Source organism: Falco biarmicus, chromosome 14, assembly GCF_023638135.1.
Source record: "Falco biarmicus isolate bFalBia1 chromosome 14, bFalBia1.pri, whole genome shotgun sequence".
Lineage (NCBI taxonomy): Eukaryota > Metazoa > Chordata > Aves > Falconiformes > Falconidae > Falco > Falco biarmicus.
This window is the reverse complement of record NC_079301.1, coordinates 23,671,053-23,913,456: the sequence shown is the minus strand read 5'-3', so window position 1 is coordinate 23,913,456 and position 242,404 is coordinate 23,671,053. Positions and strand designations below refer to the sequence as shown.

Sequence of the window (242,404 nt, the reverse complement as noted above, 5' to 3'; positions counted from 1 at the left end):
CCTATGAGCATGCTGCCTTCTCTGACAAGCCCCTTCAAACACCACCACGCTTGCAAGCAAGCACCTTGGGGTCAGGAGTAGCCTGCTTGGTTCTTCTGATACCCAAAGAAGGGGTGCAGGGGGACACGAGCCCCCACCAGTGTTACAGGACCATCAAAGATTCGTATTGGCCAGGCAGGCAGAGCTAAGTTTCACATGCCCCAGATTCATGCAGTCTTTCCCAGCCTGTCAGGACATGAGAAAGGTTGGATTTTAACTGTCAGGGATGGAAGCGTAAAGACCCCACTGTACGCTGCCCTGTTCACTGGGCAGAAGAATGATCCTGCCTCAGATGAGCCAAGGTACCTCCTGGTACGGCGGGTCTCTGCCCTCCTCTCCCAGCATCCCACCCTGCCAGTGACCCAGACCCACTGCAGGGCTGCTTCTTATCAAGTTTCAGCTCCCTCCCCTTGGCAGATAAGCTCCAGCCTGGACCCAACACCGCCTCTCCGCAAGGAAGTCTTAGCGTAGCTGCTCAGGAATGCCCAAGCCACAAGGTCCTAGCAGCCCCAAGTCTAAACAGCCTGGGAGCATCCAAGTAATTGCCCCAGCTTCACGACCAAGATGTTTCAAGCTGTTCAGTGCTAAATCCCATTCCTCCCTGCTCCCAGCAGCCAGGCACAGCTCTGTTGTCTCCCCAGGGGAGGCCAGACACCAGAAGGAAGATCTGCCAGAGGTCTCCAGGCTGGCAGGGAGAGGTGCCTGGCGACTGAGGACAGAGATGAACCCCTTGCAAACCCCTCTTGGGCCCTTCCAGCAGCACTGGCAAGGCGATTTGCAGCTCCCAAGAATCCCTTTGATGATGCAGAAGTGCAATTAGCTCCTGTCCCACTCTGAGTCTTGCCGAAGAGTTGCAAGGGTGGGAGAGGCAGGCAGGGAGCAGGCCAGCATCCTGCGGCCCCCTCTGAGTTCAGCCACAGCTCCTGCATCCCGTGAGATGGGAGCCAAGGGCAATGTGCTGGATATCGACCGGCACAGCACCCTTCATTCCTCAGGACCCGCTGGATCAGCATCCCTCCTGCTCCCCCGTGCAACCCAAAGCTCTTTTGCCCTGTTTCAGTCCCTTGCAACAATCGCTACAACAGTGCCTGCAAAATTAGACAGAGACAGGCTGTACTTCCACCCCCTCTGCCCGCTAATTATTAAGCTGTGACAGTCCCCATTTTCTTGCAGCTTCTAAGCATAATCTTCCTGAGGTCTCTCCCAGGCCTGGCAGCTCCCTGCCGCTGCCTGCACTGCCATGTCCCAGCTCTCCAGTCAGTGGGCAGGCAAAGGGCAGTGGGTATGAGAGCTGGTGCCAGCAGAGCCCAGCACGCTGCGCTCCGGGGTGCACAGGGAAACAGACCTTGGCTGGAGCCCTGAGCCAGGAGCTGCGGCAGACCCCAGCCCCTCAGGTCTTCGGGCTCTTGGAGGAGCTGGGTTGGGCTGGGGAGGAGATCCCGAGTCCCGGGTGTCTGAAAAGGGTTGCTGAACTGCCTGGGCCGGCCAGGTGGGGACAAAGGAGTGACCCGACAGGTCCTGCTTGTTCGACCCAGGTTTCTCAGAGGGCACCTGCACTCGGCTGTCTGCTCCTGGCTCGGAGCGAGCCCTCTGCTTGCCCTGCTCCCCCCAGACGCCCTCTGCAGATCTGCAGGGTTTTCTGCCTTCCTTAGAAAATTTGTGGTATGAGGTCCTTCAGGAACACCCACTACCTTTGTAATCAGTGGGAGAAGAGAGTTGTGGGTGCAGGATGCTATGTGGGCATGGGCTCCTTGCCTGGGCAGGACCCAGCTCTAGGGCCAGCAAGTGCAAGGGCTCCCCGCTGCCGGGCTGGCTCCTGCTGCCGGGCTGGCTCCCCATGGCTGCAGCTGGCACCCCACTGCCCAGGGCTGGCTCCCCACGGATGGAACCGGCTCCCCACTGCCCGGGGCCGGCTCCCCATGGCTGGAACTGGCTCCCCATGGCTGGGGCTGCCTCCCCGCTGCTCGGTGCTGGCTCCCCACTGCCCCGGGTGTGGGTCAGCACCTGCTCCGCATGCTGGAGGGCCACGGTGGGCCCCACCACCAGCCCCATTCCTCGCTGCCCGTGCCAGGGAGGCCAAACCTCAGCTGGAGGTGACCTCTCCCCGTGTCCTCTAAGCGACCCAAGGCGGCCGGGCAGGCTGAGGAGCGGGGGTGCCGCGGCAGAGGCCGAGCCCACCGCCCCCCCACACCCACCCCGGCTGCTGCCGCCGGCTCCACGCCCGCCCGCGGGGCCGGGGGCTGGGGGGCAGCGCGGGGAGCGGGGCCGGTCCCGCCCCGTCCCGTCCCCCGGTACCTGTTGCTGAGCGCATCCTGCCCCGCCGCTGGCTGCGCGGCGCCTTCCGCTGCGCGTTGCCCATCCTCCGCCGCGGCTCACCCGGCCCCGGTGGTCAGTGCGCTGCCGCCCCCGGGCCGCTCCTCGCCGGCTCCATCGCCTCCCCCGCCGCCGGGCCCGCCGCGCCGCTTGGGGAGGAGCCGCCGGGCCGGGCCGGGCCGGGCCGAGCCCAGCCGGGCCGCATCGCATCGCACCGGCCGCCCCCCGCCCCGCCGCATCGGCCGCCGGCCCGCCCGCCCCCTCGGAGCCCGCCCGCCGCGCCGGGGCCGCCGCGCTGCTGAGCGAGCGCCCAATGGCGGCGGCTGCGGGGGGCGGCCGGGGGCAGCGGGGCCGGGCGGGCGGCGGGGGGCGGTGCGGACCTGGGCCCCCCGGGTGGTGAGGGGCATGGGGCTGGGGCGGGATGGGGAGGGATCCTGGGCTGGGTCCCTCCGGAGTGGTGATGGTGGGTCCGAGGGCTGGGTCCCCCCGGGGTGATAGGGGGTGTAACCCCACGGGGTGATGAGGGGGGCATGGGGCTGGGTCCTCCCAGGGTGGTGGTGGAGGTCCTGGGGCTGGGTCCCCCCAGGGTGATAGAAGGCACTGGCATTGGGGGTGGGTGGGGAGGGGGCCAGGACTGGACAGCCCCCGCAGGGTGATGGGGATGGGCGAGGGGTCCTGGGTCTGTGCACCCCCCATGGGCTGATGGGGCCGGGGGAAGCTGGGGGGCACCAGGGTCAGGCAGCCCCCACGGAGCAATGGGGCTGGGGGGTGGTGGGGGACACGAGGCTACCCAGCAGGGCACGGGAGGCTGAGCAGGGATGGATGGTGGCAGGAGGGCAGGGAATGTGGCGGCTCCGAGAGCAGTTTGAGCTGTGCACTGGGGCAGCAGGAGCCAGGAGGGGTTGGGGTGAGCTCCCAGGGCTGTCGGCCCATGGGGAAAGCCTGTGCAAGAGCCACGGTACATGGCAAGAGCCAGGCCCGCGGGTGGTGGGGTCACTGCAGGAAACAGGGGGGGGCCTTTAGCTGCCAGCACTTCCAGGGGCCCCATCCCTGGGCACTGAGCATCTTGGGCAGTGCCACATCTGCACAAGGCCTGCACTCAGGGACCCCCCATGAGAGGGCTGCACACCTAGATCAACTATTGCCTTCGGGCTCCTTCTTCCCCCAGCCCAAACCTCCCCATATCCCTCTGATGGGAAAAAACACTCCCAGGTCAGGGGAAGCTTGCTTGGTATGCCCTGGCCTCCAGCACGCCAGCAGCCCTTTGCACCCAGAAGCCAGAGGTACTCGGTGATAGCTCAGCCCAGCTACTCTGTCCCAGGCCGGAGCATCCCTTACATGCTGAAGCTCAGCATCCACATAGCGACAGAAAGGACCAGAAAGCACTGGGAGGTTGTTATGGAAACAGCCACAAATTGGATCAGTACTTAGCGCAAGGAGTGGTGTGTGGCTGATGTGGGAGCAGGTGGGTGTGACAGCTGCAGCAGTGTGGGGGCTCCACGGTGGCACCCACAGCCCCGTGCTGTGCCTCTGTGCTGGGGCAGGGCTGTGGCAGCTCCTCGGCTCACGGGGACAGCCCGCCACAGGGCTGTAGCAGGCAGCGCAGGCTTACTCCCATCTTGCTCTGGCCTCTGCCCACTCTCTGGGAAGATGAAGGACTGAGGCGAGCCCTGGGTGGTTTGCAGAAATGCCATCAAGAAAATACTTGCTTCCATTCCCCCAAGCCCCTGGCCAAGCCAAGGTGCACGGTGTAAAGCCAGGCTGCAGCAGCACTTCTGCAAACAACCCCACTGTGGACAACATGGCTGTCTTTCTGCACCCTGTCCTGGGGAGCTGAGCAAGCTACTCATCACTCTGAGCTACTCAGCATTGCTTGTGGTGAAGCCCTAGACCCTGTGTCCTCCTCTGAGCCCTGTGGGTGCATGCAGGTCACCTGCACTTCCCCAGCTGTGCGCTTGTTGCAGCCCAAGCAAGCTCCCTGTGTGCTGCAAAGCGGCTCCAGATAGTCCCTCCTGCCCACAGCACAGGGGCCCACCGTGACCAGGCCTGAGAAGGCAGGAGGGCACAGGCGGCCTGGCATGTCCCGGCTGCCCACTGCAGACACTGAGCAGGGGAAAAGCCCGCACCAGCATCCTCATCTGGCCCCGAGTGTGGGGAGCAGCTCAGCTCTCCACTTGCAAAGTCACCCCTCTCCTGGCAGAGAGAGCAGCTTCTCTGAAGAAGCCATAAACACTTGCTAAGTAGACAAGCTGATTATTTTCTGATCAAGAGACCATGTTAAAAAATAATAACCAGCAAAGCAGATGAGCTCATTGGAGAACAACGACTCAGGGCTGGGCCAAGGCTGGGGGAGCAGGGCCAGGGCTGTGCAGCCCCACACAGTCACTGTGGAGAGTGGGCAGCCCCTCCTCACTCCCAGGGCTGTGTGGGAACCTGAGGGGGTCCCACATCCATCTGGGGCATGGCCACGGCGGGGTCCTGGCCGAGCGGGAAGGCAGAGCTCAGACTGCCGAGCCCCATGCCTGGCAGCCCCTCCGCTCGTCCCACTGAAGGTGACCGTGACCCCCTGCCTTCCTGCACCGCCGAGCTGCCCCTGCGAGGCCGGCCTGGCTCTGGCAGGAGTCTCTGCCTGCAGTGACTGAAAAGTTGGGCTGAAACTGCCGTGCCACCTCGTGTCCCCTCCGGGTTCTGCATTCCTGGGATTCCTCCCATGCAGAAACATATTTCCTTGCTCCCTGTCCCAGGAGCTGCACCAGGGACTAACCCATCCTCCTTGGGGTGGGGTATTGCCGGTGGTGCCCTCCACACCCCTGCTTTGCCCATGGCTGGAGGAGCTGGCAGCCTGGCTCCTGCCAAGCAGCCACATCCCCAGAAGCTTGCTGGAGCCCATCATAAAGCCGTGCATGGGGTCAGCACACTGGGGGAGCAAGCACTGCGAGGGGCTGCACCAGTGCACCGACCCTGCGCATCCGAGCCCCAGAGCTCAGCACCATTGTGTCTAGCTGGCCTATGGCCATGCCACAGTCAGGCTCTTCTCTAGCCTTAGGACCACTGCTCCGGGACCCCTGCAGCTGCTCAGGGGAGGGAAAACACATGGTGCACTCAACAACGGGGTACTCTGATGGCCACCGTGCCACCAGCACAGGAAAAGCTGCAAGGCCTCCACTTCCCACACAGAGGTCAGGCTCAGGGGACATGGGGACCCCGACCCTGATCACCCCAACAACCTGCACTCGCACCCCCAGCCACCCAGAGCTTCCTCTGGCTCTAGAAAACCGAGCACACCCCACAACAGCTGTGCCAGAGAACAGCGCAGACCCGGACTGCCACCATGTGCTGTGATGCCATTACTAGTTTCTCTGTCGTGGGAGACATGAGGAGCGAAGCACGGCACTGGCATCTCCCCCTGCATGGCCACCAGATGCCCCAGCACCCCTGCCTGCCATGGCAGGAGGCAGGCAGCAGCGCAGGGGTGCGCTAGGCACTTTCCTCATGATGGGGTCCCAGGGGATGCTCCATGCCCCAGCCTGAGCAGGTGGGGAGGAAGAGGAGGGACGCATCCAGCCCTAGGGCTTGGCAGAGGTGCTGCATCCCCCCTCCCTGGGACTCTGCCCGCTGTCACCATTGGTGCATCCCAGTGCCGTGAGCCCTTGCATGACAGGCATGAGATGCCCAGCTGGTCCCGTCCTGCCATCACTCAGCGTGTGTGGGTAAGGGCCAGAAGGAGCTGAGCAGGCAGCTCTGCCAGCCCCAGCCATGTGGGCAAGCCACAGGGCTGCCTGCTACCAGCACCCACCTTTGGAGACGGCTCTCTGTCCTGTGCCACGCACCCACTGTGCCCCCCACCCTTGTCCTGTGGCACTGCCAGCCCCCTCCCCAGAGTGGGGCAGGGGGTCCAGTGGGCAGGGAGGAGGATAAAACTTATACATACCCAGCTCTGCCTCCTCCTCTTTCTCTCCTTGCAGGGACTGAGGCCATGAGGGACAATAGCTGCCGCACACCCCCCCGGCTGCTCCGGACCCCCATGACTGCTCAGGGGGTGAGCTGGCGGCTACCCCAGCTGGGAGCAGGGGAACGGCCCCAGCGCCAACTCTGCCGCTCGCTTGCTTGCTAATGCTAACTCGATCCAGGTTCGCTGGGAGAAAGGCTGGATGGAAATGCTTCTCCCACCCCAGCCCAGGCCCTTCTTAAAGATATAGCTACACGTCCCGGCTGCGGATGCTGGAGCCATGGAGACAGAGTGGGGCCAGAGTGTCCCGCCAGCCTGCCCTGCACAGCACGGCTGCCAGCTGGCATCCCACCAGCTGGTCCTGGGAGCCACAGCGAGGAGTCCAGACAGTGGGACCCCTGGAGAGGAGATGCTACCCCACAACTGACGCTGGCAGGCAGTGACTGCCCACATGGCTGTCATGGGCAGCACCAGCCTCCCCTCCCCTGTAATTAAAAGGGATCAGGCAGCCAGGTGAAGGGCTTTGCTCCAGACTCCAGCCTGGAGCAGCTGGAGCAGCCCCCACCTTGCCTGCCTGTGGGGACAGCCCCACAGCGCTCCCCACACCTGGCACACTCCTGGGAGGACTGGGGGCAGGCTTTAGGGACCATCACCAAAGCATGGATGGGCAGCTTGTCTCGGCACAGGCTGATGGGTGCCACACACCGCCTGGTGTGACCCACCAACCTGTCCATCGCTGCCGGCCCAGTGCTCTGGGGTCTGCCCGGGGCTTCCCTTAGCCACGGTGCCTCCCAGGGGCAGAACTGCTGGGGGAGCAGGGCAATGTGTGGGGCAGGCAAAGCATCCTGCCACCCTGCCCTTACTTCTTGCTACACTTGTCCTGTGGGTGAGCAGAAACCTGGGGGTAGCAGGCAGCTTTCGCTAGCACAAATCCCCCCTTGCCTTTTGCCTGACTTCTTCCAGTGGAGCCCCCTGCACCAGGAGTGCTCAGACTTCCCACGTAAGCATGAAACGAGCCGTTCCCATGCACACAGTGTAGGCATCCACAGCCTGTCCCGGCCAAACCAGGAGAAGAGGGTTTGCAAAGCCACAGGGCTGCACGGGCATGTGGAGTTGGCATGGACGGTGGCAGGGAAGGCACTGGTGCTGGCAGCAACCCTCCAACAGCTCTTGTCCCAAGGCTCCCACTGCCAATCCAGGTGTGCATTAGCCTCTCTTCATGCTCCTGCTGCCCCTTCTGCTTGCTGCAGCAGAAAGTTCCCTTTAGCCTTTTTCTGCCACTTCAGGAAATTATCTGGCAGCTTCTGCCTGTCTGCCAGTTTTGGTGAACAACGCCTGGGTGTATGGCCCCGTCACTCAGGCAGTGATCTGGCCACATTTGGAAAGGCTGCGCATGCCCATGATGTGGTGCACAAGCAGGCCTGCTGTGTCCAAGTTGCTGCCTGGCTACTTGTGAGACAAAGGAGGGCGAGGATGCCAGGCAGCAAGCCCGGCGCGGCTGAAACGCATCGCATGCATGGATAAACTGCTCAGGTGCAGGTGAACCTGGTGTGCCAGCAACACGCCACAGACCATGAGCACCCATGAACTGCCTACATGGGTGTCATGTATGCGGTACAGGACAGATCTGCCACCTCTGAACCAGACGGTGCAGGCAGGGCTAGAGGATTTTAAGGAGCAAACGCAGCTCCTTCCCACCACCACCACGCTCTCCTATGGCCAGGCATCATCTCTAACTGTGGGCCTGGGGGGCACAGCCTACTAAGAGCACAGCTCCCCAGAGGAACACACACTATCACCCCCCTTCCCATTAGCAAGATCCCAGCTGCTTTGGAGGAGCTCAGAGACCCGTCCTCTGCTCGGGCTCACTCAGGTACCCACTGGTCAGCAGGGCCTTCTGCCTCATCCAGCACTGCCCAAACCTGCCCTGCCCACAGCCAGCAGGTTTCTCTCCTAGAGTGGGTTGCTGGAGCATCTCAGACTCCCCGCAGCTCTTTGCCAAAGCCATCAGCCCCAGGGCTCCCTGGGGAGCAGCCTGAAGAAGCCCAAATCTGGCCCCACAGCCCCTCCCAGGGCTGGCTGCACCCCATGGCTTTCAGTGTGGCAGCCGCCCAGCGCCCCCCTCCCCCCCCCCGCCCTCCGCCCTTGGCTTGGCTCCCGGTGCGGCCAGGAAGGGAGCTGGTCCCACACAGGCAGCCCCTTGCAGGTGGCCCCGGCAGCCCACGCATTGCCTGACAGCCGGGACCACCCGGGAGGCTGCCGGCTGCCGGCCACAGCCGTGGGGAGGGAGAACACCCCAGGGGGGCAGCTGGAACGGGGGAGCCTCTCTGTGCCCCAGACAAGGGTGCACCCACAAGCTGGATGTGCAAAGAAAGATCTGCTCCCTCTGCTCGGCAGTATGTGGCTTTGTCAGAGCCCCCGGGACGGCGATGGGCGAGCCCTGCCCGGCACAGCTGCCAGCATGGCTGGGAGGGCTGGGAAAGAGCCCCGGCCCCCAGCGCCGCAGGCAGGGAAGGAGCCTGGGCAGCCCCTTGCTCCACTGACAGGCTGGGGCTGGCAGCCGTGGGTGCTGCAAGCAAGTTGTGAGGGATGGCTCCGGGCGCTGGAGCAGGGATCCTGCAAATGCATTGGGTTTGTCTCAGGGCTGACCACACAGCAGCAAAGATCCCCCTAGTTTCACTGTGCCCGGACCAAGCACGTCAACTGTGAGCATCTCCAGGCACTCTGCCTTCCCCTTTCAGGGCCTGGGCAGTCAGGGGGATGATACCTTTGCTGGCGCCTGCTGCAAGCTACAGGAATATTTCCTTCAGGATTTCAGAGACCATAAGAGCCATGGACTGGCTGAGGCTCCTCTGAGAGCAGCTGGCGTGGAGTGCTGGAGGCACAGACCCCAACACCTGCTGCCTGCCCAGGAGCCCCTTCACCTCTGCAACAGACACATTATGTGCACGCTCAGGCAACACGTAAGCGCACACATGAGGACAGTGTTTGCCCTGCATCAGGGTCACAGACTGCCCTCCTGTCCCCGTTCTCCTGCCAGGCCATGGGGGCATGGAGGCAGGATCCAAGCTCACAGTGATGCCATGCTGCTTGGTACTCGAGGTGACAGGAAGAGAGGAAAATTGCTGCTAACAGCTGTCGCCTGGTTAACTGGGGGAATTAGCTTGTTCCCCTCAGCTGCTTTGATCTGCCGTCATTAGATTAACTCGAGGGGCTAACGACCTGCTCCCGAGCTCCACACTGCCCATCACGCTCAGCCTCCCCCCCCTGCCTCCAGCAGCTCCACCAAGGTTCCCGGAGCTGTGACCAGCTGCCAGCCATCACACCGTGCCAGGCTGGCATCTGTGCCAGGGTTCAGGGCTCTGGCTGAAGGGGGCTGGTCACCCCAGCATGCCAGTGGGTACTCACCCAGAGCCACGCATGGGCCGCTGCTGGTGCCTGACGCTCCCCTGCCAGCAGCATCTCGGTGCCTGTGGTGGGCAGCTGTCCTCGCTGCCAGGCACAAGCGCAGGAGGAGGGTGGCAGAGCCCACTGGTACGGGTGAGAAGAAGAGCCGATTCTCCCTGCCAGCATAGTTGGCCCGTTCAGCGCCATGCCAGCTCTTGCTCAATCCAGGCTTTGTGCTGCCAGCAAACGGTCCCCATGCGTGCGCAGCAGCCAGCGTGCTGCCCAGCCCCGTGCCAGTGGCTGCAGGGTGCGAGGTATGGCTAGCAGGTGTGGTGCTGGCACCAGGTACCCAGGAAGCACAGACCACGTTGGGAGCTGGATATGAATCCCCAAGGGACTGATGGGCTCCTAAACAGCCAGGACAAGTTCCTGGTTGGTCCCTGTGTCCTCCTCATGCCCGTCAAGAGTGCAGCAGTGGATGCCCAACATGCACAAGGTTGGCATGCAAGAGCCCTCAATGGTGTTTGGGCCACACTGAGCAGTGCCAGACACAGCCACAGCCCCCCATGAGCAGCAGCGAGGTGGCAGAACATGCCTTGGGGAGATGCAGGGGGCACCCCGCTGCACAGGGGTGTCAGAGTGGGGGTGCCTGGAGGCACAAGCTGCAGACCTGTCACCCACAGCAGCACACGGGGAGGTTGGCAGTCAGGGTGTGGGACAGGGCAGCATTCTCTGCCCTTGGCACCAGTGCCGCACAAGGGAGAGAGAGCAGCATCAGCTGGAAGGTGGGAACAGCAAGGGCTGGGTGAGGGACACTGGGACATGAGAAGCTATGTGGGAGGATGCTGGCTTCTGGGGTGCTGTGGGGTCTAGGGACAGGTTTTGTTGCTGGCAGCTTGCATCAGTATCCCTTCCCCACCCTGTGGCTACCCCCCGAGGTGGCTGATGGCAGAGGCAGGTGGGCAGCACAGAGTCAGCTGGCACCCATAGGTGCCAGAGCATTGCCAGCTGGGTGCCCTGCTTGCTTCGCCAGCCCCACTGTGCCCCAGCCCCAATGCCACAGCAGCCCAGTGCTGCCAGCACTCCTGAAATCCCTGCTTATTGGGAGCCAGGACCTGTGCTTTGGATGTGGGGCAGGGCTACGGGGTACCCTGAATGCCCCAGCACATGGCCCTGTGCCCCACACTGGGTTGTGATGAGACACTCCACACATTGGCCCCATATATTTGCCCCTGGGAACAGGGGTAGGAGCCCTGGCCATGCTGCCAGATGTGTCCCAGCCCCAGCTGGCAATGAGGAGCCTCACCCTCGGGTGAGCGGCTCCTGCCTTTCAGTCATTACGGTCCAGAGATGACCTTTGCTGTGCTCAGGAGCTGCACCACATGCTGTATGGAGATGGTCTATTTGGTCTGCACAGCATCTGGCTCCTGCCAACTATGAAAGTCCTACAAATTCCAGGCACTGGGGGGATGAGCTGCTCATCAGCAGCAGTGCTGGGGGGTTATGGCATCACCAGTGTCTGGCACAACTGAGAAGCATCTTCTCGAGGTGAGACAGAGCCCTCCATCCCAGCCCAGGGGGTCACCTCCTTCCCAACACACAGCCCCACCAGCTAACTGACACTTCACAAAGCCACCGGTTGAAGGAGAGAGCATGAGGCCCTTCTGCAAGTCACGATGCTCCTTCAGGCACTATCAGAAATCCAGCCAGCAAAGTGACCTGCCTGCCACTCCTCGCTGCCTGGACAGCCCACGCAGGCACTGTGGCGAGTGGACCCACCTGCACACCTACACCTTTTCCTCTGAGCATCAAGGAGTTCTCTGCAGCTGGAGAACAGGTTGCCAAAGCAAGCTCCAGCTCTTGCTTCCACATGGAGGTGAATGCATCTTTCAATCTGTTTTAAGACGACGCAAGCTTCTTTGGAGGCGCGTAGCTAAAGCTAATCCATGTTCCTGTGCACCGCAACTGCTGCCATATTCACAGCTGATGTGATGTCGTAAGTGCTTCCTAAGAGGAACCACTACTACAGAAATACTGGTACTAAAGAAGTCTCTCCTCTAAGCTCACACCACAGGGACTGGCCCAGGCAGGAGGAAACATGAACACCAGGGATGCATGAGGCTGCGAGGGGGCAGTGGTGGCCACCTTCCCTCGTGCCTCCATGCACTACTTGCTGGGTGACAAGGGGTCCCAAAGACCTGCTTGCCACCAAGGGACCTGCTGTCCCTGATGGTCACAGCTCAGCTCCTGAGGAAAGACCGCCAGCCAGATCAGCTCTCACATAAATCCTTTCAAAATGCTGCCCAAGGGTGAAAATGCTTCCCGTTGGAAGCAAGATTTGGGTCCATCTAAGTAGGAGTCTCAGCCCCAGCAAAATCCCAGCAGGGAGGGAGAGAGGTCATGGCAATGAACTGGAGATGCCACCCTCGCCATCAGCTCCAAGACATCCCGAGGGTGTCCCCCCTGAGTGGGGCCGGGCACCTCAGGGACAGCACCCCCATGGGCAGGGTGTGCTGGGGCGGGGGGGAGGGGGGGCGGAATCACTGCCACAGAGAGTGGCAAAGCCCACCTGGGGCTGCTCTTTCCTTGCAGCGGCTTCAGCAGCGCAGGGTGCTGCTGCAAGGCAGGGATGGTGTCTCCTCCCAAGCACTGTGCTGCCTGTGGCACGCGGTTTTGGAGAGTGGCTGTCAGCCTGCTGTTGAGGGCAGCTATCAGCCAAAGCGGGCCCGGGTGGGAAATATGTGTAATTCATTTATCCACCTTTTTGCTGAGGCGCTCCCGCAGACAATTCCTGTTAAGAGGGAGGGTGCGGCATCCAGCTCCCCTCCTCTGGCAGCCAAAGCCATCCATCCCGGCCTTGGTCAGCTTCCCGCCTCCCGCCCACGCCGAGGCAGCCTTGGGGGAAGCTGTGCTCTCCCCTCCGATGCTGAAATCACGGCTGGTTTAGCAAAAATCAAGCAGAGGAAGTGTCCTGGAAGTCTGGGAGGTTTCTGGGAGCTGCTCTGCCTGGCAGAGGAGGCTGTGGTGGGTTGTGGCCAGGCTGAGCAGCTCCGGGCTCCCTGAGCAGGGACCTCTGCAAACTGCTGCAGAATTGCTGCGGGGGCAAGCAGCCTTCACCCCGTGCTTGCCACAGCCTGTCCTGATGGCCGAGGAGACTCCGAGCTGGCCCTTCCCTGGTGGTGGTGCTGGCCACGGTAGGTCAGGGCTGCTGGGCAGGAGAGCACTGCTGTCCCCATGTCTGCAGGCAGCAGCTGCTGGCACGTGGGGACCGAAGCCACAGCTCACTCTGAACCAGCCCTTCTTGCCCCCTGAGTTTGGGGTGTCTCATTCCCCATGGCTCTGCATGGTGAGAGCCCTGCACCGCTCCCAGCATCTCTGTGCTGACTTGAAGGGCACTGACCCCACAGAGAGGAGCTAGTGAGGGCAGCTGCAGGGCCAGAGGGAGCAGGGATCAGCTACCAGTCCCCAAAACGGAGCTGTGAGTCTCTGGCTGGTTCACACAGGTGCATCCCTGGGGCTGCGGTCATGGCTGTGAGAGGTGGCTGCAGCCCCTGTCTCTGGCAGTGGCTCTGCCGAGTGACAGCCTGGCCACTCTAGCCTGGCAGGACACTTAAGCAAGTCAGCGAGGGTGGGTTTTTTTTCTGTCTTTCTATTTTTTTTAAACTCATGACAGGATCTGGGAGAAAACATCTGTGCCAGCCCTTATTCACCCAGTGAGGAGAGAGCCAGGCAGAGGATGCAGTGGGCAGCAGCACCCGGGGCTGGCTGTTGGTTATGCCTATCTTGATGGCTTGTTTCAAGATGAAGGCTGGAAGGTCAGAGGATGGTGAACACTGCATATTTCGGCAAAAGCAGTAAACAGCTCCTCCTGCCAGCACAGCCCAGGGTTTCTTCCAGAGAATCGTCCCCACAGCTCTTCAGGGACGACGGTTTAAATAGCTCTTGGCGCCAGGCCCCCATCCTCTTCTTTGCTGAGGTTTATTTCTAGAGCTGCTGGGTCCCGAGGGGAGTGGGCTGAGCTGGGAGTGCTGGCTTGTGTCACCCAGCTTGGTGCCCATGGAACTGTGTCCCTGCCGATGGGCAGGATGGCAGCCGGTCAGGGATCAGCATGACAGCTGGCAAGCTGGAGCACCAGGGGCTTTCCTGGGCTGCAAAGTAGCCCCTGCCTTCAGTGCCAGGTGCTGGCAGGAGGGCCGGGTTCATTGCCACCTCTCTGAGATGTGGCCGTGCTGAGGGGAGAGGGATAGGGAGCCTGGTTCCCGCACTGCCCTCAGATGCACCGGGACCCCCACAACCAGCCCTGGCATCCTCATCTCCATGTGTCAAGGGAGGCAACACCAGAGCCACTGCTGGTGGGCAGGATGCGCCCAGCTCCCTGGGGACAGGCGTGCACCCTCCCCGCTCTCACGCAACTGCCGATGAATAAGAGCAGAGGAATCCGACAGCCCTTGGCTGCCGTCTCTGCCTCCTCGGATTAAGTGCTCCCCCGACCCTTTGTGGTGTGATTCCTTCATCTGGCAGCAACGCTGCTACACCAGCGTCTCCCCCTCTTGATGAGGAAAACAAGACAGTCCCCACCGGCTCACAGCCTCCAGACAGATGGATGGACATGTCCTGCTGCACAGCTGTGACTTGAGCACTCCAACTGTGGGGTTTCCCTTGCTGGTGAGGAGACCCATGGCTTTTGGATCCCTTTAAACCTGCCTGGGAGGAACCAAAGCCAGGCAAAGGCTCCTGACAGTTGAGGATGCCTAAACCTGGGAGCTGAAGCAGCATGAGGACCATCTTTGGGAAGGGCAAACCACCACGCACTGACCCCAGCTGGAGTGAGCCTGGGCATTCAGGGCTGGCCAGCTGACCCAATGTCCCGAGGCAGCACAGCTGTGGTTTCCTACCTAGGGTCTGGCAATGCCTGGAGCACTCCCATTCACTGCAAAAACCCCAAGAAGTCTCTGATCCCCACCATACCATGACAGCAAGGAGCCAGAGGGTGGGACTAACCTGGCCCAGCGAGGATTGCAGTGAGCAGGTGCTGCAGCCGGCACCATGCTGGGCTGGCGTGGGCTCCAGCCCTGCCTGGGAGGGATGCCATCCACTCACTCTCAGGGCCCGATCCATCACTGTCTTTACAAGCTGGTCAGGCCGGCTGCAACACACCACCTAGACCCTGCCAGCTGCATGATGGCTACACCAGGGCACTGGATGGTTCTCCCCTGCATCTCCCAGGGACAAGACACTGGGGTTTTATCCCAGTTTAAGAGGAGAAATGTGATTTTTGTCATTGGATCCTCTTCAAGAAATGGAAATGAGGAGAAAAAAACCCACCCCAAGCCCCAAATGGGGTGTCATTAAGCATTTGCTTCTCACACAAGGGACTCTGCATGGTGCTGGTGCCGCAGCTCGGTGCAAAGCTCTCTTGCACAGTCTTGGGCTGCTCTGCTCTCCCTGCAGTGCTGGGGGCTTGCAAGAAGCTCCTCTCCTCCAGAGACATGAACTGCTCCCCCACGACAGGCTGATGCCGGAGCTCTTAGAAAAACAAACAGCAACCCAAACAGCAACTGGATTTTTGTTCTTCCCCTAAGTAAAGAGTTCAGTAAAGCCAGAGGCTCCCGCACCCCGCTGGCTGCAGGAACAGTGGTGGCAGGTGGGTGAGGTGCAGGCACGAGGGTGGGTGGGTTGTGCTCCCCTTGGGGTGCGGGGAGAAATGCAAGCCCCCCCCGCTCCCCCCCCCCAACCCGCCAGCCTCTGCACTGCTGGAGCAGGGGCAATGGGGAGGGGTGGTGGGCACAGCTCTGCTTGCTTTGCACTGCCTCAGCTATTCCCACAAAAAAAAAATAATCAAAGCATTTTTATCACCACGCACCACCAAACCCCAGCTAGCCAGCCAGCTGAGAGAGCCATCCCGGCACATCTGCAAACATGCATATTCATGAGGAGCTGCAGCATGGGAGGCCTATTTGCCCACTGCATTATGCAGGCTGCTTGCAACCAGCTGTGATGTGGCTCCACAAGAAACTCCAGGCGCACGGCACTGACACGCAGCTGAAAACACAACCCGGGGGCTACCAACCCAACCTGTGAGCTTCTCCACCCTCTCTGCGCTGCAGCCATCCCGTCCGTCCCCCACACCGTCCTCATGCTATCCCAGGCTCCTGAGGCCACCAAGTGCATTGCCAACCTGTCAGCCACGGACAGCGGACAGCGAGGGACCATCTGGTCACCATCACAGCCAGCTCCTCCTCCAGGGGACACCGGTCCAGCACATACAGTGATGACACTGCAGGGTTTGGTGCTGCACGGGTGCTGTGCACGGGTCAGCTTGGGCAACTGTAGTACCTCCTTGTGCCCTCATTTATCTACTGGTCAATGCATGGGACAGTGGGAGCCTCTTCTTACCCCAGTAAGTGATTTACTCCGCCAGCATTTGCAGGAGCAGTGCATCTCCCAGGCCGAGGCTGAGTGCTCCGCTTGCTCCCTGCATCCGGAAAGCACACTGCGAGGGTCTGGCAGTCATTTCCCATGGCTCCACGCAGACGGAGCAGCAAAACAACACTTGCAAGGGGGTTTGCAGAAAGCACAAGAGACACGCGTTTTGCCAAGGGCCTGAGAAATGTGCTACGCTTCTGGGGAAAACGTGCTGGAACAACACTCCCCCTCCCCACCCTGCAAAGCCTTTTAAAATAAACTTTTATAAACAATTCCAAAACAAGCTTATTTTAAGCTCCTCTGAAACACGCTGCCCGCTTCTGACCCAGCACAGAAGCCCGTGCCAAACTGAGATGCTTGAAATGGGAAATGAAAGCAGTCCAGGCAAAAACAAACTGTGCTCGCTGCCAGGAGAGGGGACGAGCAGACGGGACACCCGGGCTACAACTTGTCATTTTCCCTGGCCATGCAAAACCCCGAGTGAAAGCTGCTTGGCGCCGATCTGCAGCTACAGGCTGGCTGAAAGCACGGTGAGGGGATGGCCAGCGTGGTCCCTTGGTCTGGCACAGGAGTGCAGCACCCAAGGCAAGGACAGTGGCACGGAGGCAAGGGCCAGCTCTCGCACCCGGCATCCCCGCGTTCCCAGAAACAGCCCCCAGTAATCGGGGACACAGCGTGAAATGTGTGCTTGGCCGGCAGCCTGGAAAATGCCCACTGTGTGCGGGCAAATAAAGGCCGGGCAGAGGGACAGGCTGCTGCCGAGCTGTCCCGGCCTCACCCCGAGGCGACAGGCCAGCACGCTGTCCCCGCTGCCGGGACGGGTCAGGCTCTGCGGCAGCATTGCTCCTCGGCCGCCCCCTGCCCGGCTCCGCCAGACCCCCCCACCGGCGGAAGGGCAGCGACCTGGGCAGCAGGTCACCCGCCCCGGAGAGGGGCACCCGTCGGGGACCACGTCGGGGGAACGGCAGCGGGGACCTCCCCACCCGCCCTGGGGAGAGGAGAGGGGCCACCCCCGGCCGCGCACCCCCCGGGGCTGGGGGCCCCGGGTAGCACCCCGGGATGGCCTTACCTGGGGCTACGGGCGCCCCGCGCAGCGGCCGGCCCCGCAGCAGCGCCTGCAGGCGGGCGGCTCGACGGTGCAGCCGCCCGGTGCGGCGACCCAGGGCCAGGACGTGCCCCTCGATGTCTCCCAGGAGGGCGAGCGAGTGGCCGCAGAGCTCGGCGAGCTGCCGGAGCAGGGTGAGTGCCGCCAGGCTGCAGACGTCCCGCAGCTCGGCCAGCGGCACCGCCGACCGCCCCCGCCGCGCCACCACGCTCCGCTTGTAGAACGGCATGGCACGGCACGGCCCGGCGCGGCTCCCCCGGCCAGCCCCGCGGCTGCGAGGGCTCTGGGCCGGCGGCAGCGCCGGGGCTCGGGGCCGGCCGGTGGGAGGAGGAGGAGGAGGAGGAAGAGAGGGGAGGGGCGGCCCCGCTCGGGGATGCTCGGGCCGGCGGCGGGGCCCGTGGGCGCATCCCGGCGGCCGGGAGGGACAGACCGGACCCGGCGCGGTACGCAGCCGGGAACGCGGGGCCGTCCTGGGCTGTGTCCCGGCGGGACCCCCCCGGGCTGAGTGCACGGGCATGCCCCGGTGCCAGCTTTCTCCACCTTCAGCGGCTCCCTGCCTGCCGGGACTGGCGGGTGCGCAGGCCTTTCCTCAGGTCCCTGGCTCGGCTGCCCTGGGATCTCGGTATGGGGCACGGGGTTGCCCTTCTCCAAGAGGAGGGCAGAAGCCCAGTAGACGCAGCTGGGAAAGCACATTCATCTTGCAATTTTTCTGGCATTCCTCTCCTGCGGATGTTCTTGGACCCCAGCAGCTGCTCTCCTCTGCCCATTCCCTTCTCCCCAGCACACACTAAAGCAAATATTTGTGCTGGCCCAGTAGCAAAAATTCCCCTGTTTGATACTATCTGCAAGCTGCCATCCCTCTGGGGTGGCACGGGGGTGTAGCACAGAGGCACTGCCTGCTGGCTCCCAGTCACTGCAGGCTGAATGCGGGCTGCTCCCCGGCTGGCCGGCCAGCCGCTCTGGGAAAGGCTGGGCAGGGTTTGAGCTCGGGTGAGGCAGAGCCTGCTTTGGGCAGGGGTGTGAGGCTGTTTCTCCCCTGGGGAGTGCAGGCACCTGGAAAGATATTTCACTGCAGTCTCCAGAGCCTCTTCCTGCAGGTTCCTGGACTGTTAAGCATCGTTTTACAGCCACGGTGGGTCTGTACATCACCCTGGGGCCACGCTGAGAAGTGAACCAGTGCTGCGTGGCCCTGGCTGCACCCCATCCAAGGGACAAGCCCAGCGAGGGTCAGGGCACCAGGCTCAGGGCCATGAGTTGGGTATTCCAGTCCTTTGGCCAGGCTGCTCGCAGCGAGGCCCCAGCTGAGCACAGGAGCTCTTGCACCCTGGGCAAGGGCAGCAGTGAGGGCAGGATTCCCGCCAGCACTCGAGGAGCCTTGTGCCCTTCCCTAACCAGGCTATATTTAACATGTTCTTATTTGATCTGTTCTTCATGCCAGTATTTTCCCTTCTTCCATAAGAAAAACATGCGTTGGCAGCACATTCTTGTGGCTGCACAGGTGTCCCCTCGAGCGGCCACAGGCCTGAAGGGCAGTGCCAGGGTGGGAGGGAGTGGGGAACCCTTTTGTGGCTCCTAAGAGTGGCTGGGCAGGCCAGGTTTAATCTGAGAATGGATTTACTAGTTCCTCACCTGCATCTGCCCCTGTGCTGGAATGTGTCCTGGACAGCATGCAGCAGCAAAAGTTGGGAGAAGAGCGGCCATGGTGGGTGCACCCCCAGATTCAGCCAGGCCAGCACTTCATCCCCAGTTGCCTGGGGCAGAGTAAGAATGGAATTTGTATCAGGAATTTCCCGAGCTGAATGCCATACCTCTCTGCATGGTGAAACTTGCTAGACTCCTGAGCTGTTCATGATCCGCTTGGGCTCATGGAAATGTTTGTGTGTCCAAACCCAGCTTGATGGGTCTGCTACCACCATGTGAAGAACACATCGCTTCCCTTCCCTTCCCTTCCCTTCCCTTCCCTTCCCTTCCCTTCCCTTCCCTTCCCTTCCCTTCCCTTCCCTTCCCTTCCCTTCCCTTCCCTTCCCTTCCCTTCCCTTCCCTGCCCTTCCCTGCCCTTCCCTTCCCTTCCCTTCCCTTCCCTTCCCTTCCCTTCCCTTCCCTTCCCTGCCCTGCCCTGCCCTGCCCTGCCCTGCCCTTCCCTGCCCTTCCCTTCCCTTCCCTTTCCCTTTCCCTTTCCCTTTCCCTTCCTTTCCCTTTCCCTTTCCCTTTCCCTTTCCCTTTCCCTTTCCCTTTCCCTTTCCCTTTCCCTCTCCCTCTCCCTCTCCCTCTCCCTCTCTCTCCCTCTCCCTCCCTCTCCCTTCCCCTTCCCCCCTTTCTAGCATCCTTAGGTGCCCCTTAGCCCTTCTCTGCGATGAGAGCTCACCAATGTCTTCTCCAGGGCACTATCAGAGCTCTCTGATGTCTCTTCCCTGGTCTGATGAGACCATGGTGGCAGCACTTTCCCAGGTGCGGGAGCTGAGGAGCACTGTGGGGCTCAGCTCTGTTCCCGGCACACGATGCTCCAGGGATTTATGTTGTAGCTGCACGTACTCTGCTGCCTGGATTTCCCTGCAGCCAAGCTCCTAGGTGAGCTCCCACAGCTTGCGAGCTGTCACCAGGGATGAACCCACCTTGAGCGTGGCCACCCCTGCACTGGCAGCATGGGAGATCCTTGCAGTACTGGGGATGGGGCCCAAATCCTGGGAAGCGTGAGCCTGGCCTGGCTTTTCTCTCTCACGCGCACGTGTGGCATGGCGGTGAGTCGGGGAGGTAGGTGTGTTGTAAGGATAGCAGAAAACCCACAGAACAGAACAGTTTCTTTTTAGCCTCTGGTTTCAAACCAGCTGGCGAGCAGCTGGGATGGCTACAGCTGCCCGGGTGGCCTGGCCCCATGGCAGGGGGCTGTGGGCAGGCAGCGCCAGGGGGTGAGGGCTGTCTCAGTGTGAGCAGGACAGAGGGTGGAGCGTGAGGGCCCTGATGCAATGGTTTGGGATGAGCGGAGCAGCTGCCACAGACGGCATGAAGGTGATGGATAGGAGAGGGCTGTCTTTCCCCAGCGCACAGAAATCTCCATGTATGACGTGGGCTGGAGCAGCCAGCTTTTGCGTGTCATCTGTGAAACCACCCAGCAGCTCCCCCCTACCAGCACTATGCAGGTCTCCGTGTCTTGCAGGTGGGGAAACTGAGGCATGGGGTTGTTTACCTCCTGCCAGGAGGTAAAGAGGGTGCAGTCAGCCTGATTCTTTTGGCCTGGTCAGCCCCCAATCATGAATTATCATCCGGGAAAGGAGAGCATCTGGAGCCTATCAGGATCACTGGTATAGGTCTAGCAGGGAAGAACAGGCTGTGCTGAGCACGGGAGCCCACTCTGCTCTGCTCCACTTGCTTCCCATCTCCAGCCCACCCACCCTTCCTGACACCGACCTCTCTGCCAAACCAGAAAGAACACACACGGACAATGTGCCTATTTTTGTGGCTTTTCCAATAGAGATCTGCTTATTTCAAGACCTCCTCATAGTGCAAAATTCAAGAGCCAGGTTTAAACTGTCCTTCCTAACAGCTGCAGCGCATACCCGGACCTGACCCTGCCGGTGGGCAGGACAAAGGCAGGGAACTCCACCTATACATGAATTTATCCACGTCTCTTCAGGTTTCCAGGCAGTTTCCTCTTGTGCTGCCGGTTTGTTACAGCAGCAGTGCTGAGGTATTTGGTGTTTGCTTCGGCTCGGTCCCAGGCCTCAAGGCTGGCTGGGCAAGTAGGCAGATTTTAAGCCTGGTAAGTGGCAAGGGCTTTTTCTTTTGCTTTCTGTGTGCCTTTAGCGTTATTTTCAAGCCTTTCTCTGCAACTGGAGAGGTCCGAACACCCCTTACCGTTGAGTGCAAGCGAAGATCCTCAGGTAATAACCCGACTCCAGGAGGTAAGGAATTCATAAAATAATCACTCAGCACAAGAACCTTAATAAATCACAAAATCTGGTTGCTTAGTGACTTAAATGGGCTTTTTTTCTAAATGGAGTGTGTTTTTTCTTAAGTCTTCTGTCAAATGTTTAGCTTAAGAAAACTAAAGTGACCCTTTAAATGTGAAGTAAGCTGCATAATGAAGTCACCATGTTATGAGGATGACCAATCATTAAGAGCAGGGCTGGCCAGGGCAGGAAGGCTGGAAATGAGCAGCCACAGCCCTGCAATAGCTCTGGAGCTGCTGGACAAGCCCCAGGGGAGAAATCCCCTGGGGAAGCAGCGTGGGAGCAGCATAGTCCCGTGCCTGCACTGGGTTATTTCCCCCCCGGGTTCAGGGTCTCGGTTCTCTGCTGGGTGGACCCCTCGGTGTAGGCAGAGCCAGGAGCCAGGTGCTGCTCCAGGGGTGTGATGCGCTGTAACGGACAGGTGAAACCCCAGCGCAGGGAGTGAATGGGCTCGGGATCCTGTGGGAAACAGCTCCACTGGCTACTGGCCAGGAGGGAGTTTAGCCAGTTCTGCAAACACTGATTGCAACCAGATGCTGCAGGGATGCTTTTCCTGCTCCGGCTCTGTTCCACCCTGCAGTGGAACGTTCCCTCTGAGGAAGGGGACATGGCATGCCCTAGAAGCGATGCCTTGGGTGGGCTTTTTTGGGTGGCAGGGCTTTGGATGAGTCTCACTTGCTGGTGAGGGGGTAGGGGATGGTGATTCCAGGATCCTAGAGGGAGTTAGCAGGGGGAAAGGGCCTTTTTTCTTCCCCCCTGCCTTGTTCTGGTGGTTCCCACTGCAGCAATCACCAGGCAGCAGCTTTTAAGCTACAAAATAGTTGCCAAAATGCACTGGCTCCAACAGCTGCTGGCTTGGCCTCCACTTTGTTTCCAGCTGAGAGGAGCAGTGGGGAGGGAGCTGGAGGCATGTTGAGGAGTGCAGAGCCCTGGACATGGTGGAGGAGCCGCCTTGCCGGCCACCCTTGCCCCACAGCTGATGTAATGCTGAGCTGGAGGAGGAGGATGCTTCTTGGCAGCAAGGGCTGCCAGATGCCTTGTTCAGTTGGGATTTCCTCTGCTCTCACTTGCTGGGGACTCCTGCAAGCTGCTGCGCAACCACCCAGCCTTGGGTTTTGCTGCGGTCTCTGAAAGGTGGTCAGCTGGGCGACTTGGAGTGCCTGGTCCTGCCCTTGTCATGCAAACCCCACTGGGAGCCCTCGAGGCTGACTGCCAGGCACACACACTGCGAGGGCAGGACAGTAAATGCCTTTGCGTTGTGTCTTCTCACTTAGCACCTGGTGATATGAGTAAGAATCATCATCTCTTCCTATCTTTTGCAGAACTGCTTACCACACCAAGACCTCCACCTCGAGGGCAATGCTTGGCTGGAGGCCATGGCTGTGGAGGTGAACCGAGGTTGCGCTCCCCATGGGCAGCAGCTGAGCGGAGCCAGACGCGATGGATGCAGGCTCCGGGCCGGAGCGGCTCTGCCCCAGCTGTTGCCAGGACCCTTCACCCCGGGGCTCTGCCAGGCTGCCCCGACGAGCGACTCCCTTCAGCGGCCAGTGAGCAGCAGGCGTGGGGCTCCCAGTGGCCCCAGTGCCCACTGGAGGGTGCTCTCTGACAAGGTTTGTGCTGTAGGTGCTTCCTTGGTGCAGCAGGCGCTGAGAAAAAATAAAAGGTTGAGGCTGGAGTGGTTTTGCTGAGATCTGCAAGCAAAGTCCCTTCCCCAGAGAGGAGGCATTGCTGGACCCCTCTGGGGGCAGCGGGGGGCCCCCCACAGGAGCCGCTGTCCTCTGAGCCAGCTCCTGCCTCACACCCGCTGCCCTGCATTGATTTGCCTTCCCAGGTCTTTGCTGTGGGGCCACGGTTTTGTGGAGCAGCAGCCAAGGGAGCACGGCTGCTCCATGTGCCTGAGCTGCTGGTAAACACACACCTTCAGCCCATGCTGCGTGGCTGTTTAACTCACTGTGGCCTTGGGGTGCACTGCCTTGGAGCCTGTGGGGCTGTGGGTCCCCAGCCATCCCTTATGGTCCCACTGGAAAGCCCCTTTCCAGGTCCCGCTCCAAAATCCAGCAGTTTCTACAGTCTTCCTGCTCCCCCTGTGCCCCCTCCAAGGCTCTCCAGCCAACCCATGTAGTTTTACTGAGCAGCTCCCAGCGCACAGTCTGCAGGGGTCTGGTTGGACACCATCCCATAGCCCAGGACACAGGGCAGGACAGGGAACAGCACCTGGGGTCAGAATTTTCTTCCCTTTGTTTACTGAGTTACGTGCAAGGTCTGCAGAACTTCATCTGAGTAGCTCAAAATATCCCCACCCAGGCAAATGTACCACAGCTACTGCCTCCTTCCTGTCCCTGTCCTCCCACTAAAAATTAATTGGCAGACCAGATACTCCAAGAGCACCTCCTACAACCAGGTCTCCTCACTGATGCCATTCACTACCAAAATTGGATACAGCATCCCCTGTTCCTAGCTACACATGGTCCTAATCATTATAGGAGGATACATGGTCCTAATCATTATAGTAGCTCTTTTTCTCTTTAAATTAGCTCACTTCCACCCTACTAGGTACTGCTGCACGTATTGAGCTGGGCTTTGCACTGGCTGAAACTTGTGTGCTGCAGTATTTGTCAGCTGAAGCGGATATTCAGCTACAATGTCATCACCCAGTTCCTTGGCTTAGGTTTCTCTGAGGTGCGTATGGGTTTTTCTGGATGCAATTAACTTCCCTCTTTGTCATCTGTGAGCCGAGCTCTGCTTTCCAGTTCTTTCTCCTTTCCAGATCACTGTGGAAAACATTAACATACACAGTGATGAGATCCATGGTGGTAAATTTCACAAAAAATTGAAGGTTAAGTCCCCTTAGTTTTTTGTCAGAGTTGGTTTTTTTTTTTTCATAATGGTATTCTTCTCCTGGCCTCTTGCCTGCCTTTAGTGCTGCATCTTGCTCAGACTTCTGGTTAGCCCAAATAAGCCATACCTCCTGTTGGACGTAGGAGCAGCACCAGGGATGTTTTGGAGAGACTGAAACATTTTCCTTCATGGAATCCACGTTATCCTATCTGCGCTCTGTTAGTCTATTTTTAATCACAATTTAAAAACATTTTCCAGGAACAAATACAAAGCTTACTGGCCTGTAACTCCTCCAACCCCTAGTGACATTTCATATCCAGGTACATGATTTGCTGCCAGGCAGAGCAGAGGCTGCATTGAAGGGCTGCATAATTTCGAAAGCAGGTGAACAATTGAAGTCTCCCACTTTTTTATCACATCATTACACCTTGTTGAGTCACCACTGTACCCCTAATTGGTTTTCTTGAGCTAGAGGCTGGTGATATTCCCTTACTAACTGCAGCTCCTGACAGCCTGCATGCTGAATCCTGCAGATGCCCCATGTGAGTGTGCACGCACACTCTTGGCATCATGTCCTTCCTGCTTGGAAGGGTACATTGGGATGATGGGCTGCACTTCAGAGAAGAAGTAATGGGATTTCATAGGTTGTTCTGAGCACAGCTTGTTGTACTCTCTCCAGATTCCCTTTGACACTGAGACCAGCATATGCTGGTGCTTGGTTTGTAGCCAGCTCCCCAAGCCTTGGCTGATGCAGGACGCCAACAAAGCAGGGGTGCAAGGGGCGGGGGGGGCGTGGTAGGGTCTCTTGGGGGTTTCCTCCCATGGAGGAGGCATCTTGCTGTACTCATGTGTAAAATGTCCCAGTTCTGGGGGACAAGCTTGTGCCATGCTACCCCTGGCTGGGAGTCCCCAGAGGCTCAGGGCAGAATGGGAGCTCAGCATCCGTGGTGCCATGAACCTCTGTGCAAAGCACAGCAGAGCACCAGGCTGTACCCTGGCGGACAAGGCAAGGGCAATGCTTTAAACTCTTTTCCATGCTGTGCCCAGTCTTTTGAGGCAGAGAAGGAAACCTCCTTCTTCCTCAATTCTTGTAACAGCTCAGGCTCCCTGTATTGGGCTGTCTTGTACCTGTTACACAGACAGCCCCCACGGCATTCATCCTGTCCTCTTTCCAACAGAAAGGGGATGCTCATGTGGCTCCGATGGCCACCAGGAGCTTCTCTCACTGCTCTTAACAAAGAGGCATAATACTGCTTTTAACAAGGAGGCATAACGTTGCCCTTAAGAATGAAAATCATCCTGTGCAAAGTTCACCTGTGCGTGGGAAATGCCCCACTCTTCAGGTGATTTCTCTCAGTATCAAAATGTTAATTAAAAACTTTACAAAGCTCAACTATATTTCCTCCCCTGTATTTTGCAGCATGTTGCTATTTAATCTTTGGGGACACAGAACTCATTACTTGATGTGCTGGCAATGATGAGTAAGTGCTTAAATAAACTAGTGCAAAATAATAATTATCCAGCAAAACCCACAGGCAAAATTCAATCTACAGGGCAAAGGGACATGGTTCTTCTAATAGATGCAGTGTAGGTATTTGAGTCTGCATAGAACTGACACCTTGACACCGTGTGAAAGCCTGTGATTTTTGAATGAGTCCTAATATATGGGTCACTTGGGCAGGGCCTTTGTGGATGTGTCTTGCTGCATACTCGGAATTACTTATCTTTGTCTTCTGCTGAAACAGAGGGCTCCGGGTATGCTGGCAGTGCATGGCATTCTCCACATCGACATTTTTGTTTGTTCTTTATTTAATCCTTAAGATAATTTGCTCTTGCAAATGAATTGAGATTTTTTTTTCCTGTGCCAATAGATTTTTTTAAAGATTTCTACCAGTTTAAAAGCCAAGGGCTAATGTAGCCCTGTGGCAGTCAGGGGCTGGGCAGCAGCGCTGGAGGATGTGCACCTGCATGCGCCAGGGGATCCAGAGCAGATCTGTAACCATGACAGGGAGAGCACACCCGTGTCCTGTCCATGTCACTTGGCACGTTAAAACGATGAGCCTGCTGAATCCAGGTGCGGCACTCACTGCCCAAGAACTGAAACAAGGGTCGGCACAGGTGTCATTAGAAAAGTAATTAGATTCTCAGGTTAAATGATAACCAGTGTCCTGAGGACGTTTTAGCCTTTAGACTGGGTACTGTTAAAGTGCATGAGCAGGACACAGGTTCCATTTTCTTAGCCCCCAAAGTAACCTGAACTTGAACCATGACCCAACAGCCGCTGGCCTGACGCTAGCCTTCATCCCATTCCCTGTGTTCGGCTTTTAACTGAGCAGCCAGGACCTGCCTGCAGCCTGTTCCTGGAGCTTAACCCCATGTCCCGGCTCAATTTCTAATCTGCCCTGCTCTTTGCCCTGGTAGTGTTGGTATTTTCCTGGCACAGCCTTTGGAGTCAGTGTGCATGAAAGCTCCTGCTCCAAAGACTATTTGCCAAACTGCAAAGTTATCCATAGCTGGAAAGCACCAGGGACAAGGGCCACCTTTTTTCATGGGGCTGTGTTCCCCATGGAGAACCCCCTCAAGTCTTTCACAGGCAGCAGCTGACCCATCCTCCTTGCAGGCAGCACAGTGTCACAAGGATGTGTCCTCACCTGCGGCATTACTGCAGTCCTTCCCCTCCCTGGCAGTGTTCAAGGCCAGGCTGGATGGGACGTTGAGCAACCTGGTCTAGTGGGAGGTGTCCCTGCCCATGGCAGGGGGGTTGGAGCTAGATAATCTTCAAGGTGTCTTCCAACCCAAACCATTCTGTGATGATTCTATGATGACACATGGGAGCCAAACATGCTGATGCCTTGAAGCAATGCCAGGCAGAATCAGGGGTACAGGTGTTAAAATCCCCCCCATCTTACCCAGGGTTTGGCAGGGCTCCTTGCACCCCAGCCTGCCTCAACATCTCATTCTCTTCCATTAGCATGCGGTGGCAAGAGGAGTGTCACTCAGGGTGATCAATAACTGTCACTTCCCATTACAATAGTAAATGTCTCTCACTTCCTAACTTGCGCTCCTAGTTCTGCCAGCCACGGCGGTGCTCCCCACACATATTAAATGCATGATGAGCATTGTCATTACTGTCCATGTCATTCACTAAGTGATTCTCAGCAGGTTAAATAAATGTTGGTTAGAACTCCCTGTAACGATGCACTGCTGCATGCTCTGGAAACACGTTCTTCTCCCTGCTTTGCTACCCAGGTCCTCTCTCGGCATCACCCTGCCACCTGCGATGAGGTCAGGAGCCAGAGCTGGGTGCCTGCATGCAGTTGGCATGCTTGTTGTCCCATTCCCCAGACCGGTGCTGTACTGGAAATGCAGCAGCACAGGGCTCTAAAGTCTTCTCTGGCAGCCAAGTCCTGTACTGAGCCTTGCCCAAAGCAACTCTCCTGGGCTTCAGACCCATCGTAGAGTTGAAAGCTCACCTTTCTGCTGTTTCCCAGGCCCCTGCAGTAACTATCTGGTTTCAAAATCTTCCCTCACCATCATCCCAAGCAGCACATCAGACAAGCTGTTCTGTCACTAACGAAAGTGTTGATAAGGTCACATATGGCTGCTTGTGCATCAGCTGTTTTACCCATGAGCTCTGGGCCCTGGGCCACAAGCGAGTGCCAAGCTGGTGAGAGCATGTTGTAAGCTGTCTTTAGCCTGCGTTTTCCAAAGCAGCAGCAGAATCAGACAGAAAACAAAGATAGTGAGAGCTTTTGCACTGGGGCAACCTGTGTCTGACTCGCTGCCAGTGAGGCTCCCTACGGGAAATGTTTGTGAAAGGTGAAGGAAGCCTGGCAGCATCCCTGCCCTGCCCACCGCACAGTGGGACCCTGGCACCAGGGGGTTTAAATCAATCACGCTGAGAGGGTTAGGATTTTGGCTTCGTCAAAGTTGCAGCAGCAGCTGTGGTTTCCCCAAGCTGTGAGGTGGGGAAGTTTGCAGAGGAAACGTGTGGCAGTGCTTGGGGTCCACCAATAATTTATATGTTGCAATGAATAAAAGTTGATGAGGGATTTGGAAAGAGTGAGATGCAAGTGAATGCTATCATCAGCTGAGCTGGAAGCCTGATGCATCCAGAATCAGCCTGAATGCATCAGGGCTTGACAGGGAACTGGGGCAGAGGGGTCTCTGAAACACTGGCTGAGACAGAGAGGTCAGAGAAGGCCTTTAAAAATGAAGCAAAAAGCAAACAGTGGCCAAAGCAAACGGCCGCCACTGGAGGGACCTGGGTGCAAGCTAGGGAGCACCAGACCTGGGGCCCTCTCTTGAGGGACCACTAGTGGTGGTCCTTGTGCACCCACCCGGGAGGGATGCACAAGTGGGAAACAGAGGGGGACAAGCCTCTTATTAATAAAGAGGCACGTGATGTCTCAGCAGAAAGCCAGCAATGCAGGTCAGGACTGGCCAGCCACTGCTCCATGGTGCAGCATGTGCCATGCAGGATTTACACGCTGCTAACAGCAGCCAGGGAGGAAGGGATGAGGTGCAGCGGCAGTTCAACTAATGCCTCATTTGGGAAGATGAGTGTTTCAAATATGATCTGTTGATCAAGATTGCTGGTTATTCCATACTACTGGATGGGTTTGAAAATGAGCTTGTTTATGGGTAGACCTCACTGGCTGGAACATTCAATTCAGTGTTTCATTAATACATACATTACATTTAATTTTTCCCCTCTGAATGGGCAGAAGGAGAAAGGGATTCAGAGTTTGATCCAAAACCTCTGAGCTGTGGCCAGCAGCCTGCAGGCAGCTTTTCTTCACAAATTGGGCCAGCTAGGGTCTTGTCTGGCAGAACTCAAGCCATTCAAACCTCAACAGAAAACAAGCAAACACAGCTTAAGACACCCAGGGCCATAACCCCAGCTGCTGTGAGCCTTCTGCATGCCCATACCACCCAAGAGGTCTTGTGTTCATCATGGCACAGTGTGATTTGCAGAGCAGAGCCTCACGGTCATGGCCAGGGTGGATCCTGTGCTCAGGTCCTTGCTCTCCCCAGTGCGGAGGTGCTGCCCAGCACCATGCTTTTACCTGTCCCGTCCCATCTCCTCATGGGCAAGCCAGTAGGTGAGAAGATGCTGTGCAGTGCTGCTGTCCCAGCCCTGCCCCCAGTCTCTAGAAGCGCACATGCAGTCCTGCAGACATCAGGGTGACAAAGGATGTCTCACATGTCCGTCTATCACAGGCATAGTTTTCCTGTAGTTCCCTCAAGTACTGATTTACTCAAGCTGGCTCCTAATGCAGTGTTTGCATGGGCGATCTTGCCTTCCAGACAGAGGGCACTGAGGCTGCTTTTGGATGTATCTTGCCATGATTTTCAGAGATTTAAGTGCAGCTAGCTCCTGCTTTGCAAAGCTGTGAGTTTTGCTGAACTTCCCATTCTAAAAGTACTCAAGACACCACCAGCTGCCTGGATTTCTCTCCTACAGTCCTGTGACTCAAATGGGGATGCTTTCTTTCCCCTGTGGTGTCTTTTTAATTTGTGAGCAGAGGAAAATGGTCCTGGGACGCAGGAGCCCCATGCTCCAGCCTGGCTGTACTGCCAGGCTCCACACACACCTCATGCCCAGGCCATCTGCACAGAAGCCCAAAAGCACCAGCCCAGGAATATCTGGGACATGGGACATGAAGCAGCCAGGGTCTCTTCTGGGAACTGGGGTAGGACCAGGAAGCAGGGCCTCTGGGGCAGGACCTCACTCCAGTGCAGCTTATTAAAGAGAAGTATGGGATGATGACCAACCTTCCCTGTGGTGGAGATGCTCCTCCTTGTGCCAGGTACCCTGGAGAGGTGTAGGCACCTCCAGGACCTGACCTGCCTTGTTTCCTTCAAACAGGAGAAGAAGCATCAAGCGTCACTGATCCTAAAGGTCATTTGGAGGACAGAGCTGAGGACACCTGCACATGAGGGTACAAGTCCTACACCTCGAGACCCTGCTTTTGGATAGTCAGCATGAAGCCACGTTTCTCCCCTGTCCACAGCACTGCTGCTCTGGGCTGGGCAGGCTCTGGCTGTGGCATTGATGTCTGAGCGCACCAGTACCCAATGGGCAGAGGTGGTTTGGGGACCATGATGAGCTGCCCCTTGATGGCAGCATCTCCTCCAAGAGGGGAAACACCCCACCAAGCACAGGCCACATGGAGCAGGAGGAGCCCAAGCAGGTGAGGTGGACCTGTGGCTCATCCCAAACCAGGCAGGACCTGTGTCCTTGGTCTTGGCCAACTCTGCCCCAGCTGGACTCAGACCAGTGCAGGGAAAAGGTCATCTTAGAGCTGGTGAGGAGTCCAGAGCAAAGTCCCTCTCTGCCAAAGCGTGACTTTACATTTATATTCAGTGGCTTCAGTCTTCTTCTAACGTAACCTTTTAATATATTGATGTGACTGCAAATAGCTGAGCAGCAGCCATATACAATGCAGCAATATATTTAATTAAATATGGTCTAGTTTGTATGCAACATATTTTAAAGACATACTAAATTACCAATGTGTTTTCTTGCCTGGCTTTATATAAATATTTATAGGGCCTGGAGGGTGACTTCCTCTCCTGGAAATAGTGTTACTTTTCGATATTGAAATACGTATTTCTAGAACAGAAATTAATTATTTATTCTCCTCATGTGAGATGTGTCCATCATCAAAGCAGACTCCAGAAGGAGAGCGGTTACCTCTGAACTTCTGGTTCCTTGGCTGCTCTGCAAAGCTCCTCTGGACAGCATCCCCAACACCTCTGTCCTGGCGTGGTGGCTGGGCGTGATGGTGACAGCTTTCGGGGCTTGTCCTCTGGGTGTCACTGTGCAATCACTCTAGAAATGCTGAGCATCACTGCTGGGGAAGGGATTTGGCCCAAAAGGGGAAAAGGAAAATATTGCTCATCCTCTGCGAAGACCCCAGCGCTGCTGATGGCCAAGTGCGCCGGCTTGCTTTGGGCTCTCATCCCTCTTGGCCCGCTTGCTCCTGCCTGTTCTCCTCCAGCTGCAGCACTCGCCTCCCTCCCGCCGAAATCCTGGACACCCTTCATGCTCTCCCCTCCTCCCTCTGGCTCAGGTTCCCTTTCCTCCTGGGAGGCCAGCTGGGATGCTCGCCCCACTGCAGACCTGGCCTCAGGTCCCCTGCAGTGGCGAGGGGGGACAGCCAGCACTCCATGGTCCTGGCTCTGGCGGTGGGGGGAGGGTGGTGGTCCCAGACCTGGGTAGCACAGGCTCTGCCTGTCTCTCCCCAGAGATGACCCTGGCCAACAGCCTGGCATACCAGTGGCTGGGAGGAGGCTGAGCTCAGTTTAATCCTGATTTTGAAGAGGGCAATACAGCAGGCTGGGGCTAGTGCAAGGTTAGGGGGACCCCCCACCCCAGAGATTCACATTTTACCCAGGGGAGGTAACCTGAGAGCCTCCTGACGACTGACGAGTTCCAATAATTCATGTCTCACGGGGTAGGAGTCCTGTGTGAGAAACTGTGCAGCACCAGTCAGTAAGGCTGAGTGGAAAGCTCTGTATCAACAACTGAGCAGGCAGTAGGCGAAGCTTTTTATTGGTGTCAGGGCAGGAGGCATTCAGCATGGGATGCTGCAAGAGCCGTCCTAGCATGGGAAGGAAATGGGGTTTGGTGCTTTGCTGGGTCAGGTGCAAAGCTCTGCTTGCTTTACTCCTTCCCCTGCGGCTGCTGGAGTGCGTGCTTGGGAAAAATATCTCTGGAAAAGGGAAGGAGAGCTGGGTGATGGCCCCAGCACCTGCCGGAGCACCCCCTGCCCTGGGTCCTGCAGCCTGGCCTGGACCTCTGCTCAGCAGCACCCGGCATGACCTGAAAGGCACCAGGAAACACATCCCTAATCATTTGTGAATATGCACCCCTGTTAGGCGTGGGGAAAGGCTGTTCCTTCTCAGTACCTCATCCTGCCATGAGCAGAGTCAACAGGTACCCTGTGAGCAGAGGTCACCTGGAGCCAGTGAGCAGTCCTGCACAGATGCTGCCGCCTTCCAGAAACATCCTCACAAGTCAAGGCTCAGCCTCCCAAACAGCACACAGTGAGGGAAATGTTCCTGGGAGCAGCTCCATCTCCACACTGGAGCAAACCGTCCTGCAGGAGCACTTCCCTGCTTCTCCTGCCCCAAGCTGAAGGGACATGTGGAGTCCCAGGATATCCCCTTAGGTTCCAGGGCACACTGCCCCAAAAAGCCTCCAGTACGTCCTCCTTCAGAGCACTTTTCTCTCTTCCAGATCAAAAGAGGAAGACTGAAAATCCTCTGTGGAACAGAACTGCCATTCCCTGTCTGTCCCGCAGTGTTGTAGCTATAGGGTAACCGTGGGGTCTCCGTCTGTCCACACCACCCAGCAACTCCGACCCCTGGGCTCCTCTGCGCCCCTTCAGCCAGGTCGATAGCACATGTCTTGCTGCTCTTTGTGTCAGTTTTTGAAGTATGTGTATATAGGAGAGTGTGACTGTTCCAGGATAAAATGCCCTTCGTTGGCGTGTGCCAATGCTCCTAGATAAATTATGAACCATAATTAAGGGAAGACAGCAGAGCAATGTCTGCCTCCCATGTCAGAGACCACCTCTCCCCAGCTGCTGGCAGTTGCCTTTTGGTCAATAGTCACTGGAAAATTAGTCACTGGAGGTGCTTGAATCCCACAAGTGAATTTGGCTGAACCAGCACTGTGGTGTGTTTGTGCCTTCCTGATCTGGGGACACAGGTCAGCCGTGCACAGAGCCCTTAGGAGCACGACCAAACCGCATGCTGCCCAGCAGCACACTTGTATTCCTTGAGGCTGTCTTGGAGCTGAAAGAGCACAACCCAAACCTGTCCCAATGAACCAATTTGAATGACTCCTGGGTGGGATTTAGGAGCATCTAATTTTCAGTGATCACGGGTGGGGTCAGGAGTTTGGAGCCACGGTGATGAAAGCCCTTCTCCAGTAGGCTCCTGGGGGAACACCAGCCCTGATAAAACTCCCTGGCACAGGTGGAGACCTCAGGAAAAAAAAAAAAAAAAAAAGAAGCCTTTTTTCATGCTTTCATTTGAAATGAGCAACAAAAGCACAGGGCCGTTGGTGTCTCATGGCCAGGCCATGTGCAGCTTTCAACTTTAGCAGAGGATGGTGCCAAGGACATGCTGCATCAGAGGAACTGAGAACTCTACACTCACTGTACAGCCTGGGATGGCTGGGGAGGGACGTCTGAAGGCACAGCACCTCCCTTTTGGGGTTTCAGTGGCTGTTCCTGCCCTGTCTCACAGATGCTTGCATGCTGGCAACCCTGGGCAAGTGCTGGAGCATCTCCTCCCTTACAAGCCCACGCACGCTTTGCAGATATAAAGTCTGTCTCGCCCCTCTTTTTTATTCAGTGCACTGAGATAATTACAGCACGCCTGTGCTGCCTGGGCAGCCCAGCAGCCTTAGAACCTGTGTGTGGGCAGCTGTGAAGAGCTGCTTTCTGCATAGAATGGAGCTTTCAATTGACACTCCATCAGTGGCTCTGCAGACCCAATTATGGTGTCAGCAAGAGTCCTGCCACAGCCATCCAGACTTTTCCTCCACCACACAGGTTCTTACCACTGCTTAATCAGTGACAGCATCTAATTAGGGTCTCCTGAGGAAGGGAGGAGGAGACTTATTGAATAGACAAGCCCCAGCAGCAGATGACAGTCTTGGCAGGTGGAGATGCCTGTTTGTGTTGTGCCTGTTACATTAACTGTGCGTGAGCAGCAACATCCACATGGAGAATCCTTGCCTCAGGAGAGGAAGGACTCCGGGGCTGCTGAGCCCTGTAGTGATGGGGTGAGAAGTGGGTGATGCCTGGGCTGTGTGCACAAAGAGCTCAGCCACAAAATGTTGGGGAGTGTGGGGAGGAGGAGAGCCCATTTCCAAGCCATGGGAGGGCTCAGGGACCCTCTGGAGCAAGCACTTTTGCTTGGCCTAATCCACAACAAGCTGTAGCTTCAGGGAGAACCTCTCTTGGCAGGGACCCCTTGTCTCTGTGCAGGGAATTGCCCACCTGGATCACTCTTCCTGGGGGCTGCATGTCTGGTCAGAGGTGAGGAGTGCTGGGCTTTCCATGTGGGACAGGGGGCTGCTGATCTTGTGGTGTGCAGAGCCAAACCTTTTGTCTCGTTGTCATGAAAACAGGTGCATTTTGCTGCTCCTTACTTTGACTGTATTGGGTTTTGTCCTGAAACGTTTGATCTTTTGTTGGTGATGCTATTAGGACACACCAGTAGCACTGCAGATGGAAGGGGAAATGGAATTAGCCCTCAATAATGCAGTGCACTGAGTATCTTGTTCCTCATGAGGCTTTTGCCACGTTTGAAGAGCAAACATGGCCAGCCCAGCTGAGCACAGTCTCTGTAGTCCACTGCAAACACCCTGCCTGAAGAGCCAGGAGATCAATGGCCGAACAGACTGGCTTTGGAGAGCACCACCAGGGCAAATGTATTTGCCTGAGTTTCTCCCCAGTCACACCATCCCTTTCCCGGGAACCCTGTGGTCATGTCAGCTTGGCAAGAGGACTTTTGCTTTCTTTGGACTCTTCCCTGACACTCTGCGGGGACTGCTGTCACGGAAGATGCCCATGGCCTGGTAGCTGACATCCCCAGCTGTCCAGGAGGAGGAGACTGATGGTCTGTCAGCACAGTGCAGCTGGGCACGGCGGCGAAGAGCAGGTGAGAGCACATGGGGACAGGCCTTGGAGGGGCTTTGAAGACCTGCTGTAACTCCTGAAAGTCGTGGAAAGCAAACCTAGAGGAAAGGACCTGCTGGGAGGATGCAGTGTAGGGGCAGGTTTGGTTCTGATCGCCTTTAATTTTTGTTCTGACACACTCGGCTGCTTCTGAGGTTCCCATACTTTCAAAAGTAACTTGTTCCAGTTTCTCTTCAGGTAAAGCTTCACTTTTGAGTTTAAAAGTTCTTTTTGAAGGAGCTCATCATATAGAAAATATCCAGGCAAATCCACCTTAAACCTTTTGCTGCTCAGGACCCTTCTGCCCATTACAGATACAAAACCCCTGACCCCAGCAGCCTGCTGACGCTTGCCCACCCTCCTGGCTGTGTGTGCCGTACAGCATCCTGGTACCTTTCCACTCCCCGCTCTCTACTTGTGCTCATTTTTTGCCTGCAATCAGTAGCTCATTGTGGAAGAAGTTGCTTTTTCAGGCTGTGTTTGTGCAGCAGTGTAGCAGTGATGAGGGCAGTGGGCACTGCAGGTTCCAGGTCCTGGTGGCACATTTTTTGCAGTGGAGTCAGCCCTTTCATAGTGTCTCATGCTCAAGGTTGTAAAAAGAGGCTTTAAACGTAACGTGAGTTAAGTTACCTGGAAAATGTTCACTAGAGTTGGAGAAATCAAGGAGAAGGAGCTGCCCTCTGGAACTGGATGCCCTGCTCTGTGCAAGTGACTTGAAGGCAGGGGCTGAGCCTGCAGACACCCTGGGACAGTCACTGTGAGCGGTGAAGGAGTGCTGAGCATCAGCCACAGGATGCTCCTTGCAGCTGTGGGAACTGGTGCCCATAGAACCCTTTTCCAAGAAAGATCCTGACATACCCACGTGGAACTGCCTAGGGAAGTGGCTATACTCGCACAGATTCATCAGGGACTTCTGGAAGGTGGCTGTGTCCTGGGTGAACAGCATTCATCTCTGGAGAGTGGAGACCAAGGGATGGGAGAGCTGTGCAGCCCCCGCGGTGCTTTACAGAGCAGAGGCAATGTCCTCAGTGGGGTGAGAGCAAGCCCAGGAGCAAAGTGCTTGCAGCCAGCTGTGTTTCCCTGCCTTCTCACCTGGCAGGGGATGGGGATGGGATGGGAAAGTTCCCATGCTTTCATTCCCACAATTGCCCTGGTGAGGGTTTTCTGGGTTTTTTCTCATGGCTCTGCTTGGATCCTGTTGGACACTGTGGAGAGGAAGGGCCAAGATGTGCTGTAGTGTTAGAAAACCATCAAGAAACCTTTCCAAACGGCTGAGCCACAGGGTCAGTGCAGTACTTCACAGTGAGCACAGATATTTAATTACCAGGGTTGCAGGGCAGTTTGGTATTACTGCTTCTGCCACACTGCAGTCAAATGGGTTCATCCAGGTTAATGATCTCACATGGTGAATTTATCATGATTGGCCACTGATGGCAGGATGAGGCTCCAAGAGGGATGTGCTCAACCCAGCATGGCCCTGTGACGTGTTCAGCAGGCAAAGGCAGCTTGTCACTTGTCTTCAGCTCTCCATGTACAGCTGGAATGACTTGCATCCTTCCTGATGGTGGGTCTCGTTTGTCTCAGCTTCCATAGGGAAGAATGAAGGCTTCTCCATTAGTGTTTGCCAGGCACTTGGGGCTCCATAAAATGCTAAATAAGATGGCTGCAGTCTTCACCATCTTCATTCTTGGTGGGGTGAAGAGGAGGAAACGCAGCTATCATCTTTCCCTTGTGGAAATCTGAGCTTGGCGGTACACATCATCTCAGCAAATTCCCAGTGTCCCCATCACTGTTTCATCTTTCCCAGTTTTCCCATCACAAGATCCTCTCACCTGGACTTCAGGCTGGCTCCAGACGCCATCACCAGCTGGAAACACAGTGGTCTGAGGTGTTGGTCTCTACCTGACACTATCAGTGATCACAGAAAGACAGTACAACTGCTGTGTGTGGAGGAGAGAGTGTGCTTTGCCCTTGGCACAACGAGGCCAGACCTGCGGCATGCAGTGCAGTGTGGGGCATATTAGTCCACATGTGGCTGCTACAGCCTTACCCCTTCCCAGGGGCATTGGCTGCTGGCCATGCAGGAGGCAGACATCAGATGTGTGTTTCTAAGCCAGGTCATCATTTCTGGGCTGTGGTTTCGGTAAGTATATGGTTAAGCCTATGGAAACAGACTACTTACCCTGAAATGGCCATTAAGACACCCAAAGGGACAGGCAGACACCCCATATATCTTCCTTGTGCTGGCTGGCTGCCCTGCTGTTGTGCTGCAGGAGCGTGGCTGCTGGATGGGAACAGGCTGGGAAAGTGCCTGTGTGCCCACCACGGCTGGGCAGGGCCATGGCAGAGGCAGGTTTGTGAGCCCTGGGGATGCTGACAGCATGTGCCTGTGCAGGGAGCCTGTGCTAGCCCCACATTTCCTCATGAGGAGCAGCAAAGCCTGGTGATATGCGGCGTGTGGAGGACAGCAGGAAGGGCAGGGTGGCTTGCTGCAACCACAGCTGATGCCATCCCAGCCCAGGCATCCCGATGTCTCGCCGGACTTTAGAAGCCAGTAGCTGAGGCTGCTCTTGGAGCGTGAAGGGAGGAAGGATCATGCCCTGGAGTGGTGAATGTCCTACGGAAGGATCAGCATGGTGTTAATCTGTAAGAAGCTGAGGAGCTATGAAGGGGCAATCAGAGACCTGGGACTGAGCTTTGCCCAGGAGTCTGGGCATATCACCCCTGTCTTTCACTCTCACTCTGTCTGGCCGGGCTCCTTGTGCTGCAGATCTGGGATGGGGAGCTATCCCACTTCTGCATAGGTGGGGCCCCTCTTGGTGGGAACAGGTGGGAACAGGACCTACAGTGCCATAAAGAATAATCAGAGCAGCTTTAGACTCCTCAGGGACGTGACAAAAGTCAGCATAGGATAGTGGGAGGGAAATGGGGGAGGACCTTGTAGATTATTTTTGCCTGTCCCTGCTGAACTGCTACACTGGCTTCCAGCCCTGACTTCCAGCTGGCCATCTGGACCAGATGAGGTCACTTATGGCCCATGGGCAACTTCCCAACCTTTGTGCTGTGCTGGTGCACTTTTCTGATTGAGAGCAGATAGGCAGCAAGAGCAATGCTTCCACCTTCAGCTACAGACCGACGCTCCCAGGAGAGCTCTGGGACCCTCTGATGGGGTCTAGTATGTGAGTGGGGCTGGAGAAACTGGGCATGGCCAGCACCTTGTTTTCCACAGTGGCAGATCCTGCGGGGAAGAAATGAGTTATGTTGCTCAGACACTTCTGTGCAGCGCTCAGGAGGGGTGGCAGACCCTGGAAAGCCCCCCCTCCACAGCAGGGTGAGAATAGGCAGAAGATGCTCACACTGAGCCCAGGGCTGCCAGTGGCGGCTCCTGTGGGAGTGGAGCAGCAGAGATTAGTAAGGAAAGAAAGCAATGGCAGGGAACAGATGGAGCTGCAATTCCTTTTGTCAGGAAATTGATAAATCAGCACATCTTGCACTCCTTTTGGCATCTCATCCCGCTTAGAAATCCAGCCGGGAGGTCGGCAGCGCAGGGAGCTGGTGGCTCTGCTGCGAGACACTGACACAGCTCAGCTTGCTGAAGTCAGAAGCCAGGAAACACTTAAAAATAGCAACTGGATGGCCTTGCCTGACCCCATTTATCATCCTTCACCCCAGAAGTGCAAATGAGACCAGCCTGGACTCCAGCAGAGGGTCTGCTCTAGCCCAGTGTGACCGTCAGTAAGGAGGGGAGAGAGGAGGCACTGCACACTTGGCCAGAGATATTGCCGCAGACAAGCAGGATCTCCCTGTGCCACCAGCCCCAGCCCCTGGAAGACCCACATTGAGCCCACCCTGGGAAATGTGAGCTTATGAGCCCCAGCCAGGGCCATGGCAATATATGATGTGCAGGATCTCATGGGCTGGAGACCCTAATGGCATCTCATGTTTTCTTCTCCCTATTGCTTCACCCTTCTTACCTGGGGACAGTGTAAGGCAGCAGCTCTTTCTCCCTGAAGTCAGTGTCCACACCAGCCCATCAGTGTAATTCAGTCCCTGGTGACAAAGGCAGGGTGGAAATGCCTTCTATTTCCTTCTACAAGCAGATCTGCCTGAGATGAAAGCTGATGTTTGTGATTTCTTCTTTTATCTCATAGCAGTTATATGTCTTTTATGGCCCAGTGGTTTTGGCCATTTCAAACTCAAAATTCCTGGTGAAAACAACCAGAAAATGTATTTGATGGTTTAATTCCTGACAGTTTAATTCTTGGTCCCCAGTTAGCATTAGCTGGTTTTGGTTTCAAAATCAGAAATTGTAATTGATACCTGAGCATGAGATAACTACTTCTGGATTGAGCTTCTGTCAGCCTTCATGACAGTTCATTCAGTCACAAGATGATTTATGCAAGCTCAGGGCTTCACAAGTATGATTTTCTGTTTTCCAGCCTGCAAACTGCTTTTATTTTATTCTCTTTGCCTCTTATTCTAACTCACAAATTGATGTTCATCTTCTGTCATTGTATTAGCTTAGGACTGAGTGAACACAACATTCGTTAAGGACATGAACACAAACACTAGGCATGTATGCACGTACATCTGGAGCTGTGGCAGAAGACATAGAGTCCACATCCCGTGGCTCACATGCACATGAGTAGACTTATAATTCTTTAATCGATTCTCCCTGCCACTTGATGGATCAGGCAGAAGCCCTGGCTGGCTGGGGATGCACAAAGGCGGTGTGGGGTTTGCTCTTCTACATGTGGTAGGGGTGCTGCCGAGGGGCTGGACCCCCCAGCCAGGCAGGCAAGGTGCAGCAGGGCTGATGTGTGGGCTTGCTGACAAGCTGTGTCCTGGCAGACCAAAGGAGAGGGGGGCAGCGAGAGCCACCAGGATGGTGCCTGCCAAGGGCAGCTGTGGGGTGTGCCAGCTGTGGGGCTGCGGCACTGGTGAACCTCAGAGGTGGTGGGCCAGCATCTTGGAGAGTGGCAGGGATCACCAGGCTCATCTCCAGGCAGGCATCCAGCCTGCAGGGCAGGGTAGGAGGGGGGTTATTGTCCTGCGCCAGATGTCCTTGCTTAGACGGTAAGTGGTCTAGTGTGTTGGGAGACTGGTGAAGCCCAGAGGCTCTGCCCCATCCATGCTGGATGACTAGAGCTGTGGTATGAGGCTTGGCCAGCGTGACTGCAGGACTTCATACCAGCCAGCCCAGAGATTCTGGTGATGTCTGCAGGGCAGTCCGTGGTGCTGGCAGAAAAGCTCTTTTACTGGCTTGTTTTGGGCTGTGATGAGGTGCTGTTTGCTGGGTAGGGTGGTGGTGGTGTAAACCATTTGCCTGGACATGCTCAGCACTGCCCAGAGGGATGGGGTGTGGGCCCATGCTACTCCCCACGAGGGAAGGCTTGTGCTCCAGACACGGTCCTGGTGCTTGAAGGCACCTCACCTGCCCAAGGCTGGGTGCCTGTGGGCTGCAGCTTGTCCCATCTCCAGCTCTGGCCAGGGCATGTGTAGACAGACCCTGCACGGCAAAGAGCCTGGTGTGGCTCAGCAAGCAGTGAAGAGGCATAGAGCACCCACTGTCACTGACACAGAGCCAAAAAGCAAATAAAAGGCCCTTTGTCCTTCTCCTCGTTAGTCTGTGTGTTGTCCCAGAGCAGGGGAAGTAATTATCCGTTTCTTCATGCTGGTGTACAGAGTCCCCTCTTTCCCTTGGTGCGTGCCCAAACACCTTGTCTGCAGAGTTAATTGACATGCACAATGGATTTTTTCTTGCTGTTCCCATTCTCTGAAAGGACTCTGTGTTATAGGGTTTTGTCGTTTTTTGGTGTGGTGGTGTTTTGATTTTTTTTTGGTGCCCACTCAATTAACCAAGTAGGGGCAATTTTGCCTTTGGGGAAAGGATTATTCCCCGGGGGATGAGCAGCTCTCAAACATGCACAGAGAGGCAGCCCCCCTCTGCCCCTGGCTGCGCTGGGCACTGAGCAGGCGGCTCCTGCTTCCCGTGCAGGGCTGGCACCAGCGCAGAGCAGGACAGGCTCTGGGGCTCGTGTCTCCGGCTGGGCACTGAGTCACCTCTGCCCATGGGCTCCTCTGCAAAGCAAACATTGCCTGTGGGTCACATCCTTGCCAGCAAAAGGAGATTCAGGCTTATGAAAATGAAATCTCTGTTCTATTCCACTAGCCATGGCTTTTAGCAGTTTACCCAGGGGAGGCTGAATTCCTGTGGTACAAAGAGCGGGAGGTGATTTCTTGGAGCAGTGTCTTGGTGGCTGGTGAAGGAGCAGCTCTGACTGCACCTGGTTTTAGTCCAGGTGGTAAATTGTGTGCCCAGCTCCTGAGCAGTGTGCACAGCCCTGGCATGTGAACAGCAGCGCAGCGCTCAGCAAAGGGGCTGAGCCCTGTGGGGTACGGGATACCTCCCTGCCCCGTCTCAGGAGAGGCGGGATGAAGGTGAAAGCCCAGTCCAGCACTGGTGGAGCCAGATGGAGTTTGCCAGAGGAAGGACTAAGTCCTAACACCTCCCAGGGGACCAGAAGTGCCACCTGGCTTCTCTCTGCTGCGCTGGAGCACAGAAAGGGTTCAGGCACAGCCAGGGGCTGTCCAGCCCATGCCAAACCCACCCCTGTGGCAGGGAAGCCTAGTCTTGTCGTCGCAGAGCAGCAAAGGCTCTGCAAACCAAGGCCACACAAATCCTTGCACCTCACTCTAAGACCTGTTTTGACAGCCCTAATGGTGTCTCAGTTTAGCCTTGAGCTCTTAAAAAATACCTTGCCCCTATTGGTAATAGTTAATTTGGAAGATGTTATTGAATTAATACTATTGATGTCCCCTCCTGAAGGTCAGGCTGGTAATAAAGTCACACACTAGTATTTATGCTAATATTACAATTAATTATCTGTCATCTTTATGTGTATTAATGATTTGTTTGCGATGCTCTTTATAGCTGTAATGGAAGGCCAGTGACTGATATACCTCTGTTCTTTATGAATGTAATTAAAAAGAAAGCACTTTAAGGCATTTATTCACAAATAACACCCACCAAGATCTACACCTCCGGTATGATCCACACTGTTTATTAAATGTCATATCTGCCATTAAGGGCTCCCACATGATTTACATCAGGTTGCTAGAGTGGGATGTGATCTCTAGGCACGTTGCTGGGTGAGCAACAAGTGGGAGTTGCAATGGGAGAGGGACAGCAACGCAGAGTCGAGTGCACCGTGGGCAAGAAGCACAGCAGCTTATCTCACCTTCCTCCAGGCATTTGGTCAGTAAAAGGCTCTGAAAGCTCCTGGACATGAGTGTCCTTTGACCGAGTGCTGCATAGGGCTGTGTCAGGTCCTGGTTGCACAGCAGCATTTTGAGCATCTGCCGTGGAGGCTCACTGCTCTTCCCAGTGGTGAGAAAAAACCAGTGTGGCTCTGAGATTTTTGGGGTGGCACAGGCTGCTGTGGGTGACAGTGACACTATTGGATCTGTGTGCTGACCCCCAGCTTCCTACATTTGCGAGCCTGTTTCGCATATCTCAGGGCAACCCTCTCTTGATGCTAGACTTGAAGCTTGGACTTGGACCTTTGGATGCTCTTACAGATGTTGGCACAATGAGAGCAGCTCTGCTGAAGGTGACAAGAACCTCACCCCCCAGCTGTTACCTGAGTGCACTGCTATACATATTCTTTTAAATCCTGTGGCTGCAAGATGTCTTGACCTCTTAGATTCAGAAACTGCAGCCTCAGAGCAAGGAAATGCCAAGCTGGATTTCTGCTGATACGCTCCATCCCCTGGCAGCTCCTTATCTCTCAGGCATCCACCAGCCCACACTGGTGTTTAAGATGTCTCACAGTCTCCATATCCAAGGGAGACATTTAAATCCAGCTGGTCTGGGAGAACTTCCCCCAGCTCTGAGCAGGAAGGCCATCTCCAGCTTATTGTGTGTCACTGGCCATTTGGGGCTGAGGTCTCAAGAGGTTTTGTGCAGGAGATGTGTCACTCCTGGGTTTTGTGCCTCCAGATGCCAGCTGAGCACTCTGACAGCACTGTGGCTGACAGGCAGTGCATCAGGCCAATTAAGCCTCTTCCTTCTGGCTTCTCCTCCAGCCATCTTACCTCCTCTGTAGAGATCTGAGACATCACTGTTGATGTTGATACTCTCTGTTTACATGTTGCTAGTCCTATGTTGGGGTTGGTTCCTGCTGCACAGGAAGCCCTGTGCTCCCAGGTATGAGGAAAGCATTGCTCAGCATCATCCAGCTGGTCCTGCACCTCTGGCAGCACGTCCCACGTTTTTCTTTTTTTGCCATCCCAGCTGGGCCACATTTTTGCCCTGTCGGCTTGGGATGCCCATGGAGGTGGGTGAACAATATGCCGTGATGGAGTCTGCAAAGGCAGTACCCCCAAGGGCTGTGAATCTCAGGGATCTGTCTCCACCCACTTCTTGCCCTTCTGCTCCCCTTGCATTCAGCCTGCAGTGTCTTCTGACAGATCTGGATATATTTGGTTTTCCTCAATCTCTTGGTTTCTTTCATCCAAAGGAACTGGTTTTAAGACTGATATTCACGGCCTCCTGCAGCCAAAGTGTGGAGGTGAGGTTTCTTGCAGAACAGAGATGATGGCAGCCTTGTAACAAGGCTGTTGTTGTTTGAGGTTGGTGGCTGAGACCTGGGAGTGTGCAGGGCTGCATGCCAGTTTTGCTTGTTTAGGATCTCTGGAAGCCCAGGGTCAGAGCTAGTCCACTCCAAGCCTGCTGGGGATGCAAGTCACTGAGCTGAGCTTTAACCCAGCCCCAGGTGAGGCCAGAAGTGCCAACGCTGACGTGGCGTGCCAGGATCTATTGCCCATGGGACAGGGTTGTCCCTCTCTGATCTGTCCAGTGCCACCCGAGGCCACCTAGCAGGAGGATGTGTAGCGTTGCTTTGAGCCTCTTCCTCTTATGGAAGCATCTCTAGACCCTCTTGTCATTCCTCTTAGGAAGCACAAGCTGTGTCATCCGCAGGAGTAAGAGCACAATTTTCTCTGTCGTGAAGGAAACAAACATCAGAACAGGCTTCAGAGAAACTGCTCCTCAGCAGATTGGGACTCTGAAAACAGAAATGGTTTCTCACAGAACTAAAGTTTTTGGCTCTGCCTTCATCACTTCTTAATGTTCTAAATATATTTTAAGGCATTTTTTTACTCTGGGGAAATGCTTTGGGAGGGGCTCTGACAATAGCCATTTGGTGAGGTCAGCAGGAATCTGCGATTTATTCTGGAGGCAAGCTTGTGTGTGTGATGATGTTAAAACCTGTTGGAAAGCCTCACCTGTCTCCCGTTCCCCTAGAAGATGTAACCTGTGCCCTTGCCACCCCTCTGTGCTATGAAGCTTTGGAAGCAGCAGCAACTGTCAGGCACGTATTTCTGTTGCTCGTGTCAGTTAACCTGAGTTTATCTGCTATTGGTGACTGCAGTTATTCCTGATTTATGATAAGTAGTGCCAAGGCATCCCAGGCAAGAGCAGGGTGGTGAGGCTGGTGAGTACCCCTGCCATGAACAATGTGCGATCTGAACAGATGGACGGGGAAGGAGGAGACAAGCCGTGGAGGACAGCTTATGACCTTTCATTTTGAGGCAATGGTGTGCAGTTGCTTATGCATAGAGGGAACAGTATTCTCTATGTCTGATTAGTATTAAATATTTCACAACTCACGAAGTCCCGATGTGCATTAGCATATGGCAGAGTTGCTTCGTTTTGGCTGCTGCGAGAGGATGATTAATTAGTAAGACATTTTTATGTATGAAAGGAAAAACATTACAATCCTTGTGGTTGGCAGCATGCTGATGCTTTACATTTCTGTAAGGAATAGGAGGATATGCTCATTGGCACACTTCCCTGAAATGTTTACTAGCAAACATTTATCCTTGTTTTCTTAAATAAAAAGATTGCATATTACATGTTAGAGTAATAGCATGTTGGAAATAGGCCCTTGGAAGGGAAATGGGATAGTGTGAACTCCTGCTGCAGAAACGCACTTGTCTAACTTTGAATGTTGTTAGGAGGAAAGTTAAGCTTGGAAGGGGAAAGGAGGTATGGAAGAGATTTCCAGTAGAGCCATTAAGAGCATTAGGAAGTGGAAATGGAAATGCAGGTGTGTGAAAGCACCAGAAGCAGCACTAGAAAAGGGATGAGGGGAGCGAGCTGTATTGGTAGCTAATGGCAAGACCGATGGCTGAACCAAGAGGCACCGCAAATCATGTGGCTTGTGTCAAGACCACATCACACAGCAAAGAGCCTTCACTCCAGTAACAGGATGGCACTAAGGGACAACTCATTGTATGTGCATTTCTCTCCCTGTGGCCTCAACAGAAGGTCAGATAGTGCGTGAAGATGCCCAAACCCAAAACCCAAAACACAACAGGCAGCAATGTCATCTGAGCACCTGAGATTTAGCAAGCATGGTCCCGAGATAGAAAATACCTCCCCAGTAGATGTTTGACTCCTGAATTATGTAAGAGGCCAGAGTCCTGGACTGAGGAGGCTGTGGGAACAGCAGAACACAAATTCACCCCGAATGGAGACCCTGGATTCACGTACCCTGAGATCTTGCTGCAGTTGCTATGCTTTTCCAGCTGCTGGCTCCTTTTGTGACCCCACTCCACAGAGCCTCACGCTGGCTGCTGAAAGAAGAAAACTGTGCAAACTGAACTCATGTTCAGGTTACCCAAGCCCTCCCTCCTCACAGCCTCCTCACTGGTTTTCAGTGCATCAAAGAAAACGTTGTTTTGATCTCTTCCCAAATTAAACAGGCTGCTTTAAAGCACTGATGTACTGTTAAAGGATGTTTGGGATGGCACAGGCAAGCTCAGATACCATATGGCTTGTAAAGTGAGGAGAGCAACAAAAACCAGCAAGACTTACAGGATGACAGATTCCAGAGCCTGGGAGAACAACTGCCACCCTGGTCAACAGGTCAGGACTTTCAAATCTCTCCCAGAACCTTGTTAAGACATGTGCTTGAGGAGATATTTTGTCTTTATGAGCTCCATGCAATTGGCTGCTCCGTTTTCTCTGCCTCTGATCTAAGGTCAGACAGCCCAATGCTTAAAATGGCACCTTTTCTCAAGGTAAAGCATGTCTAAATTTAGTTTCCTGAGGCAGAAGATGATCAGACCTCCAAAAGCAGGTCTGTAAACCTCTGAGCTGCCCGGACTGTTCTCCATACATCAGCACCCGCACACACCAAATGTAATGCCTCTTGCCCAGGCCTTGGTGTGTAGCTCCTGGGGCTCCCAGCACCTCCCCTCCTCCACCTGCTTTCCAAACCTGACTGTACCATCCCAGAAACATTTGGCTGATTAAACCCATTTCACTGGATTGTGACAGATCACTTGGATCACCCCAGAAGAGCAGCTGTGCATCCTGAACCCTGTCCCACTGAGCTTTAGCATTTGCAAACTGCCAGTGATGACTTTTACATCATTGCTGCTGTTCTGAAAGTGTGCTCGCCCAAGAACGATTACTGGGGGATCCTTTTTACTGGAGAGCTCCCAGCAAGCTTGTTTTAAATATATCTAATGGCTGTCTAACTAATTTTGCATGGTACAAATATCTGTACCAAAATATCGGTGTAGCATTGAGTCAGATTTTCTGAAAGACTACATGTATCTCTAATAGTACAATTATTTTTACCCTTCAAATATTTTGTCCCTTCAAAAGGATGAGCATATGTAGGTCACACAGGCAGGGAGGAAGGAGCCAGGGTGTGCAGGGACGGAGGTCTGAGTGAAATGGGAAAGAGCTGTGAGCACCTCAGAGGAGTGGTGTGCCTGAGGTGGGAGCAGGCATGTTGGGAGAGGAGGGACTGGGGCAGGCAGAAGCTCAGGCCACAGAATAGCACAGAAATATTAGATTCAAAGGTACTGTGCTTTTGGGTTAGAAAAGGTAGGCAATTCCTGTCAGACCAGGTCAGTGCAGGAACATGCACTAGGTGGGTAGAGCAGGTGACCCCTCCAAGCTCCCCACGGAAAGCAACCACAGAAGACCCAAGGGCAGATGCACATCAGGCATGGTCTTGCTCGAAGACTCAAAGCACTGGAGCCCAGCTTTGGAGAGGCTTGGACCAGGAATCCACAGCATCATCCCTGCCTGAGGGACTGCTGGTTTGTGTCTCCAGCTCATCACCGCTGAGCAACCTACCTTCCTGCACAAACTCCAGCACAGAAATATCCCTTCCCCTAGTACCCCCAGGAATGTAGCAGCTCTCGAGGTTCATGTGCAAGGATTTCTCTTTGCTTCCTTCTCCCTTGTTGAATAAGCTGTGGCAAATTAGGTCATGTGGAGCTAAACTGAGCATTAACTGTTCTCCCTTCAGAACTACTGCTGCAGCATCTCTGGGGAAATAAAAAACTGTTTCAAAATGTGACTTGGATCAGATTGCTTCCCCTCCAGTACTGGAAACCTCTGGGCTTTCCAGGGATGAGTGGCTGGGAGGAAGCTCCTGGCAAAGAGCAGGGCTTTGGGGAGATGTAAGGACAAACAAGGGCAGTCAAAGGTGTTGGAATCTCCAACCTGCATGTTGCTCTCCACCACACAGCTCTGCTGCTGCATCTCATGGCTTTGCTGCTGCACCTGCAGCCAGATCCCTGCACACCCGGTGATACCTCTTCATGCAGAACCAAGCATAAATTGCTATTTCAGGCCTTCAGAAGTAAGTACAACTCAGTGACCTGCCTGTTCCAGGGAGGAGGTGCAGAGTCCTAGGTGCCACTGTTGTGGCCCTGCATCACCTGCATCCCTGCTGCTTCCCCTGCTGCCCGTGCAAGATGATGAGGGGGAGCCTGGGGTATGAGCAGCACAGGCAGGGCTGGGATGTGGGGCAGGGTTTCACCTTCACAGCATTTGCTGTGCAGGCAGCATCCCTGTCTGAGCTGACTCCCTGGGCTGTCCTGCAGTCCCTGGAGAAGAAGTACTGTCCTAGGGCTTCAGTTGTGCTGCCCCAGCCTGCCCTCCTAAACACGTTGCTTATTTGTTCCTTGACAGCAACCTAGAGGATGCACACATAGGGAGCTCGGAGTCGTCAGATCAGCCTCCCTTGTGATGTCTTCCAGCCCAGCTCTCTCACAGCTGGGCCTGGAAAAAGCTCCATATGACTCTCCCACCTCTATGAAACTTGTCATGGATTTGACTTGTGCTCAAACCTTCATCCATGCTTACAGTGCTGCTGACAGCTCAGCTCTTTCTCACAGCAGCATCCTGCCTGCACTGCCCAGCAGTGAGAGTGTCATGGGGCTCTCTCAGTCCTGCATGAACCTCATGCCTGGGTACCCTGTCCCTCTGTCACACGGGACTGCCCCAGGGATGTGCTTCTGCCCCATGGGGGTCCAAAGCGCTTTACAAATAGGAGCAAAAACTGTGACCAAGAGCTGCTCTCCATCATGCTGCCTTCGGATCAGTTACTTCTTCCATATTAAGAAGAGTCTGCCTTTTGGCAGAAAACCAGCATAGGCAGACAGGAGAAGAAGCATCTGCAAAGCTTTCAATGTGTCAATGATTCAGTCCAAGGCTGAGTGTAAATGCACTGAGCTTCAAAGGCAGCTGGATGCTGCGTCATGGGGTGCACAGATGGAGCAGCAAGGAACATGTCCTTCTCACTTTGGAGGCACCTGGGCTGGGACTGGTGCAGCCTCCTGTCCTTCCTGGAGAAAACCAGCCTATCCAGCCAAGCCCAAGAACTTTGGGATCAGTATTTCCTAGGCACAGCTCAGGCAGTGATAGGCAAAAGGTGGCGGGGAACTTCTCTCTAGGGCCCCAGGGGCTACTGTGAGACAAGATGAGAAGTGAGAAGTTTGAAACTGGATGAAATCGTACCAGTGGGAATAATGGGGTAAAACTTGGCAAAGTCTGAATGCCAGGGAATGGCTGCCAACGAGGTGGTCAGGTTGGGTAGGACGGAGTCTTTGGATATGCACACCAGAGCCACTGTGGGCTTTTCTTTCCTTCCCATTCTTTTCCCAAGCTGCTGTCTCCAAAGGGCCTGTCCTCCCGTGCAGGTTCGATGTAAGTTCCAGGTTAGTTAATGAAACCTGAGAGCTGCTTATGGCTGCTTCAGCATCAATGAAATAACACTCTCCTGTGTGCAAGACAGTGATAAATTCTTCAGGATCAGCATGGCTTGATACAGGCTGTTCATTCTCTAAGCAAAGCACCCATCCCCAAACCCGCACCACTAAGGTACCTACCTTTAAGGTAAATTGAGGTAACTTTTGGGAGGTGAAAAGGGCAAAACTCATGGCATTTAGAGCTGGGTGACTTCTCCAAGGAGGCTTTGATGTTTGTCCAGGTAGCTGGAGACCCTATGCCCCAGGAACACCACTTCTCACTTTCAGATGTTGTCCCCCTCTTTTCTCACTGCACAATGGACCAGGCTAACCTGGCCCATCATGCTCTGATTTGTCCCCAGTTACATACTGGGCTTCACCCAGGGCAAAGGTGTCCCAGGGCTCCTCTGCAGGGCTCCAAGAAATCCTGCCCAGCGGCTTCCAACCCCGGCATCTGCTTGCACTGACAACCAGGCAAAGGGTGGTTAGCAGGGCATATTACATGGCTGAACATCCCCCTGCCCCAAAAACCACTGTCCCTGTAGCTCAGCACTGTCCTGCTGTGTGGGATGGGCTGCAAGCCACCAGATCACGCCTATGCCCCAGCTCCCATCCTCCCCGCAGGCAGCAGAGCCTTCCCCTGCACAGCATTGGTAGGCAAGGGCTAGTTAATGATGTGTAATTTACTGCCCTAGTGTTTATTGCTGGGGGAGTTATCCAGATTAATCACAACTTCTACTACAAAGTTCTGTAATAAAAACCTAAATGAAATAAAAGACAGTCAAGTGATTAATTGATGGAAATCCCTCCCCTGTTCCCAATGAAAGTGCTTGCTGTAATCTCTGTGGCATTGCTTCTTTTAGTTCCCTAACTTTAATCCATAAAACATTGTTACAGCTTGGAGATATCCTGCAGGTTGGGAGAGCTGGGAAAGGAGTAATTTCTGTGGGGAAAATGGCAATGAACGCCTCCGGGTCAGCGATGCTCAGGCAGAGCTGGGCAGGAGCCAGTCTCTGCAGCATGAAGCGTGAGAGACCTGTCCTTGGGCTCCTGAGCTGCTGGCCGGAGCTTGCCCAGCCGTGGCTCTCTCAGCAGCGCTGGCCCCAAGGCTGGCTGGAGGTGGTTGTGCCCCAGCCGCTCTCACCGCAGGCACAGCTCAGCCACACTCAGGGCTGCACAACCTCCGGAGAGGACACCTGAGCATCTCCACCAGCAATGCGCCCAGCACCACCTCACCCTGCTCCCAGTGCCTGCGGGGCCATCTCTGTCCCACACTGGGCTAATCTCAGAAGCTAAGCTTTGCAGTAAGATTAAATTGTGCATCAGTCTTTTTTTCCCTTGTAGTTCTTTCCAATCTCTTTTGTACTGTGACAAGGTGGGCGTTCTTCATCAAAAAGATGTGGTTTTTGATGGGGAACCTCAAACATTTCTTTCTGTGCTCCCTCTTCTCCACGCTGAGCAGAGCCTGTGCCCTCGGCCTCTGCCCATGCCGCTGGCATTCCAGCTCCCAACCAGATGGGGCCTCCGCTGGCCTCGCCCCACGGGGCCCGTGTCTGCCCGGACTCGCGCAGCCGCAGCCCGCACCCAGTGCCCGGGCACGCACTGCCCTGTGCCCATGGCACAGAGGAACCCCTTCCCCGCAGTGCCGCCTGTGCCCTCGCTAGCGCAGCCCGGGCTGCGGAACTGCCCTTGCTGCCCGGGCACGCCGCACGCCCCTGCCCACCTTGGCCTCTGGGGCCTTTCCCACAGGCACTGCTGCTCTCCAGCCACCCGGCCACAGCCACAGCCCCTGGGCAGGGGGCATCAGCCCATCCCCGAGCCGCTGCTCAGCACCTGCCTTTGCTGGACTTCCTGGGGCCCGCAGCAGCCCATGCTTCTGGCCTGGCCAACTCCCTCCCGAGAGCTGCCAAGCCTCCACCACTGCCACTGCCACCCGCAGTGCGGGGGCCTCCCCTACCCCTGCTGTCATTGTGATTCCTCACACGCTCCACTGTGGCGACGCAAGGCGAGACGGACATAAAAACACTGTATCTACGTGGCTGGGTTCAGACAAAATGGCCAGAATGGCCTTTATTATCTGTACAGATTGCTTATATATCTTAGATAGTACGTGTGTCAGACCCTGATAGGCTTGCTGTCGTCTTCCTCTTGCTTGCTCTTTGCTCTTGCTGTAGGTGCCCGTTTGCTGAGGTTCTAAGCTCCGGTTCTACACATCCTGTTCACATACTTGTCATTTTTGGGGCTGTCTTAAAGGAACACGACTAAGTCTTTAAAGTCAACTAACTCGTCTGCAGACACGCTGCAGACCCCAACACTCCACCTCCAGAGGAAAGGCACTGAAGAGCAGCCCGTGAGGGACCATCCATGCCAGTAAGCAGCTGTCAGCTGGGCTCAGGATGCTGAGCACCGCCCCCCGCCAAAGCCCAACTCACCGGCCAATGCACCACCCACCCCTGGCACTGGTCACGGAGCCTCCCCTCTCTGCTCAGTCCCGCGGCCAGGGGCAATCCCAGAGAGCCTCAAGCCTGTCTGGCACCACTGGCCCCAGGGAGAGCCCAGCTGGCTCTTCCAGAGCCCTGCTCCTCCAGCATGGCCCTGGGAACGGTGTCCAGGAGCGTTTCTGCCAGCACCTTCCCAGGAACGGACCAGCCTGGAGGGTCTCCTACCGCTCCCCCTTGCCCTTCTGGAAGTTGGTTCTGGTGATTGGTCGGGTCACCAGGAGTCTCCCCGCATCAGCAGGCCCTTCTAGAGAGTGGAGTGTGGCTTCACACTGGCACAGCACGGCTCCCTCCAGCCCTTGGATGCTCCTCAGCCACTCACACCGCCACTTGGCAAACGGTATAATTAATACACTGAAAGGACCACGGCTGACCCGAGCTGGAGGTCACCCACTGCTCTGCTTGGCTGCCAGTCTCTTGTCCCTTTCTTCAGCAATGGTCAGGCAGATACCCTTTTCATGGGGCAGGGAGATCCATGGCTTGTTGCCCTGCGGCAAGAGACAAGAAGCCACCTCACATCATGAAACACAGGCTCTACGTCTTTGTGGGGGGAAAGCAGCACAAGCCCCTTAGGAAGGTGCTGAAGGCGTACAGGCCTACATCTGCCCCTTCTGGTCGCGTCCATCAATTACGCACTTCAGCCAAGACAGAAACGCCACCCCCTTCCAACCTGGCAGGAGAGCCCATGGCAGACAGCGAGACAGCAGAGGCATCGCAGGGGAAGGGCGCTCTCAGCCAGAGCAGCTGCCCCGGGCACACCCAGAGCCCAGCGCTGCTCGGCTCCCAGTACTCAGAAGGTTTAGAAAACCACAGGGCTGCTCCTCGGAAACATCCCCATTCCTACACTCATGGACGCTTCCCCTTCCCAGAGCGCTCAGCCCGGAGCAGGCAGAACCACCAGGAGCAGAGCCACAGCTGATGCCAGCGCTGAAGCTTCACCGTGTGGGAAGGCAGCTGCCCACGGACAACACCCACGCCTCTCGGTGTCAGCCAGCAGCCCCCAGCTACGGGAGAGAACCCACCCGCATCGTGTCCGTGCAGGCTTACTTTGCCAAAAAACAAAGATGCTGGAGAGCCTGGTGGCAAAGCTATTGCCATTGGCGTCCCTCACCAAGTGAGACACTTCAAAAGGGGCGCAGGTGCTCACGGGTGGGGCGTGGGCGTCTCCACAGCCATTGCCCAGGGCTTTGTGATGCAGGCAGCGCATCATGCCCAGAGGCCAATGTGATGCGGGTCTCCACGGTGACCGTGGGGGTATTTAAGGGGCGAGAGCCCTGGGGTGTCCACTCCCAGAAGAGCGACTCCCTCAGGAGGCAGCATCTCCCCTGGGTGACCATGGCAGGTCAGCGGCAGACGCCGCCAAAGATGCCCACGCATGAGGAGGCGAACACCCGCCCCCAGCACCAGAGCAGGCTGCCCAGGCTGCAGACCCTGCACCAGGTGAGAGATGGGGCAGGAGGGGTGGTGGCGGTGGGACGGGGCCACATGGATCTTTCTTGGTGCTGCGGCTGGGCTTGCCAGCACTGGGGGGGCCGCTGTGCCAATGTAGCCACCTCCATCACCTGACTCATGCTCTTCGTGCCCACAGGTGGGCCATGGGCAGCCGCAGGCAGCAGCACCTTCCGAATCTTCTTCCCAGAGCAGGGAAGCTGCCAGCAGACCCCGACAGCTTGTCCCATCTCCTCGGGTCTGCCGTGGTGAGTGGGAAGCAGCTGCTCAGGAGACAAACTGGTGCCTCTTGAGTGGGAACCCAGACAAGGTCCATGCTGCAAGCACGACAGCCCATGTCCGTGGGAGCAACTGGTCGAGGGCGCCCAGGGCCATAGTTCTGCAAGTGCCACAGAACCACCCAGGGACCTTGGCCAAGCTTGACTGCGACGACATCAGTTACTACGACCTGTCCTAATAGTGGCCGTCAAGATCCACAGCACATGGGCCAGCCCTTTGTTCCCAAAGCTCCAGGAGGGGCCCTGCTGTCCCAGCAGCACATGCACACACAACACAGGAGTCTCAGCCGGGAACCTGCAGAGCGCATCTCCTGCCCCAACACATCCCACGGACACCGAGGCAGCAGCTACTGCCCTGGCTGCAGCTCCTGAGGAAGAGGAGCAGCGTGCGCCTCTCACTGCCACAGCGCAGGAGGCAGTGAAGGGACCAACTTCTTCTCTCTTCAGCAAGCAGGGCACAGCAGCACAGACAGGGAGTCAGGCACCTGCCCCACACAGCCCCACAACCCACACCGCGGCTCTGCAGGACGCAGCTCTGTGGGATGTGAATGATGTCCTGCACGAGCTTGCAGCTGTGATCCAGGACCCCAGCCAGCAGCCAGCAGAACAGCGGGACTCAGAAAGCAGCATGATGCTGGTGAAAAGAGCAAGAAGAGATCAGGTCCGGGCAGCCAGGAGCAGCAAGGCCCCTGCACTTAAGCCCGTGCATGATCCCCATGAACATGGGAGCACCAGTGCTGCTGGCAGGGTGTCTGTGCCAGCTTCCATGGGTACGAGGCATGTGGGGCCAGGGCACCAGGCACGAGCAGTACAGCAAGGCTCCAAAGCACCAGTAGGACACTACAAGTGCATCCTCAAGGGCTCTGGCAAATGCACTGAACACACGCAGTAGCCTCACGGAAGTCACAAACTGATCAGTTTTGAGAACTCCCCCAAGAGCTGTGGAATAAAAAGGTGATGCAAAGCCACGGGGCAGGCCAGGAACTTGTCTTGATCGATTCTGCCTCCCAGCCACTAATCCTCCCTAATCTCCTATTTGGTGGCATGTCACAACTCTCCCTTCTAATCATTTGGTCTGTACTAACCCTCCTGGGTCACCGCCGACAGGTCTTAGCTGCTTGGCTCGCAGTGGGTCAAGCTCTTCCTTTCTCTGCCAGTTAAGAGCACACGTCTGCTGAAGCCAACAGCACATGCAGAAAGCTCAGCCTCATCACCCACCAACAGCTTCCAAGAGCTTCCTCAGTGACAACTGAAGGCTGTTAAATCCTTTCAAGGTGGTTGCAGCAGGCTGGAAACTTACATGTGTCTGCAAGGGGCAGTAAACGGTGCCTTCTTCCAGCCAGCACACCTGCCAGGTTTACTGTTGTGGTCCAAACTACCATGTTTTACTCCAAAGGAGCCTTGCCCGATGTTGCACCGCTGATGGTCGCAGCGTGCTGTATTGCCTGCTGCATGCCTCTCCTCCCTCAGCCCCCCAGATCAACTGTACTGAGAGCAGGACCCTGTCCTGCACCTCTGCCCTGGCCAGCACCATGACCTGGACTCAGCACCTTTAACATGTAGGGTAAAAGCTGTGGCTTGGGTCCTACAAAAGGTGTCCAGGCAGAAGGCTGGATCCAGGCAAGCTGTCAGAAGCTGGAAAATAGCCTACAGCTAGCTGGGCTTCCCCTTGGGAAGCACCGGCCTGATGCAGCTTTTACTTGTTGCCTGAGAGGAGGAGCTCATTCAAGCTGTCTATTGGGAACCTGTACAAGCTCAGGGGACTGCAGGAGCCTGGCCTACTTGGCCAGCCCGCCAGGACCTCTGAGCCATTCCTTGAAACTCTTTGTATTTAACTTCTGCACTCACAAGCTGTTTGCCAGCAACAAAAAGCCCCTCTGCCAGTCAAAAGCAGAATATTTCTGCACGGAGTGCAGTGCTATACAGAGAAGAAAACCCTGAGGAAAGTGGTCTAGGTACCTCAAGAAACAGCTGACAGCCTCTATGAAAAGATTACATTTCTTCCTGATACTCTTCACCTGATCCTTTCCTCACTCCTTTGTAATTGCTCAGGCACTGAGGAGGTCATCAGAGCAACAGCACCCATGTGCTTCTGCAACTCATTTGGTGGGAATCTGGAAGTAGCTGCAAGCACTGGCATGGTGGCAAAGTTGGTCTCTTGGGCTGCTGTCTTGTTTGATTGGCTTCTGGTGAGATTGGAACCAGGTGACAGCTATCACAGAGGTTTGCCCTGCACAGCTAAAAGCATCTTGCACCCCTTCTCTACCATTTGCCATCTGCAGGCAGTAGGAACCTGCTGGGGCTTATCCCCTTCCCTGTTGTCCTCCCCTCCTTGGGGAGGTCAGGGTAAAAAGGAACCCAGTGTTGGTTGAACAGGAGGCTAATGAGGCTGCCCTGGAGCCAGCATGCCTGGAGCCTGGGCAGTAGTGCAGGACCCTTTCTTTCCCCTGGAGTGCCTCCAAGTTCAGGATGTTGGATTTCCCCAGGTTACAGCCCAGCAGGATGTGGTGTGGACAGAGAGTCCCTCTCCCTTCAGCCAGAAGGTAGGCAGTCCTGGGTGCAGGGGGCGTTGGCTGCTGAATGCACGTGGCCTTCTGGAAAAATAACCACATTCCCTGAAATGCAGCCTCCTGGCCAAGGCTGAGATGTACTTTAATGAGGCTGGAATTTGAATAAAGCTGGCTTAAACAGATCATTGGTTTTACTTAGTTATACAGTAAAAAAAGTTAAGAATAAATAAGATTCCAAGTTTCTGCCAGAAACACATGTATGTTTGCACAGATTGAAAAGGTTACCTGTTTTTGCTCCATCTGAGATGGGTTATTTACCATAAATATGTTTGCATTGGAGTTGTGAAAATTAAGGCATGTTGATTGAAAACCTTACAGCAGATGTTGTCTTAGCATCCCCCAGGAAACTGTCACAATCATCTTTTCTTAATGTGGAAGTGACACTTGCTTCAGAAACAGTTTGGGAAACGAATGTTTTCCTGAGGAGGGGTTTGTCTTGTGTTGCTGGTGGAATATCATATTTCTGTTTGATGTATTAAGCAACGTGTAAAAATTTAATCAAAACTGCATTTATTATACATGATAGTGGGGGAAAAAACAACAGGGGCTTCTGCTACTCATCAACTACTTTAAAAATGGCTAGAGACAAAAGGGAAGGTGCCTCTGCTTAGCTAAAACACTTGAAAATAAGAATGCTGTTGCTAACATTGTTGACCTAAAAAAGGCTTTTGGCATGGGTCCACGTGTCGGCACCCACTGACAAACCGTAGCACTTGGGCAAGTGGTCATGTGTATCTGAAGGGACTAATGCAGTTGGGGTCTTTATTTGCTGGGATGCCTTCTTCACCCAAGCAGCAAGCTGGCTGCAGGGAAGCCAGTGCCATGCCACTCTGTGGTGGCTTGCAGTGCCAGGCATGGGCTCAGTCTGTCTCTGTGTTCAGCTTTTTCCATGATGAATGCAGCAGTGCAGCACGGACATGGCAAGCAGATGTGACATTGCAGATAGCCTCTTCTCTGGAAAAGGCAGAGTGTGTTAGCAAGATGAATTAGGTGTGATCAGCTCCCCTCCCTGCCTTGTGGGGACAGTGGGATCCAAGGATGATATTCCTGTAGTGGTGGTGGCACAGAAAGCAGCCAGTGTGTCTGTCTGTGACATTAGCCCCTGTCACCAGGTCCTATGGGGCCTGCGATGGTTCTCCTTGCTGCTGCTGGGTTTCACTGTAATGCCTGTGCTGCGGTACAGTGATTCCATGTGATCTTACACTGCTGTGCTGGCCCTGCCTCGGGCAGCGGGGCTGGGGTGTTGCAGGGTGGGGATGCTAACCACAAGGGGGTCCCCAGGGACTCTAGGGAGCTGCCCCGGTGGCATCCTCTGTGTCACAATATCTTCTGTGTCTGCTGCACCCAACTTGGCCCATTACAGCTGGGCAAGCTTTCACAAGTCTGCATGAGGCTACTGTTTTTTAATTCCATTTTATTTTTTTCCATGGCCTGTATCAGCTGTGAGTCCTTGGTCTGGGAGTCCCTGGTCCCTGTGAGGCAGGGTATATTTGGCTGATGGGTGGTATCAAATGGATGAAGAGGGGCTGCTGCTTACAACCCCACTTGAGATTTTCCCAGCAGACAACAGCCCTCAGCCCCCGCTTCCCCCCCCGGGCCTGACTGGATGGGCTGGCTGCTCTTTCACCTCTTTCAAACAGAGGTTTGGTAAGCAGGTCTGAAACTGCAGTTAGTAACTATGAAAACAATATAAAACCAGGAAGGTAAATAAATAAATAATTCAGAGGTTGCAGTTGCCTGGAGACATGACAGCCCTCTTTGTCGACCAAAAGAAAAAAAAACCCAAACAAAAAACCCCAACAAACAAACCCACAAAAAACCCCAAATAAAATCCAGAATTCATTCAAAGCAAGAAATACTAAAGCAGAATGAAGAAGCTGGGTGCCTGGTGAGGGATGAAAAACTGTTACACTGCAGGGTGAATAGAAATCTGAGAGACTGCGAGTTCCAGGACAGCTACTCTGGTAAGCGGCAACTGTCCTGGCCACCGAGGTGGTGGCAGAAGCCACAGCATCAGGGGCATGTCCGTGAGAGCGGCAGACCCTGGGTAGTGATGCTTGGTGGAGCTGTGTGGGAATTCAAGGCTGGAGTAGTAAAGCTGAAGATGTGGGAGCAGAGATGCAACTGAAGGGATCTTGCTGTGATTTATTTGTCCATTCGAACCATGATCATGCTGTCTGAAAAGCCTCTTAAACGAGGAGGAGGCAGGCAGAAGAATAAGAAGTCTCAAGTGATGGTACTTACAGGAAGGTGCAGGGCAAAGCAGTGCTGAAGGCTTGAAATGTCAGGAATTTCAATCCTGCTGGTGAAGGAGAGGAATCCTGCTAGTTATCTGGCACGGGTGAAGTTATGCTGGTAGAAACCTGCCCAGCAATGTGGAGATGAAGCTGTGACAGCATGAGCACTTCCCTGTCAGTCCTGGAGATAAGCCAGCAGCCCTAGGACGGATTTAGTGTTGGAAATGCATCTGCGTTTATTCTGCTTAGAAGAATTGCAGCTGGTCCTGAATTCTCTCCATCCCACCCTGGGCTGGAGGAGGACGCCCTGAGCCTCATGGTGGTGTGCCCATCTAGGAGATACCATGCCAGCCCGTTCGTTCTCTGCCCCTGCAATGTGAGGCTGAGCCAGGATGCCCCACAAGTCTGGATGTTCAGATCAATCTAATGTTGGTGCCTGGAGTGGCTTGAACACTGAAGACAAGCCATCCCCTGCTGCTCAGGTGGGGCTGGGAGAGTTTCAAGCTGCCTCCACTGCAAAAGGTGTGGAGGGATGCTGTAGCCCTGAGGCACAGCTGGAAGGACTACTGGGCTTGTGAATGTGCTGCTTGCAGCGGGGATGCTCCTTGCTGTGTCAGTGTTGCTATTGCCACTTGGTGCTGAATGAGACCAGAGAGCTGGTGGGGACAGCAGCAGATCCCACCCCATGGTCTGCCTGGGGGTAGGGGAAATAGGAGAGACCAACCTGGCTCTGCGTTGCAGTGCAGGCACAAAAAGAAGCCTGGGCAGCAAAGTGCATGGAACCTCCTCAAGCAGCTGCTGGTAGGTGTCCGCTGCTGACGGGTCAGTCCCAGCAGGAGGGGAAGGGGCTGACTGTGCAAAGAGGCTGGATAGGGACAGGCACAAGCTTCCTACAAACCTGGGGAGACCCATTGTAGAGTGACCCTGAAAGCCCCCGGCAGAAGGCAAGCTTACAAGACTTGTCAGCAAGGATGCTGAAGGGTAGTGGTAGGAGTGGCTATAAATCTCCTTTTTTTTTTTTTTTTTTTCTAGTCTGCTTCCAGAATTGCTTTGTGTCCTCTTTTGAAATAGTTTCTGGTCTGAGGAGCTGCTAGAACAGCCCTGCTTCTGAGTTTGCAGTTCTGTCTGATCTTTTTTGGGGTCTTTTTGAAGGAGAGATGTCCCTCAAAGCCCTGCCCTTCCCAGTGTGCTGCCACAAGGCCCGTGTGCTACTTTGCACTTTCTGTCTGGGTGTTCCTTGCTCCTGAGAAACTTGTGCCAAAGGCATCCGGGAGCTTTTGTAGAAGGGCTTGAGGCTCAAGAGCTTGACCTTGAGGTAGGGCAAGGTGCTGCCTGCCTGGCTGCAGGTGGGAACGCCATGCACATGTAGTGGGATGGAGAGCACAGGGGTGTCCCTGGGCACTTCTGGGGCATTTTTAAGGCTCCTGCTATATTTTAAGGCTGTGTTTGATGCAGAACTCCTATTCGGGTTTAAAAGCTTGTTTCTGATGATGGTGCATAGGAATTGGGGAGCTGGGGGAAGCAGGCTGGAGCAGGGGAAGGGAGGTGTGCATAGCAGAGAGGGTGGGTCAGGGACATGGGTTAGTGGTAGGCTTGGCATTGCTGGGTTAACAGTTGGGCACGATGATCTCACAGGCCTTTTCCACCTTAAATGATTCTCTGTTTTCCTTGGTGGATGTCCTTGCTCTGGGGTTGCCCTGCGTGGGCAGTGAGCTCTGTGTGGGGGCCACTGTGAGGGCAGGAGACTGCAGGAGGGGGCTGGTGCACAGCCCTCCTAGCCTGGCATGGCACCTGCCTGGCTGGGGGCAGGGAGCAGAGCCCCTGGGAAAAGCCTCCCTGCTTGTCTGCCTCTTGCTGGGAGAGCAGGACTCTGTCTTCAGCCTGCCTGAGCAGTTTCCTGGGGAGATGCGAGTGTGCTTGCCCCACCGAGGGGACGGTGCGAAGGGTGGGGGCTTGCTGCTGGGAGTTCATTTCTCCTCTGATGCCCTGCCTGAGGGGCCCAGCAGGCTGCAAAAAAAAAAAAAGTGGGCAGGTTTTTATTGAAAGGGTAAAAAGTCTCAAGTGCAGATGGGAACTCTTTATAGGGTAAATAAATGGACCAGGCTCACTCTTTGTGGTGTGCATAAATATTGTCAAGGCTGAGAGTTAAAAGCCATGCCTGGATGATTGCAGCTTGCATGGCTCGGGTGAGCTGTGGCAGCTCTAGGAACTGGAGGAGATGGTCTGTGAGAGGATGGGACAGCTGTGATGCTTTTGTCGTGTGCCCTGACATAAGGGCTGCACAGTACCAAAGCCCCCTCTGTGGGATGGTGATCTGTCTCATCATCCTAAAATAAACTTGCTTTGCACTTGTTCATCTGCCTCCTCTCCATGGCACGTGGCTGGGGCTGCTGCAGCCTGGGGCAGCCAGGAAAGCAGCGAGTGGAGAGGAAAAGGCTCATGTCAACAATGCTTATAAATCAGATAATATTTGGAAAAAGGCAAGGCACTTAAAGAGAATTTTTTTTTCCCAGCAGTAAAAGTTATATAGTAAAAAAGAAAACACAAAGGATAGAAAGAAATGAAAGGAGAAAAGCTGGTGGGAGGAAAATGGATCTGGAAATTGGGTATCTCTGTGTCAGTCTGAAATCATTTTCAGAGAGAAAATTATTGCAAAATACTGCATGAATAGGATTTTACCCTGTCAGACAGAAAATAAAGCTAAGGGAAAGGCTGGACTGGTTGCAATTGTAATTGATTTTGACTGTAATTTTGTAAGAGCAGGAACTGTTGGAGCAGGGCCTAGCAAAGACTGAATTCTCTTCCTTGTAAAAAAAGCTGGGTGGCATGCTGCTAGAAAAATACTTATTCCTTGAAAAATGAAGTTTGAGTAAAGTTATTCAAATATCCAAAGCAAATTGAAGAGTGTAACTGTTCAGCAGAAAGCTAAAATGCTTAATTTTGAGATTTTAAAAGACAATAATCCTGTTTTTCTTTCCAGATTAATATTCTGAAATATGGTGTGGGGTTTTTTTCAGATTAAAATGGAACAAAGCCCCTCCAAATGAAATAAAAAGTAAGTTTTTATCTCAATAAGAAAATGGTAACATCATTTTTGAAAAATCCAGGAAATTTTTTTTTTTATTGTTTTAATGCAGCCTGAAAAATGAGCACCTTGCAGTGCTGTGGTGAGCGTATGCTGTCAAAGTATGGGGGCAAGTGGGTCAGTCGGGGCTGACTGGAGTGCATGAGACCTTGTACTGAAGGGAAGAAAATGCTGAAAACAGATGTGTTGAGAAATTGATGAGAGGTTATTTGTCACTGGCTGTTGTAGGCACTGGCTGTATTGTCAGGCTTTTCATTGGAAAATCAATAATAGTGTCCCCTATGCATTTTCTGCAGCCAGTCAGTCTCTTGCAGAGGGGTGGAGATGAGCTGGTTGTCTTAAGTCATCTTGATTTAAACACTTGGAAGGTTTGGGGAAAAGAAAAAACTAACTTAAAGACAACGCAAATCACTTCAAAATGTAGTTATTTCTGTGAAGTTTTCCCACCAGAGAACTGTGTTGTGTCCACTCAGGGCGTGTGAATTGGTCTCTCCTGACTCTTTTCTGTCTGATCATCTTGTGAAACGTGTGCGCGGTGAGGTTGCCCATCCTTCGGCCAGTAGCTCGTGCTGAGGTGGGCTAGATGGGAAGAGCCTGTAGGTGTTTGTCCTTGGCTATGCAGCCAAGTCCTAAAAAAATTTGGCTCGGCCAGATGGGCTTTGACTGCTTGGTAGGCTGGAAAATCACTGGGGGGGAAATGGTATCTGGGCAAGATATTTGCATGGATGGAGTGAGGTGGGAACACAGGAGATGGGGAAGCTTCCACCCATCAAAGCAAAACAGAAAACAACCTTGACAGGAGAGACAGGGACAGCAGAAAGGCAAAACCTCTACTCTTCTAGAGGTTGCACATAACTCCCTGGGTTAGGAGGTGTTTGTGGTGGCATGACTTGGGTTGGCCTTGCTCAGGGTGCTACTTATGTGCTTTGCTTTTCAGAGCTTTGTTTCTGTTCTTTTCCATATTTTGCCTCAAACCTGCATTGACATTGAAATAAGCAGTACTTCTTGACAGCTGCTGACAGTTATTGTTGTTGAGTTTGCTATTGTCTTCATTTGTATGGCAACAAGTACAATCTTCCTCGCCTTTTTATTTCAAATGATTGTACACCTTCAGTTATCCCCCTTTCTTGAAATTAAAAACAAAATCATACAGACAGTAAGCTGGCCTCCAGGGGAGGGGCTTTTGATTTCATTTTGATCTTTGTGCACCCACTTACAGCTTCACAGACATCTCAGATGTGACATTTTAAAAACTGTTACTGGTGTTCAGGGAGAGAGAGCCATTCTGTGCAGCAATGCGTTGGTTTTTGCATACCTGTGTGGATGGTATCTTTTCTAAAATATTAGTAAAAGATGCAGCTTAAATCATACAGGCGAGTCAGAATGCATAAACTTTCACAGAAGATGCCATGTGGGTGGCTGGCTGGCTTTCAGCCATTTTTTCAGCATATTGGAGTTTGCCTTGACCATGCAATGATGCCTGCATATGGATGTCTTGGAGAGATGAACTTCCCAGAACCATCGTCCTTGGCAGATGCCTGGGGTAAGAGCTGGGTACCAGAACAAACAGATTTGATGACATTTGACACTATCTGGAGTGTCCCAGTTGGCATCCACTGCCCTTCCAGGAGCCTTTGGGTCTCCCATAGAGCCCATGAAAGTGGGTAGGATATCCTAAGGCAATGGCACAGGGCACCTGCATTTTGGTACCCAGTGTTTTCTTGGAAATAAGGTGGCCTCTAGGGACCCACAGAATTTATTTCAGGGTGCTGGCTCATTTAAGACTTGCCAGACAACTTGATGTTGGTGTCAAGTGGACATGTTCTGAGAGTGGATCTAACACATGCTGCTGAATGGTATTTTGCTGTTACTTTATTTTTTTTATCCTGGAGGTGCCAGACATGTTCTGGTTCACCTTAGGCTTTGCTTGGTGAAGTTAGGCTTAATACCCATATTTGTTCCCTCTTTTCTAAGAGGATGCAGCTCAAGCATGCATATTCTGCCCAGTAAGCTGGTTGTGCTGTCAGGTCAGGTAGTGTCTGCTTTCCCAGTACAGAATGTCCTGCCAGCCTCCAGAGGAATGAGGTCCTGAAACATGACAGTGGATTGTCCTGTATCTCCAGGCTCTCAGGCAAGCCAGCCAATATGCAGGGGTATAAGTGAGCTGGAATTGGTCTAATCAAGGTCCTTATTCCTGTTCAGAAGGAAAATAAATGTCATTTGACCCCGAGCTGCTCCTTCTCAGCAAAACCCCAAGGGAATATATGCTACCATGGTGAGCATTGGAGCCCTGAGAAGCCCACATGGCTCCAGCATGTTGCCGGGCACCACTGCTGGTGGCACAAGGACTGCAGAGGACCAGCAGCTCGTGATGTTGGTGGAGCCAGGTAAGCCTAGCTGCTGCTTTGCCCATCCGAGGGCTTCAACAGCCATCTCTGAGCTGAGAAGAAATCCTGCTCCAGGTGACAGGAGCAACCTCTTTTCTGACCCACCTTTCTCGGTGCTCTCACTGCTCTCTCCCACGGCTGGAGCTACTCTGCACATGATACTTTTTCATTAGCCAAGCAGATGTGGACAATATGGTAATTGGCACGAAAATGCAAAGTCTTCTGCTTTTGCCGCTCGTATCTGGGGCTTGTGGTTAAATCCCAGCTCCTGGACTCTACAAAAAGCTCTTGTCTGTCTTGTACATACCCACATGCTCATGGTCTTGGCATGCTGCTGCTCTTCTGCTGTGCACCGCAGCCTCTGGGGATCAGTGATCCCAGCTAGAGACTGTGCCCATGCTGGGAAGCTTTGATGGAGGCAAGGAAAGAAATCTAAGCAGTACTAATAAAGAACAAGATGTCCCAGGACACACACAGCACTCAGTGGAGTTGGTCTGATAGCCTGATGACAGGATAAACATCACTTGTGAAATAGGTCATGAAGTTCTTCAGCAACGCTCTTGAGTCGTTTTTGGATCCTGGCTGCCCACAGGCCCTGAGGACAGTGCTTCCTTGGGGTGAAGTACCTGTCCAGTGGATTCCTTATGCTGACTTTTTTATACTACTGCATAAATGTAAAAGATGGCAATATATGCTGTTACCCAGCTGTGTTCAGACAGTCACACCATCTGTTCCTTCCCTGGTAATTCTTTAACCAATGCTAACTGGGTTCATCCAATTTCAGTTTTTTGTGAGTGCTGGGAGCTGAGCAGAGAGTCCATCTCTGCCCAGACACAAGGCAGCCCACCCTGTGAGCTAGTTCTCTCTAGTCTGGTGGCCAGCAGGTCAGCACGTGCAAAGCAGAGACCAGTGGGATGCAACCAGCTCATGTGAAGTGGCTCGGTTGGTGTGACATCAGCATGCTGTGTACTAATTGGCGTGAAGAGCAGGTCAGCACTTGCACAGTTAATTTATGGAGGCCAAATGTAGTTACCAGAGTTGAAAATACTGAGTTGAGACCTCAGGATGTGGCAAAGGTGCTGCGCAGCAGTTACAATCCATAAGAAGGACTTTGGAGAGGAGTTACGGGGATGGCACCAGCCTCTTGCTGCAGTGGCAGGGTCTGCCTTGGGGGTGCACCGTGTAGATGTGGTCCTGACCTCCTGCTGTCCCTTGTAGCAGGGTCACGGGACTGGAAGGGAAAGGTCTGAGAGAAGACTATTTTCTACTTTGCTTGGACGCTTTGAAATTCTGCATATTTGAATGCGAAACACCATGGTTCTCACAAACTTGCTGAATAAAATATTTTGACTTTCAGGCCTTCCCGAGTTTCACGCCCTGCGTGAGGCTGTTGTGTGACATAGCACTGGCTGACTCACTGGGCACCAGCTCTGCTGTTCTTTTCAGACTGCACCATTCCTCTTTCTCAATGGCTTTGGTGTCAGAACCGTTGAGTTTGCAGGTGAGAGGATGATCCCCATAGCTTCTGCTACACAACCTTTTTCCTGGGACCTGGGAAACACACCAGCTTCTCCTCTGGGTCTATGTTAAAGATGCTTGTGTGAATTTGGCTGTGCACACTTTGTTAGGGAAAGTGATGAGGTTGGGTCGATATCCTTGGCAAAGACTTTTAACTTCTGCATGGTTTACCTGATTCCAGCAGGAGCTGGAGCTTTTGCACTCTGAGCTGGACCTTCCATCCTGCTCAAGGCTTGAAAAGGTTCTATTCCTAGCCTTGCTGGTGGGCACCCATACGGCTGGCAGTGATAAAAAGGCACGGCCTCACTCAGTGAGGGTACTCTCCTTATTGTGCAGTTGCCATCCTTCACAAACCTGTCTTTCAGGGGATGGCATGAGTCCTGGCTTTCACTGCCAGTGGTTACGCACCAGAGAAGTAAACATCTGAACTTCTTAATAATGGACAGGAACAGGTAGACAAACTTCCCAGGGCTGGGATGGCTTTGGGTGTCTTCACTGGGTCTGAGCTTCTGCTGGGAATGAGGCTGTTCTTGTGTAACAGTGTTACAGAATGTGGGTATCTTAGCATTTCTAATTCTGCCCATCACCACTGGCTGTGAAGGATGTAGTAGGAAAGAATTAGCTACGCCAAATGACCAATAATTCCTGGATCTCACTGGAGGAGGGATGAGGGCCAGGAGGAGCAAGAACAGCACTGCTTTCTCCAGTATTTAACATTCCCTGATGTTGTTGAGCTGCAAAGAGTGTGCTGGGCATCGGCAATATCTCTCAGACTTCCTATGCAGTTTTTCCACTTGGCAATTCCAACACAAGCACTGGCTTAACAATGTCATTTTCATGTCTTGCCCTGCTAGGCTATACATCATGGCATAATCTGCTGAACATATTATTCTGGATGATTTTTGTAAGGTGCTGCCTCACTACGTAGCATGAAGTGTCATTGGTTGAAGTATAATTCTTCAAGAGCTGGTAGTTTGAAAATGATACTGTGTTTGTGTTAGAAAACGTGTGATAAGACATTTCTATTGACCTAGAAGATGATGGTAATGCTTTATCCCCTGGGTAAATACAGTACAGAACATGCTCTGAAACATGAGATGTTTCTGAGCTGATCAGGGAGCTGGCTACACACTCACAGAAAGATTTCACTGAAGTGATGATCTTGCCTACACACAATAATGAACAAGTACCATTGCAAGGGCATGGATATGGCCCTAGCTGAATTGTACAACTAAGGTGACTTATTGCAAAAAGTAATAAAAACCCCCAAACCTCTAAAACTGCAGTAATTCTGGCTTGTGGAAGGGCATAATCTGCTTGCAGGCTGGAGGTGCCTGTATGTCAGCACAGCATTCCCAGGAGCATGGCTGAAATGGAGTTATCAGGGAGCTGAAGCTTTCCCTGTCGGTAATTGCTGTGTTTGTGTCTGACAAACTGGCAACATGTGAGTAATTATCTAATTAACCTCAGCCCAGCAAAGGCAGCACCGGGGAAGTGACACATTCCTCCTGCTTTATTAAGATTCACTCTGTTTCCCGGTGGATTTTGGCAAATAAGAAGAGGAGAAACATGCTCCCCCTAAATGTGGTAGTGACAGCTGGTGCTCCCTGATGCTGGGGATGCTTACTGATGCAACCAAGCCTGAATCCAGGCTGAGAGCCAGCCACTTTGACTGCAATACTGTGCCCAGGTCCTATGGAAAAAGGCTGTACAAAGACTCATGAGACTGTGATCTGAGGGAATAATAAATGGCATCGTAAGGAGAGAGTGAGTGGCACTGTGGTGCTGGCCCGGCACTGAGAGGCCTTACTGGGGACTACACAGAAAGAGTGTTTGAAGCAGTGCTACGGTTCAGTTCTGCATGTGTTTGTGCAGGGTCTGCAGAATAGGAGAAGCTGTATCTCGTGCACGTGAGACAAGGAGAATCCACCAGATTCAGAGATACACTGGGTGTGAGGGCTAGTGTGTAGTGCAGATAAAAGATGATCCTGACATGAAAGATGGGTAACTGGGAGGAACTGCCACAGTTTTGGACTTAGCAGGACACGAGACCATGCCATCGGCATATTGAACATAGCAGCAACAGCTTCAACATGGTCCTGCTCTCTGACAGGCTTTTTGTTCTTGTAAGCAAAACCCAGCTTCTCCCCTTGCTGTACACCTCTGGGATCGCATGCAGATGGGGGCATCAGGGTACTCTCCATGAGCTCTGCCTAGCCTTGCTGTCAGCTCCCAGCTCCCTTGCTGGTAGCAGCTGCTTTTCTTTAGAAACCACCATTGGAATAGTTTCTCAGCTGAGGATACACAGGCTGAAGATCTTTGTACCTAAAGAACAATGGGTCCCGGTCTGGGCAGACTGGAAAAGCCCAATGCTTGGCTGGGAAGCCCCTGTTGGGTCCAGTCTGGATGGTTGTCTCTGTTTTCCCATGTCGGTTGGGCTCAGGCAGAAGCTATTCAGGAAAATGTGTATGGACCTGGGCTTGCTCCTAAGCCAGGGGCAGGGAGGATGCTGTACCAGCCGACAACTGAAGAGACCTAGTGCTGTCCTGCCAGCGCAAGACCCTCCACTGAGTTGTCCTAAATATGCTACTATATATACTTAGGCAGTGTTGATAACAGTTTTCCCATTTCCCAGTTCTGTTTTCTCTCCTGGCTACAGCTCAGAGGAGGTGATACAGCCTTTTTTTTTTCTTCCAATAGCCAGCTCCAGATCAGTTATGTGACAGTTTCCACTGGTCTCTTGCCTGTTTACCTCCAAATGAACAGGAGCATGTCTCTAAGGAGAGCAGCAATGAACAGCAAACTTCAAATGAGTGCCAAGGGGCTGAGGTGACCATGCCTTGTGAGATAGTCAGTGGGACAGGACAGCTGGGGACAAAGTGCATGCTGGAGGGAGCAGGGCTGGCCAGCTGTAAAGACAGTGACGGGATGGTGATGGAGCACCAGGTGTGTGGCATGGGCAATGCTCCTACCTGTCCCTGTGAAAGCTTTTTAGGGTGTTCTTGGTCTGCAGAGCTACTGTGGTTTTTTTCTGCAGGGCGGCTCCTAACTTGCTTTGACCCAGCCAGCCTGTGTGCAGCCAGGTTTTTCCTTCCCATCTGGAAAGACTTGCTTCCTTCTCCATACAGTTGCACCCTGCTTGTTCCTGAGCTTTCCTGTGTGGTGGTGGTTCTTTTCCTGCCCTCTAATGTGCTCGCTCCTCCTGGCAGCCTGCGTGGTCTGCCACATTAATATGTGCCCCTTCACCCATTGTCCAAATCTGTGGTGAAACCATTGACTCCTGCAGAAGAACAGATCTCAAAGGTGTGAGCCAAGGTCAGAGATGCCTCAGTGCTGCCCCATCATAACATGTTTATCTAGGAGCTTGACTTTCTGCGACGCAAGATCCTAACGCAGGATTTAATGTGAATTTGCTAAATGTGTCTCCAGACCTAGCTCTGAGAAGCATCCAGAGGACTCTGCTGTTGGCAGAAGGGTGGTGGCCTGGCTCTCCAGGGACATGGGCAGTGTTATTCATGGGTGTGGGTTTTTTTCCTCCCTACTGATCAAAAATCCCTTTCATTATTTCCTGATTTATTTAATTACAAACTGGTGCTGGCGGGGGGGCGGGGAAGGAATAGAGCCAAATGCAGCTTGCTTAGCCTGAGGGGCTGGACACAAACTGTGTGTTTCATTAAAGAATAATGCTGCTGTGTTGCTGCTAAAGAAACCAACCAACTTTGAAGACATGTCCTTTTGGATTAATAACACTACAGCCAAGTGACCTGTCCCAAGAGCAGGACACATCCAGGGAGGAGTCCTCGGGTTCAATCCGTATCCCCCAGACATGCAGTAGCATGGGGAAGGGATACAGGGAAGTCTCTGCTCCATCCCATTGCTCAGAGCAAGGCTAGTTTTGAAATCACATTCAGCTTTGAAGTGAGCTCCTGATGCCTGTTTAAAGCCTGGTCCCACAATCCTTCAATGCATCAAAACCCACCCACATCAGAGACCAGCCTGTGAGCTGGGGAAGATCACACAGCCCAAGCCTGAGCTCGTGACAGCTGGGACTGAACTGGTCTAGCTGGGAGCACTGCCTGTGGAGTAACTGGCCAGGGAAGGCTGAGCAGCATGGGGCTCAGGGAGCAGCTGGAAAACCCTCCCAGTGAGACTGCTCCCCTCTGCTCTCTGCTTTGCTCTCTGCTTCTCCTTAACCTACTTGCCTAAACCAGCAAGAAAACCACAGCCTGGACACGAACACATCGGCTGTTGCCCTCAGAAGTCCCACTGCACATGCTGTTGTGCCCAGTGGCACCCTCCTGGGTTTCCTGGGCAGAGTCACTGCAGCACTGGGTGGCCATCAGCGTAGTAGCAGGGACCTCTGCCTGGTTTGGGGCTCACATGACTCAGCCTGGCCTCCAACACTGTGTCCAAAACTGTGCTGAGCAGGTCTGTTTCTGCTCTGACTGCAGGGTGGGCAGTTGGACCCTGGGCACGAGCATCCCATCCCGCTCGGCACTGCCACCACATTTTTTTAGCTGGACAGCAGGGCACTGTTTCTTAGTACTCTGGGATTTCTTGCAGCAAGTATCTCCCCCCGACTCTTCTTGTGTCAGAGAACATAAAAACTAACTTTTTTTTTTTTTTTGCCATTGGTTCATAGGCTTTTCTCCAGATCTTTCTCATCTGTCTCCCCTCTGAAGGAAACAACCAGTCCTTTCAGACTCTCTTCATGGGAGAATGTTTCTGGACGTTTATCTTCATTGGTTTTTTGCTCAGAGCTATTTTTCACCCAGAGACACTAGCTCTGGGAAAGGCCACCCATGCTGAACACAGCATTTTCCCAAGGCTGCTTCCTTGGCTGGGGATGGCTTTTGCCACCTTAAGGATTCCTCTGTCTCCTGTGGAACACCACAGAAAGGCTCTCACCTGCTTATATCCTCTCGGACTTCACCTGTTAGGGCCCCTGGAGTATTTATATCAGACAATTTTTAGCTACTTTGCACCCTTCAGTGTCAGGGTAGCTGCTTGTTCTGTGGTGGATTATTATTCCATTATTTTCAATAACAGATCGGTAATGGAGCCATTACTCAACACAGCTGCCATACAATTGCTATGCTGCCAGGCTGCTCCCTCTGCAGCTGAGCTCTCCCTCTCCTCAGCAGGCTCTTGCAATGCTCCTCTGCTGCTCTGGCAAAGCACCCTTCGCTGTGGGCAGCCTGTTCCCAGGGCTTTGTGAGCCCAAGTGACGATGTGCTCAGCTGCAATGAGCAGGAATGTGAGCAAAGGAGGATCTGCCTGAGCTTTCACCTGTAACTGGCTGCAGTGGGGTGTGGAGGGGGTTTGAAGTGCCTCTCTTTAAAGAGAGGAAGGGTTCTGCCTCCTGGCCAAAGTAACGATGGGTGTGAGACCTTCATGTCAATGGAGCAGCTGTGGCTGGTTGAAATGCAGCTGTGCATGAGTGGTAGTGGGGATGCTGCTGCTTCTTGGGCAGCCTCGAGGTGCTGCTGCCTCTGCTGAGGGACCCCTAGCCCCCCATTCTGTTTCCTTCCACCCCATCCCTGTCCTCCCTTCAACTGGAGCTCCCAGCTGGTATCCATCAGGCAAATGGAGCTCAAGACAGATGTGCTTGAGTCTGAGCCCTGCCCAGAGTTGAACCAAAGTGTCAGAGCAGTGTCCCCCAGTCAGCCTCAGGGCGGGAGGAGGGAGCCTGAGTTCCGATCAGGTTTACAAATCCATGGATGTGTCTGTGTTGCAGCAAGTGCTGCACAGGGCAGTTGAGGCTGTCACAAGCCTGGGAATACAAGAAAGGAACTTTTTCTTAAATGCAAACCCTTGCCATAAATGATGAAAATATTAACTGAATGTTCCCAGAACCCTGTGAATATCTGCATACTTTAATGAGGAAAGTTACAGCTATGGCTCATATGGAAAAAATGTCTCCTAATGATTTCTGGGAAGGAACAGTACTTCTTGATCTGTGCTTTTTTGGTTTAAATATAATGTCCTAGTGCAATGTCATCAGAAGAAGCCAGAGTGGTTCAAATACATCCAAGCCACACTTGCCAGTGCAATGAGGTCACCCAGTCGTAGCTCCCTGATTTCCTTTGTCTGTGCCATTTTTATCTACTCTGTTGGTGGGGAGTTTACAGCAGAGGGGCCAGCTGTTCCCCAGCCAGGCCTGCCCACAGCATCACCTCCAGTACTGCCTCTCCTACAAGTGAATAAAACAATTTTTCCTTTTTATTCATTTTTTAGTATTTTTTTTTGGTCAGGATGAAACAAATATCCAAGCAACAGCCTTCTGTTACAGCTGGTGTTTGTTGGGGTGGGAGGCTGGGCTGGGCCAGCTCCAATGTCTTGCTGCTGCAGGTGGAGGTGCTGGAGAGGTTGCTGGTCTCAGGAGGAAGAGTTTCCAGCAAGTCCAGTAGGCAATCAGCAGGGAATAAGGAGGAATGAGGGTGTTCCATGGGGATCCCAAAGGGATCTGTACAAGGCTTATTGCTATTTCCATCAGTGATCTGTGAGGTGATGTAGAATCGCTCTTTCTAAAGCAAGCAGCTGACAGATCATCTTGGCAGCATACAAAGAATAGCTCAGGGTGGGCACAATGGGACAGTTTGGATTCCTGAATAAACTGTCTTATTAAAAAGGCAGCACAGACCCATCACACAGCTGGGGCTCACTGGGAAACTGAACCTGGAAAGGTTCTAGAGCCACCTTGAGCAAGGGAGTTACTGGGGGGTCATGGTGCAGTGCTGGAAGGAGCAGAATGGTGCAGAGGGTCTGGAAAGCTGGGGATGAAGCAGCAGTTTTTCCATTTCTTTCTATGCACAGGGCTTAAATGAAGAGGACAGGATCAGGTGTGTTAGGTGTGCTGAAGGCTCCAGGGTTGATTGACCAGGAGATTAGGGACCTGGGAAGGATGCAGAATAAGAGGGAGTCTATCACCCCAGCCTGGCCCTTCCTAAGGTGCAAGGCCAGATCCCAGCAGCACCTCTGGAAGCCCTGGATTCAGCTTTCCCTCTCTTTTTAATATAAAAATACAGATGCCTGAAGAGGCATGTGCAGCTTCAGTGAATCCTCCGTCTGAAAAGCTGCTGAGTGGATAAATGGTTTGCAATGGTTAATACAAAAACTGGGTCTTGGTATTTTCAGGAGGAGTAGTTCCAATGTCTTCATTTTATAAACTGCTTGAAAGTGAGTCAAAAGATCAGCTGAAACTGGAGCAAAATGTTTGAAGTTCTCTAAATGTGTGCGTGTGTGTATGGATGGATGGATGTTGAGAGAGAGGGAAAAAAGGGAGAAAGAGAATTCTGATTTTAATTTTTTTTCTTTTTGCCTTAGGTACATTAATTTTATTTCAGCTTTTCATCTGTCTTTGTTATAAGGATTATTTTTTTTAAATATTTTTGAAGATGTTTCTGGGATCAGGATAAGCTTTCTCCCACTTCTCAGCAGCCTGGGGAGTGGGAAAGGAGGCTGGCGCAGAATCTTGAAGTCCCCTGAAGTTGGCAATGATAGGAAGTACCTGTACTAATATTTACGTGTTAGGAAAGAAAAGAAAACCTTTGTGCAACTTAAGTGTATCCAAAATAAAGGATTACACAACAGTGGTGTGAATATGTCTCGTGCAACTACCGCTGTCAGGGAGGTGTTTCACAGCACAGGGCTGAGGAGTTTCAGCTGCAATGTTATTTCCTTCCTGGCTAATTCTTCAAGTCATTAATCTTAACAGACTTTTATGATCACCTGATCTGACCTCTTGTGTAAGGCAGGATGATAAATCATTCATGGGCAACCTCTGGTTTAGTTATGTTGTTATTTACTGAACAGTTTCAATTCCCGGGGCTTGGCTCAGGGTTTTTGTGCTGTTCACGGCGAGCATCTGCTGGTCCCGATTTGTGCTGTTTGACTGAGCCTTGCAGGGCAGAAAATCATTAACAGAGACTGAATTTTGGGGATCAGAGCGGGGAATTAATTTTTAGCCAGATAGCAGTTTCTGCTTAATTTTCAGGACTTTGGCTCTCCACAAGCATATTCTCAAGTACCAGGCAGCTTCCTTGTAGCAATTGCAGACCTAGAGCTAGAGGTGCCAAGCTGGGATTTTGTGTCAGGCAATAGGCAGCTACTCTTGCCCATCCTCTCCATGACTCCTCTGCGGCATCAACACAACAATTTCTCTTCCTGTGGTGTGCAACACCTGCCTTGTGCCTCCGCGTGCTTGGGGATGCCCCTCCTGCCCTGCGGCCCATCGCTCCTGATTCGCACCATCATTTACGTAGGTTGAACAACTTTGGTGGATGGGAGGGATTTAAGTTCTGCGTTTTACGTGAGCTAGAAGTGGGAATCTGCTTGCTTTTTTTTTTTTTAATGGACACCACTCTGATATTTTGTATCTATGTAAAGCACATGTCTTCCTAGGAAGCCAGCATGGCATCTGTTAAACCTCATATTGGATTTTTGAGTGGGGAAGGAGATAATAATGTAATCTGGACGTTCCCTGGCTGCCTTCATTTATACAGTCCTGCTCTGTTTACCATCCTAATGTTGTGCTACACTATCTTACCATCATCTGTTTTCTTCTGCATAATTTCATTTAAATTCCCAGCTACTGGCTGCTGTAGGTATATTAAACGTGCTTTGATCTCTGCCTTTGGGAGCTCTCTTCTCTTTCGCTCCTGCAAGTCCCTCTCACTGTCCCCACTCCTGGGTCCAGCCAGGGCCACGGCTCAGTGGTGCTGGGGGAAGTTACGGTGACAAGAGATGCAGTCACCAGAGGCCCACAAGAGCAAACCAACAGCAGGCAGCTGCCTGCCAAGGTCACTGCTTTGGCAGGAGCCATCTTTGCAGGTGCACAGACCCCGGAGGGTGCTCTCGGCTCAGCTGTGTGAGGTTCTGCAGGACCTGTCTATGCTAGCCCCAGGTGACTCAGCTGGACAAGGACTGGCATTCCTCCTCCCTCATGCATAGGTGATGATGGCTGATCACATATTCCAAATGCCTCGTTCCCCTTCGGTACTCATTTTCTGGCATGGGAACATTCACTCTTCTGCATCTATGCTGCATACCAAACATGCTGTTTCTGACTCCAACGTATTCAGTTCAAGGTCTTTTCTCTAATAGCCTCGGTTTTACCTTTTCAAAATAGTTCCAAGGAGATCTTGCTGATGACTTGGGAGGTATGAGGGATGGTGCATGGCTGTATCATCATGGATATGAATCTTAACGGCAACCTGCAGGCCTTCAGATGGATCTGAGAAAGGAGATAATGGTGTTCCAGAAAACAGCCCTCAGCGTGAGATTCCCATTTGCCATTAGTCCTGTGCACACTTGGAGATTAAAGAGAGACCAGTCTAATTAAAGCCAATATAAATTTGGATCTCCTAAAATATGACTGATTAATAATGTATTACGCTCTAGCAACAAAGAGTTGTAAATTACCCAGGCAGTGGCGCAGCCGCCAGCTTGCTGTGTGCCACGCTAAGAGCTGCCAGTGACGCCTGGCTTCTAAATCATGTCTGCTTGGGTTCATCTCCAATAGACTAGAAAGGCTTAATTCCCCGAGTTCAATAAATAATGTGTCTGTCTTAAGCACCGCAAGTAATTCATTGCCTCCTGTGTAACTAGTAGCTCAAAGATCTTCATTTAAAGCTCTTTATGGGGAAATGACTCTCATGTGTTAGGGGTGGTTATGGAGTCTCTCATTTTTGAATTACTAGGTAAAACATAGCCCCAGTTAAATCTGGCCATTAATTAGAGGAAGCAATTGCTGATCCTAGTCTCTTCAGTCCTCTAAGGTAAAAGGAAACAGTCATTCTGGTTTGGTTGCTGGTGGACAGGTGCCCACAGCTCTTGGCTCTAATTGGGTCCCAGCCCTGGAGAAGAAGGGACTGAACAGAAATGGTGGCTTTCCAGCTGCTTCGCATAGCATCCACTTGTGATGAGTTCTTCACCTAGCACCAGCGAGCCTCGGCATGCCTCAGGGGCTGTGGGATGATGCAACCCACATTAACAAAAGCTGGATTTTTGGCTGGTGTAAATTAGCACTGCTGCCGAGCAAGAGGAGCGGGCTGGCTGATGATGCCCTGCCTCTGCCACCCCAGGAATCAGCCCTGAGCCCCTATGGTGAACTGAGTCCCTACGGTGAACTGAGAAACTTGCACGCACGTGCCAGGGAAGTGTCTCACGTGCATCTGTGAAGGTCTCAAATGGTTTAAGGAATCCCTCTGTGCTACCAGGGCACGTGCCAGGGAAATGGCACATAGCCTGCCAGTGGAATTTTTCCTCATCTCAAAAGGAGACTGTGTCACCAGCCCTACGGGGTTTGGGCTCCATGCCTGCTGCTCTCCCACGTTGCGAGGTCCCTGGTACGAATTCCCTACCCACCCATGATATGAACTAGAGATTTCCACCCTGGAGAAGCAGCATGGCTGGAGCCACTGCCAGCAGGAACCCACGTGTCCCAGACAGAAGAAGAACCTCCTCTTCCTCCTGCATTTGTGCAGGTTTAGCAGCAGGGCTAAGCCCTAGATTTGCAGGGCTCCTGTCCTGCTTTCAGCGAAGCACAGAGGCGGCGGCCACTCTCCGAGCAGCCACAGCCTGTTTTGGGGCCAGGTCCCACTTTCTACAAGGTCTTGTGCAGTCTGCTTTCAATTCCTGCATCCTCAAAAGTCACCCACGTGCTGTTTCACCTTACTGCTGAAGAAAAGTGAAAACATCCCACCCACCATGAGGATTTACACCCTTTACTATGGGTGCCTGGAGAGACAAGGGATGAATGCTGCTCCCCACATGTGCACATCACTCAAGGCTGGCTGTGGATCTGATGCTCTGTGTAAGAAATATGTATGCTCCAGCTGCAGGCTAACAGCTCTTGGCTTGGTGATACCCAGAGACCAAGTATGGTAAATAAGAGATTAGCAACACACTGTTAACACTTCAGACTCCTCTGATGTGTTTGTTAATGTCTGCAAACGAGCTACACTCCAGTGTTTAGCAACATCGTTTCAAATGTCACCAACAAAGAAATCTAAATCTTTACCTGATTTTAAAAACCTTTAAAATATCAGCATTCCTGTTTACATGCAATTCAGAGCGTAAATAACACACAACATACTTTTATGCTTCACCCTTCATTTGGAGCATGACAAAGGTCTGCACGGCTCAGCACAGAAACTGCAAGGGGAAGGAATGTTTAAAGAGAGATTCATCAGAGGGAGGCGCATGGCAGCCCCTGGGAACAGGGCGCCTGAGCGGGAGCAGGGAGAGGTGGAGGGAGCAGGGAGCTGCGTGAGGATATGAGAGGTGGTGGAGAGGAGTTGATCCCATAGAGCAGGGGTCCTCAAACTACGGCCCGCCGGCCAGACATGGCCCCCCAGGGTCCTCAATCCAGCCCCCGGTATTTACAGAACCCCCCTGCCGGGGGTTGGGGGCGGGGGACACACCAAGCCGCAGATGACTGCCTGCCACTTCATCCGGGCACCGACCCACTGGTTAAAAAGTTTGAGGACCCCTGCCATAGAGCAACCAGATCAAGGTGGGTCTGAACGCCTAAAGTGCCATTTGCCTTTTCTCACCCTATATCCTGGTGGTTTGTCAGAGCAAGAGCTCCCCGTGTTCTCTGTTGAGCTCAGCAATAAAAGAGGAGCTAAAGGACAGTGTCCAAAGTTCAGCGTCCAAGTCCAGGTAAGCTTCTCCCAAAGAAGACATCCAAGATGATGTGAAAAACCTCACTCCATATGTTTCTGTTTCCTTCCCCCCCTTGTGTATTCTTCTGTGATTCTGGTGTCTCTTGTCCCTTGCTGGGAGGCTGTGGGGTGCCAAGGGAGACAGGCTCAGCCAGAAACATCTGGGAAGGCTCCTGGCTACCAGACAGGCTCTGGAGGAGTCTAAGAGGCTACTCGGTCTCTGGGGGAACACACGCCGCTTCCCAAAACTCTCCCACTGGAGAGTGCTTCCTGACAGGTGCTGTGTACTGTGCTCAGACGGCAGCATGGCATTGCCCTGCTCTTTGGAGCTGGGGACCTCCAGGAGTGGGGGTCTTCTCCTTGCCTGTCTTGTTCCAAACATCCAGAAACTAGGACTGGAAAAAGCAGGTGCAGGCAGTTTTTAGCATGTGCTCCTTCTACCTCTGGCTGTACCCATTCTGGGCTGTGCTATGAATAACTACTACTCTCACCCACATGTCTTCCCATGACCCAAACTGGGGTGTTTTCTTTCCCTCTGGGAGAACAGCACATATACTGGGTGTGGAATGCTCCTACGAAGAGCTCCCACTAAAATCTGATTTAGGGAACAGTATATTACTCTGCTGAATTCAATCAATCAGGCTGCCAGCATTTATTTGCTCTTGGCGGGGGAAAGGCAGCTCAAAAAGACAATCAGAAGAGGTAACTTTATGTGTTTTCCTTCAGCAGCCAAGGTTTCAAACTCCTCCAGTAGCAGAGCTGTGGATTTTGGCACCCACATTCTCCAGGCACAAGGGAACGGGCAAGAAGGCTGCTGAGTGTGCAAGGTTCTGCCACATCCATCACTTTGGGAAATCGGAAGAGTCAGACTCCTCTGGCAGGCTGGTATTTCATCAATGGGGAGCGTGTTCAGCACCCAGGCAGCAGGGAGATGAAGGAGGTCTTTGTTATGGGAAATAACTTTGTCAGTCAAGGTGGGGGAGATCCTTATTGAATCAAATTTTCACCCGTTGTTATAAAGATGTATTTCACTGTGATCAGGCTACTGTCTTGTCTTCCTCTGCTGCCACTAACACATGCTGCTGCTGCCAGTCACGCTGCTAATTACCCCACTGCTTATTAGCCTGGGAACGGCTCTCGCAGCCTTTCCATCTGTGGTCACGTGGCCCTGCCAGCCCTCTAAAGTGTCAGTGCCACGCAGGCGTGTGAGGAGCTGCCTCTGCTCAGAGGTACAGCCAGGACTGCATCACAGGTGTGTGAATGTTATAGGATCACAGGGAAATCGTGGTGGGGAGGATTTTTGGGAGTCTCTGCTGCTGCCTCCTGCTCAGGGCAGGGTCAGCTATGGGGTCGGACCATGTTGCTTGTGAAAGTATTGGAAAGAGACAGTGTGGGGCTGCCCTTGGAAAGATAGCTCTGGGTCAGCAGTATCCTAGAGAAGTGGTTTTTTGGGGGACCCAAACTTCCACAGGTACCTTCAGTAGAGACGAATGACAGGCTGATGCGCGACGGGCAAGTTGCTGGGATCTGGGGCTGCAGCTGCTAAAGGGAATGGTTTGTGCAGGTACCAGGAATCACCCTCAGCACTGTCACCACAGAAAGCAGCTTAGAGTGAAATGGGCTTTGGCCAAATGGTCCTTTGCCAGTGGAGGGAAGAGGGCACCGCCTGGGGATGTGCTGTGGACTTGCAGTGGGAAAAGCAGGCTTGGCATTCAGAACAATCTCCACATGCTGAAAAAAATAGTCCAAAATCGATGACAGAAAATTCAATAGTAACAACTGCTAAGCACTGCACTTAGGGGAAAAAACTGCAACAGGATGAGAAGAGGCATAACGGGCTCTGTGGTTAGAACTGCAGGGCTAGCCAGAGAAGGTCTGACCTGCCTTAGAGGATGTGGATGTCTGGGAGCAGCAAGCTTCACCCAAGGCTTTCTTATCCCAGGCTGAGTGGTTCTGTGTGGCCACAACTCCTGGCTAATGAGGCACTGGTGGCTGTGGTGCCCAGCTGGGGAAAGGCAGTCTGGGCAAGGCTACGCTCCCTTGTACTGCTGGTACCCAGGACCATGTGGAGTGAGCCCTGGGGAAACAGTGGGAGACAGGAGGTTTGCAGGAGGCCTGAGAGAGTAAAGCTGGTTGAGTCTGGGAAAGTAGAGGGGGAGATCCCCTGTAACAAAATTCTACCCTGTCAGTGACTGCTGTGACAATGATGAATTAGGTTTTTTTTGTCAGCGGGAGCCGGACAAGAGTAGCAGGCATCTTTCTCATCAGGGGATGCTTTGACTAGCAGTGGCAGTGGAAATCTCTCCTCTGGCATGGACTGGCTCTGGCTACCCTGGGGGAAGAGGGGTCTCAATATCAGCTACGGTCAGAGCTGTCTCCAGGGAGGGCTGTGGCACATCCCACCTGGGAACAGCTAGGGACCAAAAGTCTTGTCACCGTGTGCTGGTAGGATGTATGAAAACAAGCCCCACCACTTCACCAACACTTCTGTAGAAGCTGCACCTCTCCGATTCCCTAGTTATTTATTTACTGCCCACTTTCTATTAAACCAGCTCTCTAGGGCTGGGGCAGGAGTGCCAGAGGCAGGTTTGAACACGTGGGGCACCCACTGTAGGGCAGGGTGGACGCAGAGGGGCTGGGGCATCCATGTGTGTGCGCTCCTCATTGCTGTCAGTGTCTCCCAGCCCATCCAGACTCCTGCAGTGCATGTCAGGCATCAGGATCTGTTCTCCCTCTGCACCAGGTGAGGTGGCTCAGCAGGTCCTGTGGACCCTTCTTTGAGAGCAGGTGCTGGAGGGAGCTGGAGGCACCTTTTTTGGGAGCTGTCTTTAAAGCTGGAATACAGTATGCCCAGGAAATGAGGCTTGACACAGCGAAGGCTTTGCAGATCTCCCTAGGCCATCTGGTCTGGGCTCCCTGTCCCCTTGGTGGATAGTGATGGGACATCTTGAGCTGTCATTCCAGCAAACCACATTTTCATTCAGCCTGGCCCTGCTTGGATGTCTTTCTTGAGAGTTGGCTCAGCAGCATTGGAAGTGAAACCAGAAAACAAAAGGAGTTAGTTCTGTCCTTTGAGTGTGGGGAGAGTGGACGTTTTTCTCTCTTTTCCCAATAAGGAGAACTACCCGCATCCTGGATCTCATCCCTGTAGTTTAAGCCAACAGCTAATGGCACAGGAACACTTTCACAGGCAGACTATATCACCTTCATAGATGACTACAGACAGCCCCACGCCCTTCACACACAGCTAAAATTATATCCAGGCTGAGCCAGAGCCTGGTGGCAGCCCAAATAAACAACTGCCACAGCGGAGCCCAGACAGGAGCCACAGCTTCTCCTCATCTGTCATGCAGTGGAGTCACTGTGCAGCACTGACAAATCTCAGCTGCAGAAATGCAAGCTCTGATGCTAAGCGGAAGCTGGAGTTTATGAATGGAAAGCAGGATTCAATGTGCTTTACCGTCTGTTTGAAGAGTCAGGAAACATTGGGACTATTTAATTGAAAGTGACTGTACAAAACCCAGAATTAATTCTTACTAAACATCCACAGTGACATTTTTTTAAGTGGAAACTAAACAGGGATTAAGGTGAAGCTTCCTAAGACTTTCCCTGTTGTGACCAAGAATATTTTAAGGCACCAGACTATGTTAAATTTGAAGAAATGAGCTGATCTGGAGTTAGTCATGTTTTTTCCTCTTCCTCTGTCTTGCTGCTCAGGCAAGCAGAGGGAGCTCAACGTGTTGGGGTACTAAACAGAGATGCTCTTAAATTGTGTGCCTCCTCCAAGCCCTGATGTCCCATCCCTGTTTGCAAGCACTGCCTGGAATGGGAGTGAAACTGAAATGCTTTGTAAAGGAAAGCCTAGATAAAACGAGAAAGACCATTTCCCCCTGTGGTTCCCCAGTGCTCTTGCCCATGCTCAGGAGCCCACGTTCCCAACAAGAAGTGCTCATTACAGATCCAGAAAGGGTGGTGTTGGAGATGGAGCTGTTAAACCCCTCACACTTGCTATGCCAAGGCAGAAAGGCATGAAGGCATCCATGGAGTGAGACACAAGATGTCCAAAAGCAGAAGGTAAATTGGAAGTGAAACCTATGTTTCAGATGTGTAGTCCTGCCTTCTGCTCCGTGGGGCATGTCTGCGCAGCAAGAAGCTCTGTTGGTGCAGTTCTGTCGGCAGCTGGCTATAGATGCTCGTGTACCTCACCCAGTACCATGGGCACATCGCAGGTGGTTTAATAGAGACCAGCTCAAGGAGCCATGTGGTTACAGTGTGGGGTGGGATGCTGTCGATAAGTGGAACCCCACTGCCATGCCTGTGGATACGTGTAACAGTCTTAGCCTGCTGGTATTTTTTGTGCGGTAACAGCAGCTGAGCAATGCAGGAAAAAGCATCTCATGACAGGTTGGGGGCTCCGTTCATGCATGGAGCATCTGCAGCCAAATCCTTGTGACAGCACACAGAGACGCTTATCCTCCCCTGCCTCTTCCCCAGGGCAATTTCCTGCTGGCAGCAGTGACAAGGCACAACAAACTCCTGTCTGGATATTTTTATTGCACGCATTTCAGTCATGGGCGAAACAGTAGGCAGCTGAATCTTCTTCAGAAACCTTCTGCTCCTTGCTTGGAGGTGGTCTGCGGGAAGGACCCTGTCAACATAGACCTGGCCGCTTTAGAGGGATTCACTCCTCTGCCATAGTGTTCAAATGGGATGTTTCCTCCTGAGGCCATGGAAAAAACTTCCCAGGTTTGCAGGAGCATGCAGTGCCCAGCCGGTCCCGCAGAGCTGACTGCTCCAGGTGGACTTCTAGGGGTTTGTAGTCAGCCTTGTCTCTGTAGCACACTGTGAACCAAGGCCACTGGGTGGTCTTTTCCAAGCCCTTCTTATTGCAGCTTCTGGAATGAAAGATGTTAGCTGTAGACTTGATCTCAAAGGTCTTTTCCAACCTAAATAATTCCATGATTCTGTGTGGTTCATCCTTTACCTCTGCTTCCGCCTCCTTGGAAAGCAAATTCCTGGCAAACTCTTCTGGAAGTTATCTTTACTATCATAATCCTCCAGCTAGTTGTTTCTATATAGTACCAACACAGCTTGCCCAGATGAGCCGACACATCCCGTGTGCCAGCACCCTGGTCTCCATCAGCAAAACAGTGCTGCTCCGCTGGCAGCAGCGCGGTTCCTACCAGGCAGATGTGTGAGGGCTGCCTGCTCTCACTGCCTGCACATGCAAGTGCTGCTGCCTCCACCTGTGAGGCTCTGAGCTCTGGCAGCCCTTGCAAGGAGCCAGCAGCTTTGTAGCTTGTGTAAACCTGGTTAGCCAGTAGCCACAGCCTTTTCTTGCCCTGTGTCCTGGAGCATCTGTGCTCCTTTGCCTGATTGCATGAGCTGTAACCAGCCTCGCTGCCTCCTACATCAGACCCCCCAACTGTGTCCGAAGCTCAGTGCCAGACCCACAGTCTGGATTTGTCCACACTGTGATTTCCCTTGAATTTGGGTGGGTTTGAGACTGCAGTGCTGAGCCTTACCGGCTGCTGAGCACAGCACAGGAGGGCTTTGAAGGGTCCCCAGCCACTCTGCCCATCTCAGCAGAAGTCAGACCCTGCCTGGCCTGTCAGCACATTTGAGAAAGAAGAAGAAGAGAGGGTGGGAGAGTTGCCAAGGGTGATGCAGCAGCACAGGCAAGGAGCTGAGCAGGGCACCTTGACACCTCCATCCTTCTCCACATGCAAGCTGGGCGAGCTCTGTTCACTGTCAGTGCACTGGGGAGGAGCCAGGAGGGAGCAAGGGCTGTCTTGAGAACAGAAGCGAGATGGAGCACACCGTCCTGTTGACAAAGAGCATAACCTACTAGAAGATAAAAGTTTTGCTGGAAATTAGAAGTTAGCTCTTGCCCATCAGGGCAGGAGACCTCCTGTGGGAGTAATATGGACAGAAACCTGGTTTTTTTTTAATGGTATGCTTATGAAGTTTCTGAAAGACGTTGTACGATACCGTGCCCAGAGCTGGAGGATGGCTGCCACCCACTAACACCTTTTGGTGCAAGGCTCCTCCACTCCTCACTCAAGCTTCCAAGTTTCTCCATCTCCCCCTCTCATCCAGTGTGCTATTCAATTAATTAAATATTCTCTCCTACAGATCAATGGCTGAGGGTGACACACACTTAATGAACAGCTGCAGGTCCCTAATCACATTGGCAATTAGGAATGTAATTAGAGCACTTGCAAATGGTTTTCATGCTGATAAAACATGACAGAATAGAGCATTTTCACTCACTGTCAGCTGCCAGACAATCTGTTACCCATCTAATGGCAATTTAATTACAAATTCCTTCACTACCTTTGTTTCTGATCGCTCAAGTCCATGGCTTGACTGGGCAGGTCTTGGCATCAAGTGCAATGCTACCCAACATCAGTGGTCTACAGCTGTGGATGGAGAAGTCCAAGTGAGGAAGAGGGGTTTCGGGAAAGGAGGTGTAAGAAGCTGGTCCCTCCTGCCTGACTTGCTGCTGAGACAGGTAAGAGCCCGTCCAGAGGGGCAGAGACTTGTCCCACCGGTGTTTCTCAAAGGGCTGAGCATAAAAAAACATGGGAAGCATTTTTGGAGGAGGTCCTGGCTGGTGTGGCAGTGAGCAAAGCTAGGGCAGGGCTGGAGCATAGGGCAACCCCCCTGAACACCTGAAACGATGCCGATTTACCCCAGGTGAAAACATGATGCTGAGAAACATCACACTGGAAGCCTTCCATAGCGGCAGTGAAAGGCTTGCTCATAGGCACATCACAGACAGGCATGAGATCTGGCTCTAAAAGCTTTCTGTTTCAGTGAGGGCTCCCTTCATCTCTCTTTTGTTTCAAAAAGTTACTCAGACTCTTTTGTGCAGTACTGAGACCTGACCCTTGGACTTGTGAGCTCCTCACACTGTGCTCAGGTCCTGAGCGAGGGCTGGTCAAGCTCCCCCCAGGGATCAAAGCCCCACCTACCGATCGATCAAAGGTGGCATTGTTCCTGTGACCCCACTTTTAGCTCCTGAATGCCCTTTGCTCTCCTGGGACTTACTCTGAAGCGCAAACCGTGCTTGCTGTGAGCTGGCACAGCCACAGGACAGTCTTTTTCTTCCCAGACAAAGCCCCAGCTGAGCTGAGATGATATTTGGAAGTCACAAAGCTCCTGAGCCAGCACACGGTACTCCCAAACTGTCCGACTGTGGCTCTCAATGCCGTCCTGTGCTACACAGCGCGATGCGGCAGCCCTGAGCAAGGGGCCGCAGGGGAAGGCAAAGCCTCAGCTGCAAAGACCTGCAGCTGGGTCTCCTCTGAGTTGTGCTCAGCCCTGGAGTCACAGCTACTGAACTCAAAAAGCTGACCCTGCCCCAGTGATATCTTGGCATTGCTTTCAGAAAAAAAACCACAAGCGGCTTTTGTTCCTTAAAGCTTTTCTTGAAGCAGCAGCTCCCATTTAACTGGCAGCTGGTGGTCATGAAAAAGAAAGTGAGGGCAGCGTGGACAGAAGGGGATCCCATTTTAAAGGGATTAAGGTGAAACCCAGGTTAAAGCCAGTACTGCAGCCTGTGCTAAATGAGCTGGGGGCTCTTTGGGGCAGCAGTGGGTGTGCTGGGAGGGCTGTGCAGAGGGCATGTCGGGAAGCAGATCCCAGTTCCCATGGAAATGCATGCGTGGGAGGATCTGCTTATCTTGTCTTCACTGCACCACAGCCCAGGGGGAGCGTCCCACTTGGCTAAGGAGCCCTGGAGGATATAGGTATTCCCCATGATGATGTAAGAGGCACTCGATGGGCCCCTGCTATCAGGGTTACTTGGCAAAGAGGCTCCCATCCCATTAAGCAACCCTGAATTGCTCCGGCATTGACTCTCCCGGAGAGGCGCAGGGATGCAGGAAAACAGCAAGCAGCATCCCAGCCTTGCCCACTGTAAGAGTCGGTCTAAGGAGAACAATATTGTCTCAACATTGCCAACTGAGACCTGGGGATGAAACGTGGTCCTCATGGACACCAAGACACCAAGACCCTGGGAAAGAGAACTGCACGGTACGAGGAGTACTATGCCGCTCCCTGCAGCCTGGGATTGAATAAGGCCACATAACAGCTGTCCAGAAGATGGATCACAACCGTGGTCATAACAACGAACCAGAAAACAATACAAGAACACGCCTCCTGGTCTGAAGCTGCCCTCCTCTGGGGCAAGATAACCTGGCTCGAGAGGGCGGAGACTGGCGGCAGTCCATGGACCAGAGGAGGAGCAAGGTGTGTTGCTTGGCATAAAAAGATGCCTTCTTAGCAACTGAACTTTGGAGAGCTTCCCCACCAAGGATCACGACGATCGGAAGGACTGGCGGGACGCTGCCTGGACCCGGGACCATATGGACGCCTTGGACCCGTGGCGGTAGCTATAAACCTCTTTCCTTTTCTTTTTACTTTACCTTTTATTCACTTTCTGTCTTTCTACCTATCGCACGCCGCTTTACGGGCAAACAATAAAATTGTGCTGTTTAATTGAAGCATAACCCCTTGGCGTGGTTGCCTTGATTTTTGCGCTTTGAGATCATAGTTAACGAACCATCACGAGTCCACTGAGTGGACCCTGACACCCACCTCCCCAGGCCAGGCAGTGCTTGTGGCCATTTCCACACCTGCTTTCCTGGATCTTTGTGATGGTGACTTAATTGGGAAGCACACGTGGCTGTGAGCAGCGACACTGGGGCTCCACTGTGCCATGGGGCCAGCCTGGCTGAGGTGAAGAGTGGGAGCCAGGGCTGTGGAACACAGCCCGGGGGCAGAGCTGATCAGGGTTATAAAATATAGCAACATCTGGAGAGGAACAGACTTGCAGAGACAGACTTTCCCCCAGAGGTTTTTTACTGTGAGGGCAGTTGAGTTGTCAGTGTGTGCACAGTGTGGAGGGGCAGGGGCCTCAGGCTCCATCATGCCATGAGGGTGAAGGCACAAGGGTGTCTCCATCGTCTCAGAGGATGCTGCTGTGTATTTGTGCAGTTGCTGTGCTCTGTTGAGCTGAAATAACACTGTAATTTTGTCATCAACAGCATTTCCCCTCTGTTCTTAAGGTGCTGTGTAAATGTTAAGAGTGTTTAATTCATTATCAGGTGGTACAGGATTAAGAAGCCCACTTTACAAATGAAGACACTTCTCGAGAGAAGTTATTCACATCAAGGTCACATACTGAGACAGCTGGGAACAGAATGGAGGACTTTTAATGACAAGTGAAGGGCAAAGATCTGACAAATGACTGCTGCACTTTTGGTACATAAAATACCAGAGCCCAAGTGTCACCTAAAACATTCAATCAGCTGAAAGTGGTGATGTCTTCTTGTAACCGCTGGTAAACAGGGCGGCTGCACTCACAGCTCTCATGGGCCTTGTAGAGACTCTGCTGGTAATTTTTTCACTGTTATCGAAACTTGCAACTGATGTTTGATTTGGCTGCATACATGTTAAAAATGTACCAAAGCTGCACAGCATGCTGATGTCAGCAGCACAAGCACGGCCGGTGCTCCCAGCCTGCAGCGTGGCTGTGGGCAGCATGGGGTGACCTGGTGCTCTGCTCTGCCAGTCCCACCATCCAAGAGCTTTTTTTCTTTCAAATCGCCTCACCAATCACTTCTGCCCTGACAGCTCAGTACTGGCCCTGTAGTTGCAGGTAATTAATGAAGGATTGTCACTGCAAAGGTACCTGTATGTTGGAAGCAAGATAATGATGAAGCCTCTGTCACAAGGCTCCCAAGTACACAGGCAGGAGCTGCATCGCCTGGATCCAGGCTCAACACTGCTGCATCCAGCTGATCAAAGGCAGCAAGTTGAGGTGGAGCAGTCCCTGTCAACGAGCCATAATGAGGATTTTCACATGGATGGCCTCTGCAAAGAGAATCCCTGGCAATGCATTTTTTAATTAAATTTTAAAAAGGGCCAAATTCAAGCCAGGAGAGACAGGAAAGCAGGGGCCATGCGAAGAGAAAGCACTTGGCTCAATGTGGTTGGGAAAGAGAGGGAAGGATGCATTTCTAGGGCACAGTTGCTGAGAATTCAGGCAGAAGACCATGGCCATGGAGGTATGTCTGTGCTCGCAGGCTGTGCCGAGGGGACCGCACAGAGCCCCTGCTCAGTGTGGCTGTGGGTGTGCTGCTGCACACAGAAACATCCGCAGGAGCTGGCATGGATGTGACTTTCCCTCTATCCTGGGGCATGGCCATCCCCCAGAGCTTGGGCAGGCCTGGGGGAGCTCACTGTGCTGTGTGACACTCAGTGGGAGCAGTTATTCAGCTCTGGGGTCCTACGTACTCAGGGCTCAGGGTCCCCTCATTCCTCGCCCTGTCCCCATGGCTCTGCGTGCCTTTCTGGCTGGGTGTTTGCTTTTAAAACTCCTGGGAGTGCTTGCCTCCTCGCATCCCGCAGCTGACCCAGTTCTTGCTCGTTGCCATGGAGAACTGGACTCATTTCCATTGAACAGTTTTTGTGCTGCTCCTGTCTTGACCACGGGGACCAGCTTTGGAGCAGGGACAATGTTGTGACAAGCCTTGGCATAGTATTCCCAGGAGAAGGGGCTAGGTTAGTTTTGCAAATACCACCGAGTGGCTGGAAGACAGTTTCTGCCTGCCTTTCTCCAGGTGGGTCAGCACATGTTCCTGCAGCTATCTGTCACATCAGTAATTGCTTCCAGTGCTCTCTCCCGCAATACAGCTCCTGCCACCTGCGCGTCCTGCCACGGGGTTACTGCGGAACCTGTGCAGCTGATGTCTGCTGGTTTTTGGGCCGGTGCTTCTGGGTAATACCTAACATTTTGTTTGCACTCCCCTGGGACCCCAAGAGGAAAATAAACATCTAGTGGCTCCTGACGTTGGATCAGCCAATGCACTGCTTAGTGGCTCAGCTGCAGTTTGTGATCTTCCCAAGCAGAGGCTGGGTCCCGTCGCATTGTCTGCACAGAGCCATCGGCACCAGTCCTGTGCCAGCCTCACTCCTGTCTTGCTCCCAGATGCTGGTACCTCATGCTGGTGGCTGCGACACGCTGGGCTGCAGAAACAGGAATGCTGCTGGCATCCCCTCCCCTTAGCAGCTCCCTGCCTTTTTTATCTGAGGCACAAAGTGCTGCTGATGTCCTCAGCTCCATCAGAGGGATGGAATCTCTCTGCTGCTCTTGTGCTGGCGCAGTGCTGGCCAGAAAGAACCAGCTGCCCCAGCAGCACGGCTGCACGGGGCAGAGCTCCATGCGCCACTCCACACGGGGCACTCTCACACCCTGCCCAGCCCTCTTCCCTGTCCCCACTTGGGCCCAAATGCCAACCGACTTCAGGTGACAATCTTTGTAAGTCCTGATTTTGACACCCCCTTTAAAATTCAGAAAGACTTCAATAAAGGCTTTCTGGTGTCATTGCAGATATTGTCCATCATTCCATAGCCAGACCAACAGAGTATTTCTGCAACATGTTAAGTGATGCTTTGACATATCTGATGAACAAGAACAGTCAATTTTAGGGGCTGATACTTCAGATGAGTATTTAAAATAAAAAAAATCAATTAGAGTTCTATTAAGGAAGACTAATCTGGGGCCAGTTCAGACAATGTAGTACAGGCACTATAAATCATTCACCCAGTGCAGTCTATGAAAGGCTCAGGGGTGTAATTTTCTGTCCATTTATTAAACTGTTGGTTTTGGTTTTTTTCAACCTAGAGTGAATTCACCAGTAAAAGGAATTTAATTCATGGATGAAGGGACTGCAGCTTTGTATTCCTGGCTAGGATTATCACTAGTGCAAGCCATTGTTGTTAGCAGACAGGAACAGATGAGGCAGTCTCTTGATGTCACTTGCTATATAAAAATAGTAATTTGTCCTGTCTCTTTTCTTTGCAGCTTCCAGGAGAAGGGGTGAAGCTCCAGGACTCCCAGAAAGTCAGTGGGATTTTTGAGCTCTGGCAAGGGAGTTTGGTGGGTTTTTTTTTTATTTTTAATTACTTGTTTCATGAACTCCAAAGGAAACAAAAAAATAAAAAGCCAACATCCACTTTCTCCTCAGCCCACCCCAAAATGTGCTGCTAACCCTTTCAAGCTCATGCAACAGCTTAGAAATCATCCTTTTCTTGCATCCCCCAAGTCTCAGAGCTTGGGCTCTCAAGATGAGAGCCGCTGGCCACAGAGCCCTGAGCATCTCTACCATGAGAGCAACCTGCAGGGCTCTCGCCTCCTGCCCTGCCCATGCAGGAGGAGCAGCCTTCTGGGAGCTGCCCTTGCAGACCCCAGCTCTTGGCATCTCAGACCCCACTGCACTGTGTGCATACACCTCGGCTGGGCAACATCCCTCAAAGACACGCTCATAGCTACCTTCATTAAGCTAACAGCTTGCAGGCTGATTTTTCCCCTCCTGGTTGATTCGAGGAAGCAATTTCTAGTTTGATTTGCGGTGCTTGTGACACTGAAGCCTCGTGTTCAAAAGTGCATTCCTGGAAAGCAGTGGAAAAGCTCATTTCATCTTCTCAGTGAAGTCTTTTTCTTTCTATGAAGGCAACCTGCAATGCCAGTAATGGTTTTAAATTTACTTTCACAGGTGCTCATCAACAAGAGATACTGTTTCCTAGAAACCAGAGGTTAATGGAGAAATGCACCAAAATAAAGCAAGAAAAAAGGGGAAAAAGCTCCTTCCTGCTCTCTGGCTAGCATCAGCTGCTTCATAAAAATAAAGACGACTAGCAATTACATCCTTGCATACAGGGTAAAGCTTTCCCTTGCTTCAGGAAATGTGGCTGGAGAGCCCTGGACCATATTCAGCTTGCCAAGGGGGCTGAAAGGAGCATTCCTGTGCCAAGGCTGGTGGCACTCATCCTGTACTTGTCCTGGGACATTGACTGGAGGGTAAAGCAGGAGAAAGGAGGGTCCCACAATGATGATTTTGCTCCAGAGGCTCTGGGCACAGCCAGAGGACACGAGAGGAGTCACTGCCATGTTTCTGTGCAGGGCAGCCCATCTCAGTACAGGCTGACCCTGTACCATCTACTCTCCCTTTGCCCTGTATCCCCCGCCCAGCCTTTCCCATTCCCCCTGTCTGGCACCAGCTGGGCTGGGTGCTGAGCCGCACAGTACAGCCTCAGCAAGAGTGAGCCTCCTGCACTGCTGTCCTGGCGCTCCTCATCCCACCGGGACCACGCGTTGGCCTTGTGGTTTATTCTGGGTATGTGGGTTCAGGGTTGGGCTAAGGAAGCTCAGCTATGAAAAGCCTCAGAGGCTAATGTGTGCCTCCCTCCCACCTCTCAGGCACGTCCCATTTCCCTGATTAACACAGTCATTACATGGACAATAAAGCAATCTCTGGAGTGATGGTGTGGAGTTTCCCTTCGTTTGCTTGTAGTGGAAGGATGGGGAGGGTGTGATTCACAGCACCCCTGAGACTGCCGCTTTCCAAAGGCTTGTGTTTCCCAGCAGCTCCCAGCCCTGCCAGCTCTTTAGACATCTGGATTAACTGTCATCCTCTGCAGCACTGAGGCTCATCGAGGGAAAGGGCAAGTGCCCTGTTTATTCACAGCAGCAGCCAGTCCCGATCCTATCCGCCAAAGCTGTGATCCCTATCAGCAGTTAATCTACTCCACAGCAGGGAAGGAGCGACATGTTTTAGAGCCCAACCCTGCACAAGAGGATCCTCCGCTTCCCTCCATTGCAGGTTCCCTCTGGAAGCTCTTGGCCTCCGTGTTGTCTCATGCACTGAAGTCCACAAATTGGTCACAGCTTGAAGTAACCCCTCCTTTCCAACACTTTAATGCTGTTATTGTACTTGACAAAGGAGGCAAACCAGGAGGTCTTTGCCCAAATCCTGAAATTATCAGGAAGCAAATTTTGAAACAAGTGCAAAAAATTATTTTTTTCTGATGCTGCTTCACAGTTCATGGACCCCACTGCTGCAAGACAAGTGCTGGAAGAGGAGTTATTTGTGGGTGGAAATCGCTGTGCAGAGTCAGCCTAACTTCCAGCTCAAAACCGCCTCTGAGCTGCCAGCTGCCAGAGCCTGCCAGGACACACTCCCTATGTGTAAATGAATCTCTAAGTGCTGCAGCAGAACCCATCCTGGAGAAGGCTGTTAGGCTTGCTGGATCTGTGGGCAGATGGCTGCTCCTCTTCCCTGGCAGGCTGCAGGTGGGGATGGCAGACAGTCACTGCAGGCAGACACAGTGTGGCTCAGCCACTTGCTGAGCACAGGCTGTGTTTCACAGCTTTCTTCTCCCTCCTCTGGGTAGAGGACAGTGGGCTCAGGAGTACTTCCACCCACAGTGCCTCAGAAACTCCTAGGAGGACACATCAATCCTCCCCAGAATAGGAGGGATGAAGGTTGCCCATGACAACTGGGATGGGAGCCAAATGCAACTGTCACAGGTGAAGTGGATTTCACAGGCTCTTCCAAAGCTCTGTGAGGCTGCAGCATCTCTGCACTTTGGTGCTCAATTAATGTTAGATGAACTTCAGCAGTAAGCGGTTCATCAGCCACCGACTGTGGCTCATCTGTAACGAGGACCCATAGACAAGGGCTGGCTGGTGCTTCTGACTCACTCCTTGTATCAAAGGGGGTGTCTTGCTTGAGGCTGCTGGGTCTGATGAACATCTGAGCTCCCTGTGACTAGTCATGCTCTTTGTCCTATGAAGAAGAAGTTTAGTTTGAATATTAGGAAAAAATTCTTCACTGAAAGGGTAGTCAAGCGCTGGAACAGGCTGCCCAGGGAGATGGTGGAGTCACCATCCCTGGAAGTGTTCAAAACAATGCGTAGACATGACACTTAGGGACATGGTTTAGCGGTGGCCTTGACAGCGCTGGGTTATGATTGGACCTGATGATCTTAAAGGTCTTCTCCAACCTAAAAGATTCTACGAAGACCTGTGAGATGGTCAGAAGAAATGAGAACTGGCTGGCTGTTGCAAGCACCCCTAACCCCTTGGACACCTTTGAGCCAGCAGTGCATGTGTATGTGGTTGCAGTGAGGGAGCTTGGCCACCATCACAAGCCATCTCCCTTCAGACCCTCTGGAGCATGCAGAGCTGGCACACATGTGCTGGAAACAGCTGGCACAGGGAGGCATTGTGACTGCAGAGGGGACATAGTTACCCCACCAGGGCAGCTGTGGGTGTCCTTGTGTTCCAGATGCGTGTGGAAGACGGTGTGCATATGCACTGGTTGAACTGTTTGTCCAGGGAGCTGCTTTCTGCCAGGATCACTGCCAAATCAATGTGAGGAGGCCTCTAGAGCTTTCAAAAGGAGCAAACACTGACAGGTAGCCTGGAGCCAGCGGTGGCGTGTCCTCTCCCTGTCCCCACTGGTCCGTGCTGTTGAGTCGTGGTGAGAGCTTGGTATGAGCCCCAGCAGAGTAACCTTCTGGAGGGGCTAGGGGCTCAGCTGATGTGCAAGGGGGGGTGTACAGGGTGTATTTTCACTGCAGTTTTGGTGTTTTCACTGGGTGGGGTAACAGGCAGAGAGCGGTGCCTGGCATTTCCCATCGTAAGGCTTTGCTTTCTGCTGGTTGGTTGCTGATTTGTAACTATTTGGGTAACGCTTCCGCTTCACCAGGTTTAATTTTTCAATTTTCAAAAAAAGAAAAGGTCCCCAAGCTCAGTCAATCCCGGCAGTCACTGGGGTGAGTGTTAAGCACCATCCTCTAAAAGCTTTAATAGCTCTGAGAAGGGCAGTGCCCTATGCCACCAGCTCCTGCCCACAGCAGGACAGTTGCTCAGCCTCCCCACGCCGAGGTGCCAGCCTCCCGCAGAGCACAGCCAATGCTGCTGCATCTCATGGGGGCTCTGGAAATGGGTATTTGTGAACCACTCCGCTATCGTGGCCAATGCCACAGAAAAGCTCATGTGGAAAGGACAAATTCTGCTTTCTGTGCAGCATGGGAGTGCTGAGGGTAAAAGGGTTTAACAGCTGCTTCGTTTCGATGAGCAGCTTCTCTCCCGAGGAAGAACAACCTCTGTTAAAGAGCCAGGGATCATGTAGTCTGGGTACCATCCCCTTATGCACAGGCAGGGACATCCAGGCTTCTTGGACAGGTCTTAATTTTGACTTTGCAATGCTACCATCATTTTCAAAGCATTTCCTCCTCTCTCTCCCCTCTCTGTGCCAGCCGACAGAGACAGAGCCCTGGAAAATTGGAAAGGAACAAATGAAAGTGAATGTGACTCATACCCAAGGAACAGAGTCTCCAGCACTGATTTAGGAGGCAGTTGAGTATAGACTGGTATTTCTGGTGTGTGATTTGCCCTTGATTTGTGGGCAGGAGCTGTGTCCCCTTGTGCAGGTTTTAGGAGTAATTAGATCTTGCTCTTCTGTGTCGTCGCTGCTCCTCGGGTGTTAGCTGGGCTTGGTGCAGGGCTGGGCTCTGATGGTTGGGACCTCTCCAATGGCAGGGTCTGCTCACCTGTGCTTGCGTCACCTCCTGCCTTTTGCACGTGTGTTAGGATCTGTGTCAGAGCCAAGTGGGAAAATGGCCTCCTCTCTGATTTGGTAGTGTTGGAAGAAAATTTGGGAAAGTTTGAGATTAAAGGAGAATCCACTCACATTTTTTACTGATGTGTTGGGCTTGCCTTTTAAAAATGTTTTTGGAAGGAGGATTGCTGGAAGGGTTTGATGAATGTGGCTTGTGCTAAATTCTTGGTGTGCCCCTGAGGGCCCCAAAAATCCAACTTTTTCAGTGGGTGGAAGTTTCCAGGTTGGAGTTTTGTCGGGTTCCAGAAGCCGATTCCCAGTCTTCCTCCCTCTCTCGCTTTGAAGCGGGTCCTCCAGCCACCAAAAAAAGCTGAGCTGAGTCTCCCTGATCCTGGAGCACTGTCTGCTGGGGGTCTGGTCACTGCCTCCTCCTACCCCTGCCCCAGCCCCTAGCCCACGCTTTGCTAACCTGTGTCTGTAGTTCGCTTGAGTTACCCATGCGAGAGGGAAGATTGAAGATGCACTGAAACGTGCAATTTCACTGCTGATACCTCCCAGATCACCAAGAAGCATTTGCTTGAACTTGAAAGTTCAAAAAATAAGGAAAAATTGAATACGAAGAAAGAGAGATTTTTTCAAGAGCTGAGGCTTATTTCCTGACTTGCTGATGTCGGCAGCACTGGTCCCAGTGATGTTAGTGAAAGCAGCATCAGGCTTATTTCCTATTTAGGCTGTGTCAGAAAGACTACCTAGAGCAGCCACAGGGCTGGTGGCAGCGTGTGGTTAAAGGAGCACAGAAGGCAATTTGAGACCTTCCTATCTTGTGCCTTTTGATACTTGCTCTCCAGCGGTCCCACTTCACAGCATCCCTGGCAGCAGAACAGCATCTTCATCCTTTGCTGGGAGGCTGGAGGTCTGGGAGTCCCAGACTGCAAAGGGCGGGCTGAGGCAGCTACCACATGCCGAGTCACTCTCTTGCTTCTTCATATTCTCACCTTCAAGCCTGAGGGCATCTCCTCTCCGTTTTCTGTTGCAAGGGCAGAGTTTTAGCCAGGTGATCAAAGCTGCAGGTTCAGCTGGGACCATCTACTTCCTGGTCTCCAGACCTGCCTTGGAATAAAGAGCAGCTTCCATGCCCTTCCCTTCCCCAGATGCTGTGGGCCTCTGGCCTTTGTCCCCCCAGTGCTAGGGGACCTCCCAGGCTGGCTGGGCACACTCACAGTGCCAGCAAGGGGGCTTGAGCTGCTAATAGAACCCAGGGTGAGTCCCAGCACCTGGATCCCCCTGGAAGGGAGCCTGGAAAGCCAAGGAAGCTTTAGGCAAGCCTAAGCATCCCCTCCAGCCCATGGCCAGTGATGGAACTTGTCTCCCAGTGCAGGGCCCAAGCTGGCAGCAAAAGCTGAGCCTTTGCTGCAGAGTTTTACTCCAGTGACTGTGTTAGGACATCGCAGCTCCTTGCAGGGCTTGGCTCCTACCCGGGAAGTTACAGGCTCCAGGCCTGGAGGCCGAGTAGGTGGAGGTGACTGTTATCTGGGCTGCAGATCAAGTTCTCCAGGTGGTCCCCAGGGAGGAGCAGCACCACCCTCATGCTATGCTGTCTGTCCTTTATGTCAGCTGAACTCTTCTCTTGGTGTTTCAGACATGCCACTATGCAGAGAGGAACTCCAGCCCTCAGCTTCTGCCCTGAGCTGTCACCACCATCCAAAGAGAAGGCATGTGCAATTAGCAGGCTCATTGACTTAGCACCACATGGGCAGGCTTTGGCTATTGGCTCCAAAAGCGAGAGCTGGATTGCAGTCTGACTTCCCGCTTCTGAACTGCAATTCCTTTAATCTAATGGATGACTAAGAGGCAAAGCTAGTGATGAGAACTGGGATGTGTGTATTTGTACCTGCTCCGCTGGGAAGCTCTCAGACCCCCATGCAGGTCTCCAAGGCAGAACTAGATGGAGGTACGTGAATTCAAGTCCAGATGTCAAGGTGTCCATCAAGGGCCAAGTGTTATTTTCAGTGTGTCGTTGCTTTGACAAATGTCTGGAGCTGAGGAGTACCTGGGTATCTCTCTCTCTCTCTCTCACACACACACACACACGCACGCACCACCCCCACCACCCCCCCACCCCCCACCCCCTTCTGCCACAGGACAAGCAGCAAACAGGCTGGTGGGAGCAGAGTGACATGAGGATGGATGAAGGGGCTGGGGTTGGAAAAGCCTCCTGGCAAGCTGCAGATAGTCCGGGGCTGTCTCGCTCTGCCAAGGCTCTGGGTCAGGGAATGCTGGGTCTGGAAATGTAGCCTGTGAACCCTTGGGGCTGCAGCAAAGGCTTGTTGCGGGGCTCTGGATTAGTGGGGTCTTTAGGCTCACGGTGTTGTGGGGAAGAAGCAGGAGAGTTAAGGTCAGGTCCCAGTGAGTGGCTCATTACAGTTGTCTTTGTCAGTGACACCAAGCAGGAAGAGCAGAGGTCTGAGATAACACAAATGCCACAGATTTGTCCCATAATGAAAGCAACTACTCAATCTTGAGGCCAGGCTCCATGTGTTGGTGGTTAATGTTTAATGGAAAAGGCCTAGAGCAAAGGAACAAAGTAAGAACTATTTAATTCTGGAGTGTTGGTTTGCACCGTATGTTTTCCACTTAATAAATATTTTAGGCACTTATGCTCAACCAAGAAGATGGGCTCTGTCTTCCATGGGCTTGTGCATCTTCGCTTCCCCTTGGCAAGTCCTGGGCTCCCCCCCCTTTGCCAGTGCCTCTTCTCCAGGCAACTGGGGAAGATTTCTGCCCAGTGACCCCATCTCAGCCTGCAAAGCCCCTGCACAAGGTCCAGCTCTGTCTCAGCCGGGAGAGGATGGGGTGGCACATGGGCCCCTGCCTACGCAGGGACCAGTGCTGTTTGGTGGGGTGCAGGGGACACCCTGAGGGACATGTCCCTGGATGGCCAGCCCAGACCTTCTTCCTGCCTTCTGCCAGGACCCAAGCCACAGCAGGTCGAGGCTCAGTGCTGCTTGGGGCTGGCAACATCGGGAGCCTGGCACTGGGGGCTGAGTGAAAGGCCCCCTCATGTTTCTCCCTGTCAGGGCTGGCTGGACTCCTGCACCCTGAAGCAGGTCTCTGGGGCAGATGCAGCAGGACCAGGCCCCTGCCCCACAGCCACAGCTCATTTTACCTGAATCCAGCCCACCGTGCTGGCATATGTCAACCGATAGGCACTGAGAGAGATGAGCTGGCTGTCAGCCATGCTGTGCTGGGGCAGTGGCTCCTCTGTGGAAGGGAGAAATGTCACAGCCAGTGCCCAGCCCCACCACCACAGTGCAGGATGCGATCAGCCTCCATCCCTGCCCTCCCACAGCTCTCGAGGCACTGGGTGGGTATGAGTGGGATCTGGGTTCAAGGGCAGGAGAAACAAGGCTCCAGCAGTAACTGGCTAGCACTCAGATTTCCAGCAGTCCCTGTGGCCGTCAAAGGCTTGGGAAAGGGAAGGCTGGAGCACTTGGTGTCCTGATGACCTGGAGAGTGTGCCTTTGCATGACAGCCTCTGGGGGCTGACAGCAGCATGGAGAATATTTATGTGTACGGATGTTTTTAGATGGGGCTTCAGCATCCCAGGTGACCACAGACTTTTAAGTCAGGGTTGCAGTCCAGGACAAGCATGGATGGTACCACATATCCCCCTGCTCCTGTGGATGCACAGCCACATGTTTGGAAAGTCCCCCTGGACAAATGTGACATCCCCAGTGAGAGCAAACCCTCCTGCTGAGCCACCCCACAGAGCCTGCTGTGCTCACAGGGGCTTTGCCAGCCAGGATGCTGCCGGGCCGGCTTGTGTTGCTGATTTATTGCTGTGCCCATGGCTCAGTAACCCTGAGGCTAATGCTCTTCATTTTGTCACAGGTTTGGAGAAAGCCAACTGTGATTCCTAAAGAGACCATCCCAGGAGCAGTGATGTCACTCAGTGCACAATCTCTGCCACAGACAGACATATCCGATAACGTATATATATATTATATTATTTTTTTATATATATATATATATATATATATACACATTAACAAAGAAGTTGCAAAAAAAAAAAAAACAACCAACAAAAAAAGGGAAAAAATGTAACAGGACAAACAACCCTCCCCCAAAACAAAACTGAAACAAGTATGTTACATATGGAAGAGTTCACCACATCCCAGTCTATACAGCGGAGTCACCAGGAGCAGATAAGCCAGCATAGCCCCTCCACCCGTGTCCTGCCCCCACGCAGGGGCTGTGGGAAAGGCGCTCATTCATAACCCTGGGGGCAGGGCCTGAAGGGGCTCGCATTGGCTGGAACTACTGCTGTGTCATCACCCCCAAGGTGGCTTTAACCGATGGGATTGCTCGCTCATGGGCCGGGGGCAAAGGCTGCAAAGCCGCGGGGCAGCATCGTTCTAGGAGCAGGGACCAGGGATGGGGCTGGTCCTCCCACCCTCCTCCTAACGCCTGCGTGGGTTTTGCTTTTCCAAAACCAGGAGAGGAAAACATGGGTGACTCGGGAAGGGCTCCCAGTGCCAGCACTGTCTGCTCGGGGAGCAGGGCTCCCCTCACTTCGTCCTCCTGCCTGGCCCGGGTACGAGACATGGGTGGCGGGGAAGGGGGGGATCCCCCCTGTAATTAGTGCAATTTCATCAGGTGCAAATGTCACATTAATGGCTCGTGTGCTCTGAGTTAATGGATGCACTGAGTCCTCTAGCAATAAGCCAGTCAAAGCAGTGCTGGTGCCAGCGGAAAGCTTGGCACCTGGATTGCAAACACTAAAATCCATCTCCAGTGCTTGGGGATTTGTTTGAGGTTGGCATATTATCAGCAGCCCTGGATGGGACCAGCACACCGGGAAAGGACTTTCATGATAGCCCACTGTGCCTTTGAAAAAACATCCAACTGAAAATGGCAGCTTATCCTCTTAAAATTAATTGTGGCTGTGTGCTTAGTGGTTGGGAATGGCAGGCGTGATGTTGCTGCATCCCCACCTGGTGCTCTCTCATGCAGGGGGGCAGAAGAAGCAGATAAACCTGCTATCTCTGCTTGGGAGGGATGTACTGCGGGCCATCAGCCCCTACCAGGCACCATGGTCAGCAGCCTGGATCAGAGGCAAAATCACCCTTGGCTTGGCAGTGCAGGTGGCAGATCCCTTCCCTGCAGGTGACACCCGCTTCCTGTCCCACAGCGTCAGGCAACCAGCCACCAAAAGTGTCAACCAGGTAAAGCAGAGGGCTGCTGTGCTGAGAAACAGGCTCTTTTTATACAGTCTCCCTGAACAGAGCTACTGCCTGTCAGCTGCCACTACCAGACAATGACAAGTGTCCCCCTGGCCAGGCTGCTGGTGGGGAGCACCCACTTTTGGACAGGGCCAACTGGCTCCCACCGAGTTCCACCAGACTCTCCCACAGCCCTCATGGGACAAGCCTTGAAGTGCCGTCACCCTGTCTGCATCAGCCACCTACCCCTCTGAGGCTGGGCTTTGAGGTAGTTCCCTATAAGCAAAGTCTGAAAAAAGAAAGGAAAAGGCTGGTAGAGCTCGGAGGTCTCAACCTGACAGTCCCCGTGTGATGCCACCGAGGCACCTGACAGCACCACATCCAGAGGAGAAAAAGGGATTTTCCAACACCACAGAACAAAGGCGAGTACCAGCTCATCTTGGGCCGTCACACTGCCCAACCTGCTCGATGATGCTCGCTCCCCCTGGCATCCCCACCACGCCGTGCCACCTGCCACAGGCGAGATGTCAGCCCACCTGCCCCAAATCGTGCCATGGACCCTGGCTGCAGGTACCCACGCTGGACTTTTTCTCCCTGCAGTGCAGGGACTGGTGCACCTGGCCCAGTTCCTCCTGGCTTTTAAGCAAATGTGGAAACTGAGGCTTGGCCAGGGGACTTGGTGCTTGTGGCTACTGGGAGCACTGGTGGCAGCCAAAGATCTCCCAGTAACCAGGGGCTGGAGCCCTCATGATGGATTCAGTCCTTTGCCACACAGCAAACAGGATGGCTCCACACTCATGCCACTGTGGTGGAGAACAAACCAAGAGCCAAAATCTGGCGTCATAAATTGAGATTTTGGGTCATAAAGCACAGAGATGGTCTTTGGGCAGGATGTGACCATCTGCTCAGCATGGGGAGATGTGTTTTTTCTGCAGGGACACCAGATGCGAGCTAATAGAGAAGCTCCATGCAGAACTGCACATGGTGGGACACAGCTGGCCCAACCCCGCGTCAGGAAGGAACAACTGCCAAACCTCCGTGCTGGGGTGAGACACTCCTTGGCTGGCTCCTTAATGGTGGGGACCTCCCTGACTCCTGCTGAGCTCCCAAAGGAGGAGACACGGCAGGGTGGGTGTCCATGGCTGGCTGCCCTCCAACGTGGGACTGCAAACCCAGCTAAGTGCAGGGGACACAGCCAGCAGCAGCATGCACATGGCCGGGGGGGCAGCAGGACCATCCTCAGCACTACCCTCGCAGACCATCCACCACATCACCACCATCCACCACGTAACCAACACCAGTGCTCAGCAAACATGAGGGGTCCATGTGGTTATCTACCACACCAGAGCAGCTGCCGGACTTCAGCCAGACAGAAAGTCCTCCCCAGAAAATGATGCTCAGGACCCACCTGGCTCTCGAGACAAGCTAGCAACGGGCTCCAGAAAGCCAATCCCTCCTGTTCCAGCCTGCGCCTCGCGGGGACACAAGAGACATCCCCCTGCCCAGAGCAGCACCTGAAAACCCACCCCAGCCTTTCCAGCACCCAAGGGAAGACAAAACCATCCAGGTGACAATCTGCTTTGGGAGAGATGGGAGCACACCACCAAGGAGTTGCACAAGCTGCACTCACAAGCGGCGCTCACTGATGGGAGTTTATTTTTAGCCGTGGTCAGAGGTTCTTCCTTTTTCCCCTTAAAAAAAAATAATTGAGCTGCATGTAGGAAGGCGCTCGCTTGCTGGGAGTGTTACAGCTGCACGGCGGCTCTCCGGCATGACTGCCAAGCAGGCTCCTGGAGGCTGGCTCCGAACGCCGGCACCCACCAGCATCGCTGGTGCCACCGCGGGGCACAGGCAGGGCTAGGGACGCCTAGTGACAGGCTTTCATCCCTGATACGTATGGGGACTCCTGGGGCCTGCAGTTACACTCCTGTTGCTCTGGGTAATCTATGAAGTCCGGGGCGGGTAGACCCGAGAGGATCATCAAGGATTTGTTCCAGATGGTGAAGGTCGGACACACTGGTAGGATGAAGGAGACTTCGAACGTGTGGAGGTGGAGAGAGTTGGCTGGGTCGTAGAAGGAGAGCGCGTTGTTGTCGTAATCCAGGAGGACACCGAGGCGCTTCATCTGCGGGTGGACCTCCACCAGCATCTCCTTGTTGTTGTGCCTTACCATGAAGTTGTTGTTGCAGCGGGAGAAGACCCAAGATGAGGAGTTCTTCCCGATCCACTCGTTCTTGGGGGCCGACTTGTAAGCCACGCCGATGGCATACCTGCAAGAGAGGAGAAGCTTTGCTAGCAACTTCCAGCCTCGGCATGGGACAAAGTCCAGCCCTGATGGCTGCTGCCACCCCTGACGGTGGAAGCAGCACAGCAACAGCTTTTTGTGACTGAAAAGCCACTTGCAGATGCTTGGCTGGGGAAAAGCATCCCTCCCTCCCCACACAGCCTCCTGCTGCCAGGCAGAGTGAGAAGCAGAGGTGACAGAGCTGGGCGCTTTCAGCAGGAACCATCCATTTTAGCCCCATTGTGCTGCACAAGCAGCTTTAACAGCGTGGCAGCGTGATAATGCTGCTGTAATGCCTCCCGGCTCAGCTCGGCAGCAGAGGCTTTCTGGGGATCTGCCTGGTAGGCGCCTTCTCATAATAAACCCCAACTGTTTCACTTCTAAGCGCACTCTGTGTGAAGGCGTTTTTCAGCCCACGGGTGGACGGGAGGCTGAGTCCGATGGGAGTGCCTTCTGAGCCAGGAGTGCTGCTGTGCTTGCTCCTTCCCCAACGGAGAGGGGGGCCAGGCACACCCAGAAACCAGGGCCAGCTCTCTGGGTCAGGGAGAGGGTTTTTCTCTGTTAATGACCCCAGCAGCTGCAAGCACAGGGTTCAAGGGAAAGGCAAGAAGTGACACCCCTCCCCTCCAAACCCTCGGGACAAAAAGCTCCCGATCTGCTTCTCCTGCCACTGCAGGGCAGAGCTGCCAGCCCACGGTGAGACCTCCCCTCTTGGCTATGCCTGAAGCCCTGGGAGAAGAGGTTAATTTCCCTGAAGCTTGTGGTCATAAGTTAGGGGGCACGAAGACAGTGCATGCTGTGTCTCCCTGTTTTTTGACTGCTGCTGCTCTCTGTTCTCTGAATCCCTCTGGCCAGCTGGAAGAACCAGCGAGCTCTGGCCAAAAGCAACCAGCTGGGGAGAGCAGGATGGGGGAGAAGGGCAAAACCAGGCAATGATCCGTTCCCCAAGCCAGGCTGGTGTGCGGTGCCCCTTGCGGATCTGTTTGAGGGAGAGGAGATGTGTTTTGCAGCAGCATGCAAAATACCGGTTCTTCCTCAGCTGGAGCTCCTGGAGATGCACACAGGTTTTGAGGATCAGCTGAGCCCCCGTTACATGCTGCAAAGGAGGCAGCCCACGAACCGCTGGCGGCGGTAACCATGTGGAAGTACTGCCCTGCCTGCAGCACCATCGAAGGGACGGGGCGAGGTGGGGAAGGGTCAGTGTCGGTGTGGGGCTGAGGTGCAGGGAGATGGGAGGTGGCACTGAGGGTGGCTGAGAGCTGCAGGTCCCACCCTGCCTTTGACCAAAGCATCCTTGCGATGAGCCCCATCAGGAGACCGGGCTCCAGGCTTGCCCTGAGTCATGGCCACAGCCAACTCAGCTAGCTTCCAGCACGTGGCTGTGCTCATTCTGCATCTGAACACACCCCTCTGCAGAGCCCAAGGAGCTGCTATATATTTGAAAGCTATTTCCTGCTCTGAAGTTCTTGCAGTATTCGGTCATCAGCAAAACAACGCCTGGAACAGATCTATTTCTAAGAAACAGCTCCAGAAACAATTATTGCTCGAGAAACAATTCACAAATCAAATTGCTGAAGTCGGAAACTGCTTTCTAACGAAGGGTGCGCTAGCCTACATCCCTGACTCGTCCCTTCTGCTGCTGTCCAGATGCTTTTTGCAGGCAGGGGCTTGGACTTGAGGGCAAGCCTGGGCTGGGGATGCCTGCTGAGATGCAGGAGGGAGGTGCTGTGGGGTCAAGGATGCTGCGTGACACTACTGCCAGCAAGAAGCTGCACTCAGGGCCATGCTTCTGTGCAAGCCTCTCTGACAAGGGCTGCTGGAGAGGATGGGGTGAAAGCAATCCCCACCCCTTGCAGTTCCCAGCAATGCTGCCTTCATCTCCCATGGAGTACAGGGAGGGGATTGGCTCTCACCCTCCCACTCTCGCAGTGTCCACCCATGGAGCCTGGACCAGGGAACAGTCATCAAACCTCAGCTGAGAGCAATCGCTGCAGAGGAGGCACTGCAGCCAGGGCTGCCACTGCTCCTGGTGCTCCACTGAGCCTGGTCCCCTTCAGCAGATGCCAGGGTGACCCAAGGTGGGGACAAAGCTCTGTTCCTGTTGATGGGAGGGAGACATGGACTTGGCCTCCCTCAAGAGAAGCAGCTTGTGGCAATGAAGTCAGCCTCTCCTGAAACAAAGCCATGTGGCAGCAGCACAGGGCGAGTGAGAGCAAATGGCAAGCAAAGCATCACCCTCTGCTTTGCCCCACTGGTCCTCTGGCCACCACAGGGCAGAGAGGTACATCCCTATGAGGAGGGGGATGCGCTGCTTGGGATGATTTCTCCTGCCAGCCTGCAACGCTGGGTATGACTATAGGGTGACACAGCAGGCATGGAACAGGCTCCCCTGGAGCTGCCTGCCCTCACAGGGATAGCTCAGTGCCTTGCCAGGCCTTTGCAAACCTCCCTTGGAGACATCCCTGTCTCCTCTGCTTAGGGGGACCGTGGCTCTGTGCACCCTTCCAGCTCAGACTTCATAATCACGCCTGGCCCAGCTAAGCAGGACCTTGCCCGAGACAGCCCAGGGGAGGGCACGGTGCATGCAAAAACCAGCAGATCTAAAGCTCTGTAGCACCTCTGCCCTGCTGTCATGGTGAGCTTTGAGCCCTGGCAAGCATTAGCAGGGTCAGCAGGTGAAGAATATACAAGTGAAGATACAAGCTCCGCTTTGCAGCCTGACTGGATCAGGCCCAAAGGCTTCTGGCAGACAGGAGAAACTCATAAACCTCTTGAAAGGTTCTTGAAAGCCACAGCCACCCGGATTTAAGGTCTCAAGCACCTCCCCGCCCACGAGCAGCTCTGCCAAAACCGTGGCCTTTAGCCCTAGTGTGCCCCACAGCATCTCTGGGGAAATCTGGGGGACCCTGGCAGAGGGAGGGAAGACAACGGTGCTGCCTACCAGGTTGAGGATCCCACCACCACCTCCCAGTAGTGGCAGCCACTGTCAATGAAGACGTTGCCTGCCGCCCCGTAGCATCCTGTCCCACTGAACCTCTCCGGCGTGTGGCTCTTCTTCAAGGAGCTCTCATCCTTCTCCATCTGCAGCCCGTCATTGGAGATTTTCAACTTCTTGTGAGCCATCTTGGGGTCCAGCTTAAAAGGCTGACCTGTTAGAAGAAGACACATGGATTAGGATTTACATTTATTATTGGGACAAGATGAAATGACCTCAAGTTGCACCAGGGGAGGTTTAGATTGGATATTAGGAAAAATTTCTTCAGTGAAAGGGTGGTTAAGCATTGGAACAGGCTGCTCAGGGAGGTGGTGGAGTCACCATCCCTGGAAGTGTTTAAAAAACATGTAGATGTGGTGTTTAGGGACATGGTTTAGTGGTGCACCTGGCAGTGCTACATCAACAGTTGGATTTGATGATCTTAAGGGTCTTCTCCAACTGGAATTATTCTATGATTTGTTACCATCATTGTGCAGACAGAACACGGCAGGAAACATCTGCCCCAGGCTCTTTGGACATCCTCCATGAGCCAAAGGTGCCCCCACTAGCCAAGGGCACTGGATTATAGATGCCCAGCAAGATGCTGAGGCACATCCACATGCCTCATGCATCTATTTTCCTGGGCTGATCTGTAAACCGTTGGTCCCTGTGCTGCTCCCGTGGCCCTGGTGCCGGCTACAGCTCCTCAGCCTTCTGGAAGGAGAAAGCAAGTTGCTGCTGCCCACACCTGCAAGCAAGCCACCACCCTGGCACCGTGGCAGCGGGAAGCAGGGATGAGAGCAGCACCTCCACCTTGGGCTTAGTCCCCAGCCTGGGAACCACTCACCTTCGTGGACCAAACAGAGGGAAAGGAGGTGAAACAGAAAAATGCAGAGGAAGGAGCTGAAGAGCATGAGCTCTCTGCCCCCCAGGGAGGATCAGGACTGGACAGTAGCCAGGCTGGGCAGCCCAGCACATCGGGCAGGGATCCTTAAGTGAGGGGCTGGGGAATACCCAGGGTCTCATTGCATATGACCTCCTTCAAATGCCTCATTCCCCATCAGAGTGGCTTCTGTTTGCCCCTTCTCGATGATGCAAAACGTGGCAGAAACAGGAGGATGTTTCCGGGTAATGGAAGTGGCACCGAAGCTGCCATCAGGATGCACCGTGAACCAAACCTGGGCAGGGCGTGTAGCCCGAATTCCTGAACGGATCCATACTCTGTTAGCAGTAATGAGAGCTACGTGAAGACAGGAGAGGGAGAACAGACTCTTTAAGTGCTGGTATAACAAAACTGTATCGCAGAAGCTGTACTGCAGCACTGAGCACATCCCTGAATCCCCATCAGCAGCCGAGGCAGACTGCTCCCCGGGGCACACAGGCTGCCATTACGTGTTACAGGAAGCATGCCCGAGGTTTTTCAGTGCTTCTCCACTGCCAACAAGGCCTCACCACTTGGAGAAGACGTCTGGGCTGTGGATGCAGCAGTGGAAGTAAATCAAAGGCGTCAGGTCCAGCCCATGTTTAGTGGAGGCTGGAAGGGAGGTGCAAGCACAGGGCCAACCAGCCAGCCAGCGCACGCCCCAGGGCTTCCTCTGCAATTAACAGGATTGAGTTTGATGGATTTTGCAGATCTTTAATGCTGGCTTGAAACTCAACTGCAATGCCTTTGTAATGTTACCAGCACACAGAAAGCCAAACTATTTCCTAATTGACACACACCAGCTGCTCTTCTTGCTTTGATAAAAAGCCTCCTGAAGATCCGCAAGGCCAGGGGAACATCTGTCCTCCCTCGCACTGATAAACTCCATCTCTTCTGGGCACCAGCTCTGCAACCCATTCAACAGCAAGTGCCATGGATTTCTCTGCAAGGCTCCAATTTTTGGTGCCAAACAGCCTCGCCACAAAACTAACCCTCACCAGCTCCCAGGGCCAGGTCTTGTGCATGTAGGGACACAGGTGGGGACGGGCTCAGAAAAATACCTGCAAACACAGACTTGTTCAGTATGGAGGGCTGGGGGATTTGGTGCGTCTTCTGCTCAGGCTGCTCATGGGCACAGCCCTGCCAGCAGGGCCCAGGCTGCTCACCTGGGTGACCTCCCCAGCACTCCCCCCATTGCCTGCTTCCAAAGCAAGGCCTTCACCTGACCTCCTTATTTTTCAATGATTTCCCTCTGGAAGCCCCCAGACTGTCCCTGGTTTTGCAAACAAAACCTCAAGATGTTGTAAAGAAGCAAATTTGAGTTGTAGTGTTCTTTGTCGCTGTGAGTTTTCATGCAAGATACAGTAAAGACCATATAGATACCAGACAGGATTTCTGTAGGGATTAATCTACTTTAGCACAAAGTGCACCGGACAGCTCAGCAAAACACTTTAAATAACTGCAAGCAGCTGAAAACCCAGGCTTTGGTGCCTGGAGCGGTCCCTGGCCGGGCTTGGGGGAAACGCTGCGCTGCACGAGCTGTGCCCCACTGCTTGCTCCCGTTTTCAACTACGGACACCGAGTCTTGGCGAGGAGAAATGCCCGGCGCCAATGCTATGCAGTGAGGGGGTTTCCAAGCCATGGCTAGGAACCATTGCAAGTGGCAAGCAGCATTAGCTACAGCAAGGCTGGAGAGCTTTCAAGTGTGACCCCATAATGGAGCTCATCTGCGCTACGCTCTACCTGGTGGTAGCTCGTGTTGATTTTCCTTGGAGCCCAATTTGCTAGGTAATTGAGTTGAGAGGCCTGAAAGTAAAGCTGCAAATTGGGAGTGACCTGCCCCCTCCTTTCCTCTAGCTATTTCAATATTTCTGTAGCTATGTTTTTCCAGCAGTAATGCAAAGAGACAAGCTCTGAGGAAGTGAGGTATAAAAATACTCGGCCCTGTCAAGAGAGAGACAGCCACAGCCCTTGTCACAAAGATGACCCCTTTTTAAGGTCACTGTGAACAACTGGAGTCCAGCTCTCATTGCTGGTCTGTGCTGGCACATCCTGGGTCAAGGGGTCAAGCAATATCTGCAGACAGTTTGCTGTGATGGGTAAGATGGAAGTTAAAAAGCACACAGCCTGCACCGCAAAATCTTGCTTGGGACAGAGGGCGTTTCAGAAGACACAGCCAGGTGCCTGCTCCCATCTGACCCCTTTCCCCAAAATATCACCCTGGCACTGGGAAACAACATGGATTTCACAGACTCTCAGTGGTCCCAACCTCAGCTGCCTCTAATTCCTGGTGCGCGTGCCCGGCAGGGTCCTCTGCAATCACAGCTGCCTGTACCCCGCATGATGCTATGCCGGACGAGCTGGGTTATGGGAAGCTGCTGGAGGACTCGTGACTTGAGGACAGCATGGCTGGGAGAAGCAGAGGTCCCATGCCTAGTCCTAACCCTAGGTTAGCTAAATACAGCTAAACACCAGCACTGATGGCACCAATGCTGTGGAAATCCCTACATGTCCCGACACTTGACCTTCTGGTGATGAAGGAATCTCTCCTAACATCACTTCAGGAGCAAAAAGAGGACTGTGAAATATGCTAACTGGCCCATCTCCTTGTCGAGCTGCTGACCTTTCAGCCAAGGTTACAGCAGTTGAAAAGCATACACTACCTTCTAGTCACCCATTTGAAAAGGAGAAAACCCTGTTGCCCTGCAATGACAAACACGGGCAGGACAGACAGCCCGCGAGGATGCCCTGGGGGTGCAGCATGAAGCAGCGGCACCTTCAGCTGGCACCACCCTGATGATGGGCAGCGAACACCCCAAAGGAGCCATTGTACACCAAGGCTGGCCACAGAAAGAAAATATATATTCTATACATATATATTGCTAAATCAAACGTTCAGAAATTCAGAAGTTTCCCTAAACACTTTGCACGGGCTGCGGATAACCACCGAATCAGTGGCAGAGCAGGATGCGTGCCCGTTAATGCCGTGCACCTCTCCTTCCCATTGCCCAAGCAGGAGGCACCGGGGTCAGATGCTTGGTAGCTCAGCCGTGTGAAAGGAGCTCCTGGCACTCACAAACTGTGGTTATACATAATAATTTGTGCAGCGCTTCAGATGAGGCTTGCTTGAGGTTTTAAACATGCAGGAAGCTGCTGCAGACACATGCCTGCAACAAGGGGAGCTCAAAACCCGATTGGGCTCTTATTTAACCTACCAAATCAAGCCCATCTCTGAGGAGGAGCCCTCAGCAACGTGCTGGAGTGTCTGATGACTGGCACTCAGTTAAAAAAACAAATGAGCAAGCCCCATCCCTTGGGAGTGGCTACCAAAGCAAACCACCCTCGCTCCCTGCTGTGCTGCTCTGTCACAGCATTGCTCTCACCTTGCCAAGCCACCCATTTCTTATTTCCAGAGCGAGCGCCTTTCAAAGCATGGGAAAGCACTTAAAACCAGCAACCACAGGAGGGATACAATTTTAATAAACAAGGCAGAATTGGATTGGAGTTTGCTTCTCAGCAGCACCCCTCCAGCCCCACCACTACACCGCCTTTACTTAATTTCATTTGGTTTAAAGTTGCACAGAGAAAATGAGGAGGCGGAGGTGATAAATCATCTCAAAAGCCTAGTCGACGCAGGAGCAATTGCGGTGTTGAGGAAGGAAACACAAGGGAGGGCTGTGCTCGCCTGGCCGGGCAGACACAGCTCAATGAGCACTGGAAAGACGCAGCCGCGGAGCGGTCAGCTGTGGGCACAGCCTGGAGAGCAGACTCACCTTCTCCCTTGACATTTCCGACCGTCTCTGCTGTGATGTCCACCCCGGCAGCGGGCACCAACGGCCCTGCTGCATTTGCTGCCCTTCAGTGGGGAAATGCTTCCCTCCTCCCACTGCAAACCCAGAAACTGCCCCCCTGGCCGGGATGGGTCCAGCTCTGCTGCTCTCTCATTTTTGTTCAAATCTCACTCTGATTTCTCTAAACAATATTTAACCTTCCTTGGCCACCCCTGGGGTGACGAGAAGGTGAAGCACAGCTTCTCTTCTGTTCTGTGCGCGGCTGCAAAGCCCCATCCACTACCATGGAGACACTTTCCAGCCTCCTTACAGGTCCCCAGAACTGCAGCCCTCTGTGAGCAAAGCCACACATGCACGCACACACAATTGCCCTGGGGCTCCATCCATCACCCTCAAAAAGCCCAGGGATGTAATGATGGACCTTCATGATCTAAAATCCAAGTTGTCCCAGGGCTGGGCGCTGACAGGAGCAGACAGCTGATGGGAGCCCCAGGCACTGTGTGGATAGCAGCAGACCATGTCCCTTGTGGCAGGGAAGGAGCTGGGATACCAAGTAAGAAGTAAATTAAATAACCTGAGGGGTCTCCATCGTGCTGCCAGGAACTGTGGGCTCACAAGGAGTGGCTCAGCCATACCCCTCTGGACTCAAGCACCAATGAAGCCGCTCTCCCACCCACCCCAAGGCAAGGCACCCCCCGGGTGGGCACGTACTGTTTGTCTTGAGCCTGGCGGGCTCGCTGTTCCGGCTGCCCGCCTGGTTTATGGCCTTGACAAGGAAGATGTAGCGGGTGCCGCTCTGGAGCCCATGGACAGTGTAATGGTTCTGCTTGATGTTGGGGACAATCATCCAGCTGTCCATGGAGTTGTAGAGGCCTGCGGTATGGGAGATAGGGGAAAAAAGATTTATGCACAGGAAAGAACAGCGTACAAAGACCACCCACTGCTAACGCAGAGCTCACTGACCACACATTCCCCAGGCTGACTTACTGCCCGCCCGAGAGTTAAGAGCACCTGCAGGAAAATTTCCGTAGATGATAAACCCCAGCAACTCGAAGAGCTTTTATTAACACACAAAGGCAACATTTCGTAAGGCAAAGCCAGGTGTGGGGTGCAGGCATCTCAAGATGCCGCTGTGGGAGGAGATGGGGAAGGTGCAGAGAAAGGGGAATTCAACTGGCTGCACCTTCCACAGACAGGGCAGATGGCACAGGCAGCTGCCAGCACCTGGGCGAAGGCGATGCCCGTCATCATCCTCTCTTGTTTCTTCACAGGACAACCTCCCTGCTGCTCTGGGGGTTGCAATATGCAATGCTGGCAGCAGAAAGGGACGTGTTTGCACCCTGATCCTCCTCCTGCATGGTGCTCAGTGCTCTGGGGTGGGAAGCAATAATCCATGTCCAAGGGAAGCTGATGCTTCAGCTCCCTGTGTAGACTGATCTGCAAAGTGCTTCAAAGAAAAAAATTACAGCTCCCAGCAAAGGGACTGGGATCCAGCCATTGGAAAACACTCAGGTACCTAAACTTTTTCTGGAAATGGAAAGGAATTAAGAGCCCTAAGACCCTGGAGACAGTGCTCCAAAAGCCTCACACGGTGCCACAGATGCTGTTACTGCCACCAGCACAGCTGGGGTGAGAATAACCTGCTGACTGCACAACTACCTCGAGCAGCCAGCACCAGGGGAAAAGGATGCTGTGGGAATCAGGAGCGACCACCATCACTGGCACCTATGGGCTGGGGGCAGCGGGTGCCCAGGACCACCCACCGCAGCACACAGCGGCTCTGGGCTCTCAGGAAACGCTCTGGGGCAGCTGTCACAGCACGGGACTGTTGCTATAAACCACAAGAATAAGGAGGAAGCTCAGAAGCAGTTGCTGCAAGTTTCTTGCATCCAGTGGGTTTGGAGGCGAAGGGGAAGCGATATATGCGGAGCGGGTTGTGAATCAAGGGTGACTGGAGCAGGGTTTTTAACCTCCTGTTGCCAGCATACATGTGCATGGCTGGAAGGCAGGAGCCTGGAAAACGCTCCACACCTCCTCTTTTAAGGCTTACATTGGGGTGTTTATTTCTCTCCGGTGGCTTGCTCAGCCGGAGGACAAGGGCAGGTGGCAGTCATTGTCAGCATGGATTTGGTTTAAAATATATGTGGAAATGGCCTAGGGGAGCAGAGCAACATTACTTGAAGTAGAAAATAAAACAGATGTGATACCAATTGCATCCTGCGCGCAGAGCTGCTTTCATCGGAGCACTCAGCTTTCAGCCAAGCTCTGGTAGGTGTTACCTCCCTGCAGACAAGGACCAGCTTTGAGTCCTTCATCGGAAAGGACAAGGTGGCTGAGAGACGACAGTCTGGGAATGATTTGGCCTCCCAAGCATGTTTCTTTCCCAAAACGACCAAGAAGGGATTGGCCTTGAAGACCGAGAGCTTCTATCCTTGCCAAATGTTTAAAAAATCCTTTTTATTGCAGTTTTCGTCATCCATAAAAATGTCCCACTCCTGCCGAGCTCTTGGCTTTAAAGAGAGTGTGAAGGGGCTGGTTTCCACAGGCCAACTGTGTGCTCTTTGCAAAGGTATTTCCTTTCGTGGGAAGCCTCCGCGTGCTCCTGGCAGGTGAGCCCTAGCGCACCATCTCCAGTGTCTCTTCATGCATGAGTTCAGCCAGGACTCAAACACTCTCATCACCCAGACCTGACTGTGTTATTTCAAGTGACAATATATTATTCATTTTCTCCTCCAAGATGTTAACTGGTATTTTCTTTACTCCTCCTATGAAGATCTACCAAAGAGGGCCAAGGAAGACCCCCCCTGGCGTGTGCCCCTCTGGGCTTTCTTCCAGAGCTGCCCTTGCTGCTTATCACCCCTGTGGTTTCCGTGCCCCCCTGCTTCCCAGTGCCTGTACCGAACCCACACAGCCCCCAGGGTGGGTAGGTGACTGATTTCCAAGCCCCTCGATGGACTGGAGCCTGAGCCGCACAACTGGAGCGGCATGTGGGGAGAGCGGGGAGCCAGACCCTTCCCCGAGGGGCCCTGGCACTGGGGGGGAGTAGTCCCAGGGCAGGGACACAAGTTGCAGCAGGGGAAATCCTGGTTAGATAAGGAAAAAATTCTTCTGGCTGAGGGTGGGGACATGCTGGAGCAGGGCCCGGAGAGCTGGGCGCTCTCCATCCTTGGGGCTGCTCAATGCTCAGGAAGCAAGCCCTGGGCAACCTGACCGAGCTCCAAGTTGCCCAGCTCCCGCAGGGCCAGTGCAGAGACCGTCAGGTGTCCCGCCCCACCTGAACACCTCGGTGATACCAGCAGGGCCCATGTTTCCTCCCCAGCTGGCAGGTGCAGGGGAGGTGGATGCTGGTGGCCATCTAAGAACGGAGCCAAAGAGGCTGCTGACCCTCCAGGCTTTCAGAGGAGGACAAAACACTGGAGACAACATGTCACGGCGGGGGGTGGAGAGGGGAACTGTGCGGGGGCAATCTAGCCGCTGTAGCACTGGGTTCCGTAACTAACCTCTGACTGAGGGGAAATAAATCATCTTGTTTTCCAAAATAAGGGCAAAGGCTCCTGCCAAGGCTGGGGATGCAAGCGTTATCTGGCTTCAAAAGTTGCAAACTTTCTCTGGCAGCTTCCTGCATATTTGAAAGTGCACTTTGCAGCCTTCCTGCGCCGTGACACTACGCCTCCAGCGCCGACGTCTTCCTGACCAGCCAGATAAACCGTCAGTGGCCCAAAAAGCCCACTCCAAAGCATTTCATCAGCACTTCCTACCACAGTTAAGTGCTACTAAAGAAAACCAGGAGTAAAACTTCCTTGCAAGAGCCATGCCATGGTGTGCTGTGCTCTTCCAAACCACTACTTCAGGATGGCAAACTGGAAGCCATACTTTTGTTCTCCCATTACAACATTGATATTTTTTTCTCATATGAAACAAGTGTTTTCCCTGGACTCTCTCCTACAACCCAGCCCACAGATTAACTTTCCTCCAGAACGCAAACCCCTCCAATTTTAGGAAAAGGCAACGCTACAAGAAATCATAACAGGTATGTATTTCTGACACCACAAGGACTCACCGGGCACCCAAAGGAATTAACCACTGCCACTGAGACTGGCAAACAGTCCTCGGCTTTATGGCCAAACTGCTCTTCTCTCCCTGCACCTCTGTGTTCTTCACCCGAAGAACCCCCTTCCCCGCAAGGACAGCCAACCCAGCTTTTTCTTTTACAGATAAACCCTCCTGACAATGAACGAGGAGGAAGACTACATAGCTCCTGCAGCAGATGCATGTGTCCTCGGGGGTAGCAGGGGGTCACAGCTTCCAGCCCCAGCTTCTCCAACCTGCAGTTTACCAGCTCTAATGATAAGCCACGGTGCCAGAAAGCCCGGAGTTTGAGTCTCCTTTTGGTCAATTCAGGTGTAGGGGGAGGAAATCAAACAGACATTTGGCACATTCCTTTAGTTTTGATCCCCAGGCAATTTCTGGCTCATTTTATCTTCAAGCCTTCAGCTGATCTGGGATGTCTGAGGGCCTCTGCCTGGCTACCCCTGGGCAGAGCTCCCACCTGCCGGCCGGCGGACTGCAGGGGCAGGCACAGCCGCCCGAAGCCCTGGCACAGCTGCAGGCAGAGCCCTGCCTGCGACAGCGACAGCTCAGCTGTGCCCGGCACGGCCCCGTGCCCTGAGACCACGTTTGGCCCTGGCCGGCACAGTGCTGCAAAGGGCTGGTAGGGGTCCTCCAGGGCACAGACCCCTCAGCTAACAGTGATGCCAATGAGCAGCGGCACACGGAGCCCCTGCGTGTGGCCGGGGTGCCCCTGGAGGACAGCTCTGGGTTTTAAAGTCCTGACCTTTGGAAGAGTGGCAGGAGGAGGCCGGGACAAAAAGATGCTTTGCCAGAGCTGCTCTACCTCCCCCAGTTTGCAACAGGTGTCCCAGCACCTTCTTTTCCCTTTGTTGCTTCTGCTTCCTTCACTGCTTGTGTTTTCCATCGCACTTAGGCAGCAGGACCAGGGCAGAATGCGTCCCTTCGAAGTCACCATATTCACCAGCTTGCTTTCTCCTGCTCGCTCTGGCTGAACACACACCAGGCACTCGAGAGCGCCTCACAAGCAACCAGCCATCCATACCCGGATGTCTCTGGACCCCGTTACCTCCCCCCCAAAAAGGTGGAGCCAGCTGTTAAATGCACTGTTGAAATATTTGTAATATTAAACCCCCCATAACTACCATAGTCTTCATCAAATAACAAATATCCAGGAGGGAGCTTTGCATATAAGAGGTTGCTGTCCTGACCTTGTGGCAAGCCTGGGGGCAGGATCACCCCTGTAAAGCTGTTTTAAAGCTGTCCTGTTGCACTAGAAGACAGCATGGCACGGAAAATATGCTGAGCACCGCAGAGTCTATAAAGCCCAGGCTCTCCCAGGGGAGCTGGATGCCGCGCCCTGAGATGCAGGTTCCTTGCTGTCTGACCACAGTGCTTCTGAAGTGATTAGCTACCAACCCAGCCCCTCCACAAGAGCCCTCCTTGGTCCTCAAATCCCATTCCTGCCAAGCAAATTTGTGGCAGTGTGGAAAAATAATTAGGTATGGCAGTTATTTTCAGGAAGAATTACCCAGAGACGTGCCTCTATATTGTTATGGAGGGTATATAAATCATGCTTAACTATCAGCCCACAGAGCAGCCAGCACCACCCTGCCCGTACTATCCCAGGGCGCTGTATGGGATGTACAGACACGGTAGCTGTGGGACTGATGAGACCCTCTCACGTACCAAATGCTTCACCAAGCCAGAGGCTGCGGACACCAAGTGCAGGGCAAAACAATCCAGCATGGGGCAGTCCCCATCACTTTGATTACAGCCCTAAGCAATGTCCTTGTCAGATCCTTCGCTGCAGTTTCCTCCCTTAATTCCCAGCCTTCAAACCTGCTGATTTTCTCCAAGCATCTTTTTCTTCCCAAACTGGACCACGGCCCCCCAAACTGAGCTGGTGCACGGTGACTTACTGATGAAGTTGGCTTGGCCGGTGAAGATGGTGTACTGCAGCTCATAGGAGCTGACGCTGAACTCGTCCTCTGAGATCCAGTGGACAGTGATTGTATCGTGGGAAGCTGTGCAGAGCTCCTCTCGGACAGATGGCGGGTTTGGCGCTGCAGAAGATCACAGGTAACGTATTTTGGTGAGTTTCTTAATATAATAGGCTTTTTTTCTCCCTTAAGGATAGAGATAGGTTCATGCAGGGAGCAGTCTCGACACAAACAACTGTCTCATTTTATCCAACATTGTGTTTCCCACTTAACTAAACTTTTTAGTGACGTAACAAAATATCCAGGGCCAGCGTGTTTTCAGGCATGCCAGAACAAGGGGGTTTTGCTGCTGCTTCCATCAGGTCTGACACCTCTATCCTGAAATGAGCTGAGAAGCCACTTCAAAATCCACCTAACTTCTTAGCACCGGTTGTGGACTAACTGTCCCATAACTGTTCCAGGCACGTTTGTTGTTAATCTTTCATTGCAAGCTGATGTGCTTCACAATAAAGAAAATCAGGTTTTGGTAAGTAAGGATGTCCTCGCTTCTCCGGAGCTTTCACCCCTGCCCCTGCTTTTCCAGCACACTGCATGGTTCAACAGCAGTTGGCTGCAGCAGGGCTGCTCCCCAACAGCCCGCGTCGCCCCAGGCAAGGGCGAGAGCAGCATTTAGCCTGTGCTGTGGGCACCAAGGCACCACCAAGAGGCCCAGCAAGGTTTCTGCCCACAGAAGTTCATAATTTATCACCATGAGATCTGCAAAAGGGGCAGCAAAAGGGAAATGCTAAAGGATGCAGTGTGTTAGAAGTACAGTAATTGATTAATTCACCACTGCCTCTCTGTAATCGACCCTCTCGGATCCTCATGGGCATCAGCCTCCTCCCAGGGTCGTGGAGGGGGTCATTTCTGACCTGCTTTCTGAACTTTTCCACTGTCCCCAAGGCGAGGCAGAGTGCAACAGGAGGCTGGGGATACGTCAGTCCTGGTGACAGCATAGCCTCTGCTCTGCCACAGCTAACCAGGCACTCTTTAGTGGTGAAAATGAATGGCAAACTGGTTTGCTTTGAAATACGCCTGCCGGCCCTCGGCTGGGTGCAGAGGAGGGGGCTGCAGGGAAGGTGTGGTGTGCAGGCAACGGGAGCACCTGTGCACTCACCGGTTAGATAATCCAGCCCCTCCAGCAGCTTCTTCTCTCTTGAAAAATCTAAAGCAAAGTTTTCAAAGGCATCATTAAAATTGATATCTGGTATCAGAACTTGAGAGGATGCAGTTGCCATGGCGACCCTGAAAGAAAAGAAGACACCATCAATACGCATCAGGGTGCACACTGCTCCTGATGCCTGACAGCGACAAGGTGGGGGATTAAAAGGGTGCAAGCAGCCTCATGGTGACATTACAGTCAGGAAACCGGCTTTTGCCTACTGACCACTGCTCCTGTCCCAGGAGAGTGACCTGGCCTGGGGACAGGTCCCCAGAGCAGTGGGGTGGCTCTGTCCTTAGGGGATCCCAGCCCTGAATGCCTGCCAGGTTCCCTTCAGATTGGCATTTCCACCACATCCCTCCTGCCCCAGGAATGATGTTTGCTCCCACAGTAGGTGTTTGGCTTCGCTAGGACTTGCCATGCAACTCCTGTCTGGTGAGGGATGGGAACCAGTGACACCCCAGACCCCAGTATTTATTTGAGGGCTGAAGGCTGCAGGGGGTAGGATGGAGTGTCCCTGGGCAGGGACCTGCGACCAGGGGACACTCCAGCAGCACTGGAGTCCTAAGCTGAGCGTGCCAGTGCCAGCCCACCTCTCGGCCACATTTCTGGCTGTCTGCAGGAACCGTGCGTGGTCATTCTCCTTCAGGATATGCTCTGCCTGGTTGATGAGGACCGTCGAGCGCTCGAGACACTGCCGGCAGTTAGCGACCTGCTGGGCTAGCTTCCGCAGCTTCATCACCTGCAAGAGGAGCAGAGGGGAACAAAGGTGTCGCTTGAAAAGCGAAGAGCAAACCCCATCCGAATGCAGGGGCTGCTCAGGGGATGCAAGGAGCAGTGAAACAGCATGGAAATGTCTCCAAAGACTCCGGGGAGGAAGAGCAGCAATGCTCTCTTTTCTCCTTTTTTTCCCCTCTTTTCTCTATTTTTTTCCATGTTAATTTTTGCTTGTGGGTGGGAAAGCCCCAGGGAAAAGCTTCCGCACTGCTCTAAGGGTCCCACGCATGATCAGCGTAGGAAAGTGATGCATCTTCTCTCTGCTCCTCCCGTGCAAATGCAACATCATCCCCCCTGTGCCAGTTCTCAGTAGATGTGGCCGGGAGAGGAGCGCTCCTGCAAAGCACAGAGCAAGGAAACCTCATGCTGGCTCAGCCCCAGCAGAGCTGCTGGAAAACATGACATCTGCAGCCGCAAATTGTTTTGCAATTAAAGGTGAGGTGCTGCAGTAAGAACAGGAGAGGAGTTACCCACAACACAGGGAAGCAGGAGCTGCAAAACCAGCCCAAGCGCCAGTTTGCACCCAAAAATAGTGCATGTGGCTTGAACGGGCTGTCTCCGGCCACCCAGGTGTCCTGTGAGTCCGACACAGCCCATGCTGGGGGCCAGGGCTGAGGGCTCTGCCGTGGCTGGTGGAAGCTCAGACCTGGCCCAGCCACCATTCAAAAGGGGACGTGAAGTGACTCCAGGGAAAAGCACCTCTGACGCTTCGGCCCTTTCCCTGCAAAGCTCTGTAGAAGATATTTACTGATGGCTTTACCTTAGGCTTAAGCCATTAAGGAATAAAGAGAACAGGTTTGATGGCACCTCTTCCCTCTCCTGCAAAGTACCAATGCTCAGCAGCAGTGAGGAGAGCAAAGAAACCAGGAGAAACTATTTCTCAGGCAAAATCTCCAAGTCTTGGGAATGCTGGGCTGGAGCACTAGGGAAACCACCTTTGAAACTCCCACCTCCTGCATGCAGCCAGGGTGAAGCTAAAGAAAAGGCAGGCACAAGCCCCAGGTCAGCCCTGAAGCTGCTCATGCGTAGCAATGGTCATATTTCTGTAGGGTCTACGGCTCTGGCAACAAAATAATCATGAGACGTAACCCCCTTCCTGCCCTCCTGTCTCTACATGAACACACGCTCATGCAGCCACTCCTGGCACCGACTTCACATCAGAAGCAGGGTGGAGGGAAAAGGGGGGTTACAGAGGAGCCGACAGATTTGTAGGGTAGTTCTCCTGTTTATGCTGGGAGCACAGAGAAGCTCAGGAATGCCTCGAGCTGGCTGAGGTCAATACCACATGTTAAAGCGCACTGTACCACTTCTCTGGCTCTCTGATGCTTTGCTGGTGCCAGAGGCAGTATTTTGATTTGGGAGGAGCAGTCCTGGGCCCTACGTTGGCACCAACGAAAACACAGAAGAAAGGGGGTGAATCAGCACCCTGGGAATTGCACTGACAGGCAAGCTAGAAGTAATTCTGTATCTGGAAAAGCATCTTGAGAGGGACAATGAGGCACTTGCTAATGGAATATAAATCCCCACTGCCTTGTTCCTGTGTGCATCTGCAGCAAAGGATCCTGCAGACACCCAGGGGAGGGGAAAACACATTTCGGCAGATGGAGCTGGACTGGGAGTACCTGAAACAGCAGATTCTGACATGATAAATCCTGCTTCAGATCCCTGCCCCATGCTCCGCAGCTGCATCCCACATGAGGCTCTCCTGAATGGCATCACACAAATGTCTTAAACCGAAACGAGCGGTCCTCCCGCACGCCTGCGGCACCAACCACAGACACCATTTCCTCTCACTTACTTAGCTGATGCTTGTGACTGAGCATCATGCTGGACTTATCCTGTGAGAATGTGATGGCAGAGCTTTAGCCGTGTCCTCTCTGCTCCATACGACCACCCGCAGCTCTCCCAGCCCACCTCCGAAAGGAGCAACTGGTACACCGTGTTGCTCATCTGTGCATCTTCAGAGTATTTCCTTTTATTAACGAGGGAGCAGGGCGTTCTGCAGGCCTCATGAAGGCATCGTGACAGCAGCTCCTGAAGCTCCTCACTGGCCACAGCTGCCCTGCAGCAAATCCATCAGGAAGCGAGAGCAGGAGCTCCTGAAGGTGATGGGAGGCTGCTCAAGCTGCTCTTTCAAGGTGTCAGTGCTGTCAGTGCATTTACATTTGAGTAGCATGCTAATCCCCTGGCTGACAGCAGGGCCCTGCTCCCCTTGCACGACTTGTGGGCATCTTCCCACAGCCCCCGGCACCTCTGCAGGACTTCAAAATAAACAAGACCAAGGGTGAAAAGCCAACAGATGAGCTTTGAGCACATCAAGCCAAGAAAAAGCCATGACTTTCCATCCCTCCCCAAAACCTAAGGGTTTCCATTGCACTGTGACACGGCTGGGTGCCCGGTGATGGAGCTCTGTGGGCCCAGCATGGCACCCACCCGGCTGCACTCATTCCAGCGCCGACCACGGAGCAGCACACCAGGCTGCAGCAGGAGGGGACCTTGGGGTGAATCACTGGCAAGGGGAGGACACTCGAGCATCCTCCAGCCAGCACTGTGAGCTCTCCAAAGGCACCCAGGGTGAGGCATCCCTGGGGAAGCACCCACTGCGTTGGCAGTGGAGGCGAGGACATCACTCGTCAGAGGTGATGACGCCCTTGGTACCTGCCTTCTCCATCCATCTGGCAGGAACAGCTGCGAGACCCTGGCACCCATCCTGTGACATTTACTGGCCCCAGCCAGCCCTGTGCAGGCTCCATGCAAGCAGCGAAGCAGCTCAGGTTAAACCTGGGAGGTAACAACATGCGGCCAGGCAGCTGTCACTTGCTGGCAGAAGTGGCAGAGCCATTAGGTGGCCAAAGTACCCTGCACGTTCTCCCTCTTCCTTCTCCTAGGCTTTTGCAGGACATCAGCTCCCTGCCCCATGTCCCCGCAGTGTGATGTGGGGCTGCAGCATCTCCCTGCACCCACAAAGATCCTGGATGGGGCTGACCACACCACGGCCATGGGTCCCAGAGCCAAGCTGCAAGCCCAGCAGCAGCTGGGCGATGGAGGTAGGCACAGAGGGGCAGGGGGAGGAGGCAGCAGAGTACATCAGGACAGTTTAATCACTCTGCTCCCTATGCACCAGCTTGCCAGCTCCCAGGAGCACTGCCATGTATGCACGCAGGGTTGGCATGCTGGCAGCTGGAAGCAGGACCAGATGAAGCAGGTAGTGCTTGTTCCACTTGTTACTGCGTGACACTTGGATTTGTTGCCACCACTGTTATCAGGACCAGACATGCAGCCTGCTTCCACCGCAGCAAGAAGTCATGGGCTCCGACTCGCTGTTGACTTAACACTTAACACTCACACATAGTTTGAATTACAGCGATAGCAAATAAAGCTGTGAATCCAGAAACACCCCTGCCAGCACCCTGCAAGCTGCCACACAGCCAACACTCTCCTGCGGCTGTCCTGCGAAACCTGGCCTTGCTCCCCATCTCCCTGGCAGTACCGCCACCCCCCAGCATCCACGGGGCTCGAGGCTGTCTGCAAACACAGCATCACAGAAGGGTTTGGGTTGGGAGGGACCTTTGAAGACCATCTAGTCCAACCCTCCAGCCACCGGCAGGGACAACTCTTACTAGATGAATGAAGATGCCCAACCCCCTCCCTCCCCCCCCCCCCCGCCCCAGCCTGACCTTCACCAGTCCCAGGGATGGAGCATCCACAGCTTCTCTGGGCAACCTGCTCCAGTCCCTCAGCCCCCTCATCGAAAAACGTTTCTTCCCTATGTCCAAGCTGAATTGCCCTCCTTCAGGTCAGAACTGTCGCCCTTGTCCTGTCGCTACAGGCCTGGTAAAAAGTCTCTCTCGGCCCTTCTTCAGATGTTGAAACGCCGCAGCAAGGTCTCCCCGTGGAGCCTTCTCCAGGCTGAGCAACCCCGGATCTCTCAGCCTCTCCTCCTAGCAGGGGGGTTCCAGACCTCGGACCATTTCTGTGGCCACCTCTGGCCCCGCTCCAACAGGTCCGTGTCCTCCTTGCGCTGGGGACCCCAGAGCTGGGTGCAGTGCTCCCGGGGGTCTCACCAGAGCGGAGCAGAGAGGGAGAATCCCCTCCCTTGACCTGCTGGCCATGCTGCTGGTGATGCACCTGGGACACGTCTGACTTTCTGGGCTGTGAGTGCACGTTGATGGCTCATGTCCCTTTTTTCATCCACCAGCATCTCCGAATCCCTCTCCGCAGGGCTGCTCCCAACCCACTCATCCCCCAGCCTGTATTGATACCACAGGTCACCCTTACCCAGGTGCAGGACCTTGCACTTGGCCTTGTTGAACCTCGTGAGGTTCACATGGGCCCAGCTCTTCCAGCCTGCCTAGGTCCCTCGGCACAACATTCCTTCCCTCCAGCACATCCCACAGACACCCAGCTCATCCCAGTGCCAGTGTCTGGGGAGGCTGGGGGAAGCCATGCAAAGAGCAGGGCACCTGGCCGGCTTATGGGATAAGACATGGATGGACAAAGTCAGCGACACACATTTGAATGATGGCATGGATCACTCCACGGCCACTGCTTCTCACGTCCTTCTCGCTCCCACCACACTGGCAAGATTGTTTCTAAGTAAGAACATGTTGGCTTGGATGAATGACATCCAAGCAAGGGGGTCAGACAAGCAGCACAGGTCACTCCATGTCTGCTTAGAGCACAAGGAGGGACATGTCCATTCAACACCTCAGGGTCTCTCGGACCGATCAGGAGCTCTGCAACTCCCAGCGCCTCAGCAACGACTTGGGGACAGAGAGAGCTGCCACCCTGGGGAGCATCCCGGGGGATGAGGGCAGGCAGTGGCACGCTGCAGCAAGCCGTGCCCCACTGGCACATAGTGGGGACAAGCATGGGCTCATCTTCGCTAGCAGCAGGCAGGCACAGCTCAAAACGGCAATTTGCAAAAGGAAGCAATTCTCCTGCTGGGGCTTAATTGGCTGATGGATGGTTCATTTTATGACCAAGCTTGTCAGAAAAGAATTATCAAAAGGAGCATAAGGAGGAGAAATAACACGACTTTTGTTTCGAGGGAGGACTTGGCAAGCTCTGGAGTAGCTGTCGGCCTCAGGCAGGGAGAGGCAGGAGAGCCCCTACCTTTACCACAATCACTTCCAGGAGCCACTGGTGTGCCTGGACCCAGCTCTCCTCGGCTGCATCCCCACAATGACGGCAGCCTGCAGCTTTAATCCCAGGCAAAGCATCCGCTGTGGCTAAGGGAAAAGGAGGTGCAGGTGCCCTGGCCCCAGGCCAGCTGGGCCGGGCTGTGACACCAGCACCTGCGGTGCCCTGAGTGGGTGACACGGGTGCTGGCACCTGCAGCTGGATCCGTGTCTGGCAGAGTGCTCTTCAGGGCAGCCCAGCTGCCTGCTTCCTTCCTGCTCCTTCTCTTGCATCCTCCTAGTGATTTTTGCTGCCTCCTGGGTCCTTCCCACCTACCCCCACCACCTCAGGGCCAGCATGGGTTATGGGATGCTGCCCAGCCTCAGGCGCTGGTATCCAAGCCCCAGTAGTGCACAAACCTGACCCCTGCCAGGTGTGATCCCAGCCTGGAGCTGCACGTGGGTTCCCCGGTATCTAATCTCTGGTGTGTTTCCAAAGACACATGCACGACACATCTGGGACAAATCCTTTTTTAGGATTACTGGATTAAAAGACACCCGGTGTGGGCATGGCTTCCTTACCTCTAAGGCGCGTCTTCCAGGAGCACAGGAGGCGCCATCTGCCAGGCACCTTCCCCTGGCATCCCTCGCTCCCACCCATGACCAAGCATAAACTTCAGGCAGCTGCTCTGGTCCTTACATCCCTCTCGCTGCCTTGCAGAGCCGGAGTGGCTCCACCTCCCAGCTACCAGAGCAGCCCCAGAACGGAGCAGCCCATTCCTCCCAGGGCTGCTCTCTGGCTGGACACAAACCGCGGTCGCAACATTTTTGCCTCCATACACAGTCCCTCTCAGGCCTGGGGCTGCCACTCTTCCCAGTACCCTGTGCCACTGTGATTGGGCTGCTCCATGCATCCATCGGGCCATTTCTCAGGAAGAGCAGCCCACAACAAATGGAAAACCAAATGGCAATTCAGCAGGAAAGCAGTATTTTTCACTGCAGTTGGAGCACTTCAAACCAGCCACAGTCTCCAGCACTTCCTCCTTTCTTTTGTGTTTGGAGCTTTTTAAACTCTCAGGTATTTGTGGCTGGGGCTGCTCAGAAAGGCTGCTTCCCCTTCACACTTGGCAACTGTTGCTCAGAGGTGTCAAAACCAATGAAGGAAACCTGCCCAGCCTCCCTGCAGCCAGCACCTGCAGCACAGGGGGCTACGGAGGGGCACTGCAGTGCTGCAAACTCGCACTTTTCCATCTCTAGCCCTATTTCATCAGCAAAGAGGCTTATTCCAGTTGCCAGGTAACTTTGGAAACCAGATGCAGTCCCCTCCCCCATACTGCCAGTACCGCCATCCCCACATCCATCTCCCAGTGGTGCAGCACTGGGTTTGCAGCTATGCGGGCACAAGCTTGCTGCTCCTACCCTGGCAATTTACAAGCAGCTGCGGGTTGTTTCTGCTGATGGTTTTGGGCACTAATCAGGGCCTCCCTCCTCTACCCAGCTGCCAGTTTGTAGGAAAGTAACATCTTTGAGCCTTCCAGCTCCCTGCCAAGTATGGCTGAAACGGGACAACATGGTCAAAAGACATCAGGGGGAGAGGGTGGGAAGTGAGAGGCAGACAGACAGATGGACCAGCAGAAGGCACCGTTACATAAAATATGTTCCTTGAAGTGACTGGGATAAAAGCAGGCATCTTAAAGCTTCCACTGCTGCCGAGGGTGTCCAAGAGCCATGCAGGTCGTCTCTCTTGTGTACACATGCAGTGTAACCCACTCCCAAACTTCTGCCTGCAAAAAAAATATCTGTATCTGGGCTGATGCTGCTCCCTGGCTTAGCTATTGGCACTGATGGATGCAGAGCTGGACCTTAATGCACATTCCAGCTCAGTAAGAAAGCCAAAGGGCTTGTGCAAGTGTGCTGTAAACTCCCGTGGGCATCCCTCCAGCCTCTCCCCGTCGCACAGAAGCCACTGGGAAAAGCCAGAACACCTGAGACCGCTGGAGGAAGGGTCCAAACACCCCCTCACAAAGAAAAGGGTGAGAAACCAGCTCATCTACAGCTATGCTGCAATGCAGAGCATGTAGCCTCTTCTTTATCTGCAGTGCCAGGTTTGGATGGCCCTTCAATATTAATTCTACATTATTATATTAGCACCATGGTGTTAGAAAAGCCCTAAGGAAGCTGTCTGGACTGATCCAAGCAACTGTACCCATTTGTCATGCTAATCAACGCCCCTTCCTTCCTCCAGCCATGTCAAGTTCGTGCACTGTCCTCAGCAGAAGAGCCCTGGGGACAGCAGCAGCAAGGGACACCGGGACATGCACACCATTTGGAGCAGCAGGGAGGCAAAGCTGTGTGTACCGATGGCTGCCCATAGCAGTTCCTTCCCGGGCAAGGCAATACAGGCTGCTAGCAGCCCCTGTGTGTGCCTGGGACACCCCAGCATCACGGGCTGCCAAACTGCTGGGCTGTGCCCAGACAGGAAGGGCAGACCCTGCACCAGCCACCCCATGGGCACAGGAGAGGACCTCTGAACCGTGGATACACAAGCCAGTCCTCCTTACCTTCGTCTCCTTGATCTTGACAGCGATGACCTGCTTGCGCTGGCGGATGATCTCCATGAGCTCATCACACTCCTCCATCAGCTTAGCCTCATGCATGGCTGTGTTCACCTGGCCAGGAACAGCAAAAGCACACCCTGTTAGGAGGGACATGCTCGTCCCTGAGCCCCCAGCCCCGCAGTGCACTCAGCTCAGGCAGGGAGAGATGCAATATATATCCTCCATGCCAAGCCCCGGCTCTGCCAGCTGCCAGGGCCTGAGCTGGGCAGGAGATAACAGCCCTGCAACACAGACAGAAGCAGGCTGGCTCACCTGCATCCATTGCCGCACCAGCTAGAGGAAAGAAAAAGGCTGGAGAAAGGTGTGAAGCCCTCCCAGCTGCACGTCTGAGGTCAGCGCCAGGTGATGGGGCTGTGCTGGGTGGCTTGTGGGGCAGGCACTCCTCCGTCGCAACTGCCCCCCTCGACTCCCCGAGAGTCAGGGGACAGGCTGCAGGGAGATGGCAGCCCAGGAGCAGCCACTGCAGCACAGCCTGGCTCAGCCCTGCCGGGGTGCTGCACCCCCATAGCCACAGCACTTTCCAACATAGCTGGGGTACAAACCAGGCAGAGCTAACACCCCACGCTGGCCTGCACCGGCCCCGCACAGGGATGCTCAGGGAACTCCCCGCCTCCCTTCCCTGGGCAGGCTGTACGTTCTGGGGGGCTCTGCAGAGCCACAGATGCGCTGCCTGGGCTGCGTGACCCCCACCCTGCCCTCAGCTGGAGGTTACCCTGCCCTACCCGTCCTGCTGCGAGTCCGGCAGCACAGGCTTCTAGCAGAAGCAGCCAGCTTTGCCGGCCTCTCAGCTTGCTTGTGCACCGACACCGAGGCAGTATCCCTGTGCTCGTTAAAGCAAGAAGAGGCTTAAAAATGAATGAGAGCACCTGCTTGTAAGAGCTAGGGCAGCCACAGCTTCAAAGCATCTGCAAAAGCAAGACTGAAAGCAACCGCCCAGTGCGGGCAGAGGGAGGGAGCGCCTGCAGAGCCCATGGGGAGCTGCATGGCTGCAAAGGGCAGGTTATGACCCGTGTGGGGTCTCAATGAAAGGGCTGAACCAGCTCAGGCAGCAACAGCCATGGGCAAGTCGGGCAGGTGTAGCCGCCTTGCCTCTGCTCCGGCCGCTCACTGTGCAGGGCTGCAGCCTCAAGCTCTGCAGCATGGTGTGAGGCCACAGTGAGGAAAAACCTTCCCCCTCCTGGCACCGCAGGATGCTCACGGCAGGGTCCACGGGCTCCAGCACTGCCTCGGGGGTGGCTTTCCACCCACAGTGCAGGGAAGCTGGGCACACCACGCTGGTGCTGCTAACCTGGCAGGCAGGGCCAGGCAGGCAGGGTGGCAGCCCCCAGCTCCATGGATGCCTCCATACCCTTATTTTCAGGCACAGCACAGTACCTGCTAGTCACAGAGCACTCCTCAGGAGCCTCTCTTTGAGTAAAGCCTTTTACAAATAGCAATCTTCCCCCTAAAAAAATAAAAAAGTACCAGATGCTGCTGGCAGCACCTGCTGCTCTAAAAAGCTCCATTTCTTCATAGTGCAAAGGTTTGGTAGGATGTGTGCCAAGACCATAATAACTCTTTAAGCTTTCTCCAGCTCAAGGCAAATTTCTTACTGCGCTTGCAGTTCAATTCCTAAACTGGGGCACCGTCCCCTAATGGATTTTCCTCTGGGCTCATGACGAGGGGAGCCTGGTGATGCTCAAACCCATCATCTTCTCCCTACAGCATCCCCTACTAACCACAGTTCCCAATGTGAGACACACAGCTTCTACTGGACCGGCCCCCAGCAGGGTAACAGAGCAAGCATCAAACAGCACTTTCATGATCACGGCCATCTTCCAGATTGCTGCTGATATTCCTCCCTCCCTAACCTCATTCCCGATATGTATGGTTCAGTGGCAAAGAAATAAAATGTGCTGCACAGCACAACCAGTACTCCCTCCAGAATTGCTGCACCAAGAGGAGGGACTTGAGCCAGGAGACGAGGAGACCTCGTGTAGACCTGGGTCAGTCCCACTGGGGGACTGAAGATGACACAGACTGGCCAGAGCCTCCCAGAAGTCACCTTCAGGTCTGACCTGTCCAACCACCTTGGACACAATCTGGCTTCTTCCAGACCAGGTCTGGTCTCTTTGTGGCCTCTGCCATGCAGATGGTTGGCCAAGATGATAATTTTGCTGCTCAGCATCTACCAAAACAGGACCTCAAGGAGAACACATACGCTCTCCTTCCCCTGCTAAGCACCCAGCTACCCCCCAGTCAGGCAGGACATCGCTGGCAGGCCGTGTGGCTCTCAGTGTGCTTCTGGGGAAAGCTGCAAGGGGACACTCCAGCTCCTTGGTCATGAAGGGAGAGGTACTGCTAAAAGGGAAGACCAGCACATGTTGCTCCTTCGTTTGGTCTGGACTGTTCAGTGACCAATTCTGAAGCTTTGCTCTGGAAGATGCCACTCAAGATGGCCTTCTCATCTTTGCAGAAGGGACTGGTAAACCCTCATCACCCCAGGCTACAAAGCCACATGTTCACAGTCCAAGGCAAGGGCAGGGAGCAGCAAGAGAAGGCAGCAGGACATGATGGTGGACTTGTCCCCTGAGACTTCAAAGAAGAGTAGAGAAGCGCAAGCAGGAGTTCCATCAATGATATCCCTCTTCACTGATCTCCCAAGGCCACCGGTGCTTCCGCCCAGGCACCACTGCTGTGGGTGTGAGAGCTATTGGTGCCCAGCCTGGCTCTGCCACAGGGGCCAGGCACATGCCAGGAGCGCCGGGTACGACACTGGTGACCTTAGAGAGCAGGTGCCCTCCCAAGGCAGTCAGCAGCTGGGATGCTGAAGGCAAATCTGAGCTGGGGCTGCCGCACGATGGTGGAGCACATGCCTTTTGGAGAGATGGGATGACCGGGATGCAGGAGCAGCGGGGTCAGCATGCTGGAGGCATAGGGGGGCTCCCCCCCACCCCTCCAAGCCAAAGTGAGCATGGCGTCAGCCCCAGGGGGCAGAAGGGAACAGTGGCATGTTTCTACAAAAAAAGCTGCATGTGTCCTGCTTAATTTAGGCTAATTAATCCCTGCTGGACCTTCTTTCAGGCTTCAAATACACAGGGTTTGTTTTTTTGGTTTTTTGGGGTTTTATGTTTTGAAGCTGAAGGGAAGGCATGCAAAGAGTGCAGTGAAAGCACAGGCAGTGGTTTCAGTCCTCTGTCTCCGGGAGAGACCAGCATCCTCAGGGGGATGGACAGGAAAGGGGAAATACACTTTATAGAGAGGGAACTGAGCTCTATCGCTTAAATTAAGTAGTGTACTAGAGGACATAAATAGCTTTTCTTCATTTTGTACTCTCAAAGCCATGTGAAAGAGTGGAGAAGTCTGAAGGCAACCCAGAGTTAAACACATTTGATACAAGATCTTTTTTTAAACGGCCAGCAGATTATGCAACACTGAAGTGGGAGACAGCTGATGGTCTGCAAAGATAACTCCACCAAGAAAAAACAGCGGATAATCTTCCAAATCTGCTGCAAGGTAGCAGAGGGGGGAAATCAGACCCAGGGTTTGGAGCCTGCAGCAACCTGTGCTGGGGGCAGCAAAGGCAACAGCACTGCCTTGCAACCCGGGCTGTGGCAGAGGATGCCGACAGTGCGCCCGCCTCTTGAGGCACAAGTACAGACAGAGATAGCCATCGCTCAAATTTCCCAGGAGCGCAAAATCAGGGTTGTTTGCAAGTGTTTGCAGCCCCGATGCTTGCTATTGCCAGAAAGAGTGAGCCCTGGGTACTAGGACTGCAAAAACAACAGCAGGAGGAGAAGCAGGGGGAGTCCTTCAACAAGCACCAGGCTCCCCCTCCAGCCTGGCATGCCAAGCAGAAATCCCGAGCTCCTGGTTAAATGAACGCGAAATCTGAAAACCTGCGCCGGGCAAGAAACGTGCAGCTCAGCCAGTGTTCACTCCCTGGGAGGCTGAAGGCAGATGAAGCTGCAGAGGCCACCACAGTCCCTTTCCCCAGCTCCCTTCTGTCCAAAAGAGGAGCATTTTTCGAGGCCAGGGTCCCACCTCTGAAGTGCCTGCCAAGCACGGAGACAGCATTTCAGACCCGATACAGCTCTGCTGGCAAAAGTCCTGACGCAGGCACAGCTAGACACTGGCCAAACCACTTCTTGTTAGGATGAGCTAGTTCCCAGGTAAATGCTGCGTTTGGGGGTGAAGGCTCAGGGGCCGCTACGACTGTAGAAGAGCTGGACATGGGAAAGAGCTTTTAGACGTAGGAGGAGCGGGGAAACACACCCTTCTCAATGTGTGTGTGCCACAGGGAAATGTGCCAGGGACAACACAGCCCTGCAATAAAAACCAAATGGTAAAACCCAAACCTGGAAAGGGCTCATGCTGCAGCTCGTGGAGGGATGAAGAACATAATCTCAGGCTGAGGCACGATCCACACACGGACAAACCTCCTCCTCCTCCTCCTTCTCTAGAGCCAGGCAGCAGGAACCCAGCTCAGAAAGGGAGCAGAGGACCCTATCCCACCACCACAGTGCTGTCACCCTCAAAACCATCAACAGGTTTTGGCTACGTATCAAAGCAGCTGTGCCCCAGGGGACATGCACCAGCCTGCGTTGAGGCCAGCCCTGTGGCTGCCATAGCAGAGAGGGCCCCTGCCCCACCGCCAGCGACACAGCCAGCATCTCCTACTGCTGCCCCTGATGGGGACATGGGGTGGGTACCACTGCAGCTACCCACCCTGTCATTTTACAAACTCAGCCTTCTTTGTAGGTTTGGTACCCGCTGGCTCTGGTCCACATTTTGACCACGGCCACAGGGTTTACTCCCTTCGCCCTCTCGCAGCAGCAGCCTCCCATGCGCCGCACAGGAGGAGTCACCCCTTGCCACGCCAACAGGCAGCACAGGCTCAGTGGCTTGGGCACACTCGTGACGCCCTTCTCTGGACGGCCCCTCTCTGCGCCTCAGAGCGCTACTGGCACAGTGTCCTGGACATGCGGTGGGACTCGCACCAAACGCAACTTGATGGGCAGAGTATGCTGGGATTGCATGTGTCTGCCTGTATGCGATGTCCACAAATAGCTCAAAAGCAAAATCCCCTGCATTCGGACTCACGGGGGAGCGTAGAGGGGCCGAGATATTTTTTACTTCACACTTTAATGTGCTCTCTGAAAAGGTGCCTCTGAAGGGCAGGACTGTATATTTAGTAAGGCTGAGAAATGTATTTCAACTGTTATTTTAAGCAGAACAACCAACAAAGCTGAAAACTTCTAAACTATGTAGAAAATGACAGTCTACAGGTCTGAAACTTCCAGAATCACAAAGGAATACCAAATAGCTTTTAACTCATTGCAGGTCAGTCATTAAGATGCTGGAGCTGGATCCAGAGGAGGAGAAGGTTTGGAAGGACATCCAGATGCATCCCTGCTCCATCCCTGGTGGGTCTTAGAGTCAAAGCATGACCTCATGACCTTCAAGAGCAGTGAGGGCTGATGACTGTCACCAGGGATCTGCAAGGACCTTCTGGCTCCTTCTCTGCAAGACATCCATTTTCTACCTATTTTACCACACCACTTCAAACCAATCAAGCCCGGGCAAAGAGAGAGACACCCCTGACAAAAGCCTTTCCTACTGCAGAGCCAAAAATCCTTCTTCTCCCCACCACACCAGCAGAGAGAGCAGCAGGACAAGACGAGCAACCGGGAGCATCAGTGTGGCCACACTCAAGAAGGCCAGCACTACTGCAAAACCCAGCTGTGATTTTTCTGCTCCTTATTCCAGTATCTCAACTCCCTCCTCCTCATGCACTGAGCTGCACCCGACAGTGGCTCGCAGCTGCTGGTGGCACGCACAGCACCGCTAGCACTCTCAGAAAGGGGGGTTGCAATCTCTTCCTCTGTCCAGATCATCAGGACAGCAACAAGGACCTTGTTTGGTGAGCAAAGAACAAAATGCTGATGCTGCCTGCAGGAAACACAGGGGTTAGGAAGCACCCTCCTGACCCAAGAGCCCCAGTTGCTCCCTGAGATGCGGCTGGAGAAGAACAAGCTGCAGGTCCCTGTGCAAACACATCCCCACGGGCTTCGCTACGGGCAAACGACTCCAGCCAGCCCACGCAGCATCCCCACGAGGCAGCTCAGGAGAGTCCTGTGGGAAGCCGCATGGCTTGCATCCCCCAGCAAGGGCCGGTCATGCTTGCTCAGGCACTGGCAAACTCCCCCCACATCTACGTCAGTGATCCCTGCAGCAGCCTGTTTTTACTCTCTGGAAAGGTGCGGGTTCAAGGAATCGCTGCTTAATTTAGCAACCAAAGAAATCAATAGCCCATTAAGAAGAAACTAATTGCAACAGCTTCTCTCCATGTATCACTTCAGTAAACGAAGCTGCAAATTAATTTGCTATTAATTGGTATGTGCACTTTGAAACAACAGTAAGGTATTAACCGCGTTCTTCCTCTAGAATGTTTTCCACAGGAGCGCATCGCTTATGAACTCCTGACTCCGGAGCTGCAGCCAAGAGGCAGCGTCAGTCTGCTGGCACAATCCCCGCACACAGCTCGCACAAACACTTCCCTTGGCGATGCAAACAAAAGATGCCTGATTGCACACTGGGAACACAAAGACTTTTATAGATCGAGTGGTCAAAGCAGCAAGGTCAGCAGAGTCCCTTTCTTCAACAGGATTAAAGGTGATCTCCCCTCTTCCTCCGATGCTTTCTGTAATCCCCTCTACAAAGCCTTTCCTACTTGCTGCTGGCTTAAGCCTGAATGTTGCCATTCTGTTACAGAGCTCAGGCAGGAGAGATTGCAATCGCAGCAAGGATGCAGGGAGGCAGAGTGCATGTGCCTGGGAGGGGGAAGGAAAGCAGAGAAGACAACCACCCGCTGCAATCCAGCAGAAAGGTTTGGATCAGCTGTGCAGGGAAGCTGCTGTCATGGCAAGGATAGAGACATCCCTGACTACATCAAGGGGCTGGGGACAAGTCACTGCCTACACTGCCACAGGGTGAGGCTGGCCCTGAACCGAGAATGCACAAGAAAGGTGAGGAAAATAGCTTGAGGGAGCAGGGTGAGGTTCAGCGAGGATGAGCGCAGGGCATCTCGCTGTCCTGAGGAATGGCAGCCAGGCAGCAGCCTGCAGAGACAGTCTGAGGTGGGATGGCTCAAAAATTACATGGGAGACACAGGTGTGAAAACAGCAGCCACTGCCCTGGGATACAGAAATGGAAATATAGCCTGGAGACAACCAAAATAACCCTTTCTTCTCTCCTCAGAGCACTGGAAGGAGAGCAGAGTATTGCCTTGGCTGGGGAACTGCACCGGTTCAGAGCACTGCATCTCCAAGGAAGTGTGGACAAAAGGGGGACAGTCTGGACTGCAGAGAAACCAAGGACTGTGCTGTGAAGAAACCTGGGAAAAAAATCCCCAAACTAATACTGAAATTATCTCAGCCCCCCAAAAAAAGACAAGGGAGGATGGGCTGTCTGCAAGTATGCTACAGGCTGCTGGAGGGATGAGCAAAATAACTTTCCTTCGGTGTCCACAGCGGACAGAACACGGCAGAGTTACAGGCTGAAACTGCAGCAGGGAAGTTTCAAGTTGGACTTGGTAAGAGCTTCCCAGTATGGAGGAGCATGAGATGCCAGATGCTGGGAAAGAGGCAGCATCTCCATCGCACATTCAGGGCTGGGTGGGACAGCCATTGCCACAATGCATCTTGAGACAGACACCCATGGGGGCTGATCCCTTTCAGTCTTCCTTGGCTGGCACCCTCTGTTTCCACATTCACATCATGGAGTGCCTGGGTGGCTCAGGGAAGAGCAGGATGAGAGAGGCTCTCCCAGGGTTTCTGCCCCAGCTAGCAGCTAATTACACAGCAAAATGGGAATACAGCAGCTGGAGGCAATGCCTGGAAGTCCTCTTTATACAGCAAAGATCGGGAAAACACTCTCACGTTAATAGGAAAAGTAAGGCTATGCCAAAGTGCTTAGGAGGAAAGAGAGACTCAAATGAGTCTTGATTTCACCAGCAGGCTGAGCCTCATCAGCATTGCTTTGGGTCCCCAAATCACCCCAGCACCCCTTTATTCCCCTGGACAGAGGGGCCCTCACTAGCAGCCCCAGCTTGCACCCAAGCCCGTGGAAGCTGTAGGCACACCCTCCGCAGCACGGAAGGCTTGCCTGCAAACATGGCACAGCCCCAGCTCACCGGTGGATGCGGCAGCCCCCAGAAGCATCAGTGCTGGGAATGACAGCCCTGTGTCCCAGAAAGCAGCGGAAAGCACCTGCCTCAGCCCTGCACCCAGATGTTCCCAGCATCACTGCCTGTGCCTTTATCCCCCTCTGACCTGCAGGCTGACTCAAGCTGCTTGGCTTCGGTCCCAGGATGGGGAGCTGCTACAGCCAAAACACATCCGAGGTGAGAGCACACCCCAATATTAAATGCTTGGAAGCAGCTATGGAGATTTTATATTGCTTCCTTAGCAGCACCTGCAGACACCCATTGCTTCCCTCCTCTCCATCACGCTGTGGAGAGGACTTCTGCTCAACCCAGCCTCTTCTTCCCAAAAGGAAATAGTAAAAATACAATTAATACAGTACAAGCACCCTGGAGATGAGAAGGACCCCTGCCACAGCTTCCACACCTGCCTGGGGATGTGGTTTTGATACAATCTGCTGTTACGTGACCACAAGTCCCTTCTGGAGCTGGCCACGAGGCCAGCTGGCCCTGCTCCACGGGCAGCCCTGGCTGCGGCACGCTGCGCCGACACTGCTCTGCAGGCACAACCTGTGCTGCCTTCTGGGCCTTCCCGGGTCACTTGTCACTTTGATATTCAAGTGCTCTGCAAATGCTAACTAGTTTACTTCAACAGCACCCCCAGACAAGAGAAAGGAGGTGTAACTAGCTCAGAGTTTCACAGGGAATTTGAAGCACGAGGCATCACAGTCAAAAGGATTTGTTGTTGCTGGGAGCGCAGCTGGAGATGCCCCAGCCTTTGAAGGCAAGGTGCAGGCTATAGCACGCTGAGTATCCAAAGCAAACTCTCACTAATGCCTTCCAGCTGCAGACGAAGTTTTGCAACACTCGTCCCCAGCGCGTCCCACCTGTGCACTAAAGGGAACGGGAGCCGCCGGCAATGCCACACCAAGTGCAGGAGGCAGCTACGAGAGGCACGACTCTGCTGCCCCTCCCTAGGAGCCCAGCTGTGTTTGCACGCTCGGTGTCACCCGGGCTTTGAGCAAAAGCACCTGCTGTCCTCTGTGCATAGAGCAGGCAGCAGGTCCTCCCTTCCTGAGCCAGCCCAGCAGCCTGTGTCTCTTCCCAGCATCTCCCAGTCATGCCACCCTCTCCTTCAGACCCCGGGGAACCATCCCCGTGTCCTCCACCACCTGGGACTAAGCTTTCTGAATGAATCCAGCCTCCCTTCAGCCCCTCGGCGTCAGCAATGCTTCCCACCACACACTGATCTCTGTTCCCAGGGCAGCCCCCAGGGAGAGGACACAGGAGCAACCCACGCACCCCACCACTCAAGCCAGGAGCTTCCCAGTGCACCTTCCCCATGACTACCCTGCTCCTCTGATTGCTCTCACCAACCTCCACTTGCTGGCAGATCTGGATCAGCTTGGCCATCTGGTTTTCCAGTTCGCTGTTGCGTTTAACCAGGTTAGTGAGATTCGTCTCCAAGGTTTGCTGTGAGTCCAGAAATGGGGAAGGAGAAAGAGAGAAAACAAAAAGATCAGTAAAGTCAGAGGACTGTCCCCTGCCCCCTGTTAGCAACCAAGACCATTTGCCACCCAACATGGTGCCTGAGGGAGCGACAACTTCAATAACTTTGGGCAAAGGCTCCTGAGTTACTTGGAAGCTCCTGCCCACACGGGTGAGTTGTGTGAGGGCTTGGCCTGAGAGGGGGGAGCCACTGGGCTCGGCACTGTGGTGGCCCTGAGGATGTCACCAGCTGGAGGTGACAGCATGGGCATCTGCCCCTTTGGAGATGGTTTGAGAAGCCGGGGTGGGCTGTGTTCCTGTCGCAAAGCTGTTTCTCCTTTATTCCCTGGAAAACTTTACAGGTAGCCAGAAAAACATAAGGAATATCTAAGTTTCTCAAAAATGTTCTCAAACCACTAGCTGCTGCTGAACCCTCTGACAAGGCAGGAGACACTAAGTGTGATGCTCCCCACGTTTCTACCAGGAAAGAAGCCAGCATGGCTATTTTTGTCATCAGTTTTGTTTTGCACAAGGTAAGGAAGCCAAACAAGAGCCTGTCGAACCATCAGAGTAGAGTGACTTCCCTCCCTTGCAAACCATCTCTGCCGGAGCAAGAGGTACAGGTGGAGAGGCCAACGTGGCAGCCCAGCAGAGCCATGGCACAGCTTGCCCTGCACCGGCAGCAGGGCAACCCCCTCCCCAGCTCCCGCCAGGCTGCCCAGCTCTGCCAAAACCCGGCTGAGCCCAGTCGTTCCCTCCCACCAGGTCCCACCTTTTTATAAGAGTATGAAGAGCTATTCTGCCTTGATGGCCAGCCTGGAAGCCTGCCTGCTCCAAACGAACTGCTGTTTTCCATCCCTGCTCTCCCCTCCTCATCCTCTGCTGGTACTGGAGACAAACAGCCCTGGGAGAAGGCTGTGGTCCCCGCCGCAAGCTGCCTGCGATTCCCTTCCCAGCTCCGCTGCCTTTTGCTCCTGGGAGTGGATCGCTGCCAGTGGATCACTGCCCAGGCTGTGATCACCTGCTTTGGTGCCCACAGGCTGCAATATTCATGGCGCACAATGGGATCCAGCAGAGCATGGAGAAAGAGCCCGTTTGAAAAGATTTCGATACCTGTGGACACACAGTGGACTCGTATATTTTTGGAGATCAATAATTTCAGTGACACCGCATTTCCATTAAAATATGTGGTTCCACCAAGAGGAAATATTTTATAACTAAGTGCTCACTACCTGTTGCAACGCTTGTTGGGAAAATGATATCATATTAATATTTTAAACTTCAGGGCTGGAAGAGGATCCCTGTGGTGTTTTATTCATCCTTGGCTAGAAACTGCAGTCCAAGGCTTTCATCAAGACTCCGGCAGACCCATAAACACGGCTCTTCTCTGCACGCACAGATAATTTGGGGGCTAGTTAGCCAAAAGAACTTGAATCATAGTCTTGAAGCACAGGCAAAGCATTCATTCCTGAAAAACCACTGGCTCCTAAAATACTCTGAGCTTGTTTGCAATCCTGAAAATTGCTAGCCATCGGCGGGTGAAGCAGAACACAGAAACAGGACTGAAAAACGAAATAAAACCCAGGGTGCCTGCATTAAGTGGAAAGTGCTTTGCACAACAACGTTGTATCGACAATGAAACAGCCAGCTGCTAACAGTTCCTGCCACCCTCTTCCCTTGTAGCTCACTATTATTAAACATAATTTGACTAAAGCACTGAACATTTAACTTGCTAATTGTCTTCCTCATCACCAGCTCGATGGCACTGAAGTTGCAGCTTTGAAATTGCAACCGATCTGCTTTAATGTTCCAGGGCTGTTGATGGAGGGCAGGGAGGAGAGGGAGGGGAGATGAGCTCGAGATACACACTTTGAAGCACACAAGTCCAAAACACATTTGCAGCATCCCAAGTTTTCCAGGGGACAGCATCACTCCTCCCCCATCCATAAACACACACGACACCTGCCCCTGAGCCTCCACCCCTTCGCCAAGCCCAGGCTGACACTGCCATGATGCTGATGCTACTGGTGTTAACTGGCTCCAGCAGCAAGCACCCGCTCTTGCTGCTCCCTGGTTTTGGAGGGCTGCAAACCCTTGTGCAGCGCATGAAAATGCAGATGGAACCATTTCCTTCTGTTTGATTTGCTGAAACAAATAAAATATACTAGAAGCTTTCATTACACCAGCTGGATATTTTGTAGGTAGTATATAAATTACAGCAATTGTAGGGGTGTTTTTTAATTGCATTATAACATGCTCATATTTCCCCAAACATTCACCTTCTGGCCTGAAATGCAGCATCATTGATATCTCTACAGCTGGGGAGAGAAGTGAGAAAAAGAGATAAGAAACATCACCATGTCCTTCAGCAAAAGTCATTGGTGCTCAGGGAGATGAAGGGGCTGGGCCACCCAGGCGATGGAAACCCGTTTGCCCGGGGATGACAGGGCCAGAGAGGGAGAGTGCACAGGCCACCCTGGGAAAGCAGCCAAGCCCTTCCCAGCCCGAGCCAGCTGCGGCTGTACGGTTTGCAGCGCACCCTGCCAGGACCAAACCTGCTCTGGCAGCTTTGACAAAGCAGCTCAGCAGCTGCACCCCATTTGCCCACAGGTGACCAGCTGCAAAATAAATACACTTGGCCCCCAACTGAAGGAGCTGAATAACATGGTACTGATGTGCAAGCACTGATGTTGTTATTTTATCTAGTTGTGTGCATGATGAGCAGCAACTTGATTTTCCTTTTTCTCCAAATATCAAACAAGCAGTTGATCTAAATACGGATTTCTCTATTCCTGTTTGTAAATAGCATCAAGGTTCAGGGTTCAAGACAACTTTAGGAATTATAAATTTTAGGCTTCCTTTTGGTCCTCTGCGCTTTGCCAAACATGACCCTGCCTGTCCTGGCAGGTTTGCATCCTGCACTCCCTGCGCTGCTGGGAGCCGTGCTCCATGGCAGGTCCCCACTGCACCCATCCATCTGGAAGCTGGTCCACACTGGGAAACACAGCTGGCCACTGGGAGACAGGAGCAGAGCAGCCTTTGGGCCCCAAGTAGGCTGGCAGGGGAAGGGGTCCCCACTCGGAAGCATCGCACAGACCTGGTGGCCGGAGTGGCCGGAGCTGCTACATGATGGGGCTCCGAGTCCCATGTGCTTTGAGCCACGCAAGCCTCCAGTCCTCTCCCCCAGTGGGAACCCCTGGGCATGGGACGGGAGGACCTGACGTGTCCTATAGCTGGGGGAACTGGGGGAAGCTTTAGGCACGGGAGTGCAAAGGCTACTGGTTGCTGCTGCTGGTGTGTGCTGACACTCACTTGCAACCAGCCCCAGAGCTGCTTGGATGGGCGAGCAGCACAGGAGGCTGTCATTTGGCTCTGCCTTATTCCAGGACCAGCCTTCCACATTTATCTTCATGCAAAGGCAGCCCAAACTGGAGAGCGCTCACTTTCAGTGATTTACTCAGGGCTTATTTCATTGCTCTTGTTCCTTTATAATTGCTTTCAATAAAGGACGCGTGTCCCTGCTCTGCTCCCTCCACATACCGCAAACACAAACCATGTGCCCATCACAAACACATGTGCATGCACACACGCACAGAAGTCAAACTGGCTGCAGAATGCTTCCCCGCATGCCAGCCCCAACCACTGAGGCTGCAAAGCGGCACCAACACGGGTCCCTGGATGCCTCCCCCCCACTCACCACCTCCACTAGCATGATGCAGGCAGGGGAAGGGCACCTGCGGCCACTGTGTGGGATTTCTGCCAGGCTGGGGATGCACAGCCAAGCCCTCTGCAGCTGAGGACGTGCTGTGAGGTCTCCCAGCATGGGGCAGGACTGCTTCTGGGTGTCCTCTCCCCAATCTGGAGCAGCACAGGAAAGCCAGATGCCACCAGTACGTTGCCCAGGGTATCTGGAGCCTGCCATGATCACTCCTGCAGGAGCTGGTCAGATTTTAAAACCACAGCTAAAGTCCTTGATGGCATCCTGCAGCTACAACACTGGATGTCCTGCCCCTGACCAAAACGCTGCTTTGCACTGAGCTTCTGCCCCAGGCACCCCTGCCTTTGCAGGGATGAGGGGCACTGATTCAGCCTGGCTTGGGAACACCAGTGTGGCTTCCCAGAAGCGGCAGCTGGCGTGGGCCAGCCACAGCCAGCTCCCAGCAGCACCAGTCCTGACCTGGTTTGCCTCCCTCTGAGGTTATTTTGGGGAGGGAGGGTGACGGGGTGGCTGTGCAGCATCCTCCCAGCTCCCCTAACGACAGCTGCCTCCACACTGCCAAACCGAAAACCCATGAATTGGCGAGCGCAGCACAGAGCTGGCTCTTCACCACAGCCACGGCAGGTCTGCTCCCACGCCGGCAGGTGCTCCCGCTCCATCTCCCCTCCCACTGGGCAGCAAGAGCACTGAGGATGGGGCCCACTCACCCACCCGTTACCACCGTCAACCCTGGCAGCGACACATCCCTCTGAGACAATGTTTATAATCAATTTTCATCCCCCAGGAAAAAAAAAAAAATCAAAAAAATAAATCCAGAGCTAAATATGATAAGCAAGTCAGCTGCCTGCCTTTGCTAAAAGCATTTCCCCAGACAATAGGGCAAGTGACAGGAAGACACGACTTGAGCTGCCAAGCGGCTTCCGCGCGCTCCCGCCTTGTGACACTAATGCATTTTAAGTCGCTTTGGAGCAAAACATACTGAGTAAAAGCTGAAATAAACTGCCAGCTTTTGGTGCCTGGTATCACCCTAACCAGCAGAGCTGACCTAGAAAATCAAATGATTTGTTACGGTGACGTTCTGACAGTGTTTCTTATTGTGCTGCAGAGGCTCTACAGCAGGAGCCCCGAGCTGGGCAAAGGGGCGCGGGCAGTCACCCCCCAGCCAGCCACCCACACAGAGGGGGACAGGGGCCGAGGGGAAGCATGTCACCAACAGGCGAGGATACACCCGAGGGTGTGACTCAGGGCACTGCAAAGACAACTTGTAACATCCCCCTCTACGTCCCCTGCCCAGTCAGAGCAATTAAGAGCAGCTCTGAACCTGTTCATCAGGGCTAAACCCTGCCCGGCTCTTTCTACGCTCACCTTCCCGCTGGCTTCAAAGTGGCTCCGGAGCAGCCTTGGAGTCCTGGGGGGTCCCCAGCCCACACTCTTCACCCCACGCACAGTGAGCACAGTTACCTCAGCCCAGCAAGACCTGGGGCTGGATCCTGCTCCGATGGGGAAAATCCACCACTGCGGTGGCCGTGCTCCAGTGTGCAAGGAGACAAAGGCGGGGAAGGAATGGGCCCGGAGCTGCAGCCTTGCTGGGCTGAGCGGGGATGTGGGAGCAGAGGGAGGACAGGTAGGACCACAGACACGTGCTCCTCCATGCGGCGTTTCAATGTGGACTGCACTAGCACATACTGTATCTAGTGGTTCCTTGGGGATTTAAATTTATGAGAGAAAAATAAAAGAAGAAAAACCCCAAGTAAACAGGGCTAACTGAATGTAAAATTCACAGCTGTTTGTTGGGCCACCGCCTAATGAGCACATACTGGATTTGCATTTTACTGGCCCTTTTTGAGCATCTTCTTTTGCACTGAGCTGACCAGCATTGCTGGCACTCATCTGATTACAGGGAGCAAACTCCTCTTCCATCCTGCCCCACAAGAGATAACGAAGCACGCTGGGTCTGTAATGCAACACCTCCCCAAGCTGGCTAGGCTTTGCCAGACCCCCACCCCCCCATGGGACACCATTACAGGCACAGCAGGTTCCCAGCAGCTCTAGCGTTTCATTACCGCATGTTCCTAAACCAGCCTAATGAGAGCAGACAACCCTGTGTAAAAATCTGCCCAACCACCAAAGCAGCAACACGTTATTTACTCCTCCTTCCCACCGCCACTCATGCATGGCTTCCTCCATTGGTGCATCCGTGGGGCTCCTGATCACTGCTGAGGATGAGAAAACACCACACGGACCCCCAAAGGCCATGAGGGTTTGGGCTTCACTCCTTTCCCCGACAGGTTTCCGAAGCCCCTGCGCAGGCACGGCCGAGCGCAGCCGGACTCCAGCGGCACGGCAGGTGAGGAGGCAGCACCCGGCTCCTGCAGGCAGCTCTGTCACCCATTGTGATACAGGTTTATTTCAGCAGTATCTGACAAGCGCTGCTGCTTTGGCCACTGGCTTGTAACACCTAGACCTTCTCACCACGGAGGGTGCAAGCCTGTGGCTGAAGGAGGGACAGGGAACAGTCATCTAGATGCTGGCTGGAGAAAGTGCCCAGTGGGTGATCAAATGGCCTGATGCCTCTGAAACAGGAGACGTCCCAGTTAGCTGTAAGCCAAGCGCAGCCCGTCGGAGCCTGCAAGCCAAGGGGCAACCCTCCGCCAGCTCATGCCGGTGCTGCCCAGGCCATGCCGGGGGCACGTGGGGGCAGAAGCCTGTGCTGGCAGGGACCCCCCTCCCCAGGATGCTCCTGCCCCGATCTCAAGCCCTCGCTTCCCAAAGAAAGGCTGCCAGGTGTCCTCTTGTCAGGCTCCCTCTAAATGAGAAACGCATTTCCTCCAAGGGGAGGCAGCCAGGCTTCTCCAAACCCATCACCTAAGGAGACAGTAAGGTGGTTTTTTTACCCTTCACGTAATTGTTGTGGGTTTTACTCTCTGGACGTCGGTGCTGCAGGTGATTTTCTCAGCAGCTCCCCCAGGGCCTGGCTACACATCAAGGTAAAAGTCTTCATTGGAGCCCAAATTCCCTCACCCCAGCGGCAGGAAGGGAAGCGCTCCCTGCCCAGCACACGCAGGCAGGCACGTGGTCACATGCCTGACCGAGCTGAAGAGCAGCAACATCAAAAGGTTGGCCAAGTTGGAGACCTGTGGCCCCCTGCAACCTGCCCCGAGCCTCATGCCAGTGGCCGCAGGGGTGGGAAGGGTCTGCAGCCCAGGGGAGGTGCTGAGCAGAGCAAGAGGTTCCTGCCTCAGATGCGCTTACTCAAAAAGCGGCATGTGTCAGCCACGCTGTCCCTCCCTCGTAGGAAGGATATGGGAGAAATACTGGTGACGACAGACAAAGCTCCTCCAGGCAGGGACTGGAGGAAAGCAGGAGGAGCAGCAAGAGTTTCTCCTCACGCTCTGCCCAGGTGCTCCTGCTGCCCTGTCACTAGCCCATGGCCACTAACGACACCACAGTTAGGGGCTCCGAGGTAGGGGAGTCGGTAAGCCTCCTCTGCAGCAGCAAAGACATGGCAATGAGAATGGCTTGTTTATCATTCTCAGGAAATTCCTCTCCTCCCGCAGCTTCAAATGAGCTCTGAACTCTGGCAGGAGGAGAGGGAGGAGGGAAATTGCGCCGGCATTGCTCGCAAGGAGAGCTATAGCAAGCCTGTTCGATTTACACAGATGTGGTTCATGACCACTGAGGCAGCTGGAAAATCCTGCACGGCTGGAGCAAGGAGGCACTTAAAATGAAAGGACATGTCATATTTTCACTCACCCAGGTTGGTATCACTGTCAGCTTTGTATGACGATGCTCGTCAGTGCTGCTGAAGCAGCTCCAGTGCCATGATAGCTTTACACCTTGCAGGGAAAGCCATGTCCTGCAGCCGCTGCCCTGCGAAGCTGCTCACCTCTTCCAAGATTTGTACCACCACCCGCTTCTGCAAGCACATCTTGTCCTCCTGGCAAAGCCACGCTGCATGACAGAGGGGCCCACGCCAGACGTGGGGCTGGTGCTGCGCAAGGCTTTGGCTTTTTGGGAGGATGCTAGGGACAGCCAGCACTTGTCCCGATGCCAGCTGGAGCTGCCAAGGGGCACCTGCTCATGGTGAAAGACCTTCCATAAACTGAAGGAGCGCTTCCCTTGCCATTGTTTACTCGAACCCTGCAGCCTGGCAACCTGGGTGAGTGATACCAACCTGGCAGGGCTGCAGCACCCATGTCTGCCACGCCAGTGAGGCAACCCAGGGCTGCGGATCCCTGCGTGGGGTAACAGCCAGCACAACCCTGGCCTCTGGGTTCTCCCCTTGGGACCTGCCCCGGAGACACTGTAATGAGGTGTAAAGGAGTCGTGCTTGGGGCAGGGGACAGGCACGCAAACACATGAGCCAGTTTCCCTCCTCTGGCCCCTGACCTCCTCTCTCCCTTCCCCAGGTGGCCCCTCCCGCACTGCATGCCCTCCCCACCCATCTCCCCACAACAGCCCGGACACATCCATTGGCAGCATCGCTGCGGCCTTCCACAGCTCTTGGGGCTGGAAGCTCCTGGAAAAGAGACCTTAACACTGACGTGACCCAGGATATTGTGCTACAAAGGTTTGCAGGCTCCAAAGCATTTCCTGCACCTTTCCCCCAGGGTGCAGCAGCTTGGTCAGGGCCCTCTCTGCCCTCTGCCAGTGACAGTCCTTGTCTACCAAGGAGGACAGCACCTCCCACAAACATCCAGCTGTGTACTTGCACTGGCACATCTTTCTGAAGCCCAATGCACTCCTCTCAGCCCTCCAAATGTGGCAAATGGCCAGATCTCTGCATGGTTTTACTGCTGCCAGGTCTGGGACCACTCCTGAGCATCGCTGCATCCCCATGGCACATGCTCACGTACCACGGGAAAACAACTGAAGCACATCTTCAACTACAGCGGCAATTTCAACATCTACCAACACACACATACACACACCGAGCTTTTTGTCTTCTTAAGGTACATCTGGTTTCTCAGCTAAGAAACGAGAGGAAGAAAATGTCCATGGGTAAAACTTGCTGCCTGTCAATGGCAGCAACCCAGGGTCACGCTCACCTCCTCCCAGAAACCTGCTCTTTGGCCTCGTTTCCCCAGAACACAACAAAATGTTTCTGCTCCTACAGAAAGGCAACCTGAGGAACGGGGTGGGGAGAGCACACTAATTCTCCTATAAATCAAAGCTATCCCACACAGTTCCAAGGGGGGGAAAGAATCACATGAAATAGTTTAATGTTGTCATTTTGCCAAAGCTGCTGATTAGTTGCAGACTCGGTCTGAACCATCATTTTGGCAAGTTTTGCTGTCTGGCTGCTTAGTGTGCACCTCTAGGACTCCACATTTCCCCTGTTTGCTCTTTCTTTCCCTGCACTACGTAACAGAAACAGGGGCTCTGCTTCTGAAAATATTCCTTAATGCAAAGATCCTGTAAGAGCCCTTGCACCTGCAAGTTCTTGGCATGAGTATTCCTCCTCACCGCAGAGAGAAGAGGAATGGCTCGCTGGTGATGGATAACCTCTTGCTGCTGGAGCTCATCCACACAAACACATCTCCCAAGGAACAAGCTGTTCCCTGGCAAGAAACATTGACCTGTTTTCCTGGGTAAAATGAGGAAAAGGACAAGAACAAGCCAGCTGACACCCTTCCCTGTTACGGGGTGACCAAACCTTCTCCCTAAGCCACCACGAGGTGCAAGGGCTCTAGCAGCAAGTCCGTGCGAGCACAGTGCACGGAGGGCCAGCCTGCCGAGGCACAGCACGCTCTCCAGCGCTGTGGGCAGTCTGCAGCTCCCGGGCTGCGTGCCTTCTCCTGGGAGCTGGAGGAGAAGACCAGGAGCTGCCCAAAGGACAGCTCAGCTCTCACACTTCCACCCAATACACTTCCAGCAGAGGCCAGTCTCCTTCACCCCAGTGACAAGTCAGTGCAGGGCACAGCACAGCAGCTTTTTGGGTGGTCGCTCTTCTGCGTCCTTCATCACTGACAGAGGCATCTTGCAACAGATCTTACATGACAGCCACTTCCAGGCTACAGAGGGGCTGGGGCATCTGGCAGCCCACATCCAAGACCCCAGATCCTCCAGGTGCCAAAAGGCACACGCAGAAGCACAGGGCTGCCTGACCGATGCGGGAGTACCACAGTATCTCTCCCTCTTAACTGGTTGCCAAGGAGGTGGCGGGGGTAACTGCCGCCTGCCAGCCAGGGAGACTGCAGGCAGTACTGGAGATCAGACGGCCTGAGAAGCACACGCTAACAGTAACCTGCTTCCACAGTCAGCCCTCTGAGACGTGCTGGCTTGACGGTAAGATGGGCAGAGGATGCACAGCGGCATTCATCCACCCAAAGGTAGCTGACTGCATCTGTGCTGTCACCCAGTTCCCCCTACACTCACCAGAAGTGATGCTCGGGAGTGGCTTGTGCCTGAGGTTTACAGCTGAACAGGGCAGTGGAGCCACCCTGGAGCATTTGCTTCTCTGGATGTCAGGATGGTCCTGCCAGGATGCTGCCATGGTGGAGGGCTGGCCTCCACCAAGATGGGGTTCCTTTCTGGCCACTCCAACTCAGCAATGTGACAGAGCTCCAAAACATTAACAAGTTACAAATAAATCAAGAAATCAGAAGAACAAGTTACTGGTGATGCCAAAAAGCTTTGATTTGCCGGTGAGTGGCAAAGAGACAAACCTGGGGACCAGGCTGTACACGAAGCCTGGAGCAACACCAAGCCACCCTGCCATGCACATCACCCACAGAAGAGCCACACTGCCAGCACAGCACAGCAGTACGTGGGTGCACTCCCAGGAGCATCCCCGCATCCCGCTAATGTGGAGTGGGATGAAAAACCCACCCGTGCAGCCAGAGGAACATGGAGACCTTGGCTCTGGTGCAGCCAGGTTGGTCCCAGCACCTACAGAAGCCTCTCTGATCCACTTTTGGGCTGACCCTGACCACAGAGATGAGCCTGGAGCCCCAGGGGCTCCATCCCTGTGCCCAGCAAGGTCCCAGAGATCAGGTCACATTCAAGGTTGGACCATATCCCTGCTTCCCTCACCTTCCAACCTAAAATCATCCAGCCACAAAAAGGAGCTAACGAGGCACTACAGAGCTCCCTCAGCAAACACTTCTGCAAAAACACAGCACAAACGCATACGGCTTATTTAGGTCCTTCAGTGCTTACATCCTTTAATCTTTTCAAAGTAATTCTTCTACTATTGGATATTATCACAGTTTTCTGTGTCGTTGCAGCAGTGTTGAAAATTGTTTAAATATTTTATTAAATTCATCCCAACTGTGACAAGACGGATTTTATTCCTGAAGCCATCTAACCACTATCTGCTTGTTTGAGCTGTCCTATTTAAATACTCCAAGACTTCACTCGACGGTTCAGGCTGCGTGCTTTTCAGCTTAAAAGAATGTGATTTTCAGACATCTTATTAACTTTGTTACATTTGATCTAAAAATTCCCAAACTAAAGTGAGTCCTGAGCTTATTTGTGTATCTTCCACTGCTTTTATTTATTCCTTTAAAAAGACAGCGGAAGGAAAAGATTTCCACTGCTCCAAGCAATGCTTTTGTCCAGGAATTTTCCTGGAATTTCCAGAATGGCAAGTCATTCCTAGTTTGTGGCAAATCAGCACCAGGAGGTCTAGAGAGGTCATTTTCCAATGCTCCGCTGTAGGTACCACCAGCAGCTGTGCACCCCAAGGGGTGGAAGGGCTGCTGGGGAACCAACCTCCCCATCCTCCCCACCTCTGAGCCCACGCACAGGGATGGATTATGGTGTGCTAAAGGAGTTGGAACTGGCAGCAGCCCCAGCAGCCCCTCCGCAGGCATGGTCCACCCACGCCAGCCCCAGAAATCCCCAGGGCTCATCTCGGGAGAAACTCTGGAAGCAGCTCTGCCATCCCCACGGGAACTGAGCATCACCTGCATCCCTGCTTCACTGAGAAATCCTGTCTGTCAGAAAAATAAGCCACTAATAACTACTCTGTTTCATTCTGCCACAGTTAGGAAACCATGAAATTGAGGAGAGAGGCCAAGAAAAGAAAGAAGACACTGTGTTTGTCCACCTGCTCCTTCAACCTGAAATCTTCAGCCTTCGGTCCTTTCAAGGTTTCTTCCTCCATGCTGCACAAGTGACCCTGGACCTGAGCATCCCACCAGAGCAGCTGCCAGGGCACAGCGTGGCTGCCCAGTGCTGGTTCCCACCAGCCACCTCACCCCTGCACGTATCTTCAGAAAAGCACCCCAAGCTCCAGCCAAGCGCCTGTTTGTAGCTCAGGGAGGTGTTATCAGACCCGGATGAACACTGGGGACTTTGAAACGTTTTTAAGGCTTCCTGCAGCTCTTTGTTTTCATCGGGGCTCACTGAGTTTATTGTCCTTTCATGTCACCGTGGCAGAAAGCGCAAGCAGCCTAGGCAACAATGCTGAATGCTCTCCCTGCAATGGCGCACTGGGTCAATGTGCTTGAGACAAGGGTGTAGGAGAAGGTTTGGCCAAACCAAATGTTTTCCATAGACTGAAATGGAAATTTTATTTTAATTTGGACCCATTCTGACAGGAGGGAAGGGTGGGAACAAACTCACTGGACTTGGGCAGTTATAGCATAAACTCTACAGCTGAACAAAGTGTTTGGGCTTCCCAAGTCTGTAATGGTCGGAAGCAGAAATCATTAACGGAAGACCAATCTCCCAATGTGAGACATCAAAAAGGAGTGTCTCAGAAGCACCTCTCTCCACTGATGAGACAGGACATCCAATGGACTGGCTTGGATGCAAGCATATCCACACATGAGATTCCAGCCTGGGAAGAACAAACCCACTCAGAATGATTAAAAATTAGGAAAACAGAACATAATCTCAAAGTTTTTCTCCTTAACAAGTCACAATTAGGAAAACACCCCTGCAAAATGCTTTATAGCAAAAAGGTGGGAACCTTCAAAATCAAGTGATTTACTATGTGCCTTCTCCATTCCCGCTCTCCCTGACCTCCAGGCGCTGAAGCATGTGGCCATGGCACCCCAGCAAGCATCCGTCCCCTTCCCTGCCCTCTCATGCAGGTGATAAGATGACAAATTTGACAGCTTGCTAGAAAACCAGCTTCATTTAACCAGAAAAGCAACAGCCTGAGGATTTTTCTTGATCACTCTCTGGAGGCTGCAAGGGAACAAGCTTCTTTCACCTCCCGGAGACACGGCTGCAGCATTTGTGTGCTGGCAGCAGTGCAGATTGCTCCTTGGGATACTCAGCACTTTAAAGACACCGGAGGTCAACAAATCCTGCTTTGCAGGGCCTGCCAGATCTCCAAGGGTCCACAAGACCCCTGTGAGGTGGAAGGCTTCCATGGCCCCATGCCCAGAGAGCTACACCAGCAGCATCTCACGAGCTGGACGGGGCAGAAACCCACCTGACACTTGGATCAAGGTTAGGCAGAAGTTACACACAACCAACCCTTGGAAGGCAGAGACTTCAAAGGACTTGCAACAAATCACAGCCTATAAAGCAGATTAACAACCTCAGACATGAAGAACATGCTGAGCATCTGGAGGACCCCATTCAGAAAGGCAAAGGAATAACTGGAGGACAAAGCTAACAGCAATGCAGCTCAACAACAGATCAGACCATGACAAAATACACCCTGCAAAGCCACTCTGTTTTACAGCTGAGGCAGGACTGTCAGACATGAAATAGGAGGAGGATGGCAGGTAGCGGTACCCTATTACCATTGGCTTTGAAGCCGAAAGTGAACAAAACTCCTTTCAGAGTAGAAAAGGTAGACGACACAGCCTCCTTCCCATAAATATGTATAGCCTCATGGAAGAATCAACTGGTGGAATAGAAGACGCATGCTTTGAAGGATTTATATAAATACATGGCACAAAGACAAAGAACAACATAAAAGTTGTCCTTAGAAGCTGCTGGGGAAGGGGAAGGGGAAGGTGGGTGGAGATCAACTCCAGCAAACATGAGTCTTCATGGGCTCACTAATGGTAGGTAGTGCAATTATGTTAACTACTCTTGCTGCAGATAATGGTATGGATGTGAAAAGCCCTTAAGAATATTCCTACGGGTATGTGAGAATATCACGCAGAGGTGAGATTTCCAGAAAAAAAAAGCCTGACAAATACTGATCTGAGGCTCCTTGGGAGCATCAGAATAGCAGGAGACTAAGCATCACTGATAATGTTTGGGATCAATTATTAAAGCCCAAAGAGGACAAACTAACTAAGAGCATCAACAAATATTTTTGCCATTTAAGTTCCCCAAGGAAAAAAATACAGACCACAAATATCCTCAAACACAAATCACTAAAATGAATTTTGACTATGAGGAAGAACAACATGTGGGGAAGATCTAAGGAGGAGCTGTGGGAAGTCTACAAAGGCACAAATGCAGTCAGTGAAGTGGGACCCCAATGGCTTGGGTGGGCTGCAGGTGTGGGCAGGACAATGCAAAAGGCCTGGGCTCAGCATCCCTCAGGAACCTGTTCCTACAACATCCAAATTTGTAACAGAGCAGATGGAAAACAGCCTTCATGAAAGGCACAACCATCACCGAAGACATGGAAGTTTTAATGGAGAAGATGCAGGAAGTCCTAATGTGAATTATGAGTAACAGGGGAAAAAAATGTGCCCTTGACAAACAAACAAACAAAAAAAGAAAGGAGTGGTATGGGTTGTTAGAGCAGCAGTATTGTGAGAAATAAAGAACTTTTTAAAACCCTTGGAGAACTGAAGCTCCAGATCAGACAGACACCCAGCTCCACCCCTCAGGCTACTCACTCCTATGAGGTTTTCCACCCTCCCTCTGCCCTCCCTTGCAGTCCTGCCCTGGGCTCAGCCCTCTCGCTGGAAGATCCCCCAGGAGTGTTTCAGTGCCCATGAACCATTTGGGTTCTACCAAAAGGGTCAAATGCTTTGCCTGTCATATCCTGAGCTGCTCTGACTGAAGACACCCTTCACGCCTCATCTTCTGACACTCTCAATGTGATTCATAACCAAGAAAGCTTCATTAGTCAAAAGCTCGCCTGCATTTACTCTCTCAAAATTGGAGAATACAGTTATATGGGAAGAAGCATTATTAGTATACCTATTTCATTTTCATGACTGAATATTAAACAGCACAGTGCCTGCAATTCCTTCCTCAGTAAAAGTTGCAATAAGTAAGTATATGAAATCACAGCGGACTCTATCAGCTCTTTTCAGCATTTTAAACACAGTCTGATAGCTGAAGTGACTGTGTGATGCATCCTAAGGAGCTAGAAATCACCCCACGGGCCATTTGCAAGACAAGGCTCGATGCATGGCTTGAGTTTCGAAAGGTCTGACAGCCTTTCCAAATTAATGACATCACCTGAAGAGCTTAAACACCCAATCTGAGACTGCAAAAAAGAAATATGGAATTTGGCACATAATTCACACAAGTTTGTATTTGCACTTAATACACAATCAAGCTTCTGTTGCAGAAATGAAGAGATGAAATTCAACGAGCACTCACCAGAAAGTTTAGGAAAAGTGCTAGAGATAAATTCATGGAAGGTTCATACATTTGCAAGGAACATCTGGTTTCCATTCAACAATAAAAAGGACCCTTTGTGACTTTCCCCAGATAGATAACCATTTTATCAAAGATTCACTAATTACTTCATTCAATTTCTATCACACCTCCCAAACCATATTAGCAAAATTCAAGCAAAAAGTAATGAAAAATTGCAAGGAAGATACCTGTTATACCCACTTCTCCTCGCTGCCTGGTCTGCATATCAATATTTAGATTCAGCTGCTCCAAAACTGAATGTGAAATGCATAAAAAGAATTAGAAGTAGAATTCACACCGAAACACCGGAGAGATATGTTTTGAATTACAAATACAAAATTAGCTTCAAAGTGAAGCTAAAGCTCCTGCATCACAAATTATTGCAGAAAATGTATTGAATTCTGCAGAGATGAGAAAGATACAGCATCAGAAGTCGATGACAAATGACAGGGGAGAAATCAATTCAAGGGGAGCTTGACTTGTGTTATGACCACGACCCAGAGTTTAGCTTTACTAAGCCAAAACACTGCAGAATGTGATTTTAATCTAAAATATTAATTGCTAATAAAACACATAAATTATACCTGCAAGCAGCTCATCCTCTGGCCTGCCTGTTAGTCCTACTTTGTGCACTTACTTTGTCTCTCATCCTCCTTGCACTGGTGGCTTTTATGGTCTTCATTGCCACGGCACTTCTACCCACCACAGCACAGGCACTCAACTCTTCTCCCTGTGGTTTGTTTCTGCCAGTTCCTCCGGCCAGGACCCGAGTGCAGCTAGGGTCTGACCCAGGCAGAGCTGTACCGAGCACCAGGTGGGTCCGTGCCCGAAGGGAGCGAACACTGGAGACAGGCAATGAGGGCTTAGGAGGAGGACAGCACTGGGAAGGGTCATTAGCACTTGGTGCCCACGACCAAGGACAGGGCAGGTTCATGCTGAGGGGAAGAGCTCAAAGAGAAACCCAACGGGAAGGAAACCTCCCTGCCTGCACTAGGGGAAGAAGACCCCAGAGAAGCGCCCAGATGTCACTCTCTCACAGGACCACAGAGCAGAGGCAGCCCTGGCACCACATGTGCTGCCCACCCTCCTCTGCCCCAGCCCCCTGCTGCCAGGCAGGCCAAAGGGAACACTGGTGGCTTGGTTGGGGTCCCCCATCGCACCTCAGCCTCAACCCAGTGGTGGGGAGGGGCTGAGCAATGAGGAAAGCCCAGCAGGCTCAGAGCTTCAATCCCCAGGCCACGCACACAGCTCCCTCCAGGCGGGAGGCAGAGGGGGATCTAACCCAAAACGGCTCCCTGAAAACCTCTGCCCACAGCAGAGCCCATCCCAGACACTGTAGCTAGCGAAGTGCTGTCATACAGCTGCAGGGGGGCAGGAGCTGCCTGCTGTGGGGCCGCAGCACCCATCCCACCCCCCCTGGGGCACATCCCACCGATGATGACCAGGGCTCAGCATCTCCAAGCTGAGCAGTCAGAAGCACCAGAATGACTGGCCCAAGGGACCACCCTCCCGGCACCCACTCGCAACAGGTCAGAGCCCATCCCAGCACAGGGCAGAAGAGACATCCCCAATGCTGTTTAAGTATTTGCTCCTCCAGCCCCAAACTGCTCCTGCCCCCTGTTCTTAGAACCTTTCACCCTCACGCCTGCTCCCTCTTTCAGGGTCTCCTGCTAGAGAGGTGCCACCGAGAGGGCAGCAAATGAATGATAACAAAATACAGAGCCTACTGTTTGGTGCCTTCCCTCTCTCAGTGTGCCCTAAAAAACTCAGCTCCCAGCTCTGAGGATCAAACAAGATGATCAAACGCTCAAGCAGATGGTTTTTAATTCCCCATTGCTCCAACTCTTGCGCACACTCAACAGCCTTTTTTTTTTCCTTCCCCCTGTCTCTGCAGCAGAAGTAAGGGGAGTTTGCAGATGAGGGAGGAGAGCAGGCCGAGGCATGAACAGCAGGTGTGAAAAAATGCATCTCTATACCTGCCCCTATACTGAAGGATTTATCCCAGTTTAAAACCTTCTCTGGGAGTCAGACGGGTGGGCAGCATGGATGGGCTGGACAGAGATGCTTGTGGGACCTGGCGTTCAGGTCACCATCATCCAGATGAGGGTGTCTGCTTGCAGGGGAGAGAAAGCCCTGGGTTTCCCCAGGAGCCCTCCTGGCACGCGGCTTCCAAAGAGGTAAAGCCACAGGAGACGTGCACAGGGCAAGGAAAAGGATTAGAAAGTTCAGAGTCTTGCAACGAGCACTTGCAGGGACCTCAAGCATCTGTGCCCACTGCAGCTGGGCATCACTCCCACAGCACATCAGCACCAGAGAAGCCACAGCAGGGACAGGCTAGAAACCTACCCGCATATTTAGACCATTACTTTGGTCCCAAAATAGATGTATAGGCACCTTTCTCCATATTTAGAGTTGCAAACCCCTATTTTTAGCAGTGGGAGAGGATCTTTAAAAATGGCAGGTGGTGACAAACCCCTCTGATGGAAGGCATGACGGGAGCAAGCGGGAACCCTCACCAGCTTCCCAGTGCCCACTCTGCCTTGCCAGTGCCCCTAAGGAAAGAACCGGTGTTGGGAGGATTGTCTTTGCTTCATACAGCCTGGCCATCAAACGCAACTGCCAGCTGCGTGACAGGAGAGAAAGAAAATCCCTGTGCTGCTGGTAGACAGTGCTGTAGGACAGAAGATGGAAAAGTTTCCTTAAAGTCAGGTTTCCTACATTTCAGCTGTATTTCTCTGCCAATTTGAAATACTCAAGCTCTTGGCAGGGGGAGAAGGGGACACAAAAGACCAGAGGAGCTCCTACAGACCCCAGAGCAAAGATCTACTTACTTGATTTTTGGTGGCAGGATTTTCCAAGGGCTCCCTTCCTTCCAAGGGAGAGCCTGACGGGCAGGGGATCCCCAAAATGGGGAAGACGGCACAGGGAAATGTCCCTAGGAAAGCTGCACCACTTGGTGGCATCATTCTCAAAAGCTTGGTTGAGTGGGGACAGTTTGCCTAATGGGTATCGCAGCAATTAGAAGCATCAAATTATCTTCCGCAGCACACAACAAATAACACTAATGGTAGGGATAATGTCAAGCAGAATTACATTGGATTTTAAACAGCACTGATAGCACATGTTAAGCAGACATATAATTAGCACTGTGGCGCCTTGATAATATTAATAACATAGCTAATTATACTGATATAAATAGCAAGATTAATTGTCACAAAACATCAGTATCAGGCTTTGAAAGACATCCCTAAACCTTGCCACTGTTTGTCAGCACTCGGGCACCGGGGCCGTAAGAGGCAGCAGCAGAACGTTCCCAAGGGCTTGACTTGCCCCTTGCCAAGGCTCCTTCCTGCCCAGATGGCAGCAGCTCCCCTGGGCACCCCCCAGCCAAGGGAGGGGGCTGTGGCTGCCAACCCTGCGCAACACAGAGGGGGCACCTGCTGAGCAAGGCAGGTACACGCCTGTCCCCCCTGGAGCCAGGGCTGCTGCTGGACAGGCCACCGGCTGAGCAGCCGTCCCATCCCGCCATGCCTCCGTGGAGCCCCAGCCCTGCGCTCCGGCGCATTCTGATGGACAGTGGGCGCGGAGTGGGACACGGTGGCAGAAGGGCAAGGCCAGCACTGGGCAGTGCAGTCTCCCCCAGTCAAGGACATGCTTGAACACCCAGAGGATGGCGGAGATGTTCTTAAAGCCTCTGTCCCTGTGCAGCCCTTGCCGTCTTGTTCACTTTAGATTTACATCGCTTTACCGAACAGCTCGTCTGAAGGAAACGAACCCAGCTACTTTCCCTCCTAATAGCCTGAAGACAAATGAAGAAAGGCGTTGCATGCCACTGCAGGAAAATGTTTTTTCATCAGAGCATTTGCTATGTGCCTGTCCACCAGAGCAAAAAGAGAACCCGAGGCTGATTTAGAAACCCATATCCCAGCACTGTGCAAAGGTAGGACGGTGACAAATGGGAACAATTAAGCACAACGTGCCCATTGGGAGACTTAACTTCATCTGCAGTTGCCTTGTGCCGTTAGGCTGTTTCGTTAGTTAAGCGGAAGGGCTGGCAGGGAGTGCAGCACAGCCACCAGCAAAGGATGGGCCGGAGGGCGACCATTACAGCGTAAGGTCTCTCCTCCTTGCCACTCTTTGCAGGAGAACAAATTTGGACAGAAAAACTAGGATGAGTTGGGCAGAAGGGGCACACATGTAAAGCCCAAGGAGGCTGCTGGCTAAAGAGCTTCCTCCCCAATCCCTGCTTTGTGCAGGACTTGCCTGCACTGGATAAACCTTTCCACCCTTCTGGTACCAGCACATGAAAGCCTCCAGGGGCACATTCAAGACCTCCATGTTTAGTCGAGCCATTCCCCATTTCACAGAGAACCTGCCCTTGAGTTTTCTCCCTGTCTTGCTCCACGCGTGCCGCGGGGAGAAGGAGCTGTTCAGCTGTGCTAGCTTGGAGGATGCTGCTGGCACCCCCCGCCCCAGCACCTGGCTGCAGGGACAGGAGCCAGGCCCATGGGTCAGCCAGCCCAGCCAAGCTTTTGCTGGCAGGGCACATAGTGAGTGCTGCCAAAGTGTGAAAAAGGATGCAAACCCTCAGGTTTCTCTTGGAAGCAGATACAACACGCCAACCAACTGCCTAGGATGGGGCTTATTTTGGCTGATTTGTTGCTTATGTTAAGCCACGGTGAGACTGTTAAACCCAGAGCTGGAGATGTTGAGATAGACGCACACCAGTACAAACTCAGCCTCAGGGTAAACACACTGACTTCAGCAGGGTTACGCTGGGAGAAGACTTTTAACTCTTTGTGCAAGCACTAGTGTCCCATTCCTTCTGCCTGCTTTTTTCCTTCACTGCTGCTCTGCTGCTGCCAAAGCCAACAAAATGCCTAAACCCACCAAAACCACCACTAAGCAATGGGGCAGACAGCGCTTTTTGGGGTTCCTCTGTGGCCAGAGCTTTAGTGCTGTTTGGGGACCCTCTTTTCCCCATCAACGTGAGGGATGCTGCAGCAGACTTTGCCAGAGACGTGTAGCGGACACTGCGCTGACAAAGCTCCTGCATCCATGAGTCCCACCAGACCAGCCAGCCTCGTGGCTGCTGCACAAGTCCCCGGTGAGCAAGTTCACCAGCAGCACAGCTGGGGAGAGCAAAGCCCAGGCACCTCCGCGGCGCAGCCAGCACACTGTCGGGGATGACTCCGATGGGTCGAGCCCCGCACCGGCGCAGGGGGGCTGAGGCTGCAGCCCCCTCCCGCACATTGCTGCATGCTTCCCTCAGCTACCCCAGCCAAACATGGGCCGTGGAGCGCCTTTTTTTTTTTTTTTTTTCAGCTTATCCAGCAGATCTCAGGCACCAGCCCAGTGGATTACACAAGCTCCAATGTCTTACAGCAACGGGCACGAGAGAAAACGTCTGAACAGGTTTCCCTTCCTGGAGAAAACAGCCCTGCCTGCTGCAAGCTGCCCTCCCCAGCCTGCACTGCCCGCTGCTCAAGGGCCAGGGGCACAGCACAGCACTGGCAGGTGCCCCAAAGCACCTGAAGACAGCGTGTTTGGGCAGTCTGGGTAAAGCAACCATGTGTCCAGCCCTGCTTCAGGCAGCCCCCGGCACCCTGGTCACCCCTCCAAAAGCCAGACCCCAACACCAGCTGGCATGCCCAGGCAGTGCTGAGGGTCCCAGGAGCTCCTCAGCCTGTGCCATGCTGCCCAGCAGCCTCTCTGAAGGCCACCTCAAGGAGAAGGGCCAAAAACCAGCCAAACACAGACTCTTCAGCAAGTTACAACATCTGGAAAACGTGGAGGGGAGGGACCACTGGAGCCTTCAAGCCAAGTGTAGGGTAACTGCTCATGCCAAAACCTGTTTCAGCTGCTTTAACTTGGCTAAAACTTCACCCAGTGAAGTGTAAAGCTCCTGCCAGTCCTTGTTCCCACCTCAAGAAAAAACTGTCCATTTCTAATAATGGAAAAGGGAAAAATTCTCTTTCCTCCTTCACACGAGGAGGAAAAGCCCGAGGAGGAAAAGCCCTAAAATTTCAGTTATTTCCCTAGAAAACTCAAAGGACCCATGCAACCAGTCAAGGTTGAAGTCTGGAGGGCAGCGTTAGCTGTTCTTCTGGAGAAAACCCAAACACACCAAAGCGACGAGCTGCTGCGAGGTGTCGGTGCATCCCCCAGGGATGTTTGGCGAGCTGCCCCAGTGTCCTCATCTCTCACACCCAGCAGCCCAGGCTCTGCCATCCCAGTGCCACCACTGCCCTTGCCCCAGCCACCCTCAGCTCTCCCTTTTCTTCCTTTCCAGCTCAGCTCCTGCCTGTCCCTGCTCCACATAAGCAGAAGGCAGGACAGTCAGGGGCAGCATGGGAGGGTGCAGACCCCTGCCTTTGTTGCCCAGTACACTGGGGCACAGACTGTCTGCGCAGCACCAGGCACCTCCCTGTCCACCAGGCACAGGGAGAAGAGTGCCCAAAGAAAGGGGCCTGGGGGGATTTTGGCTGCTGGGACCACAGCGATCTCCAAGCAGATGTCACTTCAGACCTCACAAAAGCCCAGGAATGGAGCAGAACAACAGCAGAAGGCCCACAAGATGCAGGACCTGGTGAAACTGGTCTTTGCAAAGCAGAGGGCTTGTCTATTGACGAGGCATCTGGATTTATTTTACTTGTCATAACTGCCTGTGATAATCCTCGTCTTCTTCCAGCCCTGTTCTCTGATACAACCACATCATTTTGCAAAAACACAGAACCAAAAAAAACCCCACCCCACCTCACTCCAAAACTTCAACCCCACAAATCAAAGAGCTCACACCCAATTTCAGCCTTTTATGCTGGGAAATTTCACCCTGAAGAGTGGTGATTTAGTGAAGTTACTGAAAACACGATCGAATAAAAGAAAGAAGCTGCGTTAGTGATTTGCCCAGCAGCATACGCTACCGCAGACTTGGATGCACGCTGAAAAGGCAAATGCCTTTGTACAGGAGGCACATGCCTCCTGTATGATGTACAGGTGTACAGAGCCGCGGCGCTACAATGCAGAGGCTTCACATAAAGCTGCTGAGGCTGTGCAGCACAAAGAAGTATTAACCAAGTGGCAGGTGAGCATCCGGAATAAACACAAACCGAATCCCTGGGCTTGGACCTGCAGCTGGGCTGACACAGCACATTAATGCATCAAATAGATCTTAAACCACATAATAAAAGCCCCATGGAAAGCATCTCGCTGCTATGTGCAGCACCGGCTTCAGGAAGCACACAATCCTGGCGAGTTCAGAATGGAAAAACCTGCTGAATTTCATGTGTGGCTGAGGCAGCTCTAGAAGAATAAGCAGTTTACACCTGCCAGCAGCATTCATTGCCCTGCACAAAGCCATCCACTGTGCTTCATCGAAGCCAGCACCAGCCCTTCACAGCCTCTGCTGCACCACGGGCATCACCCTGCACAGAAATGGGATTAAGCATCACTCCCTTACTCGCCTCCCTCCTGCCATACTCACCTCCCTCCTACCACCAGCCCAGACAATTGATAACCATCAGCCGAGTGTCCCCCCCCCAACAAGTTTTACAGAAACCCAGCGTTCCTCCTATCTGCTTCCCATCTTGAGTCTTTAAAGGTTGCAGAACTATGTATTTAAAAAGCAAGCTGAGCTTCTCTGACAGCCCCAGGATTCCTGTGGCTGCAGACTTAAAAAATATCAATGCCCAGAGAGGTGGAGAGCAGAGTGTGATCCAGCAGACATCCTGCTTAGGGGGGAGACCCCTCCATCACCTACCAGACAATTCCCAACTGTGCTGGTCTGGGTGTCGCAGCCTCGTTTTGCAACTCCTTGCAACCTCGTTTCTGGGAACTATGGGCAACGTGCCCACCAGAAGGCACAGCTGAGCCCGGACAGTCGCTGCAGACCTGCTCCGCTCTGTGCTGCAAACCGTGCTGAGCCTTTCAGGCACTATGTCCCCCCACAGTGCCTGGGGAGCCCTGAGGGTGTTTGACAGCTCACACCCCAAATCTGCTTGGGTCCAGCTTCCAGGCAGCAGAAGCCTGCTCAAGGGTTTCTGACCCAAGCAAAGGTGCGGCAGGACCCTCTCCCCCCAGTCATGACCACTGCAGCACCTGGCTGCTGAGCCAGCTGCAATGCTCCTCTGCTGCAGGGGGCACAAGAAGTAAATCACGCTCGTGCAGCAGGACACAGCAGCTCCACAGTATACTATTTTTATTGCCTGCATCAATGGATTCAAGAGCAGTGTTTTTCCAATGTGGGCTGGCTCCTATCATTTAAATGAAAAACAGGCCTCGGTGGAAACTAATACAAAGGGAAAAGCAAGCAACAGCACCTTCCTTTGGTTCTGCTGAACTGACACGTAGCTGCACTTGGCAGCATTCAAACCACAGCTCAGCAAGCGCAGAGCGGGTGGAGGGAGAGCGTGCACTTCTCTCACGGCTGTGTTTATATTCGGGTGTTTACCAGCAGCCTGGCAGCAGCCACGAGCAGCCTCGTGGAAAGCCGGTGCTTCCAAGCAGGGGGCTGGTGAGCGATGGGGACCCAGGAGCGCCCACAGCATTGGTGGGCAGCGTGCTGTGAAGGGACATCCAGCTGGCCCCCATAAGCAGAAAGAAGGGGTCATTATGACTTGCTTCCAGTTCCTTGTGCCAAGGCAATGGCCCAGCCACAGGTCCTGCCTGGGAGTACTGCAGACCTAGGCTGCCAGAGTCTCCCACCATCCTTCTGAGCTTCCAGCTCTCCCAATGATGGGGCTCTGCCCAGCTCAGGGGGAAAGACCCCCTAGGGAGCAGCCTCTGCACATTTTAATCAGTGGGAAAGGTCTCCAGACAAGGGGGCCAACAGCTCTGCTACTCCTCTCCCCTACATCCCTCATACAGCAGCATCATTACCCCTCGCTGCAAACTCTGCTTTGCTTTATCTCTGAGACAGGCACACTGCCCTCTTCCTGAAGGTCTCCCTTCAGTCCAGGCTTACCTTGCCAAAGCAATTTTTTTTTAATGGCCTTGTGAGAGCTCCAGCACACCACAGAGAGCTGCCAGTAGGAAAGCATTTCCTTACAAACCCAAGAGCCAGCCACAAAAGGCTGGGGCGAGCATTACAGCAAAGGCCCCTTGCAGCCAGCTGCCTTCTGCTCAGCTGCCCATGTCAACAGCCCTGCCACGCTGGGGTCAGAAAGCTTATGGTTTCCCTTCGCAACTTAAATCCCCAAGTCAAGCTGGTTATTTCTCAGAGATACTTTGAGGCAGAAAGGAAACAGATCTGCTTCCTGGCATGGCTGGGTACAGGGGAGCCCAAAGCATCACAGCCTGACCCCCTCCCCACATGCTCAAACCCTCTCCCCATGCACAAGGTCTTCCAGCATGGACTGAGTAGTGCTTTGAGCCTTGGGCAGCCAGCTTCTCGCCTGGCAAGAGCTAAAGTCAAAGAGCCTGCAGGGGGGCAGGAAGCTGCTGCAGCCCCGAGCCAGAGCAAGCAGGAGCTGGAGCAAGCATTACTTGGGTGTGGCAGTGAGACAAAAGCTTTTGGGGGGGCATGTGGCATCCCCACCAGCAGTTCCCTGCCCTAGCAGCTCCAGGACAGCAGCGGAAAGTCACAGGCTGCCAAGCCCAAGCGCTGGTCTTGGTGAGTCAGTGCCCGAGTGAGTCATGAGACGGGCTGGAAAATCCCAAGAGTTTCAGAAAATAAATACCTCGTGGGTACGCTTTATGTGCCTCAGTTCTTCTTGCAAGCCTTTGGAGTGCATTTGAGTCAGCTTTTGTTTGAGCTTCTCTCCAAAGTCCCAGCATAATACACAAACCAGCACTGTGGTCCTTTATTTGACATGAAGGCTGAGGCTCTTATGTCCCCTCTCCTCCCCAAGGGTGGGCTTTCCAAAAACCCACAGATGACTGGGATAAGCCCTTGCACTGCGACACCACTTGCCCCAGCTGCAGTCCCACTGGGGACTGGGAAGGCTGGAGCTTGACCAGGCTGTGGTGGGAAGCAGTTAGGCATTACTGGCACAGGGAGCTGCTGCAGAGCATCCCAGCTCCTCAGCTCTCACACTTGCTCTCAAACCACAGTGGGCCTGGGACTGGGGTCAGGCAAGCCCAAAAGCTTTTGCAGCAGCTCCCAGAGGAAGGTCAGCAGCAGAGCAATGATTTGGGAGGCCTCTGCACACGGAAGGAGTGAGGGGAGTTCCCACCACCAGCGCAACTGCAGCCTCGCCTCTCCGCACACTTTGCCTCGGCAAGAGGAGCGCAGGAGCTTGTCTGTCATCAGCCGAGGCACCTGCGACACGGAATCACAGAACCATTTAGGCTGGAAAAGACCTTTGAGACCATTGACTCCAACCGCTAACCCAGCACTGCCGCGTCCATCACTAAAGCACATCCCCAAGCGCCGCACTCAGCTGTCTCCTGCAGCAGATCCGCGCTGGCGCGCAGGGAGGCTGGCACGGAGAGGAAGCTGCCCACCCCCCGCCGCTCCCCCCAGCCCCTTCCCTCTCCAGCAGCTTCCTTCCTGCACAGTCACCAACAGGTCAAGAGACGCTTTCAAAATTTAGCAGTGTCAAGGCACAAAAATAAAACCACCACATTGATCTTCTTGGCAGAGCTGTCCACAAAGAGGGTCACTCAGAAAACCTTCATCTAGTTTTTTCTTTCCTTTGGTTTTTTTTTTTCCAGCAGTCCCCTTATCTTTTTTTAAAAGCTAATCTTTGCTAACAGGAACTTTTTGTTCCCTCTGACACTGCTAATATATGTGTTGGCAAGCACGTCTGGGAGCATACATCTTCTGTAAGAGGCCTTGTCGCAGGCTTTGAAACCAGCCCAATTAGCATTTTATTTCTATTTTCTGACTGCAGTGTTTTACAACGGTTTAAAAACCAGATATTGAGCATTAAATAACTCTCACCAACAGATGTTATTATAGGTGTAAGGGATCTTTTCAGTTACCCAAGAAAAATTGTCCAAGGTTAAAGCAAGCCCAGCTGTGGGTAACTCCCTGGTTGGGCACGACTCAGATTTAAATTATTTCCAAAGCCGCCACTGTTATTACTCTCTATTCTCCTTGCTTTTCCCCACTACCCCGGTGCCCCAGCCCAGCAGAGAGTGAGGCTTCAGAGCCGAGGCTGGCCCCCTCAGCAGGACCCCCACCAGACACCCATCCCTAGGGAAGATCCTGAAGCATGCAAACCAGTCTGCTATTGCCACGTCACCCCAGAAATAATCCATGAGACCTACCGGCAGCAGTGCCAGTGCCCTGAGACCCAAGAGCCCCCCACACCACCCCAGCAGCAGGTGTGCTGCTACCACAGCGATGCTCGGAAGGAACCGCCCTTCAGCCACGCTGCAGCCAGGCAAGTTCCCTGGAGCAGGAGCTGTGCCGAGCTGCCTTCCAGCCCTGCAGCCAGCGGGCACTGCACTGCCCTGGCCAAGCCCCATGGCCAGGGAGCTGGTGCCCATGGTTGCCATGGGCAGCTCTTCCCAGCAGGATGGGGCATTCTGGAAGACCTGCCAGGGAAGCTGCTGTGACCCACCCGCCTGGCTATGGGGAAACCGTGGGGCTCTCCCTCTTGGTTTATCAGGGGTTTGGCTCTTCCCTCCTGCAGGCACCCAGGAGCTGCTGCCTGCCTCCTCATCGCCCCTCCTCTGCCACCAGCCATACCCGGGGTGTGGGGCACCCATCGGCAGTGAGTTTCCCACCAGCTCCATACAGTCAGAAGCCAACACACACCCAAGCTCTGCCGTGTTAACCTCCAGCTCCGGCACCACGCCGAGCGGCCACAGCAGCACAGCCAGCACCGGCTTCTCCACACAGCTCCATTACCTTCCTGTGCACAGAGGCATCACACTTTAAAAGATCATCCTGTTCTAAAAAAAAAATAAAAAAAAAAATAAAAAAAATTGCACCGGTTCCAGGGTGGGTTTTTTGGCATAACAAGGATTTAATGGAAGCACACGCAAGTTGGGGCAGTGCCTGGCTTCAGCTTCTGTTTTCCTCACACCACCCTCCGAGAGCAGCCAGCCACCCCAGGGGACATTCCTGCAGGCTCTGGTACAGCCCAAACAGATTCAAGCACCAATCATGCCCAGATCCTGGTGCAAACTAATTTTTATTTCTCTTTGCTTCACTTTTCACCAGGAAACTCCCAGGGACCCTGCAAGAATTGCTTGCAGCGGTGGATGCTGCCAAAGTCCCTTGCCAGAGCTCAGTGAGACGGGCTGCGCACAAGCGGACCCCACACACACCACAGATTTGTATGGGCACAGGCTGGCCTCAGAAGATTTCAGTTCATCCCTCCCGTCCCATTTTAGAGGAGAGAAAAAAAAAAAAAAAGAAAGAAAAGACAACTTTTGCACCAGGAATAACATCCCACTCCCTCCCAATATCATGCGTGGCCCATCTGTTACAGAAACGCTGTTTTGCGAGGGGTCACGGCCCACTATGGCACACTGCCTGCATGCCTGCCCCCTCTCCAGCCACAAGCAGAACGGAAATAAGGGAAAGGTTTCTGGCACATCAATAAGTAAAGCCTCAAAACAGGTCCAAGCCTCGCATCCCACAGGAAAGCTCCCTGCCCTGGGGAGGGAAAACTCAGTCTGTCACTGCAGTGAAAGCTCAGGCTATAGCTGTCGTCCCACCTCGGACCCGCTGCCAAACCATGCCTGCACACTCTGCCGAGCTGCGCATCTCATCTGCTCGCTTCGACACTGAAGCAGCCAGGCTTTTCTATGTATAAAAGAAACAAAGCCCAAGAGCCACAGTATCCCTGGGGGAGGAGAAACAGCTATAGCCCCATACATCTCCCCTTCTCCTCCTTGCAATATGCAACTAAAATCGTTAGAGCTTTCCTGGCCAGCCCCCACGCCGTAACGCTTCCCCTGCCTGCACCCTGTGTCCCCACCATCCTTGCTGCTCCCTGCAAACACTTTTGTCCCCTAATTACATGCAAAGGGAAGATGCTCCATCACCTTGTTATTGAGGCAAACTCTGATAGGGAACAGACCTCTAAGTTGTTTTTAAAGGGTCCACTGCAAACGCAAACAAACTCAGGCTAAGGACACCAATTCATTCATAAATGTCCAGAAACTGTTGTGCGTCCAACAGCAACTCTCCATGGGACGTGTCCTCCAGCCAAGAGAGATGTTCAGCTCCTCCAAGCAAGAGTACATAATGCTCCAACAAAAGCTTCTTAGCAAAGCCCATTGGTAAAACGGAAGAAAAACAGACAAAAGTAAAAAAAAAAAAGCAGGTGGTTGTAGACCTGGATAACTGCACTGCTTTGGTTGGGATACTTTGCTATGTTTCAACAAATCACTGCATACTCACGTGCAAAGCCCACACTGTCCTGCTGCTCAGGCTGGCCAAGCCCCCGCCACCCTGTGGTGCAGCAGCCCTGCAGCAGAGCACCCTCCTGCTCTGACCGACAAAAGAGGCGAAAAATACCTGCCTGGCCCAGGCCAACCAAGCTGGAGTCAAGCGAGGCTAGAGAAAGCTCACTCCTACCCTCCTGCTGCCAAGCCTCTTCCAAAGGGGATAGGGGGCAGGGGAAGAGGGGTGGGAATGGGGGTGGTTCCCACATCAGCTTCCCACCTTCCTTTCCCAAGGCTCTGGTCCCATATAAAAGGGGCTTTGTCCACGTCGCTGTATTAAAACCGCCTGGCTGCCTTTGTCAGGGCACCACCAAGCGATGCTAGAGCAGGGAAGCTGGTTCCATTGATAATTTATGAGACAATTTATTTCAATGATGCGCTTGAGTGAAATACCTCACTGGGGGCTGCCCATTACCAGCACGTTGAAGAAGCTCCAAGACTCATTCAAACCCTGCAGCAAAGAATGAAACATGGGAACAGAGGCTGCAAAGCAGCAGGGAAATAAGAGGAAGGCAGTGTGGGCAGGCTTCAGCATGCCAAAATGGGACATTTCCACGGCTCATGGGAAAGACTGGCCCACACTGACTTTCAGGGAAGCATGTGTGTCCTCCAGCAAATCCTTCCTGGACTGCATGGAGATGCTTCAACTGAAACCCCTCTTAGCAAGCGGCACAAATTCAGCACATCGAAACCCTGTTCTCAGAGTTTTGACCCAAAGGCACCGTCCACCTCATGCTCCATCAGAGAGCGGTGTCCTCAGGCCAATGCCAGCCGGCCAACACGCCAGAAGTCATGGCCCAAGGCACAGCTGGTCCAGCACCTCCATGAGCAGAAATAACCATTTTTATTTCCATCTGCCAAGGGATACCTTCTGTTTATAGCTACCCCTCTCCAAAGTAAGCCCAGGGGGAGAGCCTGGGCCCAAAACAGCCCAGTCATGCACGTGCCCTCCTGGCTCTCGGATATGATTCAACCAGCAGCACACCCGGCGCAGCTCTGGGGCACGCTGGCACGTGCAGTGGTGGCCAGGAGGTAGAGCCAGGCACCTGGCGAGAACCCAAACAAAAATCCACCCTGAAGCCACCTCCCAGGCAGCGCAAACAGCAAGCTGGCCGGCAGTGAGAGCCACCCCGCAGACACGTTTCTGTACCCTTTCACCCACCCTTCCCTCACACGGACTCTGAAGCCACCCCGATTTCACTGGGGCACATTCATAGCACTCCACGCTGCTAAAGACGCTCTCTCCAGTGGTGGCCTGGCTCGCAACAGCAGTGCTGTGGACTTTCATTTACATCTGGGACAGGGCAGGCAGCAGCTCGAGGAGCAGCCAGCCCACACCAGGAACAAGGAGGAGAGACTGGGAGAGCCTCATCCCCCACCGACACACCTGGGAGCCACACAAGAGCAAAGCATGCGCTCAGTACTGAAAGAAGCAAAGAAACGCTCTGCGCTTTCGTTTCTGCCACCCTCTGAAAAGGACAAGGAGCTTGAGCATGGGATGCACAATGCACACACAGAAATGCACTTGGGCTTCAGTGCGCAACAGGGCTGCTCATCCCCCCCCGCCCTCCTGCAACGTTCTCCAGGGACGGCAGCAGCTGCCCTGCACCAAGCCGAGCTCTTGCAGCCTCCCAAAACGCTCGCCTGGTTCCTCTCCAGCACAGCACCCTTCTGCTCCCAGCCCTCCTTTGCCCTCCTTGCAAGTGGCGGTCCCAAAAATATGTTGAACTGCAGCATGGCAGGTCAGCAGGGCAAGGAGGGTTTTGCTTCTCCGGGCATGGGGAGAGGTGCTGCCACATGCCCCCAAATCACCAGGGCTGTCATGCGTTGTAATCCTCCCTTCATAGCCACCTGGTCCTGGTTGTGAGGCAGCGGGCACCCCTGTAACGGCCCAGTGCAGCTCATAGGGATTCACCATCTCTGCAGTTCTCAGGGTAAAGGCTTCAGCACTGGGAGGTTTCCCAGCGGTTCCGAAAGAGGTGCTGGAAAAGCCACCCAAGGGCAGATACATTTTAAGGGAGGTTGGCTGCAGCTGAAGGATCACCAAGAGATGCTTGTGTCTGTGGGGAGGGTCTGCAGCCCCGGGAGCTGCAGGGATCCAGCAAACCCCCTCAGCACAGGGCAGCCCAGAGGCGCACACAGCAGAGCCTGGCCCCGTCGCTCTGCTCAGGAGCACATCATTTCCCTCCATCTGGCGAAGGACAACCGGCACAGAGCTGGGGGAGGACACTCACCAGCTCTGCAACCAGGAGGCAAGTGCCTCAAGAGCCTCACCCATCCACCTCCCAAACAGGGGGTTTGATCTGCTGGTTTTGGCCTCCTCCCTTCCTTTTGGCCCTCCTGTTACAGCACAATCCTGCAGCCACAGCAGCACCAACATGCTTATGTATTGCGTTAATTAAGCCTGAATGGAATGTAAAATAACTCAGCATCTGTCTGATGCACAACCCCCGGCTAGCACAGCCTCAGACCAGAATTCAGAAACAAAATGAAAGAGAAACAAAAAAAAAAAAAAGAAAAAGGGGGAAAACTGATTAAACTCCAGAGTTCAGCGAGTGATGTGTTTAATTGGTAATATGGGTTTGCAATTATTCTGGTTTTAAGATTTTTTTTAACCAGCCCAGCTGGTGTCATCCTCTAATACCCAGAGAGCAGCAAACAGATTGCAAGAGCCTACTCATTCTCTCGCTGTGCTTTCTCTTAAAAAATATAAATAAATTAAAAAGGTAGATCAAAGAAGTGAAAAAACCTTCTGGTAATTTTTTTCCCCTCTGTTTCCCAACTGGTCCCAAACACATTCCCTGCTGGGACTGACAACACTGCCAAATTAAAAATCACAGCTTTAAGAACCAAGCAGCATTAGGTTAAACGGAAAGGCTGGTTTTTAACCAAGGGGTGGTGTGGAGGCGTTTGAACAAATCTTATCCTGGCCAGATGCATGGGCTTCCCAGCGCAGGGGCACTGCAGCAACACAGGGACAAGAGGGTCCCTACTGAGGATGGTGCCCTCTGCCTCCCCGGGGACCTGCCCCAGGGCTGTGCCGCCCTCCCTTCACCTTCCTCCCAATCCTAAACTTTAACATGATTTTTTTTTTTTTTTTTTTTTTTTTCAAGTGGCCATACAACCCCTGCACATCCCCGGCAACAGTTTCTGGCTGGGAGCATCAATGGGACACTATCACTCCAACACCACACAGACCTCATCCTGCCTGGCTGCTGCTGGAGTGGCACCATAGGGACAGCAACCGGCCAGTGCCTGCAGCGATCCCTGCTGTGCCAGCTCACGGGGCACATGGCAAGAAGGCAACACCACTGTGCCAGCCCACAGCTGCAGGAAGATGCAACCGAAGGCACAGGTGCTACCTAAGCACCACACCATCCCTGCCGCCGAGGATGACAGCACCTTGGCTGACCTTGGAAGCAACGCAAAAATCAAGGTTCCAATTTACTTCCCTTCAAGTGCATGAGCAATGACAGTGCTACAGGTGAGCAGCAAGGAAAACTTGATGCATTCGCCTCACATTTCATCGGGAAGAACACTCAAAGGAGCTCATGAAAATAATTTCTCTTCTAGGAGGTAACAGCTATGCTACAGCTGAATCAGGTCTTGGGGCTCAGAGAGCTGGCAGAAGAGGAAGCAGGGCGCACAGAACAGCCAGCGCAGCCCAGCAGAGCCGGTGGGGAAAAGCCGCCCCGTGGGGCTGGGCTGGGCCGGGCTCCCCCTGTGGGCACAGACCCTCTGGCCACAGCACAGGAGGTGTCTCAAAAAGTCAAAACAAGAAATGAAGACCAAGAAATAAATAACCAGCTCTTAGTCTCCAACAGAAGCAGCCGGCTAACGGACAGACAACAGGATTCCTCTCGGAGCACCGCTCCGGTCCCAAGCAACTGCCGCTTGTTTGCATTAGCCCAGCTCCCACACGGGTCCCCAGCAACACCCACCTGCATGCCCCGACCGGAGGGATGTTTCCTATGGGAAAAGTTCTGACCCCTTTGGCGAACAAGGCAGCACAGTGCAGCTTGTGCCCAGGGCTGGGTTTGAGAAAACTCCTGTGCACCCGGTCCCTTCAGCCTTGCACACACCACCTGTTGCCAGGCCCTGCTACCGAAATCCTGAAATTCACCCTTTCTTCTTGTAACGTTAAAGCAGAACAGCCACCACCCTGCCAGGGTTCCAGCACTGAAGGAATAGCACCAGCCCCCTCAAACCTAGTGTCATTGCAAAGATAATCTTAACAGATGTGGATCTTCTTTGCTTCTGATGCACTGTAAAGAGCTGACATTTAGATGGTGTGGGAAGCCTGCGAGCATCCAAGGAGTAATTTGTCACTGGGACTGCATCAAAGCGGCGACTTGCCAAGTGTCACACCAGCGTGAAGCCAGTGCAGGAGCAGCTGCTGCAGATAAACACATGCTCCAGCAGCAGGAGCAGGCAGAGCCCAGCCTCGACTTGCAAGCGGACACTGGCATTTTGGGTCTTGGGTCGGGGGTGGCAGATGTGTGGCTCCATGGCCCCGGGCTAGGCGGTCAAGTCCCAGTGCCTCCTGGCTCACCCGCATCCCGCAGCTTCCACAGCCTCCAAATGCAGAGGCGGGGCTGAGGACAGCAGACGTTGTGACCTCTTGGCTGCTGTCAGCAGACGGATGCCACAGCGTGAGCACATGGCTGGGGGAAAGCCCGGCCATGCACGAGGGTGAATCCCAGCAGAAGCAAAGCTCAAGCCTATGCCAGCAACCTCCTCGCCCATGCAGGGTGGGACACAGCACTCCCCTCTCCTCCTCCCGGCAGGAGCATCACTGGAGGAAAAGTCATTGCTTCCTCGTGCATACAAAAATCCACAGAAGGACCAAAGAGCCACTCTGAACGCCTGCCAAGCAAGCGCTGGGCTTCCCCGCGTTCCACCCTGCTTGCTCTCCAGAAACAATGCCAAGGGCTGTTAGGAGCAGCCCAAGGGGGAAGAGCAGACTCTCCCAGCAGGCTGCCGGGATGGGGCCAGGGCCGGCCGCACCGCTCAAGGTGTGGTTGCGTCCCACCCAACCCAAGCTGCCCGCTCCCTGCTCGCGGACAGCTCTGAGTCAGCCTCGATTTATAGGTGTGAGTTGAGACACGGGACATGAAGATACATCAAGAGAAGGAGCAGGCAAAGCTCTCCCTCTGTTTAATGAATGATGAATTAACTGAACTTTTCTTAATCCAGGAAGAGCAGATGGAGCATCACACCGAGGGTGGGGACACATCCATACACGTGCCTTGTGCATGCAGAGCACCTCCAGCACAGCTAGTGCTCTCCAGAGACAACGAGACAGAAAGCAGCCCCAAAGGTCTCCACACCACGTGAACCAGTGAAGCCCCTCTTTGCCTTCCTGCACAATACTGCTCTTTCCTTTTGAGCTGACAACCAACGACCCAGAGAGGTGGAAAGTACCTTGCTCTCCAGTGTGCCTCCTGGGTGCCAACTCTTACACACTTCACCTCGAGAAAGGTGAACAGCAAGACTTTGGAACAAAAGTTGAGACAGCAAATCATTAATGGCGCATAACGGTTAGGTGGAAAACTGACAACTCCATTCAAAAACCAAAGTAAAGAAAAATCAATAGCTCTTCCCCTCAGCAGCTCAGCTCTGAGCTCAGAAGATGGTGTTGCCCTTTAGCAGGAGCTTCTCTCAGCCATCGCATGTCTTTCAAATGCCAATCTCACATAGCACCGTTTTAAAGATGGGAAACTGAGGCAGTGTGATTAAGAACTTGCCAGAGGCAAGCGAGGAGCAGGCGGCTGAACGTCTACAAGCTGTTCGAGTGCTGCGGGGGGACAGGACAACAACTGCAGCCCAAAGAACAGCTGGCAGAGGACAGCCCATCCAGCTAGTATGGGAAGGACCGCGCAGCACGAGAGTGGGCTCACAGCCAGGGACAAGGGACTAGGACAGCACCTGTGCCTGTGACATCAAGACATTAATTTAAGCCATCTTGGCAAAGATTAAGTTGTTCCTCCAACTTAAAAGGCTTCAGGAGGCTTCAAGGGGAGTACAGAACCTCTCCAGGCTGCAGTCCCAGAAGATGGTCACCTCCAGGAGCCCAGTCCTTGCTCAGGCAGGACCCCCAGCACCCGCCACCGCTCCCAGCAGCAGCTCTGCCCACTAAGGAGGGAATCAAAGTGCCGGATGAGAAGCAGCCAGGCTGAGCACCGAGAAGCCACACCGGGAGGCACAGCCCCCCTTCTCACAGCACACCTGGGGGAGATGGTACTCACAGCTTACGCTTTGTGCTCCAAACCACCTGGGCTTCACAAAAGCAAAGACCTTACAGTTAATTTTCTTAGTGAATGCTTGTCAGATCAAAGCGCAGCAAGAGTAAAGAGCTGAGCCAGCCGCTGCTTTGTGAGAACCAGTTTAAGCCGCTTGAATGGCTCTTGCTGATACCTCTTGCACCGCTGCTTTTCAGGTGAACAGCCAAGACAGGCAGGCACCAGCCAGAAGAGGTTCCCCCTCGCCCAGGCAGCAGCAACACACACCTGCACACCCAGTACTGCCCCTTTGCAACTCCTCTGGCCACGCAACTCACATGCTCGGCAAATCAGACAAGTGACATTTCTGGTATTTTTTTCCTCCATGATGGAGCTTCAGCTGGGACTTGTGAACTTCCTGTTGAAAGGGATGGATGGTGCTGGGATGATCTAGTGGCCTCCAGAGCTGACAGACACAGGGGTCCCAGGGAAGATATAGTTTCTTGCAACTTCTACCAGGTCTCGATCCCACTGACGGATGTGCTAGCAGCATCAGCAAAGCACAGGAAGAGGCCACTACCCATGATGCAGTTCTAGCAGCCAATCCAGTGGCACTTAAGCAGTCAGAAAAGCTACATCACTTCTCTAGAAACAGAGCAGGTGCAGGTCTCAACCCACAGCCCAATGATTACCAACAACCACAGCTGCATCTCCTTCACCAGCCCTACCTCTGGAGGATAACACCCACCACAGCGTTTGGGCCAGTGCCCGAGAGCACCTGGGAGGGGAAGGCAATGAAAGCCATCACACATCTCCTACCTCCCATCTCTGCCCCTCAGATGCACAGCCTTCTGCTCTTGCCCTTGCCTCACACATCTGAGACAACATCAATGTGTTCACATTGCAAACAGCGATCCTAAAACAGGCACCCCTCGGTTCAGGCTCCTTCCTCCACGACACCATCTCTAAGCATCTTTCAGTTTTGCAGCCTGCTTGGCTTCCTGCCAAGGATCCAGGTGCCAGGACTTTCCAATAAGAAAGGCAAGGTGTGGCTGAAAAGAAATTCAGACTTCAGTTCTCATGGCTTTAACCTAAGTGATTAGTCTCATAAAACAGCATTCCCCCGACACTGCTACAGGCCTTTGGCTTCCCCGAGACCCTCACCCAGTTCACCTGCAGATACCATCAGGGAATACCCAGCTTTAAATGTTTGCACCAATAAACTCAGAAACCTCCACCCAGCATTAATAAAAAACGGTCCCCCACACCAGTTATCCAGGAAGAATACCACTTTAAGGAGTATGGAAGTACTCAGGGTAAGAGATACGCCTTTACGAATACACTTTAGAAAAAGCTTTCAGTTTTGTTAGGCGCCATGCTGCAGACCCCATTACCCTTGAACCACTGCCCTCAGAAACATCTCCTTCTTCATAGCACTGGGAGAGCTTTAGGCGGGACATAATTCCTTCCCTGGGAGGCCAAAGAGGGGGCGCTTTTTTTTTGTTCCCTTTTTTTTTTATGTTTTACATTAAAGACTGGATTTTTACGGATCACTCCACCAGAAACATCAGATGATTGCCAGGACACGGAACTGCAGTGGGTGTTTCCATCGGGCTCCTTCCCCTCGTGATCTTTATTTTCCAATCATCATAAAAATAAATAAATAAAGCCAAACAGCACACGGTGAAAGACAACCCAGGCACGTTTTCTCTTGGATGCTAGATGTTTGGTTCCCAAAAGCCCTTTAGAGAAACAAGGAAGGAATCTCAATTTATAGCTTTGGCACATCCTGCACAACACACGCCTTTTTGCACAGCATTTTCTGAACCTATCTCATAAATCAGAGATGCCCGTAACAGCGGAAAGGGGTTCAGCAGGCTTGCAAGGATCCAGCTGCACATCATGCTGATTTGGAAAACTAAAATGCCCAAATCCCAGCCCCTCGCAACCAGATGTGCCTTTAAAGCTGTAGTGCCAGATGCTCAGCCGGGGGACGCTGCAAAACCTCTCTCCTCTGCTACGGCCAGCTGGCCAGGGACGCAAACAAGCTGCGTCAGACGAAGCGCATTTCCTCTGGGCCACGCATTTTCCTTTCCTCTGGGCCATGCATTTTCCATCCCTGAACAGAGGGCTGCTGGCACATGGAGGAGGAGCAGGAAGCCAGGCCGGCCACTTTTCAGTCTGCAGCACGGGTGAGGCTTGGGAGCATCGTCCAGTGAGCACAGCCTGCCAAAGCCACTCTGCACACCGCTCCCTCCTCCCAGCCTGATGGGGCTCCAAAAGGACCGTGCTCAGAGAAGACAGCAGGATGCAGCTGACTAATACAATAGCTTTCACAGGTGGAAAAGACATTTCACACTAGGAGCATCCCAGCCTGCTCCCTGGCCAGCATGCAGGAACACGCCTGCCCTCAGCTGCGCAGAACCCAGGCTCTCGAGCACCTTCAGCGAAGCGCTGCTCACACGAGGCCAGGGGAATAGGGGCCACGACCCACCACCCGGCGCTGTGGAGAGCGCACACCAGTGACCCTGCTGGGTACCCCTCTCCCAAGAACATATTTTGGGCAGGTTCCCATCAAACACATTCCCCCAAGCCAACCAAACGAAAGGCAGGCAACAGGCAGGCACAGAAGAAATGCCTAATCCACACCTTAGAGAGAGGCGATCAGAAACATCTCTGCTCTTCACATCCAAGACTCCTTTTGCTCCAAGCAGCAAAGACAAGGACATTGATCTATACTCCAACACCGCAATTCGGCTGCCCAGCTCAAGTCAACATGGCTCACACAGACACCTCAAGCATCTGAAGGCAGTCCTAACCCTGCTGCCTACAGCCAGAGCCCCACCACAAGAGAAAGGCAGGTCAGGAGGACTGACTGCCTCATTAGTTTAATTAGTAAGCAAGAGTTCACTCTCCATGCTAGCCCAGCATTGTCATCCAGCCTGGCCGCATGGCCCATGGCGGTGCTTCCACCTTCTGACACAGATGCTATATGCTACATATTGGTAGCATAAAAGCTGTATGCTTACATTGTGCATCGTATATCATCATACAGTCACGACCTCCTGCAAGGACAGGGCTCTCGAGCTGCCACAGATGTGGCCTTCCGTGGACCACCCACCAGGAGTTCTGAAAATGAGAGGTGCAAGAACTTGTTCATCTGGAAGCCAGCTCAGGAGATTTTGGGGACACACCTCTGCTTTCCTCATCACAGACATACCTGTTTATAGATAAAGATCAAAACCAGGTGGGCTGATCTACCAGCCCTTCATAGAACTGTTTAGGTTGGAAAGGATTTTTAAGGTCAAGCAAATGGTCACAGCACCACAAGTCGGAGCCTGCCAGCTGCTTGGGACATGCTCGGCTCTGCAGCAGGGAGCCTGCACCCTCCTGCAATGGGACGGTCACCCCAGCACCAGTATACCGGGAAGAAGCAGCCCAAAGTGGGAGTCAGGACACTCCAGGAACCAGCCCACAGCCAGCTGGAAGAACAAAGCAGGTAACCCCACACATCCCTCATCTCAAGGTCCTGAGATCTGTTTCCACACACAATACAGGAGGATTTTTATCAGCAGATGCACTGCTATTGCACGTTAATTTCTATACAAGGGCACATCAAACTACACTGATAGGATATTCAAAGTAGGTTTTTTAAAGCATGTCAGCTGTCATGGTAAAATCACTTAATAACACCTGTAAGCCTATTTAAGGGTCTAATGTGATAATAATAGCAATATTCAGCATCTCAGAGCATGACTTCAAGCCTGCTAAGAAATTCATATGATGCTCGCCCCAGTGCACACAACCCATTCTCCAAATTACTTAAAGATACTGAATGTTGCTGGGACACATTTTCCAAGTGAGAGTACGCGCCACGAATAGCTGAGCACAGGCCTAACAAGAGCCAGTGCCTTCCCGATTGCACACAGAGCACAACTAACTGAGCTATGCTAATCTGCACTCTTGAATATTCATTATGCCCATAATGCAATATATCCTGAATATTAAACAACAGCTACTCAGGGCAGGAATATTAATCTTTTGGCAACACTGCCGGTTGTTTCGGTGAGCCGAGGGTTCCAGGTAGCCAGTGGGATGGAGAGGGCCAGTGCTGCACCCCTAGGAATGCACACTGCTGGGGCCTCTCAGCAGCAGCCCTGCCAGCCAGAGCCAGGCAGGGAGCACAGCAGGCATAGGGGCAACACGGCCCGCGGCCCTCAGCAGCAACCCACACTTCCAGCACAAGCAGCCCGAGACCCCTCTCCCCTTCCCAGCAAGGTCTGCCCACTGCGGTCTGATTTCGGGCAGGGCTTGTCACCCACGTGGCTGAAGTCACTACACCGTGCCAGGCACAGAAAGAGGGGAAAAGTCCTGAGAAAGACAAGGCAGCAGCCAGGGGCTCTCCAGAAACGCACATCAGGCGGAGGGAGCCCGGAGCTCACACCCACAAGCGCAAGCAGGTCACCTGCCAGGGAAGGTACTTCTGAACAGGGCCAGGCAGGTGCTGAAAGTGCTCAACAACCTGCAGCTCGGGGAAGAAAAAGAAACACAGATAACCAGACCCTGCTGAAGAAACACGAGGACATGCTACAGAAAACATTTTGGCATACAAGTGTCACAAGGGAAATGCACCTACAAGTCCAAAAAGAACAGCTTCACCCATCCCCAGCCCCCCGTGATGGACCTGCAGCTGCGGGGTCCAGGGCACAGCAGGGAAGGACCTGGGGAGCCCCGGGGAGCCAGCAGCGCAGGGCTCAGGGACACAGAGCACGAGGATGCCAGCAACACTGCCGAGAGCTCAGGAAAAGCCACAGGAACACGACAGACTGCAGGACATACCAAGTGAAGGCTCCAAGGGATTGGGTTACCAAAGCCACAAAGCAAAGAGGAAAATTCAGAGTAAAAGCTCAGAAAAAGAAGGGGGCAGGGGAAGGCACAGGTAGCACGAGCTTGCTGGAGGCTAGAGAACTACAGAACAGCTGAGAATAGACAGTCTTAAATAGTATCCTGCCCTCAAGCAAGGTTCAGATCTGCAAGGAGAAAAGCCATCTTACAGGAACCCAAGGAGAGCAAGCAAGAAGCAGAAAATGTACCCCAGCACCCCAACAAAGAGCTCCCCAGGTGACAGGCCACAAGGTAACACTGTTCAGCTAGTGGAGCATCACCTCCCATGCAGGGAATCCTCCACCGCTGGAGACTTTCCATGGGACCTGGAGTTACACTAATTCTTTTTATTATTTAAAAAAACCCACAACTTATTCATGCAGAACTAAAAGAATAGAAGTCCAGCTCACACCCTTAAAAACATCACAAAACAGAAGCCTTGAAAAGATAATGGCTTGCAGTTGTTTCAGGAAACAAAAGTACCTGTTCTGGGAAGGAAACCATGCAAGGGGATAAGTTTTCTGTGAAAGAGTTTGTATTGCAGAGCAACAGCAAGAGAACATGGAGAGAAGCATCAGGAATAAATGGGAATTTAGAAACTGCAAAAGACAACACAGATTTGAGGTACCCAGAGAGATGCTATATAGAAAACTACAACATAAAAGTATCTGTATTGTTAACAAGTCTGTTGGGGGGGGGGGAAATGTGTTAAATCACAGGACAAAGGATGACTAGAACAAACATTAGGTTTGATGGGAACATAAGCTGGCTTGAAAAGACTACGGGGCCATGGCTCAAGGACTGGCATAGATTCATTTATACTGGAAAGCAGCATTAAGTATTAGATGTCAGAGACCATTCCCCTTCTCCAGAAACAGCACCAAAAACTCAACTGCTAAACCTGTCACCGCACACATAAGCTTGTCTGACAGACACCACGCCAGCTGCTGAAGAGCCCAGTAAAAGCCACAGCTGGACTTTGCAGATGTTTAAGATATCATTATTTGCAGCATTTGAACATAGTCTCTCAGGCCCAGAGCAACCACCGCCTGGCAGAGTTGTGTGAAACAGCATTAGGAGCACAACCTGTTGGCGCAGCCAAAGCACAGCACCTCCCAAAGTCCGTGTTGGGTTGAGGTTGCCAGACTGTCATCCAGATGATCAAGGCACCAGCATAGCCAACGGTCTCGGGAAGGCAGCTGCAGCCGGGTCAGAGGCAGCGACGAGGTTCCAGCGCAGACAGGCCAGCTCCAGGCATCTGCTCCCTGGCATCCTGCTGCTCTTTTCCATGTCTCCCTCCTCCTGGCACACAGGAACAGATCCCTCTCCAAGGAAGCAAGGACCAGCGACTTTTTTCTGCTCATCGTGAACCTTCTTGGCAGTCTTCAAGCCCCAAGGTGTAGGATGTGAGCAAGCAAATGTTCACCAAGGGCCATAAAGCCCAGGCTCTTGCTGCAGGGAGAAAGCCCCTTCCCTTGCAACACACTCCAGCTCCTCCGCAGCCCTCTTGAGCAGGAAATTAGGTACCTCCAGCACCTGCATCTCCCTCCATGTCCTGCCTGGTGCTGGCAGGACGCACAAGCAGCACCTCCACAAGAATTACTCCCACCCAACTAATCACCATGTAAGAGTCAATCATCATAAGGTATACAGTTAAGGAAGAATTTAATACCTAACGATCTGGCGCTGCCACACTTGTACAATTTGACATGCTCATAAATTTTTCAGTTCTCATTTACCCGTGCAACAACTTCTGCTAAAGAAATTCCCCATCCCCCTTCAGTAACCGGGATGCATTTTTGTTGCCGGTGAGCCCCCTGAGGAAAGCACCACAGGGCAGCTTGGAGTGGAAACATCCCATTGCCAGCCCTGTTTGTTTACAGAGTAAAGAAGAAGTTTACATCTTCAAAGAGCATCCTTCAGCTGGGTACCCAGCAAGAAAGCGCAGACTGCACTGGTACAACACGTGCCATTGTCCAACAGGAAAAGCAGCACCAGAAGCACAGCAGCCCCTAGACTAGCTGAGCATCCCTCAGCATTGCCTGATGATACTTTCAAAACCTTGTCTGACCACTGCTGCTAATTAAAATAAAAGCAAACTACCGTTGCAAATACTACTCATAAGGAATACAAGGGATAGCATGGAGATGCTAGCAGTGTCCCTGCAAGTGACAACGTGGTCTGAGCATCCTCTAGCCTCATCCTTAGGCATGAAAAGAAACAGGGCTCACATGAGCTCATCATGAGCATGTTACCAACACTGATGGCAGGAAGGTTCAGGGACTTTTATTCCTCCTCTTTGTGCTTTTGAAAGCATATCCGATGCTCTGTTGCTGCCATGCCGAAGGCCTGGAGGAGCCCTCAAGGTGGGAGGCTGCAGCAGGCTGGCTGCAAGATTGCAGATGCAGCATTCATGTCAGCTGCAACCTTTGAAACCCATCCCGAAAGCCAGCACATGGAAGACACTGTCTGGCGCTCCTGGCAGTACCTCACCCACCAAAAGCTGGCAAATTCCTAAGTGAGACATTTCCCAAAGCAAGAAGCTGCTGTCTTGATGCCCTGGCACCCCACACCTGCCTTCTCCTTCCTCCTCTGACCTTACTGCCCCAGGCACAGCCGCTCACCTTCTGCCACATCCCGTAACCATGGGGTCTGCGCTAAGCAGCAGCAGGCAGAAGGCCAACAGCACGCTCATTGTTGCCTTTATCTTCCCAAAACAAGTCAGTTCTCCAAGCCCACCAGCCTCCACAAACATCCTCTCCAGCAGTGTCCCACGCCCACAGCTTCATATGATCCCCAGCTCCTATGCCCCACTGTCCCCACGTTCACACAGCTGATAAGAATAATGAATTTCTGTTTATCAAGCCCAACGAGGGTGAAACTTATTCATATCCTTAACCATCATTTTCATCACTTCCTACTCCTTGAGGCTGATGCAACAGGTGAACAGATGGGCCACCAGCCACTTTCTGAAATTAAGGCACTTTTCAGGGGGGACTTTAATAAAAGAAGGTGACACCTGTTATTTAAAAATAACTTCACCTGCTTCCCATCTTGCTTCTTCCACAGACTTCAGTTCTAGCCTGCTATCTCACAGGACGCGAAGGCTGGAGATTTTAGCCTCATCCCAAACAAAGCACCATCAAATGATTTTTGCACAGCTTCACACTTTCATTTTCCAGCTCAAGCTGCTCTTGAGATAGTAACACTGAAATCATCTTGGATGTGAATGCAGTTGTGGAAAAAGCGAGAGATTAAGCTAACCAACGCAGCTTCTCAGGTCTGCTATCTCAAGACCCATAATAGTTCTTTTTAGTAATAATAATAAAAAAATAACCAAAGCTGTCCTCAGGAGATTTCTGGGTAAAACCAAACCAAAACAAAAAAATAAAAGCACACAGAGCTGATTGCTGGTCCCCATGACCTAGAAACCAACAGCACTTAAGCAGCTACCACCACTTACACCCTACCGTGCCAATGGAAAATGTGAATTGGGAGCTGATCAGACACCAAGCCACGTTTTGATCCCTCTCCTACTGCAGGGCAGAGCAGCCAGGAAGATGCTGTGTTTCCGTATGCCTTGTGCTCCACAGGCAAACGTTCTGCTGCAGCAGTGCCATGCTGCCAGCCACCCCGGCGCGACACCCACAGCAGCTCCCCCAACGCACAACGTCGCTGTTTTCAGTGAAACCTGAGCAAAGCAGCAAGGGCAGCCCAGGCTGCAGGAAGATGTCTCCAGCCCCAGACATGCTCGCGAGCCTCCTCCGGCCTCTCAGGGCTCCTGTGACACTGGGCAGCAGCTCCAAGGCAGACAGACCAACACGCAGTCCACCCTGCATCCCTGATGCTTCCTGCTGGCATACCAAAAAAAATGAAAGCAGGGCCACTGCTCCAAGCTGTATTTTCAGCCTTACTTATTGCCAGCCTTATCTTCACCGCTACAGCTTCCAGTGCATGGAGTTTCCCTGTGTCCCAGCAGCCTCCACCTCCATGGGAAGAATATGCCAGGTCCTGGGGACCATCCCCTCCACAGGGCTGAGCATGGCTGCAGAAGCCCTTGGCTCACGCAGAAGTGACAGACCTCCTAGGACCTTTTGCAATTTCCCATGAAGGGGTCCTCAAGTGGTTCCAATTTTGGCATCCAAGCCCTAAGCAGCAACTGTCTCCTGCTTCACGGCTTCCAAAGGGCACACTGAACTGCCAGATGGAGGCCAGGGCAGTCACTTGATAGGGGAGCCTGGCAGATGATCAAAGGCCTTCACCTGCATCAGGGATGAGGCAAGATGCTCATTTGCCCGTGCTCAACATCTGTTAAATGACTGTTGCTTTGCAAGTCACTTGAGGGCCACTGCAAAGTGATGGGGACGATAACCCTATGCTGGGGACCATGTTTTGGACCACAGCTCCCCCCTGCTCAGAGAGATCACTTATAACAGACACTAGATTACAAATTCAGCCCAAGATAACAATAAAAACACTCTGTGTTTCTTCCCACACACACACTACCTGCCTTAGGAGAAAGAAGCCAATGCTAAAAAGCCTCAGAAGCTTGCTAGGGAGCAGAGATGCCTGGAATTGTGCACAGAAAGCAAAAGAAGCGGCAGGTAAGGCTGAGGAGCCAGTTGGCAGGTGAAGGCAGGGGCTCTGCTTGCCCTAGGGTGCCTCTTGATGATCTGGGCAGCTGCAGCCCCAGCTCATGGTCCCAAAGCTGTGGCAGGTTGTGGTGCCAGCACCTGGCTCCCCAGCACAGCCCCAAGGGATCGACTTGCCTGCACCAGCACCGCAACCACTGTAGGCAAGCTTGAACCGTGGCTAAGCCAGGGCTGTGGCCAAGAGGGGCTCAGCCCCACTCCGCCAGTGTGGCAGGGGTTGCAGCATTGCCGGTGACCAAGTGCCATGCTGCCAGGGTCCCCAAAGCAGCAGGGCGGTTCCAGCTCCCACTGCTGCAAACCTGGGCTGGAGCAAGCCGCAGCTGGGTTTGCATCTCCCTCTCTAGGCAGGTCTCAAAGAGACACAGCAGAAGCGTATCTGCTGCTGGTTAAGGGTAAAGAAGCCGCCAGCTACAGCACAGCCAGAGCTTTCTGTATTTTTGCTAACAGCCCCTCGTTTTCTGTGTAGGAGTTACAGCAGTCACAACTGTAACCTTTGTTCTCAGCTAACTCTTCTTTGTGTGGAGGAAATATATATAAATATACATACATATGTATATAAAAATTCAGTTTAGCCCCATGGCAGTACAGTAAATGATAAATTAAGCAGCAATCTCAGTGATTCACAGGGCAAGTGAGAACATGTTCACGAGTCCCAAGGTGAAGAAGTTCTATATTGCAGCATGAAGGTGAGGGTTTTTGCCATTTTTCTATGCCACCATTTGCTTAAGAGCGTTTGAATAACAATCAGCTTTTCTGCACACAATTTGTCTAGCACAGGGAATTTTTAGGTTTTTTTTAATCCGGAGCCCCACTCACATAAGCATGCTGGAGGCAGCGCACCCCTCAGAAGCATAACAGATGATGGGCCTTCCACCTTACTGCTCTTCCTTTAGCAAAGAGCAGATATAGAAGTGTTACAAAACACCTTTTTTTTTTTTTTTAAATATTTCCAGCCTGTCAATCTAGAAACAACTCAGCAAAGGAAAAGCCTCCTCTGAGCTAGCCCTTAGCCAGTTCCTGCAAAGGGAACAGAGCAGATGGAGAAGCGAAGGACAGCAGCGAATAATTAAGGCAAAATCCTTCCTCTGAAAACTCCTTCCACCACAAATCACAGACCGGAGGAGCCAGCCAGAGCTCTTCAGTCAAAGCCTTTCTTGCTGTAATCTCCCCCTTGCAGGAGTCGCTGCACAGCATAACCCCTGCCCAGCCCTGGCACAGCAGCAGCACTGCTGGCGCAGGCAGGACACGGGGCAGGGCAGCGCTCCACAGAGGACTGTAATTACAAGTTTCAAGCAATCTGAATTTATAATTGTCCAAGATTTTACTCGGCAGATAACGCGCTGCTGTCCTAGGCGCCTGCTTTATCTAGGTCAAGCCATTAGTTTTGCTCTTAATCTGCATACATTTTTAATTTAATCTTTTAATGTCGATTTTCAGCTAGCAAGCCGAGCTGACAGACTTCTCTGCCGCTGATTGCATTCAGCATCTTGATCCTTCCCGAACACACAGAGATGGAAAACACGCACCAAAATCCTGAAGCACTTCGACTACTCATAGCCAGGCTCAGGCAGTGGGAGTGCCCGCGCTGCCCGCTGGGTTGGGGAAGCAGAGGCCAACGCTGCCAGCAAGCGAACCCAGTCCATAGGATGCTTCACCACCGTGAAAAGGGCTGAGCAACCTGGCAGGAGCAGTAGTCCAAGGCTGACAAAGCACACGCCAAGACACACACAGGTGGCACCCCAGGAGCCCATGCTAGGGGAGTTTTGGGCAGCCAGTGACCTTTAAGGTGAGCTGCAAGAGGACAAGAGATAGGAAGATGCCTTCAGATATGCAACGCTAACCTAGATCTGCTTTCTGAAGGCACCACCAGGTTCTCCCAGCTGAACGGGTGCTGCCTCAAAGCCAAGACGGTGCTGGAGCCACCTTGCTCTGTGCCAATGGAATTATGTCACCAAACAAAGCCTTGACCAGCAGCGTGCCCAGCCTCTGCCTGAAAAGCCTGGCACATGCCCTCTCTCAAGGCTCTGGCTGGGCAGGCCAGCTTGAAGCAGAGAGAGATGCCCAAGCCCCCTTACCAGGGCAAATGTTCACATGAATGCCAACTTGCCTGGTGAGGGAGAAGGGAAGGAGCATTTCTTTCTCTACCCATTGCAGCTGTAAATGAGCAAAAAGCAGCAGCACAAGGCAATCACTTCTGATTGAGAAGTGTCTGTCAGCGCAGGATTACAAATGAGTATTTCAGCACGGGTCTCGGCACCACGGGTCATACTGTGGCAGGACCCACTCAAAAAGGTTGCTACTAGCAAACGCCGAAACTTCAAAGCAAGCAGAAAACGTGGGCAGAAATCCAACCCCTTGAAAGCATCACGCCTCTTGCCCTCCCTCCAGGTCCCTCCCGCATCACCAACTCGCCTGTCCTCACCTGCACCACCCGCCTGGCAGGGTGCTACTGCTATTTCACCGTCCACAGCCACAGGCCTCCAAGCACTTCAGTGCAGCGCTGGAGAAGAGCCACTCTATAACAAACCAAAGACTATTTTTCCCTTCTGTTGCGCTCTCCGTAGCTGGTAACTCTGGGCGTGGAGCCTTCCCGGGGAAGCAGAATACCACTGCATCCCAGCTTTGGAAAGCTGCTGGACATGCTCCCACAGCACACTGGTGACTCCAGCGCTTCAACCTCCACCCCATCCTGTGTGGCATCCCATGTGTTCCCCTCTCAAATTCAGATGCTCCCAGACCCAGGCTCCCATCTCACAACAAGGGCCAGCTGTGAGTCCCAGCACAGGGGAAGGGAGCTGGGATAACCCTTTCCATCATCTCAAGAACAGGTAGATGATTTTGCCACAGAAAATCTAGCAACATTGGATGGCCAGGGTTGGAAATAACTGTGGTTCATCCTACACTGTCAGCATCCCTGGCGTGTGCATCATTTCTGCCAACAGCTGACTGAGCTGGCAGCAGTGGCCGACGTCCGAGGTGACGCGCATGGCAAACAGGGCTGCCCCTATGGATGAACCAGCTCCTGGGCTGCAAAGAACTAGGTGCAGAATTATGTGCTGGCAAAGAGCAGCAGTATCAGAGCAAGAACTACTTTATTCCAAACTAACGGGCATTACGTGAGCAGCCACAGACCAGACCCAAGACCTTGGCACAGCAATGTTCATGACTCAGATTTACTGCAGTTCAGGAAAACTGCTCACCCTTTCCAGCTTCTTTATGATATAAACAAGTGGAGTTGAAGATGCACACAAAGAAAAGCCATAACGTGTTAAAAAGGATTAAAGATGTTTCCTAAAACACCTTGGGGTGTATAATATGGTATGGACAGACTGCTGCAGAGCGTCCACGGGAAAGTCACGCTGCAGGTGCACACTAGAGATTTCTGATTCGAAACAAACTCGGAGGGGAAGGCAAGTGCCGGGGGATGGGTTATGGTTTAAACACAACGGTATGGTTTTCAGGCATGCAGCTCTTCTAAAGAGGGGGCAAAAAAAAAGGAAAAAAAAAAACCAAAACACCAAAGATTTTTGTAGAAAGCACAGCCCTTTTGACAAAATGAAGTTACTCAGTTCAAAACCCAATTTTCCATCAAAAAAAACCCAACTTGAAAGGCGTTTCCAGCTTGCTCTAGCTATGGGATCAAAGCCAGAGATTAAGAGCAACTGCTCACTGCTCAATGCCCAAGCGTACCACAGATCTTTAAGAGCAGGCTGGCTGCAACGTAACTCACCGATTAATGACTGAAAGAGAGAAAGGAATGAGGTAGAGCCCTGCCATGGGGCACAGGGGATCCTCGGGCAGACCTGGGGGCGAGGCAGCTGCCATGGGGAGCAGCCAGCCCCACTGGCAGCAGCTTCCCAGGCAGCAGCATCCCACCTGTGCTCCCATCCCAGAATGTTTTTAATAATTTCAAGTATTTCAGATACTTGCAAGTATTTCCAGAGCATGCATCGCAGTCAGAACTATAGACTGAGGCCATATGAGGAAAACAACACAAAATACTAATGAAAATATTGACTCTGCTGGTAAAACTTGGCATCAATCCCATGCAATAGCTGCACCAGAGGTAGGGCATTAGGAAGAGAGCCATCCAAAAAAAGCCCAACCGATGTGCAGCCAGAGGCGAGGATTACAGACCAAGGTGCCCCCACGCAGCGGTCGTGCCTGGGAAAGAACAGAGAGAATGTTTCCAGCACAGGAGATCCTCCCTCCTCCTCCAAAATCACTTAAGACTGTTGCTTATAAGAAAAAAAAAAAAAAAAGAAAAAAAAAAAAAGGAAGAAAAAAACAGTGCTCTGGCAACCCGCAAAATTTGGCTGGTTGAAGAAGCAATTTAGGTTGTCAAGGGTTTTTGTCTTCGGATGAATATGCCTGGCTGGCTGACATGGGCCAGATTAGGGAGAAATTATTAAGAGGTTTTAATTTCTATCCCTGGGTTTTATTGTGTGTAAACATACATGGTCATTTCTTTCTAAGGTTTCCAATTTGCTAATTGAGACATTTCCTCATGGAAAAAGAATGTCCTGGACTATGGACCAGGCTGCTGGCACTGCTCTGCACACTGGGGGAAGCTTAGGTGAGAAGTGATGCAAAGACAAGACAAGCAAATGAAGGTCTGAAGGCAAACATCAGCCACCACGGACCCCAGGCGCTTCACAGGCACGCACTGGCACCGATGCTATTTGGCAGCACCTACCAAAAGACAGACCCGATGGCTGGAACACAGGGAGAGACAGAAATAAAGTACAGGACAACCTACAATTATGTTCTTCCTGCTACTGCAGATGTCACTGGGCATGTCACACCAGGTCTGGGAGACTTTAGAGAAGGGCAGGTAGGAAACCCACCCAGGAAACTGGACATCTAGAAAGGTTTCTTTCCAGGCATCAGTTGGTTTTTTTTTTTAAAAAAAAAAAAAGGGAGGAAACAAAATAATCTGGTCTACCCATTAAAAAAAAGTCTTCTGTATTTTTGCTACAGTGATAGAAGTATTTCTTCTGCCCTTAAACACAAGAGCAGATGGATTGATTTTGTTCGAAACATTAAGACGACAAACAGCCAAGAAAAGCATTTTTTGGTCAGAACAAGACCAGAACATGAAGGGACGAAGGGCCAAGGAAGAAGCAGCTGAACACACATGAGAACACTTATAACAGGAATATGACTGCTGCCACAGTTACAGCCTCACCAACGCAACCTCTAATGGGACCAGCTATATATTATTTTTTTTTTAATATTAAGGAATTAAAAAGCGTTTTGCAGACTCACACAGAATGCACAGGGGAGAGGGATTTCTAACTTTATATAGGTCAAATATCGTCCATACAGGTTCACATAATACTCAGTACAACCACAGCCACTGCATAAAAATTAAGCTTCAAAGTACTCCAGAGGGATCCCTGGGAAGTTTGCTCTCTCCTACCTGAAGAGCAGCAGAGCAGTAATTCAGTTCAGATCAATACGTGCTCCAAGTGAAGGGGGCTGGAGAATGATTGCCTGCTTCTGCAGCTTCAGCTCAGGGGAAATTAGGACAGAGAACATGGGCTGTCGTAGAGAAGATGCTCCCTGCTGCTGGCAACACTGGTCTCAGCAAGAAGCAGGTGGAAGGGAGACCCCAGGCAACTGGACCATGGTGGGGTTCTTCAGAAGCCTCCAAATCCTGGGCAGCCTCCAGCCACCTCCTCCACAAGACTGCACCCTCCCTCGACATGGTACCTCTGGGAGACACAGAGGGCTGCTCAGACCAGCCCCTCCGGGGATGGGATCTGCATAGAGCCAAAGCACCATGATCCCATGGGAGGGCGAAGGACAGAGGAGGAGTTTGGGGCACTCGGGAAGCAGAGTGGAGCTCCATCACTGCCTTGCAGCATCACAGAAGGGTTTGGGTTGGGAGGGACCTTTGAAGACCATCTAGTCCAACCCTCCAGCCACCGGCAGGGACAACTCTTACTAGATGAATGAAGATGCCCAACCCCCCCCAGCCTGACCTTCACCAGTCCCAGGGATGGAGCATCCACAGCTTCTCTGGGCAACCTGCTCCAGTCCCTCAGCCCCCTCATCGAAAAACGTTTCTTCCCTATGTCCAAGCTGAATTGCCCTCCTTCAGGTCAGAACTGTTGCCCTTGTCCTGTCGCTACAGGCCTGGTAAAAAGTCTCTCTCGGCCCTTCTTCAGATGTTGAAACGCCGCAGCAAGGTCTCCCCGTGGAGCCTTCTCCAGGCTGAGCAACCCCGGATCTCTCAGCCTCTCCTCCTAGCAGGGGGGTTCCAGACCTCGGACCATTTCTGTGGCCGCCTCTGGCCCCGCTCCAACAGGTCCGTGTCCTCCTTGCGCTGGGGACCCCAGAGCTGGGTGCAGTGCTCCCGGGGGTCTCACCAGAGCGGAGCAGAGAGGGAGAATCCCCTCCCTTGACCTGCTGGCCATGCTGCTGGTGATGCACCTGGGTCACGGCTGACTTTCTGGGCTGTGAGTGCACGTTGATGGCTCATGTCCCTTTTTTCATCCACCAGCATCTCCAAATCCCTCTCCGCAGGGCTGCTCCCAACCCACTCATATCCCATTACTTCCCAGAGCCTGGCCCGCTCCTCTCTCACAGCAGAAAAGCTTTGCACATGCTGGCTTGAGGAGAACATGAAAGCACTCCCCCGAGCACTTCTCAGGGCACAGCGGTCCTCCAGCATGGGTGAACCCTGCAGCAGAGGTTTTATGGAAAGCAGGAGGGTTCCCACACACTGCAGCCTGTGGGCTGGAAGCTGCAGAGCAGCTTTCCAAAAGGAAATGCCCACAGTCCGACCCATCCTGCTCCCATCCTCCAAGAGCTGAATAGACACAGTCCAAGCACAACAGCATTGGGGAATTGTGCCTGCAGGTCCCCCCAGGCCACTCTTTGCCACTCCAGTTCTCTAAGGATAGGACAAACCCCAGGGGAAAGCCACACTCCTGGGGCAACAGCCCCAGGGCACCGTGGTGCCTGATGATGTGCTGCTGTCGGCCATGTGGGGAGAAGGTCCAACCCCTGGGCTTGGTGCACACACGTCAGCCAGAGAAAAATAAGTTAGCAATGATTTTGCTCTAATTGTTTAAGCGAGACCCAGCCCAGCCTCCTGGGACCAGGGCCCCGGAGGAGCCCACAGGCTGCGTCCTGCAGCCCACGTATCTTTCAGGAGCTGTTTGGCTTAAATAACGGATGCCACCTGGGGCACCTGGAACCAGCTTCTGCTCCAAGAGCCATCCCTCGGCGAACATGAGCCCCTACAGACAGCCTGGCCCATGGGCTCACTGCGGCCGCCAACGGCTGCTTACCTTCAGCTTTTCAAAGCGATCGCTGAGGGATGCCACTTGGTGGTCCCGGTGGCGGCCCACCAGTTTACATAAGGCACAGATGAGCTGGTCATCAGCAACACAGTACATGTTCACCTTCTCATTCTCATGCTCCAAACATGTGAGTCCTCGGAAGTGCGCATCAGGCACAGGCTCCACCAGACGGTGGCTGGTGAAGGGCTTCTTGTTGGGATGGGTGGCCCGCAGGCAGCGGTCACAGTAGGACACCTCGCAGGTGATGCACGTCTTCACGGCATCCCGCGGGGGATCCTGCTCACAGAACTGGCAGGCGATCCTCTCGCCGGCCACAGACATGGTAGGGCTGTTGCGGTACGTCCTCTCACGGCGGCTCTCACTGGGGGAGTTGGGGCTGCTCAGGGATGCCTTCTGGAAGCGGTCAATGATGTTTTGCAGGGTCACATTCCTCTTGAGACCCTCCAAGCCCCGGTGGTTGAGGGAGATGACATAGCGGCACGTGGGGCACTGGAAGGCGGTGATAGGCTCGATGGACTCACTGGAGGAGCAGCTGGACACCAGGATGCGGTGGGCGCAGCTGAAACAGAGGCTGTGGGCGCACGGCAGCAAGAGAGGGTCTTCGAATAACTCCAGGCAGATTGGGCAGGTCAATTCTGACTCCAGTGTTTCCATCTTTAGTTAAAACTATCCTGATTCAGCATCAAAAACCAGGGAAGGCGGTCCGGTACCTGGGAGAAAGGAGAACAGAGAGACATCATGAGACAGCGGCTCTCCAGGACAGCTCCTCTCCACTAGAAACAGGAGCCTGGGGGAGTCAGACACATCACCTCTGCAACACCCCCAACGCACTCTGCACCCCAACACTGCTGCTACAGCCCAGCCAGGCTCATGCAAGCACCCTGGCTTGGCTGAAGCCTCTCACCATCCCATCCCAGCGAGCTGAGCCACCAGCTCGGACCAGTGCCCAGAGATGCTGTGGAACAGGAGAGCTGTTTGGAGAGAAAGGGAGAAGGGGCAGCAGCAAGCTCCTCTGGTCACCTGCCAACCCAGCCAGGGAAGAGGACTTGCACAGAGAGGCTGAAGACAAAACCAGGAGAAATCACATGATTCGTGTTTCTTTTAGTGAGTGCTGCCCAAGACTGGAGCAGAGGGCCACGTTGGTTTCCCACACATAAAGGCTCTGCTGCACAGCAAAGACAAACCTCTAAGTATCTCCCCTAGCAGCTACACAGCCCCGTCTCCTTTTGGTGAAGGGAAAAGGCGAATCATGTCCTGGAAACTCTGAGCAAAGTGGGTCAGGAGTTCCAAGTCCTCCTGCTCCGTGTTTCCCCCAGCCATTGCCTTTCGAGAGCGGGGCAGGGAAGGAAGAGCAGCAAAATTACAGTCTGCAGGCTCCCAGTTCAGCTGTCCTCCGCTGCACTCCAGCAGCAACAGGGATGCCCAAATCAACTCCAGCTGGCAGCAAACAAGCTCGTATTTTTAGATCCCCTCTTCTGCATGATGGAAACAGGCTCTCTGCAAGCGACCGAACCTGCTGTCACAGTGTTTCCAAGCTCCCACTTTCAGAGCACCAAGCTGCACGGCGAGTGGCTGGCCTGCCTCCACCAGCACCACAGCACGCTCCCGAACGCTGTCCTCTCCACACAGCCACCGAGCTGCCTCTCCCCCGTGCTGGAGGAGCGGGCGGCAGCAGCCCCGTCTTCATCAAAACCCAGCGACCGCGCCACGGGCACAGGCTGCGAGCCCACCTCCAGATCTCACGCCAGCTTCTGGCAGATCTCCGGAACAAGAGGGGACAGTAACAGCAGCCTGGCAGGTGCTAAGGAGAGAAACCACATGCTTCCCTCCCCAGCTTCACCACTAATTAGCAGGAGGGCTGATTATCAAGAAGGGGGACAGGGTGGGCTTTGCGGCAGCCCCGCTGCCTCCAGCTCTGCTCTGCTTGAGAGGCAAACAAGCCATCAATTGATCAGCCCCACTGCTCCCCCTCAGCGACCCGGTGGAGGGGAGCGCTTAGGGGCTGCTCTGCTCCAAACGAGCACGCTGCTGGTTGGGCTTGGCACCGGCTGGGAACATCTCCCGCCAGGAAGAGGGAGTGTTTAATTACCTGCAAAGGGGCAGCAGGGCAGGGTCCGGCCACACAGCTGGAGCCAAGCCAGCAAGAGGATGCTCGGCACTGGGGCACACGCTGGAGCGGACAGCACAAGCTGGGCGGCCACAGTTCCCAGCCCAGGAAGCACAGAAGGGGCAGGCTGGGGATTTCTTTCCAAATTCACAAGAAGATGGCCTCTGGCAAGGGGGATGCCTACAAGGAAAACAGCTTGGAACTTTGGTGCTTGTGCCCTGGAGGTGGAAGAGGTGAAGCTGGGTGGCTAGCAGGTGGCAATCCCGGAACAAGGGTGCCCAGCCCTAAGCAATCGCCTCTTTTTCAAGCCCGAAGTGCATTCCTTTCTCCAGCCCGCATCCCAGCAGCCTTCACCAGGAATGAGACTTTGCTTTCTAATTAAATCAAAGTCAGGAAGAGGCAAACAGTGGCAGCAATCACCCAGGGGAAACAGCACACTGTCATTCCCCAGATCCACCTGCCCGGCTTCTTTGGCTGTTTCATCCCTATTGCATGTCACTGCCTCTGTCCCACCACAGACCAGCAGCCATCATCGGTGACAACTCCCGCACCCTGAATTCAGCAGCAGGCCCAGCAATCCCTCGTCAACCCACAGAGCGTTCTTCATCTCATTCGCTCGCAAGCAGCACTGCGCTGGGCATTATCGCATCCCACTCCCACAAACCCACGAGTTAAGGCTTTGAGTGATGGGCGACGGGCCAGGTTTGAGAGCCAAGCATTGCTCTGCTGCCTATAGACACCAAACAAACACCCAAAGTCAAGGTCTGGGTAGCAGAGCCTCCACCCATGGCCATGCCCTTCCAGCACATCCCATTAAGAGCATCATGAGCCATGAGTGAGCCCTGTTTGAGGATGACTGCCTGTCCCACCACTCGCTGGGCTGGTAGCATGGCCTTTCTGCACCTGCACACTGGTTTCTCCCACCAAAGATGCCCTGAAGCCCAGGAGTGGAGCCTCTCCCTGCCATACCGCAGCCCTACCTGCCCTACCCCACGCCACACCAAAGGCAAGGGGAGGCAGCTGGATGACATGCAGTGACACCGGATGGGATTCAGCCTCTCCTTGCTCGCCCATGCTCCAGATCACGCCCGACACCCAGCACGCACGTGCACACACACACACAGTGCCTCCAGATCTCCCTCGGTGAGTCAGACTGCAAGCGATGCCCACTGCGATGCCCACCCTGGGATCACAGACAAGGGGTCCCTGCCAGGGGCTGCTCCCCCACCTTAGCGCTGCTGCAGGAGCCAACCTGATGAGAAGCAACAGGGTGCCCAGACCAGCCCAGTTCCCACTCCAGAAACACCCTGGCAGGGTACACTGGCTCCCCTTTAGGTAGAAGAGGAAAAACCCTGCCAAAAGGGTCTGTAATCTAACTGTGGATGGGATGCAACAGCAGAAGCAAGAGCTGGGCAGCAGAAAGCCCCAGGAAGCGCCCTCGGCAGGCTGGGCAGGTGGCAGTGGGGCCAGCCAGCACCTGCAGCCCAGGAACCACTAGGGCAGGAGTGATCCCACCTTTTGCAGGTATCTTCCAATCTACCTCTTCCCACCAAGCAGCTTCAGAGCACTTGCAGCGCGCCCCAGGGCCAGCTCCAGCCCCTGCCAGAAGCGATGCTGGCAGTCATCCCCAACCATGGCTGGGGGCTCTGCCTGCCCACCCCAGCCAACAGCCACTTCCAGTGCCTGCAAATGGCAATCATCCCCTCCCTGCTGGGACCCGCCTGCACCAGCCCCTGCCTATTACACCACCGCTTCCCAATTGCCCAAAATAGGATTTGCAAGTGCCTGCAGGAGATCCTGAGCTCTTCCCTACCACCTGCTCAAGATGCTCATAGAATTAAGCTACTAGATGTTTAGATACATTAATGCTGCAGCAACCTTATCAAGGCCTGCCCAAATGCAGCCTTGCACACATTTTTTTAACTAATTTTTTTTCCCCAGAAAGAAACAGCGGAAAAGCAGCTGCACCCAAAAAACCTGAGGAGCACAAAGGCTCCCAGCAGCTTCCTCTCTGCGGCTCCTGGTGCTTTTCTGAAGCCTCGGAGCCCATCTTGACCATGGGAAAGCGGTGGGGAGGAAATGCGCCTGGCCGCCTGCCCAGCAGCTCTCGCACACTCAGCGGCAGCCATCCCCTGCCGCAAGCCAGAGCTGCTGGGCTCCCCAACCATGCTCCAAAGCTGGCAGGACGAGGGGGCTCCCCTTGCACTTCCCTAACACCCCCAGCACCATCACTGCAGCTACGGGCAGCTCCCCGGCACTTCCTCTTGGGCACTCACACTTTAAAACCTTACAAACCGCCTTTGGGTCAAGGCTGGTCCCTTACTTTGCTACAATGCTCCAGGTAGAGCAGCTGCCTTTGCCATAAGAGCCTGACACTCCTGGCTGCACGTACAGCCCTGGCACAGGGAGCAGAGCACCCCGCAGCTCCCCAGCTCATGCACAGATTCTCTCCAGCCAGCAAAACACAAATAAAAAAAACAGGAAAAGAAAGGAAAAGGATAAGAAGATAATTCATTTCAGAGTCAGACCAGCATCAGGGAAAGAATTTGAAAATCAGGATTGGTGCAAGAAGCTCCCCAACAGCCCCTGCCGGGCGGCACGAAAGATGTTCACTGCCAGTGCCTCGCACAGAGCAGGCGCCACACACTCCAGCGCCTTTGAAGCGTCCAGCTTTGCTGCAGTCAGAGTAGAAAAGATGCAAAAAGTTTAAACAGCCTTTTGCTTTGTTCCTGAGGGCAGTTCTTACGTTAATGTTGTTTTCCTTGCTGGGACAACATCCTTTAGATCTGCGATAACTGAGAAGGGGGCCTCAAGAGCCAGGCTGGAGCAAAAGCAGGGATGAGGAAGCTCGCTCAAGAGATGCACCTGGGCAAAGCAGTTGGTGCTGCCTTCGAAGCCTTTCATGCCTCTCACTTTGATGTTCGCTTTGATGTCCAGGATTGACGTGGCACGAGGAATAGCTGATTAGATTAAAATCAGCTTTGTTTAGAATCATTAACTCCCTAAATATAAGTGTTATAAACTATTAACAAGTGTTACAAACAGACCCATGTCACTTGTGCCCAAGGGCCGGCCAGCCACGCTCGCACTGGCCCCTAGGCAAGGCAGCAACTACAAGCAACAGCTAACAAAGCAGTAACAGAAAAACATTTTTTCCGTGGAAAGGCCTGGGTGGGATTTCTCCCACTGTGTAACACACAGAGGCATGCAGCGTCCTTCCTGTGACGTGCCTTTGCTCAGCACGACAGCAATGACAAGCAGCTTTAGGTGGGTGTCTGCCAGCCAGTACAGTGGTGGAGACGTGGGTGAAGCACCCACCTACACCACTGTGACCTACCCTCCCGGTGCTGGGGATGTGCACAGACCCACAGGCATCACACATCCCCTGCTCCATGCCTCCCCGCTTTTGCCTCCTGGCTGCCAGGCAGGGCAAGAAGAACGACCCACAGAGAGGACAAACACAGGAGAGATGTGCACGGCTGCGGTCCCTGCATCCTCACCAGAGCCGCCGCTCAGGGCAGTGGGAGCCCGCTGGGTGGCACCCACAGCCCCCATGCTGGCCAGGCAGCAGGGAACAGCACTTGCACCCCAGGCCTCCTCTTCCTCCCATAGGGACAAACCAAGCAACACTAGGCATAAACACCCCCAGTCAATGCAAACCCTCTGACATCAGCAGCAGACACTGCTCTGCCAGGCACGCACGCGTCCTGGCGCACCAGTCTGGACACACATTCACACCAAGCACGCCCTGTGCCATGGAGTTCGGGTACCAAAAATCAATATGACACATTTTACCTGTGTTTAAAAGCAACAGCTGCCATTTCTTTTAATCTCTTGGGCTTGGCCACAGCTACCTCTTGAAGCTCGTCCTTCTACCCCTGCGTAAGAGTCAGTCTAAAGAGAACAATATTGTCTCAACATTGCCAACTGAGACCTGGAGATGGAACGTGGTCCTCATGGACACCAAGACACCAAGACCCTGGGAAAGAGAACTGCACGGTACGAGGAGTACTATGCCGCTCCCTGCAGCCTGGGATTGAATAAGGCCACATAACAGCTGTCCAGAAGATGGATCACAACCGTGGTCATAACAACGAACCAGAAAACAATACAAGAACACGCCTCCTGGTCTGAAGCTGCCCTCCTCTGGGGCAAGATAACCTGGCTCGAGAGGGCGGAGACTGGCGGCAGTCCATGGACCAGAGGAGGAGCAAGGTGTGTTGCTTGGCATAAAAAGATGCCTTCTTAGCAACTGAACTTTGGAGAGCTTCCCCACCAAGGATCACGACGATCGGAAGGACTGGCGGGACGCTGCCTGGACCCGGGACCATATGGACGCCTTGGACCCGTGGCGGTAGCTATAAACCTCTTTCCTTTTCTTTTTACTTTACCTTTTATTCACTTTCTGTCTTTCTACCTATCGCACGCCGCTTTACGGGCAAACAATAAAATTGTGCTGTTTAATTGAAGCATAACCCCTTGGCGTGGTTGCCTTGATTTTTGCGCTTTGAGATCATAGTTAACGAACCATCACGAGTCCACTGAGTGGACCCTGACACCCTGCCCACAGCCAGACACAGGGCACAGGGAGTGCCGATGCACTTCCCAAGCCCCACGACTTACGGGTTTGATTCATTTAGGATGCAATTCTCAGCGCTCTCCAGGCATCAGCATGTAATTACTGTATAACTGGATGGGACTGTTTTGGTTTTAGCCTGACGAACCATTCAGCATTTGGCTTTGCTACTGTTTGTGGTGACAGGTGCCTAGTGCCTAGCAAGCACCAGCCTCTGCCCAGCCGGCCACAGCAGCACCCACTTTTCCTAAACCGCTACAGAGAATTTCAAACCCAACAGCATACATCGGCTGGTCACATTTTCCCCTCCAGCACACCCTCCTCATCTCGGCCAGCCCCCACTTTCACCAGTGTTTGCCAAGTCCACCTGAAGTTTGTCACGGTCTCCCCCCAGCACCAGAACAGGGCAGGGCTTTGCCAGCCCTGCAGAGCCCCACACTGCAAACCACCTCTGCTCTCGAGACCTGCTCAGAGAAATGCCAACTCCTCAGGGTGGTATTTTCCACATCAAGCGTGATTCCCCCACCACCACCACTTTTTTTTTTTTCTTCCACCCCACCCCACTCCCCAGAAAAACTTCAGTCCAAATTGCTCAGCCACGTGCAAGAATGAGGCTTAAAAAAAGCTACGTTACTCCACCCACACACAAAAACATTTAAAAAAAAAAAAGGCAACCCTTTCCTTAATTGGCTCCACAACAGCAGGATATAAAATCTGGGCAGCAGTTGTCTGGGTGCTTTTTGTTGTCCTTGGGAAAATTAGCTCAAAATTGGATCCCTGTTCAGGGAAAAATAAAACACCCCTTCCAGCAGCCACATCCCAACCCCCAAGAGGTTGCTCCTCGCTCCGGCCAGGCAGGACCCTCCTGCAGCATGGGGACCCGCTTCCCAATTTTAGGGGGGGTGCTCCCTCCACTCCCCCACCTTGCCGATAGCACCAGATCAGCCTTCGCAATCAACTGCCCTAAGTTCGCCCTTGGCACAGGTCTATCCCAAGAGAAAGAGGGATCCTAGGGGGGGAAATGGAAAAACAGCCCCTGACTGTGTAATTAGCACCAGCTTCCTACCTAATGAAGATAGGAGAGAGAGAGAGAGAGAGAGAGAGAGAGAAGGCAATCAGGCTCATCCAGCCAATTTAGACCTAGCGTTACCTAATTTTTCTGTGCTTGACTTGCAACCTTGATAAGCTGGTGCGTGTGGAGCTGCTCTGCATATTTAACACTAAATTTCAAGCTTAAAGCTCCAGATGGCGAAGAGCATCCTTCAGCCAGGCCGCTGCAGTGCCTGCCCCTTCGCCTGCTCTTCCCTCCCAGTAAAACCAAGCACAATTGAACAGAATTTGGCTTTTCCCCCCCCAAGTCCTGCCTCAACAGTTTCCTTAATAACTGCACAAATTTGTCCGAGGCTTTCTGAAATCCAAATAATTCACCTCCCAACCGCTCTCCCCAATCACCTTATCAAAATGCTGAAAAAAGAAGAAAAAAACCCCAACCCCCGATTAAACTGGATTTCCTGTATAAAAGCCATGTGGTGTTGTCCTTAATCTATCACACTGAAGCACAGGCATTTCCACATAAGCTTTAATTATTTTCTCAGCCAATTTGCTTGGTGCTAAAATAAAGCTGGATGCTCTGTAATTCCCACAGTTCTTCTTGTACCTCTTTAAATTAAGGATGGAGCAAAAGAGGCTGTGCTCCCATGCAGCAGTTGCTTTTAATGAGAGATTACTTTTTGCTGGCAGTTCAGCTGCTTCATTGTTAAATTCCTTCAGAAGAGCTGGCTGCCGCCCACCGGACGCTGGTGATTTGTTGCTCTTTAATTTCTCCGTTTGCACAGTACCTTATTCCCCTGGGGAATTTCATCTTCAACTGCCTACATTGTCTTGACTGATGGGATGAAACTGTTTCGCTTCATCACAACACCCTCTTTCCCCTGAGCTCCAGTGACAGAGTGGAGCTCCCAGGGCTGGGAAGGGCTCCCGGCAACCCAGTCCGTGCCCCTTGCAGGGGCTCACACCACTAGTGCTGGTCAGGGTCCCCACCATCCTAAAAAGGGGATTATTCCCAATGTGTAAACTCCGCACAAGCCTTAGTAACCAACAGGCAGTCACTGCCCTAAGCCAGGGTGCTCCAGCCCTGCTGTTGGCATCACCGGTCCAGCACGTACCCCTGGCCACCGCTCCCATCTGGGCTGCCCTGAGAGCTGCTCCCTTCCCAGCTGCTTCAGTTTTCCACCCCTGCTTTTCTCCCTCTTCTGTCCCTGATAACATCTCTCCATTAGTCAAGCAGCCCTGTCAGCCTCCACCAGCCCCCAGGGATCCCTGCAGCTCCTAGGTACGAAAACAGCCTTCACCCCAGCAGGCTCCCCCCAACGCTCCCCCAAATTCACTGCCCCAGCTCAGCACCTTCCACGCCCAGCACACCCTGCCATCCTTCTCCTCCTGCCAGCGCCAGAGCCGATTGTTTTAGATGGCTAATAATACTATTACAGCTGTGCAGAAATCAATGGATTACACTATCTGTTCTGGCAATGGCACGAAACCTTCCCACCTGCAGCCACCTCTGATTCGCCCAGAAATGATGAGCCACACTCCCGTGGGCTGGGAAGCACAATGTGGGGAGAGCTCGTGACATTAGGAGGGGTTTTTAACCCAATGTGAAACCATCAGCTGCTAACATCGTATTTGTCTAGTCCTAGCCCGATAGGATTACGGCGTAGGATGAAGCACAAAGATCGCATTGGTAAGTAGTCAGTTATGACCGCACAAGAATACAAGCCATCACCAAGCTAGGCTCCCCATTCACCAGAATCAGGTGGCAGCCTCACGGCACTTTATCGGAGATATATATATATTTCACAGAGACCTTGAAAGCACCCCGAACCCAGCAGCATCCACGACAGCCCTCTGCAGATGGAGCCGAATGCTTCACCCATAGAGGCAAAGCCTTTGGCATGAGCCCAGCACTACTCACATTTTGGACGAGCTCACAGGGGAGCAGAAGCAACTCCAGGGAGCTTGTCTTGGGGTACCTGCATGGGGCAAGGATGCTCGGGCCAAAGCCCACACACTCTCCACTAGGGAAAGACCTCATTTACCTCCAAGATGTCAGACAGGCACCAACCAAAACTCGTTTTCACTCCAGTTACATCCTGGTTGAAGGGATTTTACCTCTTTCCTACAAATGGTGCCCAGCTCAGCAATGTGCTCAGCGAGGTGACAGCTCCCCAAGCGCTCCCATGGGACCTCAGCATAGCATGTGCCCACCAAAGGCTCCTGAAGGATCTCGTATTTGGAGTTTATGACATGCAAGGCAGATCAGGGAGAGATTTCCTGCAATTTGCTCACCAGCTCTTGCAGCCATACACACGGGAAATCCCACTGTACAGATTTCTCAGCAGCTGAAGCAGTTCAAAGAAACCCCACACAGCAATGCTGTACATCATCCTCCCAGAGCCTTGAGAGGCAATTCCCACAGGCACGGCGTGGAAACCTTCCCTGCTACCTCTTTCACTGGCCCGGGGGTCAACAGAATGCAAAAAGGTGCAAGGCATCTTTCCGTTCCCCTCCGATTTGGCAGGTCCCTGGAGCGCAGCACAGTTGCTTTTGATTCCTGTTGAACACCACAGCTCCCCAGGGCCCCCTGCACTCCAGCAATCAGTAAAACCAGGGACTGCATCACCCAGGCTCACCCTCCTGCAGGCAGCAGCCCATCGCAGCCCTCTCCACGCGCCGTGCCCATCTGTCCCTGCCACGTGCCTCTGCCTGGCACTGCCAAAGCCCGGCAGCCCCTGCCCCTCTGCCAGCAGCCACCATCAGAGCCCGGGGCGACGCTGGCAGCCCCAGCCCACTGTGCCGGAGCCAGGGCTATCTGCAGGCGCATGGCTCCGAGGGCTGCGGCAGCGGTGGGAGCAGCCCCACCTTCCCAAGGCTGGCACAGATGCAACGAGCCACTTCCAGCCATCACTGAGAAAAGCAGCTGGCGACTTAGCATGCCACCAGACTGACACGTCCATCACTCCCGCGGCCCTGGCACCAGCAGCCCTTCCTTACATCCCCCTGCAAATCCTTCTTCCCCCACCTGCCAAGCCTCTCCTCTGCTCGTCTTGCCACCTCCCTCCCCCTCCTTCACCTCTCCTGCAGATAACTTGCTCTCCTGTCACCCGGGTCTAACAGCTTCTCCTCTGGTGCCCAGCACAGCCAGCTGCTGCTCTAAGGTGGGCGAGCGAAACAAGTCACTTGTGTCAGCAACAGCAGCTCCTCAAAAAAAAAAGACCCGCACCCAGCTGGCTCCTGCCAGACCACACATCGCAGCAGCTTTTTGATCCAAACCATCCTCCAAGTGCACCCCGCAGCTCTGCGTCCTTCCCCTCTTCCTCAGCTGCCGTCTGCAATGCAGCTCCAGCCCAGCAACATCCCTGCAAGCAGCTGGAGGCCCCTGGTCCTGCAAGGACAAGGGGAGGGCATGGCTGCAAATGCAGTGCAGCATTAGCTGGTGGCTTTGTAATAACCTTTTGGGCTCAAGAGCACGTCATGGCTTCTAGCCCCCAGACGGATGCCACACAGAGGCATCCAGTCCTGCAAAGAGCTGCTGCAGGCAAAGACCCAACCGACATCGCATGTCAGGCACTGCCAGGGCCCACAGCCATTAGCTACAGAGCGAGCAGACCCCCCACACCACCACCCAGCACCCTGCTTTCTACCTGCACCAGCCGCAGAAGCTCAGCTCCTTCACTATTCCAGAAGTGAGGCAGCACAGGCAGCTGCCCGTAAATCCCACACCGATCCTGAAGCAGCAGGGCGGCCGTGGAGATGCGCATTTCAAGGGTGAACCCCTCAGTCTCTCCGGAGGCTGGAGAAGCAGCAGCCCCCTCCAGCACTTGCAGCACTGGCACCGTGCTGGGGAATGAGAAAGCACCTTTCAGGGGCTGTGCCCCGCGAGCCACGCCGGGTTTAGCCCTGCTCCAGCATTTCCAACCAGGCCACCAAGTCCCACCCCAGGACACCGGTGCTGCTCGCCCACAGGGGAGCTGGGTTTAAGAAGGTGCTGACAAACGACCACAGCGAAGGCGAGGCTGGGCTCACGGCAAAGTCCACTGCAAGAAAGAGACGGGAGAAGGCACAGACCCAAGCCTGGGAAGGAACTGTTGCTGCTGCAGTGCGAGCGTGGCACGACACGGAGCTGGCCCACCATTGGTGGTATCCTGGGACCTTTGTGCCGTGCAAACAACGAGGCAGCTACTGAAGGGACATTTATTGGGAGACAGATCCTCAACCAAAGACGGGGTTCCTCCTGCATGGTATAGCCCCATCCCAGCAAAGGCACAGAGCCTGAGAGTGCCAGCCCGCTGTCTGGCATCCCACCACCACACTCCCGGGCACCAGCAGCCCCACAGGAGAAGGGAGGGAACTGGAATGGGGCCACGCAAGTAAGGCATGGCTCCAGAAGGGCCAGGAGCTGCCACCTGGACCAAGGTTTCCATCAACATCTCAGCCTGTTAAGGGCTATGGTGTGTCTCCAGACAGCAGCTCAGACAGCACTCCGAAAAGTATGTGTGCCGCAGCGCTGCGTCAGCCTCGCGAGCCCATGAAAAAGCAAGCTGCAGATGATGTCGCTTCAGTCCCATTTTGTTGCTCAGCACTGCCAGCAGGAAAAAGGCTATTCCATCCTCCCCGCAGAGATCCCAGCCGCACACGCTGCTCACCGGCAGTTGCGCAAGCCAGCCCAGAGCCTCGCCAGGCTGCCCCAGCCCAGTGCCCGCTCCAGTCTCCACAGCCCCAAACCACTAAACTCAACGGCCATGCTTCCGAGGACAGATGCCACAGAGTCGGGAAATTCAAAGGCTATTGTGCTGCTTTGTGAAAGTTTAAATATATCTGCACAGGCTCCTTCACTTGCATTCCTGGTGAAGGGGGTAAGATAAACAAGGCTTCCTGCAGGAACTGAAGACAATGGGGGAATAATTAGCATTAATCTCCAATGCAGAAACAATGCAGGTAGCAGATATTTCTGACTTTCACACCCTCCCCCCCACCTCCAGCCACATTCAGGAAGAGGCACCCAGACTGGCGTAACTTGGCCCACAGACCTCAGCTAAAAAGACACAAACTATTTAAAAGGAGGGAAGACACGCCACCAGAGTAGAGGGATCAGCCCAGGACTTGGCCATTTCAGACTTCCCCTCGCAAAAGAAGGCTGGCACATGAGGGACATGTCTCAGAGACATGGTTTTCCCAGCGTCAGCAGCTCTGGGCAGCAGCCGGGCTTAACATTGGGTGCTGTGTGCACCCACATGCCAAGGGTCCCAGCGCAGAAGGCTTGGGGATGGAGCTCGCACCCACGCCTCAGCCCCGCTTCACCGCCAGCACAGCACAAGCCAACGTGCAGGAGAGCTCCCATGCTGCTGCAGGGCTCCAGTGGGGAGGGTGCAGACCCCACTCCTCCCTCCACAGCCCGACCAGAGGACTTCAGAGGTCCGCTGCTGCTGCAGGCACCACCTCTTCATTTCAGAGAGGGACAAACCAAGGCTTGTTTTCAGATCACAGCAATTCTTTAAACGGTTCTCCTACACTGGCCCCTTGGGAGTGCTCTGTACGCCAGCCAGATTTCCCAGTCCTCCTCCCAGCACTGCAGAATGACAGACGACCTCAGCACTCCCCGGACCTTTTGCCAGTGCATTAAATAGGTCATTTGAAGCCTTTCAAGACAACAGGCTCCAGTGCTCGGTGCTCCGAGGTGACTCACAACCATTAGCATCCCTTTGGAGAGGGCTCTCCAGCCCTCAATCACTTTTGCACATAAGGGTTTTTACCCTTCATATCAAAAAAAAGCACCAGTTCAACTGGTTCAGCTTTCCCCCACAGGATTTCACCTAACACTGAGATCATTTTGCCAACTGTATTTGCACCTCTTCGCTGCCACGCTGGGAGCCCTTGGCCCGGGCCTCATGGTAAGGCACTTTGGAAGCCCAGCAGCCAGCCCCTGCCCTACCAGAGGCGCAGCCACGGGCACCACACACACCCTGCTGTGGTGGCACAGACCTGCTGGCACCTTCGCACCTCCTGCATCTCTCAAACCACAGACCACTGGAGAGCAAGTAGCACTGGCTTTGCAGCGGCTGGATGTTTCCAGCTTGTTGGTGCCATTGCCACTGTGTGGTGCCCACCCACCTGCAAGCACAAAGCTCTGCTTTCTGCAACTCCCAACTCAGCGGGGCTTTATCACCACAGCACTGCTTGGAAAGATTTGCACCCTGCATCCAGGCAAGACCCAGCCCAGGTAGCAGGGATGGCCTAGTATTACTGGACACAGGGGTGCATGGGCACACGTCACCAGCTCCAGCAGCAGCAACGTGCTTCCAGCTGCTCATGTGAACCCCCCGGTGCTGCCCTGAACACCCTGGGCATTTATCAGTGCAGCATGCTACAAAGCACCATCTCCATGCAAAGGAGCTCATGCTCTACAGCGAGAGTGAGAAGGCTCCAGCACACACAGGGGACCAGTATGGCAGAGCCACCACCTGCCCCCCACGTCCCACCCTCTGCTCTGGATGCCACCAAACACCCACAACGGTGGTTCCTCGCGCTTTGCGTGGCACATCACAGAACGCTCCACTAGCAATGAGACATGCCACATCCTCCAGGAGCAGCCCTGGGCTCAAGGAGGAGTTTCCTGATCAAAGCCAGGCTATCAGCAAAACACCAGTAAGGCTACGCTGCTGCAGGACACTATCTGTCATGTCCCACAGCTTGTGCCAGGACAGGGATTAAACACCAAGTGAGCAAGGCAGGTCCTGAGCGCACGCAGCTGAGTTAGAAACAAGCAGCTCACCAGGTCATCTAACAGATCAGATCGTGGCAAAAGACCAGGGCACAACCCTTGAACCCACCACTCTGATGTCAAGCACCAGGTGCACCCCAGAGCACACTGAGTAATTACACAATCCCACCATATCCTCTGAAGGATACAACCCACCGTCTGCCTCCGTCACCCATCCACGGCACAGCAGCCCACGCTCCCCAGCCAGTATGGCTCCGCCATGCTGCACCACACAGAGCCCTCCTCCCTGCTTCAAGGGGCAACCGAGGTCATTTTGCTGGCATGCAGGGGCAACAAATCTCCCTGCCACCCCTCTCAGCTCTCCTTAGATGCAATTCATGAGATGAAGCAGGTAACTACAAAGGTAATTTCCTCCTGCCATCCCCACTCCCTCCCTGCCTGCAGGCTGCTGGAGGGAGGCAGAGGATAGCTTTTAGCGACAAGAGGCACAGCACAGACAATACCTGCTATATAACACTGAAGCCTCTTTTAATGATCTGAAAGAAAAAGAAAGTGCTCTGTATTTTGCATTTGTAATAATCACAGACACTGCAAGAGGCTCCCTGGAGTCGGGGTTTACACGCAGAGGTGCCTTCACCTCCGAAAGCATCCAACTGCCTTGATTCTCTGCGGGAAGCCTGCCGCATCTCCGCAGGCGGATGGCAAAGCTCAAGGCTGGTGAGGAATAATAAAGGCATGCAAGTCCCCAGGATGCTAAAGGGAGCACAGCACTTTGCAGGTCACACAGGGACTGCACCAGTGGCCAGAGGCTTAAGAAAAGTATTGGCAGGAGTGAAAGAGTTTTTAGAAAAATTTGTTTAAAGATACATAGATACATAAAATCAATTCCACCTGGCACGCCCAGACCATGGTCTTTCTCAGTCAAGGGCTGGAGGACTGAGCAGCTTCTCAGGCAGTGGGGAGGAACCTGAGCCCTGTCTCCTGCCCACTGTCATCCCCATCTGCAGCGAGGACATCAGGGCCAGTGTGGGAGCTGGATCCTCTCCCACGGCAGCCCTGGCATGGCAGAGGGCATCACATCCTGTGCTTTGAGGAGACACCAGCCCTGGGGCCATCTCAATCAGTGACGCAGGTCACACTGCCACTATTGACCCCTGCAGAACCTCATGACAAACAGGGCAATAAAGCTGCTTGATGATTATTCATGAGATGAAGCACTGCTAAAGGACTTCAGGAATCAGATAAAAAGGATGAAAAAAGCCTGAAATATTTCATGCCAGAAAAATGCAGACATGTCACACATGGAGACAAGGGCTGGGAAGGTGACAGCAGCCTGCACCCAAAAAAGCATCTTTTGATGACAACCAGAAGCCAGCTCCCTCCTTTCAAAGCATAACGAAGTCAAAGGCCAGTGCAATATTCTTCTCAGAAATTAAGTTTCACACTATACACTGACCGGCAGCCCAAAGTCTGGGATACCAAGAGCAGAAGCCAGAGCATCCCTGCGCTTCGTTCAGAGGGCATCAGTGCCCAGGAGCAAGCTAGCAAGGGCACATAAGATTCAGCAGCCTCCTCCTTACCAGCAGTGCTTGGCACCCCAGCTTTGCACTTCATGCTCCCTATGCGAACATGCAGGGACTTGCTGTCTCCCTGCAGAGCCGGTGCCCGGCGAGCTCTGCCCACGCGTGCAGCCTCCCAGGCACTCGCTGCAGGATGAGCAAAGCTCAGGAGTCGTGCCCAGGCTGCAGAGGGAAGAGGGAAGCAGCAGAGTGGGAAGCACACACAGGGCAGCCCTGGCACAGCAGGAGCAATCGGGAGGCACTCTGTGTGGGGAGGGCAGCAGGGGCTTGGCAGAAGAAAGGATGGGGAAATACAGCCTGGGAGCCACCAGTGACAGGGTGAGCAACTGCAGCAGGCTTGTAAAGGCAGAAGGGAGAGCAAGGACATGATGGTGGGGAAAGGGGAGCGGAGTAGGGAAGAGACACAAGAAGAGCTGAAATAAACCTGTACTGTGAGCAATGAACAGGACAGAGCATCTCTGCAGGGCATGAGGGAGAAATCCTCCTGATCCAGCCATGAAACAGCTGCAGAGCGTTTATCCACAGCAGCTACAGGTGCCAGGGAGGGAGAAAGGGAGAGCAGCGGAGGGCAGGGAGATCAGGTGGGGCAGTCTGGAACTGGGGTGGTGGGGCAGATGCTTCAGGGAGCGGAGGGAAGGAGCACAATTCCAAGGGAGAACAGGGAAGCCAGGGAACGGTGAAGTCTGGATTCAGGAGCTGAGAAGAAAAATCCCAGACAGGATGAAGAAGAGGAGCCTGTCCCTGGGAGAGGCCAGCCCTCACTGATAAAGAAACAGGAGATTTCCCAGGAGGAAAGCAAGCCTGAGGGGCAAAGCCCAGAAAAGCAGGGGCTCAGGAGGACCTCAGGCATGGTTGTGGCACCTGCAGAGATCCCAGAGGACATCTCTCACCCACCAGCCATGGAGGAGAAGGAACACACCAAGCAAGGAGATTATTATGACCTGGATTGCTCATCACAGAAAGGCCCCGAGTCATGCAGCTCGGTACCCACCACCTTCCTGCATGACAAAGCCAGCCCATTCATCCCTTCTACAGGCACACAAAAGCTTCCAGCACCATGGAGTGAGAGATGGAGCCACCCGCAGCCAGGGAAAACCTCCAAGAAAAAAACAAAACAAAAACAAAAACCAAACTTAAAAAAAAAAAATCAGAGCACATTTCTGGGAGGGGAAAAAAGCAATGCAGGCAGACAGAGGCATCAGCACAGAGCGCCAAGGCCAGGTCCCAGCATGCTGCAAACATACTGTGATGCAAAGTGCAAGCCAGAAGAAATCAGGGCAAATTTGCTAAAGAAATGCAATTGAGTTTGGCTGATTCTCCAGCACTCTGCAGCAGCTCAGGATCTTGCAAGCAGAGTTTCAGAGTCAGCCAGGATCCTTGCTCTGTGCTCCAACCCCTGTACAAACTGCGCAGAACTGGGGGAGCTGCTTGCAGCAATGGGAAGGCAATATGAGCAACAAAGCAAAGTGATCAACAGAGAAGCCCCTGGCACTGCCTAAACGAGCCTGACATGTTTACAGAGAGGGTTCAGGAGCCAACATGTGTGCAGCCTGCTTCGGGAGGGACTCTAGCAGCTCCCAAGTGCCAGCTTTAAGAGCACAGTGGATGCTTTAAGATAAGCAAAATGTCATTATGTGGCCTGAACCAGTATATTTCTGCAACAGTTCAGAGTTCCTGGATTTCCTCTGTACCTGGTGCATCCCACCATGCAAAACAGACAGGAGGAGCTGGGAAAAGGCAGCACAGCTCTTCCACCCCACTTCAGGTATAACCCACAGGCAACTCTCATCAAGGCAGCAGTGCTGGGCTGATCACACACCTAACAGAAGCCGCCACATTTTGCCTCCAGCTCAGGTTTGCCTTGGCACTTCCCCCATTGCCCAGATGCCTCTGGACCCCAACAGCACATTTCTGGAGCATCACCACTTCTCTTTTTCCAGCAATTCATCATGCACACCACTGAAAATCCATGCCTTGCTTCTAGTCTGATTTCCCCAGCTACTCTGGAGGAGCTGAGCAGGCAGCAGAGCTACACTGACCATGCAGAACAACTCCTTTAGACAGCACCACAGTCTTTATGGGCACTGGGCTAAAAGATTAAAATTATTCCTAAATGCAGGATGCTTTCCTTGCTCAGCACACCCGTAACTGCGGGGAAGAGTTCTTCTCTCCTCTGGCCTAGGAAGCAGGCTGCAGAGCAGGAACATCTAACATCCACCCAGCACCCGTAGGCCCACCCATACCCCTGGGGGGCCCCTTCTCTCAGCAACACCCCAGCCCTGAAGTGGTTTACTGTTTCCTTCAATCTCTTCCCTCCCCAGCCATAAACCCAACAGTTTGGATGATCTCTGAACCTGGAGCATCATCTTGCCTTCCCTCTTTGTTTTTCCATAATCGTTCTCCCAGCCACATTGCTGGCCAACATCCCCCCACTTGCACCACACCAGGCTCGCGGGAACAGCTTGTCCCCTTCTTCCTCACCCCAGAGGAGGGGGCTCCCAGAAAAACTGTCCCTAAAACAGAGGGTAATCGACCATCCCTCCTTTGCTGGGAGCATGCCCGCTGACACCTCACTCCCCCTTTGATGCACATCCCCAATATTAAATTCCCTTTTAACAGTTTGGCAACTGGCCCTTCCCTTCATGCCCGGGCTCCACTTGGCCCAAGCAAACCGCTCCGAAGAGAGACACCACCACTAGCAATAACCCCACAGACTACCAGGCTGATGCAGGCCTCTTGCCACCAAAACCTATGAGATGACAATGCATAGGCATCAGCTCTCCCAGCTGCAAGGTGAGCGCCAAATCCACTGCATCCCTCCTGCCCAAGGACCACAGGGCTCCGCGCCATCCCATCAGGCCCACCACGCTCCCAGAGACCTTCAGGTGAGAAACCAGGTAAAAGTCACAAAACGCCGAGGTCCACAGTGACCTCGGGGGATGGAGACAAACTCCTGTTCACACAGGGTCACTTGGATCAGGCTGCCCATGACCATGGCGCACGGGGTTTTGAACATTTCCATGGAGGCTACACAGCCTCTCTGGGCAGCCTGTGCCAGCATCTGACCAATCTCACAGGTTTGGGGTTGTTTTTTTTTAAAAAAAAGGTATTTTTCTTGCATGAGATCTCAGCTGAATGCAAAAAGTAGAAGAAGTAATAGGTGCAGACACCTCACCTGAAGCCAGGATACCAGGGCAGTGATCACATAGTGCGTACTGGCTCAAGGACAGGTCCAACCAGGATAAATCCCCTCAAGCAGGACTTCTGAAGCCTGGATCCACATCTGCTTCTTCACATGGGCAGCAGGTCCAGCTCCAAGGCTTTGGAGGACTTACAGGAGGGATGCAAAGCTTTTGTGCCTGTCCTTTGCCCCCTGCACAGGGACTGCAGACCCCTGCCATCCTCACTTGCCCCGCTCCCTCTCTCCCAAAGCACCTGCTTACAGCCACCACCACAGAGAAGCTGCTGGGCAAGACACGTGGGCAGCAGGTCCCACACACACACGCTGGAGCCCTGGACAACCCGGCCCTGGGGAGGGAGACAGACACAGCATCTCGGGCAGCACGGCCACAGGCAGAACAGCCACCAGTGCCATTGTCATGCAGCATCGTGGCAGGGCTCAGTATCAACACCTGAGGGTGGGCGCCACGGGTGGCAGCCTGAGCAGCCGGCCAGAAGCCCAGCCTGCTCCTTAACAAAGAATTAAACCGAATTGCTCTGCAGCTCAAAGCAGCCCCTCTAAATTCCTCCCTCCCCGGACACTCAGCAGGGCAGTGAACCAGAGTGGCTGCTCACAGCCTCACACCAGCCTGCTCAAGTGCCAGCGCTGCACTCCTGTGCTCCACGGCCACCCCAGCCCACCCCCTGCTTCAGGTACTTGAGCATAATTAGATGGCCTTAGCCTGCGTAATTTTAATCAGCCCAGTTATACAACCAGATGTAGCAGGGTCCTCCTGATACTTGACCATGAAACACATTTAACTTGCTTTGCGCCTCTCTGAAAAAAGGAAAAAGCTGTTTTATTCCACGTCATCTGACTTACTGCTGAAGGATGCTGCACAGCTGCATTTCAGAAAGGTGTGCATGCACACATCTTCTCTTTACTCCCATACAGACCTTCAGCCAGCTCACATTTATTACGCTGTGCTTGAATCCTACTTCAGGAAGGTCTCTGCCTGCTGTCTGAAGTTAATTTTTTCCCCCTTCAGTCAATCAACTTGAAATTGGGTTTGCATATTAAAATGAAATTTAATTTCTAGGCCATTACCCCAATGTGGTCTAGCTTCTCTGTCTGCAAATTGAGGAATAAACAAGCAGACCTAGCAATTCATTTCCTCTTAGACATGAATTCCAGTTATAAACAACAGTAATAATATTCTGCAGAAGCACAGAGCCCCTTTCATTTTGGGATCCCAAGCCATGTCAGAGAAAGCAGGCAAAGCCCTGGGAGCTCTGACATGTGCCAAGTCACTCGTGCAGAGCTGGCACGCAGACCTGCTAAACGCTTTCTTGCACAGCCTGCAAAGAGGATCTCTTGGAAGTGCCCTCAGTTTCTCACTGACGTAGCAGGATTCCTATTATTTCTCACATTGGCTTTTCGTAAGCTACTAGGTTTTCCTTTCCCCCCTCAAGTAGAGAGGCCAGACAGAGATACATAAACTATGTAGTTTTGAGACCTGAGAGCTTGCAGCAACCAACTCCACAAGATCTGTTTACAACATAACCCCCCAAAAAAACAAAAAAAACCCCTCCAACACTACCACCTCTTCTACTTGGTCTCTCTACTTAAATTTTGAGAGCAAAACATCCAGCGTCACTTTTAATCTGCAGAAGAGCGATCATCCTCATTTGCCCGCAGGGCACTCTGCCTGACCACCACTTTCCAGACCCCATCCACACCCTCTTCCTTTCACAGCAAGGAAATCCCACGGGAAATGCCCCAAAGGAAAAAAAAAACAGCTGTGAACACCCTGCCAGGGAAGAGCAGGCATCCGCAGATCAGGCCAGGTTGCTTGCAGCTGGCTACCGAGCACAGCACCTCCTCTGCTTGGGCACATCCCAGCCAGCTCAACTGAAACAACAAACGCCGCTTTCACCGGGAGACACCCCCGAACCCCACAGCCATTTCCACTTCAGTTTAAAAGACTCCCCTAGTTCAGCACAGCCTAAAACATGCCCGGGCTGTCCCTGGGCAGCCCTGGCACACGCTAGGCTTTTCCCCTGCTCCTGTGTGCTGGGGGGAGCAATGGCACGGTGTCCCCTCCCTGGCCCCAGGCACTCGCAGCAGCCACTGGAGTGGCACTGGGGGCCATTTGGACCAGCCTGCATTCCCTGTGAGCATCCCTGGCCAGAAGGGGACAGCATGGTGGGAGGGAAAGGGGGACATGGATGGGAAAGGGAAAGGGGGACAACAGCCTGAGCCCGGCTGCAAGAAGAGCTCCAACACCAAAAGAGGAACAGGGGCAGGGAGCAGAGCAATGTCCTCTGCCCTGCCGGCACCCAGAGGTTTGCGTGCTTGGGGTGGAAGCCAAGCCCAGCCAGTGACGTGGGAACAAGCAAAGGCAGACTGGCACCACGGAGCTGGGAGAGGGCACGGAGACAAGAGGTCTGAACTGGCAGGCAGGCTGGCCTGACCCCAGTCCGAGGCCCCGCAGCACAACGGGGCACTCCCCAGCCCCCCGGGAGTGCCCCGCGTGGGGCCAGCATGGCCAGGCTGTGCAGGGCAGGGAGCTGCAACCAAGGGGGTGAGGGGCAGCTGCGTATGCCACCAAGCTCCATCCCCACACCAGGGTGGTCCCGGGGGGCAGCACCCCACTCCTCTCCCTGCTGTGCTGGTGGGCATTGCCAGGGGTCCTGCCCTCTGCCCCCTAGCTGCGAGCCGGGAGCCCCAGCTGAGCAAGGGCAAGGATGTCCCGTCCTGGCCCCTGCCTCCTGGGCACAGGACCCGCTCGGACCCCACCACCAGCAGGGCTGAAGGCAGCCCATGCACAGGGATGGTGCAGAGGCAATGATGGAGCCTGGTGTTGCCAGCAAACACAATAAGCTACTTCCTGAGAAAGGCCAACAGGTCCAGAGGCACAAAAGGGGCTATTCTGCTGCCGGCCATGCTCCCCAGTCTGCTCGGGGCTGGGACCAAGAACAGGGAGGAAGGGCAGATGCTGAAGCCAACACACGCTGCACATCTCACTGCTGCTGGCAGGGCTCCACCGCCTGTGCCCCGCAACACCAGGGCCACAGCACCCAGCTCTGCCCCGCATCACCTCCGAGGACGCGGCAAACCGCAGGCTGAGGGCTTGGCACCAGCCCCCCCTGCACCCAGCGGACGCAAGGCAAGTCGTGGGCTGCTGTCAAAAGAGCTAACGTGATGTTTTCTAGCGGCCATGCATACGGAAACAGGAAGGCAGCACAGAAGCCAAGGGGCAAGACGAGATGCTCTCCCCTCAGCGCCGCTTGGGCTGCCAGGGCCCCGCCACCCTCGCACAGCACAAGGCAGCTTTCAGCAGCGCACAGATCCCCCATTCTCCCCGCTGGTGACCTCCCTTGCCCTGGCATTTTCGAGACCCCAGGCTCCGCACCAGCAAGTGATCATGCTGGAAGAGACAGCAGAGGGAGGCCAGTCATCGGCTTCCCTGCCATGTCCTCTTGTTCTTGTTAATCGGAGAAGATGACGGAGTTGCTCATTTGCAAAAGATGACAGCAAAAGCCAGGCACTCATTAAGCTGCAATATTTTCCACGGGAAGAACACTAAAACCAAGCAAATCAAGCCCTGGCAAAGTGATCAGACCCTGACCCCAAACCTCCCCAAGGCTCTTTGTCCCTCCTGAGGAGGATGCTCAGGGGAGTATTATTCGCAGCCACAGACCCTCCTGGAACACTGCCAGCTCGCCCCAAAGAGGGGAGCACCAGACTAATAGAGAGTTCAAGCGAGCAGAAGTGGGTACATTCTTGGAAGCAGTAACTCCCTCCAGAGGTACAAAATAATCACACTGCTTATTAGCTTCATTTAAAGAACTGGCTGCACAGCCTGCAGAGAAAGTTCTGGTTCCAGCATCTCTGAGGGAACAGCCAAGAGAGTTTCTCCAGCGACCAGCCTCCAAGACATGATGACTGCCAGAAGTCAGGAGCCGACCTCGGAGATAACAGGCTCAACATCCCCCCACGCCGCTCCGCTTCAGACAGCCCGGTAGCCACAGCCCGGTAGCCCCGAGGTAGCCCTGAGCCAAGCCCCGGCTGCACAGCCACCCACCGAGAGCCACAGCCCAGGGGGGTCAGGGTGACACCCCCAGGCACAGGTTTGGAAACACACCTCCCAATCCCCTCGAGGAGAGGATCAAGGGACAAGACAACCCTGATCTTAAAAATAAGTAATTTATCAATCTCACATGGTCTCAAGGATGATCCTACCCTGCTTACAAACACACACACACACACATATATATATATGCAACGACATACAGACTGTTAGCACATCACCCAGCCCACTCCCCAAGCTGTGCCAGTGCCAACGAGGCCAATGGAGCGCAGCCCACCTGCCAGCACGCTCTTCAAGCAAGGGAATTTATGACCCGCTGCAGCTTCATTTCTTTAGAAAAAGACAGGTTTACAAAACAGGCGTGCAGCTCTCAGGACCCCGGCTGCACACACACACACAACTACTTTCACCCCACACCACAAAAGGCTCCGCAGGGCACAGACCTGTCTCTAATCGCTTGTGAAGCCGCCGGCACACCCAGGGCTCTGTAGCAATAACACCACCTGCCTGAATCGATGCAACTGCTGCTGTCGCTGACATACGTTCTTCCTCCTTGCATTTCTTTCCCACTCACCGTCTTTTCCCAGAGGCATCCTTAAGGAACACCCCCTTGGGCATGAGAGCATTCCCACACCGCTGCCCGGGGAGGGGGGAGACCACTACAACCAGCCTCCCTCCCTCCCATTCAACAACTAGCTTTATTACCCCCTGGTTAGGGGCAAGGGCCCAGCAAGGAGTTTCGAGCGTGCTCCTGGAAGACGAAAGGCAGCAGTGACCACCACGGCACCTGTGGAAGGCCAAGGGCTCTGCCCACCACCAGCAGCTCCATCACAACCCCACTCCAGCACAACCACCAAGCACCACCGTGCCCCACCGGAGCGCGGGCAGAGAGGGAAGGGCGGCCACCCCAATCTCACTGTAAGAGTCAAGGAGCAGCTCAAGCCCCCGCTCGACCACAAGCACACAGGGCAGAGGGCTGCCAGCGCTCGCCGGCTTTGCCAGACACTGCCGTGGGTGGGTGGTGGTGACATGGCCGCTGTGGCAATGCCAGCCAGTGATGCCCAGCATGGCACGCAGCACTTCAGTCGGCCCCGGCTGCTGCAGCTCCCTCATGCAGCGCCGGTCTCCTTGAAGCTGCCTGCCAACAACAAAGGTTCAGCCCAGGTTCCAGGGCTCGCTCGAGAGCGCGAGGAGGCCTGGGCCAGAGCCAGGCAGGGCAGGCAGAGCCGGAGCCATTCACACCCTGGCATGTCAAGACTTGAGGAAATTATGGAACAACAAGAGCCATTTGCCCTTTTCAGAAAGTCCACAGCCGGTTCAGCAGAACAGCCCTTCACCGCCTGAGCTACACTACAACCATCTCTAGCTGTGCACATTGGAGCAATAAAATATGCGGATGGTATGTTTTTGGAGGCAAGACACATAAATAAAGGGCGAGGATGAGGAAATTCAGCTCTCGCACGTCATCCAGGCGCATTTTCTAACAGCTCAACAGATTCTCAGCACAAGCAAAACACACTCCACGCCGCTACCAGCGGTAACAGCTCTAAAAACACCAGCAATAGCGCACCAGTGGCACCCCAAGAAGCGCTGCCCAGGACCTCGGCGCAGCGGCGGGGTCTGCACCAGCAGAGAGGTCACCCGTGCCTGCCCCGTCACTCCCGCTCCGCGAGGGGCCTGTGGGACCCCTGAAGACGCCGGCCCCGGGATGGACCCCGTTACCTTTGAACTTCCATTTAACTAAACTTTATCACGGCTGAAGCCGTGCCACGCTGCCGGGGAGGACAACGGGACCCGGTGGAAGGCTGCGGCCACCCGCCGAGCCCCTGCCCGCTGCAGCGGGAGCCTGGAACGGGGAAATGCCGGGATTTAAACGAACGGGGGAAACGCAGCCGCCGGCCTGGCGGCGGGAAGGGCGCGCCGTGCCGTGCCGCACCGGGCAAGCCGGGGGGGTCCCGGGCAGGCAACTCGGGCCGCCGGCCCGGCAGTGGGCGCTTCCCGCTGTACGGCCCCCGGCGCGGGGAAGGGGCCCCCGGTCGAGCGGCGGAAGGTGCCGGGACGGGTTCGCAAACGCGCTTCGCAGCCGGGAGACCCGAGCAGGAATGCCGAACACCGGCCCCAGGACGTGCGGGAAGCTCACCCCCGCCCCGCCGCCTTCCCGCCCTCCTCGCCCCGCCGCCACTTGCCGCAAGCCCTCCGGACGCCCGGGAAGGGCCGCGCCGGGGCCCCGCCACCGGGCTCGGTACCCGCGGAGCCCGTGTGCCCGCCGGAGCCCGCCCCGCTCCCCCCGGGGCCGCTACCTACCGGCGGGCTGCAGCAGCCTCCCCGCCGCTGCCCGGGCATCTTGGAGGCGCGGCGGCGGCGGCGGCGCGGAGGAGACGGCGGCAGCGGCGGCGGCGCGGGGCGGGGGGGCGGGGGCGGGGCCGCACGTGCTCCCGCCCCCCGCCCCGCCCTCGCCCCGCCGCAGGTGAGGCCGCAGCGGCACCGGGGTCCCGCCGGCAGCGGCGCGGTACGGCCGGGCCCGGCCCCGCCCGGCGGGCGCCCCCCGCGCCCACCCGTGGCGTGTCGCCCCGCCGCGCAGGGCCGCCCCCCCTCCCGCTGTGTCCCCGCCGCGGCGCAGCGCGGCCCGCACCGCTGCTTTAACGTGGGCAGGCACGGCTGAGCGGGCTGAGCGAGGGGGTCTCGCCTTCGGGGTCTTACCCTCGCCCTCTGCAGAGCCCTCTGCCGCACAGCCGAGGGCTGTGGGCGAGGTCAGGTTACGTGCAAAGCACACATATGCACACACATACACGTACCCACAGCGTAACATCAAAGGGAAGAGAGGGAGGGGGAACCCAGCCACGTAATTTACTCCTCAGTAACATGGGTACGTGCTGCACAGGTTATTTAGACGTGAGGACTGCCCAGAGTGTTAAATGAGCCGCCTCGTTAAAATCAACACGAGGAAAAATCCATCCCAGCTCGGGGCGCTGCTGAAGGCGTGGCGGGGAAGGGGTTCGCAGATGCTGGGTTTGGTGCGCAGGGACCTGCAGGCGTGTCCCCTGCCCTCACCGCGCTGCCATGCCGTCGTCACCACTGTGGCTTCCCAGTGGAAGGAGACAGCTGTGCTCTACTGAATGGTGGAGGTCAGCACCGCAGCCACAGCCAGCCTTGTTCTCACCTACTCCACCGCACAGAGGAATTACAAATCCTTTTCCCTAGGAGGATCTGACAGCAGGATAGTTAATATGCGCCTCTTATTCTGCATTAAATCCTATCTCTGCTTTTCTGGCAGCAAAAACACAGCCTGCACAGCTGCAGCCAAGTCACATAATTCATAGCTGTCCTGGGACGGGTCCTTGTCGTTTGCATCTGTGCAGACTGAGAGAGAAGAGAACAAACAGCCAGATCAGAGCCTGATACAGCCTGATCCTCCTTCGGTTGGACAGGCAGGAAATTAAAGCCGCTTTTCCGAATTCGGTGCTGCTAGCCGGCCACAGCAGGTAGCCAGGGCCAGATTTAGGCTGCTTGGCACACCCTGTGCTGGTGGCAGGGGCAAAGCGGTGAGGGCAGCAGCGCAGTCATGCAGCCCCTGGACAAGGCACATCGGGCTGCAGCAGAAATGAGGCCACTAACAACAAGCAGATGGCTCGAGATCACAGTGAAGCACCGTTCCCAAGGACTCCATGGGCAACAGCCTGGCTGCACAGGGCTCTGCACAGTGACCGGGGCTGCTGGGGAGCTGGAGGCTAGCAGCTCGGCTCCGACCCGAGCTCACAGACTGCCAGGCTTCCTCCCACAGCACACCAGGGAGAAATAAAGCCCTGACAGCAGGCATCATGCTATGATGGCCAGCTACGTAGCATCACAGTGTCACACCAGCTCCCAGCTCTGGCAACGGCCTCACAGGAGAGGGTGAGCAAGCTGGCAGAGCTGGGCAGCACAGGGGGCTGGAGTAGGTGCTGGGGTGACACAGCGGAGGTCAGCCTCAGCACCTTCCTCTGCCCTCCAGGAATCAGCTGCCGCTGGCGCTCACACTCATAAACCGCGGATGTGCACAGCTGTGGCTCCATCTGTAGAACAGATCCAAAGCTGGGGCTTAAGTGGGCTGGGACCCACCAGACCACAGCTTAGTGACAGCAGAATGTTGCTGGTTTAGTTGTTGTTGTTTTGGGTTTTTTAAGTCCCCCCAACAGTTTTCCTAAGAGATCACCAGAAAAGGACAGCCCCACTCACAGCTTGGTGAGTGCTGAGATGAGTTGGGCCTCTGCATTAAAAGCTGGAGGTGTCAGAGGTGACCTTGGGCAAATATTTACAATTACAGCTGTGTTGTGCGTGTGTTCAAAACACAGAAAGGATCGGGTTCAAATGTCACTTTAATTGAGCAAGAAGGGCAGCAGGAGGGTAGAGCTCTTTATGCTAATGTGCTAACCGCCCCAGAGTGAGTCATTTCATTAGGGGTGGGGAGATCGTCTCCGTCTGCCCACTGAGTTGCTTTGGAGTAGCAAGTGCTCGAAAGCCGTTCCAGGAGGACCTGTGCACTTTGAATAGGGATGGTCTTAGTTTTTGTGACATGCAGCTGTGAGCCTGTTGCTGGGACTCAGGGAATCATGATTATCCTGCCCAAGGCTGGTATGCGTTAGCATCCGCGTTTCACAAACGGGGAATGGAGACACTCGAGTTGTACTGCATGCCTGGGATGCCTATTGAATAAATAACACAAGGTTATAAAGCAGGATTCTCCCTCAAAAATTTGTTCCTACAGTGCAAAGCACAGAGGGGAACAAAATCCTTTTAACTTCTGAATCCCTGTGCCTGCTCCTTCTGAAGAGCAGGCAGGCAGCTGCAGAGATGAGCAGGGATGGTCGAATTCCCCCAGAAGAATCTCTTCTCATTTTCTTTTTATATTTTGATGACTTCATTCTTCTAGCTTTCATTAGCACCTCCTTTATCTCCAGTTCTTCCCCAAAGGCATTCAGTTCTTCCTCCTTGCTGCTGCACAGGGAGCAGCGGCTCCCAGTTCAGGGATGGGAAGTGGATGCTTTGCACCACCTCATGTTGAGGCCTGGAATTTCAGAGCCTGATCCGAACTCCATCTCCCTCCCATGATGAGTAAACCAGAGGCCTCAACTGCCACAAAACAAGCTCTTCTGGCTTAGGATCCACTTGCCAAACGTCTCTTCGTCTCGCAAAGAATCAGTTGCAGTGTCATGTGCTTTGTTAAGGCTTCGTTGTTCAACACCCTCCTCCCGCATCAGCAGCACGGAGCCACCCGTGCAGGCTTTCAGGGCTGATTTCCGAAGAAGAAAAACTGTTCTCTCAAGTGCATGGTGCATTTCTTCTCTGCACACAAACCAGTCCTGAATGCTTTCCCAATCCAGCCCGGGTCTTTAAGGAGGGTCAGTCAACAGGATCCTTTTTGCAGCATCTTGCTTGTGAGTAATCTCACCCTTCTGCCTCCCCAGGGACCCCCAGAAGGGAAATTCTCACCTGGGTAAGAAGTCAGGTTTGGTAAGTGAGGACTGTCTAGTTCAAAAGATGGCCTGAAACCTGGCATCTCCATATTTCAGGTGCTTGTTTGCGTTCCCCTTATGCCAGAGTTCAGCCATCCCAGCTAGTTGCAGGTAAAGTGGTTTTGCTCAAGACAAACACAAGCGTTAGCAATTCCAGCCCCAGCTGATGGGGAACCTTTTCTAGGGAAAGCCCTCCTCTCTCTCCTCCTGAGGAAGAGGAGGCCTCCAGGAGGAAGGTGAGGCACTGCAGGAGAGAGCCTGGACCATTCCCACAGCAAGAGAGCAGGAGCAGCCCTTGATTTTGCTTCTGTATGGCTGGGGAGCCACAGTGGGACAGCTGAGGCACAGAGGCAAGGCAACCATCCCGTGGGAGCTGGCACAGGAGAGGCGAGGCACGAAACCAGCAGCTGGAGAGAAAGTAGGAAATTCCCTGCAACAACATCTGCAAGAGCTGCTCTTTGTTTTTGAAGCTCCTGGCCAGGGGGCGGGTGGGTGTCTCCAACCCTCCCCTTGCCAAGACAAGCCTCAGTCCTCCTGGTTCCCAGACTGGGCTGGGCAGGGGCATTGCACAACACACCCCGGCTGGGTCTCCCCTGCCTTGGCAGGGTCACAACAGTGAGCCAAAATGCTGCCTTCTCTGCACTGGCAGAGGGATGTGAAGCAACACATAACTGGGGAAAAGACTTTGGCTGGGTTTTAAAGGCACAGGGGTGGACTCCCACATATCCCCAGTGAGTCACTCCAGCAGCCAGGACCCTCACCACTGAAATAAAGCACATGTTCTCTGGTCTGTGTTTCTTGTTTCGTCAAACCTTCACTAAACCCAAGAGTCCCACTGTACAATAACTGCTTCCCCCACAGTGACTCCAAGGTGAAACCACTCCCCAGCCAGCTAAACAGACCCAGCTTCACAGGCTTCCCACTAAAGCAAGGTTTGCAGGGGGGTGAGGAACAGAGAAAGCAACGCCAGTGCCCTCTGCTTTCTCTTCCAGCTTATGGACCAGTGCCCAGGAGCTCCCAGCCTGACCATCAAACACAGCAGCTCCCCAGCTCTGTGGGCAGCAGGCAAATGGGGAGCAACGGCCACCCCAGCCATGCCCAGGGCTCGAAGAGCCTCTGCTGCCACAGCCAGAGGCATCAGTGCTGTGCATCCACAAGATGAATGCGCTGATTATCCACATGGGACACAGAACAGCTTTGCATGACAATTTGATTGTCCCTGTTCAGGCTACTTTTTAAGCCTAGAAAACTGCACAAGAAAAACTCATGAGAGCCCTGACCCTATGAAGTTATGCACCTGAAAGGGCAGTCTCTGCTCAGCCCCTTCTGCCTGCACATCACAACCACCTTTCACTGTACTTCTCTAACTCCATAGGGCTCCTGCATCACTCATTGCGGAGGATGGATGCTGCTGGGAGATTGGGGCTAGGTGGTTTAGAGAACGGGACCACTCTCTGCAGGGACCTCTCTTGCTTTTTGGTGAAACGGAAGAATGCTTGGTGGCTGCAGGTGGAGAACAAAATGTGTTAGGGTATGGACAGTTCAGTGCCAGCCTGCAGAGCCAGGAGTTTAACTGCTGCAGAGCTCCTGCTTGGAAGTGGCCACTCCTGTGCTGCTCATTCTCCGAGTTCCCATGCCGGTACAGAGCCCGGTGAGCACAGCATGACCAGGGCCATCAACAGATCTATACATGTAGAGCCCTTTTTTTGACAAGCACTTTGGGGGTAGAAAAAGCACCCTGAGTACCTCCAGTCAGGTATGCAGACGGATCACATGCTGCCTGTGCTTTTCCCTGGCATCTTTGGGCTGTGGGTCCCAGCTTTCAGGTATTTATTTTGGAAAAATATTTTATATGCTTGCAGAGCACATGGACAAGTTATATGCTCCGGGGGGAGCACACCTGAGGACATCTGCAATTCTACGTTCAGCACAGCATTTCACTAGAGCTCAAGAAAAACCTGGCTAGAGCCTCATTTTGGAGGGCAAACACAGAATTGTTGCATGAAAGCCCTGACCCAAGGGTACAGGGTCCCAGGGAAAAAGCTGCCAAGAATCACATAGTTAAAGAGTACCTCACCATACACATGCATGAGAGGAATTCATGTGAGGTGAAAAGCTTCACTTCCTGGTACGTACAAGCTGATCCTTGCAGCCCTGAGAGTATGCTTTTAAAGACAGCGGTAAAACAATCCCGACTAACATTGGCACCAAGGAAGCAGGTAGAGGAGGGGACTGGGGTGAGTACAGCTCTTTTCCTGTCATACAAACCAGCTGTGAGGGAGACAGAAGTTGCTCAATCAGTCCACCAGCATCCTAAAGCGCTTGCCATCGAAAAGGTACAACAGTGACTATCAACCGCAGCGGCAGTGAAGGGCTAGTAACAGATGAGCCAATCTCAGACCATGAGCCCCTCTGCAGCTGCCCAGAAGCAGACGGATTCCTCACTCAGCCCTGGGTGATGTGCTCCAGCATGCTGGAGGCAGGGCTAAAGCCACCCAAGCCACAGCTGGTTTAAGTTACTAACCCTCCACGCTAGTCCTTAGTAAACCTCTTCCAGTGCACGAAGAGGCTGAGAGTCTTCCACCGGCTTTGAACCTTGCTGATCTGGCCCACATGCACTGCCAGTGTTGGCAGCCTGAGCTGAACCCATACCAGCCACCCAGACAGGACAGGTGCCCCAGCCCTTCCAGCCTTGCACCCAAGGAGACTATTTTGATTCAATTCGATTGATTCAATGAATTCAGTAGGAAATAAAGCAAGAAGAAAATATAAGAATTACTCCTGAGGTCAAACACTGCAGAACATGATGCTACGCTTGGTGGAGGGCTGTACTATGAGGAGCATGTCCACACTATCAAAACATTTCCCGCCACGATCTTGGTTTCCCATTGTTGGAGCTGCTTTCCAGGGCTCTGAGATTCCCAAGGATTTTTACTGAGGTTTTTCTTCCCTCTGACAGACGTCCAAAGCTGCATATGAGAAAGCCCCCCTCAGACACAACGCAAGCCCGGGTTTAGGTACAAAAGGAAAACAGGGCTGGGGCTGAGGTCTGCCAGGGAAAAATCTGTTTCAGCTGAGCAGCTGCCTGTGTCTGCATGTGGGGCACACACAGCCATCCTGAGCCTGCTGCCCACCAGCAGAAAGCAAGCCATGTCCCTAAACAGCACCATCTCTGTTAATGAGATAGAGGAGGGGCCAAAAGGCATGTTGAGGTCACTTACTAAACTAGGATGTGAAATTAGAGGCTGTTACAAAAGGAGCATGGACTCAGAAGTGGCTGTGGGGGACCACCATGGGCTGAGGTTGTAGGAGGCACGCAGAGTCTCTGCCGAGGTGCCTGTGTGGGGATGAGCAGAGTCTGTGGTGGGTGACACTCAGATGTCTATCTGGGGGAGTGGGAAGGTACTGTGAACAGGCAGGCCTCCCCAGGAGGCAGCAGGTCTTAGGAAAAGACATGGTGTGTGTCTCCTGTGGCTGAAACCTGGAAGAAAGCTGGACACGTACTTGAAATGGGAGGCTGGCCCTTCTGCAGAAGGGAGCCAAGCCAACCACTCTTCAAGAGCCCAGACAGAGCAAAAGTGGTACTCTGATCCCACTGTGGTAAGCTAGTCAGATGAGATTTGGGCAGATGCATGGCAGAAAATAACAAAATGCAAATCAGAGCAAGAAAAGCTCATCTCGGAAATAATGTGATATGCTGCTATTCAGCAAGAGGCAAATGGGAGAGGCAGTGATGCTGAAAGGAAGAGAAGCACAATAGTGGAGTCTGCAGTAAAAGGTGACAAGGAAAATGATGGATGGAGCTGTGGCTGTGCTCACCCAACAGTGGGTGAGAGTGTGGGGAGGTGATGGTCCCTCTGCTGATGGCCGTGGGGTGACTGTGCCTGCACAAAGCTGTAACAGGGAAGATAATGAGCCTGGGAAGGAGTGAAGAAAGAGCAAAGCAAGAACACAGGAGATGTGGGTGTTGCTCCAGAGGGAATGCTTTAACCAGAGAGTTAATATGTGCAGCTTTACTAAATGGTGCTGGAGGACTTGTCTGCAAACACTTGCAGTACCAAAGCGACGTGGTACTGACGCAGCAGTGCAACCATCCTGCAATGAACTCCTCGCCCCTTGCTCCGTACCACTCTCTGTGTGCTCCCCTTGCACTTGGGGATGCATCAAACCAGGTCATGGGTGGGGAGGCGAGAACCTGGTCAGAGTTGACAGAGCCTGGAAGGGGGAGACCCTCCCAGTGCCTATTGCTGCCACCTTATTACAGGGTGTCAGCTTCCACATCCTCATCTGAGGTATGACAAAGCCTTCCCAAGCTCCAGCCTCTTCCTGACCCTCTGCCCAGCAAGCTGCGTGACTCCCCCCCGGCATTAGGACAAGAATGCCCTGTCTAGCACGCACCCTTACCCAGCAGGTCCAACCGGGAGCACTGCCTGCTGCTCCTCCCTTTGCACTACCTGCTTCTCAGTGAATGGAGCAGCTACATGCTGACTTCTTAAATTAATGCTCAATCTTAATGGGATATTAAAGTCTGGAGGAGGAGGAGGGATACAAAGCTACGCACAGGTATGCACATACATAGTTGATCTAGTCCCTCTCCTTCAGTGGATGCTGTAGCAAGCACCAAGGCCAGTGTGGCAGTGTGCAGTCATCCACTGCTCTGCCCTGCCTGGAGTGAGTCTTTTCAGAAGTTCATATCTAAATAACAAGTTTGAGCTAATTGGTGGCTGCTTTTCCAGACTTCTCACAATAACAGAGACTTTTCAGATGATGGGGACAAGGCTTTGCCAGGACACTCTAGAAGGGTCATCTTTAAAGGTAAATCAGGTGATATAAGATAATGAGTAAGTTGATAAGGAGAAGTGAAATAATTAATGACAACCACTGCGCTTATAAAATGGTTTTTGCCCACCTTTCTTTTTAAGCACTACTTCAAGGTTGGTGAGGTGCACAGTCAGCACAGTGCTGAGAGGTGGTTTAAAGCCAGCCCAGGTCCAAGTTTCCTTCTAGGTTCCTTGGCGTCTGTCTTCTAGGGACAAGCATCTTCTCAAGTAATGCTGAGCATCAGCCTGGTGATGAGGAAAGCCCTTATGTCCCAGCTCGATGCCAGAATGGAGCGGGACCCACTCAGCAAATCTCATGAGGCTCTCTGTCAGAGTCTCTCCTCCTCTTGATGAAGATGGATCTTGTTTCCCTTCCCTTGCCTTTGTTCCATATCTGTTCTCATAGCATTTATCTTGTAGCTAGATAGCTTTTATAATTCACACTTTATTACTGAGTTTTGGCTTTTCACCCAACTGCCAGTCTCTGTGCAGCTCCCATACTTGCAGTTTCTCCCTTGACTTTTGCAGCTGGGCTGTCAGGACCAGACGTGGGGGCTATGGAGGAGGAGTAGTATACCAGGAGGAGCAGAGATCATGCAGGACACCTATGCTGATGAAATCCCTTCTGAGTTGTTATGACACTGTAAGACTGTTTGCACCCTCCTCTGGATCATATGCCGTAAGAAATGCTCGTTCCACAGACATTTTAGGAATATGCTTTTGCACACACTTTTACAGAAACCTCAGAGGACACTTTAATACCACAGCTGAGTTTGGTATTGACTGAATCTGAGCCCTTGCATCATGCCAAGCCAAAGGGGCTACTGCCACGCAGGGCATGGCAAGAGGAATTGGGAGGCAGCGCTGAGACCAGCTCTGGTGCTGGTGTTCTGGTGGTGGACCTTGCTGCTGCTGCCTGGCCCCCAAAGGGAACCTACGAAAGTAAAGAAGCACCCCAGAGAAGAGCTGAAACTACACAGAGAGGCTTAAAAGCAGTCATGAGACTCCAAAATCTCAGTTGCTCACCGAAGCAAAGGTTATGGGTGATTTCAGTCCAGCCCTTGAAAACCTGTGTGGGGAGCTGACACTGGATGGGAAAAGATTCTTTCATCTAATACAGGTTTAACAAGAGATCAGAGCTGGAAGTTTCACCCAGAAATTCAGATGAGAAATACGACGCACACAGCTCATTATGAGGGTGATTAGCTATTCCAACAATTTACTGAGGGATGTGGTGGAATCTCCATCATCAGAGATCTGAAAGCTGGCCAGATAGCTCTCCTTTCCCAGTTAAATGGGACCCAAATTGGAGCTGGTCTGCATAATGGAGCACCCAGGTCATCCTGGCTGCCCTCAGGCCCTGGGAAGAGTTGATGGTCCATTCAGCTGACATAGCAAAACAAAAATATTTTTAACTTGGACGGAGATAAAAGGTAGAAACTTTACCCCAGAGAGCTCTGAAGTATTGCTATTGAGGTGGTTTATCTTCTTGTTTTCCTGAGAGGCTCCTGCTAGACTAAACCAGTGTGCAGCTATCCAAGGATCTCGGTCTCCAGCCAGTGCCAAATTCCTGCAGAGCAGGGGGCTGTCTCACGTACATTTTTTTTATTTATTTTTAAAGCTCCAGTTCCTGGAGCCGTAGGAGTATTTATGTACCTCATCTTCTGCTTACAAAGTCAGGCAAGTTTCTAGACTTCCCAGCAGCTCACAAATGAATGCAAAGAGAATGCAGATATAAGTTTTTAAAGAGAAAAATGACCCAAAAATTCAGGCAGCCAAGTATTGGCAGGCAGAGACAGTACCGCTGGCAGAGGAGCAAGGGGAGCACTGGCAGCCTTCAACTCTTCCAGGCATGGTCTGGCACGGCACTGCTGAGCGTGCGTGGCAGGGAGGTAGCTGGGCACCACGGTGATACTGCCTGCCTGGACGTGAGCCCTGCTGACCGCAGGGTGCTCGAGGAAGGAAGCTGGCGGTGCCCCTTTGGTGAAGGTGTGTTTCCATGAGTGTAATCTCGTGCCGGTCCTGTCCCGGCCCTTGCGGAGGTGCTTTGGCTGCTCACAAGACCTGCTGTTTGAAAAGTTGATCTCACTCTCGTGCAGCTTATTATTGTAATTGTACCTCACAGGGAGAAGGGAAATGTACTCCTGAACAGGCACATCCATTTTAATGGATTCTGCTTTGCTGCTGAGAATAAACAATCACAAATCACAGCCTACAAGGACGTTTAGAGAACCCTTCTGGTTCAGATATTTTTTTCACTTTGTCAATGAAAGAGCACTTCTAAACACCTATCAGCCAGCCAAGAGTTACCATTTGGGGAGCACAGAGTGAGGGGGGGAAAAAATATTTTCTTATTGGGAAGAATGCTCCCTAATTGCACTGCATAACAGCTTCCTGCAGCAGGCAGCTGCCACAGAAGTACCTGGATGTAGCCTTTGCAGATGATGCAGTAGCTTGCGTGGTTTTTTTTTAACTTTATATCCACCCACAAAAGTTTAAAGGCTTGAAAAAATATATTTCCACTACCTCAGGAGGAAGGGAGAGCTTGCTCACACTGTGGGATGCTGTTTCCTCAGGCAGGACCTTGCTATCAGGAGGCAGTCAGTGCTCAGTGAGCCAGGCAGTGGCCACAGCTCAGCATCTTCCCAGGGCATTTTGCAGGGAGGCACGGGGTTGGGACCTGCCTAGGTCCTCAGGGTGCTGCCTGGTGGGCTGCAGTGGGTGGGGGAGTTCTGGGGCTGTGTGTAGCCTTTGCAGAGCTTTGCCACATGCCCCCAGGTCTTGCCTGTCCTGTTAGGAGCAGCAGCACAATCCAGAGAGGTCCTGAAGGATTAAGCATGTGCTGAGCCTAAGCACAGACCACCAGCTAGGAGTGTGGACAGAGTGGCACTGAGATGAAAGGAGCTGAAGGCGAGCTGAGGAGCATGTGTGCTTCATCCTCAGCTTTCATCCCCTGGCGCGTGTGGGACTGTGGTGGGACGAAGCACAGGGGCCAGCGCTGGAGGAGCCGTGTCCAAACAGGGACCCCAGCCCCATGCTGAGGACACCAGGGATGGGGTAGAGGAACCCTCAAGCCCCTTCCTGCACAACGGGCTTTTGCAAGGTGTGTACCTGTTGCAGGAAGCAGAGAAGGACCGGCTGAAGTTGCCTTCCATGACCTCCCTCCAGGTCGCTGCTGGGATTTGCACCACAGTCGCCCTGTTGTACGGCAGCAGGGCTGCAGCAGGGACGTGCATGGGCACACACAGCCCTGGCTACTCCCTGCCCTGACACCAGCCCCTGTTTGGTTTCTACCCTGTGCTCCTGCTACCTCAGGGTGGGATCAGGCAATGTCAAGCCCTTTCTTGGGGCAGAGGCAGCTTTCTTGGCCTTGCCCCATGTCAGGAGCTGGGGCTGGGAACCGGCTGGGGCCCTTGCTGCTCCTGGCTGGAGGGCAGAGGTGCAGTGCAGCGGCGCGGTGCTGTGCCAGCCCTGTACCACGTAATTAGGCAGCTGCACACGCTGAGCCTGCTCCAACTGGATTGCATCGCTGCGGGTGATTCAGGCAGCATGCAAGACCATCCAAGGCCAGCCCATCCATGAGCTTCATCTTCGCAGGCTCTTGCTTTCCCTGCGTTTGGAGCAGAGGCTCTCCTTCTTGCACACATTAAAGGTAAAAGTCATGGAGACAGCGCTCTCAGCCACACCAGAAGGGCTGGCACTGGGGTTTCCAGGTCTTGGGCAACCACCTAAGCGAGCAGCACTACTGCACATCGCTGCACAGGTGTCTAAATTGGGGGCCCAAATTCCCCCTCGACAAGTCAGCCCCAAAGACTTGTCTTGTCCAAAGCCTAAACGATGCCCAGTCAATCTGGGAATCTAAAAAGGAGCAGAAACATACCCCAGAACCTATTTTTTTAAACTTTTTTTCTCTCCCTACAATAGAAAGCAAGGTTTCCTCTGGATGTCCCAGAGCCGCTGTCAGTGTTCACACCCAGGATGCAGTGGTGGGCACTGCTCTGCAGCAAGCAGCAACTGAAACTTTATGGAGGCCTAATGGGGTGCAAAAAAAAAAAATATCCACAGCGTGGAAGTAGGCAATAACCCTATGCTGCTGTCATGGAGTCATGAAAGGGCCAGAGCTCGTCTTTCCCACTGAGTCATTCCCCTGGCTGCGGACAGCTTTGAGTCCTTCCAAATTTAGCTAGATTCATGGTGGGTTTTTGAAAATCATTCATCAAATAACTTCTGCAGATAATTATGAGTTTGTTGCTTATTTATTAGCACTAGGCTATAATTATTCAGTATCCAGATGATTAACTGCATGGATCATGTGGTGGTGAGTAGGTCAGATGAATACAAGGCTCACAATTCGGATTTTAAAGTGTGTTTTTCTGTGAAAGTCTGCAATGCATCCTTAAACTCTGCTGTGTTCTTGACAGTGTATTGTCGGCAAAGCAGAGGCAGACAACATGAATTTGGGCTTAAATGTGGATAAGCCTTTATAGATAATTGTGCTCATGTTGTGCCCAGTGCCAGCTATAGCAATGCAGGTGCAAGGACTTTGTTCTGTGTTTTCCAGGTGTGCTATCTGATGGAGTCTCTGTGCATCAATGTGACAATTCTCCTGTCTCCAGCTGGTGTCTTTTCCAGGGCATTTTGCTTTTTAGTGGCCAGATCCAGCATGTAAATGGCAGCACAAAAGCACTTAGCAAAAGCTTTTCTCCTGTGAAGTCACAGCTGACCCTGTGGCAAAACATCCGTGTTTCTGTTTCCCGTCTCTGAGACCAGCCCTATGGCTGAGAGCTCCCGGCCCCGAGGCTGGGGAGATGCTGGCAGGGGTTGTGCCATCGGGACATGCAGGTGATGCTTCTCGGCTTTAGGGGGATAAGGATGCCATGGTGCTGGTACTGTCCAGGACAGAGGGAGCAGATCCTTTTGGCAACAGTTGCAAGAAGAATGGTTGCCTTTATGGCTCTGTTTTGACACCATGATTGCCAGAAAGAGCATGTTTGGCTGCAGTGAGGCACCACGCAGCAAAGGCATAGCAGGAGCAGGCTCTCTTACTCAGACAGGGCAAACCGAGGCCCTGAGAACTAGCAGGGCTTTTAGATCACATGCGTATGGCAATTAAACCTCAGCCTGCCTGTTCCCTGGCCTCAGCTGGCAGCCGGAGCCTTGCTGCCGCTTCCTGACCCCATGCATTGGTTTGCTGATGGCCTGCTGAGGGTTCCAATGGAGGCAGAAAGCCCAGGCAGCCCTAGGCAGGACAATGCACATTAGAGCTATAGGGGACCCCCTGTCCTTATCGTGGGGGTGGGCAATGCCATCTGCTCTGCGTGCCAGGGAGGAAGCTGATGGCTTCCTGGAAGTCCATCTGCATGGCTTTGGCTGTGCCAGCTGGGCTTCACTGCCCGGTCTTTGCCACACCAGAGAAGAGGGTCTTTGTCACACCATCTACCTGCAGAATCAAAGGGGATTGCAGGCTGGCTTTGAAGTACTGCTTTATCTTTTTGTTTCTGCACCCAGTGGGGGAGTTGGACATCCCACGTATCCCAGATCAAGAGATGTTTGAGGTGGATGAAGTGGAGAGCTGATGGGGGCTGTGTGGCTGGTCTGGTTCTGTCTGTGGCAAGTTAGGCTGAGCTCCAGCACATCCCAGACCCAGAAACGGGCCTCAACCTGCAGCCCACATGGAGTTTCACTCTCTGGAAACCATCCTCCTGGCTGGCCACAGCCACCCCAGGCACCTCTTATCCCCAGCACAGTCAGGTCCCGTGGTGGTGAGCCCTGTGCATCACCTCCCCTTTCAGCACTGCTTTGGTTGTGTGAGGGGGAGATGTGGGGTTCAGAGAGCCCCCAAGCAGCCCCACACCATAAACAACCGTGGTTCTGCTTTGCCTCCAGCTGAGCGGGATGTTGGATGTGGCCTCCTGAACTGTACATTAACTGCTGCAAATGATGCAAGGAAATTAAGAGTGATCCATGTGTCCCATGTAGGAGCTGACTTCACTGTCTGTGTCTCTGTCAGGGCTCATCACCCTGCTCTCCACAGCAGTATCCTCCTTCTCCCCTCCAGGCAGAGGGTGCTGTATAGCCACTTTTCCAGAAGGCAGCGTGCACCACCACATCAATTGCTCTGGTGTGTCACAGTTTCCTCTCTCTTGTGTAGGTGCCCAGCAAGGGGCTGTGGTCCGTTTTGGATGGCTTGCCTTGAGCAGTTAAAATCGTGTGGCCAAAATCCTCAATGTCTTGAAATCCTGGAGGGCAGCTATGAAACCCCCTGAGGAGACCCAGCACAGGCAGGAACTGGGAGTGATGCTGCAAGACCAGCTGCAGGCAACAGGAACCTGGGTGCTCATCAGCTCAGAGCAATCAGCTTAGCCACCCGAAAACGCAGACCAGAAGAGATCACTTCCCATAGCTCCGGGATGAAGTGCTTGAAGGCAGCTCCTCTGCCTGCTGGATAACTGGGAACATTGCCACTGCTTCCTCACTCTTGCGATGACATCGTACCTGTGAATCTATCACTAATGAACTGACTCTGCACAGGATACTTTTGTCGGGGACTTTTGAAAAACACAAAGAAGAACTGATGCTAAGAGCTCATTGTAATTACTCGTGCCCCAAAATGCATGGAAAGTGGCATCCCTCCCCCACAGCACCTGACCAGGTAGCCAGACACTTATCTTGGCTCTCTTCTGCTGAGAGTCATGGATGCTGGCTGGAGGCCAGGTCTTCCTGCCTCCCAACAGCTACAAAAGCCCTGTGCATCTCCCTGAGTGGAAGAGGACCCTGTACGCCCAGAGCAGCGCAGCTGGCCCAGGTCTTGTCCCAGCACCATCTGTGGGAGTTTTATTACCAACTTAAAAGTGAGCAAAGCTACACCGACACCAAAGGCACTTAAACACCCCACCCATAAGAGGCTTTGGGCTCCTCTAGGGTGAAATATGAGCCACAGTCATTAATAATCATCTGCTCTTTCCATGCCAATTATGTGCAGCCCTTGGGTTCCTGGCAGACTGCAGGCATCTCCCTCTCCGGCAGCCACGGGCAGCAGGGCGCTTGCAGCCTGACGTGCCGGTGCCTGCTGGAAGCACTACCTGCAGCCATGGGCATCCCCTGGTGCTCCTCCGTGCCGGAAAGGCTCACAAGGAGATCCTCTCCCTTAAGAGAGCCTCAGCCATGGGGCTGCTCCCAGCTGGGGGCCACCTCTGTGCCTAGTGAGGCAAAGAGGGTCTGCGCCTTTCCTCAGGGAAGGACCACCAGCCAGCCGGCGTGGGGTGCCTGGTGTCACAAGGGGACAGGGCAGGCTTGGTGCAGCAAAGAAACTTCAACCACATGTGGGGTTTTTTTTGTTTTTTGATGCATCTTCCATTCTTTACTGAGCATCCCCATCTCCCAGTGAAGGCTGCCTTGGAGGGGGAAACACTTCTGGACGTGTTTCCCAGGGCTGGGGCATTTTGCTTTCGGCTTAACAACCAGACTTCTGGTTTTAGATGTGAACCAACAGGCCACAGACGACAGCACCCACACGCATGCACATCTTCCCCAGCTGCCTGGGCCTGGTTAGCAGTGCCCAAAATGAGCAATCACAAGCTTTAGCTCCTTACTTCCAGTGCTTAAACAAACGGTCCCGGAGCAGAGCGCTGGGAGCCGTGCCAACCTCCTGCCGTAGGAGCAGACACTAGAGGGCAATGCGATCATGCAGGCTATTAAGCGGTAACCCACGAGTGCTAATGAATTTTCTCAGGTGCGCAGCGAGTGCTTTTGGACCTGCACGCCTGTTTTTAGCGTGCCGTACGCTGTTCTGCTGGGACTCATGGATGCACGGTGAGACCGGTGGGTCTGTCCCCACGCCAACGTCCCCAGATGCAAAAGGCTCTCGCCTGATTTTCTGCAAGTCTTGCAGAAAGGTTTTCAGTTGCCTTTTGACCAAAACACATTTTTAGGCCAATGCAGTCCTCCAAAGGAACATGAAAGGGACATAAAATAAGCCCTCTTGCAATTCGGAGAGCTGTTGGTGCTCATCGTGCACCCGCCATGCTGGTTGTGCCTGAAAGGCCACGGGAAGGGGAAGACAGGAGAAGGGATGTGGCTGATGCCTTCGTGCTAATTTATGCATGCCAGGATGGCAAAGACCCCACCAGCTTAAACATCGCACACTGAAAAGAGGATCATGGTGCCTTTGGCCTGCATTGGCTGCTTTACGTAGTAAGCAAATCTCAGCCTGGCTGAATCTGTCACTAACCACAAACAATTTTGTAACTTAGAGTTAATGCCATTAAAAAGAGAAAACATTTACCAGTCTCAGCAAACAGCTGGGGAGAGGAGAGGGTGGGAGAGCTAGGAGGTATGCATGGTCTCTGAGCCTGGGTCTCGGTGGAGTCCTGGCTGTGTCCTGCTGTCCCCTCCTGCCGCCGTCTGTCAGCCCTCCAGTGCCCAAGCACAGAGATGTCTGGGCTGACAACTCAGTCGCAGATAGGAACCTGTCAAGAAGTGAAACAGGAGGGTTGCCAGCTTGATTGGTCGCCTCGGGGAATCTTCCATTAGCGGCTTTAAAAGACACGTGTCATTTATTCTTTCCCTGTCTATTTTCCTCTCTTCTCCTTTAGAAAGATCTGAAACCTTCCTGGGTCGAAATTCCTGCACAGAACCACTTCTCACTCCCCAGCTTTAAAGCTTATCTGTCTGTACAAATTCCTCCCTGCATTACACATAGAGCCTAACCTATTTTTTTTTTTTTTCAGAATCATATTTATGGTTTTCTAATTAGGAGAAGAGTTATTGCAGAGACTAATTAAAAACAGATCCAGATCAGGGAAAGTTGGTGTCCTGGGGCTGTGCATGGCAGGTGAATTCATTACTGAGGAATGCCCAAAGTGAAACACTCTCAGAAATCCTTTGTACCGTGGACTCTGGGGAGTTTGCCCCATCCAAGCCCGGTACGCATCCTTAAAGAAATTACCATCACTGCTCTGGCTCTGCACATTGCAGGATTTTCAGTTTGAAAAGTTAATTTGAGGAGCTTTTTGTCTGCAGCTGTGGCCCACGGTCCATGTCCTCATAACAGCCCAGCTAGCACTAATCCTGGGAGATGAGGTGCATGCAGAGAAACGCCAAGTGCTTTTCATGCTTTCTGCCTAGACTGGGTTTTAAGAAAAAAGAGATGCAATACTGGGAGTAAAACCTTGCTAAATCCCTGTGATGCACAGACCGCTAACAATCCTCAAAGCCACCCCTGCTCCTCCAGGCTTGAAAGAGAGCATGCAAAGGCTGTGCACCACCACCCTCCCTGCAAACCCCACAGATCTGTCCCTGTGCCGGCCCCAGGGCCAGCTGGCCGTGGGGTCCGTTTGGCCTCATCTCTCCAGGGAACACCCAGTTCTTCTCTATGAGGCAGCTGCTGACCAAACTGTGGGAAAAACATCCAGGATGCTGTTATCCTCCTGGGCCAGCGATCTCAGGCCACTTTTGGGTCTGGGGTCTGTGGTATTTGTGGTCCATGGCTTGGGATCAGCTGCGGAGCAGCAACTCAAAGGCAGGAAGTTTTTGTTTCTACTGTGAAGTTTGAAACTGTGGGGCAAAGCCCAGTTCCCTGGCTCTGAAGGGACACATCACAGCCTTGCCTGGGCACCGCAGGCAGGAGTGCCGCGCGGGCTGCAGGAGCGACTGAGCCTCTGCAGCAATGGGACAGGCACTGGCTGTCCTGGTGGATCTGAAAGATGGGGGAGATACAGGCCCCCAGAAGCCCGGTCAAGCAGGTGTTGTCCACACTGATTTTGATTTCTAAAATAGACAATCTGAGGCTCCCGACTCCCATTGAATTCTCCCACAGCCATGTTGTCCCAGGCCGGCGGGCAGTAGGCTCCTAGGTGACCATGAAGGGATGGACACAGAGTTGCCACTGTCAACTGCTTTCCAGTTCCCTTTTTCTGGAAGAAATTGCTGCCTGACCTCCAGTCAGCAAAAAACCCCGGAGCTTGGGAACTGATTTGACTAAATTTGCTAATTTAGTTGCTGCCTCCATGCTTTTCCTTCACAAACTGCCTTTCCTTCATGTTGTGTATGTGCCTCAGGTTAACTGGCCTTTCTGTAATTAAATGACTATTATTCCTTGCCCTCATTCAAACTCTTTCAGGTTTGCAGCATGGGAAAGATTAAACAATCATAATTCTTGGTTTTCTTGGCACTGGGCATGACATTGTAAAGTTGTGCTGTATCTTCCCTCCCTCCCAGGGCTAAGTTAAAGCTCTCAGAAATGCCAGTGTGCTGCTGGAGCCCTATTTCTGAAGGCCTACGTGGTCTCAGGAGAAGCACCCATGGTGGCAGGTACTGTGATGAGTTGCTGCTGGGCAGGCCAGGAGGTGGCTGCAACACCAGCCAGCTGCAGAGGGCAGGTTTGGGGTGAGCAGCGCGATGTTGGGAGGGGAGGGAGGGAGGGAGGAAGGGTGCTCCAGCACTCTGAATATTCACAGTTTGGAAAAGGAGAGCAACATGGAAGGTGTTATTACGGTTATATCCCCTGCTCCATGACTTTTCTGCTGAAGAAAGGCCTGTTCTGCTTAACATTTATCTCTGCAGAAAAGGTTTAAATAATGTATCTATTCTTAAGTAAGAGTGGTCCCTTGGAGGGCTATTGGGGATAACTGCACCGCTTTCCCCCAGCTCCCTCTGTTGTGAGTACCATACACCGGGCTATGTATGTAAAGATACAGGCTTCCCTTCCCAGAGAAGACTGTGTCCCTGGAGCAGACAGGTGAGCTGGCATCAGACAAACCCTGGGTCTCTTTACCTTCAACATTACAGTAGACAACAGGGTCTCTGGAGTCGATGAGGGCATGAAGAAACTGGCACACGAGGTTCGTATCCTGAGTGTTTCAGTCCCTCTGGCTGCAAGTGCAGGAAAGCAGAACATATTCCCTGTATTTTTCATCATATGCAAAATCCTATGCAAAGTGAGCAGAGTGACTTGGTCTGGTATGTCACAGAAGAAGAGGGGAGCATGAGGAGCCTGGAGCAGAAGTGGGACCAGGATTCAGGCATGCTACATCCCCCACACATGTGCCTCAGCCGCAAGGCTGGCCCTCGCCGCTGGCTAAAGCGTGTTGGAGCTAGACATACTGATCCAGCTCGAAGGTGCATGGGGCACCCCAGCAAACAAGACTGAGGCCACTGGGGCTGGTCAGGACACGGTACTCACAGCAGACAACTCGTTTATCTGGCAGCAGGAGGTTTGGGTGCTACTTGGTGATTTTTAGCAAATCAAATCTCTGCCAAAAACTTCAATTCCCCTGCTGTAAAACAATGATAATAATGTTTATGTACCTTGTAAAACTCCTCATCCATGGGGATGAAAGTGTGAGGGAGCAGCATTTTTTCCAGCCCCCTGTTAATGGCTGGGGATATTTTTCCCTCACGACTTGTGTTAGCTTGTGCTCTTTTTGCTCTTATTCCCAAATGATACCTTGCACACATTAACTTCAGCCCTTGTTTACTTCTCTTTCAGACATGTGGTCCCAGAACATTGCCCGTGGGGACAATTTTTTTCCCCAAATACCTTTTCATTAGATATGAAAGGTTTGTGCTCTGCACCTCTGGCAAGGCTGTCTCAAGCTGCAGCCCAGTTACATGGGGCTGTTGCATTCCCAACTCAGGTCTTGCAAAAATTCGCAAGAAATTTGCAGTGTCTGCTGCAAGCAAACACACAGAGCACTGGTGAGGTGCTGAGCATTCAATGGAACCATGATTTGTCACAATGTTGCCTGGCAGGTTTGCTAGGTAAGTCTACCATGCTGCTCACATGCACGCTCACATGCACCTTCAGGAGGCTCTGCACAGAGCTCTTTGTACTGTACAGTCTATTTATTAATGCTTAGAATCATACCAGGTATGGGAGTGAACAGGGCTTTTGGGATTTGGAGCGACTGGCACCACCATTTGCAAAAAGCCCCTTGGTGTTAGGATTAGCTGAATCAGACATAAATTTTCGTTAGTTCTCATTTGGTGACTTGACAGTGATGTGTTTGCTCCCTGCACTCAGTTCAGGGATATGTGCTTACTTGGGATGCTCTGCTTCGAGTGTGGGATGAAGCCCTGCTGTGAGAGGCAAAAGGAGGTGATGCTCCCATAGCCCTGGCCCTGCTGCCACAGCCGTGAAGGGCACATGGAGACAGGTACCCCCTGGATGTCTAGAGTTGGCTGCTGAGCTCAGTGGCACAGTCAGGCACTTGGTCTGTGCAGGATGTGTCCAGGGGTCCTGAGCAGTCCAGGCAGCACGCTAGCAAGGCAGGAGGCCTTCAAATGTGCTGCATCCACAGGACTAGCATGGAACCGGGGCGGCGCGGGAAGCCTTAAAGAGGCTTTTCCCACTTCTCTTGAGCTGCCATCATGCCTTCTGGTGCTACCCTGGCAAAGACGGGGTACCAGCCCAGCACAGACCCACTCCCAGCCCTCAGGCAGCCTTGTCCTATTCCAACAACAGTCTCAGAGCACCGTGGTGCTTTTTTTTTTTTTTGAGCATTTCTCCTCTCAGCAGGGGAAATCCTGTTCAGGGTTCCTGGGACCAAACCATCTGCACTGTTCACAGGACTCTTCCTCCCAGGGCAGGAGGGAAAGAGTGAGTGGCTGTCATGCCGCGCTTCATGCAGGGAAGTATTTGCTGTCGGCTGGATGGAGAGCCTCCTGGAAGGAATGTCATTAAGCCACTTGCCACTGCAGCCAGCAGCCATGAATCAAACCCCAAAGCAAATGGCTCCAGCGCGGTCACGCAGAGTTTATGCTTGCCATGGTCCAGCCCGACACTGTGCAACAAAGGTGAAGCTTTGCCAGCAGCCTCAGCTTGTCCTGGGTAGTAAAACTGTACCTTGAACATCATTGTCTCTTCAACAGGCAAGACCTCTTCCCACCCCTCCCCTAAACACTGCTTAGGTTTGTATCCCAGAAGTGTCCCCCAGGACCTGCAGTGGCTTTGGTCAGGACAGAGCCTGGCTCACACTGGCAGTACCCAAGGCAGGACGGGTCTCATCGTCCCTCTTGTCCCAGCTCAACTTGCCTCTGCGGGCAGCCTCTCCAGTGGTCCAGTGCAGGACAGAAGAAGCACAGACTGCTGAATGAAGCAGCCCATACAAGGTGGACGAGGCAGTCGCTGTTCTCTGTGGAGCACTACTGCCTGCCACCACGCCAGGCTGAAGCTACCAGCCATAGCTTCTGCCTGTGGGCATTGAGTCCTTGGCTGCTGTAGGTTTACCGGTGGTCAGGTCTGTCTGGGGCTCAGTTTCCTAAGTGGACCTTGGACCTATGTTACCTTCTGAATGGGCCTCTTGGATGTGGGCTACAGCTTTGTCTCCATCCTGCCTCCTGGATGGACTTTGGACCCCATGTTAGCTGTGTCCTGACCTCTGCATCTGGCTCCATCTCCTGCTGCTCTTAGGTAGACTTGGGACCTGATTCATCACCTTGCCTCATCTGGGGCTGCTGAGGGACCTTGCTTTGGAAAAGGGAGCCTTGCTGGGGTCTTGGAGCAGCTCTGCCTTGTTGGGCTGTTGTTAGAAAAGGCCTTATTTAGGTGTGCAGTGGGGGGGGGAGGCATCTGGGAGGTCTGTCCCCACTGCTGCCACACACTGGGAGCCTGGCCCCATCTCTCTCCAATGGACCAAAAGGCTGATGCCTGAGGGATCACGCCCCCCCCCCCCCTCCCCAAGATCAGGGCTTGCCTCTCTAGCTGACCAGAGGCTGCACTGAGCCAAGTTCAGCCAGCAGCAGCAGAGCTCTCAAGAAGAGAGTTGGGCAAGAATGAAAGGGAGACACCAGCATCTGCTCCTTATTTGGGGAGTTGGTGCTAAAAGCAGAAGCTTGGTGGTGGCCTCGCCCCACAGCAGAGCTGCGGGCTCTGCGCTGAGCGAGGAACAGGGCTGGCGTGTGTCTGTGTGCGATGCTGCTCACTCATTTCCATGCTCAGAAACCAGTGCTCTGCAAAATTCACTTACATTTCAGGGCACCATACCCTGAATCCCTGCCTCCCCACTTATTGCTCTCCTACATGCTCTGTGTGCAGCTGGGCTCACCTCTCCCTTCCTGATGTGAACAGCTCTGTGCGTGCAGCCGGTAGCTCTGTAAAGGCTGCTCCCACCATCCTCCCCTGGCGCTGGCCTCCACGTGGCAACCTGGAGAGATGACTGAAAACCTAAATCCTCTGGTCTCTTATCGGCACCAGGCTGCACCACCTTCTGCCAGGTTTGTCAGCCCCAACCTGTTCCCCAGCCTTGACCTTCAGCTCTTTTTGTTCCCTGCAAACTGATTCCCCAGGAGAGGACAGACCTTCTTCTGTTTAGGGGCTGGCTGGAGCCTGGGAGGTGCTTCTGCAGAGCCCTCTGCTTGCCCCTGTTCCACCACCTCCACCACGCACACCTGGATTTCCTCTCTCCCTTCGCCATTTCCTTTCAGTGCTGGACACTGAAGCCCCTGAGATGGTCTCCTTCATTCAGATGATGTACAAAGCAGCCAGCTAGCCTCTATCAATCTCGTGCCAGCCCTTCAAACAGCAGCTCACCTAGGACTTGCAGAGCAAATCCTCTCTGAAATGGGGGAGACATCTGGGTGGGGAAGGGGAGGCAGAGGAGGCTGAGCATGCTGGAGAACACAGAAGTACAACAAACCAGTGAGCCTGCCCCACCAGATGGGTGTTTACCATTGACTAGTTTTACTTTACATCCCTTTTATTGCCTCTGCTTAGGGTTCCCCATCTTTTTCCTGCACTCTACAAGCAGACAGCCTGGGACGGGAGCTACCCACGTAGCATCTGGCCTGGAAAGCAAGGGGCTATGTTCTTCTCTGCCCCTTCCCTGCTCTTGTGCTGGCTCCCCTGGACCCAGCCTTCTCCATTCTCCTCCACCTGCCAGCGCTTCCCTGCCTTCACCCAGGTATGCACAGCTCCTGCGAGATGAGCCCCTACGGTCTTCCTGCACAGCCTCTGTGGGCCTGGGTCTCTGAGGTTCAACACTTTTCCTTGTTGCTGAAGAAGTGCCAGTTTGAAAAAAGACCAAACCCTTCTGCAGGAAACACTTGATTTCAACTCATTTTGGAGGGGGGGGAAATGATGCAAAGTTTTAAATGGCTCCAAATCAATGTGGAATTTGTCAGATAGATAAGCGGTCCAGGCTGAGTTCTTCCCAGGCAGTGATACTGAGGTTACAAAACTTTTCACCCTGCTTTGGGAAAGAAAAATGTTTCCCAGAAGGTTCTTGCAGAGGAAAGCCATCCCCATTCAGCACTGCTCTGGTGTCCTGGGCTGGAGCCCTGCGAGCCCCTGCTCCCCTACTGTGCTCTGCTCATGGCAGGTAGTGCAGAAAGCCCCCCGAGAGCAGTGCTGCCATCCTGAACAGCATTAGCATGACATGAGTGATGGATCCAAGACAGAGCTTGTCAGCTCCCTCATCCACCAGGTGCTGGAAATCTAAATATATGGAGATCATAATCGTTGGAAGCTGAGCTTTAGAAAAGGCTTTCAACAGTTCTGCTTGAAACTGGCTAACCAGGCCATAAAACCCCTTTGTCTGTCTTGCAGATCACCTGCCATTCCTGCTCTGATTAATGTTGCAGGCAGGCATCTGGCAGCTGCAGCGTCCCTGCCTGGGACCACAGGCCATGTCACAAATGTGATAGAGGAGGAAGAGCTTGAGAGAGGTCCCAGTGCACAAAGTCACTGAAGTCACTAAACAGTGTCCTTGTTGTGCAGGAACTCATGGGGCTGCTAGCTGGAGGGAAGGGGCACAGGGAGGGCAGCGACAGGACGAAGTCAGGTGAGGAGAGTCAGACAGGTACAGCCCTGAGCTAAAGCCCCTTTGATGCCAGAGGGAAGACTCTCACTGCCTTTTGTGGGCTCTGAATTGGACCTGTACGTGGGGCCTGATCCTGCTCAGGGTGACCACAGATTGCTGAGCTGTTGCTGTATGACCTGGGCAGGGGCAGAGGGAGCATGGAAGAGATGGTACATTCCCACTCTGAACAATGGAAACTGGGTTCCTCTGCCACCTTTGGGAAACAGTTTCCAGGCACAGGGTTCAGGAGCTTCTCCCCTCTACACGAGTGAGGAAACAACATTTATATCTCAAGCAAAGCTTTTCCCTTGAGCAGCACTGCAATGCAGGTTGGGGATGTCCTTCACATTGCATACACAGGGCTAGCTCTCTGCTGTCAGTGGTGCGAGTGTGACCTACAGCCAGCATCCAGAAGTATGTTCTTAATAAAGTTCTCGTAAGACCAGGAGAGGACAGGGTGAAAAGCAGAGCCATCAAAGCCAAACAGGAAAAAACAAACACACTGAATGCTCAACCTTTTCACATCAGATCAATGTAATGGTGCCCTTGAGGGGTGGGCACCTGAGCTCATCCTGCTGTGGGTACCCTGGCTGCAGGTTCGGCAGTGCTCAGCAAGGCTGCTGGCAGCACACGGCGCTGCTGCAGCAGTGGCATCGCCTCAGCCATCCTGCAGGGACCGGGATGGGGTGATTTCCTGCGCCTGCGATGCTCCAGCACTTTCCAACAGTGCACAGCACTGAGGAGCACTGAGCCCAAATAAAACTTGCTTTCCCGAGCCCTTTCCCTCTCATTCTGGCAATAGGACAAAGACCAGCCCCTCATGGAGATGAAGAGAGATCAGGGGACATCTGGGCGATGGTTCCTGAGGCATGTGAGTGTGGGGCTGCTTGCTGCCTCTGCTTCCTGCTCTCCCCCAGATAGCAGATCCCCTTCCTAGGATGCACCGGCTGGTGACAGACAGCAGGTCCCCCTTTGGCTGGGGAGTCACCCAGGTTACTACTGGAGATGCTGATGACCATGGGGGCCAGGCTGCCTGTGACACAGCACAGCTCTGCCAGACACACTTCCCTGTGCTGCTAGCTGAAATAACAGGAGTATGGCAGTGACCGTGTCTGATGTTCCCAGGGACAGCAAGGGTTCAGGCCATATGGTTCAGCCAGCTCTGGCCTGGAGCAACAGCCCCTGATAGCCCAGGCTGCAGTTTTCCCTCCTTGTAAATATACACAAGCTTTTACTACCCCTCTGCCTGATCCTGGCTCTAGGACACAGACTGCCAGACTAGGTCCTGTTACCTTCCCTCCTGGTTCCTAAGCAGGGCTGGGAACAAGCAGCCCCAGAGAGCCATGGCTGGGTGAGCCAGCAGTGTGCACGCTGGCTTTGAGATCATCTGGTGAACAGCAGGCAGAAAACCTCAATGTTAGAAAGCTGGGCTGCAGAGCTGTTAGGAAGCATCCTGCAGAGCATCTTGCGATGGCAGAGGGGACGAGTGTTGTGGGAGAAGGCTTTGCAGACCGCCTTGCTTCAGAGCAGAGCTTCCATGAGATGAGCCATGAGCCTGTGTGGCTGGTATCAGACTACTGTGCCAGTGGAAGGAAACATGGGCCAGCACTGTTGTAACATGCCCTTGGGCTGTGGGTAGGGATGGGGAGACTTTCACAAATTCCTTGCACTTCCCAAATGAATGTTGGACTGGGCTCCCACTCCCCTTCCCTGGCTCAGATTGCCCACATTTAGTGCCCGGTGTGCTTGCTCTTCAGTGCCCGGAGAACAATTACATTTCCCACACTCCTGGGTGGGGATGTGAGGCAGTGCCCAAGCTTTAATAAGAACCTGGAGTATGGAAGCAGGCACTGTCAGTGCTAATGAGCGCCTGCCAGGTGGGCTCAGCCAGTCCTGGCATGTTCTGTGCATGGCATGAGGATCAGAGACCTCCATGCTCCTTGGTCCACATTACCTGCTCCAGGGCACGAGGAAAATACCCAAGCAGACTTGTTTCAGCACACACTGTTGCAACACACTGAAGGGAAAGCACAAGACAGGCCCGAAAGCAGCGAATGCAGCAGGCGTAGCCTCACCCTGTGCCGGGAACAGTGTGTAGGTGATGGATGCTAACGGGTAACCCCAGGAGTCCTGCAGTGACCACCAGTGCCTTCCATCCTCCCACACAGCATAGACCACCCTGTGGGCCACTGACAGTGGAGTAAGGTGTCCCCCTCCCATGTGGCAGGGCACAGATGCATCCATCCCAGCAGGCAGGGCAAGACCAGCCACGGTGTCCAGGTACTGCCAAAAGAGATTCCCCACGTTACCATTGCTCCTGGCTGGCAGTGAGATTTAACACACCCTTGCCAGTGTTGTGACATGACTGCTGGTGTGACACAATCCCATCTGACCACCACAGTCTGCTAGAGCTGGTGCGCGTCGGGGACAAGAGGAATTCCTGAAAGCAATGCCTCCATTGGAGAGCAAGCTATGGACCCAACTACACTGAGAAAAGACCTTGGAGGACAGGTCAAGGCAGACGGCTCTTGGTACCTCTGAGTGCCCTGGCGTGGAGTAGGGCAGGTGGAGCATGCAGTGTTCCTGGAGGCTGCCTTACAGACCCAGTGCACAACTAAGGGCACCTCATAATCGAGATTCAGCTTGTGCTGATGCCGTTTCATCCCTGTGCATGTCTAATTCCAGGCTGTTTGTATCTGTGGACAGCAAGTGAGTCGTATTTTTAATGAATGTGAAATTCTCACTCTTGCTGCAGTACTTTCCCAGGGACCAAGTTATTTCATGTATCTAGGTCAAGCTTATTCCTTCTTTTGTAGCATATTTCAGGGAGCTTGAAGGGCTGCCCTTCCTTGCCACCTAGACATGTTTCAGGTCTTATAATCTCCTTCAAGGATGAGTCATTGGGCCAGAACTGTCTGTGGAGCATTTGCTTCCCAAACAGGGCCTCCTCTTCATTCTCATAATGGGAATTCTGCCCAGCACACCTAAGCTCAAACCTGGAGTCAAAGGCAAAAGCAAGTCAGTGGAGAGACCAAATGCATCCATGAATCCCCTGGTACGGTGGGCTCTCTGCCACAGCTGGGCTACTCCATCCCAACATGATGATGATGCTGAGGAACCAACAGATCTCAGTCCAGCCCCAGCCTCTTTGGTAGAATTGAACTTCTTGCTCACAGCAATCAGGAAACCAACAGCTTTCTTAGTCCCACTGCTCACTGCTGCCTGTTTGGAGCATCGCACTGCTCCTTTGCTAGAGGTGGAGAGACCCTGGCATGGGCTGCTGGTAAATCTCTCTGAGCATGGCTTGTTTACAGGAATGATGGGAGCTTCAGTGTACAATAACCTCCCTCATCAACATGCTGTTCCTCTCGCCTGCTCATGCGGCTTGTTATGGGGAAGCTAAAAATAGAGCAGTGAGCTGGCTTTCATTTGGCACAGAGAAATTAAAAGAAAATGTTGGGATTTACTTTCATTGAAAAGCATTTCCAAATGTTCTTGTGTCTGTGTCAAAAACTATAAACAACGGTCTTCAAAAGAAGGCTTTGACCATCGGGAAAGGTGTGCGGGGCCGGTGGGGCAGGTCTGAGCCCCACGCGGGGCAGGCAGCTTGACCTGGCCATGTTAAAATTAGTGCCTATGAGCCACTCTCCCCGGCGCTGTGGGTGACTCTTGGCTGCAGGGTATTTCTTAGTGAAATCTCTGCAAAGCAAAGTGAAAATGATGCCGGGACCTGGTACACTGCGGAGATGGATGCCTAGGAGGGAGCCAGAGGTGTGTGCTATGGTGCCAGCCTCCAAGGCTGCCCTTGGGTCCATGTAGCAGCGGAAGATGTCAGAGGCAGTTGTGATGCAGAGTCACACTACTGAAATGTGGCTCGGGAATGGCAATAATCACATCACGTATTTTCTGTTTTCTTAAAAACCCTTTAATCCATGCACGCTAAGTCTGTAGCTAGCAGCTTTTGTTGGACTAGCCAGTGGTGCTGGGGGGAAAAATCCCTCCCAGGTAGACTTACCCTGCTTTCCCAGCTTGCTAGCTAATCTCCTTCACAAGGTGTGAAAATATTTGTAAAAGCAGGTTTTCCCACTTCAGAAAGCCATTGTAGCTTGTCATTTCAGGCAATTGCAGGCACTCAGCTCCTCAGCCGTTTGTCACACGTTGCCCACCTGGTCACACCTTCTCTGTGTGAGAAAACCCTGAAGGAAAGCTCTGCAGCCAATATGAAACCTTGTTGATTTGCCTCTAGCTGCTGCTGAAGTTTCAGGCAGAAATCGTGGTGCAGGGACCATGCCATGGAATGACCTGAGACCCCACAACGCCAATAGCACAAAAGCACAGCACACGACTTGCAAACTGCCCATCAGCAGAAGTGCTGATGCAGCAAGATGTTCTTTGAATAATTGAGAATAATGAAGAAATTTGTCCAAAGCAAAGCCTATTCCCTGATAATCTGCAAACAGAATTGCTGCCTGAACTCATCAAATGAATTGCCAGCCCAGACAAGCTTCCTCAGCTCTAATCCTCTTATTGAACCAGAATCAAAACCAATTTAGAGAAACTTCCGTCTTTCAAACACCAGCACAAAGATGCTACAATGCCTCCTGCTTAAGAGTTTAGCTTTCCACGGCACGCTCATATGTGTGCCTCGGCCATTGATTCCTACCAAGACTGAAAGCATCCTTGCCACTCCCACTGATACCTGGCCCTCTGCAGCTTGCTCTCACAAACACTGAATGCTTTGCCATACAGCTTGATCTCGCGTGGAGCCCTCCTCCACACCCTTTGGGTGTTGGTGTTTCTCTTAAATGCCTGACATGTTCTGCCCTCTAGGAACTTCTCAGCTGAAGTGACAACAGTGATGCAACGAGCAAACCTACTACAGTGTGAGGAGAGAGTTTAGGGCTCACGTGTCTTGTTAGGGTACGACAAGCAGGCTATTCTAATACATCCTTGGGATTTCTCCAGCTTCTGAGTTGCATAAGCCCTCAAAATGGTGCTTTGGCCAACTGAACTGAAACATGCAGGAGAATGATGGGGCATGTAAAGGAAAATATCATAGGAGAGATCGGATCATAGGGTAGTCATAGAATCATTTGGGTTGAAAAAGACCCTTAAGATCATCAGGTCCAACCGTTAACCCAACACTGCCAAGCCCATCACTAAACCATGTCCCTAATTGCCACATCTACACATCTTTTAAATCCCTCCAGGGCTGGTGACTGCACCACTTCCCTGGGCAGCATGTTTCTGTGCTTGACAACCCTTTCAGTGAAGAAATGTTTTTTAATATCCAATTTAAACCTCCTCTGAGACAGATAGAAGCAGGCAGCTGTGCTTCACCGGTCACACTTTGTTCTGGTGTGGATGGGTGATGGCAGGTGGGGAGCTGCAAGAGAACTCAGGCTGTGCATTTCCAAGGTGACATTAATTTTGGTGGCTGACATCACTGGTTTGCTAGCAGAAGGTGTCACAAATAGGAAAGATCCCTGGAGTGTCTCAGCTGGGAATATGCTTGGGTGAGGGGGAGATCCATGAGCTGTTTGTGTGCTGAGAGCGTGACAGACAAATGGAAACAGCCAGTCTCATAAAGCTGTCTCTGGGTGGGGGTCTGCAGCCCACATTCACGGGGCAAATCCGTGGCAGGTCAGGCAGGGAGAGAGCTCAAGTGGCAAATCCCTTCCAAAGAGCAACCTGAGAAGCTGTGTCCTCAGCCAGGTGGGCAGGGGCTGGGGCTACTCTAATTACCTTTTTGCGCAGCTAGCCCCCAGTGCCGAGGCATCTAGTCTTTCATGAGAAGAATTTGTTAAAGCATTAGTGGGTTCAGCAGCTAATTTCTGGGGAGAGTGCAACCAATTAGGGAGGTGCTTTGGTCCTTGGACAGCAGAGCAGCACTTTGAAATCTCTCCTGCTTAATGGCAGTGGTGGAGGGGCCGCACTCAGGTACCCACAGCCATGTGCTTCGCTCTGGGGCATGGGGGTTTGCTGCCTGCCGTGGCGGGGGGGAGGGGGGCGCAGGGGTGAGTCCCTGACCCTGCCAGCCCATGTGCTCTGTTTCACATGTGGTACACCTGGGATAGTCCATCCCAGGCCAGGCAGAGCCCACTATGCCCAGGAGCAGGTCAGATCAGCAATGTGCATGTGTACAGACGTGGACCTTCATACAGGAGAGTAGCTGCACCCAGTGCTGAGAAAGGGCACGTGAGAGAGGCGATGGAGGTGTCATTTTTCCACCCTGGCCTCAGTGTGGCCAGCAGCCTGTTTGCACCCACTGCTGGGACATTGGGCTCTGCTGTAGGCACAGCTGAGAGGCTCAGCAATGGCCGTGTGGAGGCCTCCCAGTCGTTGAACCCTGTAGCAATGGGAAGGTGAGCCTTTGGTTCAGCGCTTAGCTGGTCTTTCATCACTCACTTTGGGATTATTTGGGCTCCATGAGCACTTTCAGCTGAGGGAACCTGTTGGCAGCCTGGGAGAGCCCGGGTAGGTATTGCTGCCTGGATTGTCTTTCTGACAAGACCTGCTGAAATGCAGGCAGGGTTCCAGCAGGTAAGGGAAGAACAGCTCCTGCTTTTCAGCAGTTGTGATGAGCTTTCTCTGCCACATGCTGCCCATCACTTCCATGGTCCTATTTTTACCTGTGTCAGCCTGAGCCAGTAGCAGATGTGGCTGTCCAAGTCCTGGCTCCAGATCAGCCCTGTTGTTCCTCTTGGTTCTCATTTGCTGACTTCTTAATTTGCCCAGTGTTCCTCACTGAGCTCTGACAAAGTATTTCAGTCTACAGCAAATGCTGCTATTCCTGTCCTGGTTCTTCAGCTTGCTCTGACAATTAACCTTCTTTCCACTCTTCAGCAGTCCCCGCTGCTCCCATCTTGTGTACTCAAGTCAGCTTTTAGTTAGAAGACATCCCCGAAAGTGGATGCCAAGCAGGCTGGGGACTGGGATGAGCTGTTGTGTTCTCCAAAGTCAATGAGCTCTGTGTGACATGGATTATTGACATGATAGAGCCGGTCGATATAACTGCCACACAAGTGCACAGATTTGTAAGTTGAAAAGCCACAGGGGAATTGGGAAAAGATTTAAAAAAAAAAAAAACAACCATGCATACAAAAGAATTCTCTAACTTGCACATCATCTCCCTCTAGCCCCAAAGTCTCCAAGCAGCTCTGTTCTGCTCTATAAATTAATAGCTTGATATTTTTCATCCTAAAGCTGAAGCATTTTAGAGTCAAAGCATCATCAAAAATGTGTCTGAAATACAAATGTGTGTCCAGCTTATCATCTCCCCTGTCATTTGGTTACAAAACACTTTCTGTTTCAGTATCCTGCTTGGCTCTGCCAGACACTAACTCCAAGACATGCATGTAAGGAGCTGGACTTTGCAGGCTGTCTCTGCCTGTGGGGCACAGGCGCAGCAGATCCTCGTCACATCGTCAGCCCTGACACTGGCTCACAGTCATGGTAATCCCAGGACGTGTGCCTCAGTTTGACTCAGCTATAAAACACCGACCAAACCAGATGCTGCTGCTTAATCATGCATGACAGGCGTGGGTCTGGGGACTGGGCAGAACAGGTACCAAAAATCTCTGCTGGGCAGGTGGTCTCCAAACGTCCTTGTCTTATTTCTAGGGGACAAAGCACTCCCCCATTCCTGGGGAGTGGCAGAAGGAACCGACCACGCAAGTCTGCTGGCACCCTCCTGCACCTGGAGTTTCTGCCTCTGTGTGTTTACCAGAGGACTGGACATAGCTGTCCAGTCATGAGTCAGGGAAGGTGGCAGGGAGCTTTCCAAAGGCTTTACTGGTTCATTCCCAGCCTAGATTCCCATGCTTATCCTGATTTCTCATAAGAAGCCCGACTAGACCTCAGGGACTGTGAAAGCAACAGCC

The 242,404-nt window shown here is 53.4% G+C and overlaps 1 protein-coding gene and 1 long non-coding RNA gene across 2 annotated transcripts; one reads left to right on the top strand and one right to left on the bottom strand.

The window, feature by feature from the left end:
* Positions 1 to 96,858: 96,858 nt before the first annotated feature.
* On the bottom strand, positions 96,859 to 210,819 carry MID2 (midline 2). The gene is made up of 10 exons (XM_056359903.1): positions 210,717 to 210,819; positions 185,108 to 185,829; positions 133,357 to 133,452; positions 123,741 to 123,848; positions 115,876 to 116,024; positions 115,238 to 115,365; positions 114,061 to 114,204; positions 108,782 to 108,943; positions 103,325 to 103,532; positions 96,859 to 100,369 (listed from the first exon to the last, which is right to left on the bottom strand). Exons 2-10 carry the CDS (start codon positions 185,771 to 185,773, stop codon positions 99,967 to 99,969), a joined length of 2,064 nt encoding a protein of 687 aa, XP_056215878.1. The 5' UTR covers positions 185,774 to 185,829; positions 210,717 to 210,819; the 3' UTR covers positions 96,859 to 99,966.
* Positions 133,313 to 135,188, top strand: LOC130158838 (uncharacterized). The gene is made up of 3 exons (XR_008825503.1): positions 133,313 to 133,425; positions 133,830 to 134,000; positions 134,753 to 135,188. It is a non-coding gene; the product is annotated as an uncharacterized LOC130158838 (long non-coding RNA).
* Positions 210,820 to 242,404: the final 31,585 nt, after the last annotated feature.

Coding starts and splice junctions, on each gene's coding strand:
- MID2 (XM_056359903.1), bottom strand. CDS start 185,773: ATGGAAACACTGGAGTCAGAATTGACCTGCCCAATCTGCCTGGAGTTA. Junction 133,453..185,107: donor ATCGCTTTGAAAAGCTGAAG/GTAAGCAGCCGT, acceptor CTGGACTCACAG/CAAACCTTGGAGACGAATCT. Junction 114,205..115,237: donor GGGGCTGGATTATCTAACCG/GTGAGTGCACAG, acceptor GATCTTCTGCAG/CGCCAAACCCGCCATCTGTC.